Genomic DNA, 288,358 nt, shown 5'->3' on the forward strand with positions numbered 1-288,358 from the left:
ATCCCTCCATGCATGAAGTAGAAATGCACCGGACAAGTCATTCTTGTATCTGACCTTTGGCCTGTAAGTGTGACCTTGACCTTAGACCTAGGGACCTGGTTCCTGCGCATGACACTCCGTCTCATGATGGTGAACAACTGTGCCAAGTTGTATCAAAATCCCTCAATGCATGAAGAAGAAATGCTCCGGACAAAGTTTTCATTCTTGTATCTTTGACCTCTAAGTGTGACCTTGACCTTACCCTAGGGACCTGGTTCTTGCGCATGACACTCGTCTCATGATGGTGAACAATTGTGCCAAGCTACATCAAAGTCCATTCATGCATGAAGAAGATATGCTCCGGACAAAGTTTTCATTATTGTATCCTTTGACCTCTAAGTGTGCCTTGACCTTAGACCTAGGGACCTGGTTCTTGCGCATGACACTCCCTCTCATTATGGTGAACAACTGTGCCAAGCTACATCAAAATCATTCCATGCATGAAGAAGATATGCTCCGACAAAGTCATTCTTGAATTTTTCATTCTTGTATCCTCTTGACCTCTAAGTGTGACCTTGACCTTAGACCTAGGGACCTGGTTCTTGCGCATGACACTCCGTCTCATAATGATGAACAATTGGCCAACTTTCATCAAAATCCTCCATGCATGAAGAAGATATGCTCCGGACAAAGTCATTCTTGAATTTGACCTTTGACCTCTAAGTGTGACCTTGACCTTAGACCTAGGGACCTGGTTCTTGCGCATGACACTCCGTCTCATGATGGTGAACAACTGTGCCAAGTTTCTTCAAAATCCCTCCATGCATAGAAGATATGCTCCGGACAAGGTCTGTGGACGCGCCCGCCCGCCCGCCAACGCCCATCTCCCGTCAGGGCGTTCCCATAAACGTCCCGTTTTTCAAACGGTGTATAAAAAATCATTACCAGGTCAAGATACCTTAAAATACACCCAAAATTTGAAAGTACAAATGTAACATCAATGTTGTACCACAGAAAAGTGGTCTTGGTTTTTCCCTACGGTAAATTACAATGTAAGTTATTTATAGTAACAACTAAGGGAAGTCAATCTTTAAAAAAGAGAGAGAGAAAAAAAAAAAAAAAAAAAAAAAAAAAAAAAAAACCCTCAAAAAAAATTCTAAGTCCACACAAAAATCCTTACCAGGTAGAGATAGCTCAAAATACACCTCAGAATTGGATGTAACATGCATGTTGTACTACAGAAAAGTGGTCTAGATTTTTCTCTACGACTTGTAATGAAAAAGTTAGAATATAAGCTATTTATAGTAACAGCAAAGGGAAGTAATTCAAAAGAAGGGACCAGTGCATGACACTCCGTCTCAAGATGGTGTACAATTGTGCCAAGTTACATCAAAATCCCTCCATGCATGAAGTAGAAATGCACCGGACAAGTCATTCTTGTATCTGACCTTTGGCCTGTAAGTGTGACCTTGACCTTAGACCTAGGGACCTGGTTCCTGTGCATGACACTCCGTCTCATAATGGTGAACAACTGTGCCAAGTTGTATCAAAATCCCTCAATGCATGAAGAAGATATGCTCCGGACAAAGTTTTCATTCTTGTATCTTTGACCTCTAAGTGTGACCTTGACCTTACCCCTAGGGACCTGGTTCTTGCACAAGACACTCCGTCTCATGATGGTGAACAATTGTGCCAAGCTACATCAAAGTCCTTTCATGCATGAAGAAGATATGCTCCGGACAAAGTTTTCATTATTGTATCCTTTGACCTCTAAGTGTGACCTTGACCTTAGACCTAGGGACCTGGTTCTTGCACATGACACTCTCTCTCATTATGGTGAACAACTGTGCCAAGCTACATCAAAATCCTTCCATGCATGAAGAAGATATGCTCCAGACAAAGTCATTCTTGAATTTTTCATTCTTGTATCCTTTGGCCTCTAAGTGTGACCTTGACCTTAGACCTAGGGACCTGGTTTTTGCGCATGACACTCCGTCTCATGATGATGAACAATTGCGCCAACTTTCATCAAAATCCTTCCATGCATGAAGAAGATATGCTCCGGACAAAGTCATTCTTGAATTTGACCTTTGACCTCTAAGTGTGACCTTGACCTTAGACCTAGGGACCTGGTTCTTGCGCATGACACTCCGTCTCATGATGGTGAACAACTGTGCCAAGTTTCAACAAAATCCCTCTATGCAATTAGAAGATATGCTCCGGACAAGGTCTGTGGACGCCGACCGCCCGCCCGCCCGCCAGGGGAGTTCCCATAATACATCCCATTTTTCAAATGGGCGTATAAAAAAAACCAAGAGGGCCATGATGGCCCTATATCGCTCACCTGAATACCATTGCTCAAAATGATATGATCGTTTCAAACCAGTCTCATTAGAAGCTGCTAAGGTGTATTCATTTAGATAACAAGAGTGCCAGAATGTCACAATATACGCCCGTCACAGCAAATTTCTTTACTCTAGCACCTGTATTTGCAAATGGAATTTTAATTTTGTGGTTGTTTAGTAATCATTGTAAGTCATTTGTTTTTCTAAGTCCAGAAAAAAACTCCTTACCAGGTAGAGATACCTTAAAATACACCTAAAATTTGAAAGTAACATCTATGTTGTACCACAGAAAAGTGGTCTTGTTTTTTCCCTACGGTCAATTATAAAAAAGTTACAATATAAGTTATTTACAGTAACAACTAAGGGAAGAAAATCTTAAAAAAAAAAAAAAAGATTCCATAAAAAAATTGTAAGTCCACATAAAAATCTTTACCAGGTAGAGATTGGTCAAAATACACCTCATAATTGGATGTAGCATGCATGTTGTACTACAGAAAAGTGGTCTTGATTTTTCCCTACGACTAGTAATGAAAAAGTTACAATATAAGCTATTTATAGTAACAACAAAGGGAAGTAATTCTAAAGAAAGGAACTGCGCATGACACTTCGTCTCATGATGGTGTTTAATTGTGCCAAGTTACATCAAAATCCTTCCATGCATGAAGAAGAAATGCTTCGGACAAAGTCATTCTTGTATCTGACCTTTGGCCTCTAAGTGTGACCTTGACCTTTGACCTAGGGACCTGGTTCTTGCGCACGACACTCTGCCTCGTGGTGGTGAACATTTGTGCAAAGTTATATCAAAATCCCTCCATGCATCAAGAAGATATGCTCCGGACAAAGTTTTCTTTCTTGTATCCTTTGACCTCTAAGTGTGACCTTGACCTTAGACCTAGGTACCTAGTTCTTGCGCATGACACTCCGTCTCATGATGATGAACAATTGTGCCAACTTTCATCAAAATCCCTCTATGCATGAAGAAGAAATGCTCCAGACAGGGTTTTCATTCTTGTATCCTTTGACCTCTAAGTGTGACCTTGACCTTAGACCTAGGGACCTGGTTCTTGCGCATGACACTCCGCCTCATGGTGGTGAACATTTGTGCCAAGTTATATCAAAATCCCTCCATGCATGAAGAAGATATGCTCCGGACAAAGTTTTCTTTCTTGTATCCTTTGACCTCTAAGTGTGACCTTGACCTTAGACCTAGGGACCTGGTTCTTGCGCATGACACTCCGTCTTATGATGTTGAACAATTGTGCCAACTTTCATCAAAATCCCTCCAAGCATGAAGAAGATATGCTCCGGACAAAGTCATTCTTGAATTTGACCTTTGACCTCTGTGACCTTGACCTTAGACCTAGGGACCTGGTTTTTGCACATGACACTCCGTCTCATGATGGTGAACAACTGTGCCAAGTTTCATCAAAATCCCTTCATGCATGTAGAAGAAATGCTCCGGACAAAGACTGTGGACGCCGCCCGCCCGCCCGCCAGGGGCGTTCCCATAATACATCCCGTTTTTCAAACGGGCGTATAAAAAATAAAGGGAGGTACATTGTAATTTGTCATAAATTCAGTCAATATGTATCTTCACTGATTGTCCAAGTCCATCTGTTGAAATTTCAGATCAGTATCTTCATTAGTTACAGAGAAATACCCATTTTAATTTGAAATAAAAGGAGGTAATTTGACATAAAATCAGTCCATAGTTATCTACCCTGATTGTCTCAGTCCAACTAATGACAGTAATAGAATTTCAAATAAGTCCTATAAGGGCTTACTGATATAAATCCATTTTGATTACAATCAGGGGAGGTAATCAGATATAAAATGTTTTTTTGATCTGAAAGATTTATCATGGAATCCAAGATTTATTGTTGTTGAAGATATTTTGGAAGTTTGTATCAAATCAAACCATAAATGAAGTCTCCATATGGCTGCAAAAGCCAAAATAGCAAATTTTGGACCTTTAAGGGGCCATAACTCTGGAACCCAAAATGGAATCTCGCCAGTATAAGAAAGGAAACAAGATCTTATGGTGATACAAGTTGTGTGCAAGTTTGGTTAAAATAAAATTAACAAGAGCAATGTTAGACATGGCTAATCCCCCCGCCGGGCGTATTATAATTGAAGGCTAAAGTTCCTGGCAAGTTAGTGTCTGAAAGTATTAATTTTGGGGAAAGCTTTGAAGAACCGTTTAGTTGTGGTCCACATCAGGGGTTTTAAAGATGTGGAAGAAAGAATAAGTCAGTGGTGAGGTGGTTTACTGCTAAATTTTATTAATTTTCATGAACAGTATAGCTATAATGTTTTTCTATATGGCTACTGTAAAAAGAAGGAATGGAAAGCTAACAGGGAACAAGAGTGCCAGAATGTCACAATATATGCCCATCACAGCAAATTTTTTTCCTCTAGCAGCTGTATTTGCAAATGGAATTTTAATTTTGTGGTTGTTTAGTAATCATTGTAAGTCTTTGTTTTTCTAAGTCCACAAAAAAACTCCTTACCAGGTAGAGATACCTTAAAATACACCTAATATTGGAAAGTAACATCTATGTTGTACCACAGAAAAGTGGTCTTGTTTGAACATTCAGACCAACTTTCATACAGATCCCATGAAAAGTATGGCCTCTAGAGAGGTCACAACGTTTATTTATTATTTGACCTACTGACCCAGTTTTTTAAGGCATGTGACCCAGTTTCAAACTTGACCTAGATATCATCAAGGTGAACATTCTGACCAATTTTCATGAAGGTCCATTCAAGGGTATGGCCTCTAGAGAGGTCACAAGGTTTTTCTATTTCAAGACCTACTGACCTAGTTTTTGATTGCAGTTGACCTAGTTTAAAACTTGACCTATATATCATCAAGATAAACATTCACACCAACTTTCATACAGATCCCATGAAAAATATGGCCTCTAGAGAGGTCACAACGTTTTTCATTATTTGACCTACTGACCTATTTTCTGACGGCATGTGACCCACTTTCGAACTTGATCTAGATATCATCAAGGTGAACATTCTGACCAATCTTTATGGAGATCCATTAACAAGTATGGCCTCTAGAGAGGTCACAAGGTTTTTCTATTTTTAGACCTACTGACCTAGTTTTTGACCACACATGACCCTGTTTCGAACTTGACCCAGATATCATCAAGATGAACATTCAGACCAACTTTCATACAGATCCCATGAAAAATATGGCCTTTAGAGAGGTCAGAAGGTTTTTCTATTATTTGACCTACTGACCTAGTTTTTGAAGGCACGTGACCCAGTTTCGAACTTGACCTAGATATCATCAAGATGAACATTCACACCAACTTCCATACAGATCCCATGAAAAATATGGCCTCTAGAGAGGTCACAAGGTTTTTTATTATTTGACCTACTGACCTAGTTTTTGATGGCATGTGACCCACTTTCGAACCTGACCTAGATATCATCAAGATGAACATTCTGACCAATTTTCATGAAGATCTCATGAAATATATGGCCTCTAGAGAGGTCACAAGGGTTTTCTATTTTTAGACCTACTGACCTAGTTTTTAAACACATGTGACCCAGTTTCGGACTTGACCTAGATATCATCAAGATGAACATTCAGACCAACTTTCATACAGATCCCGTGAAAAATATGACCTTTAGAGAGGTCACAACGTTTTTCTATTATTTAACCTACTGACCTAGTTTTTGATGGCACGTGACCCAGTTTCGAACTTGACCTAGATATCATCAAGGTGAACGTTCTGCACAATTTTCATGAAGATCCTGTGAAATATATGGCCTCTAGAGAGGTCATAAGGTTTTTCATTCTTGTATCATTTGACCTCTAAGTGTGACCTTGACCTTAGACCTAGGGACCTGGTTCTTGCGCATGACACTCAGCCTTGTGGTGGTGAACATTTGTGCCAACATATATCAAAATCCCTCCATGCATGAAGAAGATATGCTCCGGACAAATTTTTTTAAGAAAATATGATAAAGGGGAATAACTCAAAAAAGAGGCAAGGTAGAGTTATTGTTCTTGCACACTGCACTTCCTCCCAATGTGTTCTATCAGTGTACGAAGTTTGAAGAAAATCCCTCCAGTACTTTGGGAGTTATGCTCCAGACAAAATTTTTTAAGAAAATAAGATAAAGGGGAATGACCAATTTTCATGAAGATCCTGTGAAATATATGGCCTCTAGAGAGGTCACAAGGTTTTTCTATTTTTAGACCTACTGACCTAGTTTTTGACGGCACGTAACCCAGTTTCGAACTTGACCTAGATATCATCAAGGTGAACATTCTGACCAATTTTCATGAAGATCTTGTGAAATATATGGCCTCTAGAGAGGTCACAAGGTTTTTCTATTTTTAGACCTACTGACCTAGTTTTTGATGGCACGTGACCCAGTTTCGAACTTGACCTAGATATCATCAAGATGAACATTCACACCAACTTTCATAAAGATCCCACAAAAGTTTACGGACGGACGGACGGACGGACTGATGCACGGATGACGGACGCTGCGTGATCACAAAAGCTCACCTTGTCGCTATGTGACAGGTGAGCTAAAAATGTTACAATATAAGTTATTTATAGTAACAAATAAGGGAAGTTAATCTTAAAAAAAAAAATTTTAAAAAAATTTGTAAGTCCACACAAAAATCTTTACCATGTAGAGATTGGTCAAAATACACCTCAAAATTAGATGTAGCATGCATGTTGTACTACAGAGAAGTGGTCTCGATTTTTCCCTATGACTAGTAATGAAAAAGTTACAATAAAAGCTATTTAAAGTAACAACAAAGGGAAGTAATTCTAAAGAAGGGAACTGTGCATGACACTTCGTCTCATGATGGTTTATAATTGTGCCAAGTTACATCAAAATCCCTCCATGCATGAAGAACAAATGCTTCGGACAAGGTCATTCTTGTATCTGACCTTTGGCCTCTAAGTGCGACCTTGACCTTTGACCTAGGGACTAGTAATGAAAAAGTTACAATAAAAGCTATTTAAAGTAACAACAAAGGGAAGTAATTCTAAAGAAGGGAACTGCGCATGACACTTTGTCTCATGATGGTTTATAATTGTGCCAAGTTATATCAAAATCCCTCTATGCATGAAAAAGAAATGCTCTGGACAAGGTTTTCATTCTTGTATCCTTTGACCTTAAGTGTGACCTTGACCTTAGACCTAGGGACCTGGTTCTTGCGCATGACACTCAGCCTTGTGGTGGTGAACATTTGTGCCAACATATATCAAAATCCCTCCATGCATGAAGAAGATATGCTCCGGACAAATTTTTTTAAGAAAATATGATAAAGGGGAATAACTCAAAAAAAGGAAAGGTAGAGTTATTGTTCTTGCACACTGTACTTCCTCCCAATGTGTTCTATCAGTGTACGAAGTTTGAAGAAAATCCCTCCAGTACTTTTGGAGTTATGCTCCGAACAATGATCGTTGCGGACGGACGCACGCACACACGCACACACGGACAGAGAGCATTTCTAATATCCCCTTCGCCTTTGTCGGGGGGATAAAAAATGAAGCTGCTATTGTGCAGAAAAAGGTCAAAATAGCTAATTCTGGCCCTTTCAGGGACCATAACTCTGGAACCCATTATGGAATCTGGTCAGTTCAAGAAAGGAACCAAGATTTTATGGTGATACAAGTTGTGTGCAAGTTTGGTTAAAATCATGTCATAAATGAAGCTGCTATTGTGCAGACAAGGTCAAAATAGCTAATTTTGACCCTTTCAGGGGCCATAACTCTGCAACCCATAACGGGATCTGGCCAGTTCAAGAAAGGAACCGAGATCTTATGGTGATAAAAGTTGTGTGCAAGTTTGGTTAAAATAAAATCATAAATGAAACCTCTATCGTGCAGACAAGAAATTGTTGACGGACTGACGGATGCACAGAGGACGGACGATGGACAAAGGGTGATCACAAAAGCTCACCTTGTCACTATGTGACAGGTGAGCTAAAAAACAAGAGGGCTATAATGGCCCTATATCGCTCACCTGTCATCATTGCACTTACGGATAAGAAGGTCAAAAAATCATAATCAAGATCAATCAAAACAATCATGAGAAAATATAGCTGAAATTTACTTAAAGGTACAGATATGTCAAAATACAACTATAAATTGGAGGTACCATCCATGTTGTACCACAGGAAAGTGGTCTTGGGTTTTCCCTACGGCCAATAATAAAAAAGTTACTAAATAAGCTATTTACAGTAACATAAAAGGGAAGTAATTAAAAAAAAAAAATTATTGTAAGTGAACAAAAGAAGGATCTGTCAAATAAAAACAAGAGCACTGCAATGCAGCGCAAATGCAGAGCAATATACACACAAAACAAAGTCATATGACCTTTGACCCCTAAGTGTGACCTTGACCTTGAAGTCAGCCATCCTAAAATATGCACTTTGCACATCGTTTTGATGAGGTGAACATTTGTGTCAGGTTTCTTTGAAATCCTTCAAGGGGTTCAAGAGTTAAAGAGCGGAAGGAAATTGCTAATTGACAGACAGACAGACAGACGGACACAGAGGCGATAACATAATACGTCTCTTAGGGCATATAGAAAGGAATCGAGATCTTATGGTGATACAAGTTGTGTGCAAGTCTGGTTAAAATCAAATCATAAATGAAGCTGCTATTGTGCAGACAAAGTCAAAATAGCTAATTTTGGCCCTTTCAGGGGCCATAACTCTGGAACCCATTAAAGGATCTGGCCATTCAAGAAAGGAACCAAGATCTTATGGTGACACAAGTTTTTGTGCAAGTTTGATTAAATTCAAATCATAAATGAAGCTGCTATTGTGCAGACAAGGTCAAAATAGCTAATTCTGGCCCTATCAGGGGCCATAACTCTGGAACCCATAATGGAATCTGGCCAGTTCAAGAAAGGAATCAAGATCTTGTGGCGATACAAGTTGTGTGCATGTTTGGTTAAAATCAAATCATAAATGAAGCTGCTATTGCGCAGACAAGGTCAAAATAGCTAATTTTAGCCCTTTCAGGGGTCATAACCCTAAACCCATTATGGGATCTGGCCGGTTCAAGAAAAGAATCGAGATCTTATGGAGACACAAGTTTTGTTCAAGTCTGATTAGATTCAAATCATAAATGAAGCTGCTATTGTGCAGACAAGGTCAAAATAGCTAATTTTGGCCCTTTCAGGAGCCATAACTCTGGAACCCATTATGGGATCTGGCCAGTTCAAGAAAGGAACCAAGATCTTATGGTGATACGAGTAGTGTGCAAGTTTGGTAAAAATCAAATCATAAATAAAGCTGCTATTGTGCAGAAAAAGGTCAAAATAGCTAATTTTGGCCCTTTCAAGGTCCATAACTCTGGAACCCATAATTGGATCTTGCAAGTTCAAGAAAGGAACCAAGATCTTATGGTGATACAAGTTGTGTGCAAGTTTGGTCAAAATAAAATCATAAATGAAACCAATATCGTGCAGACAAGAAATTGTGGACGGACGATGGACAACGGACGATCCCAAAAGCTCACCCTGTCACTATGTGACAGGTGAGCTAAAAATTCTTACAAGGTACAGATATGTCAAAATACACCTAAAAAATGGAGGTACATGTACCATCCATGTTGTACCACAGAAAGGTGGTCTCGGTTTTTCCCTATGGCCAATAATAAAAAAGTTACTATATAAGCTATTTATAGTAACATAAAAGGGAAGTAATTGAAAAAAATATTGTAAGTCAACAAAAGAAGGATCTGCCAAATAAAAACAAGAGCACTGCAATCGACACAAATGCAGAGAATGGCAATATACACACAAAACAAAGTCATATGACCTTTGACCCCTAAGTGTGAGCTTGACCTTAAAGTGAGCCATCCGAAATATGCGCTCTGCACGTCGTTTCGATGAGGTGAACATTTGTGTCAGGTTTCTCTGAAATCCTTCAAGGGGTTCAAGAGTTACAGAGTGGAAGGGAAATTGCTAACCAACAGACAGACGGACACCAAGGCGATAACATAATATGTCCCTTCGTAAAAAGGAATCAAGATCTTATGGTGATACAAGTTGTGTGCAAGTTTGGTTAAAATCAAATCATAAATGAAGCTGCTATTGTGCAGACAAGGTCAAAATAGCTAATTTTGGCCCTTTCAGGGACCATAACTCTGGAACCAATAATGGGATCTGGCCGGTTCAAGAAAGGAGCCAAGACCTTCTTGTGACACAAGTTTTGTGCAAGTTTGATTAAATTCAAATCATAAATAAAGCTGCTATTGTGCAGACAAGGTCAAAATAGCTAATTCTGGCCCTATCAGGGGCCATAACTCTGGAACCCATAATGGAATCTGGCCAGTTCATGAAAGGAACCAAGGTCTTATGATGACACAAGTTGTGTGCAAGTTTGGTTAAAATCAAATCATAAATGAAGCTGCTATTGTGTAGACAAGGTCAAAAAAGCTAATTTTGGCCCTTTCAGGGGCCGTAACTCTAGAACCTGTTAAGGTATCTGGTCGGTTCAAGAAAGGAACCAAGATCTTATGGTGACACAAGTTTTGTGCAAGTTTGATTAAAATCAAATCATAAATGAAGCTGCTATTGTGCAGACAAGGTCAAAATAGCTAATTTTGGCCCTTTCAGGGACCATAACTATTGAACCAATAATGGGATCTGGCCGGTTCAAGAAAGGAGCCAAGACCTTCTTGTGACACAAGTTTTGTGCAAGTTTGATTAAATTCAAATCATAAATAAAGCTGCTATTGTGCAGACAAGGTCAAAATAGCTAATTCTGGCCCTATCAGGGGCCATAACTCTGGAACCCATAATGGAATCTGGCCAGTTCAAGAAAGGAACCAAGGTCTTATGATGACACAAGTTGTGTGCAAGTTTGGTTAAAATCAAATCATAAATGAAGCTGCTATTGTGTAGACAAGGTCAAAAAAGCTAATTTTGGCCCTTTCAGGGGCCGTAACTCTAGAACCTGTTAAGGGATCTGGTCGGTTCAAGAAAGGAACCAAGATCTTATGGTGAAACAAGTTTTGTGCAAGTTTGATTAAAATCAAATCATAAATGAAGCTGCTATTGTGCAGACAAGGTCAAAAAAGCTAATTTTGGCCCTTTCAGGGGCCATAACTCTAGAACCCATTAAGGGATCTGGTCTGTTCAAGAAAGGAACCGAAATTTTATAGTGACACAAGTTTTCTACAAGTTTAATTAAATTCAAATCATAAATGAAGCTGCTACTGTGCCGAAAAGGTCAAAATAGCTAATTTTGGACCTTTCAGGGGCCATAACCCTGGAACCCATGATAGAATCTGGCCAGTTCAAGAAAGGAACTAAGATCTTATGGTGATACAAGTTATGTGCAAGTTTGGTTAAATTCAAATCATAAATTAAGCTGCTATTGTGCAGACAAGGTCAAAATAGCTAATTCTGGCCCTTTCAGGGGCCGTAACTCTGGAACCCATGATGGAATCTCGCCAGTTCAAGAAAGGAACCAAGATCTTAAGGTGATACAAGTTTTGTTCAAGTCTGATTAGATTCAAATCATAAATGAAGCTACTATTGTGCAGACAAGGTCAAAATAGCTAATTTTGGCCCTTCAGGGGTCATAACTCTGGAACCCATTATGGGATCTGGCCAGTTCAAGAAAGGAATCAAGATCTTATGGTGATACAAGTTGTGTGCAAGTTTGGTAAAAATAAAATCATAAATGAAACCACTATCGTGCAGACAAGAAATTGTTGACTCACAAAAATAGCAAATTCAGATATCATGCCAATACAAGTTTGATCAAAATGGCTTCCAAAATGTGGTCTCTACGTGACAGGTGAGCTAAAAAAAGAACAGTTAATATGTCTACTGGCGTATAAGACAAAATTATTGGGGGGCAAATATCCGTTTTAGAAATAAGCACTGGGGGGCAAATGTCCTATCTGCAATTTCGTCTGGGGGGCAAATGTCCAGCAGTTCATTTTTTTGGGGGTCAGGGCAAATGTCCTACACCCACTTGCTACATGTACTTCCAGTCAAATATTCAGAAACTGAAGTCTGACTGGCATCTGATGGCTTGGTGCTCTCAAGAATGACTTCTCTGTTTCTTCTTAAAAAATTTAATCATTTTGATGTACAGTTTTTATATTTTACTCATGAATTAATGTACACATGTTAATTTTAAGTTAGACTTCATTTAAAGTGTAAATAAAGTCAAATAATAAACCAACTTTTTTTATCTTAATAGCTTTATCTTAGTATTTTATTGAAATAATATACAGAACTTTTTTGAAGATAGTTTGAAGGGGTTTACGACCATTCGCCAAAAGATAAATGTAAGAATAAGACAATTTGTCGAATGGACAAACTAAAGAATGGAAGAATTGTCGAATACGACAAATGGTCCAAACATATTTTAAAATACGACACTTAGCCGAATAATTGTTTGTGATATTTTCGATGTTGTGTCGCAATGCATCCTGATCTCTGGTCTATTTGATTACCTAAAACACATTCATGAATATGTTACGCGCGATTTGACCAATTAACTAGGTGAGCGAAAATCAGAATTACTCTGCAAGCATGTATACAAGCCTTCCAATAGCTACCGTAGAAGCCTGTTTCTTTCACCTGGCACAGGCTCATTGGCGTAATGTTGGGGATCTGGGCATGAGACAACAGTATCTGGAGGATGAGGAATTCGCAATTTCATTGCGCATGTTTACGACACTTGCATTTGTGCCACCTACCGAAGTCACAGACATATTTGCAGAGCTATGCGAAGCCATTCCAAAACAAGAGTGCAAGAATGTCACAATATACGCCCGTCACAGCAAATTTCTTTACTCTAGCACCTGTATTTGCAAATGGAATTTTAATTTTGTGGTAATTTTTGTAATAACTAAGTGTTTTGTTTTTCTTAGTCCACAAAAAAACTCCTTACCAGGTAGAGATACCTTAAAATACACCTAAAATTGGAAAGTAACATCTATGTTGTACCACAGAAAAGTGGTCTTGGTTTTTCCCTACGCTCAATTATAAAAAAGTTACAATATAAGTTATTTATAGTAACAACTAAGGGAAGTTAATCTTAAAAAAAAAAAAAAAAAAAAAAAAAAAAAATCAAAAAAAAAAAAATGTAAGTCCTCACAAAAATCTTTACCAGGTAGAGACTGGTCAAAATACACCTCAAAATTGGATGTAGCATGCATGTTGTACTACAGAAAAGTGGTCTCGATTTTTCCCTACGACTAGTAATGAAAAACTTACAATATAAGCTATTTATAGTAACAACAAAGGGAAGTAATTCTAAAGAAGGGAACTGCACATGACACTTCGTCTCATGATGATGTATAATTGTGTCAAGTTACATCAAAATCCCTCCATGCATGAAGAAGAAATGCTTCGGACAAAGTCATTCTTGTATCTGACCTTTGGCCTCTAAGTGTGACCTTGACCTTAGACCTAGGGACCTGGTTCTTGCGCATGACACTACGTCTCGTGGTGGTGAACATTTGTGCCAAGTTATATCAAAATCCCTCTATGCATGAAGAAGAAATGCTCCGGACAAGGTTTTCATTCTTGTATCCTTTGACCTCTAAGTGTGACCTTGACCTTAGACCTAGAGACCTGGTTCTTGCGCATGACACTCCGCCTCATGGTGGTGAACATTTGTGCCAAGTTATATCAAAATCCCTCTATGCATGAAGAAGAAATGCTCCGGACAAAGTTTTCATTCTTGTATCCTTTGACCTCTAAGTGTGACCTTCACCTTAGACCTAGGGACCTGGTTCTTGCGCATGACACTCCTTCTCATGATGATGAACAATTGTGCCAACTTTCATCAAAATCCCTCTATGCATGAAGAAGATATGCTCCGGACAAAGTCATTCTTGAATTTGACCTTTGACCTCTAAGTGTGACCTTGACCTTAGACCTAGGGACCTGGTTCTTGCGCATGACACTCCGTCTCATGATGGTGAACAACTGTGCCAAGTTTCATCAAAATCCCTTCATGCATGTAGAAGATATGCTCCGGACAAGGTCTGTGGACGCCGCCCGGAACCCGCCAACCCGCCCGCCCGCCAACCCGCCTGCCCGCCCGCCCGCCCGCCAGGGGCGTTCCCATAATACGTCCCGTTTTTCAAACGGGCGTATAAAAAATGCACGATTTCATACCAGTTATGGAGGAGACGTACGTTGGATGCTATACATTTTAATCAAAGTCTAAACCTGATGGAACAGTGGTAAGTGTGTGCTCCAAACATAACAATAAATAAACAAGTGAATGAAGTATTGCCATGCAATACAAAGTCCCCTACTGGAGGGCACCTAATTTTCTCTACTGCAGTATAACATAATGAACTGATATCTGTCAATGATGTATAAACAATATTGTACTATATATACAATATGTTATAACAAAACACTTGGATTAAAATTTATATATATAAAAACCTATAGTTGTTTTCATATTGAATTTTTTTGGCTGATTATAAAAATGTTATCATGTAAGTTATTTATAGTAACAACAAACGGAAATTAATCTTTAAAAAAAAAAAAAAAAAAAAAAAAAAAAAATCTATATAATATAAGTCCACAAGAAACTCTTTACCAGGTAGAGATAGGTCAAAATACACCTAAAAATTGGATGTAACATGCATGCTGTACCACAGAAAAGTGGTCACGATTTTTCTCTACCGCCAGTAATAAAAAAGTTACAATAAAATCTATTTATAGTAACAACAAAGGGACGTAATTCTAAAAACAAGGGTGCCTCATGGTGGTGAACATTTGGTCCAAGTTACATCAAAATCCCTCCATGCATGAAGAAGAAATGTTCCATACAAAGTCATTCTTGAATTTGACCTTTGACCTCTAAATATGACCTTGACCTTAGACCTAGGGACCTGGTTCTTGCGCATGACATGTTCATGACATCTCATCCAGGGGAATATTTGTGCCAACTGATATCTAAATCCTGCTTTGCATGACAAAGTTATAGACCGGACAGGAAAAAAATCCTCTTGACCTTTGATCTCAAAGTGTGACCTTGACCTTTAAGCTAGGGTACTGGGTGTTGCGCATGACACGTCGTCTCATCATGGGAAACATTTATGCCAAGTAATATTGTTATCCCTTGATGGATGACAGAGTTCTGGATCGGACAGGGAAAAAACCTTATTGACCTTTGACCCCCAATTGTGACCTTGACCTTTGAGCTAGGGGTCTGGGATTTGCGCACGACACGTCGTCTCATCATGGGGAACACTTGTGCTAAGTGATATTAAAATTCCTTAATGAATGTCAGAGTTATGGACCGGACACGAAACAGACCCTGTTCATGCTATGTTAACATTTGACTGCTAAGTGTGACCTTGACCTTTGAGCTAGGGGTTTGAAAGTTGTGCATGACACATCGTCTTATTATGAGGTACATTTGTGCCAAGTAATATTAAAATCCCTTCATGGATGGGAGAGTTATGGACCGGACAGGAAAAAAGCCCTGTTGACCTTTGACCTCCAACTGTGACCTTGACCTTTGAGCTAGGGGTCCGGGTTTTGCGCATGACACGTCGTCTCATCATGGGGAACATTTATGCCAAGTAATATTAAAATCCCTTCATGGATGGGAGAGTTATGGACCGGACAGGAAAAAAGCCCTGTTGACCTTTGACCTCCAATTGTGACCTTGACCTTTGAGCTAGGGGTCCGGGTTTTGCGCATGACATGTCGTCTCATCATGGGGAACATTTGTGCCAAGTAATATTAAAATCCCTTCATGGATGACAGAGTTATGGACCGGACACGAAATTGCGGACGGACGGACGGACAGACGGACGGACGGACAGACGGATGGACGGAATGACGGAAAAGCGCATTCCTATAGTCCCCGAAACTGGTTTTCAACCAGTAGGGGACTAATAAATAAATTACTCAGTCATTACTATTGTTATAACAATAAATAACTTAAAAAATAAATAGCACTACGTGTTATTATGTAGTTACTCAGTCATAACTCATTCTCTGCGTTAGATGTTTTGGACAAGTAATTTCGACAAGTTTTCGAAAACTTCTCGACGAAATTCGACACGTATATCATTTCTATCAGATATCCATTCTATCACTTGTCGTATTTGATCACATGTCCATTCTGCCAATTGTCTTATTCCATCATATGTCTTTCGATGTAATGTTGTGCACCGAGTTTGAAGTGCTAAATACATGTAAATTTGTTACAAAGTTTGAAGTAACTTTCAGGCTGCCTTTGTACTCTGACAAAACAGTATCGGCATTTTGCTTTAAAATTCCCACTAGTATCTTTTGGTAATATAATATGTTTTAATGCGCTAGAATTTATGTTGTTTGAACAACAATCAGATGTAAAATGTCAAGTACATTAATATATTCAAGTACCGGTAATGTTTTATACCCTACATTGTAAACACAGAGATTATGAAAACTTCTTACTTACTTCTTGTACCCACTCTGTACAATTGATGACATAAAGTTCTCTTCCTTTAGGCTAATTATACTACTAGTTATTGTAATTCAATGGCTTAAGTTGAGAATTAGGCCTTGAGAAACAAAAATCATTACCAAATCATAGAAAGAAAGAGTTGTTTAACACGAAAATTGAACAGCATGAATACTTAAAATATTCGGAAAAAGTTGTCTCCCTTTGAAAATGAATGCCATTTGTACTTAAAATATTCAGAAAAAATTGTCTCCCTTTGAAAATGAATACCATTTGTAAAGAAATAAAGATAAATAATTGCTGAAAACTGTATTCCACCTTGTTATGCGAAATTTCACCACTCGCACGCCATTGCAAATGCATCAAAACGAACATGTGTAACAGTTCTTTGAAAATGGTGAGTTTTTAAAAGGCGTTTGACTGTCCGGAAGTGGGGCCCCTTTAGGCACTCCTTTTCCGGAATTCAAAGTAATATACATGTTTTATATGCTGTTCAATTTTCATGTCAAACAACGCTTTCTTTCTATGATTTGTGTTGTTTGATTTTTGTTTCTCAAGGCCTAATTCTCAACCTTAATATTATCAATGGTCTAGCAACAGTTTCAGGTTCATATCCAGATTACATTAGTACCTCTTTAGATGACCAGCAAGTGTGAAATTTATACCCACAGGTGATAATAGACTGTAATAGAAGAGTTATTCTTTTCTTAGTCTCATTATGAATTGTATTTTAATTTTAAACACTTCAGTGTTGTTTTCTGCGTAAACCTGTTTTAGATGTAATTTGTATTTAACCAAACAATTTGTGCTATAAGAAGTTTTATGCATATACATATTGCAAGTGCGATATTGTTTCAATTTTAATTTTCATGTAGTAACCTGTGTTTAGCATTTAACAGCAACCACAGATAAACCATTAAAGGGAAAGGCAATGTTGTTTTGATGTTAATTCCATCTGCTGGGATTTCTTTAATCATTTAAAGAAGTGAAAGAATTTTCGGAATCGACTTAAAAATGACCAAGTTATGAGCATTTGAATATTTTATCAAAATGGCTGCCATTGTTTCCATGGCAACAAAAATAACAAAATGGCGGATTAATTAAATTTCTTGACACATATATAAATAGTATTTACTTAGTTTTGTAAAATAATTTCTCTACTTTATCCAGCTATCATGAAACAAATTACCATGTTTTATATCTTACACTCAAGAAACATATAAAATTAATCTATTTAAAAGGTTATTTGCTAAATAAAGAATTCAGCAGTGTGTAAATGACGTCATAAACACACAAAATGTCTGCCCTCATGATCAGCAATTTTCTTAAATTTCAAACTGCCATATCTTTTTTAATAGTGGCCCAATTTTAAAAATTCTTTTAGCTTTATGAAATGCTTGAGGATGGCTTTCATATTTAATTACCTTGTTATCAGGCTTTCCTTGTCCTTTAATCCCTTTAGAATTAAAAAAATTATGTATATCAAAAGCCAAATAAATTATCTTTGATATAACTTTTATTAACATTTAAATATACTATTAAAATTTTATGTTTTTTTATCGATTAAAAGTGAAAAATGCAAGAAAATTCTGACTGCCGAGATAAGCCAGTTAGCGGACATGGTTATGAAAGGGGTGTTACATTCCTATGCAAATGCGAGATCCTAAATGCTCATGAATATTAATGAGGTGATATTATCCAATCTGAAAAAAGAAAGACCTTTATGCCCCTGGTTTTGATTAACTCGTAGTTCAAAAAATATTCGTTAATCATTTTTAACTAGAGCTATCACTAAAGGTGATGAATGTACCCCCCACATGCACTGACACAGTACATTGCAATTTGACGCACACAAGATTGCATAATTATGTGGACTGTATGTATATAGACTGTATGTATACAGTATAGTAACAAAAAACAAAGTCCCATAACTATGCAGAATATTTATCTAAAAGATTGTAACATGCACCATGCACAACTAGGGTTAGTACTGATCACTTGTGTGAAGTTTCATTAAATTGTGTGTAAGGGTTTGGTAGATTAGGCACGCACAAGATTGCATATGCAGACTATATGTACATAGTATGGTAACAAGAAACAAAGTCCCATAACTCTGCAATTTTTGTTGCTGAAAGAACCTAACATGCCCCATGCACAACTACTGTTGTTACTGATCACTTGTGTGAAGTTTCATTAAATTGTGTCAAGGGGATGAGGAGAGATGGTGTGCACAAGATTGTGTCTATGTATATAGTATAGTAATAAAAAAACAAAGTCCCATAACTCTGCAATTTTTTTTTCTGAAAGAACCTAACATGCCCCATGCACAACTACTGTTGTTACTGATCACTTGTGTGAAGTTTCATCAAATTGTGTCAAGGGGATGAGGAGAGATGGTGCGCACAAGATTGTGTCTATGTATATAGTATAGTAACAAAAAAACAAAGTCCCATAACTCTGCAAATTTTTTTTCTAAAAGAACCTAACATGCCCCATGCACAACTACTGTTGGTACTGATCACTTGTGTGAAGTTTCATTAAATTGTGTCAAGGGGATGAGGAGAGATGGTGCGCACAAGATCGTGTCTATGTATATAGTATAGTAACAAAAAAACAAAGTCCCATAACTCTGCAAATTTTTTTTCTAAAAGAACCTAACATGCCCCATGCACAACTACTGTTGGTACTGATCACTTGTGTGAAGTTTCATTAAATTCTGTCAAGGGGATAAGGAGAGATGGTGCGCACAAGATTGCGTCTACGGACAGACGGCCAGACGGACAGACAACCTGAAACCAGTATACCCCCCCTAACAACTTTGTTGTCGGGGGGTACAATTATTATTTAATTGTTTTAAACATGTAACTTTATTTGCAGAATTGATCCATATCATTGCTTTTCTATTGTACATGTATGTCCATTCTATTGTTAAGCACTTTTGAACATATATTCTTTTGTATGAAAAGAGTGCTATACAAATATGGTATAATAATAATTGGATTTAATTGACAATTATTTTGCATTTGTTTGGATTTCAATTAATTAATTACAGTTAAAATAATTTATTCTTGTCTCAATTATTATTCATTTTCAATTAATTGAAAAACTGTAAGTAATTATAATTAATTAAATTATAATTGCAATAGCCCATTTCACTACGATTTTTAACGAGATTCCACGGAAATCAGCGATTATGATCCGAACAAATAATCGTCTGACCAATCAAATGCTGGAGGATACATGTACAAAATGTTGTCGTAATATGCTATAAATAGTAACATAAATCTAAACAGAGAGATGGAAAATGGCGGATTCTTTGCAGGAGTTTGCAGGTCTGGTCCGCACGCATTTAGTGTGTAATATGTATAATATACTGACTAAAGGTTATGGTTAGTATTAGTAGTTACCATAGTTACAGAATATATACATTAAAGATACACTTGGTTTCAATTAAAATCCGGTATATACTGGAGTCTGGACTGGTGTATATCACAGGCTCACCAGATCTGTTTTGGCATACAGATACTAAATAGGAAAATGGCGCGAAAAAAATGGTAGTCGCATACTTCAACTTGTGGATACAAATAGTCTTCAGTTTTTTTTTACTCTGGAGAGCTATTATGCTTATTTTTTCTGCATTTTTTTGTGTGCTAAAATCACATGACAGATAGATCTATGCTTGACATGTAGGTAGTCAAAATAATTCAATGTTCAGATTGTTTTATATTTGTGACTGGCAATCTAAACGTCAAAACTTTGAAGGACCAAAATAATGGAGGAACAATAACAGAACACACTTACACACTCATGTAAAGTTATTGGTTTTATCGCTTGCGCATATTAGTCACAGCTTCTATTCCGTCTAAACAGCTGAACGCATGGACTGACATGCTGCCGTCAGTCTGACTGAGGCCCGATACGGGTAGCCGAATTCAGAGCTCTATGTATCGATCTATACTGGCGTGTATACACGGTAAACATTAATCGTGTACAGTACATCATCAGAAAATTCGTAATTTTGGATATTATTTGATAATTTTTACATAATAGGCCGTGAGCCAAGACCCCAAATTTAAGAAATTGGTACCAATCAGACTGGCAAAAAGTTTTAGTGTTTTTTGGATAGATACATGTCTGTAGTCTTTGAAAAAGTTTGGGGGGCCTCTCTATGGCACAGCTTAGTGACCGAGTTTTATGTGTTTCTATGACAACCATAATTTTGTTAAAATATTGAGAAAAATGTCTATCATATTTTGGATGTAAAAATTCTATATAATTGTGTAAAGATTAGGTATATATATTATCATATATCACTTACTTAGATGCAAAAAGCTCTTGCAAAGTAAAAATGTCAAGTTGAGTCAAAATGTTACACACTTTTTGTAATTTACCTGACTAAACATATAACGTTACTTATACAATAGAAATTGCCTTTGAAGTTTATGTTCAAAGCAATGCTTTAATTTTCAGCTTTACTGAAATTGTTATTTTATAATAATTCACTTCATCACATCCCATCAACAAAATTGCATGACTAAACAAGAGATCACAGAGTGATCTTGGCGCCCACCAATGTGCCATTTTTGAGTGTTCCAAATTTCAAGACTTACTGACTAGTTCAAGGTCAAATTTCATTTCTGTACACAACACTTTGCATGTGGTCCAAATCCGAAAGTTGTAGCTTGAGAAATGTGAAAGTAGGACACTAGATCAATTTCAAGGAAGAAATGTGAAAGTAGGTCACTAGGTCAAAATCAAGGTCAAATTACACTTCAGAACACAAATTTATGCATGTGGTCCAAATTTACAGCCTGTACCTTCAAAAATGTGAAAGTAGGTCACTAGGTCAATGTCAAGGTCAAAGTTTGTTTCGGTACACAATCCTATGCATGTGGTCTAAATTTGAAGCCTGTAGCTACAGAAATGTGAAAGTAGGTCACTAGGTCAATCTTAAGGTCAAAGTTCATTTCGGTACACAAAACTATGCATGTGGTCCAAATTTGAAGACTGTAGCTCGAGAAATGTGAAAGTAGGTCACTAGGTCAAAATCAAGGTCAAATTTTATTTCGGACCACAGAACTATGCATGTGTTCCAAATTTGAAGCCTGTACCTTCAAAAATGTGAAAGTAGGTCACTAGGTCAATGTAAAGGTCAAAGTTTGTTTCGGTACACAAAACTAAGCATGTGGTCCAAATTTGAAGGCTGTAGCTTGAGAAATGTGAAAGTAGGTCAGTAGGTCAAAATCAAGGTCAAATTCCAATTCGGAACACAAAACTATGCATGTGGTCCAAATTTGAAGCCTGTACCTTCAAAAATGTGAAAGTAGGTCACTAGGTCAAAGTCAAGGTCAAAGTTTTTTTCAGTGCACAAAACTATGCAAGTGGTCCAAATTTGAAGGCTGTAGCTACAGAAATGTGAAAGTAGGTCACTAGGTCAAAATCAAGGTCAACTCATGTCAAGGTTCATCTTGCCACTCAAAACCATACATGTGGTCCAAATTTGAATGTTGTAGGTTATTGACAAGAAGATTTTAAAATCTTTTCCCTATATAAGTCTATATGAACCATGTGACCCCCCAGGGCGGGGCCATATTTGACTCTAGGGGGATAATTTGAACAAACTTGGTAGAGAACCACTAGATGATGCTACATTAATAATGCCAAAGCCCTAGGCTTTGTGGTTTGGACAAGAAAATTTTCAACATTTTTCCCTATGTAAGTCTATGTAAACCATGTGACCCCCGGGGCGGAGCCATATTTGACCCTAGGGGGATAATTTGAACAATCTTAGTAGAAGACCACTAGATGATGTCATATACAAAATATCAAAGCCCTAGGCCCTGTGGTTTTGAACAAGAGGTTTTTCAAAGTTTTTCCCTATATAAGTCTATATAAACCATGTGACCCCCGGGGCGGGGCCATATTAGACCCCAAGGAAATATTTTGAATCATCTTGGTAGAGGACCACTAGATGATGCTTCATACCAAATATCAAAGCCCTAGGCTCTGTGGTTTTGGACAAGAAGATTTTTAAAGTTTTCCCTATATAAATCTATGTAAATTATAGAAATAAACAAAGGGCCATAACTTACTAAAAAATTGTTGAACCAGTCTGATTTTCAGGGGGACACAACTAGGGTACCAATACATCATTCTGACAAAGTTTGGTCAAAATCCCCCAGGTAGTTTCTGAGGAGATGCGATAACGAGAAATTGTTAACGGACGGAAGGACGGACGGACTGACGGACGGACGGACGGAAGGACGACGGACCACGGACGCAGAGTGATTTGAATAGCCCACCATCTGATGATGGTGGGCTAACAAATACTTAATACCTTTTTATTAATATAATTTACGCGACAATTATTTATTAAAGAAATAATCATATTACTGCATATTCATTTTAATAATATTTCTTCATAACAGTAACTGTGGTGATTTTATAGTTCCCTGAAGTATATTATACTTTGTATATAAAAACATATTTTGAATTAAGAAATAATAAATCTGTTCCTATATTTTATCAGTTTAAAATATGGGCAGGAGTTTGGATGCGTAATAATTAAATCACGAGTGCGGAGCACGAGTGATTTAATTATTCGCATCCAAACGACTGCCCATGTTTTATTTATTGATAAAATTATTGGAACATATTTATTATTTCGATTCTAACAACGCAAATAATTCGTATTTTACAGAAATACATTTTCAGCGTAATACGTCATTCGGGTATGCTGTTACAATTTACCCCCTAAGTTTAGAAAGGGTTGCATAGCCAATGGAACGTATAGATATTTTTTCTTTTTTATCAGAATTTTGAGAAGTATTATAAATAAGTAATCTAACAGCTCGCAAACTAATTATGAATAGAATCATCAAATTAGGCGATTTTACCCTGTGTTACGAGTGACAACTTAATTTTTATATGACGTCACATCATTATGACGTCATACTTAATGTCATACATTTATGACGTCACCGCTGAATCATAATAGAGCTAATTGAATTCGTTCGTAGAGATCAGAACGTGTTTGGCGGTCCTACACATAAGTCAGTATGACTTTTTATCATATTTATGTTTTTGAAATGCTGTTTTCAAGCGTTTTCAAGACCCTGAAATAATTCGTATGTAATGGAACTGAAGTAGAATCTCTAATGTCACAATCATAGGGGGTGAAATGTAACAGCCAGCCATATTTTATCGTAGATTCGTGTATAGGCGATTTCGCTATATGTTTATATAGCAATTGCTGTTGATCGTGTTAGAATATATATTATACTCTAGAGTAATGGATTTTTCAATGTAACTTACATAAAATACGTTACCAAAATATCAAATGTTACATTTCTATGTAATCTTGCCAATTCTATTAAAATGAATTTTAGAACTTTGAAATAGATTTTATCCTTTTATCAATTCAGTTATCATTATGTAACATCATATTCCGTTACAAAATGATATAAACAATAAACTCACTATAATAATCAGTCATTTTATATAGAAAATTCGTTTCACATTAACCTTATCAAGTACAAGTTTATAAATACAACTAGCATTTAAAGATTCAAAATTAAAATTTATAGACCAAAACTGTTTTGTAAAGATATGTACATAGCAATTAATCAAAGCAATGCGTTACTATGAAGTGAATTATGGAAACTGAGCTGAATGTGTTACTATTTTGGTATTTTACGTTACTATTGCACAAAATGTTACACAGGGCACTGTTTTTGTTTAATATTCAAAGTTGTATATGAACTGTTTATTTTACAGAAATACGCCTAATCTTTTGGCATGAATAAAATTGAATCGTCTGAAAGAACTGCTTTTAATACCCTTCATTATTATGATTTACATGACATTTATTTGTTTTAAGAAATAAACATTTCGCATATGATTAATATGTACCCTACTTAGAAGTAACAGAAATAAAAGCTATAACTATTTTATTTTCCTTTTACATTTTCTGATTTGTGTACAAAAAGAACATTTATTAGTATATGTAAATATCCATAGTTACAAATCCAAAAGCGTACCTTCTTTTACAATACGTTACCAATTGGTAATATATACACTGTCCATCTATTTTAAACAATTAAAACTTAACAACTGTTATTAATTGACAAAGTGTAATATCAAAAATGTTTTGTTTTTTTTCAAACAGAGAATCAGAAAATCATTTTGTTTACAAAAAGAGTGCTTGACATATATCTCATCAAATATAAATCTGTAGATATACTTGTTTACCTTAAAGTTAAAAAATGAACACTGAAACCTAGCTAAGTTTGTTTCGGTAACAACATGCTTTTTCCCCACATGTATTCTTATTGTAAGAGATGTTGCCAGAATACATATGGTTTGTGAATAAATTAGCTGTGTGTCCACAGAACACTGGTAATTCCACTTTCTTCCACTGCACATGGTTTCGAGATTCTAAATGATATTTTTTCAGATATATGCAACAAAGACGTTAACAGCACTTTATGTATCTTTTCACCAAGTCAAGGACCATAGCTCTGATCTTGCAAACAGAAAACCAGAAGTGCAACTTCACATGATGTATAACAATCATCTAACTTTCAAGTCTCCAGGTTAAACATTTTTTGATACATGTGACAATAACTTTAATCATGCACTTATTGCATTATTTTGATTAACCCAAGGGCCATAACTCTGGTCTTGCAGAGTGAAATACAAAACTAAATCCAGATGCACAAATTCACATGCTGAATAATATTCTTGTATGATTTCATGCCTTTTTAGATATACGCAACACAAACGTATAAGCACGTTATATGAATTTTTCACGAAGTCAGGGACCATAACTCTGGACTGGCCGAGTGAAACCCCAAACAGTTCACAAGGTGCACAACTTCAGATCCTATGTAACAATCCTCTAAGTCAAATACTTATTGAGATACATTCAATACAAACTTGTATGAGCTCTATGTATATTTTTGACTAAATCATGGGCCATAACACTGGTCTGACCATCGAAAATCCCAAACAAACCCTAAGGTAAACAACTTCACATGCTGAATAATATTGCTGTTATTTATCGTGCCCTTCCTTCAAATACATTTTAAGATTCGTGTGACTCAAACTTTTATGCCTTTTATGCTTACTTTTTCCAAAGTTAAGGGCCAAACTTTGTTCTGGCTGAGTGAAATCTCAAACAAACTCTAGATGCACAACGTGGTACACTAAATAACATTTCTATAATGTTACATAATCCTTGGTCCAATACTTTCTAGGATACATGCGACACAAATGTTTAGACCCTTTATTTGCATATTTTTGACCAAGTAAAGAGCCATAACTCTGGTCTGGTTGTGTGGAATCCCAATTAAAAAAAACAATTGCACAATTTTACATGCTGAATGACAGTTCTGTGAGGTTTGGTGACTCTGGGTCAAATACGTTATGCACAGCACAGATGAGAACAGATATAAGGACTGATTATTTTCCTACTAAGTAAAGGACCATAATTCAATTTGTTTCCAAGTTACATATTCATGCAACACAAACTTCAATGCATATTTCAACCAAGTAAAGGGTCACAACTCTGGTTTGGTTGTGTGAAATCCCAATTAAAATATCAGGTGCACAACTTCACATGTTGAATGATAACCTGTGAGATTTGATGACTCGGTGTCAAATACTTTTGAGATATGCATAACTTATATTCGAACAAACGGACGGACAAGGGCAACTCTAAGTGCCCTCAACCCCATCACACCTTAAAAGATTGGGACGGGGACAAAGAAAGCTAACATATTTTTGTTTAAAAAATTATCTCTTTTTGTTATATATCGAAGATCTGAATAATAGATACATATGACTCAAATGTTTAACTGAATAGGTCTTAGGTCTTATGAAAAGTGATAACGATTCATATAAAAGACGGAAAGGGAAATCTTTATTTGTCTGGTTGCTGAGTGTTCAAGGTCGCTGACTCGAATCACTTGCCCCTGACTGATCTGGGTTCGCTTTGTACGTATGTTTTCTTTATGCGAAGAAGAAGTATTCAGTTGGCTTACATAAGGTCGGTCATTCCACCAATATGACAACCAACACATGCCTTCCGTCACCATCAAAAGCTGGAAAAGTCACCATATAACCTAAATTCTGTCAGTGTGACTCTAAACCTAATGAAACACAACTTTAATTTCACTGTCCTAGTCCATACAAAAGTTCATTGTTGGTGTGGAAATATGAGTTCATGTTGAAACATTTTTTAATTTGTTTGATAACACCTATAAAGTCATATTTCATAAATTGCAAGGGTAAGTTTTAGCATAAATATGTCTAGTGCGAATGTGTTGCCACATCATTGTCATCCTTGGTACTTTTTAAACTCGTGCTTAAACTCATTTGCTTATTTAATTATATGTCAATATTGGGAAGAAGTTTATTCCGATTCGCTGCTGAAGCGACCAGAATTTTGAATATATTGGCTGAAAACTTCTATTAATTCTCTCCTTGCCTCAACCCTGATATCAGCCAGTTCTCCTACTAGGGTGGCCATTGATATATTTCCACAACTAATATTTTCTCTATATAGTATTGTCTCTATGTCCCGTTCAAGTGTCTCTCTTTGTTTTGTGAATCTGGCACAATGGAGTATGTAATGTTGTGCTGTTTCTGGAACTTTGCATTGGCAGCACATTGCTGATTTTGTTGAATCAATTTTTGACCAGTGTGCATTTAATCTTGTGTGTCCACTTGATAGCTGATTGATAATACAAAAAGTTTCCCTGTTTTCCTCTCCCACCAAAGACCTAACTCCTGCTTGCTGATAAACTTCTTGAATATTTTCAACATTTTCTGACAGGCTGTATTTGTTGTTCCATTTTTCTTTTATTTTTTCTTTCATAATTTTGACAACTTCCCTTGATTACCCCACCCACATTTATTTCGTATAATTCACTAAAAATAAGACCTCATTAGCTGAAATAAGTGGCGTTTTTCTCCAGATATAATCCTAATTGACATATTCGGTTAAAATATCGAGGTAAGTACCATTATCAGCATATCTAAAATGAAAAAATATACTATTTTGATGAAAAATTATGTTGTTGTTGTTGTTGTATTAATTTATTGCCACAGAAATTCAATTTTTTAAAGTCAAAATGTTGTTTTCTTTGTAATAATGTATGTAACACATCAGTAAGTGCTAAAAGCTATCAAGAATATGTCTTTAGACATTAAGACGTAGTAGGTAGGTAGAATATAAAAATAATTGACATTTTCAAATAAATAGCAGCCATTTTGGAAGCCATTTTGAAATCGCTTGCTTTCAGACCTTAAGCTGTGCCGTAGACAGGCCCCCCTGAATTTTTTTAGAAGTGCACATATATATCTTTCAAAAAGTGACATAGAGAATTTGCCAGAAAAATGGTACCAATTTTTTGTCCAGCTCACGGCCTATAAATCAATGAGGAATTGAACCCCCTTTTGATAGTTTTATTTGCATTTATGGCCAATTTGTGAAATAATCGGCATTTAAACCTATACCATGTAAAGCATCAGCAGCGATAAAAATATCATTGGAAATTGCTTCAACTATTTTGGTCTTTCGAGTGTTTGACCGGGTGGGGATATTGCCCATATGAAAAAATTATCTCAATATTTCCTAGGATCGTGTCAAATTTATATAGAACAAGCAAATTCGATGAATTGGTATCCCCCGCCGAAAGGGTTTGTGGTGAGGAATGGCAAAAAAATATATCCGTCAAAAAGTTAAGGATGTTAATAAGAAGCAAATAATTTCATTTGTCAAAATCAATTTAACAGAAAACAAATGTTTAATTAAAGAGTACACAATAAATGTATGATACTTTGATCCTGACTAAAGAATTTATTTTGACTGGGATATGCTTATTGTAATAAGCTTAGCTTTTAAAATTAAATGCAGTTAATTGAAATGTGAGCTTGAAGTTTAACTGGAACGAAATATTGTCTTTGAGTGGTTTGGCACCAGGTGTTGCTGATTAACATTTGAACTTAAAAGAACAGATGTCCTTAAGAGAACACAGGTAAGATATCTTGAACATGGCTGAGGGCAAGGTTTGTGCAGTCACAACTTAACATGTTGAAGGTTTGAACATTTAAAAAAAAAAAAAAGGAATGGAAATATAATTATATATGTATATATTTATTTTTTTAGGGGGTGGGGGTGCGGGGGAACGGGAGAGGAAACAAAATTTCACATGTTGATTATAAATATTGATGGAAAATTAAAAACGAAAAAAAAAAAAAAGGTAAAAGGGTGAAGTTGGGGGGGGGGGGGGGGGGGGCAGAGGATGCATGATTAGTGGTGGGCATGACTGTATGGAGGAGTGAGGTGGGGGAACTTGCATGTTGATAAATAATCATGGAAGGTTTGAAAAAAAAATCTAAAATAAGGAATGAAAAAAAAAAAAAATATCATTTTTTTTTTGGGGGGGGAGGGGGGCTTGGGAGGGGGAGGGGGTGTGACCAAGGCAAGTGGATGAACAGGTGTAGGTGCGCAACTTCACATGTTTCTAATAAATGTTCACAGAAAAGAATGAAAGAAATTTAATGAAATTCTGCCAAATGGTAAGTTTGTTATGTACAAATACATGGATTTTTTTTGGGGGGGGGGGGGGGGGGGGGGGGGGGGGAGAGGATGCATGATCAGTGGAACTTGCATGTTGATAAATAATCATGGAAGGTTTGAAAAAAAATCTAAAATAAGGAATGAAAAAAAAAATTAATTATTATTTGTTTTTTTGGGGGGAAGGGGGGGTGGGGGGGGGGAGGGGGTGTGACCAAGGCAAGTGGGTGACCAGGTGTAGGTGCGCAACTTCACATGTTTCTAATAAATGTTCACAGAAAAGAATGAAAGAAATTTAATGAAATTCTGCCGAATGGTAAGTTTGTTATGTACAAATATGTGGATTTTTTTTGGGGGGTGGGGGGTGGGGGGGGGGGGCAGAGGATGCATGATCAGTGGTGGGCATGACTGTATGGAGGAGTGAGGTGGGGAAATGGTACAACTTGCATGTTGATAAATAATCATGGAAGGTTTGAAAAAAATCTAAAATAAATGAAAACAAATTTTTTTAGGGGGGTGGGGGGTGGCGGGAGGGGGGTCGGGATGGGGAGGGAGTGTGACCAAGGCAAGTAGGTGACCAGGTGTGGGTGCACAACTTCACATGTTTATAATAAATGTTCACAGAAAGGAATGAAAGAAATTTAATCAAGTTCTGCCAAATGGTAAGTTTGTTATGTACAAATATGTGGATTTTTAGACAATTAAAGGGCAATAACTCTGAAATCCGTACAAAATTGTGTGTGCACAACCACATTATAGTGCTCTAAATTCTGTTAAAGTTTCATAGTTCAAGGTCAAATATATCAAAAGTTATGATGCAGAAATTGCCATATCTATAGATCTATAGTACCCTATATTATAGTTAACACTAGAAACTTCTAAGGGCCATAACTCTGGTGTTACTTGGGCAATCTGTCTGAAACTTGATGGGCCCCATAACCTCATAGTGGTGAACATGTTTATGAAGTTTGTCTGAAAAAAATGTAAAATAATGATTTTTTTTATCGGGGGGGGGGGGGGGGGGGGGGGGGGGGGGGGAGGGGTGTGATCAAGGTAAGGGGGTGACCAGGTGTGGGTACACAACTTCGCATGTTTACAATAAATGTTCATGGAAAAGAATGAAAGAAATTTAATGAAATTCTACCAAATGGTAAGTTTGTTATGTACAAATATGTGGATTTTTATACTATTAAAGGGCAATAACTCTAAATTTACAAATAAATCCAAACGAAATTGTGTGTACACAACCACATTATGGTGATCTAAATTCTGTTTAAGTTTCATAGTTCTAGGTGAAATATATCAAAAGTTATGATGCAGAAATTGCCATATTTATAGTACCCTATATAGTTAACACTAGAAACTTCTAAGGGCCATAAAATTAACTCTGGTGGTGAACATGTATATGAAGTTTTAAATAAATATTCCCAACCATTTCCTAGATATGGCTGCGGACGGACGGACAGAAAGACGGACGGACAACGCCAAAACTATATCCCTCCGACTTTCGTCGGGGGATAATAAAGAAGAACAGCTATTTAGTGTGCTGTAAGCTAAAACCGTTAGTAAACTTAGTTTAATATGGTCAAAGGGAAATAACTAACAGGGCCTTTGATTGGTTGAAAAAGTATATGGTATTTCGAGACAAATATTTAAGATGTAAAGTGGTCTCTCATTGGTGAAATATCTGTTGAATACATGTTTGAAAACTGATTTATTTGTTAAACTGAAGTTCTAATTAATGGAGGAAAAAATATTTGAAGGTGTAGTTTGTTTGAAAATTTTGCTTGTTTTAATGATATAGTATTTTCATGAAATGTAAACAAAAATTAACTGCCGGACTGGGGGTTACTGACTTGCGGGTGAAAAAAGTGCAGAAAAATGATAGTCAACATGTAACGATATTTCTGGCCGTTTTCTTTTAGGTCTTGAATAGTTCTTTCACCCTGGGTAGGTGGCATCAAAAGTTTAAATGTTAGGAAAGGGCTATAACCTAAAACATTACAATGTAAGTCTAGTATGGGAAAACTGTTAGTTCCCTTTGACCATACGTTGACGTTGTTATGTAACTTTTATTGAATACTTTCAAGCCTTCCGTAGGTCTCCGTCCCACCTCGTTCCTGTGGTAAGCGATCACAACATAAAGATATAGTCGAGAATGGCAGATTTCATGTGAAGAAATCTAAATAGAGCATGCAAAATACAAGTGAAAGTAATTTTAATGAATTTTCGTACCTGGCTGTTTGTTTGTTTACTTCGCCGTTAGAATAATAAAAAAATGAAAGTCACTTAATATTTAGGTTGTAACACACTAAATTAATCTAATGGGTCAGTATCAGGTTGAACAACACTAAGTCGTAATCAAGCAGGCCCGTGTGCAGGATTTGATTGCTGGGGGGGGCCCAACCTGGGGTGGGTTCGGGAGGGGTACCCCCTCCCGATTGTGAATTTTTTTTAATATGGCACATGAATAGATGCATTTTCCTGCTACCTGAAACACATTTAAGGATGCATGAATGTATTATATATTTAAGGAAAAGTCTACTTTTTAATCATTTCATCAAGCCTTTTCAATGTATGTATGATTGTACAGTCACAGTGTATGGACTTATTTTTCTGTATGATACCCAGTTGAAAAAAAAATGTTGAAGTTTTAAGATGATTATTAAGTAGACTAGCTCCTAGACTATGATGATTTTTTTCACATTTTTATGATTTCATGTAGTGAACTGAGCCAGTCTATATACTATGTCCAATATTACAATTTTAACATCAGTCCTCTTAGAAAATCTCTAGAATAGACTGGCCTTTGTCTCTATGAACATAAAAAAAAATAATATAAATATCGTAATTATCAGTCTAGTGGCTAGTCTAATTATTAAGGGTATCCTATTTGCAACATGGCCAAATGTTTTTAGATTTCCAACAAAACAAACGAAGTATTATGACAATTACTATTTACATCACAGATTTCAAATAACAATGAACTCTTAACTGTACCAAAGATCTATAAAAATAAATAGATGTGTATTTTATACTTCTTTGACTGTACAAACTATAACATCACAGCACATATTAAATATTTTTATGTATAAAACCCCTCATAAGTAACGAGTTTTAGATACGTTTTGTAAGATTTACTGAGAAACTATTTTTAAAACTATGAGAGTTTTTAAGTAAGGTTATTGGACCCAAAAGAGTAAAATTGATACAGTAGTTTCAAATTCATAATTGTTGTAAAATAAAAAGATAGGATAAATATGTATCAATTTAATAAATTTGGGGAATGTGCCTTAATGTAAAAACAAAATACAACCATCATAATGTTTCAATTTTCAAATTCATTTTATGATTTACTTAACAAAACCAACAATGTAATGATCATTTTATAACACTTCCAAAGAGTAAAATACATAATAGTTTCTCCACTACTCAATCAAGTACCGATCAAGCGATCAATGAAGCATGCACAGATAAACTTTTACCTGTGACATGCCTGGGGCTAATTTCCACTACTGGACACGGTTTTATGGCTCTTTAGCCTGTGTATTGCTGTCAAATCAAGCCAGTTGCGCTGGTGTATAAATTTGTTAATTGAGGGGCCCATAGTAATAAAAATCGTAACTAGCCAGCCAGCTGGGGGGGGGGGGCCTGGGCCCCCTGGCCCCCCACCTGGACACGTGCCTGTCCAGGCTATTTCATTTAAAATCTATTTGGTATATCAGATCCAAATTTCATAATTATAAACATGAACAATGACTTCATATAGCTTAAAATTAACAAGTTTATGAGTTTTAAAAGTTACTATGCATTAGGTTCAATGTACACTCGTGTAGATATACTGATGTCAACATGTATTTACACTAAACTTTACAATTTTAAGTCATCATTAAATTTGATTTTTTTTCTTCATTCTGACATAATGTTAAGTTGGGGCTTCAAGAGTTCTCCCTGAGAAAATTCTACAAGACATAATGGTGCATTTTAAGGCCATTTTCAGTGTACAAATTCTGAGAAAATCTGGTTGACATGAACATCTTTCTAGCCTTATCAATTGGAGTACAGGAAGGGCTTGGAGGTTAGGGGAACTGCCCCAGAAATTGTGAAATTCTGCAAGGCAAAATGGTGCATTTTAAAGTTTTTACAAAGAAACAATCAAATCAAGTTGAAATGTAACGAAAATGTTTTTGAAATTATACAATACAAAACTGTATGTTTTTAGCCATTTCAAACAAAAATTGTAGCAAGTCAGGCTCAAAGATACATGCCCGCCTCTCTTGCATAATTAGAGCACAAGTAGCATGGGGAGTAAGGGTCATCCCTGAGAAATTTTGAAATTATACAAGACAGATTCGTGCATTTTAAATCATCTCCAACAAAAAGTCTGAAATGAATATACAACTCACTTGCATAATTGGAATACAAGTAAAGATAGGGTTTGGGATCCTTCTCGGGAAATTTTGATTTTGTGCAAGACAAAATGGTGCATTTTGAATCATCTCCGACAAACAATCTGAGCAAATCAGATTAAAATTTACACACCACTTGCTTCGCAGATTTCGAGTAATTCAAGAGTGCCTGGTTATCAAACTTGGCCAAGATATTATGTCCACAAACATTGTCAGCAAGTTTGGTGAAGATCGGATGAAAACTGTTCGACTTAGAGAGCTGACAAGGCTAAATGCCCACAGCAGTTTTTCGAGTAATTCAAGGGCCTTAATCCAAGAGTGCCTGGTATGATTTGGCTGGTTATCCAACTTGGCTGAGATATTATGCCCACAAACATTGTCAGCAAGTTTGATGAAGATCGGATGAAAACTGTTTGACTTAGAGGGCGGACAAGGCTAAATTTGCAGATTTTGAGGAATTCAAGGGCTATAATCCAAGAGTACCTAGGGCGATTTGGCTGGTTATCAAACCTGGCCAAGATATTATGCTCACAAACATTGTCACCAAGTTTGGTGAAGATCAGATGAAAAAGGGCGGACATGCTTTTGGATGCTGACTGCCCACCCACTGCTGGTGTTCACATAATACACCCCGCTCTTTCAGAGATGGGCGTATAAAAACAACACCAGGGCAGCTGCCTCAATGTAGTTACAACACTGCATCCATGAAGGGATTTTGAAATTATAAACTTGGCATAAATGTTTCCCATAATAAGACAACGTGTCATGCACAAGATCAAGACCCCTAGCTCCAACGTCAAGGTCACACTTAGAGGTCAAAGGTAAACAGGGTCTGTTTCGTTTCCGGTCTATAACTCTGCCATTCATGAAGGGATTTTAAAATTACTTGGCACAAAATTAATGTTCCCTATAATGAGCTGATGTGTCATGCTCAAGAACATGACCCCTAGCTCCAAGGTCAAGGCCATACTTAGAAGTCAAAGGTTAAGGTGGAATGCGCCCCAAAATTGTCCTGAAATTTATACTGTACAAAATTCAGGATATATGCGATTGAGGCCATATATTTCATGAAATCTTCATGAAAATTCGTCAGAATGTTCACCTTGATGATATCTAAGTCAAGTTCGAAAGTGGGTCACGTGCCATCAAAAACTAGGTCAGTAGGTCAAATAATAGGAAAACCTTGTGACCTCTCTAGAGGCCATATTTTCCATGGGATCTGTATGAAAGTTGGTCTGAATGTTCATCTTGATGATATCTAGGTCAAGTTCGAAAGTGGGTCACGTGCCTTCAAAAACTAGGTCAGTAGGTCAAATAATAGGAAAACCTTGTGACCTCTCTAAAGGCCATATTTTTCAATGGATCTTCATTTAAGTTGGTCTGAATGTTCATCTTGATGATATCTAGGTCAATTTTGAAACAGGGTCATGTGCGGTCAAAAACTAGGTCAGTAGGTCTAAAAATAGAAAAACCTTGTGACCTCTCTAGAGGCCATACTTGTGAATGGATCTCCATAAAAATTGGTCAGAATGTTCATCTTGATGATATCTAGGTCAAGTTCGAAAGTGGGTCATGTGCCATCAAAAAGTAGGTCAGTAGGTCAAATAATGGAAAAACGTTGTGACCTCTCTAGAGGCCATATTTTTCATGGGATCTGTATGAAAGTTGGTCTGAATGTTTATCTTGATGATATCTAGGTCAAGTTTGAAACTGCGATCAAAATCTAGGTCAGTAGGTCTTGAAATAGAAAAACCTTGTGACCTCTCTAGAGGCCATACCCTTGAATGGATCTTCATGAAAATTGGTCAGAATGTTCATCATGATGATATCTAGGTCAAGTTTGAAACTGGGTCATGTGCCTTAAAAAACTAGGTCAATATGTCAAATAATAGAAAAACCTTGTGACCTCTCTAGAGACCATATTTTTCAATGGATCTTTATGAAAATTGGTCAGAATTTTTATCTTGATAATATCTAGGTCAAGTTCAAAACTGGGTCACATGAGCTCAAAAACTAGGTCACTATGTCAAATAATAGAAAAAACGACGTCATACTCAAAACTGGATCATGTGGGAAGAGGTGAGCGATTCAGGACCATCATGGTCCTCTTGTTTACACAGATTAATTTATTGTTAATCATGAAACAAATTCTACCAATTTAGACATCAATCTCCACATCTCATTCGTGCGAGATTACGAGTTGAGGGAAGAGTCTGTTCTATACGCATATTGCTGAGCAACTGATATCATTTTTTATAATTCCTTGGTAAAAGGCTAGCGATCAAAGTCCCGACCTTCCGCACGAGAGACAAAGAGACAAAAACAGTGAGGTCATACTAAGGCAGAGTAGCTAGTCCAGCGCACTGGCACCAGAACAGAAAGGAAATCACAGTACATGTTATACCTTAGAATACCCCCTAGGTATTCTGTAAGAACCATGGTCATGAAAGGGAAAATATACTAACCCGTTTCAATCGTACATTTCGCAACTTAAACGCGCAGTTCGGTGAATGGGTACCTAGTATATTGAACAAGCGATAATTTATCTTCCAACATGCATCAGTCATATTGTCTCAATATAATATATTGCTGAGATTATCCACATATTTTATGCTTTCGTCAACGTTACAGAAAAAAATTGCGTGACCTTCCCTAATGAACATCCGGTCTAGCTAGAGGTCACGGCAGTGTGCACATGTTAGGTGAAACATAAACAAACAAAAACAGAATTAAAAGATAATTCGCAATTTTACACTAAAACTCGAAATGATGAATGAAATTCATCTTGTATATGATTTTTAATTTGAAATCATACATTGGTCTACATCTGTTCTGTTTATTTTATTCATTTTGCACATTTATGCTGCATTTCCACATATTAGCGGACACGTGTAGTAAAATGACGATTGACATACATTTTCACAACAGCCAATCAGAATGGTTTTATAATCTATAACGGAACTTCACCAGGGAAGGTCAAGCAAGTTTTTTGTGCAGCGTTGAAAAAACTATAAACTACACGTTGTTTTTGTAAGATAAGAAGTATTGAAGACATGTGACCGGTACACAATGGAAGATAAATTACCACTTGTTTGATATCCTTAGAACACATTTACCGAACTGCGTGCTTTAGGTATGAAATGCGCGATTGAAACGGGTTAGTATATTTTCCCCTTCATGACCATGGTTCTTATAGAATACCTAGGGGTAGGATATAACATGTACAGAGACATTTTTTTTCTGGTCTGGTGCCAGTGGTCCAGCGAACAGATTTTATTCTTAAAAAACAAGATCTTCAGATGTCTATTAAAGGTATTGCAGCTAGTCAGACGCAGAGAATTTATTCTTGAGACAGTGTCTTTTTATTACAATCAAGCACAACTGCTGGTCCGATGCAAATAATTTATTTCTTGGTGGGAACCTTCTGAATAAGTGCAGTTACAAGCTCTTAATAATGAATACTAGACAAGAGCTGTCAGTGGACAGCGCGCTCGACTATTCTCAGTGCTTGATAGTATAATAAAAGCAATGAGTAAAACTTTAACATTACAATAAGCATATTCTAAGTCGAAAAGGGGCCATAATTCAGTCAAAATGCTTGATAGAGTTGCCTCCTCCTTTTTACAGACTGGGGTCATGATGGTAAACAAGTATGCAAAATATGAAAGCAATATCTCAATGGACTTTGAAAATATTTGGGGTGGTACGCAAACTTTAACATTTATTCTAAGTTGAAAAGGGGCCATAATTCAGTCAAAATGCTTGATAGAGTTGCCTCCTCCTTTTTACAGACTGGGGTCATGATGGTTAACAAGTATGCAAAATATGAAAGCAATATCTCAATGGACTTTGAAAATGTTTGGGGTGGTGCGCAAACTTTAACATTTATTCTAAGTCGAAAAGGGGCCATAATTCAGTCAAAATGCTTGATAGAGTTGCCTCCTACTTTTTACCGACTGGGGTCATGATGGTAAACAAGTATGCAAAATATGAAAGCAATATCTCAATGGACTTTGAAAATATGTGGGGTGGTATGCAAACTTTAACATAACATTTGTGTGACACTCACGCTAATGCTAACGCCGACGCCGGGGCGAGTAGGATAGCTCCCCTATTCTTCAAATAGTCGAGCTAAAAATATTTCATAAAATCCTCACCAGTTTCAGCTTCCAGATTTAAGAAGTACGGAAAAGTAAAAACCATACCTGTTTCTCTGGATGCCCAGGATATAGATGTAGAAACTTTAGTTTCGTGTTCACACTCTGAACACTTGAATTTAAATAATTATAAGTCATATCTAGGAATCAACACACAAAATACAATCATGTTGATTAACCAATGATCAAAAGTCTTTTTCGATAATATCCTTAGATGCGAAATATCGTTTACATAATTTACACCCTTTATCAAATATCTCATTAAGATATTCCATATCTACAATTCTTCTTTTCGGAACAGGTCCGTAATCACCTGAATGTTATTACATACATGTTTTAAAAAAAATTGGACTTTTTCTTTAACACACTTTCTTAGCAAATCTCGCCATAATGTCTCTCAACACTTTCATGTCGATTCATTTCATCAGTTCATTCCGAATTTACCGTTAATACATGCAGCTTCGCATATTCTTTAGATTATTTTGTTAAACAAGAGGACCATGATGGTCCTGAATCGCTCACCTCTTCCCACATGACCCAGTTGATAAACATTCAGACCAACTTTCATACAGATCCCATGAAAAATATGGCCTCTAGAGAGGTCACAACGTTTTTTCATTATTTGACCTACTGACCTACTTTTTGAAAGCATGTGACCCACTTTCGAACTTGACCTAGATATCATCAAGATGAACATTCTGACCAATTTTCATGAAGATCCATTCACAAATATGGCCTCTAGAGATGTCACAAGGCTTTTCTATTTTTAGACCTACTGACCTAGTTTTTGACCGCACATGACCCTGTTTCGAACTTGACCTAGATATAATCAAGATGAACATTCAGACTAACTTTCATACAGATCCCATGAAATATATGGCCTTTAGAGAGGTCACAAGGTTTTTCTATTATTTGACCTACTGACCTAGTTTTTGATGGCATGTGACCCACTTTGGAACTTGACCTAGATATCATCAAGATGAACATTCAGACCAACTTTCATACAGACCCCATGAAAAATATAGCCTCTAGAGAGGTCACAAGGTTTTTCTATTATTTGACCTACTGACCTAGTTTTTGATGGCACGTGACCCACTTTCGAACTTAACCTAGATATCATCAAGGTGAACATTCTGACCAATTTTCATGAAGATCTCATGAAATATATGGCCTCTAGAGAGGTCACAAGGTTTTTCTATTTTTAGACCTACTGACCTAGTTTTTGACCACACGTGACCCAGTTTCAAACTTGACCTAGATATCATCAAGATGAACATTCAGACCAACTTTCATACAGATCCCATGAAAAATATGGCCTCTAGAGAGGTCACAAGGTTTTTCTATTATTTGACCTACTGACCTAGTTTTTGACGGCACGTGACCCAGTTTCGAACTTGACCTAGATATCATCAAGGTGAACGTTCTGACCAATTTTCATGAAGATCTTGTGAAATATATGGCCTCTAGAGAGGTCACAAGGCTTTTCTATTTTTAGACCTACTGACCTAGTTTTTGAAGGCACGTGACCCAGTTTCGAACTTGACCTATATATCATCAAGATGAACATTCTGACTAATTTTCATGAAGATCTTGTGAAATATATGGCCTCTAGAGAGGTCACAAGGTTTTTCTATTTTTAGACCTACTGACCTAGTTTTTGACGGCACGTGACCCAGTTTCGAACTTGACCTAGATATCATCAAGATGAACATTCTGACCAACTTTCATAAAGATCCCACAAAAAATGTGACCTCTAGAGTGGTCACAAGCAAAAGTTTACGGACGCACGGACGGACGGACGGACGATGGACGACGGACGCTGCGTGATCACAAAAGCTCACCTTGTCACTATGTGACAGGTGAGCTAAAAATGACGATTAAACGTGTCATTTCTTAATGGGGTAGGGGTAAAATATCGTCAGATATTGAAAAATTAAATTCGGTGACCCCTAAGTATTTATGTGTCTACTAGACGTACACACACTGAGAAACAACATACCGAAATTTTACATTTTTTTATCGAGTCGATTTTTTATCAACTGGATTTTAAGGCAAAATTTGTAACAAAACTTGAAGTGAGTTTTTCCGTTCTGACGTCACAATATCGTCTCTGACGTCCTAAGCGTAAATCTTAATTCGCTGAATTTTATACCATTGAGTAGCATTTTCTGAATGCAAAGTGACAATTATTTTGTATTTTTCATTGATATGACATTCAGAGCGCAGGAAAGGAAAAATGCCGAAAGCACCCGGAACTAGGCGTTGCACGAAAAGTGACGTCAGGGGTCATGTTTGTGACACAGTAGCAAAAAACACGAACAATATGGTGACAAAGTAAAACCGGGCTCAATCGCATATAGTTTGAATTTTGTGCAGTATAAATTTCAGGACGAAATTCGGCAAAAAAATTTGGGGCACATTCCACCTTAACATGTTCTGTTTATTGTCCGGCCCATAATTCTGCCATTCATCAATGGATTTTAAAATGACTTGGCACAAATGTTCCCCCAAAGTGAGTTGATGTATCATGTGAAAGACCCAGACCCTGACTCCAAGGTCAAGGTCACCTTTGATTGAATATTTTGGTAATTTTTTTTCAAGACATAACATATTTATGCTGCCATTTTAGGTAGCATGTGATGGGAGCATGCCAGTTTCGATAGAATGCTACACATATATACTGAAAGTCAGAAAAGTAAAATCAGTAATTTAAGTCAATTCTTCATGTTCACTGTACTTTTTTTGCATAGCTGTCTAAGCCAACTTTTGACCGGTACTTTAAGGACCAATACATTGTAAAAGATGTAAAGGCCTTTATAATTCTTCAACTTAAAAAAACTGCGAGACTAAACAAAAATGAAAACATGCATACTTTTAATTCACACTGGCCATAGCTTTATCAGATCAAGTGGTTCCAACGTTGTTTGAATGGTGAATTTTACGCCGATCAGATGGAGAAATATGGCCGATACTACAAATTTCCGGTATTGTAAGTATGATTTGAAGGAATTTCTACCCATTAAATAACGAATCAAATGAAAACGATGGGTGCACCTGGAGCGCAAATGTGTCTATGTTTTAGCACATGTGTCCATTTAGCTGAGATTTGTGCCGCTTATTCAAACACTTCTGTACAGTCCGGCGCGGGAAGGAGATTTTTGACAGTTTTTGACAATATCACCTGAAATATAGTGTTTAGCGGCAGCAAGTAACTGTTTAAACACTTTTTATGTAAAGGGTTACCTCTTAAAACAAAGCGTGTGTATTTTCATAGAATTATTCAGAGTTGTTTCTGAAAAATCGGCCGAAAACCTGATGCAACGCCGTTTCGAGTGGGTCGCTATGCAACGCAATCAAGTGGATACCGTTCTGTGTCTTACTTGCGAAGTATTATCCGTCTTAAAAACAGTCATTAAAGGCTAACAATAAATAAATTTAGAGAGTTTTATATCATTATAATGATCCCGCCTTTCTAATATATTGTACTTTTACATTTTTATGCTCGCTTAACATTTAACATATTTTTGCGGACACTGTCAAAAAACTCTACACAAAAACATAAAGCAAGGATGAACATCGAACAAGATCATTTAGTAAATAATAGTTACAGTTTGTAAAAACAAGAACCAGTTCAAGGATATCTATCTCATCCACGAATGGTACTGAACAGCATGCCAAAGCGGGTTGACTCTTTAAATCAGTATAGTAACAGTTGGTTACTTTTTAGTCCCTTAAAACCAATACAATGCGATTTCATTACTGATTTGCTGTGCATTTAAGCCGTTCATACAAAATAAATAAAGTTTAGTCCATGATAAAAGTATTGATCAGTTGTTTGTACACATTTTCATTCATATTCCTGGTGTAGCCTTCATTTATTTTCAGAGAGATAAATCACAGAGAACGTTGAAATTGGCCAAGGAAAAAGACAAAATTTTCTATGCCTCCATAAAACAGAAACGACGTAATAAACCTCTATGGTCGCCTTTCAAAAATGAAAATACAAATGAAATACAGACACCAGTGAAAGAAAATAAACGGACTAGCAATAATACTAAGAGAGACGTGTCACAGTTGTACTATTTAACTGTCTGTAACTAAAGAAGAAAATCGATGTTTGCCAAGGGTACTTATTCGATTTGATAAGAGTTAGAAATATTGTAAAATAATGTATCTTTTGCTTCAGAAAGTTGTCTCAGGACAGCCTTGTCGCTTGCAATGTCTATATCTAAAAAATCTGTCTCTTCCTTTGTTAATTCTTCAAACATTTCATCAGATAAAACTCTTTCTTCTAATTCCTTATTGTGAACAGCGTTTTTTTTCTTGATATTTTGGTGCTTGAAATTGGAATTAGCAGAATTTTCGGGGTTTTTTTTGTGTGTTTTTTTATTCACTTTGAGCACATAGAGAAAACGCTTTTAATCGTTTGCTTGGTGACACGTCTCTTTAGAATTGCTGGTCCGTTTTTTTTTTTTATTGGTGTCTGTATTTCATTTGTATTTTCATTTTTGAAACGGCGACCATAGAGTTTTATTACGTCGTTTCTGTTTTATGGAGGACAAAAAGAAAATCTTGTCTTTTCCCTGGCCAATTTTAACGGTCTCTGTGATTTTTATTTATTTTGTTGAACAGCTTAAATGCACAACAGTAATGAAATCGCAATGTATTGGTTTTAAAGGACTAAATTTACCAACTGTAACTATACTGATTTTAAAGAGTCAATCCGCCTTTGGTATGCTGTTCAGTACCATTCGCGGAGGAGATAAGTGAAATGGTTCTTGTTTTAACGAACTAATACTATTATTTACTTTATGATATTGTTCGGTGTTCATCCTTGCTTTATGTTTTTTTGTGTTGATGGTTTCTTGACAATGTCCACAAAAATATGTTAAATGTTAAAGCGAGCATAAAAATGTAAAAGTACAATGTATTAGAAATGGCGGGATTATTATAATGATATAAAACTCTCTAAATTTATTCATTGTTAGGCCTTAATGACTGTTTTTAAGACGGATAATACTTCGCAAGTAAGACACAGTGACGGTATCCACTTGATTGCGTTGCATAGCGACCCACTGGAAACGGCGTTGCATCAGGTTTTCGGCCGATTTTTCAGAAACAACTCTGAATAAATCTACGAAATACACACGCTTTGTTTTAAGATGTAACCCTTTACATAAAAAGTGTTTTAACAGTTACTTGTTCCCGATAAACACAACATTTGAGGCGATATTGTCAAAAACTGTAAAAAATCTCCTTCCCGCGCCGGACTGTACAGAAGTGTTTGAATAAACGGCACAAATCTCAGCTAAATGGACACATGTGCTAAAACATAGACACATTTGCGCTCCAGGTGCACCCATCGTTTTTTATTTGATCCGTTATTTAACGGGTAGAAATTCCTTTAAATCATACTTATAATACCGGAAATTTGTAGTATCGGCCATATTTCTCCACCTGATTGGCGTAAATTTCACCATTCAAACAACGTTGGAACCACTTGATCTGATAAAGCTATGGCCAGTGTGTAATTGGCCTAAATTAATATACTGTTTCACTAAAAGTTTCCTTACATTTCAACAGAGTGTAAATACTGCCTCTAATGATGTTTATCAGAGAAGCACAAAAGACTACTGTTGACAGGAGGTATTTATACACCTAATATTGGAGTTTCATATGAATGAGGATTGGTTTTTAGTACACAAATCTTGGAACAAGAAGATCTTTAAAAATTTTCCTATGCAAGTCTATATAAACCATGTGACCCCCTGGGTGGGGCCATATTTAACCCTAGGGGGATAATTTTAACAATCTTGGTAGAGGACCACTAGATCATGCTACAAACTAAATATCAAAGCCCTACACTCTGTGGTTTCGGACAACAAGATTTTAAAAGTTTTTCCCTATATAAGTCTATATGAACCATGATGTGACCCCCAGGGTGGGCCATATTTGACCCTACTGATATAATTTGAACAATCATGGTAGAGGCCAACTAGATGATGCTACCAAATATCAAAGCCCTAGGCCATTTGGTTTTGGACAAGAAGATTTTCAAAGTTTTTCTCTATATAAGTCTATAAAAACCATGTGACCCCCAGGGCGGCGCCATATTTGACCCTAGGGGTATAATTTGAACAATCTTGATAGAGGACCACTAGATGATGCTACATACCAGAAATCAAAGCCCTAGGCCCTGTGGTTTTGGACAAGAAGATTTTTAAAGTGTTTCCTTTCGGTTGCCATGGCAACCACCCTTATAGAAGAAAAAGGCCTGCTGCGTACTCTTGCTGTATACATACAGCGTATATGATGCGTACATAATGTGTACTGAAATCAAGGGCTTTAAATAGTACGCAGGATATACACCGCACATACACCGATAGTACGTTTGTAGTACACTTTTGACATGCAAATGAGCTCTGCCGCGTACTACTTGCTGCGTACATGCTGTGGACTACATAGTACACAGGATGTACGCTGGAGGAATTTAGTATGCGGGAAATAGTACGCAGCATGTACGCGGCACATACACTTTTCACATGCAAATGAGCCTGCGGTGTACTACCCGTGGCATACATGCTGTGTACTCCTGGCCAGAGTCCTGCGGCGTACATGCTGTGTACTCCTGCTGCATACATGCTGTGTACTCTTGTGGCGAAACTGCTGTGATAATGTAAATTCCTTACCCCACCAACTTTCGTATGCAAATGCTGATCATTTGGACAGAAAAAAACAGAAAAAAGATAAGTGACATGCATCAATAAGTATTAACCCTTACCAAAATAATGTAGATTGATGTTATCAAATAAATTAGTATGCTTTTCTTCATCCACTTTTCAATGAAATAAATCAATTTTTGTAGCATGTAATTTGGTAAACATTTGAAGAAAATGGCGTAACTGCATCAAGGGGAAACAACTTTAATGCAACTAAATATAAGTGTTATGATTTATTATAGACAATGTGTGCGTAGTATGTATTTATTTTGATTAAAATCCATCTGAGAACAATCTAGGACTGGAATTATATAAGCATTTATACACTTTTACGTCCGTAAAAAGTAGCGCACCAAAAAATTTTGAACTGATTTTTTCAAATGGGGCGAGCGCAATTAGCCAAAAACGTTCTGAAAATATACGAGCGGCAAATCCGATGAACAACTTTTTAATTTGGTAAGGCCTTAATGAGTTAACATAATGAGCATTAAAGCCTTTATAAAACATGATAGAATGGTGTTTTGCTTAAGAGTATTCAAATAACAGTGAGAGCTATTAATTCTTCTCATTCGGGCGCTGTTGAGGCATTATCTTGGTAATTATTTCATGTATTACAAAATGTAATGCAACGAAGTTCAAATAAGGCTTTTCAATTATCCAAGTTAGAAAGCTCCAGGATTAATTCAAAATGAAAAAGAATATATTTTTACACTGCATGCAATGTGCAGCTCAGAAATCACTAAGATGTAAGCTTCATAAATGAACATTGCAAATGGTTTGGCAAATTTTCATTGTTCAGAATACCGGTAATCTGAACTATTCTATGCTATTAAGATAAAAGTTACTCGGAAATCAAGTTCTTGCTTCCAAAAAAAAAAAAAGTACAAATCCTTCCTGCATGAAGTGTACTTCAGACTTTTACCTAAAAAATTCAAAGTATAAACACCAAAAGAAAATGAACAAGTCCCTCCCGCATATATGAAGTTTACTTCAGACTTTAACTTATAAAAAAAAACTAAGTATAAATGCCAAAAGAAATTGTACAAGTCTTTCCCGCATTAATGAAGTGTACTGCACAAATTTCAAAGTATCTGCGGTGTACATGCAGTGTACTATTTTCTTGTACAAGTCCCTCCTGCGTACATGCAGTGTACTCCTTATATTTTCAGAGTCTGTGCTGCGTACTTGAAGTGTACTATTGACCTCCTGCGTACATGCTGTGTACTCGTCGAAATAGTATGCGGCATGTACGCGGCATGCGGTGTATGTAAAATGTACTCCTCTGGCGTACTACTGTGTTCGCGGCATATACACAGCAAATACGCAGCATATATGCCACAGAGGCTTGCTTCTGTAAGGGATGACATATGCAATCACAAAACTGAAACTGAACAATTTGATTAAACGCCTTTTTATAAATGATATATTCAATGGCGTTGTACATAATAATACAAAATAATAGTTATTACAACAATATCATAAATGAACAATGATAATATTTACAGCCTGTGAAATTTCACAATATTCTTTTTATCAACGGGAGCATAACTCTCAACATGTCTAAGATAAAAGATAAAATAAAAAAGTCACAGAATTAAAAGAAAATTCTTACAGATCTTATCTATATTATTATTATTATTAGTAGTAGTAGTAGTAGTATTTTATAGTACAAAATCGATTGAATAAAGAGTAGGCCTAATTTTCATCAAAACGTAAACGAAATTTTATATTTTGTAGCTGCACAAGATATGTGTTCGGTGCCCTGTGCTAAATGAAAATCTGGAAATTACTCTGATAACTTGAATATCTTTTATAAATCATATTAACTTTTACTTTGATTTACGATTACAGACTAAACCTATAGTTTTTTTTACAAATCTAAATGGATCTATAATGTTGCACATGTAACTTGCGTGGGAGGTCGATCCTGCGCTAATAGCAAAGTTTGAAATTACACTGTATTTCAAACATATTTCATTCATCAAACATACTATTTATGTAACTTTCAAATGAATACTGTAAAAAAATGAATATAAAAAGAGTGATTTCTGTCATAACGAGAACGAAATATTAAATTTTGTATCTGCACAAGATGTGTGTCTGCGCTTAATAATAAATCTGGAAATTACTCTGATAACTTGATATCTTTTATAAATCATATTAACTTTTACTTAGATTTACGATTACAAACTAAAACTATAGTTTTTTTACAAATCTAAATGGATCTATAATGTTACACCTGTAACTTGCGTGGGAGATCGGTCCTGTGCTAATAGCAAAGTTTGAAATTACACTGTATTTCATTCTTAAAACATACTATTTATGTAACTTTCAAATGAAAACTGTAAAAAAAATGATTAGAAAAAGAGTGATTTCTGTCAGAACGAGAACGAAATATTACATTTTTTATCTGCGCAAGATGTTTGTCTGCGCTAATAATAAATCTGGAAATTACTCTAATAACTGGAATATCTTTTATAAATCATATTAACTTTTACTTTGATTTACGATAACAAACTAAAACTATAATTGTTCTAAATGGATCTATAATGTTACACCTGTAACTTGCGTGGGAGGTCGGTCCTGCGCTAATAGCAAAGTCTGAAATTACACTGTATTTCATTCATAAAACATACTATTTATGTAACTTTCAAATGAATACTTTAAAAAATGAATATAAAAAGAGTGATTTCTGTCATAACGAGAACGAAATATTACATTTTTTATCTGCGCAAGATGTGTGTCTGCGCTAAGAATAAATCTGGAAATTACTCTAATAACTTGAATATCTTTTATAAACCTTATTAACTTTTACTTTGATTTACGATTACAAACTAAAACTATAATTTTTCTAAATGGATCTATAACGTTACACCTGTAACTTGCGTGGGAGGTCGGTCCTGCGCTAATAGCAAAGTTTGAAATTACACTGTATTTCATTCATAAAACATACTATTTATGTAACTTTCAAATAAATACTGTAAAAAAAATGATTAGAAAAAGAGTGATTTCTGTCATAACGAGAACGAAATATTACATTTTTTATCTGCGCAAGATGTGTGTCTGCGCTAATAATAAATCTGGAAATTACTCTAATAACTTGAATATCTTTTATAAATCATATTAACTTTTATTTTGATTTACGATTACAAACTAAAACTATAATTTTTCTGAATGGATCTATAATGTTACACCTGTAACTTGCGTGGGAGGTCGGTCCTGCGCTAATAGCAAAGTTTGAAATTACACTGTATTTCAAATATATTTCATTCATAAAACATACTATTTATGTAACTTTCAAATGAATACTTTAAAAAATGAATATAAAAAGAGTGATTTCTGTCATAACGAGAACGAAATATTACATTTTTTATCTGCGCAAGATGTGTCTGCGCTAATAATAAATCTGGAAATTACTCTAATAACTTAAATATCTTTTATAAATCATACTAACTTTTACTTTGATTTACAATTATAAACTAAAACTATAATTTTTCTAAATGGATCTATAATGTTACACCTGTAACTTGCGTGGGAGGTCAGTCCTGCGCTAATAGCAAAGTTTGAAATTACACTGTATTTCTTTCATAAAACATACTATTTATGTAACTTTCAAATGAATACTGTAAAAAAAATGATTAGAAAAAGAGTGATTTCTGTCATAACGAGAACGAAATATTACATTTTTTATCTGCGCAAGATGTGTGTCTGCACTAATAATAAATCTGGAAATTACTCTTATAACTTGAATATCTTTTATAAATCATATTAACTTTTACTTTGATTTACGATTACAAACTAAAATTATAATTTTTCTAAATGGATCTATAATGTTACACAGGTAACTTGCGTGGGAGGTCGGTCCTGCGCTAATAGCAAAGTTTGAAATTACACTGTATTTCATTCATAAAACATACTATTTATGTAACTTTCAAATGAATACTTTAAAAAATGAATATAAAAAGAGTGATTTCTGTCATAACGAGAACGAAATATTACATTTTTTATCTGCGCAAGATGTGTGTCTGCGCTAATAATAAATCTGGAAATTACTCTAATAACTTGAATATCTTTTATAAATCATACTAACTTCTACTTTGATTTACGATTACAAACTAAAACTATAATTTTTCTAAATGGATCTATAATGTTACACCTGTAACTTGCGTGGGAGGTCGGTCCTGTGCTAATAGCAAAGTTTGAAATTACACTGTATTTCATTCATAAAACATACTATTTATGTAACTTTCAAATGAATACTTTAAAAAATGAATATAAAAAGAGTGATTTCTGTCATAACGAGAACGAAATATTACATTTTTTATCTGCGCAAGATGTGTGTCTGCGCTAAGAATAAATCTGGAAATTACTCTAATAACTTGAATATCTTTTATAAACCTTATTAACTTTTACTTTGATTTACGATTACAGACTAAAACAATAGTTTTTTTTACAAATCTAAATGGATCTATAATGTTACACCTGTAACTTGCGTGGGAAGTCGGTCCTGCGCTAATAGCAAAGTTTTCATTTGGCAAAAGCTACAATTTCAGCCTGTAATCAAAAAACAGTGATAAAGTTAGCATGGTTTATGAAAGATATCCAAGTTATCCGGATTATTTCCAGATTTTTTTTATTAGCGCAGGGCAAACACATCTTGCGCAGATAACAAATGTAATATTTCGTTCTCGTTATGACGGAAATCAGCTTCTCTCTACCTTTTTTCTACTCCAAAAACATTTTTTATGAAGATACATAAATAGCATCCTTTAGAATTGAAATATGTTTGAAATATCGGCGTCAGTTCAGAATTTGCTATTAGCGCAGGAACAACATCCCACACAGGCTACGATGAAACATTATATTCAGATTTTCAAAAACTACATTTTAGATTGTAATCGAAAAACGAAGTAAAGTAAAATGGTTTATAAAAGATATTCAAGTTATTGGAGTAATTTTCAGAGTTCTATTAACGCAGGACACACATCTTGCGCACCTACAAAATGTAAAATTTCGTTCACATTTTGACGAAACTTATTAGTTATTCTATCTGTCTCACTATAAAACATTAAAAAACGATATAAGTATAAAAGATCTGTAAGAATCGTCTTTTAATTCTGCTTATTTTTGTTTTATTTTTAATCTTGGCCATGCCAAGAGATATGCGCTGGTAAAAAAAAATTGCGCTTTTTCAATATGATGAAAAAAAGCGATATGGTGAATTGTGGCAAGTGTGTGGCAATTCAGTCTTTTATGTAAGTCTTCTTTATGTTCTATATCCGGTATAAAATGACTGCGTGTGATCAAATGAAGTAAAAATACTTTAGTTTTGAAAAGAATAGAGAGGACGATGTGGCTATCCGGAGGAAATCACACCTTCATGCATGTTTGAGTTTTGTTGCATATTGTATCATACTGCAGATATTGAAATCTGGTGACCGACTTCCATGAATTTACTGATGTTGAAATAAATTTATGACACATTTTTAAAACCAAGATTTGCAATATCAGTCTGTAATTGTTAAACAATGTAAAAGTTAGCACGGTTTATGGCAGTTATTCACATTATCAGAGTAAATTCCGAATTTTCTATTAGCGCAGGACACGTCTTGCGCAGCAACAAAAATTCGTTCACGTTCTGGCAAAAATTACTCTTTTGTACTGCAAAACATTAAAAAATATCAATACGATCTGTAAGAAATGATCAATATATATTTGAAATATCGGTGTCATTTCAGGATTTGATATTAGCGCTGGATCGACATCCCGCACAGGCTACGGAGTTTAAAAGTTAAAAAAAAAAAGAAATAAAAAAAAATAAATAAAAAAACTTGTGTAATTAAATATACTTTGGATATTTTGTATCATTTTAAAGTTTTTTAACACCTATGACAAATGGCTCTTAATACCGTCGTCAACAAATTTTTAGTCCATAAACTACCAGGGACGTGAGCATCTCATTGAAATTACCGCATAAATACACTCATTTACTTTTTAAAAAAAAATGTTTTTCTTGTTCTTTACAAATTAAGCACAGTCAATTCACACCTTTATGCGTGCCTGATCACCATCAGTTTTAAAATTAAACAGTTTTATATAGGCCTACAAGTCTAACCCTCTAATGATATTCAATTTTATCGGGAGATATCATCCATATGTTAAAAGCGCACACTCATTTACCAAACGCGCAAGACAGTTACCCTGCGCATATAAGAAATATATAAGGTTGCCCGATTTACAAATCGTTGCGCAGATAACAAATTGGTTATTTGCGCTGCGCGATTTACCAAATGCGCAGATTGGCTATATGCGCGTAACAGTAACAATAATAAAAATAACGTTGTCCTGGCAGCACAGAATCAGACACCTGGAAATATTTCAGGTTCTGCATGAAGCCTGAATGCTGGGGGTTCGGTCCTTTTAAGGTATTGGACCCCTAATAGTGATGTTTAAAAAATGGCATTTGCTTGGTATATTCTTAAAGTTGACCATGTTTCGCACTGTGTTGCAAATTTTAAACAACTTTTACCGTGCCGTTTTTTGTAAATTTTGTATAATTTATGGTATTTCCTCAAGCTCGAGCAGAGACAAATTTCAATGTGATGGCCACTGTCTAAAACGTTTGTAGATAATTCAATACAGCATTAATGTTGATAAAAGAAACATCAAACTATTGTTAAACAATTATAAAACAAAAAATAAAACTATAAATATCCTTTTTTCTAGGGTGCCTCAAGTAAACAGATTTAATGAGACAGATTTCTAACTCCAACATTGAAAATTTAAGGTCGAATCCTGTGGGTCCGTTTTGAATTTTGCTCACTTTATTCAAAAATAACCTTGGGGCAGAAGTAAAACCTACCTGCATTTCTTTCACAATATGTAATCTAAAGAATGAAGGCAAAATAGAGAACTTTTACCACATGTAACTCAATATTTTTCAAGATGTCTAACTCTACCCCTCCTGATTCAGGGGTAAATTCACTTTGAACAGCATAAAGTTGCTTATAAAATGAATTTTTTTCACTTATGTACAATAAATCCGACATTTATGGTCACTGAAAGTTTTAAGATCAGTGTGCAAAACTGTACATGTCATCCAAATTTCATGGCTGTATCTTAAAACGGAATCTGGCCAGTTCAAGAAAATACCAAGATCTTGTGGTGATACAAGTGACCTGCAAGTTTGGTTAAAAATCAAATCATAAATAAAGCTGCTATTGTGCAGACAAGGTCAAAATAGCTAATTTTGGCCCTTTCAGGGGCCAAAACTCTGGAACCCATAATGGGATCTGGCCAGTTCAAGAAAGGAACCAAAATCTTATGGTGATACAAGTTGTGTGCAAGTTTGGTTAAAATAAAATCATAAATGAAACCACTATCATGCAGACAAAAAATTGTTGACGGACGGATGCACGAACGGACAAAGGGTGATCACAAAAGCTCACCTTGTCGCTATGTAACAGGTGAGCTAAGAAGATAATAGAACTAATTCCAGGCCTGCCAGGAATGTCCCCAACATATTTTCCATGTCAAATTTGGCATTGCATCTATCATGACTTGAATCCAATGTCTTTAGCCATGGAGAAAAAATGAATTCCAGTTAGTCTTCCATTTGGTCCAACAGTTCCTCCCAGATCACAGTTTGGACTGTGTTGTTCGAAACTTTGAACAGCCTGTTAAGCTAACGTTTGGTTAACTTTGAAGGTTATATGTCAACATTTTAGAAGACTTTGAAAAACAAATGTATGAGTTAAGGACTATGGACAATGAAAAGCCTGCACAGTAAAATAAACAAGAAAGCGCACACCTGTGTACAAGGCTTCAAGTGTCTAGGTTTCTGTTAGCCTAGCTATATTATATACATGTCGCACACATTTTTGAACCTATGGCAATAATCTGAACAATTACGGTAGACAGTACAACTCTGATCTCACACGCCAAATATCAAGGTCTACCTATTATTGATTCAGAAAAGATTTTCAAAGATTCTTATATGCCTATAGTAAGTACATGTCACACACAGGGGTGTGGCATATTTTTTTAACCTAAGGGCAATAATTTGGACAAGCATGGTAGAGAGTCAAACCCTTATATTACATGCCAAATATCAAAGCTCTAGAGAAAAAGATTGATTAAAGTCTGATAGCTGAAAATCTATTTTTAACCAAAAAGACCCATATGTTCAATGAAGCTGAACCATGTGAACAACTATAGGTTTCATCAAAATCCATTTAGTAGTTTTTGAGATGTTGTTTTAAGAAATTATTGATGAAAAGTGACCATGCCCTCTGGCGCCCATGTTTTTTGACGAATCAGAAAAATTTGAATACTATTTGTAGGAGGTCACACAAGGAATGTGTGAAATAATTTAATAATCAGGCTAACAGTTTTACACAAGAAGATTTTTTATATATACATACCAGGGTGAAAGTATGGAATATTGAAAATCCTGAAAAATTTGCTGGGGGCCGACAGGGCCCCCGGTGGGTCCAGGGCAAAGCCCTGGTAGGGGGTGTCAGGGGGGCAAAGCCCCCCGTAAGCTCCTGAGAATTAGTGATTTTGAATGCTTAGAACAGCCCTATTCTAGCCTTATATGTGTGCCAAAAATTTACTAATTATAATGCACAAAATGCATGATTTTCAGACCCTGCAATATCCGGTTTTCATAGCCAAAGACCCCATCGATCACCATCCATGTCACATTCAGATAGCCAAGCCCATCTCCATTTGTTACTCTGTTTGCTTTCTAAGTCCTTAGTATTGTACGCTGGCAGTAAAAACTTCATTTTTCACGCACTATCCTGTGCAGCCGTAATTACGGCGTGTTAATCCCCGAAAGAAATCTTGATCTTCTTCGTGTTCCTCGTGGAAAGATTACTACTTTGGAGATAAAAAGCGTGCAAAGCGTAGAAATCAAGAAATGCGCGTGAAAGTCCGTGCAAACTATGACGCGGCAACTTTTAGGCGCACGTGAAAGTCATGAAAAAAAAAAAACGTGAGTGAATAGTTATATAAATGGTCATCTAAAATGATGTTTTAAATCAAACAGTTAAAGTAAATTCCGGTATATAACGGGATCTAGTAATCATCACTGCAATATTTTTTTTAAAGTGACTGTTCTGTGGTTGAAGCTTATTTTATAATTGGAACTCTTTACAAGGTGCGTATAATAAAATCTACAAATCACAGCCAATATCTTGTCAATTTCCTTTATGTCATTATAATTCTAATACACGGATACCATCCGCTACTTTGACATAAACCGCGCGTTTAATTGAAATGCTTATATTTTGCCATTGTTAATACATCGGCACGTGTCACGATGTTATACCTACCGTGATTTTGATGACAACATACGTGTCACTTTAACATTTAAATAACGCAATTTAATTATGCATACACTTGATTTAAGGCACATGACAGTAAATTGTATATTTGCTACTATCTTGTCAATATGATACGCTGTGTCACATGCCACGATGATATACATGTATACCAGAAACAGGATGCTACTTGACCAAAATGTCACTTATAATCTTAAATTCAAATTCAACTTATTTACTGAAACAGCTGTCAAAATGTCATGAAAATATATTTAATTATTATTTTGGTTATCACTATAATTGTGCAACAGCGGAGCTGCTTTCATTTTGATTTTTGATTTTTTTAGAATGTATTATCTCAGTATAGCCATAAAACATTTTTTTTAAAGGAAACGCACCACAAAATCATGCTAAACTCTATTACATATTCCTATTTCGCTGCGGCTCTATCTTATCGTAAAACTTAGCACGTTCTCTGTCTGAAAGTCTGTTTTTAAAGGAATTTCGAAGCAAGAAAGAAATAACTTATTTTATATTTCATAACAAAATTTATATCTAGAATGTGCACAACGGGGACTTTCTAAATATATCCAGGATGGTAATTTAACTTTAACTCAGGAATTATTACAGGCAATTTATCTTACCGTCTGCATCATTTCCTCGCATAAGACATAACTCGCAATATACGTGACGTCTACATGTTCGTGTTTGAATATCAAAGCACTGAGAGGACTGATGTGGGCAGCGGCTGACAGCTTCTGGTAATGGGCATGAACAGTTAGCTTAAGTTTGGTGATTCTAGTTAAATTACCCTTTTACCAAATCAAGGGGTGAAACTCTGCTTTAATTCTGTAACTCTGTAAAAGGGGATAAAATAATATATGAGCAAATCTTATGTGCTTATTGAAAATTCTGTGAGGTTTAGTTAATCTTGCTCATTTTTAGCTCGACTATTCGAAGAATAGGGGAGCTATCCTACTCGCCCCGGCGTCGACGTGAGCGTCACACAAATGTTAAAGTTTGCGTACCACCCCAAATATTTTCAAAGTCCATTAAGATATTGCTTTCATATTTTGCATACTTGTTTACCATCATGACCCCAGTCTGTAAAAAGGAGGAGGCAACTGTATCAAGCATTTTGACTTAATTATGGCCCCTTTTCGACTTAGAATATGCTTATTGTAATGTTAAAGTTTTACTCATTGCTTATATTATACTATCAAGCACTGAGAATAGTTGAGCCCGCTGTCCACTGACAGCTCTTGTTTTTAATTATAAGCATTTTTTTAAACAAGTCAATGGGAAAACACTGTTTTTACTGGAACATGGGGAATAGCAGTAAATGTGAACAAAGGTCATGTACTGATTGATAACTATGTGATGTTTGGAGATTCTAGTTATAACAAGAGCTTGTAGAACACTTAAATGAAGTACCTGAAAAGGAACAGAAATTACATGGTCACTGCGCACTGGAAATTTGACGTATTGACCTTAAATCAATAATTATGGGTTATTTACCAGTCTTAACTGACCTTCACATCAAATGTGATCTTAAATCAATGCATTATCTAGTTTTCTGGCTAAAAAGTTCTATTGTCAATGTGATCTTGACCTTTGACCTTTTGAACTCTAAATCAGTAATTGTTATCTGCTGGCCATGACAAATCTCCTGATTAATGTTCATGATCCTAGGCCAAAGCGTTCTCCAGTTATCATCCGGACACCGATTGATCTACAGACCGACATCCATCATCAAACAATAATATTTACAATATAACCCTCCTTCTTCGAAGGAGAGCAATTAAATTTCAAACTGGAAGATGCCCATGTCTACCCCAATGCATAGTCGTAATAGACAAGAAGTCAATAGAGGATAGCGAAAGACAAAGAGACACTAATGTTTGGCTGCAATAAGGATCATCTACTTGGCATGTATGGATCATCCTATGAAGTTTCAAGATTCTGGGTCAAGTGGTTCTCAAGTAAACCACTTTCCATGTTCAGACCCCTGTGACCTTGACCTTCGATCGAGTGAGCCCAAATTCAATAGGGGTCATCTACACTGCATGTCCAATCATCCTATGAAGTTTAAACATTCTCGGTCAAGTGATTCTCGAGTTATTTATCAGAAAGCCTTTCCATCTTCAGGTCTCTGTGACCTTTCCCTTAAGTCAAGTGACCGCAGAAACATTAAGAGTCATCTACTCTGTAATTCATACCATCCTGATTGAAGGTTCAAATGATTCTAAAGTAATTGGTTGGGAACTGTTTTCCAAATTCTGGTTGTTGTGACCTTCTTTTCCTCTGTACTTTTGTTTTGTTTGTTTGTTTGTTTTGGGTTTAATGCCGTTTTTCAACAGTATTTCAGTCATGTAACGGCGGGCAGTTAACCCAACCAGTGTTCCTGGATTCTGTACCAGTACAAACCTGTTCTCCGCAAGTAACTGCCAACTTCCCAAATGAATCAGAGGTGGAGGACTAATGATTTCAGACACAATGCCGTTTATCAAATAGTCATGGAGAAACATACGCCCCGCCCGAGGATCGAACTCACGACCCCGCGATCCGTAGACCGACGCTCTACCTACTGAGCTAAGCGGGCGGGCTTCTGTACTTTTGATCAAGTGATTCAAAAATCAATAGGGGTCATCTACTCTACATGTCCAATCATCCTAAGTTTCAACATTCTGGGTCAAGTGGTACTCAAGTTATTGATCAGAAAGTGGTTTCCATGTTCAGGCCCCTGTGACCTTGACAGGTGATTTTTTAATTTATTTCTTTTTAAAATGAGATCTCACCTTAGAAAAAGCAGGCTATAAATGTATCATACTAAAATTACATAGATAAAAGACCTTTCAGAATAGTTCTTAAACTAAAAGTAATCATAAAAGAATACTTACAATGAAATTAAAGTGTTTTAATTCAGTTAAAAAATATATAAGTAACTACTACTGTCTCCAGTATCAGCACACATCATGATCTTCAGGTTGCACTCAGTCATTTTTCAACTGTAGACAAGAGATCACAGAGTGGTCTTGGTGCCCACCAATGTGCCATTTTTGAGTGTTCCAAATTTCAAGACTTATTGACTAGCTCAAGGTCAAATTTCATTTCAAATTCGAAAGCTGTAGCTTGAGAAATGTGAAAGTAGGTCACTAGTCTATGCAATTTTACCTGCATCTGGTTAAATGATCGTTTTTTAGTTTTCTTCAATTTTTCTACATTGGTACTTAAATAAGAAATGTATACTTGAAAATATATCTTATGTATACCTATACCATGTCGCAAAATATTTAAAACATTATTTTCACTGTATACTCATGTGTCATGTATATGATTTGAGTTAATAAAGTTGTGTTCTGTTCTGCTATGTTTCCTATTCTCTTTGCATTTTTTTGGGTAAAATCACATGACAGATCTATGCTTGACACGTAGGTAGCATTTCGATAATGAAATAACAACATGACAAAATTTTTCATGAAAACTTAAATTATACACCACCAGTATAATTTGGGGTCTCTTTTTCAGCTACTAGTATTTTTTCAGTTGGTGTGCTTGACTGATACTATTTTTCTTGCATCAAACATGACCCCATTTTTTTTAAATTTTTATTTAGCACTGATAATATTCTTCAAGAAAATGTAGGTTACAGACATTTAAAATGGGTCCTGATTTGTGCTGCGGCCATTTAAAATAGATCAATTTTATATAGAATAAAGAACAACAACTATTTAGTGTGTTATAACCTTTTAAAGTAAACAACTCGAAGGCATGTAAGGTATCTTATTGTATGTAAAATACATTGCACGAGTGAAATAATGCTCATTTGGCCCTTGTTTTACGTGCAAATGTGCGAAAGATGCTTGTGAAGTTTGAAGGTCCTTGGTGCAGTGGTTCGCGAGTAAAGTGCCTTCATGCAAAACGTTAACGTTGTGACGAACGAACGAACGAACTAACTAACGAACGAACAGATGGACAGTTGAAAACTAATATTGCTTCTTTCGGGGGCATAAAAAGAAAGAAACTTGAATATTTTTTTCTGATATATATCTCTTCATAAAATTGATTGAGCCTGTTCTTGGACGGTAGTGGAAATGGATGCTACCATCCACGCCGTCTAGTTAAACTCACTCATACACTATCACTTCGTAATATGACGCGAAATATGGCGTCAAAAATGCTGACTTGCAGCTTTTCTCTCTTGGAAACATGAAGGCAATCTACTACCTGCATAATATCTTTACCCGCTAGGTAGGGAATAATCAGTCCACTTTCTAACGTGACTATTCCTTTCATTTTTATTTCAGTCTGATAGTCCAACTTGTGACGTAATTATAACCTTCGTTTTATTTCAGTCTGGAATTATGTCCAGCTCTAGGCGGACCGGTGGTCTAGCGGTAACACGCTTGACTGTCAATCAAGAGGTCCAGGGTTCGAGTTCCGGTCCAGGCATTGGAAGTTTCTGAGATGCTCTGGAGTGTCTCCCACCTAACTAAGAGGCCTTTACTGGTTCTTCCTGGGAGAGACGGCTTTGCGTGAATCAATGCTATACACTGGACACTCATTCTGTCCCTGTGGTCAGGCCGCTCAGAGTCTGAAGTAGAGGATGAATTTCGCGCCCTGTGTGGCTGCATTTCTATATGTAAAGCGCATTTGAACGTGTTTACAAAAATAATAATAACAATGATAATAATGATAATAACCCTGCCATATCTAAAATCTGATTAATCATTAGTGATTAAAATTGAGGAGCTCTATCTTTCCACATACCCGTCCGCTTAGCTTAGTCAGTAGGGAGAGCTTCGGTCTACGAATCGCGGGGTCGTAGGTTCGATCCTCGGGCTGGGCGAATGTTCTCCGTGACGATTTAATAAAAGAAGTTGTATCTGAAATCATTAGTCCTCCACCTCTTTTTCATGAGGGGAAGTTGGCAGGTACTTGCGGAGAACAGGTTATAGAAACCGGCGGCTATTTAGATCAATTTCAAGGACAAAGTTCTTTGTACACAAAACTATGCATGTGCATCAAGTTTGAAGGCTGTAGTTCGAGAAATTTGAAAGTAGGTCACTAGGTCAATCTTAAGGTCAAAGTTTATTTCGGTACACAAAACTATGCAAGTGGTCCAAATTTGAACGCTGTAGCTTGAGAAATGTGAAAATAGGTCACTAGGTCAAAATCAAGGTTAAATTACACTTCAGAACACAAATCTATGCATGTGGTCCAAATTTAAAGCCTGTACCTTCAAAAATGTGAAAGTAGGTCACTAGGTCAATGTCAAGGTCAAAGTTTGTTTCGGTACACAATCCTATGCATGTGGTCTAAATTTGAAGGCTGTAGCTACAGAAATGTGAAAGTAGGTCACTAGGTCAATCTTAAGGTCAAAGTTTATTTCGGTACACAAAACTATGCAAGTGGTCCAAATTTGAAGGCTGTAGCTCGAGAAATGTGAAAGTAGGTCACTAGGTCAAAATCAAGGTCAAATTTTATTTCGGAACACAGAACTATGCATGTGGTCCAAATTTGAAGCCTGTACCTTCAAAAATGTGAAAGTAGGTCACTAGGTCAATGTAAAGGTCAAAGTTTGTTTCGGTACACAAAACTATGCATGTGATCCAAATTTGAAGGCTGTAGCTTGAGAAATGTGAAAGTAGGTCACTAGGTCAAAATCAAGGTCAAATTTCATTTCGGAACACAAAACTATGCATGTGGTCCAAATTTGAGCCTGTACCTTCAAAAATGTGAAAGTAGGTCACTAGGTCAATGTCAAGGTCAAAGTTTTTTTCAGTGCACAAAACTATGCATGTGGTCCAAATTTGAAGGCTGTAGCTACAGAAATGTGAAAGTAGGTCACTAGGTCAAAATCAAGGTCAACTCATGTCAAGGTTCATCTTGCCGCTCAAAACCATACATGTGGTCCAAATTTGAATGTTGTAGGTTATTGACAAGAAGATTTTAAAAGCTTTTCCCTATATAAGTCTATATGAACCATGTGACCCCCAGGGCGGGACCATATTTGACCCTAGCGGGATAATTTGAATAAACTTGGTAAAGAACCACTAGATGATGCTACATTACAAATGCCAAAGCCCTAGGCTTTGTGGTTTGGACAAGAAGATTTTAAAAGTTTTTCCCTATATAAGTCTATGTAAACCATGTGACCCCCGGGGCGGGGCCACATTTGACCCTAGGGGGATAATTTGAACAATCTTAGTAGAAGACCACTAGATGATCTCACATACAAAATATCAAAGCCCTAGGCCCTGTGATTTTGAATAAGAGGTTTTTCAAAAATTTTCCCTATATAAGTCTATATAAACCATGTGACCCCTGGGGCGGGGCCATATTAGACCCCAGGGAAAGAATTTGAATCATCTTGGTTGAGGACCACTAGATGATGCTTCATACCAAATATCAAAGCCCTAGGCTCTGTGGTTTTGGACAAAAAGATTTTCATAGTTTTTCCCTGTATAAATCTATGTAAATTATAGAAATAAACAAAGGGCCATAACTCACTAAACAATTGTTGAACCAGTCTGATTTTCAGGGGGACACAACTAGGGTACCAATACATCATTCTGACAAAGTTTGGTCAAAATCCCCCCAGTAGTTTCTGAGGAGAGGCGATAACGAGAAATTGTTAACGGACGGAGGGAATGACGGACGGACCATGGACGCAGAGTGAGCTAATTAATTAATGTAATATGCCTCATAATACAACATGCATGTTTTGGTGTAACAGTTTATATACTTTCTGGTCCTTTGGGATCATGGAGTCAATTCAACATATGTGTAATAGAGTTCTGCTTAAGCCGGTGCTAGTAGAGAGGTGTTGCACATTTCATTACCTCTCATGAACAGACTCAATCAAACCGAGTCCGCTGTTTTTACGAATTATATTGTCAAAAATGCAAATATTGAAAATTGAAATTTTTCAAACTTAGTCTGAATTGTCTTAAATGATTTCATTGGAGTCTTCTGAAGCTGCTATTTTATATTTATCCGAGAAGAAATCGTACGCCAGTACGTGAATATATGAGGACGAAAACACTGTGAATTTACCGGCAATTAACGGCGAACTTGTTTAAAATAATGTTTCTTTCAAATTAATTATACCCTTGAATGATATGTGAGTCACAAACATTAACTAGAATGTAAAATTAAATCAAACTGTTGTTTGTATTTTCGGGAAACAGGTACGAATTTTTCGCCCCCTCAGTTACCGCTGTAATTATTTTCCCCAAGTCGTGCAAATAAAAATTATTTACGTGAATATTAGGAAAGGATCTTTCTCTATGAAAAACTAGAAAATGCTTTTGTAAAAAAGCGCATGTCTCCCCCAATGCAAAGTCCTATAGGCAAGAAGTCAATAGGGGTCAGGAGCGAAAATCAAAGAGACACTGATGGTTGGCTGCAATAGGGATCATCTACTTGGCATGTCCAGTCATCCCTCTAAATTTCAACACTCTTGGCCTAGTGATTCTCAAGTCACTGTTCAGGCTCCTGTGACCTTGACCTTTGATTAAGTGACCTCAAAATAAATAGGGGTCATCTACTCTGCATGTCCAATCATCCTATTAAGTTTCAACATTGTAGGTCAAGTGGTTCTCAAGTTATTACCAAAAAATGATTTTACATGAACAGGCCACTGTGACCTTGACCTTTAATTGACTGACCCCAAAATCAATAGGGGTCATCTACTCTGCATGTTCAATCATCCTATGAAGTTTCAACATTCTGGGTCAAGTTGTTCTCAAGTTATTGATTGGAACTGGTTATCAATGTTCAGGCCCCTGTGACCTTGACCTTTAACGGAGTGACCCCAAAAACAATAGGGGTCATTTACTCTGCATGAACAATCATCCTATGAAGTTTCAACATTCTGGTTCGAGAGGTTCTCAAGTTATTGATTGGATATGGTTTTCCATGTTCAGGCCCCTGTGGCCTTGACCTTTAACGAAGTGACCCCAAAATCGATAGGGGTCATCTACTCTGCATGACCAATCATCCTATGAAGTTTCATCATTCTGGGTTAAGTGGTTCTCAAGTTACTGACCGGAAATGGTTTTCAATGTCCAGGCCCCTGTGACCTTGACCTTTAATGGAGTGACCCAAAAATGGATAGGGGTCATCTACTTTGCATGTACAATCATCCTATGAAGTTTCAACATTCTGGGTCAAGTGGTTCTCTAGTTACTGATCGGAAATGGTTTTCCATGTTCAGGCCCCTGTGACCTTGACCTTTGACTGAGTGACCCCAAAATCAATAGGGGTCATCTACTCTTCATGACCAATCATCCTATGAAGTTTCAACATTCTGGGTCAAGTGGCTCTCGAGTTATTGATTGGAAATGGTTTTCAATGTTCAGGACCCTGTGACCTTGACCGTTGACGGAGTGACCCCAAAATCAATAGGGGTCATCTACTCTTCATGACCAATCATCGTATGAAGTTTCAACATTCTGGGTCAAGTGGTTCTCTAGTTATTGATCAGAAATGGTTTTCAATGTTCAGGCCCCTGTGACCTTGACCTTTGACAGAGTGACCCCAAAAACAATAGGGGTCGTCTACTCCAGCAGCCCTACAACCCTATAAAGTTTGAAGGTTCTAGGTCAAATGGTTCTCCAGTTGTTGCTCGGAAATGAAGTGTGACGTACGGACGGACGGACGGACGGACAGGGCAAAAACAATATGTCTCCTGGGGGAGACATAATAAATAAGACAGCACCTCTTCTGTTGATTTCATGTTTCCATTTCTCCGCTATAAAATTTCAACAGACACACGGGTGCAATTTTATCATTCATTCTAACACGATCCGATTCATTTTCCTATTAAACAAAGAAGGCCGAAAACAGTGAATTATTATACAACAATTCACTGTTCTGACGTCACAATTATTACGTCATAGCGCCAAACGGCATAGCGGCGCGTTGCAAAAGAACCGATTGAAAACAGGCAAATATTTAATGAATGCCGTCAAGGATGTACTTTAAAGTCCGTGGAAACGTGTTAGAATCGAAATAATATATCTCAGTTAGTGATTTGCTCTTGAATAAAATCATCGTTTGTCGTTCAGATGCGTATTATTATATCACTCGGGCTGGGCCCTCGTGATATAATTCCTTCGAATCTGAACTCCAAACAATGATTTATTCAGCGACAAATCAATAAATGAGATATATTATTTCTTAAATATGGTACACACTGTGATGGTTAGATGTTTTCTGATCATGTGACCAAAACAAGCTTTTTAGTGTTGTTACAATTATAAAATTTCGATTAACTTTTCTAGCAGGAATTGAGTTTTAATTCAAATTGTTTACAAATGACCCATCTTGGTTTTTATGCCGATTATAGATCTACACGGATGGTACTGAAGTATTTTTGTAGGTTAGTTATAGTTTATTTTGGTCACGTGATAAAGAACTGTTTTGGTCATGTGATCAAAGCAAGCATGCTCATTTTCATACGCTTTGTTTTTATTATAAAATATAGATTACGACAAATATGTACTTAAGCAATATATTTTTGATAAAGTTGAATCTCAGAAGCTTTCTGAAAGTTAAACAGACTTGAATTTACGTAAAATCTATGAAGGACATGGAACTACTTGTTGTTCGGTTTCGGATAAGAGTTTTGACCGTAAATTTGTGGTATCGTAAATCTGTGGGCACGCTTCGCTGCCCACAATAAAATTGCATGCAAGAAATCGAGAAATGCATGCTGCAGACAAAAGTCCTTTTTGGCGCATGTAAAATTTATGAAAAACGTGACAGTTGTTTTCATTGGAGTACAGCGCCTACGCGGGCCAATCAAAATTGTCGTTACATATTGATGATATGCGAGATGCGCTGCAAACGGCATATGTGATAAATAGAGTCGATTGTGTTTGTTGGCGATCGTTTGATTTTTCAAGCTTTGTTGAATGATGACAACCTACCCCCACCCCCCACACATACACATTTTGACCTGGATTTAGACAATTTGGAAAAACGATCCCGGCCGCGATGAAAAATCCTAAACTTCCGGAGTGGTCCGGAAAATTTTCACCCTTGTACATATACGGAAAAGTGAGCATGACCCCTGGCAGCCATGTTTTTTAAGGAATTAAAATAATTTGAACAATCTTGGTATAGGGTTACGCAAGGACCATTTGTGTAAACTTATTTTAAAATCAGGCTAGCAGTTTCCCACAAGAATGAAGTTTCCACTATATACATATAGGGAAAAGTGACCATGCCCTCTGATGGCCATGTTTTTTTGATGATTCAAAATAATTTTAACAATCTTGGTTGAGGGTCACACAAGGACCATTTGTGTAAAATTATTTGAAAATTAGGCCAGCACACAGGAAGTTTTTTTTAATTTCCACCATATACATATAGGTAAAAATGACCACATCCCCTTGGGGCCATGTTTTTTGACGAATTGGTATTATTTGAATAACCTTGGTAGATGGTGACATAAGGACCATTTGTGTTAAAATATATTTCAAAATTGGACCATCTGTTAAGGAGATTTGTTTGAAGATTTTTCTATTTTTAGCTCTGGTGGCCCCTATGTGCAACCAAGTGGAACCGTTTGAACAACGTTGGTAGACGACCATCCACTTCAGTGGTTTTGGAGGAGGTGTCTTTTAAACACAAATGTTGATGACGGACGGACGCACGACCGACAGCGTGATCACTATACCTCAACATGAGCACTTTGTGCTTAGGTGAGCTAAACAAGAGGGCCATGAAGGCCCTATATCACTCACCTGACCTATTGACCTAAAGATCATCAAGATAGTTTCATTAAGATATGGTCATAAATGTGGCCTCTAAAGTGTTAACTAACTTTTCCTTTGATTTGACCTGGTGACCTAGTTTTTGACCCAATATGACTCAGATACGAACTTGACCTAAAGATTATCAAGATTAACATTCTGACTAAGTTTCATGAAGATACAGTCATAAATGTGGCCTCTAGAGTGTTAACAAGCTTTTCCTTTGATTTGACCCAGTGACCTAGTTTTTGACCCAACCTGACCCAGATTTGAGCATGACCTATAGATCATCAAGATTAACATTCTGACCAAGTTTCAAGATATAGTTATAAATGTGGCCTCTAGAGTGTTAACTAGCTTTTCCTTTGATTTGACCTAGTAACCTTGTTTTTGACCCTACATGACCCAGATTCTAACTGGACTTTGAGATCATCATGAGTAACATTCTGACCAAGTTTCATGAAGATACAGTCATAAATGTGGCCTCTACAGTGTTAACAAGCTTTTCCTTTGATTTGACCTGGTGACCTAGTTTTTGACCCCAGATGACCCAATATCGAACTCATTCAAGATTTTATTGAGGGTAACATTCTGACCAAGTTTCATTAAGATTGGGCCAAAATTGTGACCTCTAGAGTGTTAACAAGCTTTTCCTTTGATTTGACCTGGTGACCTAGTTTTTAACCTCAGATGACCCAAAATCGAACTTGTCCAAGATTTTATTGAGGGTAACATTCTGACCAAGTTTCATTAAGATTTGGTCAAAATTGTGACCTCTAAGAGTGTTAACAAGCTTTTCCTTTAATTTTACCCGGTGACCTAGTTTTTGACCCCAGATGACCCAATATCAAACTCATCCAAGATTCTATTAAGGGTAACATTCTGACCAAGTTTATAAAATTGGGCCAAAATTGTGACCTCTAGAGTGTTAACAAGCTTTTCCTTTGATTTGACCTGGTGACCTAGTTTTTGAACCCAGATGACCCAATATTAAATTTTTATGAGGGTAACATTCTGACCAAGTTTCATTAAGACTAGGCCAAAATTGCGACCTCTAGAGTGTTAACAGTCAAATTGTTGACGACGGACGGACGACGAACACAGGGCGATCACAAAAGCTCACCTTGAGCACTTTGTGCTCAGGTGAGCTAAAAATCATGCTGATCTTTCCCATCAAGACAAAAAATTTGAATCAAAATGTAACTGGCAGTTGCTAAAGGCTGCACACTGCAGCAACTGTGTCATAAAATTCTTCACCAAAAGTAATATAAGTATCGTACAATAATGCGGAAGTCTTGAGAAAGGTTTGCTGTTACCATCATATTGCTACATTAGAATAGTCTATTTTGGTCTTTCGGTTCCGATTCATTCTGATTAATTGAATCAGAGAGAGATCAGAACTGGATAGATTAATCGATTCTGCTTCAGCTGTCTGATTCTCATCACTAATTATAAGCCTTTAACATGAAAAGAATACAAAATGATAACTAGTAAACAATTTTAATAAAATTCTGCATGGTAACAATCTATAAATTAAGACAAATGTATTACAGCAAATATTTTTTCATATGAACGTTATAGTCTCTTTACTTTTGGGTCTTTACAAATCAATGTATTTAACATCTCAAAAGATAAACTTTGTTTAGCATGTATTTAATACACTTATGTATATTGAAGTTTACCAAACTGGAACACTGTAGTGCAATGGTCTGTCAAAGAACTGCATTATCTGAGGAGCAATGATTACACAGAAAATAACATACAAACACAACTTCAACAAAATACATTAGAAAGGCCAATGATTAAACAAAATGAATTTTTAGTTACAGAAATAAAAATGTATATTGTTCAATGCCCTACTATTGTAATGACGTCTTCTTCCAAGCATTGAAGATCAATCCAGTGGTTCAGGAAAAGAAGTCAATTAAAGGTTTCCTATTTTACACTCTGGCAGCCCCTCAGTTCTCTGCAGGCCTTTTTCTGCCTATCTCATTGGTCTATTAGACCCTTTCCCAACGCAAAACATGAATATTTTTTCCAATTCCCCCAAAAAATCCCAAACCAGAGCTGTAATCTGCGTCATGAATAATCCAGCATTTGGCAACTATTAAAGTACCATACTACGGGTGCCTGATTTTAGCTTGGCAACTCATTCAGAATGTTCCTCTACTACCACAAGAACTTTATATAGGGGAGTTAATCGCTACAACAAAACAAAATGTAACACAATTCGAAATATTACAGAGATAAATTAAAAAATATTCACGCCAAGTGTACGCAAACCATGCTGTCCTTTTGGGAAAAGATACATGTACTTTCTCCCTCTGATATCTTTTGGTATAGACACTGAAACCTGTATCAGAGAATACATACATTTGTCAAGTCTCCCAAGTTCAGGGATATAGAGCTTTTGACTTCGATTTGGAAGTCTAGACCCAAACCCTTCTACTTGTCATCCTAAGTCTTGGTCAGAAAATGTTCATACCTGTCAGGGTCCCATGCAAAATTATGACTACAGAAAAATGCTTTACATTTCTTAATGCATTAACCACCACTTTTTGGCAACAAAATCAAAGTCCAAAATAATGATTTTGTCAATAGATTTTCCCAATTTGGCCATTTTTATGGCTAAAAATTCCGAATTTTCTAAGATTTTTTTTCACAAAACAGGCAGAAAAAGTCCTGTTCTGTTCATGCCAGGATGTTACCAGCCAACTTGAGTGAAATTTTAGCCAGTATTTTCTGAGAAGTAGATCTTTGAATAAATAATTTGTTGACAACAGATGGTGGACCTACCAACAGCTCACCCTGAACCTTTGAATCAGACAGGCTGAATGTAAGGGACATAATTAATAAGTGAATGAAGTAATGCCATACAATACAAAGTTCCCTACTGGAAGGCTCCTAATTTTCACTACTGCAGTATAACATAATGAACTGATATCTGTCAATGATGTATAAACAATATTGTACTATATATTTGGATTAAAATTTGCATATACAAAAACCTCCAGTTGTTGATTGTTCCATAACATCTATAATGCCAAAATGTCACAATATATGCCCGTCATTGCAAATTTCTTTACACTAGCACCTATATTTTCATATGGATTTTTTTGGCCAATTATAAGAAAGTTATAATATAAGTACAACAAATCCTAAAAAAAATCTATATAATATAAGTCCACACAAAACTCTTTACCAGGTAGAGATATATCAAAATACACCTACAAATTGGATGTAACATGCATGTTGTACCACAGAAAAGTGGTCTCCATTTTTCCGTACAGCCAGTAATAACAAGAGCTGTCCGTAAGACAGCGCGCTCGACTTTTCTCAGTGCTTGACTCTGAATTTGAGCTTTGCCAGTAAAAAAAAAACAAGAGGGCCAAGATGGCCCTAGGTCGCTCACCTAAGAAACACACATAACAGTGTAAAACATGTTTGACCTAGTGATTTCATGGAAACAAATATTCTGACCAATTTTCATTAATATTGGACAAAAAAATTGGTCTCTTGCGATAAAACAAGCATTTTCTTAGATATGACCTAGTTTTTGACCCTAGATGACCCATGTTCAAACTCGACCTAGATTTTATCAAGGCAATCATTCTGACCAAAATTCATGAAGATCAATTGAAAAATACAGCCTCTATCCCATACACAAGTTTTTTCTTTGATTTGACCAAATGACCTAGTTTTTGACCTCAGATGACCCATATTCAAATTCGACCTAGATTTCATTAAGGCAATCATCCTGACCAAATTTCATAAAAATCAATTGAAAAAAACAGTCTCTATCGCATACACAAGATTTTTCTTTAATTTGACCTAGTGACCTAGTTTTTGACCTCAGATAACCCATATTTAAACTCGACCTAGATTTCATCAAGGCAATCACTCTGACCAAATTTCATGAAGATCAATTGAAAAATACATCCTCTATTGCATAAACAATGTTTTTCTTCGATTTAACCTAGTGACCTAGTTTTTGATCCCAGATGACCCATTTTAGAACTCGGCCTAGATTTTATCAAGGTAATCATTCTGACTAAATTTCATGAAGATCAGTTGAAAAATACAGCCTCTATTGCATACACAAGGTTTTTCTTCGATTTGACCTTGTGACCTAGTTTTTGACCCCAGATGACCCATTTTCGAACTCGGCCTAGATTTCATCAAGGTAATCATTCTGACCAAAATTCATGAAGATCAATTGAAAAATACCGCCTCTAACGCATACACAAGGTTTTTCTTTGATTTGACCTAGTGACCTAGTTTTTGACCCGAGATGACCCATTTTCGAACTCGGCCTAGATTACATCAAGGTTATCATTCTGACCAATATTCATGAAGAATAATTGAAAAATACAGCCTCTATTGCATACACAAGGTTTTTCTTTGATTTGACCTAGTGACCTAGTTTTTGACCCGAGATGACCCATTTTCAAACTCGGCCTAGATTTTATCAAGGCAATCATTCTGACCAAAATTCATGAAGATCAATTGAAAAATACAGCCTCTATCCCATACACAAGTTTTTTCTTTGATTTGACCAAGTGACCTAGTTTTTGACCTCAGATGACCCATATTCAAATTCGACCTAGATTTCATTAAGGCAATCATCCTGACCAAATTTCATAAAAATCAATTGAAAAAAACAGTCTCTATCGCATACACAAGATTTTTCTTTAATTTGACCTAGTGACCTAGTTTTTGACCTCAGATAACCCATATTTAAACTCGACCTAGATTTCATCAAGGCAATCACTCTGACCAAATTTCATGAAGATCAATTGAAAAATACATCCTCTATTGCATACACAATGTTTTTCTTCGATTTAACCTAGTGACCTAGTTTTTGATCCCAGATGACCCATTTTAGAACTCGGCCTAGATTTTATCAAGGTAATCATTCTGACTAAATTTCATGAAGATCAGTTGAAAAATACAGCCTCTATTGCATACACAAGGTTTTTCTTCGATTTGACCTTGTGACCTAGTTTTTGACCCCAGATGACCCATTTTCGAACTCGGCCTAGATTTCATCAAGGTAATCATTCTGACCAAAATTCATGAAGATCAATTGAAAAATACCGCCTCTAAGGCATACACAAGGTTTTTCTTTGATTTGACCTAGTGACCTAGTTTTTGACCCGAGATGACCCATTTTCGAACTCGGCCTAGATTACATCAAGGTTATCATTCTGACCAATATTCATGAAGAATAATTGAAAAATACAGCCTCTATCGCATACACAAGGTTTTTCTTTGATTTGACCTAGTGACCTAGTTTTTGACCCGAGATGACCCATTTTCAAACTCGGCCTAGATTTCATCAAGGTTATCATTCTGACCAACATTCATGAAGATTAATTGGAAAATACAGCCTCTATCGCATACACAAGCTAAATGTTGACAGACGACAGACGCCAGACGCCGGACATTGAGCGATCAGAAAAACTCACCTGAGCATTGCTCAGGTGAGCTAAAAATCCAAGTTAAAAAGGGGCATAACTCTGTTAAAATTAAAATTATAGTTATGAGAATTGTGTCTCCTGGTGTAGACTTTGATAGTAAATAACTATTTTCAGTTTCAAGTCAAAAGCTTTAATAGTAACAGAGATAGTTGACTTTATTAAATATTTTATCCAAAAAAATCTAAGTTAAAAGGGGCATAATTCTGTCAAAAATTCAAATCAGAGTTATGGGGACTGTTTCTCCTGGTGTAGACTTTGATGGTAAATAAGTATTTTAAGTTTCAAGTCAAAAGCTTTGATAGTAACAGAGATATTTGACTTTATCAAAACCTTTAACTAAAAATTCTAAGTTAAAAAGGAGCATAATTCTAGCAAAATTCAAACCAGAGTTATAGGGATTGTGTCTCCTGGTGTAGATTTTGATAGTAAATAACTGTTTTGAGTTTCAAGTCAAAAGCTTTAATAGTAACAGAGATATTTGACTTTATCAAAAATTTTAACAAAGTTTCTAAGTTAAAAAGGGGCATAATTCTGTCAAAATTCAATTCAGTGTTATGGGGATTGTTTCTCCTGGTGTAGACTTTGATAGTAAATAAGTATTTTAAGTTTCAAGTCAATAGCTTTGATAGTAACAGAGACATTTGACTTTATCAAAAACTTTAACCAAAAATTCTAAGTTAAAAAGGGGCATAATTCTGTCAAAATTCAAATCAGAGTTATGGGGATTGTTTCTCCTGGTGTAGACTTTGATAGTAAATAAGTATTTTAAGTTTCAAGTCAATAGCTTTGATAGTAACAGAGATATTTGACTTTATCAAAACCTTTAACTAAAAATTCTAAGTTAAAAAGGGGCATAATTCTGTCAAAATTCAAACCAGAGTTATAGGAATTGTGTCTCCTGGTGTAGATTTTGATAGTAAATAACTGTTTTGAGTTTCAAGTCAAAAGCTTTAATAGTAACAGAGATATTTGACTTCATCAAAAATTTTAACAAAGTTTCTAAGTTAAAAAGGGGCATAATTCTGTCAAAATTCAATTCAGTGTTATGGGGATTGTTTCTCCTGGTGTAGACTTTGATAGTAAATAAGTATTTTAAGTTTCAAGTCAATAGCTTTGATAGTAACAGAGACATTTGACTTTATCAAAAACTTTAACCAAAAATTCTAAGTTAAAAAGGGGCATAATTCTGTCAAAATTCAAATCAGAGTTATGGGGATTGTTTCTCCTGGTGTAGACTTTGATAGTAAATAAGTATTTTAAGTTTCAAGTCAATAGCTTTGATAGTAACAGAGATATTTGACTTTATCAAAAACTTTAACCAACGCCGACGCCGGGGTGAGTGCAATACCTCTACATTTTCTTCGAAAAGTCGAGCTAAAAAAGTTACAATATAAGCTATTAATAGAAAAACAAATGGAAGTAATTCTAAAAACAAAGGTGTCTCATGGTGTTGAACATTTGTGACAAGTTACATCAAAACCCAACCATGCATGAAAAAGAAATGCTACGGACAAAGTCATTCTTGAATTTGACCTTTGACTTCTAAGTGTGACCTTGACCTTAGGCCTAGGGACCTGGTTCTTGTGCGTGACAATCTGTCGCAAGGTGGTGTACATTTGTGCCAAGTTATATCAAAATGCCTCCATGCATGAAGAAGAAATGCTCCAGACAAAGTCATGCTTGTATCTGACCTTTGGCCTCTAAGTGTGACCTTGACCTTAGACCTTGTTCTTGTGCATGACACTCCACCTCATAGCGGTGAACATTTGTGCCAATTAATATTAAAATCCCTCTACGGATTGTTGAGTTACAGACTGAACAGGAAAAAAGCCCTTTTGGCCTTTGACTTCAAAGTGTGACCTTGACCTTTCAGCTAAGGGCGCAGGTTATGAAAGAAGGGAATATTTGTGCCAACTGATATTTAAGATATTTTAAATCCTGTCCCGGACAGGAAAAAAAATCCTATTGACCTTTGATCTCCAAATGTTACTTTGACCTTTAAGCTAGGGTTCTGGGTGTTGTGCATGACAAGTAATATTGTAATCCCTTGATGGATGACAGAGTTCTGGACAGGACAGGACAGGAAAAAAATCCTGTTGACTTTGATCTCCAGTTGTGACCTTGACCTTTGAGCTAGGGGTCTGGGTTTTACACATGACAAGTCGTCTCATCATGGGGAACATTTGTGCCAAGTAATATTAAAATCTGTTGATGAATGACAGAGTTATGGACCGGACACAAAACTGACCCTGTTCATGCTGTTAACATTTGACTGCCAAGTGTGACCTTGACCTTTGAGCTAGGGGTCTGAAAGTTGTGCACGACACATCGTCTTATTATGAGGTACATTTGTGCCAGGTAATATTAAAATCCATTCATGGATGGCAGAGTTATGGACCGGATAGGAAAAAAGCCCTGTTGACCTTTGACCTCCAACTGTGACCTTGACCTTTGAACCAGGGTCCGGGTTTTACGCATGAAACGTAGTCTCATCATGGGGAACATTAAATTTTGTGCCAAGTAATATTAAAATCCCTTCACGAATGACAAGAGTTATGGACCGGACACGAAATTGCAGACGGAATGACGGAACAGCGCATTCATATAGTTCACGAAACTAGTTTTCAACCAGTAGGGGACTAATAAACCTCCTTTTTTCTGAGTGAGTATAAAATTATGCCATACTGCATCATCCATGAAATAAATTTTGAAATTACAGTCTTGTTGGTTTTGATATATTGGAATATATGTAGAATGCTTGCTGCAAAACACACTTAACACTATTCATTTCCTATATCAGTCACATCCCCAGAAGTTACTGTTACTATGGGATTATTTTTCGCTTCAGATTCTGTGGTTATTTCTGTTACCATTGTAACAATATTGTCAGTATTCTGAGCTGTATTTATATCATCTGAGGTCAAGGTTGTTGTCAGAAGAGACTGCGGATCACTATCACTTTCCAACTGGTGTTTTGCAATTTGCTGAAAGAAAATAAATGTTCTTATTTGACTTTTTATTTTAACAGTTTGGTTTTCATTAAGTTCAAAAGCCTCAGCTCCATGAGGCTTTAAGGATTCTTTATTTTTTTATAGAAATTAATTTTTCAGGTCTCACTGACACTGATATTTGGCACACTGACCTCAAATCAACTGGGGTCATCAACTGATCAGAGAAATTCACTATACAAAGTTTAGCGAGCATGACCTCAAAGCATTCTTGAGTTACTATTCTAAAACTGTTTTTTTTTTTCCATTTGGAGATCACTGTGATCTTGATCTTATGACCCACAAAACAATCGAGGTCAACAGCTGACCGAATGCAATCATTCTATAAAATTAAGAGCTGGAGGCCCAAGTGTCCTCCTCTTTCTGATCAAAAACCATTTTAAGTGTCCAAGCCACTGTGAACTCACATTATGACTTCCCTGAGAAACAATAGGGGTTACAAACTGACCACAGGCAATCATCCTATTAAGTTTGAAAGCTGCAGGCCCTGTCATTTTTGGATAACTACATTCGAAAAAACGATCTACTGTAGATACCTGTAGGTAATGTGCAGTTTTTTTCCCTAGGGACCATCCTCAAACTGTGGGTAGGTATACACAAAACAAATTTGTTTATGATTTTTCCCCCATATGGTAAATGGAAAATACTCTCTATACTAAAACTGTCAAGGCTAAAAACTAGAGTTGCCATGCTTTTCCATAAAAGGTTACAGTGGTTTATTTTTTAACAAAATAAATTTTAAGTAAATTTAATTCTACTTTGAAGATGGAAGAGTGAAAAGCCATAATTATCACAACATTCACAAAGGTATTATTTTTAACTGTAGTTACTCTAGTACCAAATTTATGTCCAGAAAAATTTAAGTACAAAAGGGGCATAATTTGGTCAAAAATACAAATCAAGAGTTATGGGGATTGTTACCACACATGCAGATGATGACGATAAAGATACATTTTAAGTTTCAAGTCATTATCTTATATTGTACTAATGTTATATCCAGAAAGCGAAGATTGCCAAGAAACTTTGAGTATGAAAGGGGCATAATTCTGTCAAAAAAAAAACAATTAGAGTTATGGTGATTATAACCACGCACATAAATGATGATTATAAAGAAATATTTTTAATTTAAAGTCATTATTTTTTAAAGTACGAAAGATATGTCTATAAACGAAGCTTTCAAAAAAATTTAACATGAAAATAGTTCCAAGTATAACAACTTGGTGACCTTAACCTTAAGTTAATGGGCCCAGCCCCTACACATACTTTGTTTGTATGCTGGACAATATTTATGTGAAGTTACAGTAAGATATAACAACAGTAACAATGACAGAAAAACAAAGGTTGCCGAAAATCTTTAACCTTAAAAATAACCTAAGTATAACACCTTGGTGACCTAGACCTTGGGTATAATGGGCACAGCCCATGCACATACATTGTTTGTAAACTGGACAATGTTTATGTGAAGTTACAGTAAGATAGAGGCAATAGTAACAAAGACATGACAGAAAAACAAAGGTTGCCGAAAAACTTTAACCAAACTAGAAGATGCTTTTGCAAAAAAGCGCATGTCTCCCCCAATGCAAAGTGGTATAGGCAAGAAGTCAATAGGAGTCAGGAGCGAAAGTCAAAGAGACACTGATGGTTGGCTGCAATAGGGATCATCTACTTGGCATGTCCAGTCATCCTGCTAAGTTTCAACACTCTTGGCCTAGTGGTTCTCAAGTCACTGTTCAGGCTCCTGTGACCTTGACCTTTGATCAAGTGACCCCAAAATAAATAGGGGTCATCTACTCTGCATGTCCAATCATCCTATTAAGTTTCAACATTCTAGGTCAAGTGGTTCTCAAGTTATTTTCCGGAAATGATTTCACATGACCAGGCCCCTGTGACCTTGACCTTTAATAGACTGACCCAAAAATCAAAAGGGGTCATCTACTCTGCATGTTCAATTATCCTATGAAGTTTCAATATTCTGGATCAAGAGGTTCTCAAGTTATTGATCGGAAATGGTTATCAATGTTCAGGCCCCTGTGACCTTGACCTTTAATGGAGTGACCCAAAAATCGATAGGGGTCATCTACTCTGCATGAGCAATCATCCTATGAAGTTTCAACATTCTGGGTTGAATGGTTCTCAAGTTACTGACCGGAAATTGTTTTCCATGTTCAGGCCCCTGTGACCTTAACCTTTAATAGAGTGACCCCAAAATTAATTGGGGTCATCTACTTTGCATGTACAATCATCCTATGAAGTTTCAACATTCTGGGTCAAGTGGTACTCAAGTTATTGATTGGAAATGGTTTTAAATGTTCAGGCCCCTGTGACCTTGACCTTTAACAGAGTGACCCCAAAAACAACAGGGGTCATCTACTCTACATGACCAATCATCATTCTGTATGTCCAATTATCTTATAAAGTTTCAACATTCTGGGTCAAGAGGTTCTCAAGTTATTGATCAGAAACGGTTTTCCATGTTCAGGCCCCTGTGACCTTGACCTTTAACAGAGTGACCCCAAAATTGATAGGGGTCATCTACTCTGCATGACCAATCATCCTATTAAGTTTCAACATTCTGGGTCAAGTTGTTCTCAAGTTACTGACGAGATATGTTTTTCAATGTTCAGGCCCCTGTGACCTTGACCTTTAACAGAATGACCCCAAAATCGATAGAGGTCATCTACTTTGCATGTACAATCATCCTATGAAGTTTCAACATTCTGGGTCAAGTGGTACTCAAGTTATTGATTGGAAATGGTTTTAAATGTTCAGGCCCCTGTGACCTTGACCTTTAACAGAGTGACCCCAAAAACAACAGGCGTCATCTATTCTACATGACCAATCATCCTATGAAGTTTCAACATTCTGGGTCAAGTGGTTCTCTAGTTATTGATCGGAAATGGTTTTAAATGTTCAGGCCCCTGTGACCTTGACCTTTGACAGAGTGACCCCAAAATTAATAGGTGTCATCTACTCTTTATGACCAATCATCCTATTAAGTTTCAACATTCTGGGTCAAGTGGTTCTCTAGTTATTGATCGGAAATGGTTTTCAATGTTCAGGCCCCTGTGACCTTGAACTTTGACGGAGTGACCCCAAAATCAATAGGGGTCATCTACTCTTCATGACCAATCATCCTATTAAGTTTCAACATTCTGGGTCAAGTGGTTCTCTAGTTACTGACGGGAAATGTTTTTCAATGTTCAGGCCCCTGTGACCTTGACCTTTGACGGTGACCCCAAAAACAATAGGGGTCGTCTACTCCAGCAGCCCTACAACCCTATGAAGTTTGAAGGTTCTAGGTCAAATGGTTCTCCTGTTATTGCTCGGAAATGAAGTGTGACGTACGGACGGACAGGGCAAAAACAATATGTCTCCCCTAGAGGGGGGGAGACATAACAAGCTCATGCCGACACTGTGGTGAGTAGAATAGCACCCATTCTCTGAATAGTGGAGTTAAAAACTGGTGGTTTGTAGCCAAAGTCAAACTTGACCTGTATTTAAAGATGTTACACCTGTGTACCAACAATGATTTAAACCTGTCAAGGCTTTCATGAGTTATTGTGCGGAAGCCATGAGTTTGGCAAATGGGCCCAGCCCCTGCACATACTTTGTTTGTATGCTGTACAATGTTTATGTGAAGTTACAGTAAGATATAAGCAATAGTAACAAAGATATGACAGAAAAACAAAGGTTGCCGAAAAACTTTAACCAAACAAGAGGACCATGATGGTCCTGAATCGCTCACCTCTTCCCACATGACCCAGTTTTGAGTATGACGTCGTTTTTTCTATTATTTGACATAGTGACCTAGTTTTGAACTTGACCTAGGTATTATCAAGATAAAAATTCTGACCAATTTTCATGAAGATCCATTGAAAAATATGGTCTCTAGAGAGGTAACAAGGTTTTTTTATTATTTGAGCTATTGACCTAGTTTTCGAAGGTACGTGACCCTGTTTTGAATTTTAACTAGATATCATCAAGGTGAACATTCTCACTAATTTTCATGAAGATCTCATGAAAAATATGGCCTCTAGAGAGGTCACAAGGTTTTTCTATTTTTATACCTACTGGCCTAGATTTTGACCGCACGTGACCCGGTTTCGAAACTGACCTAGATATCATCAAGGTGAACATTCAGATCAATTTTCATGAAGATCCATTGAAAAATATGGCCTCTAGAGAGGTCAAAAGATTTTAATAATTTTAGACTTACTGACCTAGTTTTTTACCGCAGTTGACCCAGTTTCAAATTTGACCTAGATATCATCAAGATGAACATTCAAACCAACTTTCATACAGATCCCATGAAAAGTATGGCCTCTAGAGAGGTCACAAGGTTTTTTTTATTATTTGACCTACTGACCTAGTTTTTTAAGGCACGTGACCCAGTTTCAAACTTGACCTAGATATCATCAAGGTGAACATTCTGACCAATTTTCATGAAGATCCATTCACAAGTATGGCCTCTAGAGAGGTCACAAGGTTTTTCTATTTTTAGACCTACTGACCTAGTTTTTGACCGCAGTTGACCCAGTTTCGAAAGTGACCTAGATATCATCAAGATGAATACTCAGACCAATTTTCATACAGATCCCATGAAAAATATGGCCTTTAGAGAGGTCACAAGGTTTTTCTATTATTTGACCTACTGACCTAGTTTTTGAAGGCATGTGACCCACTTTCGAATCTGACCTAGATATCATCAAGATGAACATTCAGACCAACTTTCATACAGATCCCATGAAAAATATGGCCTCTAGAGAGGTCACAAGGTTTTTCTATTATTTGACCTACTGACCTAGTTTTTGACGGCACGTGACCCACTTTCGAACTTGACCTAGATATCATCAAGATGAACATTCTGACCAATTTTCATGAAGATCACATGAAATATATGGCCTCTAGAGAGGTCACAAGGTTTTCTATTTTTAGACCTACTGACCTAGTTTTTGACCGCATGTGACCCAGTTTCGAACTTGACCTAGATATCATCAAAATGAACACTCAGACCAACTTTCATACAGATCCCATGAAAAATATGGCCTTTAGAGAGGTCACAAGGTTTTTCTATTATTTGACCTACTGACCTAGTTTTTGATGGCACGTTACCCAGTTTTGAACTTGACCTAGATATCATCAAGGTGAACGTTCTGACCAATTGTCATGAAGATCTTGTGAAATATATGGCCTCTAGAGAGGTCACAAGGTTTTTCTATTTTTAGACCTACTGACCTAGTTTTTAAAGGCACGTGACCCAGTTTCGAACTTGACCTAGATATCATCAAGATGAACATTCTGACCAACTTTCATAAAGATCCCATGAAAAATGTGACCTCTAGAGTGGTCACAAGCAAAAGTTTACGGACGGACGCACGGACGGACGACGGACACCGCGCGATCACAAAAGCTCACCTTGTCACTTTGTGACAGGTGAGCTAAAAAGCTCATGTTGACGCTGTGGCGAGTAGAATAGCATCCCTATTCTCTGAATAGTGGAGCTAAAAATTTGTGCTTTGTAGCCAAAGTCGAACTTCACCTGTATTTTATGATGTTATTGTGACTTAAGTTGTGTGCAAGTGTGGTTAAAACTGAATATAAAATATCACTCCTATTGTGTTCACAAGGTAAAAATTAATAAATTTTGGCTCTTTCAGGGGTCAATCAGGGGCCGTAACTCCGGAACCAACAGAAATAGATCTTGGATTCCATGATACCAAAAATTATTACCTGTGTACCAAAAATTATTTATATCTGTCAAGCCTTTCAGGCAAATTTAAAGTTGGAAAGGGGCCATAACTAAGTCAAACAAGAGGGTCATGATGACCCTATATCGTTCACCAGTTCTTGGCCTTGGAATCATCAAGATAAATTTTATTATAAACATTCTGACCAAGGGTCATAAATGTTGCCTCTAGTGTTAACAAGTTTTTGCTTTGATTTGAGTGATGACCTAGTTTTTGACCCCACATGACCCAGTTTCTAACTTGGCCTAGGAATCATCGAGATAAACATTCTTACCAAGTTTCATGAAGATAGGGTCATAAATATGGCCTCTAGAGTGTTAACAAGCTTTTCCTTTGATTTGAGCAGGAGACTTAGTTTTTGAAGCCACATGACCCAGCTTCATATATGGCCTAGGAATCATCAAGATAAACATTCTGACCAAGTTTTATGAAGATAGGGTCATAAATGTGGCCTCTAGTGTGTTAAAAAGCTTTTCCTTTGATTTGACCTGGCTTTTGACCCCACATGACCCAGTTTCTAACTTGGCCTAGAGATCATCAAGATAAACATTCTGTGCAAGTCTGTATCAAATCAAAGCATAAATAAAACTTCTATATGGCTGAAAGGGCCAAAATAGAAAATTGTGCCCCTTTCTGGTGCAGTAACTCTAAAACCCATGAAGGAATCTAGCCGGTTTTAGAAAGGAACAGAGATCTTATTGTGACTTAAGTTGTGTGCAAGTGTGGTTAAAACTGAATATAAAATATCACTCCTATTGTGTTCACAAGGTAAAAATTAATAAATTTTGGCTCTTTCAGGGGTCAATCAGGGGCCTAACTCCGGAACCTATCATTAGACCTGAAGGATTCATCATGGAATCCAAGATCTATTTCTGTTGTTAAAGATATTTTGCAGGTTTGTATCAAATCAAAACATAAATGAAGTCTCTATATGGCTGCAAAGCCAAAATAGCAAATTTTGGACGTTTAAGGGACCATAACTCTGGAACCCATGATGGGATCTGGCCAGTTTTCAAAAGGAACCAGGATATTATGCCAATACAAGTTGTGTGCACGTTTGATCAAAATTGATTGCAAAATGTGGTCACTATTGTGTTCAAAAGAAATTGTAAATGGAAAACGGATGGACGAAGGATGATTACAAAAGCTCACCTTGTCATTACGTGACAAGTGAACTAAAAATGGTGGTCTGTAAGCAAAGTCGAACTTGACCTGCATTTTATGATGTTACACCTGTGTACTAACATTTATTTAAATCTGACAAGCATTCTCGAGTTATTGTCCGGAAACCATGAAAACCAACGGACCAACAGACAAGCTCACTCCTATATACCCCGCCCCCCCACCCCCCAATCTTTGTTTGTGGGTGTATAATCATATTGAAATTCTTTCAAGATCTGTTACAAGTAGTGTTACTCACTGATCCGTAGTGGTGTTTTGTAAACTCCAACTGTTAATGACTTCATTAAAGACTCGCTCTCAAAGACAAATTTGGTCAACAGATGTTTACATTTCTTCATGTTTTTTTTCAGTTAAATTTGGACCAAAAGGTTGTTTCACCAACATTTAGACTCCTATCCAGAATATGTACTATACACTGGTACACACCATACACGGTAAGGTACTCTCTGGACCAGGGCTCGGGAAATTTTGAAAACTAAATTGGTCAAAATGAAATCATGGCATCGCACTACCCCCACCCACCGTATTACACATATCTAATATACTATATTTGTAAAACATGATAGAACAAGCAAATTCGATGAATTGCTATCCCCCGCCGAAAGGGTTTGTGCTGAGGAATGGCAAAAAGATATATCCGGCAAAAAGTTAAGGATGTTAATAAGAAGCAAATAATTTCATTAGTCAAAATCAATTTAACAGAAAACAAATGTTTAACTAGAAAATGCTTTTGTAAAAAAGCGCATGTCTCCCCCAAAGCAAAGTCCTATAGGCAAGAAGTCAATAGGGGTCAGGAGCGAAAGTCAAAGAGACACTGATGGTTGGCTGCAATAGGGATCATCTACTTGGCATGTCCAGTCATCCCGCTAAATTTCAACACTCTTGGCCTAGTGGTTCTCAAGTCACTGTTCAGGCTCCTGTGACCTTGACCTTTGATCAAGTGACCCCAAAATAAATAGGGGTCATCTACTCTGCATGTCCAATCATCCTATTAAGTTTCAACATTCTAGGTCAAGTGGTTCTCAAGTTATTTCCAAAAAATGATTTTACATGATCAGGCCACTGTGACCTTGACCTTTAATAGACTGACCCCAAAATCAATAGGGGTCATCTACTCTGCATGTTCAATCATCCTATGAAGTTTCAACATTCTGAGTCAAGTGGTTCTCAAGTTATTGATCGGAAATGGTTTTCAATGTTCAGGCCCCTGTGACCTTGACCTTTAACGGGTGACCCAAAAAACAATAGGGGTCATTTACTCTGCATGACCAATCATCCTATGAAGTTTCAACATTCTGGGTCGAGAGGTTCTCAAGTTATTGATTGGAAATGGTTTTCCATGTTCAGGCCCCTGCGGCCTTGACCTTTAACAGAGTGACCCTAAAATCGTTAGGGGTCATCTACTCTGCATGACCAATCATCCTATGAAGTTTCATCATTCTGGGTCAAGTGGTTCTCAAGTTACTGACCGGAAATGGTTTTCAATGTTCGGGCCCCTGTGACCTTGACCTTTCACAGAGTGACCCCAAAATCGTTAGGGGTCATCTACTCTGCATGATCAATCATCCTCTAAGTTTCAACATTCTGGGTCAAGTGGTTCTCAAGTTATTGACCGGAAATATTTTTCAATGTTCAGGCCCCTGTGACCTTGACCTTTAATGGAGTGACCCCAAAATCGATAGAGGTCATCTACTTTGCATGTACAATCATCCTATGAAGTTTCAACATTCTGGGTCAAGTGGTTCTCTAGTTATTGATCGGAAATGGTTTTCCAGGTTCAGGCCCCTGTGACCTTGACCTTTGACAGAGTGACCCCAAAATCAATAGGGGTCAATTACTCTTTATGACCAATCATCCTATGAAGTTTCAACATTCTGGGTCAAGTGGTTCTCTAGTTATTGATCGGAAATGGTTTTCAATGTTCAGGCCCCTGTGACCTTGACCTTTGATGGAGTGACCCCAAAATCAATAGGGGTCATCTAATCTTCATGACCAATCATCCTATGAAGTTTCAACATTCTGGGTCAAGTGGTTCTCTAGTTATTGATCGGAAATGGTTTTCAATGTTCAGGCCCCTGTGACCTTGACCTTTGACGGAGTGACCCCAAAATCAATAGGGGTCATCTACTCTTCATGACCAATCATCCTATTAGTTTCAACATTCTGGGTCAAGTGGTTCTCTAGTTATTGATCGGAAATGGTTTTCAATGTTCAGGCCCCTGTGACCTTGACCTTTGACAGAGTGACCCCAAAAACAATAGGGGTCGTCTACTCCAGCAGCCCTACAACCCTATGAAGTTTGAAGGTTCTAGGTCAAATGGTTCTCCAGTTATTGCTCGGAAATGAAGTGTGACATACGGACGGACGGACGGACAGGGCAAAAACAATATGTCTCCTGGGGGAGACATAATTAAAGAGTACATAATAAATGTATGATACTCTGATCCTGACTAAAGAATTTATTTTGAATGGGATATGCTTACTGTAATAAGCTTAGCTTTTAAAATTAAATGCAGTTAATTGAAATGTGTGCTTGAAGTTTAACTGGAATGAAATATTGTCTTTGAGTGGTTTGGCACCAGGTGTTGCTGTTTTACATGTACATTTTGAACTTAAAAGATCAGATGTCCTTAACAGAACACAGGTAAGATATCTTGAACATGGCTGAGGGCAAGGTTTGTGCAGTCACAACTTAACATGTTAAAAGGTTTGAACATTTAAAAAAAAAAAAAAAGGAATGGAAATACATATATCTATATATAGATATATATCTATATATAGATATATGTATATATTTATTTTTTTAGGGGGAACGGGAGAGGAAACAAAATTTCACATGTTGATTATAAATATTGATTGAAAATTAAAAATGAAAAAAAAAAAAAAAGGTAAAAGGGTTAAGTTGGAGAGGGGGGTGGGGGGCAGAGGATGCATGATCAGTGGTGGGCATGACTGGGTGGAGAAGTGAGGTGGGGGAATGGTACAACTTGGAAGGTTTGAAAAAAATCTAAAATAAGAAATAAAAAAAAAAATTTGGGGGGGGGGGGGGGGGGGGGGGGGGGGGGGGGGGGGGGGGGTGTGACCAAGGCAAGTGGGTGACCAGGTGTGGGTGCACAACTTCACATGTTTATAATAAATGTTCACAGAAAAGAATGAAAGAAATTTAATGAAATTCTGCCAAATGGTAAGTTTGTTATGTACAAATATGTGGATTTTTAGACAATTAAAGGGCAATAACTCTGAAGTTACAAAAAGAAATCCGTACAAAATTGTCTGTGCACAACCACATTATAGTGCTCTAAATTCTGTTAAAGTTTCATAGTTCTAGGTCAAATATATCAAAAGTTATGATGCAGAAATTGGCATATCTATAGATCTATAGTACCCTATATAGTTAACACTAGAAACTTCTAAGGGCCATAACTCTGGTGTTACTTGGGCAATCTGTCTGAAACTTGAATGGGCCCCATAACCTCATAGTGGTGAACATGTATATGATGTTTGTTTGAAAAAAATCTAAAATAAGGAATGATTTTTTTTTTGGGGGGGGGGGGGGGGGGGAGGTGTGTGATCAAGGTAAGAGGGTGACCAGGTGTGGGTACACAACTTCACATGTTTATAATAAATGTTCATGGAAAAGAATGAAAGAAATTTAATGAAATTCTACCAAATGGTAAGTTTGTTATGTACAAATATGTGGATTTTTATACAATTAAAGGGCAATAACTCTTAATTTACAAATAAATCCAAACGAAATTGTGTGTACACAACCACATTATGGTGATCTAAATTCTGTTTAAGTTTCATAGTTCTAGGTCAAATATATCAAAAGTTATGATGCAGAAATTGCCATATTTATAGTACCCTATATAGTTAACACTAGAAACTTCTAAGGGCCATAACTCTGGTGTTACTTGGGCAATCTGACTGGAACTTGATGGGCCGCAAGAACTCATTGTGATGAACATGTATATGAAGTTTTAAATAAATATTCCCAACCATTTCCTAGATATGGCTCCGGACGGACGGACGAAAAGACGGAAGGACGGACGGACGGACAACGCCAAAACTATATCCCTCCGACTTTCGTCGGGGGATAATAAAGAACTTAGTATGTCATGCATTAAAAATAATTTACAAGTCACCACGAGTTACCATACAGTCATTCAGTGTTATATGTGATCATTATTTTGTTTAAATTTCAAAGTTTTTCTGAGAAATTCTTGCAGGGATAAAATTGCCAAGGCATTGTTTTCTTGGCACCGTGTTTTTACCTAACTAGTCTAAAAGCCAACACACATGAAATAAAACAATCCGTCGGCTACATGTCTAAATAAAATAAGTGGGTCCCAGTCAAAATCATTTGGATCCAGTCAGAAGCATTTGGGTCCAGTAAAAAAATGTTTAAATAATACACTGCTGTCAGATGTGCTGCGTGAGCACTGTAGTGTCACATGCTAATTACCGACCTATTACCAAGGTGACAATCAGAATGTTTGACACGTTTATTGATTATCTGAGGTTGCAATCAACAATTTCCTGCTTGGCAGGTGATCGTGTATCGAGATTTCAGACCGAAATTTATACTTTTCTCCATTTTTACCGAACTGATTTTTTTATCGTTTTTCCACTTCACAAATCGGTCCGAAACAAACAAACCAGCAAATTTCCCGAGCCCTGCTCTGGAATAACCAACTTAAGTAAAACAAAATAACCACGTGTATCTACCTGTAATGCTTCTAGCTGAGCAGGATCTGTAATAACAAACACTTGTTGACCCTGATCACTGAGGGTAAAAGCTACCCCAGCCTGTTGTAACAAAGTTGTCTGACTGTGGAGTGGCGATTGTAGAATGTCTACACCAGTTGTTAAACCTTCAGATCCAACAAATGCCAACTGCAACATGCCAAAAACATACATAGTTCATTTATTCATTTAACTGCTGCAGAAAAAAAAATGTTAGCAAGAAAAGACTGGTTGTACCTAAACTCAGCAAGAAATGTCATACATATAGGTTACAGATCATTTATTGACTTTCTAATGCAATTAAATTTGCCGAAACGGAGCGCAGTGTATTGAAGACAAAACTTAATGATTTAGAATGTCAATAAGTGTATCTATAACCGACTTATAGTTAAAACGCCCCTTTTCATCAATCAACACAGGGAACCCTTCTTCGAAATTACCTTGAATCAATAGAAAGATTTTTTTTAAATTTGCACATTTGTACATAGTGACTTTTTAGCTCACCTGTCACGTAGTGACAGAGTGAGCTTTTGTGATCACCCTTCGTCAGTCCGTCCATCCACAATTTCTTGTGAACAAGATAGAGACCACATTTTGTAAGCAATTTTGATCAAACTTGTATAAAACTTGTGTTGGCATGATATCTCAGTTCCTTTCGAAAACTGGCCGGATCCCATCATGGGTTCTAGAATAATTGCCCCTTAAAGGGCCAGAATTTGCTATTTTTGTGCGTCAACAATTTCTTGTCTGCACGATAATGGTTTCATTCATGATTTTATTTTAACCAAACTTGCACACAACTTGTATCACCTTTCTTGAACCGGCCAGATCGAATTATGGGTTCCAGAGTTATGGCCCCTAAAGGGGCCCAAAAATTTAGCATATTTTGACCTTGTCTGCATAATACAGCTTCATTATGATTTGATTTTACCAAACTTGCAACAATTTGTATCACACGTGAGATCTTTGGTTCCTTTTCTGAACTGGCCAATTCCTTCATGGGTTCCAGATTTTATGGCCCCTGAAAGGACCAGAATTAGCTATTTTGACCTTGTCTGCACAGTAGCAGCTTCATTTATGACTTGACTTTTACTAAACTGGCACACAACTTGTATCACCGTGAGATCTTGGTTCCTTTCTTGAACTGGCCAGATTCCTTCATGGGTTCCAGATTTTATGGCCCTGAAAGGGCCAGAATTAGCTATTTTGACCTTGTCTGCACAATAGCACTTCATTTATGATTTAATTTAACCAAACTTGCACACAACTTGTGTCACCATAAATCTTGGTTCCTTTCTTCACTGGCCAGATTCCGTTAGGGGTTTCCAGAGTTATGGCCCCTGAAAGGGCCAAATAAGCTTTTTTGACCTTGTCTGCACAATAGCAGCTTCATTATGATTTAAATTTTTAATTAAACTGCAGAAAACTGTGTCACCATAAGATCTCAGTTCCTTTCTTGAACTGACCAGATCCCATTTATGTTCCAGAGTTATGGCCCCTGAAAGGGCCAAAATAAGCTTTTTTGCCCTTTGTCTGCACCATAGCAGCTTCATTTTTTGATTTGATTTTAATCAAACTTGCACAAAATTGTGTCACCATTAGATCCAGTTCCTTTCTTGAACTGACCAGATCCCATAACGGGTTCCAGAGTTATGCCCCCTGAAAGGGCCAAAATTAGCTTTTTTGACCTTTTCCTGCACAATAGCAGCTTCTTTTATGATTGATTTTAACAAAACTTGCACACAACTTGTATCGAACCAAGATTTTGGGTTCCTTTCTGAATGGTTAGATCCTTTATGGGTTCCAGAGTTAGGGCCCCCTGATAGGGCCAGAATTAGCTATTTTAACCTTGTCTGCACAATAACAGCTTCATTTATGATTTGAATTTAATCAAACTGCACAAAACTTTTGTCACCAAAAGGTTTTGGGTTTCCCTTTTTCTTGAACCGGCCATTATCCCATCATGGGTCCAGATTTAAACGGCCCCCGAAAGGACCAAAATTAGCTATTTTGACCTTTTCGGCATAATAGCAGCTTCATTTAATTTTTTGATTTTAACCAAACTTGCACACAACTTGTATCACCATAAGATCTTGATTCCTTTTTATACGCCCGAAGGGACATATTATGTTATCACCTCGGTGTCTGTCAGTCTGTATGTCTGTTGGTTAGCAATTACCCTTCTGCTCTGTAACTGTTGAACCCTTGAAGGATTTCAAGAAACCTGACCCCACATTTCACCTCATCGAAACAATGTGCAAGCGCATTTGGGAAAGGCTCACTTCAAGGTCAAGGTCACGCTTAGGGGTCAAAGGTCATATGATTTTTGTTTTGTGTGTATATTGCTCTGCATTTGCGTCATTGCAGTGCTTTTGTTTTTTTTTTTGGCAGACCCTTCTTTTGTTGACCTACAATTAATTTTTTTCAGTTACTTCCCTTTTATGTTACTATAAATAGCTTTAGTAAGTAACTTTATTTTATTGGCTGTAGGGAAAAACCGAGACCACTTTTCTGTGGTACAACATGGATGGTACCTCCAATTTTTAGGTGTATTTTGACATATCTGTACCTTGTTAGAATTTTTATTTCTTTTTGGTTAAATTCCGCGCTTTGTTGTTCCTGTCCTTTGGACTTAGATATTTTTTCTGAGGACTTAGATTAATTTTTAAATTTCTTCCCTTTTTTGTTCCTGCCCTTTGGGCTTCATCAGTCAAAATTTTGGCTCGATGTAACCCTTCGGGCATGAAACTACTGGCCTGATTTGAAATAATTTATTTGAAGTAACTTTAAAAAATTTCAACTACATTTTCTCTTTAATTCTTTTGATTGAACTTGATTATGATTTTTTGACCTTCTTGTCCTTAAGTGCAATGATAACAGGTGAGCGATATTGGGCCATTTTGGCCCTCTTGTTATAATATCTTACTAAAGAATCTGTTACTGTTTTATTTTGCAAAGGTGATTTTGCGAAAAAAGTTTAAGATTTGAATTTGAATTTCCTCTGAAGGTGAGGCCAACATTGTTTGTATACAAAATCATGTGGATGTAATTATAAATACATACAGTACAAGTAGTTTGTAGAACACAATATTATACTGTTATTCAATGAAAATATAATATCATGATTAACTCATAATAATCTAACAGTTATAACTTAAAAATAAAACAAGACAGTTGGTTGCTTTTGCTCAACATTTATACATGTATATAGTAAGCGCACTCTGGTTTATTTTTAGATCAGTAGAGGTAATTGACCTCCGGGTTACATTTTGATTTTAATGAACAATAGGAAAAAGTGCACTTCCCAGTCAATGCTGTATTAAAATCGGGGAGATAATACAAAGAGTGAAAGGTGCAGAAATATAAAGAAGAAAAAACAATTTGAATTTATATACTTGGTCCATTCATTATATAGACACATTGTTTCTAGTATGCAGTCCCTGTTTTGGCAGTTGCTCTGCCTCCCTTAATGTGGCAAATCCATAGTAGGTGGAACAATGAACACTCATTAATTTTGTACTACTTCCAAAATAAAGTGAACCAATTTTTTCAGTTATGAAATAATACGAAAATATGTTGGTTACTTTTTTGAAAATCATTCGCTTGTCATTGGATAAAAAAGATGTTTGAACTATAATATAATTTATGCTCAAAACACCTTTAAGAATAGTAACACTTTCTTTATCACTACTGACTTATAAGTCAATTAAAATTTCAACAATAGTCTTACAATTAATCATTAAAATCCAGACTTTTATCAATGGATCGGACATGGTGTAACAGATTATGAATTTACAGTCTCCCGTACACATCTTTAGATGGAAAATGTTCCTGAAAGGCTGTAAAAATAGGTTTTGAGAAAGTACAATCTGACAGGACATACCTGCTGTGTAGCATCAGAGTACATTGTGTCAGGACATACCTGCTGTGTAGCATTGAGAAAGAACAATGTGTCAGGACATACCTGCTGTGTAGCATTCAGAAAGAACAATGTGTCAGGACATACCTGTTATGTAGCATTGAGAAAGTACAATATATTAGGACAAACCTATTGTACCTGTTGTGTAGCACAAAGAAAGTACAATCTAACAGGACATACCTGCTATGTAGCCCAAAGAAAGTACAATGTGTCAACATACTTGCTGTGTAGCACAAAGAAAGTACAATGTGTCAAGACATACCTGTTGTGTAGCATCAGAAAGTACAATATGTCAGGACAAACCTGTTGTGAAGCACCAAGAAAGTTAATCTGACAGGACAAACCTGTTGTGTAGCACCAAGAAAGTAACTCTGACAGGACATGCTTGTTGTATAACACCAAGAAATTACAATATGTCAGGACAAACCTGTTGTGAAGCACCAAAAATGTACAATCTGACAGGACATACCTGTTGTGTAGCATCAGGTGCATTAATGACAAGAGCACCTTCCCCATCTTCAGTGAGATCATCTTGATTTACCAGTCCTAGTCTCATACGCTTGCCAGGGGGCTCCAACCCTTCACCTGCAACATACAGAATATGTATGAAAGGTTTTATTCCTTTGACGTAACAGTTACTTATTACTCAATCACACCTGGATAGCTGAAAAGGTAGAACTCATTAATCTTTATTCAATCAGCAGGTCACAGGTTCCAATTTCAAAATAGGTTTTAAGTTTTGGTGGTCACTGTCTTGATTGTAACAGTCAGAAGCATTACTTGTCTGTTTGTGTAATTATTCTGATACTGTTACATTTTCAAGCAGAACTACAGTTATCATGTTGTTGCTGGTAACATTTCTGTTCTCACTTACTGCTCTGTTTACATTCAATAATGGTTATCTAAGGAGTAACTGATAATATGATGTAGTTAAATACCAGATTTTCAACATTTGTGGAAACCATTTTTCTGTTTCATTAACAGTGACCTTGACACAAGTCACAGAAATATAATCCAAATCTTTATCTCTGTTTAATCTCTTTTTGGTAACAATGATTCAAATAAAATGCAAAGCCAGTTCTTCATATAAGCTTGCTACTCAATAAGCCTAGTGGCAGTATGTCAACCCCAAAAACAGTTATAAACCGGAAACTAACTTTGATGATCACAGTGAAAATCCCCTCTCCTCTACTATGAGTAAGGCCTTTACTTTAACTTTATGGCATATAAATGTCTCATTTTTATTACAAACTAGATGTGTGTCTATAGGACATAAGTGCCCATACTCCTGTCACTGTAATGGTTTCATGTCTCTGGGTGAAATACAACACAAACTTTTAATTTTCACTAAGCCATGGGCCATGATTCTTGCTGTGTGAAATAAAAACTAGATGCTCACAGGCAACATGTCAAGCCCACTGAGGTCTGGGTGTTGCACGCGGCACTCTGTTTCATTGAGGCAAACATATATGCCAAATAAAACTAGAAATGTGTCCATGGGACGCAGATGCCCACACTACATGACAAAGGACACAAATTTTTTCCTAGGTCAGGGACCATAACTCCTACAATACTGAATGAATCCGGACGCAAAACCCCAGGTGCACAACTGCACATGCTTACCAACATTCCTGTAAACTTTGGTGACTCTAGGTCAAATATTTTTGGAGCTACGCGCGACACAACATTAAAATGACCAATTTTTAACTAAGTCAGGGGCAATAACTTCTACACGACTGAATGAATCCGGACACAAAACCCCAGGTGCACAACTGCACATGCTGACCAACGTTCCTGTAAACTTTGGTGACTTTAGGTCAAATACTTTTGGAGATACGTGCGACACAACATTAAAATGACCAATTTTTACAAAGTCAGGGGCCATAACTCCTACATGACTGAATGAATCCGGACGCGAAACCCCAGGTGCACAACTACACATGCTGACTAACAGTCCTGTGAAGTTTTGTGACTCTACGTCAAATACTTTTGGAGCTAGGTGCGACACAACATTCTCAGAAGGACGGAAGGACGGACGGACAAGGGCAAATCTATATGCCCCCCACCAAAGTGGGGGCATAAAAATTAAAAAAAGATTGCTTTATGCATGGCAGTTACAGCCCGGACAAGCTCTAACATGACCTTTGACCCCCATGTGTGACCTTGACCTTTGAGATAGGGACCTGAGGTTTGCGCAAGACACTCCGTCTTATACAGGTGAACATTTCGCCAAAGAAAAAAAAGATTGCTCCATACTTATCAAAGTTATGGCCTGGACAATCTCTAAAATGACCTCTGACCCCTAGCTGTGACCTTGAACTTTGAAATAGGAACCTGAGGTTTGCACATGACACTCTGTCTCATTGTGTAAAACATTCATGTCAAATATAAACAAGATTCCTCAATGCATGTCAAAGTTACGGGCCAGACAAGATCTGACATAACCTGTGACCTCCAACTGTGACGTTGACTTTTAAGATAGGAACCTGGGGTTCATGCATGACACTCCGTCTCACTGAGGTTAACATTCATGCCAAATATAATGCCGCACATACACTGAACAGCCATGGACAACTATGTCTTCGTTTCTGCAAGCGGGCTCGGAAAAAAACAACTCCAGGTGTAAAAATTCACATGCTGAATAATATTCTTACATGTCTCATGACTCTAGGTGAGACACATGAGAAACAAACTTGCATGCCATTTATGCATATTTTATACTTAATCAAGGGCCATAACTTTCACCTGACGGACAGAAATCCTGAACAAAATCCACTCTGCATTACTTCACATGCTGAATAATACTCCTATTATGTTTCATGACCCTATGTCAAATACATTTTAAGATACCTGCAACACAAACTTTTATGTCCTTTTATGCATAGTTTTGACTAAATCAAGAGCCATAACTCTGGTCTGGCTGAATGAAATCTCTAACAAAAACCCAGGTACACAACTTCACATGCTGAATAATATTCCTGTAATGTTTAGTAAATTGTAGGTCAAATACTTTATGACGCACATGTAATACAAATTTAGGCCTTTTTTATGCATAATTTTGATTAAGTCAAGGGCCATTAATCTGATCTGGCTGTGTAACATCCCAATTAAAACACCAAGTGCACAACTTCACCTGCTGAATAACAATCCTGTGAGGTTTCATGACTCAGGGTCAAATACTTCATGAGATATGAACAACACAAATTTGGATGTGACCACAAGATATAGTGTGAAGCCATCTCTTCATATAAGCTTGGTATACAACAAGTTTGGCGACAGTAAGTCAATCCGAACTAATGTTTTCAAACTGGAAGCCACCTTTTTGATGATACCTTATCAAAAGGTATAAACAGAACATCATTGCCTAGGTTCTATGAAGAGCTGGAGGAGCTGCAAAGTAAAGACTACTAGTGTTGGTGAATGCCAGCACAGTTTTACCATATACTGAAAAAACACACATTTTCGCTCGTTCAAAATTTGGCGCATCTGAAATTTGAGTATGTTTGCGAGGTTTAATATTCGTGAAATTGTGAAAATGGTATCCTACTTGAATTTGAATTATACTAATGGTGAATATTTATGCGAGTTATTTTTCTGAAGATGTAGGGCCTCACGAATATAGTGAAAATTAAACCCTCTCGAATATTTCTGCTTTTACAGTAAGTTCGCGATAAGAAATATCAGCGTATTTAAGAAATGTGCAGATCAGATACCTTGTGCCTGTTCTTGGCAATGTGGGAAATGTGTAGATCAGATACCTTGTGCCTGTTCTTCGTAATGTAGGAAATGTGTAGATCAGATAACTTGTGCCTCTTCATGGTAATGTGGGAAATGTGTAGATAAGATACCTCGTGCCTGTTCTTGGTAATGTGGGAAAATGGGTAGACCAGACACCTTGTGCCTGTTCTTGGCAATGTGGGAAATGGGTAGATCAGATACCTTGTGCCTGTTCTTGGCAATGTGGGAAATCTGTAGATCAGATAACTTGTGCCTGTTCTTGACAATGTGGGAAATGTGTAGATCAGATACCTTGTGCCTGTTCTTGGCAATGTGGGAAATGTTGTGCCTGTTCTTGGCAATGTAGTAAATGTGTAGATCAGATACCTTGTGCCTGTTCTTGGTAATGTGGGAAATGTGTAGATCAGATACCTTGTGCCTGTTCTTGGCAATGTGGGAAATGTGTAGATCAGATAACTTGTGCTTGTTCTTGACAATGTGGGAAATGTGTAGATCAGATACCTTGTGCCTGTTCTTGGCAATGTGGGAAATGTTGTGCCTGTTCTTGGCAATGTAGTAAATGTGTAGATCAGATACCTTGTGCCTGTTCTTGGTAATGTGGGAAATGTGTAGATCAGATACCTTGTGCCTGTTCTTGGCAATGTGGGAAATGTGTAGATCAGATAACTTGTGCTTGTTCTTGACAATGTGGGAAATGTGTAGATCAGATACCTTGTGCCTGTTCTTGGCAATGTGGGAAATGTTGTGCCTGTTCTTGGCAATGTAGTAAATGTGTAGATCAGATACCTTGTGCCTGTTCTTGGCAATGTGGGAAATGTGTAGATCAGATACTTTGTGCCTGTTCTTGGCAATGTGGGAAATGTGTAGATCAGTTACCTCGTGCCAGTTCTTGGTAATGTGGGAAATGCGTATATCAATTACCTTGTGCCTGTTCTTGGTAATGTGGGAAATGCGTATATCAATTACCTTGTGCCTGTTCTTGGTAATGTGGCAAATGCGTATATCAGATACCTTGTGCCTGTTCTTGGTAATGTAGGAAATGTGTAGATCAGATACCTTGTGCCTGTTCTTGGCAATGTGGGAAATGTGTAGATCAGATACCTTGTGCCTGTTCTTTGCAATGTGGGAAATGTGTATATCAGATACCTTGTGCCTGTTCTTGGTAGAATAGACAATGTATTGATACTCAGACATCTTGTGCCTGTTCAAGGCTATGTGCCTTTCCTTAGTAGTGTATAAATATGTAGATTAGAGATGTGTTCTGCCTGTTCTTGGTAGAATAGGAAATGTGTATATAAAATACCTTGTGCCTGTTCTTTGCAATGCAGGAAATGTGAAAAATGATACCTTGTGCCTGTTCTTGGTAATGTGGGACATATGTATATCAGATACCTTATGCCTATTCTTGGCAATGTGGGAAATATGTATATCATATACTTTGTGCCTATTCTTGGCAGTGTAGGAAATGTGTATTTCAGATACCTTGTGCCTATTCTTGACAATGTAGGAAAAGTGTATATCAGATACCTTGTGCCTATTCTTAGTAATGTGGGAAATGTGAAGGTAAGATACCATGTTCCTGTTGTTGGCAATATAGGAAATGTAAAGATAAGATACCATGTGCCTATTCTTGACAATGTGCAGATCAGATACCTTGTGCCTATTGTTGGCAGTGTAGGAAATGTGTATATCATATACTTTGTGCCTATTCTTTACAATGTGGGAAATGTGTAGATCAGATACCTTGTGCCTGTTGTTGGCAATATAGGAAATGTGTAGATCAGATACCTTGTGCCTGTTGTTGGCAATATAGGAAATGTCAAGATAAGATACATTGTGCCTATTCTTGACACTGTGGGAAATGTGTAGATCAGATACCGTGTGCCTATTGTTGGCAGTGTAGGAAATGTGTATATCATATACTTTGTGCCTATTCTTTACGTGGGAAATGTGTAGATCAGATACCTTGTGCCTGTTGTTGGCAATATAGGAAATGTGTAGATCAAGATACCTTGTGCATATTCTTGACAATGAATGTGGGAAATGTGTAGATCAGATACCTTGTGCCTATTGTTGGCAGTGTAGGAAATGTATAGATCAGATACCTTGTGCCTATTTTTGATAATGTGGGAAATGTGTAGATCAGATACACTGTGCCTATTGTTGGCAGTGTAGGCAATGTGTAGATCAGATACCTTGTGCCTATTCTTGACAATGTAGGAAAAGTGTATATCAGATACCTTGTGCCTATTCTTAGCAATGTGGGAAATGTGAAGATAAGATACCATGTGCCTATTCTTGACAATGTGGGCAATGTTAAGATCAGATACCTTGTGCCTATTCTTGACAATGTTGGAAAAGTGTATATCAGATACCTTGTGCCTATTCTTAGCAATGTGGGAAATGTGAAGATAAGATACCATGTGCCTGTTGTTGGCAATATAGGAAATGTGAAGATAAGATACTTTGTACCTATTCTTGACAATGTGGGAAATGTGCAGATCAGATACCTTGTCCCTTTTGTTGGCAGTGTAGGAAATGTGTATATCATATACTTTGTGCCTATTCTTTACAATGTGGGAAATGTGTAGATCAGATACCTTGTGCCTATTGTTGGCAGTGTAGGCAATGTGTAGATCAGATACCTTGTGCCTATTCTTGACAATGTGGGAAATGTGCAGAACAGATAGCTTGTGCCTGCTTTTGGCAATATAGGAAATGTGTAGATCAGATACCTTGTGCATATTCCTGACAATGTGGGAAATGTGTAGACCAGATACCTTGTGCCTATTGTTGATAGTGTAGGAAATGTGTATATCATATACTTTGTGCCTATTCTTTACAATGTGGGAAATGTGTAGATACCTTGTGCCTATTGTTGGCAGTGTAGGCAATGTGTAGATCAGATACCTTGTGCCTATTCTTGACAATGTGGGAAATGTGCGGAACAGATAGCTTGTGCCTGCTATTGGCAATATAGGAAATGTGTATATCAGATACCTTGTGCATATTCTTGACAATGTGGGAACTGTGCAGAACAGATACCTTGTGCCTGTCCTTGGCAATATAGGAAATGTGTAGATCAGATACTTTGTGCTTATTCTTGGCAATGTGGGAAATGTGTAGATCAGATACCTTGTGATTATCCTTGGCAATGTGGAAAATGTGTAGATCAGATACCTTGTGCCTATTCTTGGCAATGTGGGAAATGTGTAGATCAGATACCTTATGCCTATTTGTGGCAATGTAGAAAATGTGTGTATCAGATACCTTGTGCCTGTTCTTGACAATGTTGGAAATGTGTAGATCAGATACCTCGTGCCTATTCTTGGCAATGTAGGTTATGTGTAGATCAGGTATGTTGTGCCTTTTCTCTGCAGTGTAATAAATGTGTATATCAGATACCTTGTGCCTATTCGTGGCAGTGTGGGAAATGTGTAGATCATATACCTTGTGCCTATTCTTGGCAATGTAGGAAATGTGTAGATCAGATACCCTGTGCATATTGTTGGCAGTGTAAGAAATGTGTAGATCAGATATCTTGTGCTTATTGTTGGCAATGTGGGAAATGTGTAGATAAGTTACTTTGTGCCTGTTCTTGGCAATGTGGGAAATGTGCAGATCAGATATCTTGTGCCTATTTTTTGGCAATGTAGGAAATGTGTAGATCAGATACCCTGTGCATATTCTTGTCAGTGTAATAAATGTGTAGATCAGATACCTTGTGCCTATTCTTGGCAATGTGGGAAATGTGTAGATCAGATACCTTGTGCCTATTCTTGGCAATGTGGGAAATGTGTAGATCAGATACTTTGTGCCTGTTCTTGGCAATGTGGGAAATGTGTAGATCAGATACCTTGTGCCTGTTCTTGGTAATGTAGGAAATGTGTATATCAGATACCTTGTGCCTGTTCTTGGCAATGTGGGAAATGTGTAGATCAGATACTTTGTGCCTGTTCTTGGCAATGAAGGAAATGTGTAGATCAGATACCTTGTGCCTGTTCTTGGTAATGTAGGAAATGTGTAGATCATATACCTTGTGCCTGTTCTTGGTAATGAAGGAAATGTGTAGATCAGATACCCTGTGCATATTCTTGGCAATGTGGGAAATGTGTAGATCAGATACTTTGTGCCTGTTCTTGGCAATGTGGGAAATGTGTAGATCAGATACCTTGTGCCTGTTCTTGGCAATGTGGGAAATGTGTAGATCAGATACTTTGTGCCTATTCTTGGCAATGTGGGAAATGTGTAGATCACATACCCTGTGCCTATTCTTTGCAGTGTAGGAAATGTGTAGATCAGATACCTTGTGCCTATTCTTGGCAATGTGGGAAATGTGTAGATCAGATACCTTGTACCTATTCTTTAGCAATGTAGGAAATGTGTAGATCAGATACCTTGTGCCTATTCTTGGCAGTGTAGGAAATGTGTAGATCAGATACCTTGTGCCTGTTCTTGGCAATGTAGGAAATGTGTATATCAGATACCTTGGCCTGTTCTTGGCAACGTGAGAAATGTGTATATCAGATACCTTGTGCCTGTTCTTGGTAATGTAGGAAATGTGTATATCAGATACCTTGTGCCTGTTCTTGGTAGAGTAGAGCTTCACTTTCAGCTGTAACATCCTCTCCATGTGTAGTACGTTTGTGCATGGCAAGTGTAGATGTCTGCCGGTATGTCTTACCACATCTAGAGCAGGTATATGGCTTGGCATGTGTGTGTACAACATGATGCTTGTATAGACTAGAGTATTCTGTGAAACGTTTACCACAACCCATTACAGTACAAACATAGGGCTTCTCCCCTGAAATAAAGACAAAGGAATGTTTACCACAACTGATTACAGTACAAACCAAAGGGTTTCTTCCCTGAAAAAAATACAAAGGAATGTTTACCACATCTGATTACAGTACAAACCAAAGGGCTTCTCCCCTGAAATAAAGATAAAGGAATGTTTACCACAACTGATTACAGTACAAACCAAAGGGTTTCTTCCCTGAAAAAAATACAAAGGAATGTTTACCACATCTGATTACAATATAAACCATAGGGCTTCTCCCCTGAAATAAAGACAAAGAAATGTTTACTACAACTGATTACAGTACAGACCATAGGGCTTCTCCCCTGAAATAAAGACAAAGAAATGTTTACCACATCTGATTACAGTTTAAACCATAGGGCTTCTCTCCTGATATAAAGACAACAGTGAAACATTTGCCACTTGTTTATTACAGTACAAACTTAAGAGTCCACTCACCCCCCCCCCCCCCCCCCCCCCCCCTTTGAAATAACAACAACACACAAATGCTACCAGAATATTATGTAAAATGTTTACCAGAATTCATCATAGAACAAGCAAATCTGATGAATTGGTATCCACTACCAAAAGGGTTTGTGGTGAGATATGGCAAAAAAATACATCTGGCAAAAAGGTAAGGATGTTACTAAGAAGCAAATCATTTCATTAGTCAAAATCAATTTAACAGAGAACTAATGTTTAAAGTGTACATAATAAATGTATGTTACGTTGATCCTGACTAAAGAAATTATTTTGAATGGAATATGTTTACTGTAATAAACTTAGATTTTAGAATTAAATGGAGTTATTTGAAATGTGAGCTTGAAGTGTAACTAGAATGAAATATTGTCTTCAAGTAGTTTGGCACCAAGTGTTGCTGTTTAACACGTACATTTAAAAGAACAGATGTCCTTAAGACAGCACATCAAGTAAGATATCTTGAACATGGCTGGTGGCGGGTGGATGTGGTTACAACTTCACATGTTGAAGGTTTGAACATTTAAAAAAAAAAAAGGAATGAAAAAAAAAAAAAAAAAAAAAAAAATATATATATATATATATATATATATATATATATATATTGTGTGTGTGTGTTTGGGGGTGGGGGGGGGGGGTGAATGGGTGAGGGTACAAAACTTCAAATGTTGATTACAGATATTGATGGAAAATTAAAAATGAAAAAAAAAAAATGTTGGGGGGGTCGGATGCACATAATCGGAGTGGTGGGCATGACTGGGTGGAGGAGTGAGGTGGGGGAACAGTACAACTTTACATGTTGATAAATATTCATGAAAATCTAAAATAAGGAATGATTTTTTTTTTTTTGGGGGGGGGGGGGGGGGGGGGGGGGGGGGGGGGGGGGTGACCGGGTGTGGGTACACAACTTCACATGTTTATAATAAATGTTCATGGAAAAGAATGAAAGAAGTTTAATGAAATTCTACCAAATGGTAAGTTTGTTATGTACAAATATGTGGATTTTTAAACAATTAAAGGGCAATAACTCTGAAGTTACTAAAGAAATGCGGACAAAATTGTGTGTGCACAACCACATTATGGTGATCTAAATTCAGTTTAAGTTTCATAGTTTTAGGTCAAATATATCACAAGTTATGAAGCTAGAAACTTCTAAGGGCCATAACTCTGGTGTTACTTGTGCAATCTGACTGAAACTTGACGGGCCTCATAACCTCATAGTGGTAAACAAGTATATGAAGTTTTATTTAAATATTCCCAACCACTTCCTAGATATGGCTCCAGACGGATGGACAGACGGAAGGACAACGCCAAAACTATATCCCTCCGACTTTGTCGGGGGATAAAAAACATTGGATTTCTACTTCGAAAGAAAGGTGGCATTCAAACTTTGTTCTTTATAAAGTTTTACGCTCAGAAGTGTTAATGGTATTGACAAGATATTCACAACACATACCAGGATTTATAACTGAGCATAAATCCACTTACTGAAAATCAGATATTTTAACCATAGCTAAAAGTTCCCTATGTCTAAAACTAGAATTGATTCATTAAGTAGATGGCTATATAAGCAAATAAGGTTATTTCTAGAAATAATTTATGATTTTATAGTAATTTTCATGCCAGTTTTGAAAATGCAAGAGGTACTATATACAGATATCAGTGAAAATACAACCATCCCCCATAAAATTCTATCTACAGAATTAATGGATCTTACCACATCTAGGGCAGGTATATGGCTTGGCATGTATGAGTAAAATAAGATGAATGTTATAACTTATCCTATCTTCATGCAAAACAAGGCAGTCAGAAAGACAGCTAAATCCCCCGTCACTGGTATGGATAGTTAAAGGGTAAACCTTTGACCTTGAGCTGTGACCTTGACCTTGAACTCACATGGCTGACCCATGAATTCTGCACATCGTCTTGATGAGGTGATCATTTGACCCAAGTTTCATGAAAATCCTTCAAGGGGTTAGGAGATAAAGTGCCCAAACCTTTGACCTTGAGTTGTGACCTTGACCTTGAGTTGACATGGCTGACTCATGAGTTCTTGATGAGGTGATCCAGTGGCCCAAGTTTGATGAAAATCCTTCAAGGGGTTTAGGAGATACAGAGTGGGCACAAAAAGGAAGGCTCAAACCTTTGACCCTAAGTTGTGACCTTGACCTTGAGCCTGCATGGCTGACTCATCAGTTCTGCACATCGTCTTGATGAGGTGATCATTCGACCCAAGTTTTATGAAATTCCTTCAAGGGGTTAAGGAGATATAGAACTGACACGAAATGGAAGGCTAAAACCTTTGACCTTGAGTTGTGACCTTGATCCTGAGCTGGCATGGCTGACTCATGGGTTCTGCACATCATCTTGGATAGGTGATCATTTGACCCAGGTTTCATATAAATCCTTCAAGGGGATTAGGAGATACAGAGATTACAGAGCGAACACAAAATGGAAGGCTCAAACCTTTGACCTTGAGTTGTGACCTTGACCTTGAGCGGGCATAGCTGACTCATAAGTTCTGCACATCGTCTTGATGAGGTGATCATTTGACCAAAGTTTCATGATTATCCTTCAAGGGGTTTAGGAGATACAGAGTGGACACGAAATGGAAGGCTCAAACCTTTGACCTTGAGTTGTGACCTTGACCTTGAACCAACATGGCTGACTAATGGGTTATGCACATCGTCTTGATGAGGTTATCATTTGACCCAAGTTTCATGAAAATCCTTCAAGGGGTTTAGAAGATAAAGAGCGGACATAAAATGTTACAGAAGGACAGAAGAACGGACGGAGACCATTCCTATAACCCCTGACCACTCATGGCGGGGGATTTATAAAGGCAAAAATCAAGGGCTATGATAAATTTTGCTTTATCAGGTCAGTGACTTGATAAAGCTTAGCAGACTACGTTTTCAAATATTTTTTTAAAACGACACCATCTTGTTTCTGAGAATAATTGCTAAACAAGAGGGTCATCATGACCCTATATCGCTCACCTGTTAAACTTGGCCTTGGAATCATCAAGATAAACATTCTGACCAAGTTTCATGAAGACAGGGTCATAAATGTGGCCTCTACAGTGTTAACAAGCTGTTCCTTTGATTTGAGTAACAAGCTGTTCCTTTGATTTGAGTGGTGACCAAGTTTTTCACCCCACATGACCCAGTTTCAGATTTGGCAAAGGAATCATCAAGATAAACATTCTTACCAAGTTTCATGAAGACAGTGTCAAAGATATGGTCTTTAGAGTGTTAACAAGCATTTCCTTTGATTTAAGCGGGTGACCTAGTTTTTGACCCCATATGACCCAGTTTCGAACTAGGCCTAGAAATCATCAAGATGAACATTCTGACAAAAGTTTCAAGAAGATAGGGTCATAAATGTGGCCTCAATAGTGTTAACAAGAGTGTTGCCAAGCGGGGCAATATATGCCCGAAGGGTTACATCAGAGGATGGGAGCAAAATTTTTAAAGAACTTGACTGTTGAAGCCCGAAGGACAGGAAAAACAAAAAGAAGAAATTCCAAAAAGAAAAGTCCACAAAAAAATTCTTACCAGGTACAGTTATGTCAAAATACATGTAAAAATAGGATGTACCATCCATGTTGTACCACAGAAAAGTGGTCTCTGTTCTTCCCTACAGCCAATAATAAATTTTTTTTTTCAAAATAAGCTATTTATATTAACAACTAGAATGTGTCTGTAGGACACAGGGTGTGCCCCCCAATGGTACATTAGTCACAAATAAGGGGCAATAATTCAAATGTTTGCAGTCTTAATGGCCTCAACAAACATTTTATGAAAAGGGTTCATTATTCTAGGCCCTATACTTTTTGAGCTATGAGTATCACAAACAAAAAATCCACTATTCTGGCTATTTCAAGGGCCATAACTATGTAATAAGAGTAAGATTCTCAAGAAGAATGCCAAGAGTGCTTGGCCACATCATGATAAAGACTCCTGCAAGGTTTCCTGAATTTACATCTAATACTTTTTGAGCTAGGTATATAATTAGGTGAAAAAGTGCATTTTTTTACTATTTCAGGGGCCATAACTTTAAAAATAGGGGTGGAACCAGCCAAAACATTAGAGGTGTGCAAGTTTATATCAGGATAAAGACTTATGCAAGTTTTCAACGATTTTATTAAATACTTTTTGAGCTAGGCGCGTCACAAGGTGAAAATGTGCATCTTTGACTATTTCAGGGGCCATAACTCTAAAAATAGATAGGGGGCATAGCCAGACAAAAAATAGGAGGTACGCAAGTTCATATCTTGATATAGACTCATGCAAGGTTTCATCAATTTATATGTAATACTTTTTTAGCTAGAGGTGTCACAAGGTGAAAATGTGCATTTTTGACTATTTCAGGGGCCATAACTCAAAAGATAGGGGGCAGACCCAAAGAAAAATAGGAGGTGCGCAAGTTCTTATCATGATTAATACACATGCAAGGTTTCATGAATCTATATCAAATACTTTTTGAGCTAGGCGCGTCACAAGGTGAAAATGTGCATTTTTGACTATTTCAGGGGCCATAACTCAAAAAATAGGGGGCAGAGCCAATGAAAAATTAGAGGTGCGCAAGTTCATATCATGATAAAGAATCATGCAAGGTTTCATCAATTTATATGAAATACTTTTTGAGCTAGGCGTGTCACAAAGTGAAAATGTGCATTTTTGACTATTTCAGGGGCCATAACTCTGAAAATATGGGGCGGACCCAAATGAAAAATTAGAGGTGCGCAAGTTCATATCATGATTAATACACATGCAAGGTTTCATGAATCTATATCAAATAGTTTTTGAGCTAGGCGTGTCACAAGGTGAAAATATGCATTTCTGACTATTTCAGGGGCCATAACTCTAAAAAATAGTGGGCGGAGCCAGATGAAAAATAGGAGGTGCGCAAGTTCATATCATGATAAAGACTCATGCAAGGTTTCATTAATTTATATGAAATACTTTTTGATCTAGGCATGTCACAAGGTGAAAATGTGTATTTTTGACTATTTCAGGGGCCATAACTCTGAAAAAAGGGGGCAGACCCAAATGAAAAATAGGAGGTGCGCAAGTTCATATCATGATTAATATACATGCAAGGTTTCATGAATCTATATCAAATAGTCTTTGAGCTAGGCGCGTCACAAAGTGATAATGTGCATTTTTGACTATTTCAGGGGCCATAACTCTAAAAATAGGGGGCGGAGCCAGACGAAAACTAGGAGGTGCGCAAGTTCATATCATGATAAAGACTCATGCAAGGTTTCATGAATTTATATCAAATACTTTTTGAGCTAGGCGTGTCACGAACTTCGGACGGACGGACGCACGGACAGGAGGACAAGAAGGTCCTCAGTAAAATATCAAAGTCCAAAGGACAGAAACAACAAAGGGAAGAAATTTAACCAAAAAGAAAAAAAAATTCTTACAAGGTATAGATATGTCAAAATACACCTAAAAATTGGAGGTACCATCCATGTTGTACCACAGAAAAGTGGTCTCGGTTTTTCCCTACGGCCAATAATAAAAAAGTTACTAAAAATAAGCTATTTATAGTAACGTAAAAGGAAGTAATTCAAAAAATAAATATTGTAAGTGAACAAAAGAAGGATCTGCCAAATAAATCTGTTGACAAAAATGAAATTTCAGATCAGTATCTTCATTAGTTATGAAGATATACCCATTTTAATTTAAAATAAAGGGAGGTAATTTGACATAAAACCAGTCCATAGTTATCTACCCTGATTGTCTCTGTCCAACTAATAACAATAATGAAATTTCAAATAAGTCCTATAAGTACTTACGGATATAAATCCATTTTGATTACAATCAGGGGAGGTAATCAGATATAAAATAACTCTGGAACCTACGATTGGATCTGATTTGTCATGGAATCCAAGATTTATTGTTGTTGAAGATATTTTGGAAGTTTGTATCAAATAAAACCATAAATGAAGTCTCTATATGGCTGCAAAAGCCAAAATAGCCAATTTTGGACCTTTAAGGGGCCATAACTCTGGAACCCATGACGGAATCTGGCCAGTTGAAGAAAGGAAGCAAGATCTCGTGGTGATACAAGTTGTGTGCAAGTTTGGTTAAAATTAAATCATAAATGAAGCTGCTATTGTGCAGACAAGGTCAAAATAGCTAATTTCAGGGGCCATAACTCTGGAACCCATTGTGGGATCTGGCCGGATCAAGAAAGGAACTGAGATCTTATGGTGACACAAGTTTTGTGCAAGTTTGATTAAATTCAAATCATAAATGAAGCTGCTATTGTGCAGACAAGGTCAAAATAGCTAATTTTGGCCCTTTCAGGGGCCATCACTCTGGAACCCATAATGGAATCTCGCCAGTTCAAGAAAGGAACCAAGATTTTATGGTGATACAAGTTGTGTGCAAGTTTGGTTAAATTCAAATCATAAATGAAGCTGCTATTGTGCAGACAAGGTCAAAATAGCTAATTCTGGCCCTTTAAGGGGCCATAACTCTGGAGCCCATAATGAAATCTGGCCAGTTCAAGAAAGGAACCAAGATCTCGTGGTGATACAAGTTGTGTGCCAGTTTGGTAAAAATCAAATCATAAATAAAGCTGCTATTGTGCAGACAAGGTCAAAATAGCTAATTTTGGCCCTTTCAGGAGCCATAACTCTGGAACCCATAATGGGATCTGGCCAGTTCAAGAAAGGAACCGTGACCTTATGGTGATACAAGTTGTGTGCAAGTTTGGTTAAAATAAAATCATAAATGAAACCACAAAAAAGGGATCTGCCAAATAAAACCAAGAGCACTGCAATGCAGAGCAATATACACAAAGCAAAGTCATATATGACCTTTGACACAAAAGTGTGACCTTGACCTTGAAGCGAGTCATCCAAAACATGCGCTCCGCACATCGCCTCCTCAGTGTGGTGAACATTTGTGCAAAGTTTCTTTGAAATCCTTCAAGCAGTTCAAGAGTTACAGAGCGGACACAGCAAAGTCATATTTGACCTTTCACTCCTAAGTGTGACCTTGACCTTGAAGCTAGTCATCAGGAACAAGTGCTCTGCATGTCGTCTCAGTGTGGTGAACATTTATGTCAAGTTTCTTTGATATCCTTCAAGCAGTTCAAGAGTTACAGAGCGGACACGAAACACACTCATATGACCTTTGACCCCTAAGTGTGACCTTGACCTTGAAGCGAGACATCCAAAACATGCGCTCTGCATGTCGTCTTGGTGTGGTGAACGTTTGTGTCAAGATTCATTGAAATCCTTCAAGGGGTTCAAGAGTTACAGAGTGGACGCGAAATTGCTAACGGACGGACGGACAGACGGACACCGGGGATATAACATAATACGTCCCTTCGGGCGTATAAAAAGCTTTTCCTTTGATCTGAGCAGGTGACTTAGGTTTTGACCCCATATGAACGAGTTTTGAACTTGGCATAGGAATCATCAAGATAAACACTCTGAACAAGTTTCAGGAAGATAGGGGCATAAATGTGGCCTCTAGGGTGTTAAAAAGCTTTTCCTTTGATCTGACCTGGTGACCTAGTTTTGACCCCACATGACCCAGTTTCGAACTTGGCCAAGAGATCACCAAGATAAACATTCTGTGCAAGTTTGTATCAAATCAAAGCATAAATGAAACCTCTACATGGCTGAAAGGGCCAATACAGAAAATTTTGCTGCTTTCAGGGGCAGTAACTCTAGAACCCATGACAGAATTTAGCCAGTTTTCAAAAGAAACCAAGATAACATTGTGACTTAAGTTGTGTGTAAGTGTGGTTAAAATCAAATTTAAATGTCACTTCTATCGTGTTCACAAGGTAAAATTAACAAATTTTGGTTCTTTCTGGGGGCAATCAGGGACTGTAACTCCAGAACCTACGACTGGATCTGCCGGATTCATCATGGAATCCAAGATCTATTGTTGTTAAAGATATTTTCCAAGTTTGTATCAAATCAAATTATAAATGAAGTCTCTATATGGCTGCAAAAGCCAAAATAGCAATTTTTGGCCCTTTAAGGGGCCATAACTCTGGAACCCATGATGAGATCTGGCCAGTTTTCCAAAATAACCAAGATGTTATACCAATACAAGTTGTGTCCAAGTTTTATTAAAAACAATTGAAAAATGTGGTCTCTATCGTGTTCGCAAGCCAAAAATAGCAAATTTTGGCCCTTTAAGGGGCCATAACTCTGGAACCCATGATGGGATATGGCCAGTTTTGGAAAGGAACCAAGATATTATGCCAATACAAGTTGTGTGAAAGTTTGATTAAAATCAGTTACAAAATGTGGTCTCTTATCGTGTTCACAAGAAATTGCAAACAGACGGATTGACGATCACAAAAGCTCATCCTGTCACTATGTGACAGGAGAGCTAAAAACATGCAATCATTTTTATCAACGCACTTTTAAAAGGTACGCGAGACATGTCACTGATGTATAGCGTATGCATACAGTGTTTGCAATTACCACAAAAAGTTTATATAACGGAAACGCTCAGAGAAACGAAAAAAGACTCATGTATAGCGTTTGTTCAGGATTTTAGCTTTCTACACTTTAATCAAGGAATATATTGCAACTGGAATGGAATGTTATTGAATAAAATCATTGAGGAATCGGTTTGCCTATTTTTTTTCTGTCATGCGGCCTTGTGGCGTGTGTATAAGTCACATCTAAGGTTTGCTTGGTGAGAATGGCCAATTGGTATCCGACTTGCAACTGAACTTCGGATACAACTTCACTTGGCAGCAAATAGAAAATTATTCATTCATGTTCAGCAGGACAGACAGGTCGGGTACAAAACAAAACAAGAATAGCCTTTGTTTTTAGCTTCTATTTTATAATATTTGGAATTTTTAAGACCTATTTGTGTAATTTGGAGGGCGTATTAATTTTATAATTTGTATCAATGCAGACTCGGATCTAGTTGGTGGTAAGACCATACCAAATTGATTAATAGTTCTTCGGTTTTTTTTTTAAACAAGAGGGCCCTGAAGGCCCTGTATCGCTCACCTGACCTATTGGCCTAAAGATCATCAAGATTAACATTCTGACCAAGTTTCATTAAGATATGGTCATAAATGTGTCCTCTAGAGTGTTAACTAGTTTTTCCTTTAATCTGACCTAGTGACTTAATTTTTGACCCCACATGACCCAGAATCGAACTTGACCTACAGATCATTATTATTATTATTATACCAGATTTATATAGCGCCCTTTTCATGATAAACACGTTCAAAGGCGCTTTACATATAGCAAACACAGCCACACAGGGCGCGAAATTCATCCTCTACTAGTACAGACACAGAACGATCTGACCAGAGAGACAGAGTGAGATAAAGCCCCCAGAACAGACAGAGAGAACAGAGAGAGATACAGGCCTCTCCGGCTAACTTAGCCTAGCTCTTTGCGAATAGAAAGTCAGGTCCTTTAACATGCCCAATGTATAGCACTGAAACACGCGAAGCCGTCTTTCCTGGGAAGAACCAGTACAGGCCTCTTAGTTAGGTGGGAGACACTCAAGAGCGTCTCAGAAATTTCCAGTTCCTGGACCGGGATTCGAAACCCGGACCTCTGGATTGGCAGTCAAGCGAGTTACCGCTAGACCACCCGCCCAACGGTCATCAAGATTAACATTCTGACCAAGTTTCATGAAGATACAGTCATAAATGTGGCTTCTAGATTGTTAACAAGCTTTACTTTTGATCTGACCTGGTGACCTAGTTTTTGAACCCACCTGACCCAGATTAGAACTTAACCTTATGATCAATAAGATTAACATTCTGACAAAGTTTCATTAAGATATGTTCATAAATGTGGTCTCTAGAGTGTTAACTAGTTTTTCCTTTAATCTGACCTAGTGACCTAGTTTTTGAAATCAAGATTAACATTCTGACCAAGTTTCATGAAGATACAGTCATAAATGTGACATCTAGATTGTTAACAAGCTTAACCTTTGCTTTGACCTGGTGACCTAGTTTTTGACCCCGCATGACCCAGATTCAAACCTGACCTAGAGGTCATCAAGACAAACATTCTGATCAATTCCTATGAGTTTCAAACTTACTAGATGCCCACGGGCAACATGTCGAGCCCGTCAGCTGTCAAAAGGACTGGGAGTTGCACACGACACTCCGTCTTATTGAGGCAATCATTTATGCCAAATAAAAAAAAATTGCAAAAAGTTAAAATATAAGTTATTTGTCGTAACAACAAAGGAAAGTAAATCTTAAAAAAATATATATATATTCTAAGTCCACATAAAAATCCTTACCAGTAGAGATATGTCAAAATACACCTCAAAATTGGATGTAACATGCATGCTGTACTACAGAAAAGTGGTCTTGATTTTACCCTATGACCAGTAATAAAACAAGAGCTCGTCGAACAAGAAATGCCCCCCTTGATGCATTCAGTAATTGCACAAGGAACAGAAATTATATGCTCACTGTAAACAAAAGTTCTACCATTCTGGATTAATCTGACCTTGACCTTTAACCTATTAACCTAACAAGAGATTACAGAGTGATCTTGGCACCATCCACTGAGCCATTTTTAAATGTTCCAAATTTCAAGACTAGCTCAAGGTCAAAATCAAGGTCAAATTTCATTTTGGTACAAAACAATGTGTATGTGGTCCAAATTTGAAAGCTGTGGCTTGAGAAATGTGAAAGCAGGTCACTAGATCAATTTCAAGGTCAAAGTTCATTTCGGTAGACAGAACTATGCATGTGCTTCAAATTTGGAGGCTGTAGCTTGAGAAATGTGAAAGTAGGTAATAGGTAAAAATCAATGTCAAATTTCAATTCAGAACACAAAATATGCATGCGGTCCAAATTTGAAGCTGTAGCTTCAGAAATGTGAAAGAAGGTCACTAGGTCAATCTCAAGGTCAAATTTTATTTCGGAACACAAAACTATGCAAGTGGTCCAAATTTGAAGCCTGTATCTTCAGAAATGTGAAAGTAGGTCACTAGGTCAATTTCAAGATCAAAGTTCATTTCAGTATACGAAACAATGGTTGTGGTTCAAATTTGAAGGCTGTAGCTTGAGAAATGTGAAAGTAGGTCACTAGGTCAAAATCATAGTCAAATTTTATTTTTGGACAGAAAACTATGCATGTGGTCCAAATTTGAAGCCTGTACCTTCAAAAATGTGGAAGTAGGTCACTAGGTCAATAAAAAGGTCAATGTTTTTTTTTCGGTACACAAACCTATGCATGTGGTCCAAATTTGAAGGCTGTAGCTACAGAAATGTGAAAGTAGGTCACTAGGTCAAGATTAAGGTTAACTCATGTCAAGGTTCATCTTGCCATTCAAAACTATACATGTGGTCAAAATTTGAATGATATAAGTTATGGACATGAAGATTCTAAGTTTTTCCCTATATAAGTCTATATGAACCATATGACCCCTGGGGCTGGGCCATTTTTGACCCTAGAGGTATAATTTGAACAAACTTGGTAGAGAACCACTAAATAATGCTATATTACAAAATATCAAAGTCTTTGTGGTTTGGACAAGAAGATTTTCAAATTTTTTCCCTATATAAGTCTATGTAAACCATGTGACCCCCCAGGGCGGAGCCATATTTGACCCTTGGGGAATAATTTGAACAATCTTAGTAGAGGACCACTAGATGATGTCATATACAAAATATCAAAGCCCTAGGCTCTGTGGTTTTGGACAAGAGGTTTTTCAAAGTTTTTTCCTATATAAGTCTATATAAACCATGTGACCCCCGGGGTGGGGCCGTATTTGACCCCAGGGAAATAATTGGAACAATCTTAGTAGAGGACCACTAGATTTTTCTACATACCAAATATCAAAGCCCCAGGCCCTATGGTTTTGGACAAGAAGATCAGAAACCGTTTAAATGTTCCTGGCCAATGTGACCTTGACCTTTGACCTAATGACCTCAAAATCAATAGGGGTCATCTGCTGGTCATGGCCAACCTAACTATCAATTTTCCTGACACTAGATCCAAGTGTTCTTTAGAGTTATTGCCTGGAAACCATTTTACTGTTCCTGGTCACTGTGACCTTGACCTTTAACATACTGACCTCAAAATCAATAGGGGTCATCTGCTGGTCATTACCAACCTCCCTTTCAACTTTCATGATCCTAGGCCCAAGTGTTCTTGAGTTATCATCCGGAAACCGTTTTACTATTCAGGGTCACTGTGACCTTGACCTTTGACATACAGACCTCAAAATCAATAGGGGTCATCTGCTGGTGATGACCAACCTACCTATCAACTTTCATGATCCTAGGCCCAAGCGTTCTTGAGTTATTATCCGGAAACAAATTGGTCTACATTCCGACCGACCGACCGACATCTGCAAAACAATATACCCCTCCTTCTTCGAAGGGGGGGGGGGGGGGGGCATAAAAAGTAACAATATAAGCTATTTATAGTAACAACAAAGGGAAGTAATATTAGATTTTTACGCATGACACTCCGTCTCATGATGGTGAACAATTGTGCCAAGTTACATCAAAATCCCTCTATGCATGAAAAAGAAATGCTCCGGACAATGTCATTCTTGTATCTGACCTTTGACCTCTTTGACCTTGACCTTAAACCTAGGGTCCTGGTTTTTGCGCATGACACTCCGTCTCATGGTGGTGAACATTTGTGCCAATTTACATCAAAATCCCTCCATGCATGAAGAAGAAATGCTCCGGACAAAGTTGTCATTCTTGTATCCTTTGACCTCTAAGTGTGACCTTGACCTTAGACCTAGGGATCTGATTCTTACGCAGGACACTCCGTCTCATGATGGTGAACAATTGCACCAAGTTACATCGAAATCCCTCCAAGCATGAAGAAGAAATGCTCCGGACAAAGTCATTATTGAATTTGACCTTTGACCTCTAAGTGTGACCTTGACCTTTGAGATAGGAACCTGGGGTTTGCGCACGACACTCCATCTCACTGAGGTTTACATTCATGCCAAATATAAACAAGATTGCTCCATGCATGTCAAAGTTATGGTCCGGACGGACGCACAGACACACATACACCGAACAGCCATTTGGACAACTAGGTCTTTGCTTCCGCAAGCGGGCTCGACAAAAATGAGGTCTCTAGAGTGTTAACAAGCTTTTCCTTTGATTTGACCTGGTGACCTAGCTTATGACCCCACCTGACCTAGATTGAAAACTGACCTAAAGATCTTCAAGATTAACTTTTTGATCAAGTTTCAATAAGATATGGTCATAAATGTTGCCTCTAGTGTGTTTACTAGCTTTTCCTATGATTTGAGCTAGTGACCTTGTTTTTGACCCCACATGACCAAGATTCGAGCTTGACCTAAAGATCATCAAGGTTAACATTTTGACTAAGTTTCATGAAGATACAGTCATAAATGTGGCCTCTAGAAAGTTAACAAGCTTTTCCTTTGATTTGACCTGGTGACCTTGTTTTTGACCCAACCTGACCCAGATTTAAACCTGGCCTAAAGATCATCAAGATTAGCACTCTGACCAAGTTTCATTAAGATATGGTCATAAATGTGGCTTATAGCGTGTTAACTAGCTTTTCTTTTGATTTCACCTGGTGACCTAGTTTTTGACCCCACCTGACCAAGATTTAAACTTGACCTAAAGATCATCAAGATTAACATTCTGACCAAGTTTCATTAAGAGATGGTTATAAATGTGGCTTATAGTGTGTTAACAGCTTTTCTTTTGATTTGACCTGGTGACCTAGCTTATGACCCCACCTGACCTAGATTGAAAACTGACCTAAAGATCTTCAAGATTAACATTCTGATCAAGTTTCATTAAGATATGGTCATAAATGTGGCCTCTAGTGTGTTTACTAGCTTTTCCTATGATTTGACCTAGTGACCTTGTTTTTGACCCCACATGACCAAGATTCGAGCTTGACCTAAAGATCATCAAGGTTAACATTTTGACTAAGTTTCATGAAGATACAGTCATAAATGTGGCCTCTAGAAAGTTAACAAGCTTTTCCTTTGATTTGACCTGGTGACCTTGTTTTTGACCCAACCTGACCCAGATTTAAACCTGGCCTAAAGATCATCAAGATTAGCACTCTGACCAAGTCTCATTAAGATATGGTCATAAATGTGGCTTATAGTGTGTTAACTAGCTTTTCTTTTGATTTCACCTGGTGACCTAGTTTTTGACCCCACCTGACCAAGATTTAAACTTGACCTAAAGATCATCAAGATTAACATTCTGACCAAGTTTCATTAAGAGATGGTTATAAATGTGGCTTATAGTGTGTTAACAGCTTTTCTTTTGATTTGAACTGGTGACCTAGTTTTTGAACCCACCTGACCCAGATTTAAACTTGACCTAAAGATCATCAAGATTAATATTCTGACCAAGTTTCATGAAGATATGGTCATAAATGTGGCCTCTAGAGTGTTAACAAGTTTTTCCTTTGATCTGACCTGGTGACCTAGTTTTTGATCCCACATGACTCAGATTCAAAACTGACCTGAAGATCATCAACGCTAACATTCTGACTAAGTTTCATGAAGATACAGTCATAAATGTGGCCCTTACGGTGTTAAGAAGCTTTTCCTTTGATCTGACCTGGTGACCTAGGTTTTGACCCCACATGACCCAGATTCGAACTTGACCTAAAGATCATCAAGATTAACATTCTGGCATAGTTTCATGAAGATACAGTCATAAATGTGGCCCTTAGAGTGTTAACAAGCTTTTCCTTAGGTTTGACCTGGTGACCTAGTTTTTGACCCCAAATGACCCAATATCAAACTTGTCCAAGATATCATTGAGAGTAACATTCTGACCAAGTTTAATTAAGATTGGAACAAAATTGTGACCTCTAAGAGTGTTAACAAGCTTTTCCTTTGATTTGACCTGGTGACCTAGTTTTTGACCCCAGATAACCCAATATCGAACACGTCCAAGATTTTAAAGAGGGTACATTCTGACCAAGTTTCATTAAGATTGGACCAAAATTGTGACCTCTAGAGTGTTAACAGTCAAATTGTTGACGATGGATGGACGACGGACACAGGGCGATCACAAAAGCTCACCTTGAGCACTTTGTGCTCAGAAGAGCTAAAAATGGGAGCGAGCCAGCGAAATTTTTAATTTTTCTTCTTCTCAATTTTGATTTTTTCAGAGGCAGGTAGTTTTACATGGAGCAAGCGGGTTTTTAAAAAAAAAATTCCCAGCTTGGACCCTTGAGGAGGCGGTTACATGAAGTTAACATTTCTTTAGAAATAACACAGAAATCAATCATTTACAGTGTGACTAACACAGTAGATAGCTTTTCTATATGTTTTAAAGACTACATGAATGATTTTGCAAATAAATTCTTGCCAGAACTCACTGAATCACTTTGTTTTTATTTTGTATTTATAATAACTAAGGGATGAGTGTCTTATTTTTAATTTAGATTTTTCTACATTAATCAGAAGGCGTGCCCATGTAACGGCAGAGGATGAGGAATATTTAAGACAAAATGGGCTCCCGAGTGGAATAACGTATCTTCTGAAACCCAGTTAGATGGCTTCGACAAATGAGCAACTTTGTGAAACTCCAAACCATAGAGGTGAGGAGAAAGTAATAAACCGCTTGACCAGTGAGACCAAAATTTGAGTTGGGCATACAAATGCTTTGACATTGCTCGAATTCCACTGGAATAATTTCTTAACAGATCAGGCTAGCTTAAGTTTTTGTGGTAGAGGTTCATTTTAGTCAAAAATGATAACAGACGGACAAAGAATGATCCCAACATGGCCACCCTTAAAAGTGTTATTTGTTGTGCTTTGACTGACCTAGAAATTTAGAGTTGGGGAGGTCTGTTTTTTCAGTTTCTTTCTTTCAATCAATTCACAGCCAATTAATATACAAACAGGGAAAATTGGGGTTACAATAGGACAGATTTTGTTAGAAATTATTTTTATACATACACTACTGATTTGACAAGCTAAATAATTTTTAAATTAACTTAATGCATTTTGATAGAATATCTGACTGCTGTACTAAAGAAGGTACTTTCAAATAGATTTGGGCCGAGATAATGTGATGGATCGGTCAGGATCTGTGAACAAACTTTTTTTTAAGATGAGTGCTATCTTTGGCTCCAGATCTAACATACTGAACTGAACAACTGATAACAAATGGTTTGAAAACTTTATATCTGAATAATAATTCTGTTTAATCCAAATATTTTTAATTGCATCCTCGTCACTCGTGCACGTCTTACAAGTTGGGCTTCGTTCTTTTCACTGTATATAATTTGAACAATCATAGAACATGCCTACTTCATCACCTACTGGCACATTGAAGGCCATGTGTGGCACTAGCACAGACACTCCAGATTTAAAACAATGATGAACAACACCATAATTCCTGACTTTTTGAGTTTGGGTCATCAGCTACATGTATTATGGACGCATGAATTCCGATCAGTATCACATTGACGCATTAAAACAGCGATAAAACCTGTTTTGCCGTATCATTCCGGACTGCGTAATCAGAAAAAAAAAAAAAAAAATTCGGAGATTTTTTATATACGTGCGGGCGGGTGAATTTTTCTTCTTCTCGGGAATGAAATTATTGATGCGGTAGTTCTGACCAACGACATATCAATTTGGTATGGCCTAAATTTTGAATTTTAATTAATCAAAGGCCTGAAGGGCCTGAGAGTCGGCTAATGATTGATGTACTGGTAGTATAGTCTACCAGTTTCAGTTTGGTTTTAGTTTTTTTCCCCAACTGAACAGAGATTTTGTTACAATAGATGAAATGGACATTCAATCAATGCCTAGTAAAACTTTGATTGACATTATACAAGTATTTAAACTCAATATATTTCTCTAAAACTGAAGAGTGGTTCGCTAAAATAAAAATGTTGAAAGTACAAACTACAATTTGACAGGTGACACTAAGATACTGCCCATTACTATAATTATTTTTCCAGTAAACATTTGCCTCCGGCATTACCAAAACAGGCAATTATGGGCTGGTATATATTCGCACATGATAAAATTTGAATATGAAAATTTATATATTGAAATTTTATAGCGCGGATTGCCACATACAATTTGTAATGGATGGACGAAAGAACTGTTCAGATATTTTACAGATAAGGGGCCTGGCAATAACCGTGTCACACGCTAGGTATTGTTCAATCATATTATAAGGGATGTGAATTTAAAGTATACTTACTTTTGCGTTTAAAGATATGTAAATGTTGCTGAGTGTCAATATATAGTGTCATGAATGTTTACACTGACAGGAAAATTGCGCATTCGAAACTAACAGAAGTTATTCGGACTAGCTACCAATTTCGGAAAAGATAACCAATATTAATAAATGCAGTTCTTTTTTAGTTAAAACCATCATTTATTCTATTTCAGATCTGTTAACCCCTTCAAAACCATGTCAGTAGTCCCCAAGTCTATGTACTTTCAATTATCCGTTTTGATTCATGTAGACAGACAGGCTCAGACTGGGCTGAAAAAATGTTTGAGCCATAGCAGGGTGGGTGTGGGGAGGGGTGTTCCTTCCCGCTTTGAACTCCAGTCAGATTTTGAAATGGGTATTGTGGCAGGTGGTAAAAGGGCAAATGTATCAAACTGTAAAGTGGCAATATGGGGGGAGGGTGTGGGAGGATACCCCCTCCTGCAAGTAGGGTTTGGGGTATCACTACAAGGAAATTTTGAAAATGTAGACCCTTGATACAGCCTTTGGTGCGATTTCTAACTGAAAAATTTATGTTTCAATTTCTAAATATTACGTAGATTCTTTTTAGTATTACAATATTCAAAGTATGAATGACTGTCACTTCATATTTTTACTTTCAGGTCATGCCTCAGCACTAGAATATAAGTCTGATATTGATTCTATGTATGTATTATAAAAATAAATTCTAGAATCATTTCTGTTACAATAATATCTATCATGTCTGTTACTTTAATGTTTAAATTTCATAACACAGCTCGATATTTACCCAAAATATTATATCCCGATATGATTACACTTTCTTTTATACCGCCAAAATCTCCAGTTTCAACAATATGTTTTACAAATTGTGATGATATGAAGACAGTTTAGCAGCAATTGGCAGTATCTGACATTGAAGTTTACGGTGAAATTATTTAAATCATTTCATAAAAAAAATTGTTTCGTTTCGTCAAAGCACTCTAACATAGCCGATCTACTTTCGATTTCAAAAACTACAAGAAAATACAATTTAATGTTTCGCCGATTTGTTTATTTCTCGAAAAATAAGAAATAAAATCATTTCTAAAATCAGTAGTAATTAAACAAATCAGTAAGATCTCTTTCTCGGGATAATTTATCCGCTTACTGACTGCAAAAATCAAGCCATGTGTCATCATGAAAAGCAGAATGGGTGACGGTTTCATTTTTTTGCGAACCTGAATCGTAAGCAAATTATCCAAACCAGTCAAAATTCCAGAAAGGTTACGATCTAGATTCTTTCTAGTATTACAATATCCAAAGTATGACTGTCACTTCAGCTTTTTACTTTCAGATCATACCTCAGGACTAGAATACGAGTCTGACATAGATTATATGTAGGTGTAATAAAAATAAATTCTAGAATCATTTCTGTTACAATAATATCTATCATGTATGTTACTTGAATGTTAAAATTTCATAACACAGCTCGATATTTACCCAAAATATATCCGGATACGATTACACTTTTCTCCAGTTTCAACAATATATTTTACAAATTGTGATGATACGAAGACATTTAGCAGCAATTGGCAGTATCTGACATTGAAGTTTACGGTTAAATTACCTCTTATTTAAATCTTCTCATAAAAAAGTTGTTTCTTTTCGTGAAAGCAGCCAAACATAGACGATCTACTTTCGATTTAAAAAACTACAAGAAAATACAATTTAATGTTTCGCCGATTTGTTTATTTCTCGAAAAATAAGAATTAAAATCATTTTTAATATCTGTAGTAACTAAACAAACCAGTAAGAGCTTCTTCTTCCGATAATTTATCCGTTTACTGACTGCAAAATTCAACCCACGCAAAGTTTATAGAAATCATACGATGCGTGTATACGTTCAATGTGGGAGAATTAAGGCTGATTGGGATCGGCTATGTTACCTAACGCATCCAGACGATTCAGATTTTGTTTTTAAAAAAGCATTGTGTGCATTTCTGTAATTTTATATACGTTTTTATACGCTTAGAAATTATTAGACATGCGTATTTGCATTATTTCTATACGTAATTTACGCTAATACGCATCTTATCTGGAGCCCTGTGGAACTATTTTTTGTCTTTCGCTGGATGTTACGCAAGCTTTGTAAGCCTGCCCAATTCATACAAGAGATCACAGAGTGATCTTGGCGCCCATCAATGTGTCATTTTTGTGTGTTCCAAATTTCAAGACTTACTGACTAGCTCAAGGTCAAATTTCATTTCCATACACAACACTGTGCATGTGGTCTAAATTCGAAAGCTGTAACTTGAGAAATGTGAAAGTAGGTCACTAGATCAATTTCAAGGACAAATTCTTTGTACACAAAACTATGCATGTGCATCAATTTTGAAGACTGTAGTTTGAGAAATTTGAAAGTAGGTCACTAGGTCAATCTTAAGGTCAAAGTTTATTTCGGTACACAAAACTATGCAAGTGGTCCAAATTTGAAGGCTGTAGCTTGAGAAATGAGAAAGTAGGTCACTAGGTCAATGTAAAGGTCAAAGTTTGTTTTGGTACACAAAACCATGCATGTGGTCCAAATTTGAAGGCTGTAGCTTGAGAAATGTGAAAGTAGGTCACCAGGTCAAAATCAAGGTCAAATTTTATTTCGGAATACAGAACTATGCATGTGGTCCAAATATGAAGCCTGTACCTTCAAAAATGTGAAAGTAGGTCACTAGGTCAATGTCAAGGTCAAAGTTTTATTTCAATGCACAAAACTATGCATGTGGTCCAAATTTGAAGGTTGTAGCTACAGAAATGTGAAAGTAGGTCACTAGGTCAAAATCAAGGTCAACTCATGTCAAGGTTCATCTTGCCACTCAAAACCATACATGTGGTCCAAATCTGAATGTTGTAGGTTATTGACAAGAAGTTTTTATAAGCTTTTCCCTATATAAGTCTATATGAACCATGTGACTCCCAGGGCGGGGCCATATTTGACCCTAGGGGGATAATTTTAACAAACTTGGTAGAGAACCACTAGACGATGCTACATTACAAATATCTAAGCCCTAGGCTTTGTAGTTTGGACAAGAAGATTTTCAAAGTTTTTCCCTATATAAGTCTATGTAAACCATGTGACCCCCGGGGCGGGGCCATATTTGACCCTAGGGGGATAATTTGAACAATCTTAGTATAAGACCACTAGATGATGTCACATACAAAATATCAAAGCCCTAGGCCCTGTGGTTTTGGACAAGAGGTTTTTCAAAGTTTTTCCCTATATAAGTCTATATAAACCATTTGACCGCCGGGGCGGGGCCATATTACACCCCAGGGAAATAATTTGAATCTTATTGGTAGAAGACCACTAGATGATGCTTCATACCAAATATCAAAGCCCTAGGCTCTGTGGTTAGGGGCAAGAAGATTTTCAAAGTTTTTCCCTATATAAATCTATGTAAATTATAGAAATAAACAAAGGGCCATAACTTACTAAAAATTTGTTGAACCAGTCTGATTTTCAGGGGGACACAACTAGGGTACCAATACATCATTCTGACAAAGTTTGGTCAAAATCCCCCTGGTAGTTTCTGAGGAGATGCGATAACGAGAAATTGTTAACGGAAGGACGGACGGAATGACGGACGGAAGGACGACAGACCACGGACGCAGAGTGATTTGAATAGCCCACCATCTGATGATGGTGGGCTAAAAATGCACATTTATGCTTAATGAGTTACATTCGAGTATTGCACAATTACAAGTCATAAAATTGACAGATTACATCGTATATTCGTCATAGCAAAGGGAATTGACACAACTTAACTTCATTCATGCAGTGAACTGTTTGAAGTTTGAGAAATCTAATAGAACTACATCCCTTCACTGTGTTATTTGGTCCATTTAGAGAATCGCTGAACAGCAAGGACTCGTCAAAACGCTTTCAGCGTTTAGCCGACTCAAAAATGATTTTAGATCAGAAGGTAGGATAAAAAGAACATTAGGTTACTGTCTTATAAATTTAAGTTTATTGTTTGTCTAAGAAAAAATAAAGGTCTCGGCTAGAGCCTTGACTTTTATATTTTCTTCGACTCATTTAAATTTATAAGACAGTAACCTAATATTCTCTATATAATGATATTCCCATTTTTTTCCTTTCCTTTTCATTTGGTAATGCTCAAAAACAGCTGATAAAGGACAGAAATTAAGGGGACGCATATTGCTACATTCACAGTTCATACAGCAATGCGGAAGGGGTGCATATTCAAGAAATCGATGGTGGGAAAATAAAAAACATATTCCTAAACTGATATAATACTGATGGACACCTGTAATATTCAGCATTTTGTGGATAAGGATGTGGTACTATGAATGTAATAGGAAAACAGAGGTGTTTGTGAAAGTACATTCAACACAAAATATTAAGCTTTTGTATAAGGAAAAAACAGGTTTTTTACAATAACAGTGTCCCAAATAATGTTGAAGGGATGAGATTTTCTTTCTAACACACCAGGTTTGCTTAAACATGTAAAAATTTAACGCCACGTCAGTTCATCTCGGGATGGACGCCATATTTCTCATTGACAAAAAATGTAAACAAAAAAATCAGAGTGGAATTAGCATTGCAAGGACATAACATGACATTCTACACAATGAATACCTTAGAACAGATATCTAAGATGCTACACAGGTCAGGCGGGTTAAATGCATAATGTCGATCACTTGAAATTCATCTTGAAAAGGTGGTTAATTTTAGTTTGTTTACATGGTTTTTAATTTTCCCACGACTTCTCGGCGATTCACTGCAAATAAATTACTGTGCCGGACGAAAGGTAACTCTAATAAACAACGGGAGACAACTTAGGTGTCAGCACGTGTACGATTTTTAAAAAAACATGTCGATGATTATAATTTCTTATCAAATAATGAATCCTATTCAGATATTCGTCTTTAATATTAGAAAATTATTAATTTCTGTGGACATTTGTCAAAAAATATTACTTACAGTGGACTACTTTGCGCATCAAACTGGTTTCCGCTTCAGCTGTGAGGCACTTCCGTTATACTTTTGACAACAATAACAAAACACAAAATGAATCAATAAAGTCACTTATAAACCGACTGCTACTTAAATCAGTGTAGGTAAAGTTGTTGTTACAACATTATACATGTTCGTTACGTTATGAGATAAAGTTTATCTTGAACTGCATAATCCATTAACTACGTTTACATGATATTGCATTTACAACTTATTTGACCCCATTTTTTTACGTGAATGACAGCATTCTCGTGCAAACAGAGTTATGAAAAGTATGGTGGAGAATTCAAGGACAAATTATAAATGACATTAAAGTGAGGATAACTGTATATTCGTCCAGTTTTGATCATTCATTGACATTCCTGCTGTATATTAAGTAACTTTTGTGAACAAGATTAGAATGTTGCTTTTGCACATATACACATTGATTGGACCTCTCAACCAAATTTCATACCTTATTTTAGGGATTTTTAAGACAGTAGATTTTCAAAAGTTTGTTGAATGTGTTTTGATATTTAAGTGCATTGCAGTTCATGAATACCAAGTTAAAAATTAATAATGGCAACATTTCTAGGCCTTTATTGTAAGCCACTAGACTTCTGTAATGATAAATGTTTAATGTATTAAGGGGAATATACTCTTTTAGTTTTGTAATGTGGCATTCCTTGACCACCGTATCTTTTCTTATGCACTACTTTGTAAACAAACTAAATAATGTGTTTTAGCTCACATATGCCAAATGAAAAGCAAGACAGTGAACTTATTTCACATTTTTCTTTAAATTAGAATCTGTAGGACATTGATAAATGTTTGGACAAAGTGAAGCACTATTATTTTCGCACCAAAAAGTCTTAATTGTTGACTTTGAATGTACACAAGAAGTCTTATGTAATTCAACAATAACTTTCTTGTTTCAGTTTTTCTCATTTTTATTTTAGTGAGCAATCCTTTGTGTACTTATAACAGTTGAAACAGTATTCATTTCATTTACCAAAACCGTGTACTTTTTTGCAGATAAATTTTATAATACCCCACCCACTTTTTTTCTAATTTCAAAGTATGCGTCCCCTTAAATATCTTGAAGCAAAATTATTCCATCCAAATTTGTTAAAACAACCTTTTATCTATATAGTCAAGGCCTTTGCATTGTTTGTCATCTGATTTACTGCAGTTAGGATGCCCAGGAATTGAACCATGAGAGCATAGGCATGAGTGGTTCAATATCCAAGCATCTAAAAGATGAACTGTGGTAAATCAAACAACAAACCACAACTATACCTTGTTTATTTGTATTCTAACATGCTCATTAAATCATGATGATAAAAGTATGTTTAACTCTATTAATCTCAGTAGTGATGAACCAAATGTCATGCAGCTATTTGACATCACAATTTTCTTTCACAGGTACATAAACAAACCGTTGCTTATCACAGAATATACAATGCTTGACTTTCTTCTTTGTAAAAAAAATTAATCCATTATAGAATTACGAGTAACAAGTAAAATTTCATTATTATAAACAAAGCAAAATAAACATGTATACATACCAGTATGTATGCGGACATGATTTTTATAATTGGTTGCTGAAGCAAAAGCCCTTCCACACCCTTCCTGTGGACATAAATAAGGTCGTTCCCCGGTATGTGTTCTAATGTGAACTTTCCGGATATTTGAAGTGGTAAATGATCTCGTACAGCCTTCAAAAGGGCACTTAAATGGTCGCTCTCCTGAAATGCATAATTTCCTTTTATCAATTATGGAAGTAACAAGAGCTGTCTCTTGACAGCGCGTGGGGATTTTTCTAGAGCGGAATAGCAGGGCGCCGCACCCAGCCCTTTTCTAGCGATGCCCTTCTGCCCTTTTGCTTTTCTTCAGCCCCCCTTTGCCCTTTCAGCACCGCCCCTTTGACCCTTCTGCTGTTAATTATTTCTAACCAAACTGCCCGCCTATCATCTGTTTAAATAACAGACATCCCAAATAACTGTCAATCGATACGCAGATATGACACTCGCCGACTACACACAGGTGCTGTGTATTTACCCGATGCGTGTATGCAGTAACGGTAATTAAGAACAATTTAATTTTAAAAGACGATGACCAACTGAATCGTAACAAACAAACAATTAAAGAGGTCTGCAATCAAAGCAAACTGGAAAACAGAATAAAAAGAGAAAAAAAAAACAACATATTTTAGAACAAAGTCTGCTGTTTATTAAATGCTGATAAATGGCCAGAAATTATCGGCAATTAGCGTGACATCTCGTGTCTATTTTGTTATTCACAGTTTGATCTTGGTTGAAGATAATATTCGATTATAATATCTATAACATTTTTTTATATTTCTTTCATCAAAATACTAATAATTTATATGAAATTAGTATTGTTTAAAAGTCAATCTTTTACAGAACGTAACGGCAATCTTAGATTTTAGCGGTGAGCTAAAAAAGACTCTAAGCCCACACAAAAATCCTTACCAGGTAACGATCAAAATACACCTAAAAATTGGATGTAACATGTATGTTTACCACAGAAACGTGGTCTCGGTTTTTCCCTAAGGCCAGTAATAATAAACAAGAGGGTCATGATGACCCTGGATCGCTCACCTGAGTAATATGAGCTACTGTTTCAAATGTCAAACTGATGCTAAAATATTAAGAAAGTCAGTAGGTCACATTCATGGTCAATGAAATTCAGTTTTACAATCGGTGTGCAAACTGTGTATGTCATCCAAATTTCACGGCTGTATCTTAAACAAGAGCTGTCAGTGGACAGTGCGCTCGACTATTCTCAGAGCTTGATAGTATAATATAAGCAATGAGTAAAACTTTAACATTACAATAAGCATATTCTAAGTCGAAAAGGGGCCATAATTCAGTCAAAATGCTTGATAGAGTTGCCTCCTCCTTTTTACAGACTGGGGTCATGATGGTAAACAAGTATGCAAAATATGAAAGCAATATCTCAATGGACTTTGAAAATATTTGGGGTGGTACGCAAACTAAACATTTGTGTGACGCTCACGCCGACGCCGGGGTGAGTAGGATAGCACCCCTATTCTTCCAATAGTCGAGCTAAAAACAAGAAAGTAGGTCAGCAGGTCAAGGTCACAGTCAAGTGAAATCATATTACTTGTGGTCATCAGGTAATTATAATTAAACAGTCTAGGAAATAGGATCAGATAATTTTTTAAGTATTTTTTCCTATATAATAACTAAGTGACCTCAGGGCAGGACCTCTTTTCTCCCCAGGGGTACAATTTGAACAATATTTGTTGAGGACCATAAGACAATGCTACAAACCAAATATCAAAGGTCTATGTCTTGTGGTTTCAGACAAGAAGATTTTTAAGCTTTTTTCCCTATATAAGTCTATGTAAAACTTGGGACCCCCTGGGCGGGGCCATATTTGACCCTAGGGGGATCATTTGAACAATCTTGGTAGAGGACCACTAGATGATGCTACAAACAAAATATCAATGCCCTAGGCCTTGTGGTTTTGTAAAAGAAGATTTTCAAAGTTTATAAGTCTATTTAAACCATGTGACCGCCGGGGCGGGGCCATATTTGATCCTAGGGGGATAATTTGAATAATCTTGGTAGAGGACCACTAGATGATGCTACATACCAGATATCAAAGCCCTAGGCCCTGTGGTCTTGGTCAAGAAGATTTTTAAAGTTTTTCCTTTCGATTGCCATGGCAACCAGAGTTCTGCATGGAATTCAATTCTTTGAAAAATTTTAAAAGGCGGTCACCCAAGGATCATTCCTGTGAAGTTTGGTGCAATTCTGCCCAGTGGTTTTCAAGAAGAAGAATTTTTTAGAAAATGTTGACGGACACACGACGGACATTGAGCGGTCACAAAAGCCTTTGGCTCAGGTGAGCTAAAAAGTTACAATATAAGCTATTTATAGTAACAACAAAGGGAAGTAATTCCAAAACTAGGGACCTGGTTCTTGTGCATGACACTCCGTCTCATGGTGATGAACATTTGTGCCAAGTTACATCAAAATCCCTCTATGCATGAAGAAGAAATTCTCTTTGTATCTGACCTTTGGCATCTAAGTATGACCTTAACCTTAGACCTAGGGACCTTGTTCTTGCAAAAGACACTCCATCTCATGGTGGTAAAAATTTGTGCCAAGTTACATTGAAATCCCTCCATGCATGAAGAAACAATTCTTCGGACAAAGTATCAACATTTGTCCTCTAAGTGTGACCTTGACCTTAGACCTAGGGACCTGGTTCTTGTGCATGCAATCTGTTTCATGATGGTGAACGTTTGTACCAAGTTACATCAAACTCCCTCTGAGCATGAAGAAGATATGCTCTGGATAATGTCTGTGGATGCCGCCCACTCGTCCCCATTATACAACCGGTCTTTCACAAGCGTGTATAAATTCAGGCAAAATACTTGAGTTATGTACTCCTGCCTATAGGTAGAGACTAATATAACAAGAGCATGTAGAACACGAAATGCCCCCGCTTGAAGCATTCTGTAACTCCACAAGGAACAGAAATTATTTGGTCACTATGCACTGGACCTTGACCTTTGACTTACTGACCTCAAAATCAATAGCAATCATCTGCTGGTCATGATCAACCTCTCTATAAAGTTTTGTGATCCTAGGCCCACGCGTTCTCAAGTTATTGTCCGGAAACGGTTTAACTGTTCTGGGTCACTGTGACCATGACCTCTGACCTACTGGCCTCAAAATCAAAAGGGGTCATCTGCTGGTCATGACCAACATCCCTATCGAGTTTTGTGATCCTAGGTCCAAGCATTCTTAAGTTATAGTCTGAAAATGATTTAACTGTTCCAGGTCGCTGTGACCTTGACATGCTGGCCTACAGGTAGATACTAAAATAATAAACAAGTGTTACAAGTTTCAAAGCTACATGACATTGTCAAATAGTTTTTACAAAACATGGACTTGTACAAAATCTGAACCAATTTTCAAGTCCAAAATACTTGACAGAGTTATGTACTCTTGCCTATTGGTAGAGACTGTTATAATAAACAAGTTTTCTAAGTTTGAAGTAAATATCTTTGATGGTATACAAGATATTACCATTTCATAAAAACTTTTACCAACGCCGACGCCGGGGTGAGTAGTATAGCTCTCCATATGCTTCGAATAGTCAAGATAAAAATAATGTTTCAAAAGTCAGTATAAAGGAAACAAGACAAGACTTTGTTAAGGTTTCGATGGAGGCCTTGAGAAACAAAAATCAAACAACACCAAATCATAGAAAGAAAGAGTTGTTTGACATGAAAATTGAACAGCATGTAAAACATGTATATTACTTTACGAAACAAGTGTCAGTATACTGATATAAACATTGAATTCCGGAAAAGGGCTGCCTAAAGGGGCTCCACTTCCGGACAGTTAAACGCCTTTAAAAACTCACCATTTTCAAAGACCTGTTACACATGTTCGTTTTGATGCATTTGCAATAGCATGCGAGTGGTGAAATTTTGCATAACAAGGTGGAACACAGTTTTCAGCAATTGATTATCTTTATTTCTTTACAAATGGCATTCATTTTCAAAGGGAGACAACTGTTCCCGATTATTTTAAGTACAAATGGCATTCATTTTCAAAGGGAGACAACTGTTCCCGATTATTTTAAGTACAAATGGCATTCATTTTTAAAGGGAAACAACTTTTTCCGATTATTTTAAGTAATCTTTGAGAAAAAGTTGTCTCCCTTTGAAAATGAATGCCATTTGTAAAGAAAAAAAGATAAACAATTGCTGAAAACTATGTTCCACCTTGTTACGTGAAATTTCACCACTCGCGCGCTATTGCAAATGCATCAAAACAAACATGTGTAACAGGTCTTTGAAAATGGTGAGTTTTTAAAGGCGTTTAACTGTCCGGAAGTGGAGCCCCTTTAGGCAGCCCTTTTCCGGAATTCAATGTTTATATCAGTATACTGACACTTGTTTCGTAAAGTAATATACATGTTTTACATGCTGTTCAATTTTCATGTCAAACAACTCTTTCTTTCTATGATTTGGTGTTGTTTGATTTTTGTTTCTCAAGGCCTCCATCGAAACCTTAAACATGTCAACTGTGAAGACAACTGTAGCAGTTCACTGATCCCACATTATCACTTCCCTCTCCTCTCCCCTCCCTTCCTGGTATATACCTGTATCACTTCCCTCTCCTCTCCCCTCCCTTCCTGGTATATACCTGTATCACTTCCCTCTCCTCTCCCCTCCCTTCCTGGTGTATTCCTGTATTACTTCCCTCTCCTCTCCCCTCCCTTCCTGGTATATACCTGTCTTACCTCTCCTCTCCCCTCCCCTCCCCTCCCTTCCTGGTATATACCTGTCTTCCCTCTCCTCTCCCCTCCCCTCCCTTCCTGGTATATACCTGTCTTCCTTCTCCTCTCCCCTCCCATCCTGGTATATACCTGTCTTCCCTCTCCTCTCCTCTCCCCTCCCTTCCTGGTATATACCTGTCTTCCCTCTCCTCTCCCCTCCCTTCCTGGTATATACCTGTCTTCCCTCTCCTCTCCCCTCCCCTCCCTTCCTGGTATATACCTGTCTTCCCTCTCCTCTCCCCTCCCTTCCTGGTATATACCTGTATGTGTTCTGATATGTTTCTGTAGATCTCCCGATGTTTTAAATGCTTTGTCACAGCCTTCTTCATGACATTTGTAGGGTTTTTCACCTGTATGAACTCTTGTGTGTGACTTAAGACCGTAACCTGTAGCAAATGCCTTACCACAATTCTCATACTCGCACTTGAATGGCCGATCTCCAGTATGTGAACGCTCATGTACCTGAAATTATATTTTTATTATTATATTTTTTTTACACCCATATTTCATTACCTATTATGAACAAGAATGATGTCAACATTGTATAACACATGCCCCCTGAAAATGCTTGACAGAATAAATTAAAGTCCACAACTGAGTGGACATGAATGTCCTGATAAAACATGCATGTCTACTTCATGTTGATGGTGCATACCAAATCTGCATCAGTTGGATGGGAACTGTAGCAGGAGCTGAGTACACAATGTTCTGATGTAATTGTAATTTTCAAAACAAAAGGGTCTTCACACCAGAAAAAAACAAGTGAATGAAGTATTGCCATGCAATACAAAGTCCCCTACTGGAAGGCACCTAATTTTCTCTACTGCAGTAAAACATAATGAACTGATATCTGTCAATGATGTATAAACAATATTGTACTATATATACAATATGTTATAACAAAACACTTGCATCCTACAGTTGTTTTCATATGGAATTTTTTTGGCTGAGTATAAAAAAGATATCATATAAGTTATTTATATTAACAACAAAGGGAAATTAATCCTAAAAAAAAAAAAAAAAAATCTATATAATGTAGGTCGACAAGGAACTCTTTACCAGGTAGAGATAGATCAAAATACACTTAAAAATTGGATGTAACATGCATGTTGTACCACTGAAAAGTAGTCTCTATTTTTCCCTACGGCCAGTAATAAAAATTTGTTTGTTTTGGGTTTAACGCCGTTTTTCAACAGTATTTCAGTCATGTAACGGCGGGCAGTTAACCTAACCAGTGTTCCTGGATTCTGTACCAGTACAAACCTGTTCTCCGCAAGTAACTGCCAACTTCCCCACATGAATTATCAGAGGTGGTGGACGAATGATTTCAGAAACAATGTCTTTGATCAAATCGTCACGGAGAACATACGCCCCACCCAAGTATCGAACTCGCGACCCCACGATCCGTAGGCCGTCGCTCTCCCTACTGAGCTAAGCGGGTGGGCTCAGTAATAAAAAAGTTACAATATAATCTATTTATAGTAAAAACAAAGGGACGCAATTCTAAAAACAAGGGTGGTGCCTCATAGTGGTGAACATTCGTGCCAAGTTACATCAAAATCCCTCCATGCATGAAGAAGAAATGCTATGGACAAAGTCATTCTTGAATTTGACCTTTGACCTCTATGTATGACCTTGATCTTAGACCTAGGGACCTGGTTCTTGCGCACGACAATCAAACTCACAGTGGTGAACATTTGTGCCAAGTTACATCAAAATCCCTCAATGCATAAAGAAGAAATGCTCTGGACAAAGTCATTCTTGAATTTGACCTTTGACCTCTAAGTATGACCTTGACCTAAGACCTAGGGCCCAGGTTTTTTGCACGACATGTTGTCTCATCCAGGGGAATATTTGTGCCAACTGATATTCAAATCCTGTTTCGCATGACAAAGTTATAGACTGGACAGGAAAAAAATCATATTGAACTTTGATCTCAGTGTGACCTTGACCTTTAAGCAAGGGTTCTGGGTGTTACGCATGACAAGTCGTATCATCAATGGGAACATTTATGCCAAGTAATATATTCCCCCCACCCCCACCAAAAAAAACTTTGTATAATAATCAACAAGAGGGTCATGATGACCCTCAATCGCTCACCTGAGTAATATGAGCCACATGATTCAAATGACAAAATGTGCTTAACTGTACATGTCATCCAAATTTCAAGGTTGTATCTTAAACAAGAGGGCCATGAAGGCCCTGTATCGCTCACCTGACCTATTGACCTAAAGATCATCAAGATAGTTTCATGAAGATACATCATAAATGTGGCCTCTAGAGTGTTAACAAGCTTTTCCTTTGATTTGACCCGGTGAACCAGTTTTTGCCCCCACATGACCCAGATTTGAACTTGACCTAAAGATCATCAAGATTAACATTCTGACCAAGTTTCATTAAGATATGGTCATAAATGTGGCCTCTAGAGTGTTAACTAGCTTTTCCTTAGGTTTGACCTGGTGACCTAGTTTTTGACCCTACATGACCAATATTCAATCTGGACTTTGAGATAATCATGATTAACATTCTGACCAAGTTTCATGAAGATATAGTCATAAATGTGGCCTCTACAGTGTTAACAAGCTTTTCCTTTGATTTGACCTGGTGACCTAGTTTTTGATCCCAGATGACCCAATATCGAACTCATCCAAGATTTTATTGAGGGTAACATTCTGACCAAGTTTCATAAAGATTGGGCCAAAATTGTGACCTCTAGAGTGTTAACAGGCTTTTCCTTTGATTTGACCTGGTGACCTAGTTTTAAATCCCAGATGACCCAATATCAAGCTTGTACAAGATTTTAATGAGGGTAACATTCTGACCAAGTTTCATTAAGATTGGGTCAAAATTGTGCCCTCTGGAGTGTTAACAAGCTTTTCCTTTGATTTGACCTTGTGACCTAGTTTTTAACCCCAGATGACCCAATATCGAACTTGTCCAAGATTTTAATGAGGGTAACATTCTGACCAAGTTTCATTAAGATTGGGCCAAATTGTGACCTCTAGAGTGTTAACAAGCCTTTCCTTTGATTTGACCTTGTGACCTAGTTTTTGACTCTAGATGACCCAATATCGAACTTGTCCAAGATTTTATTGAGGGTAACATTCTGACCAAATTTCATTAAGATTAGGCCAAAATGTGACCTCTGGAGTGTTAACAGTCAAACTGTTGACGAGGGAGCTAACAAGAGATCACAGAGTGATCTTGGCGCCCACCATTGAGCCATTTTTGAATGTTCCAATTTCAAGACTTGCTCAAGGTCAAAATCAAGGTCAAATTTCATTTCGGTACACAACACTGTGCATGTGGTCCATGCACGTGGTCCAAATTTGAAAGCTGTGGCTTGAGAAATGTGAAAGTAGGTCACAAGATCAATTTCAAGGTCAAAGTTCATTTCAGTATACAAAACTATGCATGTGCTTCAAATCTGGAGGCTGCAGCTTGAGAAATGTGAAAGTAGGTACTAGGTAAAAATCAATGTCAAATTTCAATTCAGAACACAAAAATATGCATGTGGTCCAAATTTGAAGCCTGTAGCTTGAGAAATGTGAAAGAAGGTCACTAGGTCATTCTCAAGATCAAAGTTCATTTCGGTACACAAAACTATGCATGTGGTCCAAATTTGAAGGCTGTAGCTTGAGAAATGTTAAAAGTAGGTCACCAGGTCAAAATCCAGGTTATATTTCATTTCGAAACACAAAACTATGCATGTGGTCCAAATTTGAAGCTTGTACCTTCAAAAATGTGAAAGTAGGTCACTAGGTCAATGTCAAGATCAAATTTTTTCCAGTGCAAAAAAACTATGCATGTGGTCCAAATTTGAAAGCTGTAGCTTGAGAAATGTGAAAGTAGGTCACTAGGTCAAAATCAAGGTCAAATTTCATTTCGATCACGAAACTATGCATGTGGTCTAAATTTGAAGCCTGTACCTTCAAAAATGTGAAAGTAGGTCACTAGGTCAATGTCAAGGTCAAAGTTTTTTTCGGTACACAAAACTATGCACGTGGTCCAAATTTGAAGGCTGTAGCTTGAGAAATGTGAAAGTAGGTCACTAGGTCAAAATCATGGTCAAATTTCATTTCGGAACACGAAACTATGCATGTGGTCTAAATTTGAAGCCTGTACCTTAAAAATTTTTTTCCGGTGCACAAAACTATGCATGCGGTCCAAATTTGAAGGCTGTAGCTACAGAAATGTGAAAGCAGGTCACTAGGTCAAAATCAAGGTCAACTCATGTCAAGGTTCATCTTGCCACTCAAAACTATACATGTGGTCCAAATTTGAATGTTGTAGGTTATTGACAAGAAGATTTTAAAAGCTTTTCCCTATATAAGTCTATATGAACCATGTGACCCCCAGAGCGGGGCCATATTTGACCCTAGGGGGATAATTTGAACAAACTTGGTAAAGAAGCACTAGATGATGCTACATTACAAATATCTAAGCCCTAGGCTTTGTGGTTTGGGCAAGAAGATTTTAAAAGTTTTTCCCTATATAAGTCTATGTAAACCATATGACCCCCAGGGCGGGGCCATATTTGATCATAGGGGGATAATTTGAACAATCTTAGTAGAAGACCACTAGATGATGTAACATACAAAATATCAAAGCCCTAGGCCCTGTGGTTTTGGACAAGAGGTTTTTCAAAGTTTTTCCCTATATAAGTCTTTACAAACCATGTGACCCACGGGGCGGGGCCATATTTGACCCCAGGGAAATAATTTGAACCATCTTGGTAGAGGACCACTAGATGATGCTTCATACCAAATATCAAAGCCCTAGGCTCTGTTGTTTTGGACAAGAAGATTTTCCCCATATAAATCTATGTAAATTATAGAAATAAACAAAGGGCCATAACTCACTCAAAACTTGTTGAACCAGTCTGATTTCCAGAGGGACACAACTAGGGTACCAATACATCATTCTGACAAAGTTTGGTCAAAATCCCCCCAGTAGTTTCTAAAGAGATGCGGTAACGAGAAATTGTTAACGGACGGACGGACCATGGACGCAGAGTGATTTGAATAGCTCACCATGATGGTGTGCTAAAAATGAGAAAGTAGGTCAGTAGGTCAAGGTCACAGTCAGGTGACCCCTTATCACTTGGGGTCATCAGGTAATTATAATTAAACAGTCTAGGAACTATGATCTAATAATTTTTAAGTACTTTTTCCTAAATAACTCATATAACAAGTGACCCCAGGGCGGGGCCTCTTTTCATCCAAGGGGTATAATTTGAACAATCTTGTAAGAGATCCACTAGGCAATGCTACACACCAAATATCAAAGGCCTAGGAATTGAATTTTAGGACAAGAAGATTTTTTAATTACAAAATAAAATCCTGAGACCCCCCGGGGCAGGGCCTCTTTTCACCCCAGGGTAATAATTTGAACAGTTTTGGTAGAGGACCACAAGGCAATGCAACATACCAAATATCAAAGGCCTAGGTCTTGTGGCTTTAGATAAGAAGATTTTTAAACTTGGGACCCCCCGGACAGGGCCTCTTTTCACCCCAGGGGCATAATTTGAACAATTTTCATAGAGGACCTTTAGATGATGCCAAATATCAAGGCTCTAGGCCTTGTGGTTTGGGACAAGAAGAGTTTTTAAGTTTTTCCTTTCGGTTGCCATGGCAACCAGAGTTCTGCATGGAATTAAATTCTTTGAATAATTTTGAAAGGGGACCACCGAAGGATCATTCCTGTGAAGTTTGGTGTAACTCTGCCCAGTGGTTTTCAAGAAGATTTTTTTAGAAATTGTTGATGGACAGACGACACACGACGGACATCGAGCCTTTGGCTCAGGTGAGCTAAAAATGGAAGTAGTGACAATATGCTAATGTCTACCACATTTTGATGACTTATTCCTAGTTGTTTCAATTAGATTGAAACTGTTTGAGGAGTAAAGTACATACAGTTCTAACATACTGTTCCTGTAAACAGGAGGGTCATGATGACCCTGGATCACTCCCCTGAGTAATATGAGCCACATGTTTAAAATGGCAAACTGATGCTAAAATATTAGAAAGTAGGTCAGTTGGTCACATTCATGATCACTGAAAGTCAGTTTTAAGATCAGTGAGCAAAACTACATTTCATCTAAATTTCAAGGCTGTGTCTTAAACAAGAGGGCCATGATGGCCCTGTATCGCTCACCCGAGTACCATTGCTCAAAATGATATGATCAAGTTTTGACATAGAGCAAATAGGCATACACACTAAATATCATCAGGATAAACATTTTCTTGTAACAGTCCCTTTTGACCTAGTTAGGGCCAATTTCCATACCAAGTTTGAGGGTCCAAGGCTCAAATGCTGCATTTTTGTACTAACATGACTATTCCTTTACCCTGGAAGACTTAAATAACATTTAAAACCAATCTCATTAGATGCTGCTGATATATATTCATTTACATAAGATAAAGGGAGGTAATTTGTCATAAATTCAGTCAAAAGTTATCTACCCTGATAGTCCATCTGATGGCACAAATGACATTTCAAATCAGTATCTTCATTGGTTACTGAGATACACCCATTTTAATTTGAAACAAAGGGGGGTAATTTGACATAAATCAGTCCATAGCTATCTACCCTGATTGCCTCAGTCCAACTAAAGACAATAATGAAATTTCAAATGAGTACTATAAATATTTATCAAGATAAATCCATTTTTACTAAAATCAGGGGAGGTAATGATGCATTGGTGTATGCACATACATGTTATAAGTTCAGAATCCCAAAACTGGAGGTTTGCCATTTTTCAGCTGGAGTTGGGGTCTCAAAACTGGAGGTTTTTTATCGACATAAATTAAGCGCGCAGACACATAACTTAGAGACAAAATCCAACATTTTTGGCCACACAATAACGTATATAAGTCTATAACAGAAGAAACAATCCTCATACCTCTTGATTTGAATTTTGACAGAGTTATGCCACTTCTTAACTTACATCTTTTTGTTAACCAGGTTTTCAACGAAAACCTGAGTTATTAGATTGGGGTAGATGTCGGTCGGGCGAGGGCGGCGGCGGTGGCGACGGCTTCAAACTGGTGTTTCCGGTCAATAACTTTTGTTTCGGTAAAGATATTTGAATAAAACTTGGTATGTATGTAGCTTATATCAAGACAAAGGCTGGGATTGATTTTGGGGTTTCTGGGGTCAAGGTCAAGGTCACTGTTACTTAAAATAGAAAAAGGCTTTCCGGTCAATAACTTTTGTTTCGGTAAAGATATTTGAATAAAACTTCGTATGTATGTAGCTTATATCAAGACAAAGGCTGGGATTGATTTTGGGGTTTCTGGGGTCAAGGTCAAGGTCAAGGTCACTGTTACTTAAAATAGAAAAAGGCTTTCCGGTCAATAACTTAACTTAGGAATGAGCTATCATGATGAAACTTGGTGTATAGAAAACTTATATAAAGTTGTAGCTTGGGATTGATTTTGGGGTTTCTGGGATCAAGGTCAAGGTCATTGTTACTAAAAATAGGGTTAGGGTTAGGGTTTGCATATCTTCTACATGCATGGAGGGATTTTGATGAAAGTTGGCACAATTGTTCACCATCATGAGACGGAGTGTCATGTGCAAGAACCAGGTCCCTAGGTCTAAGGTCAAGGTCACACTTAGAGGTCAAAGGATACAAGAATGAAAACTTTGTCCGGAGCATATCTTCTTCATGCATAGAGGGATTTTGATGTAACTTGGCACAATTATACACCATCATGAGACGAAGTGTCTTGCGCAGTTCCCTTCTTTAGAATTACTTCCCTTTGTTGTTAATAAAAATAGTTTATATTGTAACTTTTTCATTACTAGAGTAGGGAAAAAATTTGAGACCACTTTTCTGTAGTACAACATGCATGTTACATCCAATTTTTAGGTGTATTTTGACCAATCTCTACCTGGTAAGGATTTCTGTGTGAACTAAAAAAAAAAATTTTGTATTTTTTTTTTTTTAAGATTAACTTCCCTTAGTTGTTACTATAAATAACTTATATTGTAACTTTTTTTATAATTGACCGTAGGGAAAACCAAGACCACTTTTCTGTGTTACAACATAGTTGTTACTTTCTAATTTTAGGTGTATTTTAAGGTATCTCTACCTGGTAAGGAGTTTTTTTGTGGACTTAGAAAAACAAAAGAATTACAATGATTACTAAACAACCACAAAATTAAAATTACATCTGCAAATACAGGTGCTAGAGTAAAGAAATTTGCTGTGACGGGCGTATATTGTGACATTCTGGCACTCTTGTTTACTCTTATGAAAAGTGTTGAAAACCTGGTTTCGTGGCATTGCCGCGTTTCTTGTTTTATATAATGTCTAATATCTCTGTTACATTCAAAGCTATTGACTATTATGCCACTTTTACTCACAAAGCTTTAATTGCCCCTTTTATGGCAAAGCTTTAAATCAGAGAAGTCGAGCATGCTGTCTAATAAGCTCCTCTTGTTCTAACTTTAAATTTTCTTAACAGATTAAATCTGTAGAAACACCCTCTCAATTTAGGTCTTTAAATGGTGGTTTAACATGCATTAACATTATTCTACTCGGGACTGAAAAAAAAACGAAGCTCTAAAATTGGGCTGAACACAACTCATAAATTATGTAAATTCCTTACCCCACCCACTTTGTATAAAAAAACTGATGATTTTGACCCTGAAAAATAGAAAACAGAAATGGCATCAACGTATTTACCCTTACCAAAATAATGTAGATTGATGTTTTCAAAAAAATGAGTGTGTGTTTTCATCCAAATTTTAATGAAATAAGTACGATTTTTAGCAGCAAATTAATTTGGTAAACATTGGAAGAAATGGCGTAACTGAATAAGGGGAAATAAAAACTCCTGTTCTAAAAAAAGTAATGGGTTGGTTTTTCCAAAAAAATATTTATGTGATTTTTTACCTAATAAAACTTCTTTGAATAATCAAAATTCATTTCAGTTGGGAATTATTTCTAAAGACTTGGAATTTTTGCTTCAAATTGGTAAAATATGGAGCCTAATTGGCACTGAGAATGGGCCGAATGGCCCCGTTGAGACACAGGTGGATAAGGCCCTGCTTTCTAATCCCCTTTTCAAACAAACAATTCACCCGTGAAAAACAAATCTTTCCTCCAGCTTCATGTATGTCAAACATGTATAATACACAACCGTAACTGTGTAAAACATGTTTGGCACTCCTCGGTAATTATCAACCCCATCATAATACTGATTTTTTTTTTTTTTTTTTTTTTTTTTTTGAAAAGCGGGAGAAATATGGTTTTGGTCGGGAGACGGGAGGCAAGGTGAAAAAAGTCGGGATTTTGACCCTCCCGCGCGGGAGATCACATGTATGTATATGCATGCAGAAGATACAAAGTACAAGCCTATATAACAATATATTAGTAAAGTATTCATATTGATAAATGTTCAATCAAGAATGATCTAATATGACTATTTCTTACCACGGAAGACACAAATAACGTTTCAAACCAATCTCATTAGAAGTTGCTAATGTGTATTCATTTAGATCAACAAGAGGGCCATAGTGGCCCTATATCCCTCAACTGTTATCACTGCACTTATGGACAAGAAGGTAAAAAAAATCATCAAGATCAATCAAAAGAATCATGAGAAAATATAGCTGAAATTTTCTTAAAGGTACAGATATGTCACAAGAGGGTCATGATGACCGTGGATCTCTCACCTGAGTAATATCAGCTATATGTTGACTTTCAAATGTCAAACTGATGATTTTTAGAATTTTTTTTGGAAGATTTTCCGATGTACAATCAAGTAACCCCTGGGGCTGGGTCAATTTATCCCTGGGGGGGGGGGGGGGGGGGTTAAGATTTGAACAAATTTTGTAGAGGTCCACTAGGCAATGCTACATGTCAAATATCTAAGCTCTAGGCCTTCTGGTTTATTTTTAGAAAATTTTGAAGATTTTTCTATGTACAATCAAGTAACCCCATGGGGCGGGGTCATGATTTGAACAAATTTTGTAGAAGTCTACTAGGCAATGCTACATGTCAAATATCTAAGATCTAGGCCTTCTGGTTTATTTTTAGAAAATTTTTGAAGATTTTTCCTATGTAAAATCAAGTGACCCCTAGGGCAGGGTCTATTTTGACCCTGGGGGACATGATTTGAACAAATTTTGTGTAGGTCCACTAGGCAATGTTACAAGTGAAATATCTAAGCTCTAGGCCTTCTGGTTTATTTTTAGATATTTTTTGAAGATTTTCTTGCGTAAAATCAAATGACCCCTGGGGCGGGGTCAATCTTGACCCCCGGGGTCATGATTTGAACAAATGTTGTAGAGGTCCACTAGGCAATGCTACATGTCAAATATCTAAGCTCTAGGCCTTCTGATTTATTTTTAGAAATTTTTTGAAGATTTTCCTATGTAAAATCAAGTGACCCCTAGGGCAGGGTCAATTTTGACCCCGGGGTCATGATCTGAACAACTTTAGTAGAGGTCCACTAGGCAATGCTACATGTCAAATATCTAAGCTCTAGGCCTTCTGGTTTTTGAGAAGAAGATTTTTTAAGATTTTCCTATGTAAAATCAAGTGACCCCTGGGGCGGGGCAATTTTAATGACAGGGGTCATGATTTCAACAAATTTTGTAGAGGTCTACTAGGCAATGCTACATGTCAAATATCTAAGCTCTAGGCCTTCTGGTTTATTTTTAGAAATTTTTTGAAGATTTTCCTATGTAAAATCAAGTGACCCCTGGGGCGGGGTCAATTTTGACCCAGGGGTCATGATTTGAAAAATTTTTGTAGCGGTCCACTAGGCAATGCTTACATGTCAAATATCTAAGCTCTAGGTCTTCTGGTTTTTGAGAAGAAGATTTTTTAAGATTTTCCTATGTAAAATCAAGTGACCCCTGGGGCGGGGTCATGATTTGAACAAATTTAGTAGAGGTCCACTAGGTTATGCTACACACTAAATATCTAAGCTCTAGGTCTTCTGGTTTTTGAGAAGAAGATTTTTAAAGTTTTTCCTTTCGGTTGCCATGGCAACCAGAGTTCTGCATGGAATTCAATTCTTTGAACAAATTTGAAAGGGGGCCACCCAAGGATCATTCCTGTGAAGTTTGGTGTAATTCTGCTCAGTGGTTTTCAAGAAGAAGATTTTTTTTACAAATTGTTGACGCACGACGGACTACGCACGATGGACATCAAGCCGTCACAATAGCTCACCTTGTCACTTGGTGACAAGTGAGCTAAAAATAAAGGGAGGTAATTTGTCATAAATTCAGTCAATATTTATCTTCACTGATTGTCAAAGTCCATCTGTTCATAAATGAAATTTCAGATCAGTATCTTCATTAGTTACGGAGATATACCAATTTTAATTTGAAATAAAGGGAGGTAATTTGACATTAAAATCAGTTCATAGTTATCTACCCTGATTGTCTCAGTCCAACTGACAATAATGAAATTTCAAATAAGTCCTATAAGTACTTACTGATATAAATCCATTTTGATTACAATTAGGCGAGGTAATCAGATATAAAATAACTCTGGAACCTATGATTGGATCTGACAGATTTGTCATGAAATCCAAGATATACTGTTGTTGAAGATATTTTGGAAGTTTGTATCAAATAAAATCATTAATGAAGTCTCTAAATGGCTGCAAAAGCCAAAATAGCCAATTTTGGACTATTAAGGGGCCATAACTCTGGAACCCATGAAGGAATCTGGCCAGTTCAACAAAGGAACCAAGATCTTGTGGTGATACAAGTTGTGTGCAAGTCTGGTTAAAATCAATTCATAAATGAAGCTGCTATTGTGCAGACAAGGTAAAAATAGCTAATTTTGGCCCTCTCAGGGGCCATAACTCTGGAACCCATAATGGAATCTGACCAGTTCAAGAAAGGAACCGAGATCTTATGGTGATACAAGTTGTGTGCAAGTTTAGTTAAAATAAAATCATAAATGAAGCTGCTATTGTGCAGACAAGGTAAAAATAGCTAATTCTGGCATTTTCAGGGGCCATAACTCTGGAACCCATAATGGAATCTGGCCAGTTCAAGAAAGGAACCAAGATCTTATGGTGATACAAGTTGCGTGCAAGTTTGGTTAAAATAAAATCATAAATGTAACCTCTATCGTGCAGACAAGAAATTGTTGACGGACGGACGCACGCATGGACTGACGACGGACGAAGGGTGATCACAAAAGTAGAACAAGAAAGTAGGACAGTAGGTCAAGGTCACAGTCAAGTGACCCCTAATTGCTTGGAGTCATCAGGTAATAATAATTAAACAGTCTAGGAAATATGATCTGATAATTTTTGAAGTATATATTCCTATATAACTCATATAACAAGTGACCCCCAGGGTGGGGCCTCTTTTCTCCCCAGGGGCATAATTTGAACAATGTTGTTTGAGATCCACTAGGCAATGCTACATACCAAATATCAAAGGCCTAGACCTTGAACTTTTAGACAAGAAGATTTTAATTTTTTTTCCCTATGTCAGTCTATGTAAAACTTGGGAACCCCAGGGCAGGGCCTCTTTTCAACCCAGGGGCATTATTTGAACAATTTTGGTAGAGGACCACTAGGCAATGCAACACACCAAATATCAGAAGCATAGGCCTTGCAGTTTCAAGCAAGAAGATTTTTGAAGTTTTTTCCTATATAAATCTTTGTTAAACTTGGGACCTTTCACCTCAGGGGCATAATTTGAATAATCTTAATAGAGGATCATTAGGCAATGCAACATACCAACAAGAGATCACAGAGTGATCTTGGCGCCCACCACCGAGTCATTTTTGAATGTTCCAAATTTCAAGACTAGCTTAAAATCCTAAAAGTAGGTAACTGTCAGAATCCAGGTCATCACAGTCCTTGGATCCAGTGACCTCTAATACCAGTTGGTAATTTTGGCTCCATACAAGGTACTTACATATCAAATATCAAAGAGATTGGTCAATATAATTATGAATGTGTTATGAGCAAAGCCAGATATGTAGCTAGGTCAAAATCAAGGTCCATGCATGTGGTCAAAATTTGAAAGCTGTAGCTTGGGAAATGTGAAAGTAGGTCACTAGACCAATTTCAAGGTCAAAGTTCATTTCGGTACACAAAACTATGCATGTGCTTCAAATTTGAAGGCTGTAGCTTGAGAAATGTGAAAATTTCAATTCAGAACACAAAACTATGCATGTGGTCCAAATCGGAAGCAATTTTTTTTTTATTATTATGGAAACAGAGAATGCACAGAATTATAATTACTTATATTATAACTAATAATTTAACCCACACCCTAAGCAAGAGAGATGACACCATTAATGAGTTATATGCAATTATTATTATTTTCTTATTATGGAAACAAAGAATGCACATATAATTACTTATATTATAACTAATAATTAAACCCAGAAATTTGAGTACTAAACAAATTAATCATCAATCAACTAGGCTAGTCCATTCACTGCTGAGGTGTAATAGGAAAATAATGAACAACTTGAATCATTATCACATTAGTGTCTGCAGACAGGGCTCTCCCTAAAGTCTGAAGTAGTCAGTGATGAAAGAAAAGTAACCAGCGGAACCTGAAGGGGTGTCCGGGGTCCTCCCCCAGAAAATTTTGAAATTGAAGGTTTAAAATGGTGCAATCTGGTGTATTTTTGGGTGTTTTTTCTTTGCTCTGTCTACCTATATTTTTTTATACAAAAAAGACATAAAAACATAATTCCTCTTAAAAATGTATTTGTGACATCACATAAAAAGTCAGAGTCATACCCTCACTCTAAACCAGTCATTATATATCGTCAAAAAATCTGTCCAAAAAGGTTCAGCATCACAGTCTTTATTCACAGCCTTGGCACATAGGTGGATATATCTAGGATACAGTATAGGTCCATGAGCCATATACACTTAAATTTATTACAGTAATAATGTATTATGAGAAAAAAAATGCAAAAAAATGTAAAAAAGAATGCGGGAAAACCCACCGGTGCCCGTTCATATTGCTAAACTATTCGTCAGTGCTCGTCATGTGGTGAGACTGATTAAAGATAGATGCGCTAAGATCCTGCGCAATTCACTGACTTGGGAAACCAACAACCACATGACGTCAGCATACAAAATTAGTTTAACTGTTGGAATACACATGTAATGGTAGCGGTTTGTTTATGTTTTCATTCGACAATTAATTTCGGGTTATTTTTTTTTATTTGAAGTTCATTTTTTGGTTCATTTTGAGAAAAGTAACCGGCAGTACATCCGTCAGTAGCCGGCGAAATCACCGGCTGCCGGGGCTTGTGGAGAGCTCTGTGCAGACTTTATGACCCTTCTACAGGTAAAGCCATAAAAAACCAATTAACTACTTGGAGGTCCACTGGATATAAAATTATATTAGAAATCAAAATAAACAAAGGGTCATAACTCATTCAAAAATTGTTGAACCAGTCTGATTTTCAGAGGGACACAACTAGGGTACCAATACATCATTCTGACAAAGTTTGGTCAAAATCCCCCCAGTAGTTTTCGACGGACGCAGAGTGATTTGAATAGCCCACCATCTGATGATGGTGGGCTAAAAATCAAAAGCCTAGGCCTCGCAGTTTCAGACAAGAAGATTTTTAAAGTCTTTTTCCTAATTAAGTCTATGTAAAACTTTGGACCCTTGGAGCAGGGCCTCTTTTCACCCCAGGGTAATAACTTGAATAATCTTGATAGACGACCACAAGGCAATGCTACATACTAAATATCAAAGGCCTATGTCTTGTGGTTTCAGAAAGAAGATTTTTAAAGTTTTTTCCTATGTAAGTCTATGCAAAACTTGGGACCCCTGGGGTGTGGCCCCTTTTCACTCCAGGGGCATAATTTGAACAATCTTCATAGAGGACCATTAGATGATATCACATGCTAAATATTAAGGCTCTACACCTTGCGGTTTTGGACAAGAAGATTTTTTAAGTTTTTCATTTTGGTTGCCATGGCAACCAGAGTTCTGTGTGGAATTCAATTCTTTGAACAACTTTGGAAGGGGACCACCTAGGGAACATCCAGGCCAAGTTTCATCAACTTCCACCAAATGGTTTCAGAGGAGATGTTGTTTAAAGGAAAGTGTGGACGGACGTACGGACGCCGGATGGTGAGCGATCACAATAGCTCATCCCGAGCACTTTGTGCTCAGGTGAGCTAAAAACAGTACAGTACTAGGGCTGTATGAGAATTAGGAGTCATGGTCACTTGTATTTCTCATTAGAAATAATTGTATGAAACAAATTCACAAGTATTACAGCTTGACAATGTATCAATAGTTACAATCTTACCCTTAAATGATGCAGAGTTGTATAGTATTTGCCACATTCTTCAAAACCACATCTGTATGCCTTCTCTAGGAATGGTCCTACCTTGTCTGTTGTGTAGGTAGGTAGCTGTAATAAACACATCAATTATTTAACATCCAGTATAACCAAATGTACTCTCCTAAATGTGCACTTTCAGGCACATGGGGTGTTCCCCCTCCACCAAAAAACTTGAAAGGGGCCATATTACCTGTGTTGTGTTGATGTGACTGATAGCATGACAGAATGAAAACTAATGACAATTAATCCTGAACTATCTGAACTGAATAGCAAACAAGAGTAACAAGAGTAGAGTAACAAGAGCACCCCGATGCGGAACATATTATGGCTGTAGCAATGTGCTCATCAAGTTTGAGAACTGAGCAGAAACTAAACTGCGAAAGGACTAATGAGTGACAAACATCATCACATAGGCTAAATTCATGTGGAAGCTCTAGGGAAGGGTAGGCTGTTGTGTAAATGATACTTACTCCCACCTGTAAAGTAACTGACCAATCAGAAAATAGGCCCTGGAAATATGTAAAACTTTTTTCCCTGCACATTGTGCACTGTGATGAAAAGCAAGGAACCAGTAAACCCTGCCTCTTAGTGGAGTTTGAGGAGTGCAGCTCTTCAACAGGGAAGGAATCTTTGGTGTACTAACTTATACCGTTCAAGTGGGTTATCATGTATAGAGTCAGTCTCTACTCAACCCCAGTGCTTCCTCATGAACTTAGTCATAATGTGTCCATCTGATCACACGACAGTGACCAAGATACCCTGAAATCCCAAAAATAAGCCTGTTTTGAAAAAAAGCCAGTCTCAAAAAGAAGCCACCATTTCACTACAGGCAAAAAGGGCTCATAAATAAGCCGCACTCAAAAATAAGCCGTCCAGTTTTTTATCAATAATAGTGTCAATGACTTTGTTAGGACACCATATCAATAGCAAAAGTTACCAACATGTACATAGCAGATTTATTGCCACATGTAATAGCAATAAAACATACTTTGGACTAAAAACACTTAAAACAATGCATGTTGTACTGATTTTTAAAACCCTGGACAAACTAAAACTTTAAAAGCAATATAATTCCTGCCTCAAACTCAGTTCTACTAATTAACATTACCGGTCTTTATAACACAATGCAGTGTTTATCAGGTATTGTGTAAGTTATTCATACCCGTTGGTCGATTAAATCATTGGTGTATTTGTTTGTTAGGCCAGACAAAACTTTTTAATGGGTAATTATCTGTTAGCATCGGTTATTTTCATTAAGAAATTGTAACAAAACTGGTATGTCAGAAGTATAAGTATTTACCGACGTTGATGTTTTTACCAAAAAGCAAAATAAATGACATCCATATCTTCAGTATTTCGGTACTCGAAAATACGCCCGTTTTTAAACCGTTACTGAATATATGTACTCCGGACTCAAAAATAAGCCGGTCTTGATAATAAGCCACCAAATCCTTACGAAAATTTAAAATAAGCCACAGCTTATTTTCAGGAATTAAGGGTATGTGACTAAGAAACATCAAAATCATACAGGGTCATGGTGAATGTTCTTTATACACGACAGCTTGTTTTTCATGAAAAAACATACATCTCCCACCACTTACCACGCAGATATTGTTTTTCATGAAAAATATACGTCTCCCCTCACCTACCACTTAGACATAGTTTTTCATGAAAAACATACATACCCCACCACTTACCACGCAGACATTGTTTTTCATGAAAAACATACATCTCCCACAACTTACCATGCAAACATTGTTTTTCATGAAAAGCATACGTCTCCCACCACCTTCCATGCAGGAATTGTAATGAAGTGCTATAAATTGTCCTACAAATTAAGGGCCATAACTTCAGTGAAAATCACTGAATCAAAATATTCCAATGATAACTCTGTTGAAAATCACTGAACAGGAACAATGCCAATCTTATTTTCTCCACACTTGCTAATAACAGCTAATCAGACTGTAACAGTTGACAATTTGCACAGCGTCAAAACAATTTGAACTAGAATGTGTCTGTAGGACACAGGGTGTGCCCCCCACTGGTACATTTGTCACAAACAAGAGCGCCGCCAAGCGGGGCAATATACGCCCGAAGGCTTACATCATAGGATGGGAGCAAAATTTTAAGAACTTGACTGTTGTAGCCCCAAAGGACTGGAACAACAAAAGGAAAACTTCAAAAAAACAAATCTAAGTCCACAAAAAAAAATATTCAAAGTCTACAAAAAAATCCTTATCAGGTACAGGTATGTAAAAATACACCTTAAAATTGGAGGTACCATCCATGTTGTACCACAGAAAAGTGGTCTCGGTTTTTCTCTACGGCCAATAATAAAAAAGTTTCAAAACAAGTGAATGAAGTATTGCCATGCAATACAAAGTCCCCTACTGGAAGGCACCTAATTTTCTCTACTGCAGTATAACATAATGAACTGATATCTGTCAATGATGTATTAATGGATCGCGATAATTTTATTTTAACGGTACTTGGTAAAATCCAAAAACAGGTAAAGCAGGTGTATTTTCTGATACGTGGTGTTAATTTTTGTATTGTAGTATTCTTAACTGTTGGCACGATGCGTCATTCCATAACAGATTTGTAGTCAAGTGGATAGTATGTTGGATCTCTATTCTTTTTATGTTTGTATGGTGTAGGTTCGAGTCCTTCTTTCTTAAAATGATTTTACTAATTCTATTAATGCAGGTCTTTTTTATATAATATTTTGTATTTATTATTTCTTTCATTTTTGCAAGAGTTTTCTCTATTCATTTTGCAATTTTAATAGATTTAATATCGATTCTAATATGATATCCTCTGAAAAATATCAAAATGTACTTAGTATAAGTGCACGAGGAAATCATGATACAAATAGTTTTACCTGTATTCTTCTCCAGGTAAAACATGTTAGAAAATTATAAAAAAAAAGTAGTTCGTCCTGTATTCGAACCAGCACCGTAAGCTTACAAATCGTACGTGTTAACCACTAGACTACGCCGCTTCTTACATGGGATATTTGCGATATAAGATATTTGTCATGTAATGTGTCCACCTGATTCCCTATTTCATTGTTATAGGTTGATCCGATATTAGTAAATAAAGGCCACAGTTATCGCGTTTTGTTAATATAAACAATATTGTACTACATATACAATATGTTATAACAACACACTTGGATTAAAATGTGCATATATAAAAACCCACAGTTGTTTTCATATTGAATTCTTTTGGCTGATTATAAAAATGTTATCATGTAAGTTATTTATAGTAACAACAAAGGGAAATAAATCTTTAACAAGAGTGCAAGAATGTCACAATATACGCCCGTCACAGCAAATTTCTTTACTCTAGCACCTGTATTTGCAAATGGAATTTTAACTTTGTGGTTGTTTAGTAATAACTAAGTGTTTTGTTTTTCTAAGTCCACAAAAAAACTCCTTACCAGGTAGAGATACCTTAAAATACACCTAAAATTGGAAAGTAACATCTATGTTGTACCACAGAAAAGTGGTCTTGGTTTTTCCCTACGGTCAATTATAAAAAAGTTACAATATAAGTTATTTATAGTAACAACTAAGGGAAGTTAATCTTAAAAAAAAAAAAAAAAAAAAATCAAAAAAAAAATTGTAAGTCCTCACAAAAATCTAGTAGAGACTGGTCAAAATACACCTCAAAATTGGATGTAGCATGCATATTGTACTACAGAAAAGTGGTCTCGATTTTTCCCTATGACTAGTAATGAAAAAGTTACAATATAAGCTATTTATAGTAACAACAAAGGAAAGTAATTCGAAAAAAGGGAACTGCGCATGACACTTCGTCTCATGATGGTGTATAATTGTGTTAAGTTACATCAAAATCCCTCCATGCATGAAGAAGAAATGCTTCGGACAAAGTCATTCTTGTATCTGACCTTTGGCCTCTAAGTGTGACCTTGACCTTAGACCTAGGGACCTGGTTCTTGTGCATGACACTACGTCTCGTGGTGGTGAACATTTGTGCCAAGTTATATCAAAATCCCTCTATGCATGAAGAAGACATGCTCCTGACAAGGTTTTCATTCTTGTATCCTTTGACCTCTAAGTGTGACCTTGACCTTAGACCTAGAGACCTGGTTCTTGTGCATGACACTCCGCCTCATGGTGGTAAACATTTGTGCCAAGTTATATCAAAATCCCTCTATGCATGAAGAAGAAATGCTCCGGACAAAGTTTTCATTCTTGTATCCTTTGACCTCTAAGTGTGACCTTGACCTTAGACCTAGGGACCTGGTTCTTGCACATGACACTCCTTCTCATGATGATGAACAATTGTGCCAACTTTCATCAAAATCCTTCTATGCATGAAGAAGATATGCTCCGGACAAAGTCATTCTTGAATTTGACCTTTGACCTCTAAGTGTGACCTTGACCTTAGACCTAGGGACCTGGTTCTTGCGCATGACACTCCGTCTCATGATGGTGAACAACTGTGCCAAGTTTCATCAAAATCCCTTCATGCATGTAGAAGATATGCTCCAGACAAGGTCTGTGGACGCCGCCCGCCCACCCACCCGCCCGCCAGGGGCATTCCCATAATACGTCCCGTTTTTCAAACGGGCGTATAAAAAAAGTCCACAAGAAACTCTTTACCAGGTAGAGGTAGGTCAAAATACACCTAAAAATTGGATGTAACATGCATGCTGTACCACAGAAAAGTGGTCTCGATTTTTCTCTACCGGCAGTTATAAAAAAGTTACAATAAAATCTATTTACAGTAATAACAAAGGGACTTAATTCTAAAAACAAGGGTGCCTCATGGTGGTGAACATTTGGTCCAAGTTACATCAAAATCCCTGCATGAAGAAGAAATGTTCCGTACAAAGTCATTCTTGAATTTGACCTTTGACCTCTAAATATCACCTTGACCTTAGACCTAGGGACCTGGTTCTTGCGCATGACATGTTGTCTCATCCAGGGGAATATTTGTGCCAACTGATATCTAAATCCTGCTTTGCATGACAAAGTTATAGACCGGACAGGAAAAAAATCCTCTTGACCTTTGATCTCAAAGTGTGACCTTGACCTTTAAGCTAGGATACTGGGTGTTGCGCATGACATGTCGTCTCATCATGGGAAACATTTGTGCCAAGTAATATTAAAATCCCTTCATGGATGGCAGAGTTATGGACAGGACAAGAAAAAAACTCTGTTGACCTTTGACACCCAACTGTGACCTTGACCTTTGAGCTAGGGGTCCGGGATTTGCGCATGACATGCCGTCTCATCATGGGGAACACTTGTGCTAAGTGATATTAAAATCCCTTAATGAATGTCAGAGTTATGGACCGGACATGAAACAGACCCTGTTCATGCTATGTTAACATTTGACTGCTAAGTGTGACCTTTACCTTTGAGCTAGGGGTCTGAAAGTTGTGCAAGACACATTGTCTTATTATGAGGTACATTTGTGCCAAGTAATATTAAAATCCCTTCATAGATGGGAGAGTTATGGTCCGGACAGGAAAAAAGCCTTGTTGACCTTTGACCTCCAATTGTGACCTTGACCTTTAAGCTAGGGGTCCAGGTTTTGTGCATGACATGTCGTCTCCTCATGGGGAACATTTGTGCCAAGTAATATTAAAATCTCTTCATGGATGGGAGAGTTATGGACCGGACAGGAAAAAAGCCCTGTTGACCTTTGACCTCCAATTGTGACCTTGACCTTTGAGCTAGGGGTCTGGGTTTTGCGCAAGACACGTTGTCTCATCATGGGGAACATTTGTGCCAAGTTATATTAAAATCCCTTCATGGATGACAGAGTTATGGACCGGACACGAAATTGCGGACGGACGGACGGACGGACAGACGGACGGACGGAATGGCGGAAAAGTGCATTCCTATAGTCCCCGAAACTGGTTTTCAACCAGTAGGGGACTAATAAGCTATTTATAGTAACATAAAAGGGAAGTAATATAAAAAAATTTTTTATTGTAAGTGTCGCGAAATTGGTCCTTTCGCGCTTTAAGTGCATTTCGATAAATTGTATTAACATACAGTGGTCTATGTAAAAGTCAGAGGCATGTCCGTATGCAAGTGACGTCATACGGCCATATAAATACACACTGCGCATCCAGTTTGGGCAGATCGTCTTGGGAGCTCAAAGAGTGCACATCGAAGAGAAACTGGAGAAATAATTTATAATAAATAAGCCATAATTATAACTGGGACTTTGGTATTAAATAATTTAGGTGAGGCACCCTCATATTTGCAGCTTCGGCTCATCCTTGCTGGGTCCTCTTGATAGCTATATTATTTTAGTGGTCCGGGTCGCAGTATAAGCTGATGGTTTAAGGTTATAGTGCTGAACCTTGGTAGGTCTGAGACAAGGTTTAAAACATAGTTTGAGACAAGGGTTAAAACAGTGGTTTAAGACAAAATTGTTAGGTGTTTGAGACATTTGGTTTGAAATAGTGTTAAGGTTTGGACCTAGGTGGTTGTGGAAAGGTCAGTCCCTCATCCTTGCAGCGTATGCTCATACTTGTGGGGTTTCCAATCCATATACTCATTCTAGGTCGAGTGGTTCATGACAGAGTGTTGAAACGTACGGTTTGAAACAGCTGGTTAAAGGTCATAAATTTAAGTTGTTGGAAACCAGCTTGTGTACAATAAGGACCGCATAGTAAATTGATTATCTGCTTGATTTTTAGTTAATTTATGTTTCAAACAATCATTTACAAATCATTGGTCAAACCAATCAGAAGCAAGGCAGCTTAAGTAAAATTCATTATACAAGTTTTATACCAATCAAAAGCAGACAGCTTAAGGAAAATTATATATATAAACAGTTTAATAGTTAGTTACGCTCGGTACACGTGACAGAAGTACAAACAAGAGTGCCAGAATGTCACAATATACGCCCGTCACAGCAAATTTCTTTACTCTAGCACCTGTATTTGCAAATGGAATTTTAACTTTGTGGTTGTTTAGTAATCATTGTAAGTCATTTGTTTTTCTAAGTCCAAAAAAAACTCCTTACCAGGTAGAGATACCTTAAAATACACCTAAAATTTGAAAGTAACATCTATGTTGTACCACAGAAAAGTGGTCTTGTTTTTTCCCTACGGTCAATTATAAAAAAGTTACAATATAAGTTATTTATAGTAACAACTAAGGGAAGTTAATCTTAAAAAAAAAAAAAAAAAATCCCAACAAAATTTGTAAGTCCACACAAAAATCTTTACCAGGTAGAGATTGGTCAAAATACACCTCAGAATTGGATGTAGCATGCATGTTGTACTACAGAAAATTGGTCTCGATTTTTCCCTACGACTAGTAATGAAAAAGTTACAATATAAGCTATTTATAGTAACAACAAAGGGAAGTAATTCTAAAGAAGGGAACTGCGCATGACACTTCGTCTCATGATGGTGTATAATTGTGTCAAGTTACATCAAAATCCCTCCATGCATGAAGAAGAAATGCTTCGGACAAAGTCATTCTTGTATCTGACCTTTGGCCTCTAAGTGTGACCTTGACCTTTGACCTAGGGACCTGGTTCTTGCGCATGACACTCCGCCTCATGGTGGTGAACATTTGTGCAAAGTTATATCAAAATCCCTCTATGCATGAAGAAGAAATGCTTCGGACAAGGTTTTCATTCTTGTATCCTTTGACCTCTAAGTGTTACCTTGACCTTAGACCTAGGGACCTGGTTCTTGCGCATGACACTCCGCCTCGTGGTGGTGAACATTTGTGCCAAGTTATATCAAAATCCCTCCATGCATGAAGAAGATATGCTCCGGACAAAGTTTTCTTTCTTGTATCCTTTGACCTCCAAGTGTGACCTTGACCTTAGACCTAGGGACCTGGTTCTTGCGCATGACAATCTGTCTCATGATGATGAACAATTGTGCCAACTTTCATCAAAATCCCTCCATGCATGAAGAAGATATGCTCCGGACAAAGTCATTCTTGAATTTGACCTTTGACCTCTAAGTGTGACCTTGACCTTAGACCTAGGGACCTGGTTTTTGCGCACGACACTTCGTCTCATGATGGTGAACAACTGTGCCAAGTTTCATCAAAATCCCTTCATGCATGTAGAAGATATGCTCCGGACAGTCTGTGGACGCCGCCCACCCACCTGCCCGCCCGCCCGCCAGGGGCGTTCCCATAATACGTCCCGTTTTTCAAACGGGCGTATAAAAAGAGATCTGCCAAATAACAAGAGCTGTCCGTAAGACAGCCAAGCTCGACTATTCGAAATATTGTCACAGAAGCAGGAAATTATTACCTAAAATGTTAAATATCAAAAGAGTTTTAAGTTCGAAAGGGGACATAATTTGACCAAAATACATATCAGAGTTATGGGACTTGGTGCTATCAACTAGTTTTATAACCCCGAAGAAACATATTAAGTTTCAATTCAATATCTGCATTAGTTTTGGGGATAGTAACTTGCATGTAAAACTTTAACCAGAATTTTCTAAGTCCAAAAGGGGGCATAATTTGCTCAAAATACATGTTAAGAGTTTGGAACTTGACCCAGTGAGGTTGGTAATTGACCTAGAAAAAGAATAAATAAGTTTCAAAGCTATATGCCTTTTGGTAATAGCTGTATGTACTTGCACGCAAAACTTAACCAGGATTTTCTAAGTCCAAAAGGGGCATAATTTGCCCAAAATACATGTCAGAGTTATAGGACTTGGTGCTATCAACTAGTTTTATAACCCCGAAGACACATGTGAAGTTTCAATTTAATATCTGTAGTAGTTTTGGAGATAGTTACTTGCATGTAAAACTTTAACCAGGATTTTCTAAGTCCAAAAGGGGGCATAATTTGGCCAAAATACATGTCAGAGTTATGGGACTTGACCCAGTGAGGTAGGTAATTGATCTAGAAAAAGAAAAAATAAGTTTCAAATCTATATGCCTTTTAGTAATAGCTGTATGTAATTGCACGCAAAAACTTTAACCAGAATTTTCTAAGTCAAAAAGGGGGCATAATTTGACCAAAATAAAGGTCAGAGTTATGGGACTTGGTGCTATCAACTAGTTTTATAACCCCGAAGACACATGTGAAGTTTCAATTCAATATCTGCATTAGTTTTGGAGATAGTAACTTGCATGTAAAACTTTAACCAGAATTTTCTAAGTCCAAAAGGGGGCATAATTTGGCCAAAATACATGTCAGAGTTATGGGACTTGACCCAGTGAGGTTGGTAATTGATCTAGAAAAAGAAAAAATAAGTTTTAAATCTATATGCCTTTTAGTAATAGCTGTATGTACTTGCACGCAAAACTTTAACCAGAATTTTCTAAGTCCAAAAGGGGGCATAATTTGGCCAAAATGAAGGTCAGAGTTATGGGACTTGGTGCTATCAACTAGTTTTATAACCCCGAAGACACATGTGAAGTTTCAATTCAATATCTGCATTAGTTTTGGAGATAGTAACTTGCATGTAAAACTTTAACCAGAATTTTCTAAGTCCAAAAGGGGGCATAATTTGCTCAAAATACATGTTAGAGTTATGGAACTTGACCCAGTGAGGTTGGTAATTGACCTAGAAAAAGAATAAATAAGTTTCAAAGCTATATGCCTTTAAATGATAGCTGTATGTACTTGCATGCAAAAACTTAACCAAGGTGTGACGCCAACGCCGATGCCGACGCCAGGGTGAGTAGAATAGCTAGACTATTCTTCGAATAGTCGAGCTAAAAACAAGAACACTGCAATGCATAGCAATATACACAAAGCAAAGTCATATATGACCTTTGACCCCTAAGTGTGACCTTGACCTTGAAGCAAGTCATCCGGAACATGCGCTCTGCACGTCGTCTTGGTGTGGTGAACATTTGTGTCAAGTTTCTTTGAAATCCTTCAAGGGGTTCAAGAGTTACAGAGCGGACACGAAACAAACTGATATGACTTTTGACTCCTAAGTGTGACCTTGACCTTGAAGCGAGACATCCAAAACATGCGCTCTGCACATCGTCTCGGTGTGGTGAACATTTGTGTAAAGTTTCCTTGAAATCCTTCAAGGGGTTCAAGAGTTACAGAGCGGACACGAAATTGCTAACAGACAGACGGACGGACAGACGGACACCAGCATCATAACATAATACGTCCCTTCGGGCGTATAATATGGGGAAATAATTAAAATGTTTACAGTCTTAATGGAGTATAGCATTTTATGAAATGGACTCATTATTCTAGGCCATATACTTTTTTGAGCTATGAGCATCACAAACAAAAAATCCACTATTTTGGCTATTTCAAGGGCCATAACTCTGTAATAAATGCCAAGATTCTCTGGAAGAATGCCAAGTGTGCAAGGACACATCATGATAAAGACTCAAGCAAGGTTTCATGAATTTACATCAAATACTTTTTGAGCGAGGCACATAATACGGTGAAAATGTGCAATTTTTTACTATTTCAGGGGCCATAACTTTAAAAATAGGGGGCGGAGCCAGCCAAAAAATAAGAGGTGTGCAAGTTCATATCATGATAAAGACTTATGCAAGTTTTCAACCATTTATATTAAATACATTTTGAGCTAGGTACATCACAAGGTGAAAATGTGCATTTCTGACTATTTCAGGGGCCATAACTCTAAAATTTGGGGGCAGACCAAAATGAAAAATAGGAGGTGCGCAAGTTCATATCATGATTACCGTATTTTCCCGTATTAACGCCCCCGGGGGCATTACATTTTCCAAAGAGGGGGCGTTTATTTGAGGTAAAAAGATAAAAAATGAAAATTTTTACAAAACTTAAAAACATCGTTCAAACTAGCTGTAAAGTGTTTCTGTGTTGTTTAATCCCCCCAAAACGTAATTATTTGGCATCCAATTTAATGCAGTGTGTCTTTTATGCATTTAAATACGGTACCTCGTGTATTCCATGTCTGGCTTTTTGACACGCTCGCGACACTACACATTACGTCATGACCCAAACAGCTGTGTACTCCGATAACATTTTCCTTAGTACTTGCGGGTAGCTAATTGCGCAATACACAATGTCAATGGTTTGACACGCTGCTGTGCCTGCTTTTAAATTAAAAGTTCTTAAAACTGCCGAAGAAAAGGGTATATCGTCAACACATTGCTGCAAGTTTGTTTAAAGTCGGCAGGAAGCGTGTGCGCGAGTGGTATAAAAACAAATCAAAAATGTATTTACCGTTTAATTTTCTGTTACGTACCGTACTTAGTACAAATGTTTTTGACTTACGGTACATGGACTGTTTAAAAGTGTGTTTAATTTTTAATACATTGGACTTTAGTACTGTAAATTACTTATTATGTGGACTTATAAAAATGAGGTAGGTGATTTTTTCCCGTTCTTGTTGACTTTTTTCCCCTCCAAAATGGGTGGGGGGCGTTAAATAGAGGGGGGGCCTTAATTCGGGAAAATACGGTAAGATTCATGCAAGGTTTCATGAATCTATATCAAATACTTTTTGAGCTAGGCTTGTCACAAGGTGAAAATGTGCATTTTTGACTATTTCAGGGGCCTTAACTCTGAAAATAGGGGGCAGAGCCTGACAAAAAATAGGAGGTGCACAAGTTCATAATTATCATGATAAAGACTCATGCAAGGTTTCATCAATTTATATCAAATACATTTTGAGCTAGGTGCGTCACAAGGTGAAAATGTGCATTTTTGACTATTTCAGGGGTCATAACTCAGAAAATAGGGGGCGGAGCCAGACGAAAAATAGGAGGTGCACAAGTTCATATCATGATTAAGACTCATGCAAGGTTTCATGAATCTATATCAAATACTTTTTGAGCTAGGCATGTCACAAGGTGAAAATGTGCATTTTTGACTATTTCAGGGGCCATAACTCTGAAAATAGGGGGCGGGGCTAGACGAAAAATAGGAGGTGCGCAAGTTCATACCATGATAAAGACTCATGCAAGGTTTCATGAATCTATATCAAATACTTTTGAGCTAGGCGTGTCACAAGGTGAAAATGTGCATTTTTGACTATTTCAGGGGCCATAACTCTGAAAATAGGGGGCGGTGCCAGACGAAAAATAGGAGGTGCACAAGTTCATATCATGATAAAGACTCATGCAAGGTTTCATCAATTTATATCAAATACTTTTTGAGCTAGGCACGTCACGAACTTCAGACAGACGGACGGATGCACGGACGGACGCACGGATAAGACCAAATCTATATGCCCCCACCACTAATGGGGGGGGGCACAAAAAGTGAATGAATTATTGCCATGCAATACAAAGTCCCCTACTGGAAGGCACCTTATTTTCTCTACTGTTATTTATAGTAACACCAAAGGGAAGTTAATTCTAAAAAAAAAACTTCGATATAATATAAGCCCACACAAAACTCACGACCAGGTGGAGATAGGTCAAAATACACCTAAAAATTGGATGTAACATGCATGTTGTACTACAGGACAGTGGTCTCGATTTTTCCCTACGGCCAGTAATAAGAAAGTTTCAACATAAGCTATTTATAGTAACAACAAAGGGAAGTAATTCTAACAAGAGGGCCAAGATGGCCCTAGGTCGCTCACCTAAGAAACACTCCATAACAGTGTAAAACATGTTTGACCTAGTGATTTCATGGAAACAAATATTCTGACCAATTTTCATTAAGATTGGACCAAAAAATTGGTCTCTTGCGATAAAACAAGCATTTTCTTAGATATGACCTAGTTTTTGACCCTAGATGACCCATGTTCAAACTCGACCTAGATTTTATCAAGGCAATCATTCTGACCAAAATTCATGAAGATCAACTGAAAAATACAGCCTCTATCACATACAGAAGTTTTTTCTTTGATTTGACCAAGTGACCTAGTTTTTGACCTCAGATAACCCATATTCAAATTCGACTTAGATTTCATTAAGGCAATCAACCTGACCAAATTTCATAAATATCAACTGAAAAAAACAGTCTCTATCGCATACACAAGATTTTTCTTTAATTTGACCTAGTGACCTAGTTTTTGACCTAAGATAACCCATATTCAAAACCGACCTAGTTTTCATCAAGGCAATCACTCTGACCAAATTTCATGAAGATCAATTGAAAAATACATCCTCTATTGAATACACAATGTTTTTCTTCGATTTGACCTAGTGACCTTGTTTTTGACCCCAGATGACCCAATTTCGAAATCAGCCTAGATTTTATCAAGGTAATCATTCTGGCTAAATTTCATGAAGATCAGTTGAAAAATACAGCCTCTATTGCATACACAAGGTTTTTCTTTGATTTGACCTAGTGACCTAGTTTTTGACCCCAGATGACCCATTTTCGAGCTTGGTCTAAATTTCATCAAGGCAATCATTCTGATCAAAATTCATGAAGATCAATTGAAAAATACAGCCTCTATCGCATACACAAGGTTTTTACGCGATATGACCTAGTGACCTAGTTTTTGACCCCAGATGACCCATTTTCGAACTCTGCCTAGATTTCATCAAGGTAATCATTCTGACCAAAATTCATGAAGATCAATTGAAAAATACTGCCTCTATTGCATACACAAGGTTTTTCTTTGATTTGACCTAGTGACCTAGTTTTTAACCCGAGATGACCCATTTTCAAACTCGGCCTAGATTTCATCAAGGCAATCATTCTGACCAAAATTCATGAAGATAAATTGAAAAATACAGCCTCTATCGCAAACACAAGGTTTTTCTTTGATTTGACCTAGTGACCTAGTTTTTGACCCGAGATGACCCATTTTCGAACTCGGCCTAGATTTCATCAAGGTTATCATTCTGACCAATATTCATGAAGAAGAATTGAAAAATACAGCCTCTATCACATACACAAGGTTTTTCTTTGATTTGACCTAGTGACCTAGTTTTTGACCCGAGATGACCCATTTTCGAACTCAGCTTAGATTTCATCAAGGTTATCATTCTGACCAATATTCATGAAGATTAATTGAAAAATACCACCTCTATCGCATACACAAGATTTTTCTTTGATTTGACCTAGTGACCTAGTTTTTGACCCGAGATGACCCATTTTCGAACTCGGCCTAGATTTCATCAAAGTTATCATTCTGACCAATATTCATGAAGATTAAATAAAAAATACAGCCTCTATCGCATACACAAGGTTTTTCTTTGATTTGACCTAGTGACCTAGTTTTTGACTCGAGATGACCCATTTTCGAACTCGGCCTAGATTTCATCAAGGTTATCATTCTGACCAATATTCATGAAGATTAATTGAAAAATACAGCCTCTATCGCATACACAAGCTAAATGTTGACAGACGACGGACGACAGACGACAGACGACGGACGACGGACGCCGGACATCGAGCGATCAGAAAAACTCACCTGAGCATTGCTCAGGTGAGCTAAAAACAAGGGTGTCTCATGGTGGTGAACAAGTTACACCAAGATCCCTCCATGCATGAAGAAGAAATGTTCCAGTCAGTCATTCTTGAATTTGACCTTTGACCTCTAAGTGTGACCTTGACCTTAGACCTAGTGACCTGCTTCTTGCGCATGACAATCCGTCTCATGGTGGTAAACATTTGTGCCAAGTTACATCAAAATCCCTCCATGCATGAAGAAGAAATGCTCCAGACAAAGTCATTCTTGTATCTGACCTTTGGCCTCTAAGTGTGACCTTGACCTTAGACCTAGGGACCTGGTTCTTGCGCATGACACACCGTCTCATGGTGGTGAACATATTAAAATCCCTTTAAGGATTGCTGAGTTACAGACTGGACAGGAAAAAAGCCCTTTTGGCATTTGACTTCCAAGTGTGACCTTGACCTTTCAGCTAAGGGCCTGGGTTTTGCGCATGACATGTTGTCTCATCCAGGGGAATATTTGTGCCAACTAATATTTAAATCCTGTTTTGCATGACAAAGTTATAGAAAAGACAGGAAAACAAGAGCTGTCGGAGGACAGCAACGCTCGACTATTCAACAGCCTTGTCAATTAAATGAATACAAGTCGAAAAAGGGGCATAATTTTGTAAAAATAGGAAAAACGGTTATGGAACCTTCACAGTGCTTATCAGCTCATGACAGTGAACAAGTGTGTGAAGTTTCAATCCTTTCCCATTAGTGGATACTGAAATACCAGCTTACATACAAAAACTTAAAACCAAAAACTGCTAAGTCGAAAAAGGGGCATAATTTTTTTAAAATGTAGAGTAGAGTTATGGGACCTACACAGTGCATGTCAGATCATGACAGTGAACAAGTGTGTAAAGTTTCAGTCCATTCCCATTAGCGGATACTGAGATACCAGCTTACATACAAAAACTTAACCAAAAACTGTTAAGTCGAAAAAGGGGCATAATTTTGAAAAAATGCAAAGTAGAGTTATGGGACCTGCACAGTGCATGTAATATCATGACAGTGAACAAGTGTGTGAAGTTTCAATCCATTCCCATCAGTGAGAACTGAGATACCAGCTTACATACAAAAACTTAACCAAGAATTTCTAAGTCGAAAAAGGGGCATAAATTTAAAAAATGCAAAATAGAGTTATGGAACCTGTGCAATGTAGGTCAGTTTATGACAGTGAATAAGTGTGTGAAGTTTCAATCCATTCCCACAAGTGGTTGCTGAGATACCAGCTTACATACAAACCCTTAACCAAGAATTTCTAAGTCGAAAAAGGGGCATAATTTTGTAAAAAAGCAAAATAAGAGTTATGGAACCTGTGCAATTTAGATCAGTTTATCACTGTGAATAAGTGTTTGAAGTTTTAATCCATTCCCTCAAGTGGTTACTGAGATACCAGCTTACATACAAAACATTAACCAAGAATTTCTAAGTCGAAAAAGGGGCATAATTTTGTAAACAAGAGGGTCATGATGACCCTGGATCACTCACCTGAGTAATATGAGCTACATGTTTCAAAGATCAAACTGATGATAAAATATTAAGAAAGTCAGTAGGTCACATTCATGGTCAATGATATTCAGTTTTACGATTGGTGTGCAAAACTGTGTATGTCATCAAAATTTCAAGGCTGCATCTTAAAAAACAAGAAAGTAGGTCAGTAGGTCAAGGTCAAAGTCAAGTGACATCATATTACTTGGGTTCATCAGGTAATTATTATTAAACAGTCTTGGAAATAGGATCAAATGATTTTTTAAGTATTTTTCCTATATAACTCACATAGTAACTAAGTAACTCCAGGGTGGGGCTTCTTTTAACCCCAGGGGCATAATTTGAAAAATTTTGGTAGAGGACTAATAGACAATGCACCATACCAAATATCAAAAGCATAGGTTGTATGGTTTCAGACAAGAAGAATTTTAAAGTTTTTTCCCTATATAAGTCTATATAAAACTTTGGACCCCCAGGGCAGGGCCTCTTTTCACCCTAGGGGTATAATTTTAATAATTTGGTTGAGGACCATAAGACAATGCTACAAACCAAATATCAAAGGTCTAAGTGTTGTGGTTTCAGACAAGAAGATTTTTAAACTTTTTTTCATATATGTCTATGTAAAACTTGAGACCCCGGGGGCGGGGCCATATTTGACCCTAGAGGGATAATTTGAACAATCTTGGTAGAGGACCACTAGATGATGCTACATACCAAATATCAAAGCCCTAGGCTGTGTGGTTTTGTACAAGAAGATTTTCAAAGTTTTCCCTATATAAGTCTATATAAACCATGTGACCCCCGGGCGGGGCCATATTTGACCCTAGGGGTATAATTTGAACAATTTTGGTAGAGGACCACCAGAAGATGCTACATACCAAATATCAAATCCCTAGGCTGTGTGGTTTTGTACAAGAAGATTTTCAAAGTTTTCCCTATAAAAGTCTTTATAAACGATGTGAGCCCTGGGGCGGGGCCATATTTGACCCTAGGGGGATAATTTGAATTATTTTGGTAGAGGACCACCAGATGATGCTACACACCAGATATCAAAGCCCTAGGCCCTGTGGTTTTGGACAAGAAGATTTTAAAAGTTTTTCCTTTCGGTTGCCATGGCAACCAGAGTTCTGCATGGAATTAAATTCTTTGAACAATTTTGAAAGGGGGCCACCCAAGGATCATTCCTGTGAAGTTTGGTGTAATTCTGCCCAGTGGTTTTCAAGAAGAAGATTTTTTTAGAAAATGTTGACGGACACACGATGCACACCGCACGACGGACATTGAGCGGTCACAATAGCTCACCATGAGCCTTTGGCTCAGGTGAGCTAAAAAGCAAAACAGGGTTATGGAACCTGTGCAATGTAGGTCAGTTTATTACAGTGAATAAGTGTGTGAAGTTTCAATCCATTCCCACAAGTGGTTACTGAGATACCAGCTTACATACAAAACATAAACCAAGAATTTCTAAGTCGAAAAAGGGGCATAATTTTGTAAAAAAGCAAAATAGAGTTATGGAACCTGTGCAATGTAGGTCAGTTTATGACAGTGAATAAGTGTGTGAAGTTTCAATCCATTCCCACAAGTGGTTACTGAGATACCAGCTTACATACAAAACATAAACCAAATCGGGACGCGGATGCATGGGTGAGTCCATTGACCTTTGATCTCCAAGTGTGACCTTAACATTTAAGCTAGAGTTTTGAATGTTGTGCATGACACGTCATCTAATTATGGGAAACATTTATGCCAAGTAATATTGTAATACCTTTATGCATGACAGAGTTATGGACCAGACAGGAAAAACAAGTGAATGAAGTATTGCCATACAATACAAAGTCCCCTACTGGAAGGAACCTAATTTTCTCTACTGCAGTATAACATAATGAACTGATATCTGTCAATAATGTATAAATAATATTTTACTATATATACAATATATTTTAACAAAACACTTGGATTAAAATTTGTATATATAAAAACCTATAGTTGTTTCATATAGTATTTTTTGGCCAAAGTTATTTATAGTAAAAAAAAAAAGTTCTATATAAGTCCACACAAAACTCTTTACCAGGTAGAGATAGGTCAAAATACACCTAAAAACTGGATGTAACATGCATGTTGTACCACAGAAAACAGGTCTCTATTTTTCCCTACGGCCTGTAATAAATAAGTTACAATATAAGCTTATTATAGTAAAACAAAGGGACATAATTCTAAAAACAAGAGGGCCATAATGGCCCTATATCGCTCACCTGTTATCACTGCACTTAAGGACAAGAAAGTCAAATAATCATAATCAAGATCAATCAAAAGAAATTAAAAGTAAATCTTAAGTCCTCAGAAAAAATATCTAAGTCCAAAGGACAGGAACAACAAAGGGAAGAAATTTAACCAAAAAGAAAAAAAAAATTCTTACAAGGTACAGATATGTCAAAATACACCTAAAAATTGGAGGTACCATCCATGTTGTACCACAGAAAAATGGTCTCGGTTTTTCAATATGGCCAATAATAAAAAAGTTACTAAATAAGCTATTTATAGTAACATAAAAGGGAAGTAAAAACTAGAAATGTGTTCATGGGACACTGATGCCCCCACTTAATGACAATGGACACAAATTTTTTCCTAGGTCAGGGGTCATAACTCCTACAATACTGAATGAATCTGGACACGAAACCCCAGGTGCACAACTGCACATGCTGACCAACATTCCTGTAAACTTTGGTGACTCTAGGTCAAATAATTTTGGAGCTACGCGCGACACAACATTAAAATGACCAATTTTTAACTAAGTCAGGGGCCATAACTCCTACAAGACTGAATGAATCCAGACGCGAAACCCCAGGTGCACAACTGCACATGCATACCAACATTCCTGTAAACTTTGGTGACTCTAGGTCAAATACTTTTGGAGCTACGTGCGACACAACATTAAAATGACCAATTTTTTACTAAGTCAGGGGCCATAACTCCTACACGACTGAATGAATCCGGACACAAAACCCCAGGTGCACAACTACACATGTTGACCAGCATTCCTGTAAAGTTTTGTGACTCTAGGTCAAATACTTTTGGAGCTAGGCGTGACACAACACTAAAATGACCAATTATTACAAAATCAGGGCCCATAACTCATACATGACTGAATGAATCCGGACGCGAAACCCCAGGAGCACAACTACACATGCTGACCAACATTCCTGTAAAGTTTTGTGACTCTACGTCAAATACATTCTCGGAAGGATGGACGGACGGAAGCCATCCGAAACATGCACTCTGCATGTCGTTTCGATGAGGTGAACATTTGTGTCAGGTCTGTTTGAAATCCTTTAAGGGGTTCAAGAGTTACAGTGCAGAAGGGAAATTGCTAACCGACAGACAGACAGATAGACAGACACCGAGGCGATAACATAATACATCCCTTCGGGCGTATAAAAAGGAATCGAGATCTTATGGTGATACAAGTTGTGTGCATGTTTGGTTAAAATCAAATCATAAATGAAGCTGCTATTGTACAGACAAGGTCAAAATAGTTAATTTTGGCCCTTTCAGGGGCCACAACTTTGGAACCCATTATGGGATCTGGCTGGTTCACCAAGATCTTATGGTGACACAAGTTTTGTGCAAGTTTGATTAAATTCAAATCATAAATGAAGCTGCTATTGTGCAGACAAGGTCAAAATAGCTAATTCTGGCTCTATCAGGGGCCATAACTCTGGAACCCATAAAGAAATCTGGCCAACTGAAGAAAGGAACCAAGACCTTGTGGTGATACAAGTTGTGTGCAAGTTTGGTTAAAATCAAATCATAAATGAAGCTGCTATTGTGCAGACAAGGTCAAAATAGCTAATTTTGGCCCTTTCAGGGGCCATAACTCTGGAACCCATTATGGGATCTGGTCGGTTCAAGAAAGGAACCGAGATCTTTTGGTGACACAAGTTTTGTGCAAGCTTGATTATATTCAAATCATAAAGGAACTGCTATTGTGCAGACAATGTCAAAATAACTAATTTTGGCCTTTTCATGGGCCATAACTCTGGAACCCATAATGGGATCTGGCCAGTTCAAGAAAGGAACCAAGATCTTATGCTGATACAAGTTGTGTGCAAGTTTGGTTAAAATAAAATCATAAATGAAACCACTATCGTGCAGACAAGAAATTGTTGACGAACGCACGGACGGACTGACGACGGATGAAGGGTGATCACAAAAGCTCACCTTGTCACTATGTGACAGGTGAACTTACAAGGGTGCCTCATGGTGGTGAACATTTGTGCCAAGTTACATCAAGATCCCTCCATGCATGAAGAAGAAATGCTCCGGACAAAGTCATTCTTGAATTTGGCATTTGACCTCTAAGTGTGACCTTGACCTTAGATCTAGGGACCTGGTTCTTGTGCACAATAATCTGTCTCATGGAAGTGAACATTTAGGCCAAGTTACATAAACATCCCTCCATGCATGAAGAAGAAATGTTCCAGACTAAGTCATTCTTGTATCTGACCTTTGGCCTCTATGTGTGACCTTGACCTTCAACCTAGGGACCAGGTTCCTGCGCATGACACTCCTTCTCAAAGTGGTGAACATTTGCGCCAAGTAATATTCAAAACCTGTTTTGCATGACAAAGTTTTACACCAGACAGGAAAAATGTCCCATTGACCTTTGATCTCCAAGTGTGACCTTGACCTTTAAGCTAGGGTTCTCGGTGTTGCGCATGACATATCGTCTCATCATGGGGAACATTTATGCCAAGTAATATTAAAATCCCTTCACGGATGACAGAGTTCTGGACCGGACAGGAAAAAAACCCTATTGACCTTTGTCCTCCAATTGTGACCTTGACCTTTGAGCCAGAGGTCCGGGTTTTGCGCATGACACATCGTTTCATCATGGGGAACATTTATGCCAAGTAATATTAAAATATCTTCATGGATAGCAGAGTTATTGACCGGACAGGAAAAAAGCCCTGTTCACCTTTGACCTCCAATTATGACCTTGACCTTTGCGCAAAGGGTCCGGGATTTCTGCATGACATGTTGTCTCATCTTGGGGAACATTTGTGCCAAGTGATATTAAAATCCCTTAATGAATGACAGAGTTATGGACCAGACACGAAACAGACCCTGTTCATGCCATGTTAACATCTGACTGCCAAGTGTGACCTAGACCTTTGAGCTAGGGGTCTGAAAGTTGTGCATGACATATCGTCTTATTATGAGGTACATTTGTGCCAGGTAATATCAAAATCCCTTCATGAATGGCAGAGTTATTGACCAGACATGAAACAGACCCTGTTCATGTCATGTAAACATTTGACTGCCAAGTGTGACTTTGACCTTTGAGCTAGCGGTCTGAAAGTTCATCTTATTATGAGGTACATTTGTGCCAAGTAGTATTAAAATCCCTTTATGGATGGAAAAAAGCCCTGTTGACCTTTGACCTCCAATGGTGACCTTGACCTATGAGCCAGGGGTCCGGGTTTTGTGCATGACATGTCGTCTCATCATGGGGAACATTTGTGCCAAGTAATATTAAAATCCCTTCATGAATGGCAGAGTTATGGACCGGACATGAAATTGCGGACGGACGGAAAAGCGCATTCCTACAGTCCCTGAAACTGGTTTTTAACCAGTATTTATTTATTTATTTATTAATGGGTGAAAGTTGGAAAAACTGAAAATACTGAAAAAAAAATATCTGGGGGCCTGGGGGCCGATAGGGCCCCCGGTGGGTCCAGGGGTCCAGAGGCCCCGGGAAGCTCCTGAAAAACAGCAATTTTTAAGTACTGTACAAAGCTTTTCCTGATAAGTAGAGTCCTCTGTATTTCAGTTTTGGAGACTTCTGCAAACAACAATTAAAGACCTTTTTTTTCAAAAATTTTGTAATTTTATCATTTCCACACTATTTTACAATATACAATGTGATTACATTCAAATTCTTATCATTGTTATTGTTTGTTGTTTCAGTGGTATACAGTGTTAAGATCTGTCCTTTAAGATTTTTCTTTAGGTCAACCTTCAAACTTTTGGCAATGCTGTGTGTGTTTAGTTTACGTATGTGCCACCATGTGGCACTGGTTATGGCGTGTTGTTTATCCACCCTGTCTTGCACAGATTCAGTGTTCTTAGTACCATTAGAAGAACCCGGCAGAACCTGAAAGTAAACAAATGGACCCATTATTAAATGACATACAAAACTAGACAGTAGAGCCATAAAAGTTTTTTTTTTTAAAAAGACCACCACATATATATTTTTAAAAATTGGGCATGGGTTCCCCTAATAAATTGGCTTCTTTGGTTTAAACCAACACTGCTGCTGGGCTCATAAGTTCAGGGCAAGTTAAACTAATATTTACTCAGAATTAACAGACCAGTCCCAGCAAGCAACAGTGTATATGGCCAGTAAAGCAAGGAGAAGACAGAGGAAAGGAAGAGGGTGGGGTTACATCCATGCCAAAATTGCCTGAAGTAAGCATACAATAATGTACATGTATGAAGTTCAGGTAACACTGTTAAAAACAAAGGCTGTGTTTCAGTCTTTTTGGGTATGTTTAATAGAGTACTCTACACTTATTTTTTATTTGAATTGAGGCATACTTGTCATGGATGCTTGTGAATGTGAGTACCTCTTCCATATAGATTAAGCATTTATAAACAGATAATGAAAAATCATCTCACTTCATTCCCCGTTTTCACAACTCGAGTGTTTTTTATGATGTTTGGTGTCCTCGCAGTGAAGTCTGATGCCTTGATTTCCATTGGATTTGTAATTAATTGTTTGTGCAATATGCAACACAGCACCTCTAGCTGTCACTATCAGACCATTTCAACCCCTCAGAATCTAACTCGGACATCTGCCATCGCCGGTAAATTTTGTTTTTTGCGTGTTTCTCAACTTCCAAGTACTTCATGATGGTCAGATCGGTCAATTTCTTCAATATTGTGAACATTCGAAATTTCTGCCTCCGATTAGCAGTAATGAACAGGTTTTTGGTTGTCGTAAAAGGAGGTCATAAAGTATCACGCGTGCTAAAATGATTCGTTAACCATCGGTTACAAACGGAAATTTCAAACAGAATCTTCAGTTTTATCCGCGGAAATAACCGATCTACAGTCTATTTTTGGATGAATAATCGCCAGCGTTCGGTTATTTTCGGCTATCGAATAATGTTACATACGGTATTCCTAACGGAAAAGGACGATGGAAGTGTTGCAATCAGCGTTATTTTTAGCATCCTGGAAAATCTGAATGTCATTATTTTGCCATTGATAGACGACCGCTCTGGAACAATGACTAGGGGGTTGACTTGATTCCCCCCCCCCCCCCCACACACGAAAATCTCATCGGATTTACACGATTTGGAAAAATGACATTTGGGGAGGTCCAAAATACCGAATTCCGTCATAATACGGAAAACTTTCACCCATGTTTATTTATTTGGGTTTTACGGCGCACCAACACAGTATAGGTTATATGGCGCCAAACAGGACTACAAATTTTGGTTTCACATCTCATTTACATCGAAATAAAAACATGAGGTATGTTTCAACCAGTAGGGGACTAATAAACACCACTTGCACCCTGACGGCATAATTTAAGCTCTGTCTACTTCACAATCTAGTAACATTTTCTCTCAAAAGTGTGAAAGCTAATTATCCATTAGACCAGAGGTGATTGTTTCTGGCCAATAAGTGATGCTTTTACGTCCTTGACACTTTGTGTTTATTTGTCAACATATGCTAGTGCAAAAAATAATTGTTGATTGACCGAGCGATTAATTTGCATTGCTACAAAGCAACAATCAATTTGAACGTGTTTCTATTTTTCAACATTTAGTTTTCATTTTTTGCAAATTTATTCTAGTGAGATACTGTTTACGCCAAATTAGTGACTTGGTGGTAGTAATAAACCCCTTTTGTCAGAATTTTAGAATGAAACAATAATCATGCATGGGAAATAATGTTACAAAGAAAATATATGGTTAGATCAATGGCTTTCATCCAGAAACAAGTGAATGAAGTATTGCCATGCAATACAAAGTCCCCTACTTTTCTCTACTGCAGTATAACATAATGAACTGATATCTGTCAATAATGTATAAACAATATTGTACTATATATACTATATGTTATAACAAAACACTTGGATTAAAATTTGTATGTATAAAAACATACAGTTTGGCCACTTATCAAAAAGGTATCATATAAGTTATTTATAGTAAAAAAACAAAAAAACAAGAAACGCGGCAATGCCACGAAACCAGGTTTTCAACACTTTTCGTAAGAATAAACAAGAGTGCCAGAATGTCACAATATACGCCCGTCAAAGCAAATTTCTTTACTCTAGCACCTGTATTTGCAGATGTAATTTTAATTTTGTGGTTGTTTAGTAATCATTGTAATTTTTTTGTTTTTCTAAGTCCACAAAAAAACTCCTTACCAGGTAGAGATACCTTAAAATACACCTAAAATTAGAAAGTAACAACTATGTTGTACCACAGAAAAGTGGTCTTGGTTTTTCCCTACGGTCAATTATAAAAAAAGTTACAATATAAGTTATTTATAGTAACAACTAAGGGAAGTTAATCTTAAAAAAAAAAAAAAAAAAAAAAAAAAAAAATACAGGTAGAGATTGGTCAAAATACACCTCAAAATTGGATGTAACATACATGTTGTACTACAGAAAAGTGGTCTCAATTTTTCCCTATGTCTAGTAATGAAAAAGTTACAATATAAGCTATTTATAGTAACAACAAAGGGAAGTAATTCTAAAGAAGGGAACTGCGCAAGACACTTCATCTCATGATGGTGTATAATTGTGCCAAGTTACATCAAAATCCCTCTATGCATGAAGAAGATATGCTCCGGACAAAGTTTTCATTCTTGTATCCTTTGACCTCTGTGACCTTGACCTTAGACCTAGGGACCTGGTTCTTGCGCATGACACTCCGTCTCATGATGGTGAACAATTGTGCCAACTTTCATCAAAATCCCTCCATGCATGTAGAAGATATGCTAACCCTAACCCTAACCTAACCCTAACCCTATTTCTAGTAACAATGACCTTGACCTTGATCCCAGAAACCCCAAAAACAATCCCAAGCTACAACTTTATATAAGTTTTCTATACACCAAGTTTCATCATGATAGCTCATTCCTAAGTTAAGTTATTGACCGGAAACCCTTTTCTATTTTAAGTAACAGTGACCTTGACCTTGACCCCAGAAACCCCAATATCAATCCCAGCCTTTGTCTTGATATAAGCTACATACATACCAAGTTTTATTAAAATATCTTCACCGAAACAAAAGCTATTGACCGGAAACCTTTTTTCTATTTTAAGTAACAGTGACCTTGACCTTGACCCCAGAAACCCCAAAGTCAATCCCAGCCTTTGTCTTGATATAAGCTACATACATACCAAGTTTTATTCAAATATCTTTACTGAAACAAAAGTTATTGACCGGAAACACCAGTTTGACGCCGCCGCTGCCCGTTGAAAGCCTGGTTAACAAGAGTGCCAGAATGTCACAATATACGCTCGTCACAGCAAATTTCTTTACACTAGCACCTGTACTTGCAAATGGAATTTTAATTTTGTGGTTGTTTACAATGTTTTTTTTAGTAATTATTGTAATTCTTTTGTTTTTCTTTATCCACAAAAAAACTCCTTACCAGGTAGAGATACCTTAAAATACACTCAAAATCTGAAAGCAACATCTATTGTTGTACCACAGAAAAGTGGTCTTGGTTTTTCCCTACTGTCAATTATAAAAAAGTTACAATGTAAGTTATTTATAGTAACAACTAAGGGAAGTTAATCTTAAAACCCCCCCAAAAAAACTAAGAGTTGCTTTTGAGAAAAGCGCATGTCTCCCACAACTGCCTAATCATCAAAATAGCAAGTCAGTCTTCATATACCGTATTTTGGTGCGTATAGGTCGCACTTTTTCTACCCATTTTGCTGCCTGAAAAAGTTCCTGCGACCTATATGACAGAACATTGCCAGCAGAGTTTTTTTTCGGGTCAATTTTCTGACCGTAGTTCTTGCAAAATTACGTGCATCTGTTACAAACGAACAAAATGGATAAAAAATATCAATATCGGCGGCTTTTCAACCAATAGCGGTTACTTTCAATAAAATATATCGTAAATAACCCATACAGACTATTAAAATTACAAATGACTTTAATTCAAAGATGTTTTTGCAGTTTGAAATACGTTTGTTTCTACTTTCGTTTTACTGGACGCCATTGACATGTACTCCAGGTTGGATAAAATCCGGACAGATCCGTCCTCCATTCCAAACATTGTTTATATTATTTTTTAGCGTATTAAAAAACTTTAAAGATAATTTTTTATTTTTTATTTTTAAATAAAAGAAAAAAAATCCAAAAGGAGATATTTTGTTAATCTTTTTACTCAGAATCAAAAGAACGCGGTTAATTACATGACACGGAAAGGTGTTATAATTGCTGTGCAAACAATTCACACTCAACTTGCATAATTACAGAATGTAAACGCAAACCGTCTGCTGCCAATTAGTGTCAAAAAGCCGCTTTTCTTTGATGTAGTCTGTTACCGATACTACTGTTAGTACGAAACGGTTGGGATCGAAAATAACACTGTCCGATTTCCACCAATCAGATTCTGATAATAATTCAGTACGCGGCATCAATATGGCCGCTGCCATAACTTTTTTGCTGGTAAATATTAAATATTGCTGGGGAAAAATCCGAAATTTAACTGCAACTAATACGCTAGAACTTAAATTTTCCGACCACTTTCAGAGCAAAAATTAGATGCGGACTATACATTACCGCGACCTATACACACCAAAATACGGTACGGGTACTGTTTACTCACTACAAATATATGTACCTTTGAAGAGTAAAAAGGCCGATTTTGGGTAACTCAAGGGCCATAATTCTGGAGTGCCTCGGGCGATTTGGCTAGTTAATGAACCTGGTCGAGGAGTTATGGTCAAAAACATTTGGTTCAAGTTTGGTGAAGATCGGGCGAGAAATGTTGGACTTATAGCGCGGATGAGAATAAAAAGGCCGATTTTCGGTCATTCAAGGGCCATAATTCCAAAGTGCCTGGGCCGATTTGGCTAGTTATCGAACTTGGCAGAGGACTTATGGTCAAACACATTCTGTTAAAGTTTGGTGATGATCGGATGAGAAATGTTTGACTTAGAACACGGACAAGAGTAAAAAGGCCGATTTTCGGTAATTCAAGGGCCATAACTCCGAAGTGCCTGGACCGATTTGGCTCATTATCGAACTTGCCCTACTAGAGCACATGCACATTCATCAAGTCAAAAGGACTCCTATACTACTCAGACTGCATGCACATTCCTGGAGCCAAAAGAACCCCTATACTACTCATGAGTAGTATAGGGGTCCTTTTGGCTCCAGGAATGTGCCTAAAATCTGAGCATTTTTCAGTAATTCAAGGGCCATAATTCCGAAGTGCCTAGGCCGATTTGGCTAGTTATCGAACTTGGCCGAGCACTTATTGGCAGACACATTTTGTTGAAGTTTGGTGAAGACTGGATGAGAAATGTTCGACTTAGAGTGCGGACAAGCTTTGTGACAGACAGACAGACACACACACACACAGACTGGAGTAAATCAATATGTCTCCCACACCACTGTGTGGTGGGAGACATAACAAGAGCTGTCACTAATGGTGACAAATGCCCCCGCAGCGCCTTGACCTTTGACCTGGTGACCCCAAGGTCAATACGGGTTGTGTACTCAATAAGTACTATCAGCAAGTGAAGTTTGAAGGTCCTGGGTGCAGTGGTTCGCGAGTAAAGTGCCTTCATGCAAAAAGTTAACATTGGCCCCTGTGACCTTGACCTTTGACCTGGTGATCCCAAAGTCAGTAGGGGTCATGTACTCACTAAGTACTATCAGCATGTGAAGTTTGAAGGTCCTGGGTGCAGTGGTTTGCGAGTAAAGAGCCTTCATGCAAAAAGTTAACATTGGCCCCTGTGACCTTGACCTTTGACCTGGTGACCCCAAAGTCAGTAGGGGTCGTGTACTCAATAAGTACTATCAGCAAGTGAAGTTTGAAGGTCCTGGGTGCAGTGGTTCGCGAGTAAAGTGCCTTCTTGCAAAAAGTTAACATTGGCCCCTGTGACCTTGACCTTTGACCTGGTGACCCCAAAGTCAGTAGGGGTCGTATACTCAGTAAGTACTATCAGCATGTGAAGTTTGAAGGTCCTGGGTGCAGTGGTTCGCGAGTAAAGTGCCTTCATGCAAAAAGTTAACATTGGTGTGACGAACTAACGGACGGACAGTTGAAAACAAATATGCCTCCCTTCGGGGGCATAAAAATTGTAAGTCCACACAAAAATCTTACCAGGTAGAGATAGGTCAAAATACCCCTCAGAAATGGATGTAACATGCATGTTGTACTACAGAAAAGTGATCTCGATTTTTCCCTACGACTAGTTATTTATTTATTTGGGTTTTACGGTGCACCAACACAGTATGGATTATATGGCGCCAAACAGGACTACAAATTTTGGTTTCACATCTCATTTACATCGAAATAAAAACATGATGTATGGAATCAAAATTTGCATACCTGCTGGAATCACAGAGTTACAACAAAACCAAGTGTTAAGACCCTATTAGTCGCCTCTTTCGATCATGCAAGGGTAAGGCAGTGGTTCCAATTCTTTTCATACACAGATCGTCCCAGAACCACATGAAGCCCCTACGACTAGTAATGTAAAAGTTACAATATAAGCTATTTATAGTAACAACAAAGGGAAGTAATTCTAAAGTAGGGACCTGCGCATGACACTCCGTCTCATGATGGTGTACAATTGTGCCAAGTTACATCAAAATCCCTCTATGCATGAAGAAGAAATGCTCAGGACAAAGTCATTCTTGTATCTGACCTTTGGCCTCTAAGTGTGACCTTGACCTTAGACCTAGGGTCCAGATTTTTGCGCATGACACTCCGTCTCGTGGTGGTGAACATTTGTGCCAAGATCAAAATCCCTCCATGCATGAAGAAGAAATGCTCCGGACAAAGTTTTCATTCTTGTATCCTCTAAGTGTGACCTTGACCTTAGAGATAGGGACCTGGTTCTTGCCCATGACACTCCGCCTCATGATGGTAAACAATTGTGCCAAGCTACATCAAAATCCTTCCATGCATGAAGAAGACATGCTCCGGACAAAGTCATTCTTGAATTTGACCTTTGACCTCCAACTGTGACCTTGACCTTTGAGGCAGGGGTCTAGGTTTTGCGCATGACATGTCGTCTCATCATGGGGAACATTTAAGCCAAGTTAAATTGAAATCCCTTTATGTATGGGAGAGTTATAGTCCGGACAGGAAAAAAGCCATGTTGATCTTTGACCTCCAATTGTAACCTTGACCTTTGAGCTAGGGATCCAGGTTTTGCGCATGACATGTCGTCTGATCATGGGGAACATTTGTGCCGAATAATATTAAAATCCCTTCATGGATGGCAGAGTTATTGACCGGACAGGAAAAAACTGTTGACATTTGTTTGACCTTTGACCTCCATCTGTGACCTTGACCTTTGAGGTAGGGGTACGGGTTTTGCTCACGACACATCGTCTCATCATGGGGAACATTTGTGCCAAATAATATAAAAATCCCTTCATGGATGGCAGAGTTATGAACCGGACAGGAAAAAAGCCCTGTTGACATTTGACCTCCAACTGTGACCTTGACCTTTTGGTGTGGGTTTTTTTATACCCCCTAGGTCATCAAACTGGGGGTGGAACTTCAGAAGTTTGGGGTTTTGATATTTCGAACTTTATTTCTACTATAGACTATATTATAAAATTTAAGGGCTTGGTGCAAAACTAGTTTATTTCATACTTTATCCGTAACAGTTTTGCACAAAGCTCTAGCATTAATTATTATTAAAATGCAGTAAAATTAATATCTGAAATATTTTATTAGAGCTACTTTTATTTTGTTTACATGCTATGCAATTACCGTTGTTTGTTGCCGACGTATCAGTCTTTGATATTAAGGATTCAGACGTAACACCTTTCGGCTTGGCTGTTGACATCGCCTGCCCTCGTTGTTTATTAAATAAATCAGTTAGTTTAGTTTGGTTCATTTTTCTCGGATATCATTATGCAGACAGCAATCGATTACATCACTCAACAAGAGTGCAAGAATGTCACAATATACGCCCGTCACAGCAAATTTCTTTACTCTAGCACCTGTATTTGCAAATGGAATTTTAATTTTGTGGTTGTTTAGTAATAACTAAGTGTTTTGTTTTTCTAAGTCCTCAAAAAAACTCCTTACCAGGTAGAGATACCTTAAAATACACCTAAAATTGGAAAGTAACATCTATGTTGTACCACAGAAAAGTGGTCTTGGTTTTTCCCTACGGTCAATTATAAAAAAGTTACAATATAAGTTATTTATAGTAACAACTAAGGGAAGTTAATCTTAAAAAAAAAAAAAAAAAAAAAAAAAAAAATCAAAAATCAAAAAAAAAATTGTAAGTCCTCACAAAAATCTTTACCAGGTAGAGACTGGTCAAAATACACCTCAAAACTGGATGTAGCATGCATGTTGTACTACAGAAAAGTGGTCTCGATTTTTCCCTACGACTAGTAATGAAAAAGTTACAATATAAGCTATTTATAGTAACAACAAAGGGAAGTAATTCGAAAGAAGGGAACTGCGCATGACACTTCGTCTCATGATGGTGTATAATTGTGTCAAGTTACATCAAAATCCCTCCATGCATGAAGAAGAAATGCTTCGGACAAAGTCATTCTTGTATCTGACCTTTGGCCTCTAAGTGTGACCTTGACCTTAGACCTAGGGACCTGGTTCTTGCGCATGACACTACGCCTCGTGGTGGTGAACATTTGTGCCAAGTTATATCAAAATCCCTCTATGCATGAAGAAGAAATGCTCCGGACAAGGTTTTCATTCTTGTATCCTTTGACCTCTAAGTGTGACCTTGACCTTAGACCTAGAGACCTGGTTCTTGCGCATGACACTCCGCCTCATGGTGGTGAACATTTGTGCCAAGTTATATCAAAATCCCTCTATGCATGAAGAAGAAATGCTCCGGACAAAGTTTTCCTTCTTGTATCCTTTGACCTCTAAGTGTGACCTTGACCTTAGACCTAGGGACCTGGTTCTTGCGCATGACACTCCTTCTCATGATGATGAACAATTGTGCCAACTTTCATCAAAATCCCTCTATGCATGAAGAAGATATGGTCCGGACAAAGTCATTCTTGAATTTGACCTTTGACCTCTAAGTGTGACCTTGACCTTAGACCTAGGGACCTGGTTCTTGCGCATGACACTCCGTCTCATGATGGTGAACAACTGTGCCAAGTTTCATCAAAATCCCTTCATGCATGTAGAAGATATGCTCCGGACAAGGTCTGTGGACGCCAACCGCCCGCCCGCCCGCCAACCCGCCCGCCCGCCCGCCCGCCAGGGGCGTTCCCATAATACGTCCCGTTTTTCAAACGGGCGTATAAAAATTACCACGTGCCAGACTGTCTCTAATTTTTCTATTGATAACTTGCGCGTTAAATATTTTACACGGAACCAGTCGAGTAATACGCGACACAACTAAAAATAAACACTGGAATTCCACAAACTGTTCATATTTAAGCTACTTTCGCAGTCTTCACGAAAAACTTTTCAAAGTACTAGCCAGTCGGACTACCAACATGGCAGAACTTACTAGCCCAAAAGGAATTTTGGTAATCCGAACATTAAATTTAAAGGTGTATGTTTTATAATTTTGTTAAAATGTGTTAATTCTATACCAAGATTTTTTTACTAACTAGGACTAGTCACCTGGAGACAATTACTAGTCTGATCTAGGTTTTTACTAGCCTCGGGCTTTGGGCTTAGTGGCCAAATTCGAAGACTGCTTTCGGATTGATTGCTTGTAAGTTTGCTGTCATTTTGATTTAGAACAATTTAGCATCTTCCTGGTTGGCAATTTGGTTGCGTGAAAATGCGTACCAGAGCAATTTTCTGTACGTTTCAGATCGAAATTTATACGTGAAAAACGTACATATTTACATGAATGGGAACCCTGAATTTTAGGTCATATGGCGACTTTCCAGCTTTGATGGTGGAGGAAGACCCCAGGTGCCCCTCCACGCATTATTTCATCACGGGCGGGCACCTGGGTAGAACCATCGACCTTCCGTAAGCCAGCTCTTTGGCTTCCTCACATGAAGAATTCAACGCCCCGAGTGAGGCTTGAACCCACATCGATGAGGGGCAAGTGATTTGAAGTCAGCAACCTAAACCACTCAGCCACGGAGCGCACAGCGATAGAGCCCCACTTCTCTGAAAGGGGCATAATAAGTTTTAACATGATCTCAGTTCCCTACTGGGACAAAGTGATTCCTAAATAGCCCTCTCCCATAAAGTTTTGTTGGAGTACAAAAATATGATACAAGTATAAACTCCATAAATACATACTGCAACAGCTCCTTTACTGTCACACCCATGCACTGTTGTAACCTGAAATCATCAATACAGGTCAATGATTATTACAAACACATTGATGGGAATATTTAAATATACTCAATATAATGCAACTTTAGGCAATCTATTATTGATTTCAGCATTAACAAGAGCTGTCACTGCCATCCCCCCACCCCCACGAAGCGTGCCCAAAAATGCTACAGTTGTCTGCGCAAAATATGCCAGAATAGTTTATGTATGAATCATTTTGTGACGTTGACCTTGACCTGAGAGACCCAGGTCATAAGCACGACATATCTTCTCAATATGGTTAACATTAAATTTTGTGTCAAATTATTCAAATCCCTTGATAAATGGCAGAGTTATGGACCAGACAAGAAACAGACCTTGAAGCTAGGGGTCTGGGTCTTAGGCATGACATGTCATCTCATTACATGGAACATTTATGCCAAGTAATTTTAAAATCCCTTCATCAATATCAGAGTTATGGACTGGACAAGAAACAGACCCTGTTAACCTTTAACCTCTATGTGTGACCTTGACCTTAGAGCTAGGGGTCTGGATCTTGCACATGACACATCATCTTATTATGGGGAACATTTAAGCCAAGTAATTTAAAAATCCCTTGATAAATAGAGTTATGAACTGGACACGAAACAGACCATGTTAACCTTTGACTTCTAAGTGTGACCTTCACCTTGGTGCTAGGATCTGGGTCTTGTGCATGACACATCGTTTCATTATGGTAATCATTTATGCCAAGTTATTTCTAAATCCCAACATGGATGGCAGAGTTATGGACTGGACATGAAACAGACCCCGTTAAACTTTGACCTCTAAGTGTGACCTTGACCTTGGAGATAGGGGTGTGGGTCTTGCCCATGACACGTCGTCTCATTTCAACATTTACACTCCTCCTTGTGCACTGAAGCATAAGCACATAAGCAACAAGAGTGCCAAACTGTCACAAAATACGCCCGTCATCGAACTTGGTCTAATTCAAGGGGCATAATCCAAGAGTGCCTTGGGCAATTTGGCTGTTTATCATATCTGGCCAAGATATTATGTCCACAAACATTGTCAGCAAGTTTGGTAAAGATCGGATGAAAACTGTTTGACTTGCCGACAAGACTAAATTCGCAGTTTTTCGAGTAATTCAAGACCCATAATCCAGGAGTGCCTGGGACGATTTGGCTGTTTATCACATTTGGCCAAGATATTATGTCCACAAACATTGTCAGCAAGTTTGGTAAAGATCGGATGAAAACTGTTTGACTTGCGGACAGGACTAAATTCGCAGTTTTTCGAGTAATTCAAGAGCCATAATCCAAGAGTGCCTTGGTCGATTTGCCTGTTTATCGAACTTGGCTGAGATATTATGTCCACAAACATTGTCAGCAAGTTTGGTGAAGATCGGATGAAAACTGTTTGACTTGCGGACAAGGCTAAATTTGCAGTTTTTCGAGTAATTCAAGGGCCATAATCCAAGAGTGCCTAGGGCGATTTGACTGGTTATCGAACTTGGCCAAGATATTATGCCCACAAACATTGTCAGCAAGTTTGGTGAAGATAAGATGGAAACTGTTCGACATGCTTTGGACGCCGACTGCCCGCCCACCAGACCAGACACCCCCACCACGGGTGTTCACATAAAACTCCCACTCTTTCAGAGACGGGCGTATAAAAAGGACATAACTCTAGAAATACTGCAGGCAGAGTCACACAAGAGCTATCGGAGGACAGCAACGCTCAACTATTCAACAGCCTTGTCAATTGAACGAATACAAAAGTCAAAAAGGGGCATAATTTTGTAAAAATGCAAAACAGGGTTATGGAACCTGCACAGTGCTTTTCAGCTCATGACAGTGGACAAGTGTGTGAAGCTTTAATCCATTCCCATTAGTGGGTACTGAGATACCAGCTGACATATAAGAATTTAACCAACAAGAGCTGTCGGAGGCCAGCAACGCTCGACTATTCAACAGCCTTGTCGATTGAATGAATACGAAAGTTGAAAACGGGACATAATTTAGTAAACAAGAGCTGTCACTAATGGTGACAAATGCCCCCACAGCACCTTGACCTTTGACCTGGTGACCCCAAAGTCAGTAGGGGTGGTGTACTCAATAAGTACTATCAGCATGTGAAGTTTGAAGGTCCTGGGTGAAGTGGTTCGCAAGTAAAGTGCCTTCATGCAAAAAGTTAACGTTGGCCACTGTGACCTTGACCTTTGACCTGGTGACCCCAAAGAGAGTAGGGTTGGTGCACTCATAAAGTAATATCAGCAAGTAAAGTTTGAAGGTCCTGGGTGCAGTGGTTTGCGAGTAAAGTGCCTTCATGCAAAAAGTTAACGTTGGCCCCTGTGACTTTGACCTTTGACCTGGTGACCCTAAGGTCAGTAGAGGTGGTGTACTCAATAAGTACTATCAGCATGTGAAGTTTGAAGGTCCTGGGTGCAGTGGTTCGCCAATAAAGTGCCTTCATGCAAAAAGTTTACCTTGACCCCTGTGACCTTGACCTTTGACCTGGTGACCCTAAAGTCAGCAGGGGTAGTGTACTCAATAAGTACTATCAGCATGTGAAGTTGAAGGTCCTGGGTGTAGTGGTTTGCGAGTAAAGTGCCTTCATGCAAAAAGTTAACGTTGGCCCCTGTGACCTTGACCTTTGACCTGGTGACCCCAAAGTCAGTAGAGGTGGTGTACTCAATAAGTACTATCAGCAAGTGAAGTTTGAAGGTCCTGGGTGCAGTGGTTTGCGGGTAAAGTGCCTTCATGCAGAAAGTTAATGTTGGCCCCTGTGACCTTGACCTTTGACCTGGTGACCCCAAAGTCATTAGGGGTGGTGTACTCAATAAGTACTATCAGCATGTGAAGATTGAAGGTCCTGGGTGCAGTGGTTCGCGAGTAAAGTGCATTCATGCAAAAAGTTAACGTTGGCCCCTGTGACCTTGACCTTTGACCTGGTGACCCCAAAGTCAGTAGGGGTGGTGAACTCAATAAGTACTATCAGCATGTGAAGTTTGAAGGTCCTGGGTGTAGTGGTTTGCGAGTAAAGTGCCTTCATGCAAAAAGTTAACATTGTGACTAACGAACAAACTAACGGACGGACAGTTGAAAACTAATATGCCTCCCTTCGGGGGCATAAAAAGCAAAATAGGGTTATGGATCCTGCATAGTGCTTATCAGCTTATGACAGTGGACAAGTGTGTGAAGTTTCAATCCATTCCCATTAGTGGGTACTAAGATACCAGCTTACATAATAGGAATTTAACCAAAAACTCCTAAGTCGAAAAAGGGGCATAATTTTGTAAAATGCGAAGTTGATTTATTGACCCTTTGCATTGCATGTCATATCATGACAGTGAACGAATGTCGGCAATTTCAATCCTTTCCTATTAGTGGATACTGAGATACCAGCTTACATACAACAAGAGCTGTCCGTAAGACAGCCAAGCTCGACTATTCGAAATATTGTCACAGAAGCAGGAAATTATTACCCAAAATGTTAAATATCAAAAGAGTTTTAAGTTCGAAATGGGACATAATTTGACCAAAATGCATATCAGAGTTATGGGACTTGATGCTATCAACTAGTTTAATAACCCCGAAGAAACATGTTAAGTTTCAATTCCATATCTGCATTAGTTTTGGAGATAGTAACTTGCATGTAAAACTTTAACCAGAATTTTCTAAGTCCAAAAGGGGGCATAATTTGCTCAAAATACATGTTAAGAGTTATGGAACTTGACTCAGTGAGGTTGGTAACTGACCTAGAAAAAGAATAAATAAGTTTCAAAGCTATATGCCTTTTAGTAATAGCTGTATGTACTTGCACGCAAAACTTTAACCAGGATTTTCTAAGTCCAAAAGGGGGCATATTTTTGCCCAAAATACATGTCAGAGTTATGGGACTTGATTCTATCAACTAGTTTTATAACTCCGAAGACACATGTGAAGTTTCAATTTAATATCTGCATTAGTTTTGGAGATAGTAACTTGTATGTAAAACTTTAACCAGGATTTTCTAAGTCCAAAAGGGGGCATAATTTGCTCAAAATACATGTCAGAGTTATGGGACTTGGCCCAGGGAGGTAGGTAATTGATCTAGAAAAAGGAAAAATAAGTTTCAAATCAATATGCCTTTTAGTAATAGCTGTATGTACTTGCACGCAAAACTTTAACCAGAATTTTCTAAGTCCAAAAGGGGGCATAATTTGGCCAAAATACATGTCAGAGTTATGGGACTTGACCCAGTGAGGTAGGTAATTGATCTAGAAAAAGAAAAAACAAGTTTCAAATCTATATGCCTTTTAGTAATAGCTGTATGTACTTGCACGCAAAACTTTAACCAAAATTTTCTAAGTCCAAAAGGGGGCATAATTTGGCCAAAATGAAGGTCAGAGTTATGGGACTTGGTGCTATCAACTAGTTTTATAACTCCGAAGACACATGTGAAGCTTCAATTCAATATCTGCATTAGTTTTGGAGATAGTAACTTGCATGTAAAACTTTAACCAGAATTTTCTAAGTCCAAAAGGGGGCATAATTTGCTCAAAATACATGTTAGAGTTATGGAACTTGACCCAGTGAGGTTGGTAATTGACCTAGAAAAAGAATAAAAAAGTTTCAAAGCTATATGCCTTTAAATGATAGCTGTATGTACTTGCATGCAAAAACTTAACCAAGGTGTGACGCCGACGCCAACGCCAGGGTGAGTAGAATAGCTAGACTATTCTTCGAATAGTCGAGCTAAAAACTTAACCAAAAATTTCTATGTTAAAAAAGGGGCATAATTTTGAAAAAAAGCAAAATAAAGTTATGGGACCTGCTTTGTGCATGTTAGATCATGACAGTGAACAAGTGTGTGAAGTTTCAATCCATTCCAATTAGTGAGAACTGAGATACCAGCTTACATACAAAACCTTAACCAAAAAATTCTAAGTCGAAAAAGGGGCATAATTTTGTAAAAAAGCAAAATATAGTTATAGAACCTGTGCAATGTAAGTCAGTTTATCACAGTAAATAAGTGTGTGAAGTTTCAATCCATTCCCACAAGTGGTTACTGAGATACCAGCTTACATACAAAACCATAACAAAAAATTTCTAAGTCGAAAAAGGGGCATAATTTTGTAAAAAAGCATAATAGAGTTATGGAACCTGTGCAATATAGGTCAGTTTATCACAGTGAATAAGTGTGTGAAGTTTCAATCCATTCCCACAAGTGGTTGCTGAGATACCAGCTTACATACAAAAACTTAACCAAATCGGGAAGCGGACGTGGATGCCGACGCATGGGCGAGTCCAATAGCTCTACTATTCTATGAATAGTCGAGCTAAAAACTGCTAGGTTGAAAAAGGGGCATAATTTTGTAAAATGCAAAGTAGAGTTATTGAACCTTTGCACTGCATGTCATATCATGACAGTGAACAAGTGTGTGAAGTTTCAATCCTTTCCCATTAGTGGATACTGAGATACCAGCTTACATACAAAAACTTAACCAAGAACTGCTAAGTCAAAAAAGGGGCATAATTTTGTAAAAATGCAAAGTAGAGTTATGGGACCTTCACAGTGCATGTTTGATCATGACAGTGAACAAGTGTGTGAAGTTTCAATCCATTCCCATTAGTGGATACCGAGATACCAGCTTACATATAACAAGAGGGCCATGATGGCCCTATATCGCTCACCTGCGTAGAGTTGTTTGCTTGAACAAATTTCTTAGCTAAAGCTTTAAAAACAAGAAAATTAGGAGAGTGGGTTAAGATAAAGATTATGCAATATTACTTTTGAATCTGTAAAAATAATATTACAGGTGGTCCAAATCCTTTTGCTGTAGCTTAGAAAACAAGAAAGTAGGTCAGTAGTCATATTGATGGTCACTGTAAGTCTGTTTAAAGATCAGCATGCAAAACTATGCATGTCATCCAAATTTCAAAGCTGTATCTTAAAAAAAAAAAAGTTGGTCAGTAGGTCATATTCAAGGTCACTGAAAATCAGTTTTAAGACCGTTGTGCAAAACTGTACATGTCATCCAAATTTCAAGGCTGTATCTTAAAAAACAAGAAAGTAGGTCAGTTGGTCACATTCATGGTCACTGAAAGTCAGTTTTAAGATTGGTGTGCAAAACTGTACATATCATCCAAATTTCAAGGCTGTATCTTGATAAGAATAAAGTAGGTTAGTAGGTCACATTCATCGTCACTGAAAGTCAGTTTTAAGATTGGTGTGCAAAACTGTACATGTTTTCCAAATTTCAAGGCTGTATCTTAAAAAACAAGAAAGTAGGTCAGTAGGTCAAGGTTACACTCAAGTGACCCCTAATTACTTGGGGTCATAAGGTAATTATAATTAAACAGTCTAGGAAATATGATCAGATAATTTTTGAAGTATTTTTTCCTATAAAAACTCATATAAAACTATGTGACCCTCGGGGTGGGGCCTCTTCACCCCAGGGGCATAATTTGAACAATCTTGTTAGAGAGCCACTAGGCAATGCTACATACTGAATATCAAAAGCCTAGGCCTTGAACTTTCAGTCAAGAAGATTTTTAAAAGTTTTTTCCTATGTAAGTCTATGTAAAACGTGGGACCCCCAGAGCAGGGCCTCTTTTTACCCCAGCGGCATTTATTTGAACACTCTTGGTAAAGGACCACTAGGCAATGCAACATACCAAAAATCAAAAGCCTAGGCCTTGCAGTTTCAGACAAGAAGATTTTAAATTTTTTTTCCTATATAAGTCTATGTAAAACGTGGGACCCCAAGGGCGGGGCCTCTTTTCAACCCAGGGGCATAATTTGAACAATCTTGGTAGAGAACCACAAGGCAATGCTACAAACAAAACAACAAAGGCCTAGGTCTTGTGGTTTCAGACAAGAAGATTTTTTAAGTTTTTTCCTATAATTATAAGTCAATGTAAAACTTGGGACCCCGGGACAGGGCCTCTTTTCACCCCAGGGGCATAAATTGATAAGAATAAAGTAGGTTAGTAGGTCACATAATTTGAACAATCTTTATAGAGAACCATTAGATGATGTCACATGCCAAATATTGGGGCTCTATGCCTTGTGGTTTCAGACAAGAAGATTTTTAACGTTTTTCCCTATACAAGTCTATGTAAACCATGTGACCCCCTGGGTGGGGCCATATTTGACCCTAGGGGAATAGTTTGAACAACCTTGGTAGAGGACCACTAGATGATGCTACATACCAAATATAAAAGCCCCAAGACATGTGGTTTTGGACAAGAAGATTTTTTTAAGTTTTTCCTTTCGGTTTCCATGGCAACCAGAGTTCTATATGGAATTCAATTCTTTGAATAATTTTTAAAGAAGACCATCCAAGGAACATACCTGTGAAGTTTCATCAAAACTGGCCTGATGGTTTAGGAGGAGATGTTGTTTAAAGGAAAGTGCGGACGGACGGACAGATGGACGCCGGATGGTGAGCGATCACAATAGCTCACCCTAAGCAAAGGCTCAGGTGAGCTAAAAACACAACCAAAAATGCTTAGTCGAAAAAGGGGCATAATTTTATAAATCTGGTATAATAATAATAATAATTTTGAAAAAAAAAGAGTAGAGTTATGGGACCTGTTTAGTGCATGTCAGATCATGACAGTGAACAAGTGTGTCAAGTTTCAATCCATTCCCATTAGCGAGTACTGAGATACCAGCTTACATACAAAACCTTAACCAAACATTTCTAAGTTGAAAAAGGGGCATAATTTTGTTAAAAAGCAAAATAGAGTTATGGAACCTGTGCAATGTAGGTCAGTTTATCATAGTGAATAACTTAGTGAAGTTTCAATCCATTCCCACAAGCGGTTACTGAGATACCAGCTTACATACAAAACCTTAACCAAAAATTTCTAAGTCGGAAAGGGGCATAATTTTGTAAAAAAGCAAAACTGAGTTATGGAACCTGTGCAATGTAAGTCAGTTTATCCCATGAATAAGTGTGTGAAGTTTCAATCAATTCCCACAAGTGGTTACTGAGATACCAGCTTACATACAAAACCTTAACCAAATCGGGACGCGGACGCCGACGCACAGGCGAGTCCAATAGCTCTGCTAATCTATGAATAGTCGAGCTAAAAACTTTTAACCAAAATTTCTTAGTCAAGAAGGGGTATAATTGCAGAAATATTTTAGGCAAAGTATCGTAACTTGTCACATTAATGAACACTCTCACTCTCACAAACACACTATAACAGTGTAAACATGTTTAACCTAGGGATTTCATGGAAACAAATATTTTGGCCAACTTTCATTAAGAATGGACAAAAAAATGTGGTCTCTTGAGTTTAAACAAGAATTTTCTTAGATATGACCTAGTTTTTGACCTCTGATGACCCGTATTCGAACTTGACCTAGATTTTATCATGGCAATCATTCCGACAAAATTTCATGAAGATCAATTGAAAAATACAGCCTCTATTGCATACACAAGGTTTTTCTTTGATTTGACCTAGTGACCTACTTTTGACCCCAGATAACCCATATTCAAACTCGACCTAGATTTCATCAAGGCAATCATTCTGACCAAATTTCATGAAGACCAATTGAAAAATACAGCCTCTATCGCATACACAAGTTTTTTCTTTGATTTGACCTAGTGACCTAGTTTTTGACCTCAGATGACCCATATTTGAATTCGACCTAGACTTCATCAAGGCAATCATTCTGACCAAATTTCATGAAGATCAATTAAAAAATACAGCCTCTATCACATATACAAGGTTTTTCTTTGATTTGACCTAGTGACCTAGTTTTTGACCCCAGATGAACCATTTTCGAACTTGGCCTAGATTTCATCAAGGTAATCATTCTGACAAAATTTCATGAAGATCAATTGAAAAATACCGCCTCAATCGCATACACAAGTTTTTTCTTTGATTTGATCTAGTGACCTAGTTTTTGACCCCAGATGACCCATTTTCGAACCCGGCCTAGATTTCATCAGGGTTATCATTCTGACCAAAATTCATGAAGATCAATTGAAAAATACAGCCTCTATCGCATACACAAGGTTTTTCTTTGATTTGACCTAGTGACCTAGTTTCTGATCCCAGATGACCCATTTTCGAACTCACCCTAGATTTCATCAAGGTAATCATTCTGACAAAAATTCATGAAGATCAATGGAAAAATACAGCCTCTATCGCATACACAAGGTTTTTCTTTGATTTAACCTAGTAACCTAGTTTTTGAACCCAGATGACCCATTTTCGAACTTGGCCTAGATTTCATCAAGGTAATTATTCTGACAAAAATCCATGAAATCAATTGAAAAATACAGCCTCTATCGCATACACAAAGTTTTTCTTTGATTTGACCTAGAGTTAGTTTTTGAACCCAGTTGACCTATTTTCGAACATGGCCTAGATTTCATCAAGGTGATCATTCTGACAAAATTTCATGAAGATCAGTTGAAAAATACAGCCTCTATCGCATACACAAGCTAAATGTTGACAAACAGACTACAGACGCCGGACATCGAGCGATCACAAAAACTCACTTGCTCAGGTGAGCTAACAAGAGGGCCATGATGGCCCTGTATCGCTCACCTGAGTATCATTGCTCAAAATGATATGATCAAGTTTTGACATAGAGCACATAGGCATACACATTAAATATCATCAGGATAAACATTTTCTTGTAACAGTCCCTTTTGACCTAGTCAGGGCCAATTTCCACACCAAGTTTGAGGGTCCTAGGCTCAATTGCTGCATTTTTGTACTAACATGACTATTCCTTTACCCTGGAAGACTTAAATAAGTTTTAAAACCAATCTCATTAGATGCTGCTGATATATATTCGTCTACGTAAAATAAACGGAGGTAATTTGTCATAAATTCAGTCAAAAGTTATCTACCCTGATTGTCCAAGTCCATCTGATGGCACAAATGACATTTCAAATCAGTATCTTCATTGGTTACTGAGATACACCCATTTTAATTTGAAACAAAGGGAGGTAATTTGACAAAATCAGTCCATAGCTACCTTCCCTGATTGCCTCAGTGCAACTAAAGACAATAATGAAATTTCAAATGAGTTCTATAAATATTTACCGAGATAAATCCATTTTTATTAAAATCAGGAGAGGTAATCATGCATTGGTATATGCATGTAGAAGATACAGAGTACAAGCCTATACAACAATATATTAATAAAGTATTCATATCGATAAATGTTCAATCAAGAGTTATCTAATATGACTATTTCTTACCATGGAAGACATAAATAATGTTTCAAACCAATCTCAATAGAAGCTGCTAAGGTGTATTCATTTAGATAAAAAATAAAGGGAGGTAATTTTCATAAATTCAGTCAATATGTATCTTCACTGATTGTCCAAGTCCATCTGTTGACATAAATGAAATTTCAGATCAGTATCTTCATTATTTACGGAGATATACCCATTTTAATTTGAAATAAAGGGAGGTAATTTGACATAAAATCAGTCCATAGTTATCTACCCTGATTGTCTCAGTCCAACTAATGACAATAATGAAATTTCAAATAAGTCCTATAAATACTTACTGATATAAATCCATTTTGATTACAATCAGGGGAGGTAATCAGATATAAAATAACTCCAGAACCTACGATTGGATCTGACAGATTCGTCATGGAATCCAAGATTTATTGTTGTTGAAGATATTTTGGAAGTTTGTATCAAATCAAACCATAAATGAAGTCTCTATATGGCTGCAAAAGCCAAAATAGCCAATTTTGGAATTTTAAGGGGCCATAACTCTGGAACCCATGAAGGAATCTGGCCAGTTCAAAAAAGGAACCAAGATCTTTTGGTGATACAAGTTGTGTGCAAGATTGGTTAAAATCAAATCATAAATGAAGCTGCTATTATGCAGACAAGGGCAAAATAGCTAAGTTTGGCCCTTTTAGGGGCCGTAACTCTGGAACCCATAATGGGATCTGGCCAGTTCAAGAAAGGAATCGAGATCTTACGGTGACACAAGTTTTGTGCAAGTTTGATTAAATTCAAATCATAAATGAAGCTGCTATTGTGCAGACAATGTCAAAATAGCTAATTCTGGTCCTTTCAGGGGCCATCACTCTGGAACCCATAATGGAATCTGGCCAGTTGAAGAAAGGAACCATGATCTTATGGTGATACAGGTTGTGTGCAAGTTTGGTAAAAATCAAATCATAAATAAAGCTGCTATTGTGCAGACAAGGTCAAAATAGCTTATTTTGGCCCTTTCAGGGGCCATAACTCTGGAACCCATAATGGGATCTGGCCAGTTTAAGAAAGGAACTGAGATCTTATGGTGATACAAGTTGTGTGCAAGTTTGGTTAAAATAAAATCATAAATGAAACCTCTATTGTGCAGACAAGAAATTGTTGACGGACGCACGCACACATGCACGCACGGACTGACGACGGACTAAGGGTGATCACAAAAGCTCACCTTGTCACTATGTGACAGGTGAGCTAAAAAGGGCAAAATATAACATACTTCAGATTCTGCTGTAGTAGAAGTCAATGGTTTAGGATCCACATTGACAAGTCCATTTGTAAGTACTGTCTGAACACCAGACACTGCTGGAGAGGTGAGCTGGTCCAAGGTCAAGGTCGTAGCCTCTAACTGAGCACTATCTATAAGTCCCCCAGTACCACCTGGTGTCTGCTGTGTGGCAAGGTAAGCTGTTGTTCCATCTTCCAAAATAATTGCTTGTAATCCATCTGTCAAAGAAAGTACACAGTAAAATATGTTTGTTCCATTTAGTAAGGTCCTATAAAGCACTCAAAATAAAACGTAGCAACTACATATTGTCAATAGAGACTGTACTAAGAGTTTTTTTTGCCTACTTTTATTTTTGTTATGGAATGGGGTTTAATGTTCACTGGTAACAAATAACTAGATGCCCAAGGGCAACATGTAGAGCCCGCCAGCTGTCAAAAGGACTAGGAGTTGCACATGACACCCTGTCTCATTGAGGCAAAAATTTATCCAAATGAAAAACAACAGTCATGATGACCCTGGATCGCTCACCTGAGTAATATGAGCTACATGTTTCAAAGATCAAACTGATGATAAAATATTAAGAAAGTCAGTTGGTCACATTCATGGTCAATGATATTCAGTTTTATGACTGGTGTGCAAAACTGTGTATGTCATCAAAATTTCAAGGCTGTATCTTAACAAACAAGAAAGTAGGTCAGTAGGTCAAGGTCACAGTCAAGTGACATCATATTACTTGGGGTCATCAGGTAATTATTATTAAACAGTCTTGGAAATAGGATCAAATGATTTTTTAAGTATTTTTTCCTATATAACTAACATAGTAACTAAGTGACCCCAGGGCGGGGCCTCTTTTAACCCCAGGGGCATAATTTGAACAATTTTGGTAGAGGACTACTAGACAATGCATCATACCAAATATCAAAAGCAAAGATCATATGGTTTCAGACAAGGTTTTTAAAGTTTTTTTCCTATATTATATAAGTCTATATAAAACTTTGGACCCCCAGGGCGCCCTTTTCACCCCAGGAGTACAATTTGAACAATTTTGGTTGATGACCATAAGACAATGCTACAAACCAAATATCAAAGGTCTAAGTGTTGTGGTTTCAGACAAGAAGATTTTTAAACTTTTTTTCATATATAAGTCTATGTGAAACTTGGGACCCCCGGGGCGGGGCCATATTTGACCCTAGAGGGATAATTTGAACAATCTTGGTAGAGGACCACTAGATGATGCTACATACCAAATATCAAAGCCCTAGGCTGTGTGGTTTTGTACAAGAAGATTTTCAAAGTTTTCCCTATATAAGTCTATATAAACCATGTGACCCCCGGGGCTGGGCCATATTTGACCCTAGGGGGAAAATTTGAATAATTTTGGTAGAGGACCACTAGATGATGCTACATACCAAATATCAAAGCTCTAGGCCCTGTGGTTTTGTACAAGAAGATTTTCAAAGTTTTCCCTATATAAGTCTTTATAAACCATGTGACCCCCGGGGTGGGGCCATATTTGACCCTAGGGGGATAATTTGAATAATTTTAGTAGAGGACCACTAGATGATGCTACACACCAGATATCAAAGCTCTAGGCCCTGTGGTTTTGGACAAGAAGATTTTTAAAGTTTTTCCTTTCGATTGCCATGGCAACCAGAGTTCTGCATGGAATTCAATTCTTTGAATAATTTTGAAAGGGGGCCACCCAAGGATCATTCCTGTAAAGTTTGGTGTAATTCTGCCCAGTGGTTTTCAAGAAGAGGATTTTTTTAGAAAATGTTGACGGACGCACGGCGCACGCCGCACCGCACGACGGACACTGAGCGGTCACAATAGCTCACCATGAGCTCAGGTGAGCTAAAAAATGATTGCAAAAAGTTACAATATAATTATTTATAGTAACAACAAAGGGAAGTAAATCTTAACAAGAGGACCATGATGGTCCTGAATCGCTCACCTCTTCCCACATGACCTAGTTTTGAGTATGACATCGTTTTTTCTACTATTTGACATAGTGACCTAGTTTTTGAGCTCATGTGACCCAGTTTTGAACTTGACATAGATATTATCAAGATAAAAATTCTGTTCAATTTTCATGATGATCCATTGAAAAATATGCTCTCTAGAGAGGTCATAAGGTTTTTCTATTATTTGACCTATTGACCTAGTTTTCGAAGGTACGTGACCCTGTTTTGAATTTTACCTACATATCATCAAGGTGAACATTCTCACTAATTTTCATGAAGATCTCATGAAAAATATGGCCTCTAGAGAGGTCACAAGGTTTTTCTATTTTTATACCTACTGGCCTAGTTTTTGATTGCACGTGACCCAGTTTCGAAACTGACCTAGATATCATCAAGGTGAACATTCAGATAAATTTTCATGAAGATCCATTTAAAAAATGGCCTCTAGAGAGGTCAAAAGATTTTTGTAATTTTAGACCTACTGACCTAGTTTTTGACCGCAGTTGATCCAGTTTCAAACCTGACCTAGATATCATCAAGATGAACATTCAGACCAACTTTCATACAGATCCCGTGAAAAGTATGGCCTCTAGAGAGGTCACAAGGTTTTTTTATTATTTGACCTACTGACCTGGTTTTTTAAGGCACGTGACGCAGTTTCTAACTGGACCTAGATATCATCAAGGTGAACATTCTGACCAATTTTCATGAAGATCTTGTGAAATATATGGCCTCTAGAGAGGTCACAAGGTTTTTCTATTTCAAGACCTACTGACCTAGTTTTTGATCGCAGTTGACCCAGTTTCAAACTTGACCGTTATATCATCAAGATAAACATTCAGACCAACTTTCATACAGATCCCATGAAAAATATGGCCTCTAGAGAGGTCACAAGGTTTTTTTATTATTTGACCTAGTTTTTTAAGGCACGTCGTGACCCAGTTTCTAACTTGACCTAGATATCATCAAGGTGAACATTCTGACCAATTTTCATGAAGATCTTGTGAAATATATGGCCTCTAGAGAGGTCACAAGGTTTTTCTATTTCAAGACCTACTGACCTAGTTTTTGATCGCAGTTGACCCAGTTTCAAACTTGACCTATTTATCATCAAGATAAACATTCAGACCAACTTTCATACAGATCCCATGAAAAATATGGCCTCTAGAGAGGTCACAACGTTTTTTTATTATTTGACCTACTGACCTACTTTTTGAAGGCACGTGACCCACTTTCGAACTTGACCTAGATATCATCAAGATGAACATTCTGACCAAATTTTATGGAGATCCATTCACAAGTCTGTCCTCTAGAGAGGTCACAAGGTTTTTCTATTTTTAGACCTACTGACCTAGTTTTTGAAGGCACATGACCATGTTTCGAACTTGACCTAGATATCATCAATATGAACATTCTGACCAACTTTCATACAGATCCAATGAAAAATATGGCCTTTAGAGAGGTCACAAGGTTTTTCTATTATTTGACCTACTGACCTAGTTTTTGAAGGCACGTGACCCACTTTAGAACTTGACCTAGATATCATCAAGGTGAACATTCAGACCAACTTTCATGAAGATCTCATGAAAAATATGGTCTCTAGAGAGGTCACAAGGTTTTTCTATTATCTGACCTACTGACCTAGTTTTTGATGGCACGTGACCCAGTTTCGAACCTGGCCTAGATATCATCAAGATGAACATTCTGACCAATTTTGATGAAGATCTCATGATATATATGGCCTCTAGAGAGGTCACAACGTTTTTCTATTTTTAGACCTACTGACCTAGTTTTTGACCGCAGGTGACCCAGTTTCGAACTTGACCTAGATATCATCAAGATGAACATTCAGACCAACTTTCATACAGATCCCATGAAAAATATGGCCTTTAGAGAGGTCACAAGGTTTTTCTATTATTTGACCTACTGACCTAGTTTTTGAAGGCACATGACCCAGTTTCGAACTTGACCTAGATATCATCAAGGTGAAAGTTCTGACCAATTTTCATGAAGATCTTGTGAAATATATGGCCTCTAGAGAGGTCACAAGGTTTTTCTATTTTTAGACCTACTGATCTAGTTTTTGACGGCACGTGACCCAGTTTCGAACTTGACCTAGATATCATCAAGGTGAACATTCTGACCAATTTCCATGAAGATCTTGTGAAATATATGGCCTCTAGAAAGGTCACAAGGTTTTTCTATTTTTAGACATACTGACCTAGTTTTTGAAGGCACATGACCCAGTTTCGAACTTGACCGAGATATCATCAAGATGAACATTCTGACCAACTTTCATAAAGATCCCACAAAAAATGTGACCTCTAGAGTGGTCACAAGCAAAAGTTTACGGACGCACGCACGGACGACGAACACCGCGCGATCACAAAAGCTCACCTTGTCACTTTGTGACAGGTGAGCTAAAAACAATCTAAGTCCACACAAAAATCCTTACCAGTAGAGATAGGTCAAAATACACCTCAAAATTGGATGTAACATGCATATTGTACTACAGAAAAGTGGTCTTGATTTTTCCATATGACCAGTAATAAAAAAGTTACAATATAAGCTATTCATAGTAACAACAAAGGGAAGTAATTCTAGGTTCTTGCACATGACACTCTGTTTTATGATCAGGGTTCCCACACTTTTACCTCTATGAAATTTAAGGACTTTTCCAAGACCTTGTTGCGATTTTCAAGGACCTCTGTACGACATATACAGTTGTACGTTCCCGTCAATGTTTCTAGATTCAGTGTGAAAATATAAGAACAAGAGGGCCATGATGGCCTGATATTGCTTAAAAGTTTCTACTTATAAATACAGGCTCTGCAAATTTTCTTTTTTCATTTTCATTTTGTTTCCTTACTGTCCTCAAGCTTTTGTTTCTCAAGGAAACTATGAATTATTTACTTGTCTAGCATGTTGTGAAGACTTAATCAACTCCTTCATAATAACTACACCTCTGGTGCCACCTACATGATTTATATAATCTTTGATACACTTCCAGCAATTAAATTATTTTCAGTCAAGTTGATGTTTGATCACTGAACTCAAGCGTATCACTAATCACGATTTTCACAATAATTATTCTCGAAAAAAATCGGAATTTCACAGGGCTTCTTAAAAATCGACACAAAAAATGACCGAAAGCCTAGAATTACTGTTTAAATATTCAAGCATAGCTACCTACATAGGTTGATCAACCACAAAAACATCGGTATTTTTGAAAAAGGAAATTGAATTGACATCCATGTCCGCCATTTTGAATCATGAATTACTTCCCTTATCAGAATGGGATAATTACCGGTATTTTCCCATACCTTTACCGTACTCTCGCCAAATTCCCGTTATTTTCACTGCCGGGAGTCAATTTTTGAAATTCACGGACTTTTCCAATTTTCCCCGATAGCGTGGGAACCCTGCATGATGGTGAACAATTGTGCCAAGTTACATCAAAATCCCTCCATGCATGAAAAAGAAATGCTCCAGACAAAGTCATTGTTGTATCTGACCTTTGACCTCCATGTGTGACCTTGACCTTAGACCTAGGGTCCTGGTTCTTGCGCATGACACTCCGTCACATGGTTGTGATCATTTGTGCCAAGTTACATCAAAATCCCTCCATGCATGAAGAAGAAATGCCCCGGACAAAGTCATTATTGAATTTAACCTTTGACCTCCAAGTGTGACCTTAACCTTTGAGAATTTTGACCTAAAAATTGGATGTAACATGCATATTGTACTACAGGAAAGTGGTCTTGATTTTTCCATACGACCAGTAATAAAAAAGTTACAATATAAGCTATTTATAGTAACCACAAAAGGAAGCAATTCTAGGTTCTTGCACATGACACTCCGTCTCATGATGGTGAACAACTGTGCCAAGTTACATCAAAATCCCTCCATGCATGAAAAAGAAATGCTCTGGACAAAGTCATTCTTGTATCTGACCTTTGACCTCTAAGTGTGACCTTGACCTTAGACCTAGGACCTTGTTCTTGGGCATGACACTCCGTCACATAGTTGTGAATATTTGTGCCAAGTTACATCAAAATCCCTCCATGCATGAAGACGAAATGCTCCAGACAGTCATTATTGAATTTAACCTTTGACCTCCAAGTGTGACCTTGACCTTTGAGATAGGAACCCCCGGTTTGCGCACGACACTCCATCTCACTGAGGTTAACATTCATGCCAAATATAAACGAGATTGCTCCATGCATGTCAAAGTTATGGTCTGGACAAACAAATCCGGATGGACGCAGACGCACGCACGGATGCAAATACACCGAACAGCCATTTGGACAACTATGTCTCCGCTTCCGCAAGCGGGCTCGACAAAAATATAAACAATGGGCTTTAACTCTAGCAATGAATGAATGACAGTTCTTCTACAGTTCAACAATTCTTTTTGCATGGCTAAAGTGAAAAAGTAAAGGAAAAAAATATAATAATTTATTTCTGATGTCATGTCCTTCAGACCTCAGGCAATAGTTTTGACTATTGACTTGTAAGCAATACAACTGTAAGTCTGTACTATTCTATCCAAAACAATCTGCACCAGCAACCATTCCAAACTATTCTCTCAGCATCAGTAAGCATGTTAATTTTACTATAACATAACAAGAGGACCATGATGGTCCTGAATCGCTCACCTATCCCCACAAGACCCAGTGTTGAACTGAGTATGACGTCGTTATTTCTATTATTTGACATAGTGACCTAGTTTTTGAGCACATGTGACCTAGATATCATCAAGATAAAAAATTCTGACCAATTTTCATGAAGATCCATTGAAAAATATGGCCTCTAGAGAGGTCACAAGCTTTTTCTATTATTTGACCTAATGACCTAGTTTTTGAAGGCACGTGACCCACTTTTAAACTTGACCTAGATATCATCAAGGTGAACATTCTCACCAATTTTCAAGAAGATCTCATGAAAAATATGGCCTCTAGAGAGGTCACAAGGTTTTTCTATTTTTCGACCTACTGACCTAGTTTTTGACCGCACATGACCCAGTTACGAACCTGACCTAGATATCATCAAGCTGAATATTCTCACCAGTTTTCATGAAGATCCATTGAGAAATATGGCCTCTAGAGAGGTCACAAGGTTTTTCTATTTTTAGACCTACTGACCTAGTTTTTGACCCCACGTGACCCAGTTTCGAACCTGACCTAGATATCATCAAGGTGAACATTCTGACCAATATTCATGAAGATCTCATGAAAAATATGGCCTCTAGAGAGGTCACAAGGTTTTTCTATTTTTAGATCTACTGACCTAGTTTTTAACCCCTAGTGACCCAGTTTCGAACTTGATCTAGATATCATCAAGGTAAACATTCTGACCAATTTTCATGAAGATCCATTGAAAAATATGGCCTCTAGAGAGGTCACAAGGTTTTTCTATTTTTAGACCTACTGACCTAGTTTTTGACCGCATGTGACCCAGTTTCGAACTTGACCTAGATATCATCAAGGTGAACATTCTGACCAATTTTCATGAAGATCCATTGAGAAATATGGCCTCTAGAGAGGTCACAAGGTTTTTCTATTTTTAGACCTACTGACCTAGTTTTTGATCCAACATGACCCAGTATTAAACTTGACCTAGATATCATCAAGGTGAACATTCTGACCAACATTCATGAAGATCTCATGAAAAAAATGGCCTCTAGAGAGGTCACAAGGTTTTTCTATTTTTAGATCTACTGACCTAGTTTTTACCCCCACGTGACCCAGTTTCGAACTTGACCTAGATATCATCAAGGTGAACATTCTGACCAATTTTCATTAAGATCCATTGAGAAATATGGCCTCTAGAGAGGTCAAAAGGTTTTTCTATTTTTAGACCTAATGACCTAGTTTTTGACCCCACCTGACCCAGTTTCGAACCTGACCTAGATATCATCAAGGTGAACATTCTAAACAATATTCATGAAGATCTCATGAAAAATATGGCCTCTAGAGAGGTCACAAGGTTTTTCTATTTTTAGACCTACTGACCTAGTTTTTGACCCCACGTGACCCAGTTTCGAACTTGACCTAGATATCATCAAGGTGAACATTCTGACCAATTTTCATGAAGATCTTGTGAAATATATGGCCTCTAGAGAGGTCACAAGGTTTTTCTATTTTTAGACCTACTGACCTAGTTTTTGATGGCACGTGACCCAGTTTCGAACTTGACCTAGATATCATCAAGGTGAACATTCTGACCAACTTTCATAAAGATCCCATGAAAAATGTGACCTCTAGAGTGGTCACAAGCAAAAGTTTACGGACGCACGGACGGACGACGGACGCCGCGCGATCACAAAAGCTCACCTTGTCACTTTGTGACAGGTGAGCTAAAAACAAGAGGGCCATGATGGCCCTATATCGCTCACCTGTTATCATTGCACTTGAGGACAAGAAGGTCCTCAGAAAAAATATCTAAGTCCAAAGGACAGTAACAACAAAGGGAAGAAATTTAACCAAAAAAGAAAAAAAAAATTCTTACAAGGTACAGATATGTCAAAATACACCTAAAAATTGGAGGTATCATCCATGTTGTACCACAGAAAAGTGGTCTCAGTTTTTCCCTACGGCCAATAATAAAAAAGTTACTAAAAATAAGCTATTTATAGTAACGTAAAAGGGAAGTAATTTAAAAAAAAAAAATTATTGTAAGTGAACAAAAGAAGGATCTGCCAAATAAATCTGTTGACATAAATGAAATTTCAGATCAGTATCTTCATTAGTTACAGAGATATACCCATTTTAATTTGAAATAAAGGGAGATAATTTGACATAAAATCAGTCCATAGTTATCTACATACATGCCATATTTTTAGGTCAATAAGGGAGTTTTGCCTCAGCAGGGCTTTTTTTAAGGGAGATTTGGGTAAAAATAAGGGAGACTTTTATTCGCTCACTTTTTACGCGCTAAATAGCCGTTTTCATGAAAAAATCATCAAGTTTTTTTTTACATTGAATTGATGAGTGGAGCCAACAGTTGTGTACGGAATGCATGATTATTACTTATAGCACTTAACTTAATCCAAGGAAATTCAGAATTCCATGAAAGATTGAACCAGGAACTTTGTTTTTGCTTTATGTGTTGATGCTTCTGCATCTGGGGAGAGTGATCTTTTTGACATGTTTAAGCATACAATACCCAAATGATTGCAGAGATATCATGTCAAAACAGTCTTTTAAGGGCAGTCATTTCTTTACATGTATTTAACCTGGGAATTGTTCTCCTGTTAATTATTGCAACATGACAATATCACAAAGGAATGGCAGTCAATTATTCGGGCAATATGAATTGCAATTTATTTCATAAAATTCACTTATCTGAATTCATGTTTGTCCGAAATTCTGTGTAGTGTGACATTAACTCGCTGATTTGGTTAAGTTGTTATCGATTTTTTGCATGTTGTGCAAGTATTTAAATTGAGAAACATAAACTCGGTGTTGGCACTAACCTGTCTCATTCTCTGATGGCTCGATAAATACGGGAAAAGAGCGTTTCCCGATAAATATTAAGGTCAGCGAAAACGAAAGTACACTTTGGCAGGTGGCGGTAAAATGACGTAATTTTAAGACTGGTTTACATATTGTTTGGAAAAATTACGGATCAGTGGCTTTGATTTTATTGAATCAGTCTAAAATCTCGCATCTTTACAATTGCCTACGGGTAAGATTAAATGGTTAATTGTTTGCAGATGGTGACAGTAGGTGGTAAGATAATTAATGCCTCTGGCGTGTATCTCTCGATAAACAAGCTAGGGATTATAGACAACTATGAAAATTATGTTTGAAGTGTATTTCCAGGCTACTCGATATTGAATTTCAAGTATTTTCTAAAGGTCTACATTGGGTCCGAGATACGATTTTTCGTCAGAGGACTTTTTTTCTGAATTTATTTTTTTACAGGAGGTTTTCATGTCCCGGCGGGAGACCAGGAGATATACTGAAAATACGGGAGAAAAAGCCCTCCCGGCGGGAGATATGGCATGTATGTATCTACCCTGATTGGCTCAGTCCACTAATGACAATAATGAAATTTCAAATAAGTCCTATAGGTACTTACTGATATAAATCCATTTTGATTACAATCAGGGGAAGTAATCAGATATAAAATAACTCTGAACCTACACTTGGATGTGATTTGTCATGGAATCCAAGAATTATTGTTGTTGAAGTTATTTTGGAAGTTTGTATCAAATAAAACCATAAATGAAGTCTCTATATGGCTGCAAAAGCCAAACTAGCTAATTTTGGACCTTTAAGGGGCCATAACTCTGGAACCCATGAAGAAATCTGGCCAGTTCAACAAAGGAACCAAGATCTTGTGGTGATACAAGTTGTGTGCAAGTTTGGTTAAAATCAAATCATAAATGAAGCTGCTATTGTGCAGACAAGGTCAAAATAGCTAATTTTGGCCCTTTCAGGGGCCATAACTCTGGAACCCATTAAGGGATCTGGCCGGTTCAACTAAGGAATCAAGATCTTATGGTGACACAAGTTTTGTGCAAGTTTGATTCAATTCAAATCATAAATGAAGCTGCTATTGTGCAAACAAGGTCAAAATAGCTAATTCTGGCCCTTTCAGGGGCCATAACTCTGGAACCCATAAAGGAATCTCGCCAGTTCAAGAAAGGAACCGAGATCTTATGGTGATACAAGTTGTGTGCATGTTTGGTTAAAATCAAATCATAAATGAAGCTGCCATTGTGCAGACATGGTCAAAATAGCTAATTCTGGCCCTTTCAGGGGCCATAACTCTGGAACCCACAAGGGAATCATGCCAGTTCAAGAAAGGAACAAAGACCTTATGGTGATACAAGTTGTGTGCAAGTTTGGTAAAAATCAAATCGAAAATAAAGCTGCTATTGTGCAGACAAGGTCAAAATAGCTAATTTTGGCCCTTTCAGGGGCCATAACTCTGGAACCCATAATGGGATCTAGCCAGTTCAAGAAAGGAACTAAGATCTTATGGTGATACAAGTTGTGTGCAAGTTTGGTTAAAATAAAATCATAAATGAAACCACTATCGTGCAGACACGAAATTGTTGACGCACGCACGGACTGACGACGGACGAAGGGTGATCACAAAAGCTCACCTTGTCACTATGTGACAGGTGAGCTAACAAGAGGGTCATGATGACCCTGGATCGCTCATCTGAGTAATATGAGCCATGTTTCAAATGGCAAACGGATGCTAAAATACTAGAGATGCTTTTGAGAAAAGCGCATGTCTCCCACAACTGCCCCTATGAAAAATGTCTAGTTTCTCTAGATGGTTTAGACGAGTGGATCCAATTAGATGGTCTGGAGGAGTGGATCCAATCAGTAATTCAAGGGCCTTAAATCAAAAGTGCTTGGGCGGATTTGGCTAGTTATCGAACATGGCTAAGGTCTTATGGCCAAACACATTTTGTTCAAGTTTGGTGAAGATCGGATGAGAAATGTTTGACTTAGAGAGCTGACAAGAGTAAAAAGGCCTATTTTTCGGTAATTCAAGGGCCGTAACTCCAAAATGCCTGGACCGATTTGGCTAGTTATCATACTTGGCCGAGGTCTCATGGTCAAACACATTTTGTTCAAGTTTGGTGAAGGTCGGATGAGAAATGTTCGACTTAGAGAGCGGACAAGAGTAAAAAGGCTGATTTTTCGGTAATTCAAGGGCCGTAACTCCAAAATGCCTGGACCGATTTGGCTAGTTATCAAACCTGGCCGAGGTCTCATGGTCAAATACCTTTTGTCTAAGTTTGGTGAAGATTGGATGAGAAATGTTCGACTTAAGAGTACGGACAAGAGTAAAAAGGCCGATTTTTGGTAATTCAAGGGCCATAACTCCAATACGCCTGGACCGATTTGGCTAGATATCAAACTTGGCCAAGGTCTTACGGTCAAACACATTTTGTTAAAGTTTGGTGAAAATCGGATGAGAAATGTTCGACTTAGAGAGCGGACAAGCTTTGTGACAGACAGACAGACAGACAGACACACACACACACACAGACAGACAGACACACAGACTGGAGTAAATCAATATGTCTCCCACACCACTGTGTGGTGGGAGACATAATTAAGAAAGTAGGTCAGTAGGTCACATTCATGGTAACTGAAAGTCAGTTTTAAGATCGGTGTGCAAAACTGTACAATAATGTCATCCAAATTTCAAGGCTGTATCTAAAAAAAACAAGAGCTGTCTCCATAGGATGACATATGCCCCCGATGGCACTTTGAATGAGTAGTTATGGCCGATGTTAGAGTTTAGGACCTTTGACCTACGGAGCTGGGTCTTGCGCGCAACACGTCGTCTTACTGTGCCACACATTCATGCGTAGTTATTTTAAAATCCATGCATGAATGACAAAGATATGGACCGGACACGCCCATCAATGCACTATCATGAAAAATGACCTTTAACGTCTAAGTGTGACCTTGACCTTTGAGCTACGGACCTGGGTCTTGCGCGCGACATGTCGTCTTATTGTGGTACACATTCATGCCAAGTTATTTGAAAATCCATCCATGGTTGACAAAGATATGGACCGGACACGCCCATCAATGCACTATCCTTTAATGTCTAAGTGTGACCTTGACCTTTGAGCTACGGACCTGGGTCTTGCGCGCGACACGTCGTCTTACTGTGGTACACATTCATGCCAAGTTATTTGAAAATCCATCCATCAATGACAAAGATATGGACCGGACACGCCCATCAATGCACTCTCCTTTAATGTCTAAGTGTGACCTTGACCTTTGAGCTACGGACCTGGGTCTTGCGCGCGACACGTCGTCTTACTGTGGTACACATTCATGCCAAGTTATTTAAAAATCCATCCATCGCTGACAAAGATATGGACCGGACACGCCCATCAATGCACTATCCTTTAATGTCTAAGTGTGACCTTAACCTTTGAACTACGGACCTGGGTCTTGCGTGCGACACGTCGTCTTACTGTGGTACATATTCATGCCAAGTTATTTGAAAATCCATCCATCAATGACAAAGATATGGACCGGACACGCCCATCAATGCACTCTCCTTTAATGTCTAAGTGTGACCTTGACCTTTGAGCTACGGACCTGGGTCTTGCGCGCGACACGTCGTCTTACTGTGGTACACATTCATGCCAAGTTATTTGAAAATCCATCCATCGATGACAAAGATATGGACCGGACATGAAAATTGCGGACAGACTGACAGACCGACAGACTGACAGACGGTTCAAAAACTATATGCCTCCCTTTGGGGGCATAAAAAAGAAAGTAGGTTAGTAGGTCAAGGTCACAGTCAAGTGATCCCAAATCGCTTGGGGTCATCAGGTAATTATAAATAAACAGTCTAGGAAATATGACCTGATATTTTTTGAAGTATTTTTTCCTATATAACTCATAAGTTTTTTCACCCAAGGGTAATAATTGGAACAATCTTGGTAAAGGACCAATGCTACATACCAAATATCAAAGGCCTAAGTCTTCTGGTTTAAGACAAGAAGATTTTTAAAGTTTTTTTCTATATAAGTGTATGTAAAATTTGGGACCCCCAGGGTGGGGCCTCTTTTCACCCCAGGGGCATAATTTGAACAACCTTGGTAGAGGACCACTAGCTCAGGTGAGCTAATAAAATGTAAATCAGAATACAAGTAATCTGGAAGGCTAAAGTCAAAACTGATGTGTTTGATTACCAGTCTCCTGTCTGGTTGTAGCCCAGGGCTTCTTCAAAAGATGTTGTTCCTACTAAGCATAGTGAAGCAGAAAAATTACCTTTGACAGCTTGGTTTAGGAATGCTGTATCCTCTAAATGTACTGCTGCGCTATTGCTGCCATCTGTCCGTACCATGTTTTGATTTTGTACTGATGTCATTAGATTCACTGAAAAATTATAAGAGATACCAATTTGATAACAATACAAAACAGGACAGCCATTATGGCACTGTGTCTGTCATCTAGACACTACACAATTTAGTTACTATAGTTTTCATACTAAAAATCCATTATGGCCTTACACTGTAAACCTGACTGCTGTGGGTACATGCTGTAAATAGTTCAATTGGTGGTTCCACATACAATATATGAAAGGTAAAATGATTTTATACATTCTAGGGTGTAACAGTAAGAAACAAATGATCAAATTTGCGTTATCAATGTTTTCCTTATGTAAGTCCATATAAAACCAATTACCTCCATTGCCAGGGCCAGTTTTAGCCCCAAGGGCATAATTTACAAAACTTAGTAAAGGACCAGTACATAATCTATTATGCCATTAGGGCAATAAGGTTTTAGACAAGAAGATTTTTAAAAAAATGTCCTATATATCTGTGTAAAACAAATGAACCCCTAGGCATGGCCAATTTCTAAACTCTAGGTTTTGCAGTTTTAGACAAGAAGATTTTTAAAATGTTTCTTGTATAAACAAGTGACTCAAAGGGCAGGGCCAATTTTGACCCCAGAGGCATGATTTGATCAAACTTGGTAGCAGAAAACTACACAATTCTACAGGCCAAATATCTAAGCCAAGGGCTTCGTGGTTTTAATAATACATAAGTCGGTAAAACAAAAGAACCTCAGGGTAGGATCAATTTTGACCTCAGTGGCATGATTTCAACTTGGAAGCACCACTACGCAATGCTGAATGTAAAATACCTAACCTCGGGGCATTACGGTTTTAGAAAGTAAGATTTTTAAAGTTTTTCCTATATCCTTATGATGACGGGCACATTTTTATACAATCTTGAAATGCATATGCATGTTTTTGACAACACAGAAAATGATGTCAAGGCGACCTTCATCTTTTCCCGAAAGTAAAGACAAGAGATCACTGAGTGATCTTGGCGCCCACCATTGAACCATTTTTGAATGTTCCAAATTTCAAGACAAATATAAAAATCTCTAATATTAGAGATACACTAATTAAAAAATTAATACAAAAACACCGACACATGATACCACAAAAAAATATATTTACTTTTTACATAGGACTAATAATAAACAAGAGGGCCAAGATGGCCCTAGGTCGCTCACCTGAGAAACACACCATAACAGTGTAAACATGTTTGACCCAGTGATTTCATAGAAAAAAATATTCTGACCAATTATCATTAAAACTGGAGCAAAAATCTTGAGTATAAATAAGCATTTTCTTTGATTTGACCTAGTGGCCTAGTTTTTGAACCCAGATGACCCATAATAGAACTTGACCTAGATTTCATCAAGGCTATCATTGACCGAATTTCATGAAAATCAATTGAAAATTACAGCCTCTATCGCATACACAAGGTTTTTCTTTGATTTGACCTAGTGACCTAGTTTTTGACCCCAGACTATCAATATTCGAACTTGACCTAGATTTCATCAAGACAACCATTCTGACCAGATTTTATGAAAATCCAGTGTAAAATGCAGCCCCTATTGCATACACAAGGTTTTTCTTTGATTTGACCTAGTGACCTAGTTTTTAAACCCAGATGACCCATATTTGAACTTGACCTAGATTTCATCAAGGCTATCATTCTGACAAAATTTCATGAAGATCAGCTGAAAAAAATTAGCCTCTATCGCATACACAAGGTTTTTCTTTGATTTAACCTAGTGACCTACTTTTTGACCCAGATGACCCATATTCGAACGTGACCTAGATTTCATCAAGGCAATCATTCTGACTTAATTTCAGGAAGATCAATTGAAAAATATAGCCTCTATCGCATACACAAAGGTTTTCTTTGATTTGACTTAGTGACCTAATTTTTGACCCCAGATGACCCATGTTCAAACTTGTCCTAGATTTTATCAATGCAATCATTCTGACCAAATTTCATGAAGATCAATTGAAAAATACAGCCTCTATCGCATACATAAGGTTTTTCTTTGATTTGACCTAGTGACCTACTTTTTGATCCAAGATGACCCATTTTCAAACTCGGCCTAGATTTCATTAAGGTTATCACTTTGACTTAATTTCAGGAAGATCAATTGAAAAATACAGCCTTTATCGCATATACAAGATTTTCCTTTGATTTGACCTAGTGACCTAGTTTTTGACCCCAGATGACCCATATTCGAACTTGACCTAGATTTCATCAAGGCAATCATTCTGACCAAAATTCATGAAGATTAATTGAAAAATACAGCCTCTATTGCATACACAAGGTTTTTCTTTGATTTGACCTAGTGACCTACTTTTTGACCCCAGATGAACCCTTTTCAAACTCGGCCTAGATTTCATCAAGGTAATCATTCTGACCAAAATTCATGAAGATTAATTGAAAAATACAGCATCTATCGCATACACAAGGTTTTTCTTTGATATGACCTAGTGACCTAGTTTTTGACCCCAGATGACCCATTTTCAACATGGGCTAGATTTCATCAAGGCAATCATTCTGACCAAATTTCATGAAGATTAGTTGAAAAATACAGCTTCTATCGCATACACAATGTTTTTCTTTGATTTGACCTAGTGACCTAGTTTTTGACCCCAGATGACCCATTTTGTCCTTGGCCTAGATTTCATCAAGGTAACCATTCTGACAAAGTTTCATGAAGATCAGTTGAAAAATACAGCCTCTATCGCATACACAAGCTAAATGTTGACAGACGACAGACAGACAGACGCCGGACGCTGGACATCAAGCGATCAGAAAAACTCACCTGAGCAGCTAAAAAGTTAGAAAAATACCTAAATTATTGAAAATCTAAAAACAGAATTTCTAAAAATAGACTTAATTCTTGGAATTTAAGGGGAAGTAACTCAGTACAAAAGTTAAGAAGTATGGGGTCAAAATATTACCACAGATTTTCAGACAAAAGAAAAAAATAGATTAGTCAAACCATGTTCCTGTATTTGTGGATTTTGATAAGTCTTGCACTAAATGGCAATGTGTGACCATGATGGTAATGAAGTGTTCAAAGTTTTAAAGTCAAACAGTTTAATCAAAATATGAAATAGTATGAAAAGTTTAACAGATTTCCAAGTCCAAAAAGGGACATAATTCAGCCAAAATAGTTGTCAGAATTATGCACTCTTGCCTACAGATGGAAATCATGATGAAAAAGAAGTGTTCAAAGTTTAAAAGCCATATGTCAAATAATTTTGACAAAACGTGGAAAACAGAAGCAATTTCAAAGTCCAAAAAGGGCCATAATTCAGCCAAAATAGATGACAGAGTTATGTACTCTTTCCTACAGATAGAGACTATAATACTGAACAAGTGATAAAAGTTTCAAAGCCATATGTCAAACACTTTACACAAAATATGAACTGGTACGAAAAACTTAACCAAGATTTCTAAGTCAAAAGGGGCCATAATTCAGCCAAAATCCTTGATGGAGTTATGTACTCTTGCCTATAACTGGACATGGTGATGGTAAACAAGTGTTGGAAGTTTCAAAGCTTTATCTCAAAAGACTTTGTCAAAATATGAACTGGTACGAAAAACTTAACCATGATTTCTAAGTCAAAAGGGGCCATAATTCAGCAACTAGAAATGTGTCCATGGGACACAGATGCCCCCACTACATGACATTAAAATGACAATTTTTTCCCAGGTCAGGGGCCAAAAAGGTCAGGGGCCAAAAATGACAATTTTTCCCAGGTCAGGGGCCAGAACTCCTACAATACTGAATGAATCCGGATGCGAAACCCCAGGTGCACAACTGCACATGCTGACCAACATTCCTGTAAACTTTGGTGACTCTAGGTCAAATACTTTTGGAGCTACGCACGACACAACATTAAAATGATCAATTTTTTGCTAAGTCAGGGGCCATAACTCCTACATGACTGGATGAATCCGGACGCAAAACCCCAGGTGCACAACTGCACATGCTGACCAACATTCCTGTAAACTTTGGTGACTGTAGGTCAAATACTTTTGGAGCTATGCGCGACACAACATTAAAATGACCATTTTTTTAACTAAGTCAGGGGCCATAACTCCTACATGACTGGATGAATCCGGACGCGAAACCCCAGGTGCACAACTACACATGCTGACCAACATGCCTGTAAAGTTTTGTGACTCTAGGTCATATACTTTTGGAGCTAGGTGCAACACAACATTAAAATGACCAATTTTTATAAAGTCAGGGGCCATAACTTCTACATGACTGAATGAATCCGGACGCGAAACCCCAGGTGCACAACTACACATGCTGACCAACATTCCTGTAAAGTTTTGTGACTCTATGTCAAATACTTTCAGAGCTACGCGCGACACAACATTTTCGGACGGACGGACGGACAAGAGCAAATCTATATGATGCCCCCCCCCCCAAAGTGGTGGGGGCATAAAAATCCTTGATGGAGTTATGTGCTCTTGCCTATAACTGGACATGGTGATGGTAAACAAGTGTTGAAAGTTTCAAAGCTTTATCTCAAAAGACTTTGTCAAAATGTGGACTGGTACGAAAAACTTAACCAAGGTGTGACGCCGACGTCGTGGTGAGTAGGATAGCTCTACTTATTCTTCAAATAATCGAGCTAAAAATACAGCCTCTATTGAATACACAAGGTTTTTCTTTGATTTGACCTAGTGACCAAGTTTTTTAACCCAGATGACCCATATTCAAACTTGACTTAGATTTTATCAAGGCAATCATTCCAACCAAATTTCATGAAGATCAACTGAAAAATACAGCTTCTATTGCATAAACGAGGTTTTTATTTGATTTGACCTAGTGACCTAGTTTTTGACCCCAGATGACCCATATTCAAAACTGACCTAGATTCCATCAAGGCAATCATTCTGACCAAATTTCATGAAGATTAGTTGAAAAATACAGCTTCTATCGCATACACAATGTTTTTCTTTGATTTGACCTAGTGACCTAGTTTTTGACCCCAGATGACCCATTTTGAACTTGGCCTAGAATTCATCAAGGTTATCATTCTGACCAAAATTCATGAAGATCAATTGAAAAATACAGCCTCTATTGCATGCACAATCTAAATGTTGACAGATAGACGACAGACGCCTGACATCGAGCGATCACAAAAGCTCTTGGGCCTAGGATCATGAAAGTTGATTGGGAGGTTGGTCATAACAAGCAAATGACCCCTATTGATTTTGAGATCAGTAGGTCAAAGGTCAAGGTCATAGTGACCCGGAACAGTTAAATGGTTTCCGGATGATAGCTTGAGAATGCTTGGGCCTAGGATCATAAAGTTGATAGGGAGGTTGGTCATGACCAGCAGGTCACAAGGGCCAGAACATGGAAAATTGTTTCCAATCCATAACTTGAGAACCACCAGGTTCAGAATGTTGAAACTTTGTGGGATAATTGGACATTCCGCATAGATGATCCCTATTGCAGCCAACCACCAGTGTTTCTGACTTTTGCTCCTGTCCCCTATTGACTTCTTGCCTATTACTACTATACATTGGGGAAGACATGCACTTTTCTACAAAAGCATCTTCTAGTTTCAAAAATCTTCTTCAAAACCACTGTTCATCAACAGTTTCTAAAAAAATCTTCAGTACTACTGAGCAGATTACACCAAACTTCACAGGAATGATCAATGGGTGACCCCCTTTCAAAATTTCCCAAAGAATTAAAATCCATTCAGAACTGTGGTGGCCATGGCAACTGAAAAGAAAATCTTTAAAAATCTTCTTTTCAGAAACTGTTAGCTGGATTTCAAAAATATTTTGTAGAATCTAGGTGACCCTCTACCAAAATTGCATAAGCCATTCTATTTCAGTCATAAACATGGCTGCCAGGGGGCAGGGTTTATTATTCCTCAATGGTCAAAAATCTTCCTCAAAACCACTGGGCAGATTTACCCCAAACTTCATAGAAACTAGAGTTGTCACAAGAGTGACGAATTATACCCCCACAATATGGCCTTGTCACAGAACTAAGCCAATGTCAAAGCCGAACTTGCTTGACCTTTGACCTACTGACCACAAAATCAATAGTGGTCATCTGCTAGCCATGATCAACTTCCCTATGAAGTTTCATGATCCTCCGCCCAAGCGTTCTCAAGTTATTGTCCGTAAAAGGTTTAAATGACCTTTGGAACTCAAAATCAATATGGGTCATCTGCTTGACATGACCAACCTCCCTATCAATTTTCATGATCCTAGGCCCAAGCATTCTCAAGTTATCATCCGGAAACCGTTTAACTGTTCCAAGTCAATGTGACCGTGACCTTTGACCTACTGACCTCAAAGTAGAACTTGATCTGTATTTCATGATGTTACACCTGTGTACCAAAATTTATGATCCTAGGCCCAATCGTTCTCAAGTTATCATCCCGAAACCATTTAACTGTTCTGAGTCACTGTGACCTTGACCTTTGACCTACAGACCTCAAAGTCGAACTTGACCTGCATTTCATGATGTTACACCTGCGTACCAAAATTTATGATCCTAGGCCCAAGCGTTCTCAAGTTATCATCCGGAAACCATTTAACTGTTCCGAGTCCCTGTGACCTTGACCTCTGACCTACAGACCTCAAAGTCGAACTTGACCTGCATTTCATGATGTTACACCTGTGTCCAAAATTTATTATCCTAGGCCTAAGCGTTCTCAAGTTATTGTCCGTAAAAGGTTTAAATGACCTTTGGAACTCAAAATCAATATGGGTCATCTGCTTGACATGACCAACCTCCCTATCAATTTTCATGATCCTAGGCCCAAGCATTCTCAAGTTATCATCCGGAAACCGTTTAACTGTTCCAAGTCAATGTGACCGTGACCTTTGACCTACTGACCTCAAAGTAGAACTTGATCTGTATTTCATGATGTTACACCTGTGTACCAAAATTTATGATCCTAGGCCCAATCGTTCTCAAGTTATCATCCCGAAACCATTTAACTGTTCTGAGTCACTGTGACCTTGACCTTTGACCTACAGACCTCAAAGTCGAACTTGACCTGCATTTCATGATGTTACACCTGCGTACCAAAATTTATGATCCTAGGCCCAAGCGTTCTCAAGTTATCATCCGGAAACCATTTAACTGTTCCGAGTCCCTGTGACCTTGACCTCTGACCTACAGACCTCAAAGTCGAACTTGACCTGCATTTCATGATGTTACACCTGTGTCCAAAATTTATTATCCTAGGCCTAAGTGTTCTCAAGTTATCATTCGGAAACTGTTTAACTGTTCAGGGTCACTGTGACCTTGACCTCTGACCTACTGACCCCAAATTCGAACTGTATTTTCTGATGTTACACCTGTGTACCAAAAATTATTCAAATTGGTCAAGCCTTTCATGAGTTATCATCAGGAAATCATGCAAAACCAACAGACTGACCGACCGACCGCCAAGCTGACTCTATATACCCCCCCAAACTTCGTTTTGTGGTGGTATAATGATCCTTGGGTGGCCCCCTTTCAAAATTGCCCAAAGAATTTTTAAAGATTTTCCTTTCAAGTGCCATGGCAACCACAGTTCTGGATGGACTTCAATTCTTTGGGCAATTTTGAAAGGGGGCCACCCAAGGATCATTTCTATGAAGTTTGGTGTAAATCTGCCCAGTGGTTTTGAAGAAGATTTTTGACCATAGAGGGAAAATAAGCCCTGCCCCCTGGCAGCCACGTGTATGACCGAAATAGAACGGCTTATGCAATTTTGGTAGAGGGTCACCTGGATTCTACAAGATATTTTTGAAATCCAGCTAATAGTTTCTGAGAAGATTTTTAAAGATTTTCTTTTCAGTTGCTATGGCAACCACAGTTCTGAATGGATTTTAATTCTTTGGGAAATTTTGAAAGGGGGTCACCCATTGATCATTCCTGTGAAGTTTGGTGTAATCTGCTCAGTAGTACTGAAGATTTTTTTAGAAACTGTTGATGAACAGCGGTTTTGAAGAAGAAGATTTTTGAAACTAGAAGATGCTTTTGTAGAAAAGCGCACGTCTCCCCCAATGCATAGTAGTAATAGGCAAGAAGTCAATAGGGGACAGGAGCAAAAGTCAGAAACACTGGTGGTTGGCTGCAATAGGGATCATCTACGCGGAATGTCCAATTATCCTACAAAGTTTCAACATTCTGAGCCTGGTGGTTCTCAAGTTATGGACTGGAAACAATTTTCCATGTTCTGGCCCCTGTGACCTGCTGGTCATGACCAACCTCCCTATCAACTTTATGATCCTAGGCCCAAGCATTCTCAAGCTATCATCCGGAAACCATTTAACTGTTCCGGGTCACTGTGACCTTGACCTATGACCTACTGATCTCAAAATCTATAGGGGTCATCTGCTTCTTATGACCAACCTCCCAATCTACTTTCATGATCCTAGGCCCAAGCGTTCTCGAGTTCCCATCTGGAAACGGATTGGTCTACATACCGACTGACATAACGACCGACCAACATCTGCAAAACAATATACCCCTCCTTCTTCGAAGTAGGGCATAATAATTCGCAATATAGCATTTTCTGAAAAATCAATTGAACACAACTCTTAATCTGCTGGTCCTACTTTACCCATAATTGATCTTTACAGATATTTCCCATCAAGATTTCATTATTTGTTTGTTAAATGTAGATTTTTACAGTGTACACATGGTAAAATATGGTAGTTTTGACTGATTCAAGAGCGACAAACCTGGTGTTATTGAAGAAATCTGTACTGTAAAAAGCAAAAGGAAAGTTCTTGAAAAAATGTAAGGGTTCCTGAGAAAAACTTACATTTGTCTGGGATAGCTTGTATAACTGCTGTGGTACCATCATCTAGTGTAATTGTTTGTCCCTCCAGGAATTTAGAACCACCTGCTTAAATACAGAAAACAAGGTGTAAAGCATTATTAAAAGTGGTTCAAGGCACAGTATATCAAGGCAGTATATCAAGGCAGTATATCAAGGCCGTATATCAAGGCAGTATTTTAAGGCAGTATATCAAGGCAGTATATCAAGGCCGTATATCAAGGCCGTATATCAAGGCAGTATATCAAGGCAGTATATCAAGGCACAGTATATCAAGGCAGTATATCAAGGCCGTATATCAAGGCCGTATATCAAGGCAGTATATCAAGGCAGTATATCAAGGCAGTATATCAAGGCAGTAAATCATGTTTTGGTAAAGTATTGGATTTGTTCCATACTTTCATAACAGATCACTACACCTACTTGTGTTAAATGAATGCTTAATACATGAAAGATTTTCACTGGTTCCTCAAGACAGAGTTAGTTTAAAGTAAACTTATAAAATTGATAAACATACCTTACCTAAGGAATGGCATGAATATAAGAACTATTGTATTATATCTGTCAAAGATTTGCATTGACAATTACAGTATAAATTGCTGAAAGTTCTTGGAAATGTAAGTTTGTAAAATTATTATTGCCTCCCTTTGCCAACCAAGATAGAATTGGAAATGAATGAATTCAGCTGCTAAACACCTGTTTTAAATTTTGCGTCAAGGTAAGGTTCAGATTATTAAAACAAGAAACCTGGAAAATCCACGAAAACCAGGTTTTCAAACTTTGCATCACTCCAACAGGTTCTGTTTAAACAAGAGGGCCATAATGGCCCTATATCGCTCACCTGTTATCATTGCACTTAAGGACAAGAGGGTCAAAAAATCATAATCAAGATCAACCAAAAGAATTATGAGAAAATATAGTTGAATTTTTCTTAAAGTTACTTCAAATAAAACTATTTTCAAATCAGGCCAGTAGTTTCATACAAGAAGTTTTTTAACCAAAAAGAAAAAAAATTCTTACAAGGTACAGATATGTCAAAATACACCTAAAAATTGGAGGTACCATCCATGTTGTACCACAGAAGAAAGGTGGTCTCCATTTTTCCCTACGGCCAATAATAACAAGAGCTGTCTGATGACAGCGCGCTCGACTATTCGAAGAATTGATTGAAGAATGGGGTCAAAATATTTCCACGGATATTCAGACAAAAGAAATAAATAGATTAGACAAACAATGTTCCTGTATTACTTTGATTTCGAGTCTTGCACTAAATGGCAATATATCAGCCAACTTCAAAGTCCAAAAAGGGCCATAATTCAGTCAAAATAGTTATGTACTCTTGCCTACAGATGGAAATTATAATGATAAACAAGTGTTTAAAGTTTAAAAGCCATATGTCAAATAGTTTTGACAAAACATGGACTTGTATGAAAACAGAACCAATTTCAAAGTCCAAAAAGGGCCATAATTCAGCCAAAATAGATGACAGAGTTATGTTCTCTTTCCTACAGATAGAGACTATTATACTTAACAAGTGATAAAAGTTTCAAAGCCATATGTCAAACACTTTACACAAAATATGAACTGGTACGAAAAACTTAACCAAGATTTCTAAGTCAAAAGGGGCCATAATTCAGCCAAAATCCTTGATGGAGTTATGTACTCTTGCCTATAACTGGACATGGTGATGGTAAACAGGTGTTGAAAGTTTCAAAGCTTTATCTCAAAAGACTTTGTCAAAATATGAACTGGTACGAAATATTAACCAAGATTTCTAAGTCAAAAAGGGCCATAATTCAGCCAAAATCCTTGATGGAGTTATGTGCTCTTGCCTATAACTGGACATGGTGATGGTACACAAGTGTTGGAAGTTTCAAAGCTTTATCTCAAAAGACTTTGTCAAAATATGAACTGGTACAAAAAACTTAACCATGATTTCTAAGTCAAAAGGGGCCATAATTCAGCCAAAATCCTTGATGGAGTTATGTGCTCTTGCCTATAACTGGCCATGATGATGGTAAACAAGTGTTGAAAGTTTCAAAGCTTTATCTCTTTGTCAAAATATGGACTGGTACGAAAAACTTAACCCAAGGTGTGACGCCGACGCCGACGCCGTGGTGAGTAGGATAGCTCTACTTATTCTTCGAATAGTCGAGCTAAAAAAGTAACTAAATAAGCTATTTATAATAACATAAAAGGGAAGTAATTAAAATTTTTTTATTGTAAGTGAACAAGAGAAGGATCTGCCAAATAAAAACAAGACCACTGCAATGCAATGCAAATGAAGAGCAATATACATACAAAACAAAGTCATATGACCTTTGACCCCTAAGTGTGACCTTGACCTTGAAGTGAGCCATCCTAAACATGCGCTCTGCACGTTGTTTCGAAGGGGTGAATATTTGTGTCAGGTTTCTTTGAAATCCTTCAAGGGGTCCAAGAGTTACAGAGCGGAAGGGAAATTGCTAACCAACAGACAGACAGACTGACACTGAGGCGATAACATAATACGTCCCTTCGGGGCGTATAAAAAGGAATCAAGATATTATGGTGATACAAGTTGTGTGCAAGTTTGGTTAAAATCAAATCATAAATGAAACCACTATCGCGCAGACACGAAATTGTTGACGCACGGACGGACGGACTGACGACGGACGACAGATGAAGGGTGATCACAAAAGCTCACCTTGTCACTATGTGACAGGTGAGCTAAAAAATTGTAAGTGAACAAAAGAAGGATCTGCCAAATAAATCTGCTGACATAAATGAAATTTCAGATCAGTATCTTCATTAGTTACGGAGACCCATTTTAATTTGAAATAAAGGGAGGTAATTTAACATAAAATCAGTCCATAGTTATCTACCCTGATTGTCTCAGTCCAACTAATAACAATAATGAAATTTCAAATAAGTTCTATAAGTACTTACTGATATAAATCCATTTTGATTACAATCAGGGGAGGTAATCAGATATAAAATAACTCTAGAACCTACGATTGGTAATGGATCTGATTTGTCATGGAATCCAAGATTTATTGTTGCTGAAGATATTTTGGAAGTTTAAATCAAATTAAACCATAAACGAAGTCTCTATATGGCTGCAAAAGCCAAAATAGCCAATTTTGGACCTTTAAGGGGCCATAAATCTGGAACCCATGAAGGAATCTGGCCAGTTCAAGAAACGAAGCAAGATCTTGTGGTGATACAAGTTGTGTGCAAGTTTGGTTAAAATCAAATCATAAATGGAGCTGCTATTGTGCAGACAAGGTCAAAATAGTTAATTTTGGCCCTTTCAGGGGCCATAACTCTGGAGCCCATTATGGGATCTGGCCGGTTCAAGAAAGGAACCGAGATCTTATGGTGATACAAGTTGTGTGCAAGGGCCATAACTCTGGAACCCATTATGGGATCTGGCCGGTTCAAGAAAGGAACCGAGATCTTATGGTGACACAAGTTTTGTGCAAGTTTGATTAAATTCAAATCATAAATGAAGCTGCTATTGTGCAGACAAGGTCAAAATAGCTAATTCTGGCCCTTTCAAGGGCCATAACTCTAAAACCCATAAAGAAATCTGGCCAGTTCAAGAAAGGAACCAAGATCTTATGGTGATACAAGTTGTGTGCCAGTTTGGTAAAAATCAAATCATAAATAAAGCTGCTATTGTGCAGACAAGGTCAAAATAGCTAATTTTGGCCCTTTCAGGGGCCATAACTCTGGAACCCATAATGGGATCTAGCCAGTTCAAGAAAGGAACCGAGATCTTATGGTGATACAAGTTGTGTGCAAGGGCCATAACTCTGGAACCCATTATGGGATCTGGCCGGTTCAAGAAAGGAACCGAGACATTATGGTGACACAAGTTTTGTGCAAGTTTGATTAAATTCAAATCATAAATGAAGCTGCTATTGTGCAGACAATGTCAAAATAGCTAATTCTCACCCTTTCAAGGGCCATAACTCTAAAACCCATAATGGAATCTGGCCAGTTCAAGAAAGGAACCAAGATCTTATGGTGATACAAGTTGTGTGCCAGTTTGGTAAAAATCAAATCATAAATAAAGCTGCTATTGTGCAGACAAGGTCAAAATAGCTAATTTGGGTGATCACAAAAGCTGACCTTGACAGGTGAGCTAAAAACACGTGTACAGTGTGAAAACTGCTTTGTATTTATTCCTTACAACGTATGAAATTTAATGTACACAATAACTTGGATTATATTGGAACTTCTTTATCATTTGTAGACCATACACTGACCTGGGTGTTGTATAAACGCAGTGTTTCCATCAGATAGTGTAATGGCCTGAATTGTCTGTGTGGGTGGAGTACCTAAATCACCAGTATTTGTATCGAGATTGATTGGTGGTAAACCAGTGCTGCAGTGCCCTGCATTCTGAAATATTCAAATATATCTATATCTAAAAGTTATAAAACATGTTTCCAGAAGCAGGAACATACTCCACATTTTTTGAAGACAGTTTATCTCTCACAGTAAGTAACAGAGGTTGACACTGCATACTTACACATGTATTATTCAATTTCAATGAGCGTCTGACATGTCAAAGCTGAAAACATAACTGAATTTAGACATGCAAGTTTACAAAATACTTGCAAAACCTTTGCTGTTGTGATACATATAAATTTACCTTTACCCATAAATGAATTAATTTATTGCACGATTTTATTGTATGTAGTAAAAAGATTTACTAAAAGTACTGATCAAAGAAACCATTGTTATTAAACAATGTGCCATGTGTGATGACAAATACACAATAACTGCATACCTGTGTTTAAATTTAAACATTGCAAAGAACATAGACTCCTTTAATTTATGATTCTCATAAATATTCATTGCAAATGATCTAATATTGGTAACCGCAAGTTATTAATACATTAGTTTTATTCATTGTGCACCCAAATTTATATAAAGTCATACTTATGTAATACATGAGGGCCAAGATGGCCCTAGGTCTCTCACCTAAGTAACACACCATAACACTGTAAGCATGTTTGACCTAGTGATTTCATGGAGACAAATTTTCTGACCAGTTTTCATTAAGACTGGAGCAAAAATGTGGCCTCTTGAGTGTAAACAAGCATTTTCTTTGATTTGACCTAGTGACCTAGTTTTTGACCCCACATGACCCAGATAAGAACTTGTCCAAGATTTCATGTAAACAAACATTATGATAAAGTTTCTGGAAGATTGGAGCAAAAAAGTGGCCTCTAGAGTGTAAACAAGCTTTTCCTTTGATTTGACCTAGTGACTTAGTTTTTGACCCCACGTGATCCAAATTCAAAACCAGCCAAAACTTCATGACAACAAACATTCTGACCAAGTTTCATGCAATCAAATGAAAAATGCAGCCCTTATTGCCAACACAAGGTCTTTCTTTGATTAAACCTGGTGACCTAGTTTTTGATCCCAGATGACCCAGATTCAAACTTGACCTAGATTTCATCATAAAAATCATTCTGATCAAATTTCACGAAAATCAAGTAAAAATGCAGTTCCTATTGCACATACACAGTTTTTCTTAGATTTGATCGGGTGACCTAGTTTTTGACCCCAGATTACCCATATTCAACCTTTACCTAGATTTCATCAAGACAAACATTCTGACCAAGTTTCAAACTTCAATTGTGGTCTCTAGAGTATTAACAAGATTTTCCTTTGATCCATTCAAATTATTCAAAAATTCACTCTGGAGTTGTCTACCCTGATTGTCTGGGTCCACTTGATCACATAAATGAAATTTTGAACCAATCATGCAAGTAGTTACCAAAATATGTTCATTTTAATTAAAGACAAATGGAGGTAATTTGAAATAAAATCAGTCCAGAGTTATCTACCTTCATAATCTGAGACCACCTGAAGACATATACTTGAACTTTCAAATCAATCACATACACATAATTAGGACTGGTGAAGAAAGAAAAATGCAAAACAATGTGAAATATAGTAAATTTTGTAAATCAAGGGCACATAACTCTGGTCCTGCTAAACTGATTTAGCTCTTGGAACTAGTCCATGATCTTTTAATCATACATATTCTGTGTAAATATTATTTGAGCTTGTGAAGAAATGAAGTTGCTTGAGTGTAAACATGGGAAAATATAGCAGTTTCTGTAAAATCAAGGGCTAGTAACTCTAGTCCTAATGGTCAGATTTCATTCATAATTGAATTCATCTGAGACCTTATGCTCATACACATTCTGTATGAATATGATTTGGATTGCTGAAGGAATAAAGGTGTTATAGTGTAAACAAGGTAAAATACAGGGATTTTTGCAAAATGAAGGGCCCATAACTCTGGTCCTACTTGTCTGATTTTGTTCAAAATTAAACTCATCCAAGATCTTATGGCAATACATATACTACGTAAATATGTTTTGGATTGGTGAAGAAATGAAGTTTCACGAGTGTGAACAATGTAAAATATAGTAATTTCTGTAAATAAAGGACACATAACTCTGGTCCTAACTATCCGATTTTGCTCATAATTGATCTCATCCAAGATCTTGAGGTCATACACTTTCTACATAAATATGATTAGGATTGGTGAAGAAATGAAGATGCTAGAGTGTAAACAAAGTGAACTAGAACTGTCACAGGAGTGACTCATACCCCCACCATACGGTCTTGTCACAGAAGAATGGCAACCATATGGAATCTTAAAAATACTTTGGAGTACTTCATCCTGGGCTTCCACATATAAGTAATACTAGTATAATACTAGTATAGTAATACTAGTAAATATATTAAATCTCTAATATTAGAGATACACTAAAAGTGAATACAAAAGTGTCTTACCGACTCATGTTACCACAGAAAAATGTTTTTACTTTTTACATAGGACTTATAATAAGAAAGTTAGAAAAATACCTAAAATATTGAAAATCTAAAAATAGGATTTCTAAAAATAGACTAATTCCTGGAATTTAAGGGGAAGAAACTCAGAACAAAGGTTAAAAAAAGGTTACTTCCCTTTGGCTCTAAGCCAATCAGAATGAGATATAGTGAAAATACATCAAAATTAACCTTAAATTCTAGGTAAAAGGGGACACAATTCAAGAAAAATAGAGTCAGAGTTATGCACCTTGTGTCACATGATGTGGGTGATGAGGTGGAACATCTATTTAAAGTCTGAATCAAATTCATTCAGTAGTAATTGAGATATAGTGAAAATACATCAAAATTAACCTTAAATTCTAAGTAAAAAGGGGCATAATTCATGAATAATTGGTGTCAGAGTTATGCACCTTGTGTCACATGATGTGGGTGATGAGGTGGAACATCTATTTTAAGTTTGAATCAAATCCATTTTGTAATAATTGAGATATAGTGAAAATACATCAAAATCAACCTTAAATTTAAAGTAAAAGGGGACATAATTCATAAAAAATCTATGTCAGAGTTAAGCACCTTATGTCACATCATCTGGGTGATGAGGTAGAACAACTATTTTAAGTTTGAATCAAATCCATTTAGTAATAACTGAGATATAGTGAAAATACAACAAAATTAACCTTAAATTCTAAGTAAAAGGGGACAAAATTCATGAAAACTTGGTGTCAGAGTTATGCACCTTGTGTCACATGATGTGGGCACATGATGTGGGTGATGAGGTGGAACATCTATTTTAAGTTTGAATCAAATCCATTCAGTAGTAACTGAGATAAAGTGAAAATACATCAAAATCAATCTTAAATTCTAAGTAAAAAAGGGCATAATTCATAAAAAAAATGGTGTCAGAGTTATGCACATTATGTCACATGATGTGGGTGGTGAGGTGGAACATCTATTTTAAGTTTGAATCAAATCCATTTAGTATTCACTGAGATATAGTGAAAATACAACAAAATTAACCTTAAATTCTAAGTAAAAGGGGACATAATTCATGAAAACTTGGTGTCAAGAGTTATGCACCTTGTGTCACATGATGTGGGTGATAAGGTGGAATATGTATTTTAAGTCTGAATCAAATCCCTTTGGTAATAACTGAGATAATAGATTTCGGGACGCGACGGGACGTGACAAAACTGACTCCTATATACCCCCCTCAAACATGTTTGGCGGGGGTATAAATATAGCAAATTTTGTCAATCAAGGGCACATAACTCTGGACATTGATCCGGTCTAGCCAATAATCAAACTCGTCCGAGGTCTTGTGCCCAAAAACATTGCAAGTTGTGACCAAGTTTGATTAAGACTGCTTCAAAATTGTGGATGCTAGAGTGTAAACAAACTAAATGTAAACAGAGGGACGACGGACATTCATCGATCCTAAAAGCTCACCATGAGCCTTTGGCACAGGTGAGCTAAAAATGTCATGACATACCACGAAACATATACAGCTTTATAGTTCTAAACAACTTCAAATATTTGAAACAATCATTGTTCTTATAAAGATGTATTTCAAAGGATCTAAACAGTCTTATTTACTACTCCTATCAAACAAAAATGTGCACTTTATTGTGAAAATGGCAAAAGTAAATCAATTTAAACTTTGATCTCAAAGTAAGGTCTTGACTTTTAACATAGTGACCCGATTCGTTTACTCTGCATCTCATCTTGATGAGGTAAACAAGATATCAAGCTATCTGACCTATGACCTCCATGTGTGATCAAAGACCAAGAAAGAATACCTTGTTATCCTATTGAAATCAAACTAAAAATTAATTGACTTTACAGATCAACAAACAAATTATTCCGTTTAACAAGGACTCATTTTTTTGTGTTGATATTATGACGAACTTGTTTATTCAAATTTTGTAAATAGTGTAACTCACTTGTCTAAAATCAGGTAAGTTGTGATCTTCCTTTGATAAAGTACAGGAAATTAGATGCTAAATAAATACACACTTGAAAATTACTTACTGCAATTTAGGGAATATTTCATGGTCGAGTCCATCCACAAAATATAATCCAAACAAAGCAATAAAATTCCCATTCATTTGATGTTCAAAAGTCAAAATTAACAAATATATATACCCACGAAACAGCCATTCTGGCAAAAAACACAAAATTTAATGCCCACAAAAATAAATTATTTCAAAGTAACCTGATCTGAAGCTGGGAGGAGAAGTTGTATAACATCTTGTGCTGCCTGGGAAGTAAGATCACCAGCAAGACTTGTGCTGACAGGCATATTTCCCGGGCTATCTGACAGTATTGTCCCTACATTCTCATGTACTTGCAAAATATGTCCCTCAGCAATCTCTCCAGCTGTCAAAATTGAGTTCTCATCAGATTCTGCAATGCAAAAAAGCATACCCTCTCTGACAATTCTCCAGCTTTTAATTAATTGTAAAGACACAGCTACTCCTGCATGAGATATTTCCAGTTAAAATACACAGACAGAGTTCACAAGAACTCGAGTCCTGACAAGGCTCGCAATACAGGGTAAGTAATACATCATAACCATTTAGCAACCTAGCCAATATCTTCTTTCTAGAGCTACCGTTAATGCTTATAGAGCCTTATTTGTGACTTATCAATACATAGGAACCTAAAGAGGCAAGACTTTTACATGCAAATCTAAAAAATCTGATCAAATAATATTTGTGTAACAGTTATATGTGCTAAAATAACAAGAGTCATACAAATCACAGATACAACATGTTTGTATCAGACATTGATATGCATTTTGTGTAATAAAGTATCCATTCCTTCGAAAAGAATTAGATACATATTAAGGAGCTCTCTATATATCTTAATTCCATTTAAGGTAATTCTGCACATTCGATTCAAAACTTTTTCTACAATGAAGAATTTGATGAAACCTTGAATTTTCAAAACTTCAGAATATATTTAGACAAGGAATCGGTAAAACCGAATGATGCTGCACGATGCATGTGCTTGTCCCAATATGGGAAATAACGTATTTTCCCGTCAATGGCCTCAATCATTTTGTGAAGTTTCAATGAAATGCCATTAATACTTTCAAGCAATGCTTCGGACATGCCTTATTTTGTATAATAAAGTGAGATAATTCAAAACCTAGGTAAGGTCGAGTTATGACTCCTGTTTTGCATGACAAAGTTATTGAGCGGACAGGAAAAAAGACTCACTGACCTTTGATCTCCGAGTGTGACCTTGACCTTTAAGCTAGAGTTCTGAGTGTTGTGCAAGACATGTCGTCTCATCATAGGGAACATTTATGCCAAGTAATATTAAAATCCCTTGATGGATGACAGAGTTCTGGACCGGACAGGAAAAAAAACCCTATTAACCTTTGACCTAAAATTGTGACCTTGACTTTTGAGTTAGGGGTCCGGGGTTTGTGCAGGACACATCGTCTCATCATGGGGAACATTTGTGCCAAGCAATATTAAAATCCCTTCATGGATGGCAGAGTTATGGACCGGACAGGAAAAAAGCCATGTTGACCTTTGACCTCCAATCCTGACCTTTACCTTTTAGCAAGGGTTCTGGGAACTGCGCATGACATGTCATCTCATCATGGTGAACATTTGTGCCAAGTGATTAAAGTCCTTTAAAAAACAAGAGATCACAGAGTGATCTTGGCGCCCACCAATGTGCCATTTTTGAGTGTTCCAAATTTCAAGACTTAATGACTAGCTCAAGGTCAAATTTCATTTCCGTACACAACACTGTGCATGTGGTCCAAATTCGAAAGCTGTAGCTTGAGAAATGTGAAAGTAGGTCACTAGATCAATTTCAAGGACAAAGTTCTTTGTACACAAAACTATGCATGTGCATCAAGTTTCAAGGCTGTAGTTTGAGAAATTTGAAAGTAGGTCACTAGGTCAATCTTAAGGTCAAAGTTTATTTCGGTACACAAAACTATGCAAGTGGTCCAAATTTGAAGGCTGCGGCTTGAGAAATGTGAAAGTTGGTCACTAGGCCAAAATCAAGGTCAAATTATACTTCAGAACACAAATCTATGCATATGGTCCAAATTTAAAGCCTGTAACTTCAAAAATGTGAAAGCAGGTCACTAGGTCAATGTCAAGGTCAAAGTTTGTTTCAGTACACAATCCTATGCATGTGGTCTAAATTTGAAGCCTGTAGCTACAGAAATGTGAAAGTAGGTCACTAGGTCAATTTCAAGGTCAAAGTTCATTTCGGTACACAAAACTATGCAAGTTGTCCAAATTTGAAGGCTGTAGCTCGAGAAATGTGAAAGTAGGTCACTAGGTCAAAATCAAGGTCAAATTTTATTTCGGAACACAGAACTATACATGTGGTCCCAATTTGAAGCCTGTACCTTCAAAAATGTGAAAGTAGGTCACTAGATCAATGTAAAGGTCAAGGTTTGTTTCGGTACACAAAACTATGCATATGGTCCAAATTTGAAGGCTGTAGCTTGAGAAATGTGAAAGTAGGTCACTAGGTCAAAATCAAGGTCAAATTTCATTTCAGAACACGAAACTATGCATGTGGTCCAAATTTGAAGCCTGTACCTTCAAAAATGTGAAAGTAGGTCACTAGGTCAACGTCAAGGTCGAAGTCTTTTTCAGTGCACAAAACTATGCATGTGGTCCAAATTTGAAGGCTGTAGCTACAGAAATGTAAAAGTAGGTCACTAGGTCAAAATCAAGGTCAACTCATATCAAGGTTCATCTTGCCACTCAAAACCATACATGTGGTCCAAATCTGAATGTTGTAGGTTATTGACAAGAAGATTTTAAAAGCTTTTCCCTATACAAGTCTATATGAACCATGTGACCCCCAGGGCGGGGCCATATTTGACCATAGGGGGATAATTTGAACAAACTTGGTAGAGAACCACTAGATGATGCTACATTACAAATGCCAAAGCCCTAGGCTTTGTGGTTTGGACCAGAAGATTTTCAACGTTTTTCCCTATATAAGTCTATGTAAACCATGTGACCCCCGGGGCGGGGCCATATTTGACCCTAGGGGAATAATTTGAACAATCTTAGTAGGAAACCACTAGATGGTGTCACATACAAAATATCAAAGCCCTAGGCCCTGTGGTTTTGAACAAGAGATTTTTCAAAGTTTTTCCCTATATAAGTCTATATAAACCATGTGACCCCCGGGGCGGGGCCATATTAGACCCCAGGGAAATAATTTGAATGATCTTGGTAGAGGACCACTAAATGATGCTTCATACCAAATATCAAAGCTCTAGGCTCTGTGGTTTTGGACAAGAAGATTTTCAAAGTTTTTCCCTATATAAATCTATGTAAATTATAGAAATAAACAAAGGGCCATAACTAAATCAAAAATTGTTGAACCAGTCTGATTTTCAGGGGGACACAACTAGGGTACCAATACATCATTCTGACAAAGTTTGGTCAAAATCCCCCTGGCAGTTTCTGAGGAGATGCGATAACGAGAAATTGTTAACGGAAGGACGGACGGAATGACGGACGGACGGACGGACGGACGGACGGACGGAAGGACGACGGACCACGGACGCAGAGTGATTTGAATAGCCCACCATCTGATGATGGTGGGCTAATGAAAGAGTTATAGATCTGACACGAAACAGACCCTGTTCATGCCATGTTTACATCTGACTGCCAAGTGTGACCTTGCCCTTTGAGCTAGGGGTCTGAAAGTTGTGCATGACACATCATATTATTATGAGGTACATTTGTGCCAAGTAATATTAAAATCCCTTCATGGATGGCAGAATTACGGACCGGACAGGAAAAAAGCCCCGTTGACCTTTGACCTCCAATTGTGACCTTGACCTTTAAGCTAGGGGTCTGAGTTTTGCGCATGACACGTCGTCTCATCATGTGGAACATATGTGCCAAGTAATATTAAAATCCCTTCATGGATGACAGAGTTATGGACCAGACACGAAATTGTGGACGGACAGACGGACGGAAAAGCGCATTCCTATAGTCCCCGAAACTGGTTTTAAACCAGAAGGCGACTAATAAATGATCTATAACCTATACTTCAGGTTCATCAAACGTTCAGAACTGCCTTAATACATTACTCGACTTCACTCCTATGTAAGTTTGCTAACTTCACTCTTATGTAAATTTACTACTAAGTTTTGAAAAAAAATCCACTCATCCCCTCGTAAATATGAACAGGAATCAGTTCAGGGCAAGTGGAACTTGCTGTAGTATCGTCCTGCAGGATTTTGACCAATATAATATTCAGTTCAATGAAAATGAGAGTCGGAGCATCTCAAAAGTCAAAAATGGGAGCTGATCTATTGTAAACAACACCAAAATCTGTCCTGTTCAATTCTAGTACCACATTGATTGCATAGGCTTGAACAGTCCACATCAAGATTCCAGTAGTACTGCTTTCACTAGACTTTAAAACAAACTGCAGCAGGACGATTGAAAATTCTAATTAGCTCATCCTGCATGGACGACTTGCTTTCAAACAATTTGGCCAGCACTGGATATGGCAACTTTGAAAACAATAACTGGAAATTTGTCAAGTTTATTAGAAATACACAGTTTATCTGTTAGCATGACTCCACTTCAAATCATAAGTGTCTTTCAGAAATTTGAACGATCATTTATTGCCAGTCAATTTGCAAAGGATTCTGGCACTTAAAAAAACAAGAGGGCCATGATGGCCCTATATCGCTCACCTGAGTGTAACTGCTTGCTTGCTTGGACAAATTTCTTTGCTAAAGCTTCAAAAACAAAAACAACAAGAGCTGCAGGGTTCGACACTAACGGTGTCCCGGGGGCCCGAGGATCCCAAATTTTGAGGAGGAACACCAACTTCTAAAAGCTGGGATTCCGGCTGGATACCTATTTTTGTTTTGTCAATGATATCCAAAAAGTAAATGATAAATACCTGTTTGAAAAATATTTTAACCCTTTCCCACATCGATACGTTTATCACCGTATCTATCGATTACCAAACAGAAACGTATTGACCCGTGTCTATCGGTTACCCGATAAAAACGTATAATACCGATTAACGGCCATTTGAACAGAATCGTTTTATCCCGTGTCTCATAATCAATCGCTTTATCGTTCTTTTCCTAAAGAAACAAATTCCGGATGTTTACTAACTCAAAAAATGGGATTTAGTCATCATTATTTACGTACAAGATCATGTGGTTACTATTTAAATATATCGAGTACTTTGCAAAGAAAGACACCGTCACCGGGCTTTTTTCCTACAAGTGCACGACGCTACCAATACGTCATGGAAAATTACTGAGAAAACTGCTTGCAACTGGCCGGTTCGCGCCGCGGGACTTTCCTCGCTCTAAAAATAACAACCTAAGTATTTTTAAAAGTGTTAGGTCATGAAGGTCACACGTGATACATGCAGATTTTCCCTGAACAACAATTTGTGTTCACGATGGCTTGGAATTTATGGCCTTACATAACGGGAAGTGTTAATCAAAACAGAAGGACCGCGGCTTCCAAATATTTTATGACACCCCAAGAGTTAATTGCAGTGGAAGTCACCCGTGATGTACCTACGTTTGATCATCAAAATATTACGTAATATTATCTAAAAATATTTTAATTTTTAGCACAAGAATACTGTTGTCGTTTACGAGTCTCGATCTCGGCGATCTTTTTGCACTTTCAGAAATTTTACGATCCTTTATTTTTGTAGTGTAGTGTTATTCAGTTTGATGGTTGTTTTTTTTATATAAATACTTACCGATTCCGATTCGGAAGATAAGTCTATTAACTATAAATCAAGCTTTCAAACATCAAAATGAAATTGTATATGAATTTCAATGTGAAAGTAATCCAAAACAGAATTTTATGCCTAAAAATATAATTCCCTTACTTTAACACTTTATATCTTCAAACCTCAAAGAGAAACTACAAGAAATTTTGTATCATCGGAAATATAAATGCCAGGTAATATTAAGATTTTATATTTTAAAATATATGAAGAGAAGTCAAGAATTTCAAGAATTTTTTTTTTTTGATATTATAATTTTTAGTGGTTGTCACAATAGACTTGACAATGATTATACCTATAAGATACAAGTGTCTCCAAAGTCGAGACCTTGTCTTGACATTGGCAAACATGTAAATTGATATCAGTTTGGATACATTCTTCTGTAGTAGTTAAGGTGTCAGCCACTCAATACAGAGGTTGCGGGTTCGAATCCCACTGGGGTACGACCGTAACTTCTCATAAGACACTTGTTGTGATTGTTTTTATATATCATATTATGAGGGATCCCAAAGCCTAAGGAGGACCCCCAGATTTAAAAAGTAGAGATTCCTTTGGGAACCTTGTTCAAATAAGTTAGTGTCTAACCCTGGAGCTGTCACTAATGGTGACAAATGCCCCCACAGCACCTTGACCTTTGACCTGGTGACCCCAAAGTCAGTACGGGTGGTGTACTCAGTAAGTACTATCAGCATGTGAAGTTTGAAGGTCCTGAATGAAGTGGTTTGCATGTAAAGTGCCTTCATGCAAAAAGTCAACGTTGGCCCCTGTGACCTTGACCTTTGACCTGGTGACCCCAAAGTCAGTAGTGTTGGTGTACTCATAAAGTACTATCAGCATGTAAAGTTTGAAGGTCCTGGGTGAAGTGGTTCGCGAGTAAAGTGCCTTCATGCAAAAAGTTAACGTTGGCCCCTGTGACCTTGACTTTTGACCTGGTGACCCCAAATTTAGTAGGAGTGGTGTACTCAATAAGTACTATCAGCAAGTGAAGTTTGAAGGTCCTGGGTGCAGTGGTTCGCGAGTAAAGTGCCTTCATGCAAAAAGTTAATGTTGGCCCCTGTGACCTTGACCTTTGACCTGGTGACCCTAAAGTCAGTAGGGGTGGTGTACTCAATAAGTACTATCAGCATGTGAAGTTTGAAGGTCCTGGGTGCAGTGGTTCGCGAGTAAAGTGCCTTCATGCAAAAAGTTAACGTTGGCCCCTGTGACCTTGACCTTTGACCTGGTGACCCCAAAGTCAGTAGGGGTGGTGTACTCAATAAGTACTATCAGCATGTGAAGTTTGAAGGTCCTGAGTGCAGTGGTTTGCGAGTAAAGTGCTTTCATGCAAAAAGTTAACATTGGCCCCTGTGACCTTGACCTTTGACCTGGTGACCCCAAAGTCAGTAGGGGTGGTGTACTCAATAAGTACTATCAGCATGTGAAGTTTGAAGGTCCTGGGTGCAGTGGTTCGCGAGTAAAGTGCCTTCATGCAAAAAGTTAACGTTGGCCCCTGTGACCTTGACCTTTGACCTGATGACCTCAAAGTCAGTAGGGGTGGTGTACTCAATAAGTACTATCAGCACGTGAAGTTTGAAGGTCCTGGGTGCAGTGGTTCACGAGTAAAGTGCCTTCATGCAAAAAGTTAACATTGGCCCCCTATGACCTTGACCTTTGACTTGGTAACATCAATGTCAGTAGGGGTGGTGTACTCAAAAAGTACTATCAGCATGTGAAGTTTGAAGGTCCTAGGTGCAGTGGTTCGCAAGTAAAGTGCCTTCATGCAAAAAGTTAACGTTGGCCCCTGTGACCTTGACCTTTGACCTGGTGACCCTAAAGTCAGTTGGGGTGGTGTACTCAATAAGTACTATCAGCACGTGAAGTTTGAACGTCCTGGGTGCAGTGGTTCGCGAGTAAAGTGCCTTCATGCAAAAAGTTAACGTTGTGACTAATGAACGAATGAACGAACTAACAGACGGACAGTTGAAAACTAATATGCCTCCCTTCGGGGGCATAAAAACTAGGATAAAGGTCATGGTAAAGATTCTTCAAGATAAGTATCTGTTAAAAAATTATACAGGTGGTCCAAATCTCTTTGCTGTAGCTTCAAAAACAAGAAAGTAGGTCAGTAGGTCAGGGTTAATAATATTTAAGATGAGTATTGAAATCTGTATCAAAAGTTCTACATGTAGTCCAAATTTCCATGCTGTATCTTCAAAAACAAGGAAGTAGGTCAGAAGGTCACGATTAAGACTATTCAAGATGAGTATTGAAATCTGTATAAAAAATTTAAACAAGTGGTCCAAATTTCTATACTGTAACTTCAAAAACGAAAAAGTAGGTCAGTAGGTCACGATTAAGACTATTCAAGATGAGTATTGAAATCTGTATTAAACATTATACATGATCATCATAAACATGTGGTCAAAATCTTTTTGCTGTAGCTTCAAAAAACAAGAAAGTAAGTCAGTTGGTCAGGACTAAGAATATTAAAGACGAGTATTGAAATCTTTATCGAAAGTTATTGACGTGGTCCAAATTTCTATGCTGTTAAGATCGGTGTGCAAAACTGTATATGTCCTCCAAATTTCAAGGCTGTATCTTAAAAAACAAACAAGAGGGCCAAGATGGCCCTAGGTCGCTCACCTGTGTAACACACCATAACAGTGTAAACATGTTTTACCTAGTGATTACATGGAGACAAATATTATGACCAATTTTCAGTAAGATTAGACAAAAAACGTGGCATCTTGAGTGCAAACAAGCATTTTCTTTGATTTGACCTAGTGACCTAATTCTTTACCCCACATGACCCAGATAAGAACTTGTCCAAGACTTTATGATAACAAACCCTCTGACCAAAATTTATGAAGACAGAATCAAAAATGTGCCCCCTAGGGTGTAAACAAGCTTACTCTTTGATTTGACCTGATGACCTATGTTTTGACCCCACATGACCCAGATAAAATTCATAAGATATTTCATACAGACAAACATTCTGACCAAGTTTCATGCACATCAAATGAACAAGAGTGTTAATGCGCTTTTCCTTTGATTTGACTGGGTGACCTAGTTTTTGACCCCATATGACCCAGTTTCAAACTTGGCCTAGGAACCATCAAGATAAACATTCATAAAGTTTAGGGTCATAAATAGGGCCTCTAGGCTGTTTACAAGCTTTTCCTTAGATTTGACCTGATGACCTAGTTTTTGACCAGACATGACCTAGTTTCGATCCAGGCCTAGAGATCATCAAGATAATCATTCTGTGCAAATCTGTATCAAATCAAAGCATAAATGAAATCTCTATATGGCTGAAAAGGCCAAAATAGAAAATTTTGCCCTTTCAGGGGCAGTAACTCTACAACCCATCAAGGAATCTAGCCGGTTTTCGAAAGGAACTGAGATCTTATTGTGACTTAAGTTGTGTATAAGTGTGGTTAAATTCAAATATAAAATGTCACTTCTATCATGTTCACAAGGTAAAAATCACCAAATTTTGGCTCTTTTAGGGGCCAATTAGGGGCCTTAACTCCGGAACCTACGATTGGATCTGAATTCAAGATTTATTGCTGTTGAAGATATTCTGCAAGTCTGTATCAAATCAAACTATAAATGAAGTCTCTACATGGCTGCAAAAGTCAAAATAGCAAATTTTGGACCTTTAAGGGGCCATAACTCTGAAACCCATGATAGGATCTGGCCATTTTCGAAAGGAACCGAGATATTATGCCAATACAAGTTGTGTGCAAGTTTGATTAAAGTTGATTGTAAAATGTGGTCTCTATCGTGTTCACAAGCCAAAAATAGCAAATTTTGGCCCTTTCAGGGGCCATAACTCTTGAATCCATGACGGGATCTAGACAGTTTTCAAAAGGAACCAAGATATTATGCCAATACAAGTTGTGTGCAAGTTTGATTAAAGTTGGTTGCAAAATGTGGTCTCTATTGTGTTCACAAACCAAAAATAGCAGATCTTGGCCCTTTAAGGGGCCATAACTCTAGAACCCATGATGGGAACTGGCCAGTTTTCAAAACTAACCATAATATTATGCCAATACAAGTCGTGTGCAAGTTTGATTAAAGTTGATTGCAAAATGTGGTCTCTATTGTGTTCACAAACCAAAAATAGCAGATCTTGGCCCTTTAAGGGGCCATAACTCTAGAACCCATGATGGGAACTGGCCAGTTTTCAAAACGAACCATAATATTATGCCAATACAAGTCGTGTGCAAGTTTGATTAAAGTTGATTGCAAAATGTGGTCTCTATTGTGTTCACAAGCCGAAACTAGCAAAGTTTGGCCCTTTAAGGGGCCATAACTCTGGAACACATGAAGGGATCTGGCCAGTTTTCAAAATTTACCAAGATATTATGCCTATACAAGTTGTCTGCAAGTCTGATTAAAGTTGATTGCAAAATGAGGTCTCTATCGTGTTCACAAGCCAAAAATAGTAAATTCTGGCCCTTTAAGGAGCCATAACTCTGGACCCCATGATGGAATCTGGCCAGTTTTCGAAAGGAACCGAGATATTATGCCAATGCTTGTGTGCAAGTTTGATTAAAATTGATTGATTAAAACTGATTGCAAACTGTGGTCTCTATCGTGTTCACAAGAAATTGTGAACGTACGATGGACGACAGACGACGGACGAAGGGTGATCACAAAAGCTCACCTTGACACTATTTGACAGGCAAGCTAAAAAGCAGGTCAAGGTCACAGTCAAGTGACCCCTAATTACTTGAGGTCATCAGGTAATTATAACTAAACAGTCTAGGAAATATGATCAGATAATTTTTGAAGTATTTTTTCCTATATAACTCATATCAAGTGACCCCCGGGGCGGGGCCTCTTTTCACCCCAGGGGCATAATTTGAAAATCTTGTTAGAGAACCACTAGGCAATGCTACATACTAAATATCAAATGCTTAAGCCTTGATCTTTCAGACAAGATTTTTATTTTTTTTTCCTATATAAGGCTATGTTAAACTTGGGGACCCCGGGTAGGGCCTCTTTTCACCCCAGGGGCATAATTTGAACAATTATGGTAGAGGACCATTAGGCAATGCACCATACCAAATATCAAAAGCCTAGGCCTTGCAGTTTCAGGCAAGTTTTTTCCTGTATATGTCTATGTAAAATGTGGGACCCCCTAGGTGGGGCCTCTTTTGACCTCAGGGGCATAATTTGAATAATCTTGGTAAAAGACCACTAGGCAATGCTACATACCAAATATCAAAAGCCTAGGCCTGGCAGTTTCGACAAAAAGATTTTTAAAGTTTTTCCTATACAAGTCTATGTAAAACTTGGGTACCCTCCGGGGCGGGGCCTCTTTTCACCCTAGGGGCATAATTTGAACAAACTTTGTAGAGGACCACAAGGCAATGCTACATAACAAATACTAAAGGCCTAGGTCTTGTGGTTTCAGACAAGAAGATTTTTTAAGTTTTTTCCTATACAAGTCTATATAAACCATGTGACCCCCGGGGCGGGGCCATATTTGACCCTAGGGGGATAATTTGAACAATCTTGGTAGAGGACCATTATATGATGCTACATACCAAATATCAAAGCCCTAGGCCCTGTGGTTGTTGACAAGAAGATTTTTGAAGTTTTCCCTATATAAGTCTATGTAAACCAAACCATGTGACCCCCAGGGCGGGGCCATGTTTGACCCTAGGGGGATAATTTGAACAATCTTGGTAGAGTACCACTAGATGATGCTACCTACCAAATATAAAAGCCCTTTAACCTGTGGTTTTGGACAAGAAGATTTTTGTTTTTCATTTCGGTTGCCAACCGAGCTCTGTAGGGAATTCAATTCTTTGAAATTTTTTTAAAGAAGACCATCCAAGGAACATCCCTGTGAAGTTTCATCAAAATTGGCCTGGTGGTTTAGGAGGAGATGTTGTTTAAAGGAAAGTGTGGCCGGGACACCAGACAGACGACGGACAGTGAGCGGTCAAAATAGCTCACCCTGAGTCTTTGGCTCTTGTCAGCTAAAAATCTATAGCATTACCAGCTTCTTGTTTTAGTTGATTTACATGGAGTTCATGTGCATTGTTGAGAATGTGATCACTGCTATTTTCGCTGATTTCACGACCTCCTAGAGATGGATCTTCATCTGGTGTTTTCACTTTTATTCCATCTTGAAGAACCTCCAGACTAAGCTGGCCATCACCCTCGCTCCCTTAAATATATACCATTTATTCAAGTTATTTTGAAATATTTACTTAAAATGGCATTTAACTACCATAATGCTGGATTTCTTATATTCATTTAACCATTTTTTCTTCAAAATACTGTAAAATCATTAATTTTCATGGGGGACTAATTTTTGTGTTTCATTGTTGTGACAACCTAGGAAACTAAGTCCCAATAAATAAGCAAATTTTCATCTGTATTACCTTTAAAGTCTCAAATCCACAAATTCATGTTCCCATGAAAATGTTATGTTTGCCAAACCATGAAATTTTGTGCCCATGAAATTAAAAGATTTTACGATATATCTGTATATGCACGTACACTGTCAATTACTGGATAGCTCTCAACCAATCAGATTTCTTAATACAATGTGTGGGGAATACCCGTCATTTTTTTCGCACTCTTTAGAACATGAAAATATTTGAAAGACTCTATTGTTTTGTTGACACTAGTAGGTTTGATAGACGATAAAGAACTTTTCAACAGAAGAGAGAAGAAACATGAATCATTGAAATTTATAAAAGTGACTGGGAAACTAGTTTAGAATTACTGTAACCATCAATAGAAGTTTAAAAATTCGAACAATTAATTAAAAAAAACATCTACATGTTCTATCAAATTAAAAACATTGAATCGGCATTTCCATTGTTTCAGTTTTATTGAATTTTTACACAGAATCTACTGACCCCGATGCAGAAGTTGATGCAGGAGTGAGTTTAAAAATTGGTTTATATGCGAGGTTTCATCAATTTATAACAAATACTTTTTGAGCTAGGCACATCATAAGGTGGAAATGAGCATTTTTTTTTACTATTTCAGGGGCCACAACTCTGGAAATAGGGGGCGGAGCCAGACAAAAAATAGGAGGTGCACAAGTTCATACCATGATAAAGACTCAACTAGGTTTCATCAATTTATATCAAATACTTTTTGAGCTAAGCACATCTTTTCGGATGAACGGATGCACACACGGACAAGACCAAATCTATATGCCCCCACCACCTATAGTGGGGACACAAACATATCAGTGATAATGTCATACACAGAGATGTGGTTGTAACATTAAAAATATCAATATCAAGTCATATACTGAGATGTGGTTGTGAGACAGGAAATATCAGTGACCAGGTCATGTAATGAAAATTGTAGTTGTGAGACAGGAAATATCAGTGACCATGTGATGTGACCAATTGTGGTTGTGACAAAGGAAATATCAGTGACCATGACATATGCTGAGGTGTGGTTGTGACACGAAATATCAGACATTTGATAAAAGACATTGTGTCTGAAATCATTCATCCTCCACCTCTGATAATTTATGTGGGGAAGTTGGCAGTTACTTGCGGAGAACAGGTTTGTACTGGTACAGAATCCAGGAACACTGGAAAACTGCCCGCCGTTACATGACTGAAATACTGTTGAAAAACGGCATTAAACCCAAAACAAACAAACAAACAATTTTTCAAAGCCCAGACTTTAGAAATATAATATTATTACTGACACTTTCTGTGACTAGAATAACGTAACTGAAATTCACAGCAAATTTTTGACACCTGCTATCAGAAACTGGGACAAACCCGTTTGACAACTGTTTCTTTAAATGTGTGCAGACACTAGCAGAGCAAAGAAGAGATAGCAGATCAAAGAAGATGTGTATTCTGTGTGATGTCATAGTGATGTCACTGCTGTTGACATGTGCATGTATTTAATTCAGGACCAGCGTAATATACACACTTCTTATTTAAAAGTGACTGTGAAAAGCTTTTATGGGTTTTTGTGTTTTGACTTTGAGTGCATTAATAGCAAGTTGGGAGCTTGATTTATTTTTTGCTGATATGGAATTAACTTTTTTAAATTATATTCATAATTAAAGGGTTTTCTTGGTTTGGGCAATCATTGCAGGAGTGAAAAAAACTTTAATTTGCAGTTTAATCACATTAGATTCACAAGGATAAGAAATTAGATTTACAAGGATAAGTAAACAGAATCTCTGACATTTTCAGTAAATTAGTTATTAACTTTAAATTAACAGACTTAAACAAGAGGGCCAAGATGGCCCTAGGTCGCTCACCTGAGAAACACACCATAACAGTGTAAACATGTTTGACCTAGTGATTTCATGGAAAAAAATATTCTGACCAATCACCATTAAAATTGGAGCAAAAAATCACGAGTATGAATAAGTATTTTCTTTGATCTGACCTAGTGACCTAGTTTTTGATCCAAGATAACCCATATTAGAACCTGACCTAGATTTCATCAAGGCAACCATTCTGACCAAATTTAATGAAAATCCAGTGTAAAATGCAGCCCCTATTGCATACACAAGGTTTTTCCTTGATTTGACCTAGTGACCTAGTTTTTAAACCCAGATGACCCATATTCGAACTTGACATAGATTTCATCAAGGCTATCATTCTGACAAAATTTCATGAAGATCAGTTGAAAAATACAGCCTCTATCGCAAACACAAGGTTTTAATTTGATTTAACCTAGTGACCTTCTTTCTGACCCAGATGACCCATATTCAAACTTGACCTAGATTTCATCAAGGCAATCATTCTGACAAAATTTCATAAAGATTAATTGAAAAATACAGCCTCTATCGCATACAGGTTTTTCTTTGATTTTGACTAGTGACCTAATTTTTGACCCTACATGGCCCATATTCAAACTTGACATAGATTTCATCAATGCAATCATTCTGACCAGATTTCATGAAGATCAATTGAAAAATACAGCCTCTATCGCACACACAAGGTTTTTTCTTTGATTTGACCTAGTGACCTACTTTTTGACCCCAGATGACCCATTTTCGAACTCGGCCTAAATTTCATCAAGGTAATCATTCTGACTAAAATTCATGAAGATTAATTGAAAACTACAGCCTCTACTGCATACGCAAGGTTTTTCTTTGATCTGACCTAGTTTTTGACCCCAGATGACCCATTTTCGAACTCGGCCTAGATTTCATCAAGGTTATCATTCTGACCAAAATTCATGAAGATTAATTGAACAAGAGATCACAGAGTGATCTTGGCGCCCACCAATGTGCCATTTTTGAGTGTTCCAAATTTCAAGACTTACTGACTAGCTCAAGGTCAAATTACAATCCTACATGTGGTCTAAATTTGAAGCCTGTTGCTACAGAAATGTGAAAGTAGGTCACTAGGTCAATCTTAAGTTCAAAGTTCATTTCGGTACACAAAACTATGCAAGTGGTCCAAATTTGAAGGCTGTAGCTCGAGAAATGTGAAAGTAGGTCATTAGGTCAAAATCAAGGTCAAATTTTATTTCGGAACACAGAACTATGCAAGTGTTCTAAATTTGAAGCCTGTACCTTCAAAAATGTGAAAGTAGGTCACTAGGTCAATAACAAGGTCAAAGTTTGTTTAGGTACACAAAACTATGCATGTAGTCCAAATTTGAAGGGCCTGTAGCTTGAGAAATGTGAAAGTAGGTCAGTAGGTAAAAATCAAGGTCAAATTTCATTTCGGAACAAGAAACTATGCATGTGGTCCAAATTTGAAGGCTGTAGCTACAGAAACGTGAAAGTAGGTCACTAGGTCAAAATCAAGGTCAACTCATGTCAAGGTTCATCTTGCCACTCAAAACCATACATGTGGCTTCTATGTTGTTAACAAGCTTTCCCTTTGATTTGACCTGATGACTTAGTTTTTGACCCAAAATGACCCAGTTTTGATCCAGGCCTACTTTCAGGGGTCAATCAGGGGCTGTAACTCCGGAACCTATGATTGAATCTGACGGTATTATAACGGAAATCCAAGATTTATCATTGTTAAATATATTTTGCAAGTCTGTATCAAATCAAACCATAAATGAAGTCGTTATATGGCTGCAAAAGCCGAATTAGAAAATTTTGGCCCTTTATGGGGTCATAACTCTGGAACCCAAGATGGGATCTGTCCAGTTTTTGAAAGGAACCGAGATACTATGCCAATACAAGTTGTGTGCAAGTTTGATTAAAGTTGATTGCAAAATGTGGTCTTTATTGTGTTCACAAGCCAAAAATAGCAAATTTTGGCCCTTTAAGGGGCCATAACTCTGGACCCCATGATGGAATCTGGCCAGTTTTCGAAAGGAACCGAGATATTATGCCAATACAGGTTGTGTCCAAGTTTGATTAATATCAGTTGCAAAATGTGATCTCTATCGTGTTCACAAGAAATTATTGACAGACAGACAAACATTCACCTTGTCACTATGTAACGGGTGAGCTAAAAATCGGTCCAAAACCGACAAACCGGCAAAATTTTCGTAGCCCTGACCATGACATATGCTGAGGTGAGGCTGTGACACAGGAAGTATCAGTGACCATGACATATTATGCTGAGGTGTGGTTAAGGCACAGAAAATATCAGCAACCATGACATATGACGAGGCATGGCTGTGACATAAGAAATATTAGCAACCGTATCATATGAGGCTTGGTTGTGGCAGGAAATAATAGTGCTACGTCAAATGCAAAAGCAATGTTGTGACACTAGAAATATCATTGACCATGTCATATCCTGAGGTGCAATTGTAACCCAGTAAATAGAGGATATTTGTTTGCTTTAGTGTAAGATCGAAATATATTTCACCGAGTGAACACTATAATGCAATATTTTTATAATGCAATAAATGTAAATTATGGTGTCCACGAGTGAAATATATTTTGATCTTACACTGAAACAAACAAATTTTCTATTTATTCTATGCATTTTTACTGATTTTAACCAAATTATATCCAATTTGTCCGCGCAACCTGACGTGAATGACATCATGACGTCATAATGTCGTGACGTCAGGATATCTTTATAGAAAAACTGTAAATAGTTCTATTACATTTCCTGCTTTCTTCTAAATTTTATTATGATAGAATGTATATATTTATGTTCCTGTTTTCATTTTCATACATCTAAACCTTTAATGAAGTATATTTTGCAAGAAATTTTCTATCATTTATAATTCATATTCTTTCGCATTCAAGTGTAGTTCAGTACCATTGAAAAATAAAAATGATATTTTGACTGTCTGAAACAATTAAAATATCAATTTTATTTCACTGATAAATTTCAGTATTTCACTGAAGAGCATAAAATAAATATCAGTACCTATGTCATATGCTGAGGCAGTTGGGACCTGGGAAATACCAGTGACCACGTCATATGCTGATGTGCAAGTGTGATCCGTGAAATGTCAGTACCCATATCATATGCTGAAGTACAATTGCAAACAAAGGAATTATCAGTACTCATGTCATATGCTGATATAGACTTGTTGTGACCTTAGCTGGACTGGAGCCTGCAAACTTCAGGTATTCAACATTAAACAACCATCCCTTTACTGATAACTACTGCTAGACTCGAGCTATTCCACCTTGATAACTTACACAGACATTTAATGTTGACGGCTTCTCCTCCCACACTGATAGGATTCACATTTTTTACATCCGCTCCCTCAAGATGATCAATAATGTTCTGTACATTCTCACTGTCATCATTCAGGTCATCCATGAATAAATGATTCAAGTGAAATAATGTTCAACAGCATGCAGTTTCTGAAATATAGCAAACAAAAGATTAACAATATTGTACTATATATACAATATGTTATTACACATTCTAACATGACCCGATTTGTTTCCTATTAAGCAAAGAAGGCTGATTCAACAATTCATTTTTCTGTTGTCATAGCATTAGACGGCATAACGGCGCGCTGGAAACGGAAATCAACAGAAATCGGGCAAATATTTGATGGATATCATCAGGGACGTACATAATAATCCTTGATAACATGTTAGAATCGAAATAATAGATCTCAAACAGTGATATGCTCGTGAATAAAATCATTGTTTGTCGTTTAGATGCATATTATTCAGACATCCCACCTTTTTCTGAATGCCAAGTGGGAGTTTTTGCTTTCCAATGTGGGAAACTGAGGTGCTCTTGTGAAAGATTTAATACCGTATATTCCCCAAGTGTTGGGACAGCATAAAATCATTATTTTTTTCACTGTCCCAAGACTTATTTCCCGAAAAATAATTATTTTGAAAAGTGTCCCAAAAATATGGACACAATAATCGTCATCAGGTAACATCCCCCCACCCACCCGTGTTGAAAGCAAAAAAAAAACGTTAACGATTATCGGTAATTATTCTGTTGCTAAACAACTTCTTGTAAATTATGTAAATAAACTTGTATACATGTAACGAGTTGTTTGTCTTGAACAATTAACATAACAACACAACAGGTGACTGGTCGGCCAGTATGCTTTTAGGAAGTGGCTATTCTTACGGTCCCGTAGGAATAGCCTCGCAGGCTATTCTTACGGCTCTCCCTAAGAATAGTGAAAAGCCCGCAGGTGTCTATTCCTACGGCTCTCCCGTACTAATTATGAAAAGTTCGCAGGTGGTTATTCATACGGCAGTTTTGTGTTACACATCGTACTGAATTCATTTAACTGGTATTATTTCACCCAACTTCTTTACTTTTTCGGTAAACAATTTTTGGTTGTACAGATGTAGATGTAAATACATACGTTATTAATATTGAAACACTAAAAAAATATTGACCAAGTGTTTTCAACTAGATCTAAACCATTTAGATAATTATTGATCTATGTTTTGTGTACATACATGCAAATTTTTCACAACAGTACAAATCCCATACCACTCTAAAAATGTTTATTGCCCTTTAATTAAGTTTAATACTTGACGTTTTTCATACATCAGGTTGACCTGATGTTTGCATCAATTCAGACCCGACATTTTATTTGTAACACAATGACCAAATGTCATTTCCGAAATCGGTTGAAAATATATCAGTTGAATGACTTCAGTACAAAGTATTGTAATACAGAACAGTCGTAGGAATAACCGCTTGCGGGCTTTTCACTATTCTTACGGGAGAGCCGTAAGAATAGCCTGCGAGGCTATTCCTAGGGGACCGTAAGAATAGCCACTTCCATGCTTTTAAGCTGCAATTTTTTTTGCCATTTTGGGAAAGCGTCCGCGTCCAGGCGATTTGGGAAAAATAGCGTCATTTTCATCCTAATTGGGAATTTTGTGTAACATACAAAATTGTTACACAAAATTACAATAACCCCTTTCCTAGATCTAATTAAGTTACACTAGAGCTAGTGTTCTGATTATCACAACATGATACATTGGTCTGGTTGTTCTAAAGGCACACACTCTGGCATAAATTCAACCGGAGTTACACAAGAGTTCTCATGACTCTGACATGAAAACAACACCGATGTAGACGATTCAACGGACATTTCCTCAGTCAGAACAGGCTGTGAAGATGCCCGTGAGAATCCGAACTCCACAAGGCTTTTGCAGCCAGTAAGCTTGGATTTTGTCAGCCTTTTAACATAATATTTGCTGTTGTGACTCATTGTTCGCAGTTTGTCACTGTTCTACAGAAAAAAGATTGTGGAAACCGGTAACCGGAAACAATGCATGGTGCGACTGATTAAATTCGCGCTTGTGATTACAGAGAACATGTTCTGAATTTTAATAGACTATTTGCCCTTTGGTCAAAATTAGCGAACACTCGATTAAAATTCAGTACATATTTTCTATAATCGGCGAATTTCACGATGTCGGGACAGCAGCTGTTTCGAAAATGTTTGTAGGTCATTTTTGGGAATAATTTGGTCTGAAATTGGGAAAAATGGTCATTATTTTCAATTGGGAAAGGGTCTGTTTTACGGACCTACGGACCCTATTAAAGAAGGAAAAAAATCACTGTTAAGTTTTACAGCATTTATGCTGAAAGAAAATTTGAGGCATTCAACAAATAGTTGGACTTACATGTGTACAAAACTGGACAGAAAACTTGTTAAGTGGTTGAAACTGGTTGTACCGGGATACATTTAGATCTATATTGATTACCGGACCCTAGCCACTTCATCAGGCTGGTAACATTGCCCGATTGGGCTTTCGACATGAAAACTAATATTTCTTGAAAAACAATGAAGATATTTGTTTCAAACTTGGTCCGTTTATTAAGCATAACACATGATGCATATTAAGATAGAAAGAACTTTGTTGCCTTCAGTTTTGTTAGAATTACTTCCCTTTTTCAGATTTTTATGATGCATAATTTTTGAAGTCCAAAAAAATGATTTTAATGCAATGTTTAAAACAGAAAATGGTTCAATGGCTTTCTATTGCTCCAAACTTGTGCGCCAATACCTTTATTCTATATTTATAGGGTTAATACTTTGTTTCTAGTGCAGATGTATGAACAATTTTTTTAGAACTAACATTTCTCTATAATGCTGTAAGAGAAAGGACAGTAAAATGTATACTTTCATGTACTAGCGCAATAATTTAGAGCATTAGAAAGCCATTTAACCATTTTTTGTTTTAAACTTGGCATTAGAACAATCTTTTTGGACTTTAAAAATTATGCGTCATAAAAATCTGAAAAAGGGTAATAATTCTACCAAATCTGAAGGCAACAAAGTTATTTTTATTTTAGTTTGTATCATATGTTATGCTTAATAAATGGACCAAGTTTGAAAGAAATATCTTCATTATTTTTCAAGAAATTAAATTAGTTTTTATGTCGAAAGCCCGATCGGGCAATGTTACCAGCTTGTTCAAATTTTGAATGTGGGTCAAACAGTATCGAGTACGAATGGTAAAAGTCTCTCCGATAAAATTAGATAGATCTAAATTGGGTTTGTAACATTTGCATTAAAACTTAATCTTTATGAAGAATAAATCCATGAAATCGTTGTGAAAAACGTAACTTAAGACAGGATTTGTCCAGTATACGAACAGTGAAAGTGAAACTGAAAGTAGAAATATTTTTATTCTTTCGACCTTTTTGCCCAACACGAAGAAGGTAACATGCTGGTAGCCATCTTGAATAAATAAGAACTCAAGATTAGAACTTAAAAGGTTGTTCAGTGCTACTCATGAATTTTAGACAACAGGAGTCTCTTTCTTAACAATTCCGAAGGTCTTGATAATCTTTACGCGTTACAAGAAATTTCCCATCTGCATCAGCAACAGGGAACACTGGGAAAACTTACCCAAAAATCCCTTGCCTGTACCGCCATGCAATGCGAATGGTATGGGAACCAGTCCAATTATTTTGCGCTACATACGGAAAAAATCCAAAAAGCAGGAAACCGGATAATTCACGACGAGCATTCCGTTTTATGTTTGTAGTTTACTATCGCGCGAATTTATTATCTGTCTGTTAATATATGTCGATCATATTTAGGAAATACATTTTTAAACATATATTGACAGTATCTTATCAATAATTATCTTAATTATGATATATGCTTTGTCTTAACTGTGCTCATTATCCCCGACAACGCGCCTGCTAGTCATAATCGTACATATAGACTGCTTGCATCTGATGATACAAGAATTACAAAAAGAGTTTTTAACTATGATTATGAAAATGTTAATATGAATAGTAACTGGTGTTCAGAAATTCGGCAAGTTTTCGAACATATCAATTTGACTGAAAGTTTTGAGAATAAATCCCAAGTTGATATTTCTGAGGCAAAACGAAGATTATTTAGATTTTATGCTGACGAGTGACCGGAAAAACTGAATTATTCGCCAAAACTGAGAACCTATAAATTGTTCAAACGTAATTACGAAACAGAAACTTATGTTAAACTTAATTTATCTAGAAGAGAACGCTCAGTCATGGCACAGTTCCGTTGTGGAGTCCTAGCCCCTAGAGTGGTAACTGGCCGTTTTATTGGCGAAGACCTTAATAATAGGTTATGCAAATACTGTACAAAAAATGATATTGAAGATGAAAGGCATTTCCTCTTAAAGTGTGACTTATATAATGATTGAAGACAACGAATATTTCAAAGGATTATCTCAGACTCTGAGCGAAACTCTTTTTCAGATGTTGATTTAATAAAAACAGCTAAGTTCCTGTCATGTGCATTCGACCGTAGAAAATAGTTAACATTTAGATGAATATGAATACTGTTTACTAACATTTAGTCTAAAAATGATCCGATGTTAGAATCAGCCATCTACAGATTTTTCATCCATGTCGAAATTAATTTAAGTTATAAAATAGTGACTTATAGGTCCATTGGGCCGGTTGTACTGTAAAATAGTTATATTTTGCTGTTGTATTTATTATGTTGTACAAATATCTATCTATCTATCTCTCTATCTATCTGTCTATCGATATCTATCTATCTATCTATCTATCTATCTATCTATCGATCTATCGATCGATCTATCTATCTATCTATCTATCTATCTATCTATCTGCTATATAAGCAGTAGAACATAGACATAGATTATTTCTTAATTATGTTAATTAATAGTTTGTATATATGAGTGCTATGAATTTATGATATTTGTTAAGATACAAGATAGACACTGAAACTTTATTTTACGTAGGATATAATATAACAAAAAAAAAAAACACACACAAAGCAGAGCTAAAAGAAAGATAAGAGAATAGTTAGAGCATATTACAACAAGGGAAATTACAACACTACCAGCGGCACCAGCAGAGTGATCGCCGACTTGGGATGGGAACCTTTACAAGAGAAGAGAGGTGACACCAGGAAAGTCATGATGTATCGCATCATTCATGGCATCATAGAGATCCCAGCGGCTTCCCTCCTCCATCCGTCTGCACTCTCAATTCGAGGCCATACTCTCCGATACTTGGATACTTAAAATAAATTGGTTCCATTCTGCAGAACTGATGCATACAGATACTCTTTTCTTTCAACCAGGCACCAGGCTTTGGAACCAACTACCAGAGCATGTTGCCACAGTCCAGACCTTGAACGCTTTCAAGTCAGGTTTGACCAGCCTCCATTTATTATGTACAGGATATATGGCTCTTGTCTGTTTCTACCTCTGCATTAGTTGCTCTTGTACAACAAGAAGAAGAAGAAGAAGAAGAAATGACGTGGTTAAATTACTAAATTTACATATGCACATACAAGCACGAAAGCTAAACATGTAAAAACGAAGTAGCCTACGTAAGAAAAATAAAAAAATAAAATAGGCCACATGTGCAGTATGAAACTACATAGAAGATGCTAATCTTAGCAGCAGGGATAAAAACTAAATATATACTGTAATCTGAGTAAAAAGGCATTATATTTTATTGATGCTTAATAACATGTCCATACAGACTGTTATGACACCTTTCTCTTGAATGTAAAAGAAAACTTTATTTAAAACAACAACAAACAAATAAAATACTGCTTCTACTGTAACCAGATCACTTGGCTTTCACTGACATTTGGATGTCTAATTTGTCCAACCAGGTACTCGTTCAGTTGACAGCAAATAGGCTGCTCTATGGCAATTAGAAAAAAAAACACAAGGGGCATCAGTGTCTTGCAGAAACAAAACACAGACTACAAGCGGGCATATAAATAACAAAGCAACGAAAAAAGCAAATGCGAAAGAACATTGCAAAGGAAATCGTACACGACCAGCTCAAACTTTTCACTTAAGAAACAAAAGCAAACATGACAAACAGAGAAATCGATGCTTAGCTACTGCTACTTGCACATGGCACATTTAGCCGGGCATGATCTTTCTACTGCGCAATTGTACGTAGGCGTTTAGCACACTGTTCCACTCCCGGGGAGCATCAAAGCGGAGTATAATTTGTAGAATAAACAATTACTAAAGATTGGAGATATTGTAGAGATACGTTATGTATGCATTTAAAAGTTCCAATTGCTATCATGCGTAACCTGTTGATATGCAAAGTGGTCATGTTAACCATTTTTCATAAAACTTGACTCATAATAATAAACAATCCTTAAGGTCCTGTGCTGCAATTTTTCTAGTTTGGTAAGTGCATTTGCCATACATTTTACAGCTGTATGCAAAATCGCGATACAAATCAAATCTCTCTTAGATGTCAATACATGTATTGTATTCTTTAAGGGAAATATTTTTTCAACCTTTTATTAAATTATCTGAACTATTAGACAGGATCTGTGTTTCTCAATATTATGTTGGATTTAAAAATGCCAGGTAAGTTGGCAGTAAATGAATTTTAACCTAATAAAAGATTTGAAAAGTGTAATACTAATCGGGTCCTTTTACCAAGTAAGAACATTTACATGTACTTGTTTAGCTGCTTTCTTGTACAAGTTTGTGACCTGTATATTAAAAAATTACTAAAATTCAAGTTCCACGCCTTTAAGTTTAATCTCATTGTCACATTGTCACAGATAACCTATTTGTAGTAATTTGTTTTGTCACATGATATGTAGATTGACTGGAACTTTTCAGGGTGTGCTTGCATTTGATTAATACTGAATCAGTGTATCAGGAATTTACTTTCTAATTCAAAAGTTTGAAAAGGATTGGGTATGATGAACAAATTCAAAGTTGTCTAATGATATATAATTAATATATTTATATTTTTCAAAACTGACCTAAATCGTGATGACACACATCTCCGATGTATTGAGCCTGTACAGCGTCAGTAAATGCTAAAATGTCATCCCATTTTTATGGCGTACCATTTGGGTTAAAAGTGAAGAGATACAATAAGCAGTTACAAGTCAAATGGTTTATCGCGGCCAGAAATTTGTACAAACCGGACAGAAGTTGCGAAATTGTCATTTGTGCAGGAAAGAAGCGTTTACCATTCTGTCCAGTACTGGACAGGTATAGTGACCATGCACGGACACAGCCAATTTTCTCAGAGGGGGTCCGATCCCCTGGCCCCCCCAACCCCCCTGGAAATTTTGAAATTTAGCACTTCATTTTTTGCATTCTGGGACAGTTTTATGGACTAACCTGTTAAATTTGGGAAAATGATAAAATCAAGCTTTCTTGTCGAAGGTAAAATTCTTAGTTTCTTTTAGATAAATAATATGAATTATGTCGGGGTCGTATGTAGCAGCAGCCGCATATACTTTACATGCAGTCCTAATGTTGCCTTTTTCGAAAAACATTTTCTTTCCTTCTTGTCTTCTTTCCTTTTTTAAAGATTTTCCAGAGGGGATCCGGACCCCCGGTCCCCCCCCCCTGGATCCGCGCATGGTGACATATCATGCTTTCTGTTTATGCAGGTAAACTTGTGTTTGGTTAAATTTCAACAGAGCACAATTGTCTGAACAGTGTACAAACTCATTACTGTTTTTTTAGGCAAGGGTGGAAAAAAAGTGGTAGACAATGAAAGCAGTAACATTTTTATTAAAAAAACAAAACAACAATGAGACAAACATTTCCAACATCTTTGGGCGGTTCAAAAATCTCATGTTAAACATACGATAAAGCCCGAAACGCGTGAAAATGTTCCGAATGTAAATCGGGAGTAGTAGGCGCTCTATGTATAGAGTTAGATTATGCGTCTAGATACTGTACCAGACGGGTCGGTCAATTGTGGGTTATTGATTAAACTGGGCGAGTCTACTTACTTATTACTTGAGGATGAAAAAAAACGTGTTTTTTAAATGTTGCTCTTAAACAAGGGTGGAGGTTGAACTACTAAAAGTACAACAACAGTTAATTCACAACAAATTGTACGGTATGTTTTATAATCAGTAGAAGCTAGTCGTATATACGCTTATGAGACCTGTTTCACCCATAAGTAAAGAATTCACAGGTCCATCATGAAATATTTTCCCCAGCGCGCATATACTTCACCTATTCAATATGATCCGACCGCGATCAATAAAACTGTACCTGCACATATAATTGTATACCTGCAGGTACAGAAATATACATGTAAGTGTAAAACAAAAAAGTACCTGCAGGTATAAAATTGTACCTGCAGGTATAAAATTGTACCTGCAGGTGTAAATCATACCAGCAGGAACACTTTTATACCTGCAGGTACAAATCAGAAATATACCTGCAGGTATAAAAGTGTACCCGCAGGTATATTTTTGTACCTGCAGGTACACTTTTATACCTACAGGTACAAATCAGAATTGTACATGGAGATATAATTTATACCTGCAGGTATAAATGTTTTTGTACGTGCAGGTATGTACAATTTTATTCTTGCACGTACACTTTTATACCTGCACGTACATTTCAAATTTATACCTGCAGGTATATTTTCGACCTGTAGGTATAAAAAAATATACCTGCACGTATAAAATTGTACCTGCAGGTATAATTTTAATACTCCTTGTTTTATTAATTTACTTTTGACCCAAATGGTACGCCATACATTTTAAACCCCTCGCAAACAAACTTGAATCGTAAATACCGTATGCAAAGAGATCAAACGATATCGATGCCGGTAAAGCAGACGCAGTGGTCAATGTTAACATAATCTGACTATGAAACCAAGGATATTGAAATCGAGCCCCGCTCTTCAAACTAAAAATAAGAGTCCCATGTATGTGCGGGAAGAACCAGGGAAGCTTCCGGTCTTTGTCACTATCTTCTGGAGGAGTTGCTCGTATCAGTTACCAGAGGTGAGTATAAATAAACTTACATACAAACATCGATGTGGGTTAAAAAAAAGTTTAGCATTTCTAGCAGACTCGGGGTGTTTAATAGAACAGAAGACCATCAAATGAAATTTAAGATTGTATGACTGAAATTCTCATATATCAGATGTTCGTCGTAATCCCGAGTGAATCTCTAGTTCAACTAGGGGACCATGGTACGTAGGCCTCTGGTTTGCGAAAATGCACGATGGATGGAGAGTGCTCATTTCATGAGGTGCACGTAATTTGATGCAAACAACTATATTTTTAACTAACAAACATGATTATATTCAAATTAATGATACCTGATGCCATTTCATTTCCAATTACGAAAGTTGATGTAACGAGAGCAAGAGTTTTATATGGTGGCATATTTCTGCCAACCACATATCCACTTATTTATCTCGTAAAAATGTCACTTATTCGGTTATATATGGCAAGTGACAAAACTGTGTGTTATCCACTTAAGTATCTTAATTAACAGACAACCTGTTAGTGCCCACTACTGCCATTCACATAATATTATTCACTTACGTTAACTAGGTATCTGGATTTTTGTCAGTAAGTCATATTAAATAAACACTGTTCCACCCTCGCTCAAGACACTGATTGTAAAATACTGGGGAAAAAACGTGATATATTAGGAATTCTTACTATAACTCAGAATAACAAATACTTTTTGCACAACATTCAGCTTCTGAAATTTCTTTCAAAATTAATGCCTTTTCACTGCCTGTCATTGCTTATAAATACACACTGATTTTGTCTTGAGTAGACAATTTTGGTCTTGTCTTTATTTATTTTTTTTTTTGTGATGAAAACTGCAAAAAAACTTACACCCGATGGTTTTTTACTACAAATAAGAACCAAGAATTTCTAAGTCGAAAAAGGGGCATAATTTTGTAAAAAAGCAAAATAGAGTTATGGAGCCTGTGCAGTGTAGGTCAGTTTATCACAGTGAATAAGTGTTTGAAGTTTCAATCCATTCCCACAAGTGGTTACTGAGATACCAGCTTACATACAAAACCTTAACCAAATCGTGACGCCGACGCCGACGCAGACGCGGATGCCGACGCCGATGCATGGGTGAGTCCAATAGCTCTACTATTCTTTGAATAGTCGAGCTAAAAATGCAATTTAAAAAAAAATCACCCTGTCTGTTACACCCTAAAGTTCGCTATCTGACAGAGAAAAAAAAATCGAAAAGTGGGTAAATGACGAAAAAAAAAGTTTTAATGTTGACATAGATTTTTCTTAAATGAATTCAGCTGAAGGAAAAGAGCAGAAAACATTTTAAAACAGTTTGTTTAAATATTTCTCTTGATCGAAATGGTGGTAGGAATTTTAAGTCTTCAGGTTTAGGCCGAAAGAAATTGAAATTTCAAGTCATATTTTTAGAAAATAATTCAGAATCCTTTAAAATTAAAAAGCATTATGACATGAAAGATGCTTATATGCAAAAAGATTCAACATGTAACACCACTGTCAAGAAATTTAAATATGTATGACACTTTTCTTCATTTTGAGAACAATTGTTACGAAAAGTCTAACCGTTAATCGCCAATTTTGGGTATGAATATTTACTGAGTATCAAGAAAACTTCCAAAACATCAACTCATTTATGTAAATATGTTGATGGCAGAAGTGGGCACTAACAGTCAGTTTCGTCCTGTTAACATAGTTATCTGGATAACACGCAATTTTGCCACTTGCGAAATAACTAAAAGTAACTGGATATGTGACATTTTTAAAGAAAACTGTCTACATAAATAAGTGGATATGTGTTTGGCAGAAATATGCCACCGTAGTTTTGGTTCAAGTAATTTTGAAGGAGGAAATTCAAAAAGATACATTACACATCTTTTTTTCGGTTTCTTCCCTTTAACTGTCGAATATTTCAGAAGTTTACGACCAGTATTGGAGAATTGACAGAACAGTGTGTTAATCCAACTAGTGCGCTTATGCAGATTTTGCTCGTTGTTCACTGACGAAAAATACAACCCGCGCAAAATTTGCAAAGGCGCAAATGTGATTCACACCAGGATTTACGCCAGGTCCTTCTAGACCAAAAATACACCATACACACATTTTGCGCAGGATGTAATCCGGTTCGCAAGACGAAAGATGTTTTTTTTTTTTTTTTTTGGCGCGGGCGCAAGTTTTGAACATTGATGCACACCTGGCGCATTATTACCTTTACATATGTTTGTATTTAGACTTAATAATGGTTGTCACCAGCAGTAGAAGGCTGGTACAACACGAAAAGACGCTATGAGAACAGAGGTAAAGTCGGCTTTTACTTCTGGAAGGTTATGAAGATATGGCTTTTTAAACAAAGTACAACTGCTGCTGATACATTATGAAATCGGACTTTCAAAACAGAGCAAAACGTTGGCTTATACTCCGGTCACAAGAACGCTACGAGCTCCGTACAAGTAGGTTTTCAGTCGAAATTTGGCAAACTCGTACGGCGTCCTTACGGACATCGTTGACATGTAAGAGCGTCGTACAGATTTTTTGAACTCGTAGAGGACTCGGAAGCTCCCGAGTTCTCTATGTGCTCGTAGAGATTTTCAAAGTCGGGAGCAGCTCGCAAAAGCCTCGTACGGGAACCGCACGGGCCCCGGAAGAGCTCGTACGGGCATCGAATTTGGAAAACGGCGAGGCTTGCCGATGCTCGCACGACTATCGCATGAGACTCGCACAGTCAACGTACGATGTCAGTACGATATTAAGGACATGCGATGTCCACACGGGGCTCGCAAGTCGTTACGATCGCCGAACGGGCTCCTTACGACTTCCTTGGTGATTGATTCAAGATGGTATAAAAACACAGTACTTACGGACACCATACGAGTGCCATGCAAGCGCCGTACGAACCCACGAGCACCGTACGAGGTACGGCCTGGCGCCTTGCGAGCTCCGCACGACTTGTCTGCGATGTCCTTACGGATATCCTACGATTGCATCCTCTTAAGTTCGTACGGGGCCCGTAGGTACTGTGACTAGACGCTATGATTGTACAGAGACCGTAAGGATTCTAAAATTGGTGGACTCAAACGATTTTTTCAAACCGTACGGATATCGTACGGTTTTGTGACCGCGGCATTAACGGTTAATCAGTTCAATATATTGTGGTTGAACATGGCATAAACGTGAGCCCGGATGACACTTACATTTTTCGTATTTTAGTCGTTGTTTTCATTCATTTAGTCATGGTTCAGTCATTGAAAACGTGAAATGTCAGAAAGTTCTAGGTGTATATATCGATGAAACTGTCTTGGCAATCCCACGTTAGTACCGTGGCCAGTAAACTAAACTCAAAAATTGCTCTACTTAGAAGAATTGCATTTTTCTTAACAGATGAGATGAAACTATTGTATTACAATGCATATATTATGTCAACCATGGAATATTGTTGCAATGTCTGGGGACTTTGTCACAAATCGGACACTGATAAAATTACTTCTTTGCAGAGACGCGCTATAAAAATGATTACAAAATCAAATAGTAGCAGCTTTGATGAAGTATTAAGAAATTCAAAAGAACAGGTGCAAATACCATATTTCATTATTAGTGTACAAAAGTAAAACAGGAGATTGTCCTATATACATTTCAGATTTACTACATTTTGTTCATAATGATCATTACAGTCTGCGCTCAATCGAAAACATGGATCTTTCTATTGTTAAACCTAAAACGAACTACCTGAAACAAACATTTAGCTACAAAGCTGCACACATATTGAATTCACTTCCTTCTTACATTAAACTTCATAATGATAATATAACTGCTTTCAAGCATGATTTAAAGAATTTTCTCTTGTTACAATAGTTTTTAGCAATTAACTACTTGTAATTACAGAGTTTTGTTGAATTGATGTTACTATATTCGTTTCCAATAATAATAATATTCATATTATCTTATTATTCACATCTGGAACTATTTATTATCTTATGGGACAGACTTTCTTTTTTGTATGTATCTTAATAATCATGTATAATCTTTGTGACGCATGGTAATTCTTTTAAAACATAGTTATTGTTATATTACGTTTATCTAAGACTTCTTTAATTTGAGACGTGTTTGTCGAGAAAATTTAAGTAATTCTGATATGTGTATTTTTATATAAATGTTAAGTTATAAATTGACTGTATGATTGTGTGTATGTGTGAATGTATATCAGTTGAAGGCCATACTGGAAATAAGTTGTAAAATATCTGTATTTGTACACTTAGTATGTCACCTTCAGAAAATAAAGTTATTATTATTATTATTATTATTTGAAAATGACAATTTAAAAATGACGTTTTGGCTAGTACCCTTCGGTAGCATGACCTTACTAGCGGGCCGTTTGAGATAGGCATTAAGTTGGCGTAAAGTTTGCCTATGAGTTTGATTTGTTTTTAGTAGGGAAGTAGTTTGATACAACATTGTTATACCTCAGTATACATAATTGTAATTGTCGGACACCTTAATTTTCACGGTAGGTCTACAAGAGAAAGTATAGCAGGTTGCGGTTGCTTATTGCTGACTGGGTGAGGGAACGTTATGTGACATTTATGTATTAAGTTGTAGTTACGAGTTAATTTTTTCTTGTGGGAACAAGTCATTATGTCGCGGAAACGAGATATTGTATTATGGGAACGAGTAACCATACCGTGGGAACGAGAACCTATGTCTTGGACACGAATACATTCTCTCGTCGGAACAAGATATTCATTCTTTGGTGAACTGGTCCCAATCTGTGACTCTAGTTACCTCCTCTGACGCTGATAATCATGCCACTAGCTGGACTATTGGTTAACTATCTTTGCAACGACTCATTTTCTCCGATACAAAGTGGATTTAAGTCGACGACATCCGTGTGAGGAGAAGTACTCAAAACATTTCACCCCAGAATATTCAGTTTTTTACCGTTAAATATAAATGCAATCCAAAGGGAACGAGATATTAAGTCATGATCTCGTTGCCATGGTAAATTATCTCATGACCACGATTTAACTGGGTACGAGATATTGAGTCGGAACGAACGAACTATCATTGCCATGAATTTATTGTTCCGTGTGGAAAATGTTATCTCATAGAAACGATAGAATATCTTATTGCCGCGAAATTAATAAAAACGCCCTCATGTCCCCTTGGAGCTTTCGTAACAATCTCAATTACTAAATCTGTTTCGAATAAGAAAAACATGATATACGTGAAGAGTGTGACATTGGTTCATGCGACATGTTTAATAGCCAATAAGATTTCAATAGTTGTACATATTTCAGCGTCCGTTCAGCATGATATACATCGCACATGAAATTGTGTCTTGACGATTGCTTGTAGTTTAAACTGTTCGTGCACGAAAAGACGATTTTGCACGATTAAGCCTGGGGTGTTCTATTTGCAGCGCTAACCTTGAACATACAGTTTCTCACTGACAAAAGCCTACTTAAACAATTAAAAACAAAAAAGAGCATAGTTACAATAATTACTTTATTTTTCTTCCTTGTGTGAAAGATAAAACTGATGGGCTAAATTGCGTGATGCTAAAACCATAAATTTATCTGTCCCCCAAGCAAGCATTTCATTATCATGGAATTTCATATTTTGCTCCTTGCCGTCAAGCAAGGTCCTTGCTGTGTTACCCTCACAACTCTCCACGGCTAGAACCGATAGCATTTTAATGCATTAAGAAGTGATTTCTCTGTCTGATCGTTATATTTTTGCAATTCTTGGGGATCAAATAGTCATGTCAAAGTTATACAAGCTTACGCAATAAATATTTGAGATAAATATTTTTTCTCCAGTTAAGTTTACATAATATCAATATGTTATTAAAACTGATCGGTTATATCGTTTGAACTTATCAATGTCATGGGGGAAAACTACTTTATTTTGATATTGGTTGACTTTTTTCAAGGCAAAAATAAGTCAGTTATAAGCAGACGGGAACTGACACATTACTGATATAGATTACCAAGTGTTGGCACAGTATGTTATTTTGCTTGGTTGCGTTCTTTGCTTCCAAAGAATATTTTTTATAGATTTTATCATGCTAGAAACAATAAAACTATTGCAGAATGCTTGGACAACTATATAAATGAGTATTTCATAGAAACGTAATAATATCTGCTAACTTCTTCTTAACTTTATTAACATTGTCTTTTATTGTTTTATACCACCTAGAAGATGATGCTGACATTGAAGATCGCAATAAAAATTCGAGCCAGCTTTGTACTTAACATCCAACAGTGAATTTCGTGATAGCTTAGAACTTCGTGTCAATGATAGCTCGACACGAAGTTCTAAGCTATCATTGATTTTCGAGCCACCTAGAGGATCGAAATTCATATTTCTAAAAAGCCGAATTTCAAGTCGTGATTGAATTTCAACCAGGTCGAAGATCGAAATTCAAATTATTAAAAACTGGATTTTTCGGTCTTCGAAATCGCCCGAAAATCACTGTTAGCTTGAAATTCGAATATATGTTATGCATTTGATGTCAGTGCCATCTTCTGCAATATTAGGTAAAATTCGTCCTTAAATGAGCCGGCTATTTATGAGAAAATTTAAACATTCAAATGACTTTGAACATCGGTTTTTTTTAATATTCATGGAGGAATTTAAGGAAAACAAATGACTTTGTTTACTGTATAATCGTCACATTACAACAGAACATTATGGGGGATACTAGTAAATGATTTCATTGTTGTCTGTGTAATCGTCACCATTGCGGGGGACACGTGATTTCATTGCTGTCTGTGTAATCGTCACCATTGCGGGGGACATGTGATTTCATTGTTGTCTGTGTAATCGTCACCATTGCGGGGGACACGTGATTGCATTGTTGTCTGTGTAATTGTCACCATTGCGGGGGACACGTGATTTCATTGTTGTCTGTGTAATCGTCACCATTGCGGGGGACACGTGATTTCATTGTTGTCTGTGTAATTGTCACCATTGCGGGAGACACGTGATTTCATTGTTGTCTGTGAAATCGTCACCATTGCGGGGGACACGTGATTTCATTGTTGTCTGTGTAATCGTCACTATTGCGGGGGACACATGATTTCATTGTTGTCTGTGTAATCGTCACTATTGTGGGTGGGGGTGGGGCACATGATTTCATTGTTATCTGTGTAATTGTGTAATTGGCGAAAAACATTGTGGGGGACAAATGACTTCATAGCTTTCTGTGTTATTATCTTGAAGAAAACCAAGGAGTACAAATGACTTCATAGTTTTCTGTGTTATCATCTTGGAGAAAACCAAGGAGTACAAATGACTTCATAATTTTCTGTGTTATCATCTTGGAGAAAACCAGAGTACAAATGACTTCATAGCTTTCTGTGTTATTATCTTGGAGAAAACCAAGGAGTACAGATGACTTCATAGCTTTCTGTGTTATTTTCTTGGAGAAAACCAAGGAGTACAGATGACTTCATAGCTTTCTGTGTTATTTTCTTGGAGAAAACCAAGGAGTACAGATGACTTCATAGCTTTCTGTGTTATTTTCTTGGAGAAAACCAAGGAGTACAAATGACTTCATAGCTTTCTGTGTTATTATCTTGGAGAAAACGAAGAAGTACAAATGACTTCTTAGTTTCTGTGCATTTTTCACAGAGAACATTGTGTCTGTGTATGAGTTCATCGTTTTCAGTGTAATCGTCAAGAGAAAGTTAAGGAGAGTAAATGACTTAGTTTTCTGTGTAGTCGTCATCGAGAACATTATGGGGGACAAAAGACATCATGTTTATCTATGCACACTGCACGTAGTAAATTGTGGGCAAAAATGACTTCATAGCATTCTGTGTTATCGCAATGGAGAACAAATGACTTCATAATTTCTGCGCATTTGTCACAGAGAACATTGTAGGGACAAATGGCTTCATAGTTTTCTTTGCACTCGTCATAGAGAACATTGTGGGGACAAATGACTTCATAGTTTTCTGTGCACTTGTCACACAGTACATTGTGGGGACAAACGACTTCATAGTTTTCTTTGCACCCGTCACACAGTTCATTGTGGGGACAAATGACTTCATAGTTTTCTGTGCACTCGTCAGAAAGTACATTGTAGGGACAAATGACTTCAAAGTTTTCTGTGCACTCGTCACAAAGTGCATTGTTGGGGCAAATGACATCGTAGTTTATGTGCACTCGTCACACAGTACATTGTTGGGACAAATGACCTCATATCGTTTTCTGTGCACTCGGCACACAGTACATTGTGGGAACAAATGATATCATAGTCAAGTTTCTGTGCACTCGTCACGCAGTACATTTTGGGGACAAATGACAGGGTAGTTTTTCTGCGCACTCGTCACACAGTACATTGTGGGGAAAAATGTCTTCATAGTTTTCTGTGCACTCGTCACAGCGTATACATTGTAGGTCGAGTAATGTCCCTGAAATGAAATCATACTGCGGGAATATATAACCACGATTGTATTCTTATAGCTATAGTTAAAAACTATGGGCTTAGTTTTAGACTATTTGAGGGCATATGTACTTATGTTGTAAAAAAATTTGGTTTATATGTCAAGCACGTTTAAGATAAGAATTCAGACAATATTTACAGTATTGGCAAACAATTCCATTACGCTTCAAATGTATATAAAATCAATGTTCCCCAGTCGGGAACTCAGAGATTTATCGCCAGTAATAGCATGAAGAAGGAGGTCTCGGACAAAACTTTTTGCACATAGTTTTACATTTTTGCATATATTATAAATATATATTAATTGTTCAAATAGGAGCATCCAAAGCAATTTTCGCGTGACAAAACACATGTCACGTGTTGAAATGTGAACGGATAAATTCATTTTGGACTGAGAGGGTGGGAGGTTTGACCGAGAGAGGGTCGGAGGTTTGACCGAGATGGGGAGGTTTGACCGAGAGGGGGTGGGAAGTTTGACCGAGAGGGTGGGAGGATTGACCGAGAGGGGGTGGGACGTTTGACCGAAAGAGGGTGGGAGCTTTGACCGTAAGGGCAGGGGTTTGACCGAGAGGGGGTGGGAGGTTTGACCGAGAGAGGGTGGGAGCTTTGACCGTAAGGGCAGGAGGTTTGACCGAGAGGGGGGAGGGGGGGGGGGGACCGAGAGGGGGGGGAGGTTTGACCGAGAGGTTGGGAGGTTTGACCGAGAGGTTGGGAGGTTTGACCGAGAGGGGGTGGGAGGTTTGACCGAGAGGGGATGGGAAGTTTGACCGAGAGAGGGCGGAAAGGTTGACCGAGAGGATGAGGTTTGACTGAGAGGGTGGGAGGTTTGACCGAGAGGGGCGGGAGGCTTGACCGAGAGAGGGTGGGAGGTTTGACCAAGAGTGGGGGGTTTGACGTAGAGAGGTGGGAGGTTTGACCGAGAGGAGATGGGAGGTTTGACCGGGAGGTTGGGGGGGGGGGGGGGGTTGACGTAGAGAGGGTGGGAGGTTTGACCGAGAGGGTGGTAGGTTTGACCGAAAGGGGGTGGGAGGTTCGACCGAGAGGGTGAGAGGTTTGACCGAGAGGGTGGGAGGTTTGACCAAGAGAGGGTTAGAGATTTGACCTAGAGGGTGGGAGGTTTGATCGAGAGGGGGTGGGAGGTTTGACCGAGAGGGGATGGGAAGTTTGACCGAGAGAGGGCGGAAAGGTTGACCGAGAGGATGAGGTTTGACTGAGAGGGTGGGAGGTTTGACCGAGAGGGGCGGGAGGTTTGACCGAGAGAGGGTGGGAGGTTTGACAAAGAGTGGGAGGTTTGACGTGGAGAGGTGGGAGGTTTGACCGAGAGGGCGTGGGAGGTTTGACCGAGAGGGGGTGGGAGGTTTGACCGGGAGGGGGGGGGGGTTGACGTAGAGAGGGTGGGAGGTTTGACCGAGAGGGTGGGAGGTTTGACCGAGAGGGTGGGAGGTTTGACCGAGAGGGGGTGGGAGGTTCGACCGAGAGGGTGCGAGGTTTGACCGAGAGGGTGGGAGGTTTGACCTAGAGAGGGTTAGAGATTTGACCTAGAGGGTGGGAGGTTTGATCGAGAGGGGGTGGGAGGTTTGACCGAGAGAGGATGGGAAGTTTGACCGAGAGGGTGGGAGGTTCGGTCGGGAGGGTGAAAGGTTTGACCGTGAGGGCGGGGGTGATTCTGATCGAGTGTGTGAGGACGCACTGTACTTAGTATTTATCTGATCTACTACACGTGATTTATATCCCTTTACCTGCTTTTATCCTTTTTGAGATAAATATGTTGTCCGGCATCCTCTTTCACCTGTTTTTGGAATGTAAATAGCAGGTTGTCTTGTGGCAATTCACATATGAATTCGCAGGTCATGGCTACAAAGAAATTTTGCACGGATGAATTAAGCAGTGCACGTAACATAAATCTGACTGAATTTTGTCAAGATTTGTTTTCATGTCAATAGATTCTGTGTAAAATTCAATATAACTGAAACAATGGAAATGCCGATTCAATGTTTTTAAATGATATAACATGTAGACGTTTTTTAATTGTTCGAATTTTAAACTTCTATTGATTGTTACAGTAATTCTAAATTAGTTTTCCAGCCACTTTTATAAATTTCTCTTCTCTCTTCAGTTGAAAAGATCTTTATCGTAAGCCGACAACATGTCTATCAAACCTACCAGTGTCAACAAAACAATTAATAGAGTCTTTCAAATATTTTCATGTTCTAAAGAGTGCGAAAAGATTGACGGGTATTCCCCACGCATATATTAAGAAATCCGATTGGTTGATAGCTATCCTGTAATTGACAGTGTACGTGCAAATACCCCATGTGGAGTTTTTTGCGCTTAACTCCGTTTATGTCTTAATTTTTTCTGATTGCCCCGTGTTGAACCGGTCCTACTTTGCATTTTTCTTGCAAAGATATGCTGAAATGCCAAAACGTGCTCTGTTAATTGTTTTCATGGCAATAAGTTCCTAAAATTGAAAATGCCACCACAGTCAGAGCCCGCGCATATTACTAGAAATCGTTTAGACGGATCAACCTACGTATAAATGCATATTCTGCTAAACAATGCTCACACCTTCAAGGTTTTCAAAAACGTTCCTGATCTTTTGACATATTTATTTGCAACTTTTCGTACCGTGCATGTTGGAGAAAAAGATATATTTGGACGTTATGTCAGAAAGTAGGCGATATTTACCTTTATTATCAGTCAAAGTACAAACTGCATAGATATGATCATGAGCTGCGTACTTAAAAAAAAAGTCAGAATGTCGGGTATCATTCACTCTTTTATTTTTAATACTTTAAATTCCTAACAATCATTATCTGTTTAACTACCACATGCATGATAGAATTTTTTATAGCTCCTTCTAATTTTGTTAAAAAGGTCGAGTCTTATGGGGTCGATTATACACACTTTGAATTGTATCAAGTGAATCGCAGGTGTTTTTTTCCAGTTTATACCAGGATACGCATATTACAAGTTCAGTGGGCTACAGACTTTCCTATAGACGTTTGTTATGACCGGACGTAATGTGGAGCTGCACTGTGTCGAGTGCTACATCGGAAGTAACCATACTCGGATGTTTTCACATTTTGTCGTCACTCTAACTTGTAGAAGGCCATTGTTTCATGTGTTGTTATTCTCAACGTAAACATTTTAAAAATACATTGCAATATCCAACTTTGATAGTGTTGCTGCAACATAAAGGCAAGGACAGTAGTTGATGGCAAGGACAGTAGTTTATAAAGGCAGCTTGATAATTAAAATCAAGCAATATGTCAGGCGTTTGGCTCCGAACACCTCTTGGATCAAGGTCACACCATCATATTTGTCGCCAGTCACTGGCTATTTTGAGGAAGAATGCTCGAAACTAATTCATATATGTATATACATTTCAAGCTGCCGTTGCTGTCCAGTTAAAATGAATTAGTAAAGTAAGCAAAAAAGACTGGATTTTAAACAATTTTATTTTTCACAAATTTACGTACAAAAATATAAACATTTACGATTACAAGACAAAATTAATAATACATTTTTGTAATTAAATTCATAACATAAAATTGAACTTACTCAATCTAATATTGCACTATCCCGAAGGCATCGTTATACAATTAGGGCGAATCTGGATTATAGTTTCGTATTATCTTGTTCCCTATTAGTACAGACAACATAACAGATTCCGCTCAAAATTCATTTACTGTTCGATGTAATGATCCAGTCCCAATTTAGAGCCAAAGTGTTGAATCATAGACCCGCCCCTCTTTAAGTCCCAGTGTTGAATCATAGCCTCGCCCCTTGTCAAGCCCCAGTTTTGAAGGATACAGCCGCCCCTTGTCGAAGTAGCTCTTGGTAAATGCCCAAGATAAACCCATATGTATATATAATTTAAACTTGATTCGAATAAAAGCAATAAAATGGATCCAAATAAACTTTTTCAATGGTACATATATTAAAAAAAACATTCAACAAATTTGAACTTAGAAAACAGATCTTCTTTAAACATCCTTCCCACACCCACCCAAGTACATATTTTGGAGTTGGAGCCAAACTGGCATAAACTTATCACTGGATCACAGACCTCACTCAATATTACAATATATTATCTTTGACTTATATATTAATATTTAGTAGGAAATGCTACAGCGTACTATCTACAATAAAATATCAATTTGAACAAGTATGTACACCAAAAAAAGTTTAAGAACACTTTGAGCGTTCTTCTTTTCTAAGCACGGAGATCTGTTCTTAAGCCAGTTTCGTGACAGCAAACACTGCCATAACAACAGTCTTGAAGATTTGAAATTAAAATTACAAAAGAGAGATTCGAAATAATGGAGGAATTTTATTCCAATTTCGTGCGAATGAATGAATGACTATTAATTTAACGTTTTCTTTATGAACAGATGTATGGCTTTCATGATATAATATGTCTTCATGATAATACTAAAATGAACATGAATGTTATAAGCACTTTTAATAAAATCACATATGTAGCGGATTTATGACGCAGTTTTTACAATGAACGATAAAAGTGTTACATGATGCGTCATAGTTCTTCACCTCTCAATATCTCCTTCGCTATGATTATTTGCCGCCAGTTCTACTTTGGTCGTTGACCCAAAAGAATCTTCGTTTTGAGCTTTCCTTTGAACTGTTAGTTGCTATGGGTAACGAATTGTCTGTGGAGTTCTATACGACGTGAGAGATCTTAGATATATTTGGTTATAACATTACTTCCAACCGTGGGAGTTGACACCAAACTTGTACACAAGTCGTCTGCCATCAACTCTATCCAGGATTCCTCGCTTGTAATAATACCTATAAATAAGTAATTAGAAATTAAATACATAATTCTGGTGAAGAGTAAATATTAAAACAGATGTCCAACTAGAAAACTAACACCACGGCCAAATCATGCAGTTAGTACGAGTCTATATATATGAACTCCTTCGCGCATTCTTTAAATCAGATTTTTTTAATATTTACAAATTGTATTGCGTATACCATTTACATTTTTAATTTACTAACTTAGAATTTTCTTAAATTAAATGTAAAAGTCTAAAACTAGTTAGTTACAGAAGAATCTGCTATATGAGACAGATGGAGGGTACAATTAGTGGGGCTACAAAGGGTATTAAAAGTCAGTGGGATCACAGAGGGTAAGGTTTTTGTTATCTAACACTCGCACTAAGCTAACACTCGCTAATTTCGATAATTTCATATCTGCTAATGAAAAGGAGTATACAGTAGAATGGTGTGAAGTACACACAATTACAACTCAAACTCAACTAGCATATTTTTCTCTTTCACTAAAGACATACCCCACTCCCAAAAATTCACAACCCGATCTTTCACCATATTAATTTGCACCACTTTTTCATCGTGTTCTGGCCACCAAGTCAGTGAACAGTTTTTTTTCTCCATTTTCACTTGTACTCACATTCGTTCAGAAAATTCAGCGAGCATTAATTAAAAGAGAAGAAAATAAAAGCATTTAAAAGAAAAAAACAAAGCCAGTTAGAATAAAATAAAATGATGAAGGTTTAAGATAATGAAAGTGACAACATGTAGTGGAGAAAACACACACAGCAGAGGATACAAGGTAAAAGCATACAATAAAATATCAACTAGGTAAGCATTTCTATAGTAACCATAGGCCCTGGTGCACATATTATAACTCTGTCTAAAATGCCAATATCTGAAAATCTTCTAATTACTGTGAAATAAAAACGAAATTCTGCAAATAATTTAGAGTATAAAAAATGCACCAAGTTTAAAGAATGCTGAACTATTTTACAGCGTTCTTGTGTCGCCTATTGTATAGATAGGTTAGTAGGCAGAGGAAAAGCAGACTACATTTTGGTGCTGAATATTAACCTAAAGCATCCCGTGCTTTTAGTCCTTCCAGCCGAAAGCTTTCTCGCCAAAACGGAAACACAATTTCTTTGGAAATTTGCCCGTTTTTGGCACTTCTGCAAAGTAGCCAGCTGTCCGGCAAAACCTAGTAAAATCAAGATCGTATCATAAAGTCAATGATAAAGCAATAAACGAACTTTTTCCCTACAACGTTTCAAATCTAATACATCTCCTTAACCTCCTGAAATGTCGTTATCTTGTCAACACAATGTAATGTTTGTTTTACATGCTAATTACTGCTAATTAAACCCAAAACCCTAACATCCGTATGTCAATAATAAAATGCTATTTAGACCTAGCCCATGCAACCTCTTAACAGAAACATGTATGACCACTTAATGGCGCATGCAGAAGAAAACTAAAACAAAACAACAATAACACAAGTTTGCACCACTTTAAGATTTGGTTTGGCTTTAATTCAATACTGAGAGTGTCTTAAATGCCATAAAAAAGACCATCTCGGTCCAAGTCATTTCCAACACAAAGTTTATAAATAACTGACAATGTACAAATTAAAGCCAACCACATCTTGTAATCTGTACAGTTTCTATGACAACAAGCAGCAGACGAGACATACCTCATTGCTCTGCTCAGTTTCTCGTAAGTCATTCCTGGATTATTTTTCTTCCTCCCCCACATTTGAGCTACAGCCTCGCTTTGGACAAACCGGAAGACGCCAGTCTCCTGTTCCTCCCAGCGTAGAAGATGTGGATTAGATTTTGGATCTTTGAGCAAATCACGGATAAATTCCCAGAGATGATTTCCTTTGGAAACTATAAGATAGGAAATAAAAATTCTAAACTATATGCAGTAAGAACATGCCATTTTACAAATACATGATATTCTACTATTCAAATAAAAGTATGTACAGACAAGATTTATATCTAAATATTACTGTTCAACATGAATAAGCTTTTTTAAACTTAATGTAACTGTATACATTGTGTAGATAAATTCCTTTAGGAAAGTTTACAAACTACTTTGGCCGGAACGAGGCTTACTTTGGCCCGGTTTCCTGCCACGATTTTGTGGTTTCTGCTGCTCACCAGGTTTTGTCACTTTCCTTTTGTTACCCGGCTTCTTTTTTTGTGGTTCTGGATAAGGGACATAATCGTCATCAGACATTGCATCAGATCCGGTAGAGTCTGTCCGCCCATGTAACCTCGAATATATGTCTAAAGTGTTTTCAGAGGCATCGCTGATGGATTCTGAATCTGTAATAAAGCCTTAGCTTATGAATACCAACATTCATCAATAACAGTACCTCCGTGTTTAATAATCAATAATACAGTCTTATTACGACTACCTCTGTGTTGTATAAGCGGTGATGAAGCATTTTACAGTGTCGTGTGCAAGTATCAATTTACAACAAAACACTTCATACAATTACTAACTTGACAACACATATAAAATATTGATGAATTTACAAAAGCAATTAATATTTGATGATTTAAATCAATTAACACGTGACAATAATTTGCATAGAAGTCCAAAACTTTACCGGAGCTGCCATATCCCATATCGGATGGATGCGGGAAAATTTGGCGGGAGATTTTCTCAAGGGCTTCATCAGTTATCTCGACACATGTATCAATATCGTACCAGTCGTTACCGAGTAGCACCTGTAGCTCATTACCTTGTACAGTAGTTACAAAATTCTCTTCTTGCGCTTCTGAAAATATACCGGATATTCTGGTCAGAAACAAGCCATCTCTCCTTGCGCTAAGTAAGTCGGACAGTTTCATCATTATCTAGCTTTGGCATGGAGTTATATAACAGTATACTGCGGAAGTTACCAACGATACAATCCTAGCATAACACCTGGAACTTGTGTGATCCGGTAACAACGTGTATATGGTTAAGTGTCTCTTCCATTGGATAGTCTTTAGCAAAAATCATTTATTTTGCCCTATTTGAAATCTGACTTTACAAGTCCTTGTCGCTGTACATTCGGTGTAAAAAGAGTTCGCAAGTAGTTGATATCAATCTAAATACTGGTGCTAAATGCACCAATTATGCTGCAAACAATGGTTCAAAATGTTCTCCAAATCAACTTGACGCGAAAACACTTGAGAGAAGATCATGATCAGTAGCAGCAGTTTGATGATGAGATGACCATAATAAAAGCCAGAGGAAGCAAAGAATTAAGAAACAAATGTTTTATAGTTCTACTGCACTACAATTTGTTACTAGTGATATTCAGTTTGAGTGAGAATTGTTAGCAGTAAAGAGTTTGTTAGCGATATTGTAATAAATGTTAGGAGGGCGCATGTTGGACTTCTATGCAAATATCTAGCAAACGTATACATGTATATATACTTAACCCTACTACCTCTCGTCTGCATTTCAGAAGCTATTGTTTCCATCCCGAGGTAGGAGAGCTAAGACAGAGCATGCAGATAATACACAGAAATGTGCGACTTGTTATGGTTAATGAATAAAATAGGTGTTATGGTATATGAATAAAACACTAGTAAACCAACAGAGCCAAATGTAAGAACTACTTTTTATTTCAGCTACATGTACCTGTATTCCTAGTGATTACTAGTAACAAGGTTTGCTTGTTAATGTTGTCATAGTAACAATTCATTTCAAATAAAACTTACTTTTGGCTCTTCTGGTGCATTTCATGAATTATTTCATGAATAATTCATGGTTAAAATGTGATTAATGAACTGTGATGTGCGCATGCGTAGTGTACTTACTGGAATATGGACATGAAGTCAACTTAGCTTCCTGTTTGACATCCGGATGTTGATTAGAAGTTGCTACAGAAGGCGGTGCAAAGTCGCAGTCCGCTGGTTCAATGAAGAATGCTGAAACCAGAAACATATATCCTTCAGAAATAGAAAACCAGCATGAAAAGTGTGTGCGATTTAGACAGTGAGATATTTTCGTGCAGGTACATTGTCATACAGCTGATGAGTGACACTGCTTATTTTCACTCAAGAAAATTTTACTTGTTTGGGACACTGAAAGCAGGGACAGAATAGCAACCAGAGTTCTCTCAAAGCGTAGCCATAATTTAGTCAACTTTAACAACTATTAAGATTTGTATTGAGTAAAGCCATTCATATTACAATATGTGTTACTTTCATAAAGTCCAGAATTAGATTTATGATTCATTTTGAACTGCTATAAGTTTCTAGATGGGGTTTTAATTCTTTTGTGGTGAACTAGATGGAGACATATTTTTTTATACCGCAAAGTCATCAAGTTCAGACATACTGGACATCAAGTTCAGACACACTGAATATCAAGTTCAAACACATTGAATATCAAGTTCTGACACACTAATTATTAGTTCTGACATACTGAGCATCAGGAACAGTTCATTATCTAGTAGTTCGCATATTTGCGCTTCAGCATTAAAATGATGAGATTTTGCATCAAATGTTTTATGTTCAGTGTATATCAGGCATATAATTGTTATAAGCTTTATAAATTCAAACCCCAAGTTATTAGGCCTACACACGCTATACAATACACTTAACATTTTAGTTTAATATGTTCCACTTTTTGAATAAATAAAATCTTTGACGACTATAAGAGACTTGTTCGTAACGAAGTAGATTTTGACTTTTAAAGACTTATTCATTCTGTCACACAATTCTTGTAATAACAAATGCCTCGCGAGTGTTTTACATTTCCAAAATCTATTTTTGTCCGAAATGTGCCCACTATCCTGCTTGTAGCAATGATTCAGTGACGCAGGTTATTCTTTCTCCTGGAATAAAAGCTGTTTTTCTACTTACCATCTCTATGTAAAGATCTAAACATATCAAAGAAACATCTTCCGTTCACTGGATCACGTCTTTGAAAGTCATCAAGTGTCATTCTGCATAGTTCTGGTCCAGTGATATTTTGGAACCCTTCACCTCTAATGGTAGTCGGGTCCACGTCTATTGTACTCGCGACAAAGTATATCCAGTCTAGGATTTCGTTCTGTGACCAGTGTTCGGGATGCTTCTGTGTCCAGCTCATCAGTGTGTCAGTATCCGGTTCTGCAACAGTTGATAATCAAATACACTTTTTTAACTTTCAGCAGAGCTACCGTTGATCATTCTAATCATATCGCTACATTTCTAGCAACAACTTCTCAAAATTTGGATTTTGAATGTAGAGATAACCATGACCCCCGAAGAAACTTACTTAATATACTGCTTTAAATATGGTCCATTACAGTTAGAAATTAAATTGAAATAATGTATTCAGTTATTTAAGGATCATATTACATTCAATTTCAAGGTTTCTGACACACTGAATAATATGAAGTCTGTCTACCTGTTTTTATCTCCGGAAAAGATGTAGATTTGCTATTGGAGATATCAAGAAATGTTGGACTATCTCTGCCGTCCACTACGCACCTCGGACCGTGTTTATCATCATCATACATGAACACGTCTTGATGGTCAATTGAGCAAGGGGAAAAAACATCCGAGTCGGGCAGCTGCAAGGGTAACGTTAAATTAGTCACTTCTCAAGATTAAAGTCTTTCAAAAATGAATTTTCAAGATATATATTTACTGCAACAAGGGACTAATTTAATGTATTAACTTGAGAAAATTTTGATTATTATTCATATGCGAAGTTTTTTACTTACAGATTGCAGAGAGATCCTTGATTCCATTTCTAACATCCTACAATTGCGAACAGAAAATATTTAGTTTTGATAATGTATTAATTTGAATAGTTTATGATTCAATAATACTGCCCAATTGTTAAGTGAATAAATTGATTGAGATGACAATTATAACGAGGAACGTGCGTTGACAGCTACGCTTTAACGTGATTAATTAGAATACCAAATTAGATGACATAGCAGCCATCTTAACCAATCAGAATGCCGACAGCTACCTTACTAAATTTATGCTAGTAACTTCAATACTGCGGATAATACCGCGAACGTCAAGATACAATACTAAATGATTGTGTAACAAGTTATTTAGTATTCGTAACCGCACACATTTGTTAAAAAACATCGTTCAAAATGAACGTTAATCAGCAATTTAAAGCTGATGATGTCACGGTTCAAAACGCAGCAACAGCATAACTATTTCTGTCACATTTAACGGAAAAAATAACTTAGTGAACTGTAGTACTGGCTGCACGTCTAAGGTTCTTCTTATAAACAATACGTGCTAATTTCTTAATCATAAACTATCCTGTTGTATTTATAATTATTGATCCTTTGATGAGCTGACAAAGAAAAACACTTGAACACTTTGATTCATTTCCGTCGAATGTTAACTTGTAGCCAGCTAATGCGAGATCTAGACGATTATATTAAAGAGCCATTTCCGATCGTTTACGTCTGAATAACGGCATCTTTGTAAAACGTGCAAAATGTATAAAATTATGAATGACACTTTGCTCCTTATTTCAGCGAGTTTGCTTTTATTGCAATAGTCCATAAATAAATTGCATTTGTTGCTTAAGAAAAATTACATCACTCAAATTCCATTAAGTCATACTTAACGCGGTCTGCATCGCAAGTCACGTTAAATATAAACTTACTGCAGATATTTGTTTACTAAAGTAAAATATGTCTAGTGGATAAATAAACAATGCATTTACCTGCTGCAGTCAAATTATTTAAATCCTAACACATTAACAGCTCCTGTATTATCTTAGTTTGTGGTTTATTTCATATATGGTTATGAAAATTTTTGTCCATAATAGTGTATATAAACCTGATAGACGTGTCACGTGGTGCGCGGACAAACATCCAATCATAGCGCGTTGGTCGTGAGAAGGGAATTCCCCTGATTTTAACTAGGTTAAGATCTATTGTTACGATTGGCCAATCAGATCGTGACGTTTATCTAGTACAATTTATCAATGGAGAGGTCGTCTGTAGCCATTTTAGATGAAATAGGTCTGTACAGATCGGTAGAAAATATCAGGAATGTTCACACGTTTATAATTGTATTTCTTCTTAGCGTTTTAAGAAAATAACACAATCATTGCTATAGTATGTTTGCATTGATTTAAATGACAGTAAGTGCGCAGTCGTTCCTGTTCCACTTCTGATACATGTTGGGGAGTTGTCGGTTACGTGCGAATATTTTAAAAGTGTGGTGGGTAAGTGAAAATGGCGTTAACCCGAACAGATGTAACAAAGTACCGTCAGCGTGTATACTCAGCTGATTTATAATGTATATGTGTGTGAGAAAGAAAGAAAGAGTGCATGATGCTGACAGCACGATACATCAATTAAAGATGCACGTTTTGCTGAACATCCGAGAGAAAAGAATATTCCCGTTTGTTTTAGATAAAAAGTTCGTGACAGGTTTACATTTATTTGGCCTGTGTAACTTTAATCTACGACTGATATATTTTGTAAACATTTGAGGGAAATTCCCGTGTCTACCCGATAAACACAATCGGTTGAAAATAAAAAGCATTTTACAGGTTCCGATTCAGCGATAAACGTTGATCGCGTATGATTGGGGTATATATGCCAATAGATATAAAATAGACGAGGCCCTGATGATTTAAAACTTGATAATGTTACAAAATATGCACGATAAACTTTTAATTGTGTTAGATAATCGCTGATTAAATATTGACATTGATGTTTATTCTGACCACAAACTTCTTGTCATCTTTATTTAAAGTGTATAGATAAAAACAACTAGATGCGCAACTTAATATTATATGACGTTCCAAAATACATAGGTATATATAACATTCACACATATAGGTACATCTATAACATTCACACATATAGGTATATATAACATTTACACATATAGGTATACATAACATTCACACATATAGGTGTATATATAACATTCACACATATAGGTATATATAACATTCACACATATAGGTACATATAACATTCACACATATAGGTACATCTATAACATTCACACATATAGGTATATATAACATTGACACATATAGGTACACATAACATTCACACATATAAATTTTGCATCCCGAGCCTTTTATTTGTATGTATTTTCGAAGTAAGGACCGGAACAGTTCAAAGAAAAAGACACGGCATAAAACAAAATAGTTCAAGCACAGGCGAGGCCAGAGCTCCAACTGTCCTAGCACTTCTTGTCTCTTTAAAAAGTGATTTTGTAACGTTTATGTACAATGTTACAATTCTGATTTTTTTTGCTTGCACTATCCTGTACATAGCGTTATTCAGGTGTCATTTCATTAATTTACAACGTTTAAATATATGCGTGCATGAGTATAGATTCAGTCTCCTAAATAATTATTAGATACTGAATGTTTACAAAAATAAAATATAGACTGCTTGAAGCACAATCGCAAGCTGACAGCAGTGAATACAGATTACTATTAGCCACCATAGAAATATAAATCTATGTTTTTGCTGTTGAAATCTGCTGGTCGCTATTTCAGTATTGTATTGGCGTATACGCAATATATAGCAGTCTAAAGAAAAGAGTGAAAATATCTTTTATTATTTTACTATGTACACTATAATGAAGTGTCACATTTGTGGTTTTTGTAAGACTTTCAAGTAATGAAAATAGTAGCTAATACATAATTGTCCATGAGTTCTGTTACAGTGGATGTTTTATCTTTCTGTATAGACCAGTAGCCGCAACAGCTGTTCTTAATTTGGTGTAACTTTAATCTAAAGTACACGATCTATTTAATTATATATTACGTCGAGCACGTTTTTTCGACAGTGTCGTTTACGTTACAGACGTTACACCTGGGTCTTTAAAGTCAAATGTATCATTTCTCATGTTTATAATGAATGTATTTGTCTCACGTTTTTGTATATGTGTACGAACTGAGAGTTAAATGAAATAAACTTTGAAACTTTGATTTCTCCAACGTTACTTTTGCCCGCCCTACTGATCCGATGGTTTGGTTTTACTATTACTTTACGGTGTTTTCTGAACATAATTATGATAACAAGGTACCAGACGTTATCATTTTAATTGATAGATAAATCTTCTGCTTCATGATACACCTTCTGTGTTTTTTGTTTGTAAAATTACTAAAGATTAAATGTATTTTCATTACTATCAGGTAACTGCTTCTTTTTAAGCATACCGATACAGATAGTAATAAAAACGCATTATATTAACGTTAAATAACGCGTGTTACAATACAGTACATACAGAACTCATTGTTTTTGGATAGTTTACACTGGTCTATACATGAATAACTGGGAGTTGCATCCTGTGTTTGGATAGTTTACACTGGTCTATACATGAATAACTGGGAGTTGCATACTGTGCTTGGATAGTTTACACTGGTCTATACATGAATAACTGGGTGTTGCATACTGTGCTTGGATAGTTTACGCTGGTCTATACATGAATAACTGGGAGTTGCATACTGTTTTTGGATAGTTTACACTAGTCTATACATGAATAACTGGGAGTTGCATACTGTTTTTGGATAGTTTACACTAGTCTATACATGAATAACTGGGAGTTGCTTACTGTGTTTGGATAGTTTACACTAGTCTATACATGAATAACTGTGAGTTGCATACTGTTTTTGGATAGTTTACACTAGTCTATACATGAATAACTGGGAGTTGCATACTGCGAAATCATTAAAATGGATTCATGATAAAACTGCTCGAAGATAAAGCAATGAATGGTTGACAGTAACGTTTTTTACACTTTTGGGACATTCAGTGTAATTTTTTAAAATAAAAAAAGTGGAAAACCACAGGTCGCCCAACACGACATAAACGAAAATGTTGCAGGCTCGGTTTGCTTGAGCTTGTTCATGGACGGTAGTGGAAATGCAAGCTACCGTTCACGCCCTCTGGCCCCGGGTTGAGCAGAACTCAACATTAACATATGTTATAAGTACAGACATCCACAGATGTATTCATACGGCGGTGCACATGGAACATTCATTAAAAGATTGCATTGAAAAACGGTTATGATACAATTACAATTGTACTACGAACTAAAGCATTATTTTGCTTATTGCGTAAAATTAAGCTGACATTGTTTGTTTCCTTTAACATTATATATAGGTAGCTGAAAAAGCTGATGGTGGTTTATTACCTCACCTTGCTGTAAGCAACGTTTATTTTATTTCATATGACCCTAAGTGATCTTTATTGTACATATATTATTTTTCGAACTTGAACAGTCAACACGTGAAACCTGAGGCTAATGATAATGTCACAGTTAAATAGATTCACACCGATAAGAAAGACGCCAATTTGCTTTTCTAATCACACGTCTAAAGGAGGCAGTAAACAGTTTTCAGAGCTTCTCGGCCCAGAGTCGCCTACCCAACTTTCAAAACCTCACACAAAAGTCTGTAACCACACACCTGAAATAAAGATATTGCAACATTAACATCACTGTATGTCTATCGTTACAAACCATCTGCAATACATCCCTAATATCTAGTTTTCTGTTTACAAGACCTGAACATTAACATGACTGTATGTCTATCGTTACAAACCATCTGCAATACATCTCTAATATCTAGTTTCCTGTTTACAAGACCTGAATTTTGTGCTCTCCCGGTCGCGGAAACTGATGACGAAAAAAGCTAATTTGCCAATTTTCAAATCGCTGTAGAAAAATCCCTGCAAATTATAGCCCCAACTGCTACACGGTTTCATACTCTGGTAACACTGTAAAATCTGAAAATAAGCTCAAATATATGTGCCATCCGTACCGTTTTTTCACTATTCCAGTTTTCCTGAGGCCCCTGCTAAAATGACAACTCCACTTTAAGCTAGCTCAGCGGAGGCATGTATTCGCATCTGCAAGTCATTACGTCTTAATATCAAGATCAAGGCTACTCAACTAATTTTTTTTAAATAAGTGAAACTCAATTTTAGTCGCTGAAACTTCAATTCTGACAATTATTATTATTTTGAAGTTCAAATATGCACTTCATACCGTAAATTGCCTCTTATTTGTAAATTAAAGTGGCCAATTCGACACTAACAGCTGAAAACTGTTTACTGCCTCCTAAAGCATAGGGCAAAGTGAAAATTGCCACAGTCAAAATGAAGCTCTATTCACATGCGCAAGATTTGCGAAGTTTGCGTTGGATTTTCGTTTATAATAACAATAACATGTTTATTTATAGAAGGTAGCACATGAAGATATAGATCCGTACAAAGTACAAATGATACATCTTAATATAATTTCAAACGTGGCCTTCTGAAAAACAACAGCAACAACCAATTACAATATACACTATCACATAACCTGATTAATATCACATTCATTCTTAGACAAATACCCCTTAAAATAGATATTGCCTGTAAGTATCCATTTTTACAATTTCCACTTAGGCAATCAATTAGTGACATGATATATACATGCATAATTATATTATAATGGCATAGTTATAATTCAGCTGATATAAACAAAGAGATTCTTTAAGCAGTCAACTGGAAGAAATACTTTTTGGTTGCGGGTTTATCCCGCTAACAAAGTTAAGTGTATTTCTGACAATCATATAGTCTTTATTTGATTCCAAATTACATCCAAAAGATGTTCATGTGCTTTACAAAGTAGTCCCATTCATGAACAGTGCGGATGAATTATCAATGATCAAGCAGTTCTTATTCAACCTCTATCCATTCACACTGACTATTTAGATTATACTAGATCTATAGGTATATCTATGCCATTATGAGCAGCAGATCTTAGATTGCATGTTTCATTGCTGGAAAAGGTTAAAATTTCAGAGGTATATAAAGGTGCTAAATTGTTGCAAGCTTTGTAAATAAGACAGTCCATGTGGAAGTCACATCTTTCATTAAATGACATCCACCCAAGTTCTTTTAACATATTCTTTTGTTCTTGTTTGGAACGTTTTATTCAAAATAATTCTTGCAGCTCTACCTTGAATTTTCATTATTTTCTTTAAAGAACTCTAATTTCCTTGACACCATACAGTACAACAATAATCAAATACTGACATTAAATATGTATTATAGAATAACTTTTTCATTTCATCTGTCAAATAGTACGATATACGTCTCAAATTATGCTCCTTACACAAATTTTGCGCGGAGTTTTTTTTTGGGCCACGTGAACCAAGAAAAAATAATACCTTGAGCAAATTGGATGGAAATTCATTGGGATTGACTTTTTGAAGAAATAAAACAACTTTACAAAGAAAAAAATAGAAAATTGAAATTGTGCAGCCTAACTATGTCATTTTTTGATACATGTTCCTTAATAGAAAAAAATCGAAGTTTTGCTTCACATGTAGGAAAGATTCTCCTGGAACATTGATATCAATGTATCGTTTAATTAGTGAAAAATATCATATTGAGTAGTCATTAATGAATTTAATAATACAAACGACGGGAGTAAATTTATTCGCACCACACGTGAAACGTTTGCGCCAACGCCAAAATTGGACGGGCGCATGCAAATAGGGCAACAAAAAAAAAACAAAAAAAAAACAAAAAAAAACAACAACAACAGAAAATTCATGACTAAATCGCCTTTATCAGATACAATTAGATATGTATATGAGACGGATGTAAAATGGCTTGTATTGCAATGTGCATTTTATTTTTATTTTGACTTGATTTTGAATGCAAACAGGATTTTTATCAATCCAGTCATATTATTTTTCATCCCAGGTCCTATACTGCTTGTGACATTCCAGGTCCTATACTGTTTGTGACATTATTAAATTTTGTAAGACTCATAGTTTGCTCATATGCTTCTGCATGGTCTATTATAGACAACAATATCATATTCTTTGAGAAAACTACAACATGTCAGTAAAACTTGTGAATGCAGTTGTTCTATTTAAAGGAGTAGCAATTAATAATTTAAATTTGTTATCATTTATTGCAGTTATTCTATTGTTAGATCCCAATCACTGATATGATTTATTATAGTCACGATTGTTATGATCTTAAACAATGAAAGAGGCAGTTGATTAAATCACAAGATAACTCTATATAAATATTGACACAAGGTTCACTTCTCCTGTCATATATCATTATATGGTAAAATTTAAATTTAAATAAGTGATAATTTAACGTAGGAAAATAGCATACTGCCTCAAGGCAGATTATAATATTTATAAACCACTATCTATTGTAGAAAGCTTAAAAAAACTGTGACAAAAAATCACGATAAGTACTATATTTTCGACGACGATAGTGTACTATATTTTGGACGACGGAACATGGGAAAACCAGCTGGCTATTGATCTGTACATTCTTTCCAAGAAGAGGGTTTAACTTAACACGGTCACCTTTACTCTTACAATAATTAAACGTGAGCTATATCAATAGAATTTGACCTTCAGGTGTATTTAAAAGGTTCGCTAAGCAAAACATATTGATATAAATAGTTTAATGCCAGTTTAATCAACCAATAGATACGGTGAGAATTTGGTGGGGAATACTACCAAATTTTGGCTAACGAAGTAAACTAAATCCATGTATGGACTTAATGTATCCGCCAAGTTGTTAAATAAAGAACGGTAGTAAGCCGAAAAAATATTTTAAATTCCCGTATTTCATTTCAAAATTACGACTACAACAAATGAATACCTATCGCGGAAGTGTGATATTGCTTTAAACGGTTTAATGCTTGGGCTCCTAAATCCAATCAAATTCGTTCTTTGTCACCGGTATATATATATATATATATATATATTTTTTTATTTATAAAAATGTTATATCTTCAGGATGGTTTTCTGTCTTAGCTTCTCAGTGGCCAAATAATTTATGCAGGTGATATCAAATCTGTTTTCGGACCAAGTCCATCGCATCTCCAAGGACGAACGGAAAATGTACAAAAAAAAAAAGATTAGATACATGATAACTGTTTTAATAGTAGTAAGTTGTCTATGAAGTTTTGAATGTTTCTGTGATAAAACTACGACAGATAGCCTATTCACTACGGAATACCGTTTTGTTTATATTCCACCAATGGTGGATCCTACCATCCTACTATTCTACCATCCTGCAATCCTACCATCTGGAATTAGGAGATGGGCGATGGTAGAACATGAACAAAACAGTATTTCGTAATTTATTCCATAGTAAAAACTCCATCGCCTGCACACACACAAAAATACATCCCCTCCCCCCCCCCTCCCCCTCCCACACTTAAACCGCGGGAGCATAGGTAATTTGTCTTTTGTTCTGGGTAAAAAAGTGCAAAATGTGCAATTTTTCTCACTCGCTACGCTCGCATACGTACTTTATCACTTGTTCTGGGTGAAAAATATAAAATATGCATTTTTTCTCGTTCGCTACGCTCGCACAGGTAATTTCTTTTTTGTTCATGGTAAAAAAATGTGACATGCATTTTTTTCTCGCTCGCTACGCTCGCACAATAAAAATCCAACAAAGTTTGCATGAGCTCCTATAACGCTCTTTACCATTTCTATGTTAATAGCCCTTGGTAACCCCTCCCCATAAAAATCCTCAGAAATCCAATCGGGCTATGGAAATTCCATTCTGAGATACTTACGCAAGAATAAGTCTGACAAGTCATAAAACATGGACTAAAATTAGCATGTTATTTGGGTTGATTTTGACACAAAACCTGCCCTTTTTCAATACCAAATAAAGTATCTCAGAACGCCCAGAATGCACCATATGGATCCATTGTTTTCAAATTTTTTCAGGGGGGGGGGGGGAGGGGGGGGGGGGGCATGCGCCCGAACCCCCTAGTTGCGCCCCCCTAACACCAAATCTTGGATCCGCCCCTGGAGACTAATATATACTGGTCAAATACTGAAAGTTAATGAACGCCAAATACTGTACCAACATTTAAAAGACAACAACAACAACAATAAAACGAAAACAATTTTAATTCTGACTGTGTTATAAACGTCATTTGTACATAAAATTAGTGACCTGGGTAATCCGGTCATTTGTAAAATAAAAGGGGAATTCGTCAAGTTTTACGCGGTCAAGCAAGAAAGGTCATACTCTGTACTACTGTACTACTAAAAATATCAATGACAAACATATTCCCAGTATCTGTGATAGTTGGTGTTCCTGTAATATTGACGACAACCTAATGGTATTTGTACGGGGAACAGAAGTCAGCAAGGGTGTGGCCTTTGGGGCACAATTTCTTCAAATTTTCTAAAATTTAATACATTTTTTTCCAAATTATGTATTTTTGGAAAATGCAGCTCTAAATCCTCTTAAAATTTTTTTGTCCAAATATCTGCGAATTCCATTAACCGTCAAAATGAATGTTTTTTGGCAAATTAAAAATGTGATTTTTGCTACCTGAATAATGCCATTCATGTGTTAGATCTGTTTGCCAGCATCGGACCTGTAAAGTCTACTCTGTTACAACACGGCTACTAAACGCTAGCGCCACCACCAAATTGTGGTGATAAGGAAAAGAGATATCGACATTTCCGTGGTGCAGCTACCGCCCGTTTCTACTTGTAAACACGTGAGTAAAATTTATATTTGAGCTTATATTTTTACTGATAGAACTTTTTTCGAGAATCGGGGAATGTAGTTCCGTGTAACAACACTTTTACTAGAGGTTGGCTGTAATTTCATTAAAATATTATGCAAATTGTGGTGCCAGGAGCTTTTCTCCTGAATTTGACAGTGGCATATTTCCAGATATGCTAGTATTCGAACACCATTCCGATGATATGACACACTGTAAAAACATACCTGCGCATGCAAATCGTGTAGAACTGAATAACACGTATTCCAGTACACCAAAGAATTACGAAAAACACAGTTAAAAAGTTAAAACACGACTATTTTTGAAAATGGTGGCGCTATCACCCAAGTGGTGGCGCTATACAGTAGTGGTGGCGCTGTTGTATATGATTAGTGGCTGATATATTCAATTTTAAAATATGAAAATGTCGGACTGCAAGCCGCGGAAATTTCTACAATAATTGATGTTACCATCCTATCCCACACTACACCCAAATTACGTTACTCAACAAAATACATGTAGTAACCTGTACATGATCGCAAAATAATCTACATGTATATGGATTCAGATTGTGCATCTAAGCTGTATTGATTAATCATATTTAATCGATTGGAATTGAAACTGTACTGTACTTTTTAGAAAGAATTGTGAAAGTATGGTCTTTTGTTTACAATGCATGCAAACGACGTAAAAATACAAAGGCAAGTAACTTTCAGAATCTAAATATAACAAATAAATTCTACACAAATCTTTGTTTGAAATAAAAGTATTGCTACTATTTTTCATGACCTGAATTTAAAGTACACTTACGTTTGTATTTAGGTAGAATATTTAAAGGTTAGAAAATAATTCTACATTAACATTTTAAACAAAGGAAATTTACAAGAGGCCCAAGGGTATGTGAGTATTTTGTTCTTTTCTTTTCTTGGATAGAGAATGTTTCATAAAGGTAAATAAACTATGATCGTGTTTTTCTTTCTTTAATAACATGATTCCTTGCAGGAATATTATCAGTTAGAGAATGTTGGTGTTTGTTTTGTCCGGATGCGTCAGCAGTTCATATTACTTAATGCCGTAACAGCGCCACCACTACTGTATAGCGCCATCACTAGAGTTATAGCGCCACCACTTTTAAAAATCCTGGAATATTCTTCTAACCCGAGATTCTATTATTCATGGTGTGTGCCTATATAGTTATTTATCATTTCTACACTATTTGCATGCGCAGGTATGTTCTTACAGTGTGTCCATTAATCGAAATGGTGTTCGAATAGTGGCCTATATGAAAATGTGCGACTGTCAGATTCGGGAGAATAGCTCCTGACACCACAATTTGCATATTATTTTAATAAAATCACAGCCAACCGCTATTTAAAGTGTTGTTACACGGAACTACATTCTCCGATTTTTGAAAAAAGTTCTATCAATAAAAATATAAGATAAAATATAAATTTTACTCACGTGTTTACATTTTCAAACGGGCGATAGCTGCACCACGGAAATGTCGATAGCTCTTTTCCTTATCACCACAATTTGGTGGTGGCGCTAGCGTTTAGTAGCCGTGTACAAGAAACACTTCATTACGTTGTTTAGCCTGGCAAGGTGAACATGTATTCAGAGAAGTGTTACATCTTTTTTTGAAAACTAAATATATTCATCACATGTATGATTTTAAGAATGAATACTCCTTTGGCTTTTTGAAATTTTACTTTCGAAAAGTGTTCTCATACTTTAGAAAAATAACCACACATTTTATTTCATCATTTTTAGATGGGTAAACCCAACCAAAACATTGCATTCAGTGCTATTTTAAAATACATGAAATTCAAAATAATATTTGAGAAGGTTGATGTAGTAGAGCCGCATCATCATAATAATATTATACAGCAGCAAGTGTACACAATATTGCCAGACCGTCACCTGATCACCACATTGGTTTTACAGTTTTTTTTTATTTTTGATGTTGAAATTAGGTCATAAATTTATAAAATTAAAAAAAAAAACACGGAAAAAAGAAAGAAAAACAAAGAAAAAGCCGTCTATTTTAATTTTTGAAAATTTAGAAATATCCTATTCATCCATGGTGGTACGCCCTAGTCTGTTTATATTTTGTTGTATCGAGCAGGGATTCAAAGAGTTTGAGCCATGTTTTCCAACCGACGGCTATGGAAATTTTCTTTTTTGGAAGATTCACGGATCAGCGGCATTAATAGTCTAATATAGGGCAAATACGTTGTTAATAGTCTAAAGTAGGGCACGTAGGTCGTAAATAGTCTAATATAGGACACGTCTAATATAGGGCACGTAGGTCGTAAAGCACGCACGTTGTTGATAGTCTAATATAGGGCACGCACGTCGTTAATAGTCTAATATAGGACACGTCTAATATAGGGCACGCACGTCGTTAATAGTCTAATATAGGACACGTATGTCGTTAATAGTCTGATATAGGGCACGTAGGTCGTAAATTGTCTAATATAGGACACGTCTAATAGAGGGCACGCACGTCGTTAATAGTCTAATATAGGACACGTACGTCGTTAATAGTCTGATACAGGGCACGCACGTCGTTAATAGTCTAATATAGGACACGCACGTCGTTAATAGTCTAATACAGGACACGCACGTCGTTAATAGTCTAATACAGGGCACGCACGTCGTTAATATTCTAATATAGGACACGCACGTCGTTAATAGTCTAATATAGGACACGTACGTCGTGAATAGTCTAATATAAGGCATGTACGGCGATAATAGTGTAATATAGTGTTCGTACTTTCATAAACTTTGTCTAATATACGGCACGTACTTCGTTAATGGTCTGAAATACGACACGTACTTCGTTTATAGTCTAATATAGGACATGTGCGCACGTCGTTAATTGTCTGATATAGGACACGTACGTCGTTAACTGTCTAATATAGAACATTAAGAAACAAATAATAGTAAAACCGTGTTTTAACACTATTTATACACGACTGGCGGATATACGTCGGGCTGCGCCCTCGTGAAATTATTTTGTATGACGTATAATCGCACGAGTGTATCAATAGTGTTCAAACACGGTTTTGATATAAATCATTTCGATTCTAGTTAAATCGTAAAATTTTTACAAAGTATGATAGAACTGTTCTAGTATGGCGCCACATGGCAGGTCGTCACGCTTGTTTGTTTACATAGGCTGATCTCTATACCAAATCAAATATAAACCAAACATAAATAGTGCTTATCTTTTTTCTTTTCAAAGAGCCTTTTCTTACCTTTACTTTACCGCGGAAATCGGCAAGTTCCATCTGCATTCCAGGCAGCAATCGCGGCGTAAGAGTTTTATGTCCCGAAAAGAGACATTGAAAGAAGCGGAAAGGAGTAAATTCAGCGGGTTGTATTTAACGAACTGTAGTTTTCTTATATATATCTTAACACCCCTTTTTCTTTTTGTTTTGCTATAGTAGCGAAAAATGTCGAAAAACCGTTTAAAAATAAGTGGATTTTATATGAAATAAAGGAACAGCCGGATTTAGTGGTGTTCAGCCTACATGTCAGGACCGGAAATGGTATTACGCCATGCGGAACGCAAATGATGGCGAATTATTCTGCACAGCTAATAACCAACTCCGTGTGTATGTGTGTGTGTGTGCGCGCATGCGTGCGTGCTTGCGTGTGTGTGGATTAATTAAGACAGACATTTCGTTTAAGTAAAATATTTGATCAAATTTCAAAGCGCTATTTCTGGATGCGTATATGTCGCTAAATATCACGTCGATGTGACGTCAACATAATATCGTTGTGATGATTAAAGCATTGTTAGTCAGATTAGAATAGTCTAATATAGGACACGTACGTCGTTAATAGTATAATACAGGACACGCACGTCGTTAATAGTCTAATACAGGACACACACGTCGTTGATTGTCTAATATAGGACACGTATGTCGTTAACAGTCTAATATAGGACACGCACGTCGTTAGTAGTCTAAAATAGGACACGTACGTCGTTAACAGTCTAATATAGGGCACGTACGTCGTTAATAGTCTAAATATAGGGGACACGCACGTCGTTAATAGTCTAATATAGGACACGTACGTCGTTAACAGTCTAATTTAGGGCACCTACATCGCTAATAGTCTAATATAGGACACGCACGTTATTAGTTGTCTAATATAGGACACGTACGTCGTTAATAGTCTAATATAGGACACGCACGTCGTTAATTGTCTAATACAGGACACGTACGTCGTTAATAGTCTAATACAGGACACGCACGTCGTTGATAGTCTAGTACAGGACACGAACGTCGTAAACAGTCTAATATAGGGCACCTACGTCGCTAATAGTCTAATATAGGACAGGCACGTCGTTAATAGTCTAGTATAGGGCACCTACGTCGCTTATAGTCTTATATTGGACACGCACGTCGTAAATCGTCTAATATAGGGCACACCTACGTCGCTAATAGTCTAATATAGGTGACACGCATCGTTAATCGCCTAATATAGGGCACTTACGTCGTTATCAGTCTAATATAGGACACCTACGTCGTTAATAGTCAAATATAGGACACGCATGTCGTTAAACCAAATATAGGGCACGTACGTCGTTAAAACTTTAATATAGAACACGTCGTTTTGCCTAATATTGGACACGTGCGTCGTTAAAAGTTTAATATAGAACACGGACGTCGTTAATAGCCTCAAGTAGGGCACGTACGTCGTTAATAGTCTAATATAGGACACGCACGTCGTTAAACGTTTAATATAGGGCACGTACGTCGTTAAAAGTTTAATATAGAGCACGGACGTCGTTAATAGTCTAATATAGAGCAAGTACGTCGTTAAAAGTTTTATATAGAACACGGACGTCGTTAATAGCCTAAAGTAGGACACGTACGTCGTTAATAGTCTAATATAGGACACGCATGTCGTTAGTAGTCTAATATAGGACACACACATCGTTTAAAGTCTAATTTATTTTATGCTTTTAAGTGAAATACTGAAATTTATCAGTGAAATAAATTTGATATTTTCACTGCTTCAAACACGGTCTAAAATACGGCTCGTACTGCGCATCTACTTGATTCTTTTTGTGTAACCACATACCGATTTTATGTTTTAATTTAAAAATTATATTTCTACTTCTGTATTTGTCAGTTATAGCTAGGAAAATTTTGCAATGTGAAAAGTCTTGGCTGGTTATATACCCATACAACTTATACAGTAATACTGTACTTTTACTGTTTTAAACTCCAGAAGAAAAGAAAATTTTATAATTATATTTATTGTATATGGTTCATAGTTATACATTGAAATGTGTTTCCTTCTTCAAAGGAGGAAAACTGAGTTTGTTTAGTCCAAAAAATATCGCAAAAGTACTCTCTATCTAAAAACAACTTGCATATTGTATAACATTGAGAAATAAACTTATAATTAAACAGTTGGTTAGAAATAAAGAAACAAATCGATAACTGATATATTGAAGTTTTGATACTACGGGACGCAGCAAATAGATAACTATCGTAACACGCTCAATGTTAAAGCTTTAAGTACGATATTGTTGACAATGATATCTACCATACATCATGTGTCTGCCCCGGTGGCGCAATCGGTTAGCGCGCCGTACTTATAGACAGTACTATGATATGCGGAGGCTGTGAGTTCGAGCCTCACCCGGGGCACATAACCTTTTGGACGTTTACACCTTGTCCTTACCTGGATGAGTCAGCATGTTTGGACCAATCTTTTTTCTACAATATAGAATTTCATTAAACCCCGGCTTTTCAAAACTTCAGACTACACTAGGAAAATTCGGCAAATAAAAAAGATAGGACCGTGTGCTTGATCGTTTTGCTAAATAACTTGAATAACGCCTGAACATTATTCTTAAAATTAGTCTGTAGTTTCACACGAGATTTTCAAACTTTTCTTGTCTGCATCAGATTATCAGAACAATTCCAAACAATCGTTACTACAGTCTTCTACCAAACTTGTTGATGCCATGTAGGTTATAACACACTAAATAGCTGTTCTTCTTTATTAATCCCCCGCCGTGGCGGAGGGATTATAGGAATGGTCTGCGTCCGTCCTTCCGTCCGTCCTTCCGTCCGTCTGTCCGTCTTTCCGTCCGTCCTTCCGTCCGTAACAAAATCGTGTCCGGTCCATATCTCCTAAACCCCTTGAAGGATTTTCATGAAACTTGGGTTAAATGATCACCTCATCAAGACGATGTGCAGAACCCATGAGTCAACCTTGTCGGTTCAAGGTCAAGGTCACAACTCAAGGTCAAAAGTTTGAGCCTGCCATTTTGTGTCCGCTCTATATCTCCTAAACCCCTTGAAGGAATTTTATAAAACTTGGGTCAAATGATCACCTCATCAAGACGATGTGCAGAACCCATTAGTCAGCCATGCCGGCTCAAGGTCAAGGTCACAACTTAGGGTCAAAGGTTTGAGCCTTCCATTTTGTGTCCGCTCTATATCTCTTAAACCCCTTGAAGGAATTTTATAAAACTTGGGTCAAATGATTACCTCATCAAGACAATGTGCAGAACCCAAGAGTCAGTCAGGCCGGCTGAAGGTCAAGGTCACAACTTAGGGTCAAAGGTTTGAGCCTTCCATTTTGTGTCCGCTCTATATCTCCTCAACCCCTTGAAGGATTTTCATCAAACTTGGGTCAAACGATCACCTCATCAAGGCAATGTGCAGAACGTATGAGTCAGCCATGTCGGCTCAAGGTCAAGGTCACAACTGAAGGTCAAAGGTTTGAGCCTTCCATTTGGTGTCCGCTCTATATCTCCTAAACCCCTTGAAGGAATTTTATAAAACTTGAGTCAAATGATTACCTCATCAGAACGATGTGCAGAAATTATGAGTCAACCATGCCAGCTCAAGGTCAAGGTCACAACTAAGGGTCGAAGGTTTGAGCCTTCCATTTGGTGTCCACTCTGTATCTCCTTAACCCCTTGAAGGATTTTCATCAAACTTGGGTCAAATGATCACCTCATCAAGAACTTAAGAGTCAGCCATGTCAACTCAAGGTCAAGGTCACAACTGATGGTCAAAGGTTTCAGCTCTGTATCTCCTAAACCCCTTGAAGGATTTTCATGAAACTTTGGTCAAATGATCACCTCATCAAGACGTTGTGCAGAATTCATGAGTCAGCCATGTCAGTTCAAGGTCAAGGTCACAGCTAAAATCAAAGGTTTACCCTTTCACTATCCATAGCAGTGGCGGGGGATTTAGCTGTCTTTCAGACTGCCTTGTTTTCTATAAAATTGACCTATTTCCAATGACCGCAGCACACATCAGGACCCATTTTAAATGTCTGTAACTTACATTTTCTTGAAGAATATTGTCAGTGCTAAATAAAAATCAAAAGAAAAGTGGGGGCCATGTTTGATGCAAGAAAAATATTTTCAGTCAAACACCGTGACAAACTGCAAAATCAGCTAAAAATGAGACCCAAAATTATAGTGGTGGTGTATGATCTAAGTTTTCATGAAAAATTCTGTTATTTTATTGTTGTTATATTATTATGAAAATGCTACCTACATGTCAAGCATAGATCTGTCGTGTGATTTTAGCAAAAAAAATTGCAAAGAAAATAAAGAAAATAGCTCTACAGAGCAAAAAATCTGAGGACTATTTGTATTCGCCATTTTTTTTTCGCGCCATTATTCCATTTAGTGTCTGTATGCCTGTAGATATGTTAGAAAGCATGGTCGCCATAAACTCGATTTTGTTTTATTTGAAAAAAAAAATGATGACTGGTAGTGGGCGGGACTTTTAGATCTACCCATATTTGTTTTATATAACGATTAGACTTATTTTCATGCCACCGTGAATTAACAATCTTACCAGACATGATTTTTACCTTAAAGATTACATTGTACTAATTAATTTTCGTTTCGTGTAAACACATCATTTTCAGTACTTGGGTACATTTCAATGATATGAAATATTTCTATGTATATATTTATTTGACAATTGAAACATTATCCCATTATCCTGTATGCCACCCAAGAACGCGTTTGACATACTTATTGGACTTTGAACGAGGCCTTGAAAATGACACTGATCACTTTACACTGCAATAGCAAAATATTTAATTAAATGCATGTTACTAGCATGGTGAGATTTACAGATACATTATACCCAAATTTCATATTTGAAAAAAAAGAACAATCTTTGTAAATTCTGAATAAAAGAGCCTCATATGTTAAGTGTCTACGATTTTCAGAAAAATTTCTTATCATATATTTTCTTCTAAAATTGGATGTATTGCACAAGAAATATTATTTTGTTTTGTAAATTCAAGCCATGTTTTTGGTGTATATTTTATAATAGAATTGACCTTATAAGTACAATGTGCTTTCGTCAATATTCGACCTTATAAGTACAATGTGCTTTCGTCAATATTCATTGCATGCAAAATGGTTATTGTATTATTGTTATTTGTGGAATTCATGCAATAAATATGTTTAAACTAAATAAACAGTATTAGGAGCGATCTAGGATTTGGATTTGGGGTGAGGATTGTCTAGGGGATCGGGGACATATCCCCTCAGAAGATGTAGCATTTGACAGTTATTTGACATAGTTTGAGTATGAATGTGTACATTTTCAAAAAGTCAAGTATTTGGCTATCTTTCGTTCTTGCCACTTTTGAAAAAGCAATTATAATTCTCCGCGCACACAGGCGGAGTATTTGTGATGGTATTTTTGTGAGTGCATAGAGCAGTGTATGTCGTAAATGACGATTTTTTTTTTAATTTCGATTTGCAAAATTTCAAATTTTTATTTTTAACGTCTGATATGGCTGTAATAATGGCATCAGATTTAACAACACAAACGAGAGAAAATAAGTTTCACTATAAAAAAAGAAGTAGGAAAGAAATCAAACAGCAGAAAAAAGAAAGCAGTTTGTGTCGGGCACCACGTGGAAAATTCCTTTCTTTTTCAGTTTGATGCATGCGCCGGAAAGGATGGTGCCCTTTTCATGTGTAATAATTGTATTTTTAGCTCACCTGAGCAATGCTCAGGTGAGTTTTTGTGATAACTTGATGTCCGGCGTCTGTCTGTCGTCTGTCTGTCTGTCTTCTGTCAACATTTAGCTTGTGTATGCGATAGAGGCTGTATTTTTCAACTAGTCTTCATGGAATTTGGTCAGAATGATTGTCTTGATGAAATCTAGGCCAAGTTCGAAAATGGGTCAAAAACTAGGTCATTAGGTCAGATCAAAGAAAAACCTTGTGTATGCGATAGAGGCTGTATTTTTCAATTATCTTCATGAATTTTGGTCAGAATGATTATCTTCATGAAATCTAGACCGAGTTTGAAAATGGATTATCTGGGGTCAAAAACTAGGTCACTAGGTAAAATCAAAGAAAAAGCTTGTGTATGCGATAGAGGCTGTATTTTTCAATTAGTCTTCATGACTTTTGGTCAGAATGATTACCTTGATGAAATCTAGGCCGAGTTCGAATATGGGTCATCTAGGGTTAAAAACTAGGTCACTAGGTCAAATCAAAGAAAAACCTTATATATGCGATAGAGGCTGTATTTTTTCAAATAATTGTCATGAATTTTGGTCAGAATGATAACCTTGATGAAATCTAGGCCGAGTCTGAAAATGGGTCATCTGGGGCCAAAAACTAAGTCACTAGGTCAAATCAAAGAAAATCCTTGTGTATGCGATAGAGCCTGTATTTTTAGCTCACCTGAGCAATGCTCAGGTGACTTTTTCTGATCGCTCGATGTCCGGCGTCCGTCTGTCGTCTGTCTGTCCGTCAACATTTAGCTTGTGTATGCGATAGAGGCTGTATTTTTCAACTGATGTTCATGAAATTTGGTCATAATGATTACCTTGTTGAAGTCTAGGCCGAGTTTGAAAATGGGTTATCTTGGGTCCAAAACTAGGTCACTAGGTCAAATCAAAGAAAAACCTTGTGCATGTGATAGAGGCTGTATTTTTCAATTAATCTTCATGAATTTTGGTCAGAAAGATTTCCTTGATAAAATCTAGGCCAAGTTCGAAAATGGGTCATCTGGGATCAAAAACTAGGTCACTAGGTCAAATCAAATAAAAACCTTGTGTATGCGATAGAGGCTGTATTTTTCAATTAATCTTCATAAATTTAAGTCTTATAGCCTACTTATGATACAGCTCAGGTACGGAGGCCGTAATAGAGTGTTGACACAGTAACCTAGTGTCGGAGAATGATACAGCTCTGGTACGGAGGCCGTAATAGAGTGTTGACACAGTAACCTAGTGTCGGAGAATGATACAGCTCAGGTACGGAGGCCGTAATAGAGTGTTAACACAGTAACGTAGTGTCGGAGAATGATACAGCTCAGGTACGGAGGCCGTAATACAGTGTTGATACAGTAACGTAGTGTCGGAGAATGATACAGCTCAGGTACGGAGGCGGTAATAGAGTGTTTACACAGTAACCTAGTGTCGGAGAATGATACAGCTCTGGTACGGAGGCCGTAACAGAGTGTTGACACAGTAACGTAGTGTCGGAGAATGATACAGCTCAGGTACGGAGGCCGTAATACAGTGTTGAAACAGTAACGTAGTGTCGGAGAATGATACAGCTAAGGTACGGAGGCGGTAATACAGTGTTGACACAGTAACGTAGTGTCGGAGAATGATACAGCTCAGGTACGGAGGCGGTAATACAGTGTTGACACAGTATTCTAGTGTCGGAGATTAATAAAGCTCTGGTACGGAGGCGGTAATAGACTGTTGACACAGTAACCTAGTGTCGGAGATTAATACAGCTCAGGTACGGAGGCGGTAATATAGTGTTGACACAGTAACCTAGTGTCGGAGATTAATACAGTTCTGGTACGGAGGCGGTAATAGAGTGTTGACACAGTAACCTAGTGTCGGAGATTAATACAGCTCAGGTACGGAGGCGGTAATAGAGTGTTGACACAGTAACCTAGTGTCGGAGATTAATACAGCTCAGGTACGGAGGCGGTAATAGAGTGTTGACACAGTAACCTAGTGTCGGAGAATGATACAGCTCAGGTACGGAGGCGGCAATAGAGTGTTGACACAGTAACCTAGTGTCGGAGAATGATACAGCTCAGGTACGGAGGCGGTAATAGAGTGTTGACATAGTAACGTAGTGTCGTGGTACTGAGTCGGTCTAAGTATCATTTCTTCTCATCTATATCATGAGTCACAAGACAAACAAAGGAACCAATGTAGATCTCTTGTTTGCGAGAATATGTGTCATCTGGAACATAATAGACATCTTGAATTAAAGCATCAAAATGTATATTTTGAATAAATCGCCAAAATATACACTTTGAATAAAAGCGTCAGATGTTTTAATATAATTTTCCGGTCTTTATTTTACATGTAAACGTGTATTTGAAGCTCTAAACAAGAAGCTTTACCATTGACAAGGCACAATTTATTTGAAGTTGTTTTGCATGAATTAAATAGCATAACATTGTATGACAGTAACAAACAAGGAACAAAATAGCAAATAAGGGTGTATCAGTTTTAGTTGACTTTTCAAGATGTTCGAACACCGGCTATATTTGTTTGGCTGAGAAAATTCGACAGACTTGTTGTCCACAGTATTAATTGATTGGGTGTAACAATTAAAGCAAGATTGAGTCAGGTTCCCCTGTCACTACATCGGTTTCACTGTTATTATATATAACAAAGTCGTGCATGGGTACCAGCCAAATGACGAGTAGATAATGAGGGTGCTTATATCTTGTCATTATCTTTTGTTAAGTAGTTCCTTGAAGCAAGGAGAGAGGGACAATTAAAGCATCACTCCTCAACACTTACACATTTCCGTTTAGCATTGAGAATGCTTGAAGTACTTATTTACATCAATTGTTCGTCTGCAGCAGCCTATAGTTTTGTTTCAGTTGTTATATTCCAAGACATCAGACCACAAATATGTCATTCACGACCAGGACATAATTGTTATCAAAATAAATCTATTAAATTAACCTATTTTTCTCATCCAATACAGCTCCTGAAATTTCAGTATACTACGTAATAAGAAAGTGACGAACGAGTCAATGACTACATTTTGATAATAACTTCTTGATGGATATCCAGTTTTCAGACAGAAAATATAAAAATGCGATAGTACATGTCAAAATTCAACTTCGAATCTGATCAATGTCTGTGCACAAGATAAGTAAAGTAAAGTAAAGTTTCTTGTTTAACGTGGGTAGTCGACGAAAGTCCCCACCTGGAATGGATGGAACAACTTATATCCAGCCGAGCCCACGGCAGGTGTCATATTTACCTCCCCAGCATCCAGGCTAGGCCAGTCTAGGCCGATACTGCTGGAAACAGTACCAATTTAAGCATATCATCCAGCACTGAACACTAGTCGGGATATCAGCCGCGACCGGGAATCGAACCCGGACCGCTGGCGTTGTAGTCCAACCTGCTTACCACTGCGCCACTGACTCCCTACAGATATGTGTAAAAATGCCATAAACCAAATTAGCGATCAAGTACTTTAATCCTTTTTATTATTTTTCATATAATTTCAAAAAATACGAAAGGCGTATTTGTTTTGACAATATCTTTATTAATGAAGTATTTATTTTTCGTCATGCTTGCAAGCATAAAAATATGTTTAAACCATTTTTTTCTTGTCTTTTAGTTACTTACACACATGTCGAGCTTACACACAGAAAATAGCAGTCGTTGAACACCTTCGTTAGGGAAACGAAGGAGTCTATTTATTTTTCAGTGTGTTGAAATAAATATATCTCTTCTGTTTTATTTAATCTGTTTATTTATGATCGTGCTATTACAAACAATAAACTAAAGCAAAACAAATACATAAATGCTTTCAACGAGCTCAACAAAACAATTTCAAGTACAGCTATTGCTATGTTACAATCCACAATGTCAAACCAATAAACTTGCAAAATCAGTGCATATGAAGAATGGAGAGACAAAAATAATTTTTACAGATCGCGAAAACTATTGACAAAATTTGACATTTGAAGAAAAAATGGTCGGCAAAGAAATGGGCTGCGTCCGTCCGTCCGTCACACTTCGTGTCCAGTCCATAACTCTCATATCCACGGAGGAATTTTGAAATAACTTGTCACAAATGTTCCCCTTAATAAGACGGCATGTCATGCACTGAACCCGGAAACATTGCTCCGATGTCAAAGTCATACTTAGAGGTCAAAGGTTAACAGGGTCTGTTCATGTCCGGTCCATAACTCTGCCATTGAAGAAGGGGATTTGAAATTACTTGGCACAAACGTTCTCCATAATGAGACGATGGGTCACGCGCAAGATCCAGACCCTTAGCTTTAAGGTCAAGATCACACTTAAAGATTAAAGGTTCATGGTCAGATTCTTGCCCTGTCCAAAACTCATTCATCAAGGAATTTTGAAATTACCCGTAATGAGATGACTATCACGCGCAAGACCCAGATCCCTAGGTTACACTTGGAGACCACAGGTTTAGAGCATCCATAACTCTACCATTCATCAAGATATTTCAAATTGGAAGTGTCTAGGGGAATTTGATTCTACAGGTACGGATTCGTACCTCTCTAGACAATCCTGTTAGGTGTTTTCTAGGGGTACGGACCTCCTTTTTCAAGAGATTTGGGGTTATTTACATCTTAAATTTTGTTGAAAATGAAATAACAAATAAGACTTAACCAGTATTCACATAAAACTATTTTATTTAAATGGTTTAGGCCTACAGATATCAGCGTTCATCCGATCGTTTAACTTTTCTTACAAAACCTAAATAGCCGAGGAACTCCAAATGAATACACAGTTCCGTGCCGATTAGTTTGTTGTAAAATAAATTGTTTATAACAAATAAATGAGTGAATCTAACCCTTGAATGAATTATATTTCAATTCAACAGAAAAATATTTTTTTCACAACATAATTTAACATTGTTTTGTTTAATCTTTATATCTTTTTTTTCTGCCAGTTCGAATCCTCGTGATTTATTTGGTGTTCCTCGATTATTTACGTTTCGAAAGAAAATGTAACAAATCGGGTAGACGTTGGTATCTGAAACCATTCAGATCCAAGTTTAAGGTGAATACTCATGATGTCTTATTTCGGAATCAGTATTATTTCATTTTCAACAAAATTAAAAATGTAAATGACCATTAATCTCTAGAAAAAAACGGACGTCCGTACCCCTAGAAAACCCCTAACAGGCTTGTCTGGAGGTATGGATCCGTATCTCTAGAATCGGATTGAAAATAGTAAAATATTCTAGGTTCGAACACTATCCGATCAACTTCTATAACCTCCCCTATAAGTCTATCTTCTCCTAGTACCGATCTTGTTTTCTACCCAACGACTACCCAAGGTACATAATCTTGGCCGGGACCTATATCGTCGTGTAAATTATTTCGACGCGGCAATGTTTTGACGCCATATTTGTTTTTACCTCGTATTCAAATATCGGGATTTTCGGCTACGCCATTGCATCTTTGGCCGCATATGCAGGACATAAAGCGCTGTGTTGACTACCCATCGTGATTTGACCGTTATTTCTCCTATTTGAAATACTTTACATTCACAGTCACCAAATAACCCACAGCTTTCGATTTAAATGATTCTTTAAAGTATCCAGAATTAGCCGTTAATATTAAAAATGACATAGGAGAAATAATGGTCAAATCATGGCGGCTATATGTCCAGCCGCAGGGTACCTGTGGCCATATGTGGTATAGTTAGTACATGTAACTCGAAATTTCGGCTTATGCATGTTAATGTAACTCGTAATTTCGAGACATGTATTCGAGTTTCGAGACAACTGCTTTATATTATTTGATAGTATGTATTTTCTTGTGATGTTCTTGTATCAAGAATGTCTATACTATAACATTGTTTTGGTCATCATGATAAAATGATATATACATGCGTAAACATGACACAGTAATGAAATATTACCGAAGTCGGAGATCACGTTTGATGGTTTCCCAATAACGGGCTGCTGCGTTTAGAATGTCAGGGACAGTTATATCTTATTTACACTGGCTCATATTAACACTGAGTGATTGTGCTGAAATGACTTATGCCACCCGTAAAGAGGTTTGCTGATTAAAAAAATTCAAACGCTGCGGTATGGAAGAAATCAGCTTTTCAGTGTGAATTATTTATACCGGTTCCAAAATATTTTTAAAAAAACAACAACATATTAATACCGTTTGAATACCGTATAGTGTCTATTAATTAATTAATCAATCAGAGCTAACGCAGAGATAAAAGCTTCGCACACTTACACATACAAGTGCTGAATGCTTTGCTGAAGTTCAAGCGAACAAGGAAGGTTTTAGGCGACGAATATTTTTGATGTCTTTTTCTCGTTTATTTCAGTATAGGTAAAACAGGTTTTGTTGACTGAAAATTAAAGCAAATATCCTCTTTTGTTTATAGGAACGCTGAACGTTTATTGACAACACGTGTGATGAGCTGGCATGGCAAAAGAACTTCATATAAACCATGGGACGTATCTTGTTAAGAATTTGTTTGGTACAACATTTTTCCCACTGATAGCGAAAAATCACAAACAATTACATTAACTGCAGTCAGATTTAGATTTCGATCACATTGCAAAATTTCAAGAGGGCTAACGCGAATACAGTACAATCTGACATCTCGCCTTCTCAGAGCAGTTTTGCCAAGTTTCGTTGAACCATCAATTTTACACAGTCATGTGGATACCTGCAAAATTAAATCACCTAAAACATTTACAGACGGTACATTCAATTATATATGTTTGTACAAAATGGAAAAACTGCCAGTATATGCTTATGTATACATTGTATAGGGAAAAGGAGTGAATAGAGCACGGCTCAGGGCCAGAGTTTAGCCAAGTTTCGTTGAACCAGGAGTTATTACGGCACATTCAACTAAAACTGGTTGTACAGAATGGAAAGACTATGTGCTTATGTTCGAATGATTATAAAACAGGTAGGGAAGAAAAGAGAGAGAAAAATGATGTGGAATACAATGAAAAACGGCCCAAACATAGCCCCTCAGTTGATGAAACTCTCGCTATCCCCAAGAAAAAGTGCCATCAGCAGAACTTTAGAGAAATGTTTGTTGATGTTAAGAGGGTGGAAAATTCTCTAATATTGTAGCATACTATATATGGTATACATGCACAGTGTACAGTACGCTATGAATTACATCTACAATATTATCATTATCTCGCCCATTATTTAAACGTTTATAATCTTTGTTTTCATGCTTAATCAGGTGCAT

The 288,358-nt window shown here is 37.2% G+C and overlaps 2 protein-coding genes and 1 non-coding gene across 12 annotated transcripts; 1 reads left to right on the forward strand and 2 right to left on the reverse strand.

The window, feature by feature from the left end:
* Positions 1–66,220: 66,220 nt before the first annotated feature.
* Positions 66,221–238,070, reverse strand: LOC123536261 (zinc finger protein 76-like). 5 transcript variants are annotated; one of them, XM_045319261.2, is made up of 16 exons: positions 237,980–238,070; positions 234,321–234,488; positions 228,741–228,911; positions 217,179–217,369; positions 212,371–212,506; positions 208,103–208,186; positions 199,228–199,335; positions 185,481–185,707; positions 173,992–174,033; positions 141,634–141,738; positions 126,611–126,812; positions 121,568–121,747; positions 97,133–97,360; positions 89,288–89,403; positions 84,882–85,049; positions 66,221–73,200 (listed from the first exon to the last, which is right to left on the reverse strand). In XM_045319261.2, the coding sequence occupies exons 2-16, from the start codon at positions 234,442–234,444 to the stop codon at positions 72,997–72,999; spliced, it is 2,286 nt and encodes a 761-aa protein (XP_045175196.1). In that variant the 5' UTR covers positions 234,445–234,488; positions 237,980–238,070; the 3' UTR covers positions 66,221–72,996. The 5 variants fall into 5 exon arrangements, with proteins under 5 accessions (XP_045175196.1, XP_045175198.1, XP_045175195.1 ...); XM_045319263.2 differs by lacking the exon at positions 237,980–238,070 and adding an exon at positions 237,768–237,957 and having other exon boundaries at positions 208,103–208,183; XM_045319260.2 differs by lacking the exon at positions 237,980–238,070 and adding an exon at positions 237,768–237,957.
* Positions 238,071–255,244: 17,174 nt separating this feature from the next.
* Positions 255,245–263,412, reverse strand: LOC123537108 (ETS homologous factor-like). Of its 6 annotated transcripts, none has more exons than XM_045320675.2 (10): positions 263,289–263,412; positions 262,315–262,351; positions 261,996–262,161; positions 261,467–261,715; positions 260,417–260,527; positions 259,213–259,383; positions 258,713–258,925; positions 258,289–258,484; positions 257,673–257,796; positions 255,245–256,613 (listed from the first exon to the last, which is right to left on the reverse strand). In XM_045320675.2, the coding sequence occupies exons 2-9, from the start codon at positions 262,348–262,350 to the stop codon at positions 257,691–257,693; spliced, it is 1,248 nt and encodes a 415-aa protein (XP_045176610.2). In that variant the 5' UTR covers position 262,351; positions 263,289–263,412; the 3' UTR covers positions 255,245–256,613; positions 257,673–257,690. The 6 variants fall into 6 exon arrangements, with proteins under 6 accessions (XP_045176610.2, XP_045176609.2, XP_045176607.2 ...); XM_045320674.2 differs by lacking the exon at positions 263,289–263,412 and adding an exon at positions 262,569–262,744 and having other exon boundaries at positions 258,758–258,925; XM_045320672.2 differs by lacking the exon at positions 263,289–263,412 and adding an exon at positions 262,569–262,738.
* A 14,279-nt stretch (positions 263,413–277,691) lies between these two features.
* Positions 277,692–277,779, forward strand: Trnai-uau (transfer RNA isoleucine (anticodon UAU)). Its single transcript is given in 2 exon segments — positions 277,692–277,729; positions 277,744–277,779. It is a non-coding gene; the product is annotated as a tRNA-Ile (tRNA).
* Positions 277,780–288,358: the final 10,579 nt, after the last annotated feature.

Source organism: Mercenaria mercenaria, chromosome 17, assembly GCF_021730395.1.
Source record: "Mercenaria mercenaria strain notata chromosome 17, MADL_Memer_1, whole genome shotgun sequence".
Taxonomy (NCBI): domain Eukaryota; kingdom Metazoa; phylum Mollusca; class Bivalvia; order Venerida; family Veneridae; genus Mercenaria; species Mercenaria mercenaria.

Coding starts and splice junctions, on each gene's coding strand:
- LOC123536261 (XM_045319261.2), bottom strand. CDS start 234,444: ATGGATGACCTGAATGATGACAGTGAGAATGTACAGAACATTATTGAT. Junction 126,813..141,633: donor CAACTCTGCATCATTTAAGG/GTAAGATTGTAA, acceptor ATATAATTTCAG/GTACATGAGCGTTCACATAC. Junction 73,201..84,881: donor CTCAGCTAGAAGCATTACAG/GTAGATACACGT, acceptor ATTTTCTTTCAG/CAAATTGCAAAACACCAGTT.
- LOC123537108 (XM_045320672.2), bottom strand. CDS start 262,693: ATGTTTTTTAACAAATGTGTGCGGTTACGAATACTAAATAACTTGTTA. Junction 258,926..259,212: donor TATGGGATATGGCAGCTCCG/GTAAAGTTTTGG, acceptor GCTTTATTACAG/ATTCAGAATCCATCAGCGAT. Junction 257,797..258,288: donor AAACTGAGCAGAGCAATGAG/GTATGTCTCGTC, acceptor TGATTTTACTAG/GTTTTGCCGGACAGCTGGCT.